The sequence below is a fragment of the Rattus norvegicus genome, chromosome 1 (genome assembly GCF_036323735.1).
Source record: "Rattus norvegicus strain BN/NHsdMcwi chromosome 1, GRCr8, whole genome shotgun sequence".
NCBI lineage: Eukaryota > Metazoa > Chordata > Mammalia > Rodentia > Muridae > Rattus > Rattus norvegicus.
This window is the reverse complement of record NC_086019.1, coordinates 178,002,804-178,291,161: the sequence shown is the minus strand read 5'-3', so window position 1 is coordinate 178,291,161 and position 288,358 is coordinate 178,002,804. Positions and strand designations below refer to the sequence as shown.

Below are 288,358 nucleotides of genomic sequence, written 5' to 3'. Positions count from 1 at the left end.
CAGAAGCCTATCTGGATATCAGCTATTTTTATGCTGATCTCACATCTTGATCACCTTCTTTGTGCAAACGCAAAAGGAAACAGTGATACTGTCCTAATCTTGGAGATGAACTAAAATAGAAGATGACGTGGGTCCACCAAGCAACCTACCCAGAGTCCGCAGAACTAACAATGAAGCTACAAAGACTGTAGCTAGATGAAGAAAGGACAAGCTAACTAGAAGAATCCAAGTTTCTTTCTAACTGTGGAATTGTTAGAACCTTAGTTATGAACAGCAATGGGCTGGAGAGATGGTATAGAGGTTAAGAACACTTCTTCCAAAAGTCCTGAGTTCAATTCCCAGCAACCGCAATGATTCAGAACCATGTAAAGTGGGTTCTGGTGTCCTCTTCTGTGTGCAGGCATACATGTAAGCAGAATGCTGTATAAATAATAACTAAATGAACAGCAATGGCCTTTGTTATCTGATTAAGCAAGGAGTTTGCTTTTCAATTACTTAACGAGTTCCAGAGGGTGAGGGGAGAGAGAGGAGTTCTCCTTTACCTTCTCCCTATCACTAGTTCGAAACTAGAAGGATAGGAGCCTCGGCTTTGGACATTTCTGAATTTCACAGTAGGGACAGGGACTGCTGAAGAGGAGGCCCCAGCCGCCTCACAGTCCTTGATTCACAGCTCCTCCAGCCCATGCAGAACCACAGCACCAGCTTCAGGAAGCTCTACTCTCATTTGGTGTTATTGGTAGGATTCACAGCTCAACATGAGTGGAGAAGGGAAGTTTCTGGAAGCAAGAAAAAAGAGACTCCATAGTAATAGTATGAGTGAATGTATGTGTGAGTGTGTGTGTGCGTGCGTGCATGCTTGTGTGTGTGTGTGTGTGTGTGTGTGTGTGTGTGTGTGTGTGTGTGTGTTGATATACATGTACACTCCAGTGTGGGTGTTTTATGTACAACTTAATATAAGTCCCAAACCAACCAGCTGAGCTATCCTTCTAGTTCTTCCGGTGACAGCGCTGTCTTAAGAAGAGAGACTCTCTTTGTCTAAAGCAGTGAAGGCAGTACCTCAGTTAGGGGCTGGTTATCAAGGAGGAGTAGAGGCACGTTATAAGGACTATAAACAAAAGTTGACAGATGAATAAATAAACACACAGAAGGTCAAATCTCATTTATTAATTACAATTTAAAAATGCCTTTATGGGGTTGGGGATTTAGCTCAGTGGTAGAGTGTTTGCCTAGCAAGTGCAAGGCCCTGGGTTTGGTCCCCAGCTCCTAAAAAAAAGAAAAGAAAAAAAACAAAAAAAATGCCTTTATTTTCTGTCAAGACTGAATGTTGTCAGCTGAATTTGGAGAGGCATTAAAGGGAAAATAGAGGAAAATCATCAAATGTATATAGTCTTTTATGACAAAGCAACCAACTAAACCTGGCCGTACCCCCTATCACTTTGATGGTGAAGAGGAGCTTGACAGAACTGGAGTGCTAGTGGTGCCTCTGGAAAATCACTGTATAATAGTTTGCTATGAGTAGAAGACAGGGGCTAAAGGGGTGGCTCAGTGGTTAAACATCACTGTCTGCTCTTCCAGAGTCCTAAGGCTCAACTTCCAGCACCCACATGGTGGCTCACAAACATATTTAACTTCAACTCCAGTTCCAGAAGGGTCTGTTACGTCACCAATGTCAACAGGCATACATGTGGTACTCAGACATACATGCAGGCAAAACACCCATACACATAAAATAAAGATTAAAAAAAATAAAAAAGAGTAGTAGACAGTGGTCTTCTGGCACTGGTTCATGTAAACTTTTAAGAGTTGATTGCTACATTTTCAGAAATATCAAACTACTAAATGCCACTGAGCCATCAGTACAATTGAATTATGTAAACTTGTTTGCATATGCGTGTATGCATTTATAGGTGTATAAAGGACAGAAGACTATACTGGTGTCTTTCTCAATCATTCTTTCTTTTTTCAAACAAGTCCCGTCAGTGAGTCTAGAGCTCACTGCTGTGTCTAGACTGGATGGACAGCCAGCTCCAGGGATCTCCCTGTTTCCATCTCCTGAATACTGAGATTTCAGGTAGGTGCCAGCATATCTGGATTTCCCTTCCACCAATGATAGGGATTAAACCAGACCCTCAAGACTGAGACACACACTTTACCAACTAAGCCACCTCACTATGCCCAAATAAACTTTAAGAGATGATGATAATACTCAAAGGTTATAATTGTCTGTTAGAGTTACTATCCATCACTGCTCTTTAATTTCTGGAAGTTCTTTATGTGGATGATTTCAGTATGGAGGATACAATACAATAGTGTGCTATTCACACCAGTTCTCGACCTTCATTTAGTGATGTCACAGTGATAGCTTGGTCTTGACCACAGGAGCAGATGCACCACAAATCGGTAAATGGAACCAACCAAGGCTTGCTTTTATGCTGTTATTTTGTTTTCTTAATTGCCTACTCTTAATACTTAAAATGATAACTTGTCTATACTTAACTATCTCCAGACAGAATGCAGGAAAAGTTATAGTGGAGATTAAGGTATTCATGTCTGCAGCTGTTTCGTAGTGAATAGCATAAAAATGTAAGTAGATATCCAAAGTTTTATACGACTGTCCAATTGAACAAAAGTCAGTCACTGGCGAATGAGTGAAGCTCGGCACATCTTCACTGCTTCACTTTTGTCTTGTATTAAAACGCTGTAACCTATGCTCAGGTCAAAACCATCGTCTGTCTGTCATCAGTTACAAGTGTAGATCTTGTGAAAATCACCAAAAGTATTCTGTGATGCCTATTATCCATGAAATTTGTGACAAAGATTATAACATATCCATCATTATTTGTAAACTAGGTATTCCATATTCCTTACACATCAAACTTCATAGATACATTTTTCACAATAAACTTAAAACATGCTTTTCTTTTAGAGACCTAGCAATTAAAAATTTCTCAGAAAGCCTATGAAGTGGGGCATTAAAAGAAGGTTCAGGTTAACTTGCAAGATTTATTGAAAGTTACCAGGAGTCAGGTAAAGTGTTTTGTTCTAATCCCCTAGAGGGGCTACTGCATCTTTCTCTATGGTGTGTGTGTGTGTGTGTGTGTGTGTGTGTGTGTGTGTGTGTGTGTGTGTGTGTTTCTTCTAGTTGGATTAAGTACAAATGCTGACATATGTTTATACCTCTTCATGACCTAGACCAGAGGAAGATGCTGGCCTGGTCTCAGGGCAGCTCTGGACAGATTTTGAAAAAAGCTGCCCAAGGATCAGGAAAACCTAATAAAGATGTGACCCTGTGTGGCCCAGCTGGTAGCCATTATCACAAGCTATGATGAGATCTTGCTTGTGGCCGTTACTGTGAACAGGCAAAGGGGGCTGTTGTCATGAGGGCCCCCATTAGACAGCGGCAAAGAAGAGGATTTAGAGAATAAATGTTGAGTCTCCACTCTCTGAAGTCACTATGGAAGACACAATCACACTACAGAGGTTCCTCGTGAAACTGAAAATAAAACTACCAAATGACCCAGCTATACCACTCCTGTATATCTGCAGGACTCTAGCACACAACACACACCTGCACATTGATAGTTGCTTGGGACTATTTACAAAAGCCAAGTGATTGAATCACTCCAAGTATTAGTCAACAAAAGAAAAAGAAAATATATAAACCATTGAGTTCTATTCAGCCATAAAGAAAAAAATTATGTCATCTGCAGAAATGGAGTAAATCAAACTAAAAGGACAAATTCCTCATTCATGGATTATATATACATATATATTCTATAAATATATGTCATAAATTAGAAGTAAAAACAGAAGAACACAAAGAACTAGTGAGAAGCAAGGAGGAAAGGAAGTGGGAGAACTGATAAAAAGTCCATGTTGCACTGCATTGAAATGTCTTTATGAAATCTATCACTATGTATTACCAATATAAGCCAATAAAAGTTTACATGAAATAAAAATATTAGACAATTTGACCTTAAACCCAGTACTTTATATATTTTTTCATTATTGTCTGATTTCACATAAAGAATGTCTGATTTTTAAGTTTCTTATTTCCCTTGTTTTCCTCTTTTGGCCTACAATAAAGTTTTGCTAATTCTCTAATCATTAAATAGTAAAGGAATACACTATGTGTTGAAGGCATCAAATCATTTTCTGTGCCCTTGGCTAATATGACTACTCCAATGTGTGGGAAAAACCGTCTTGTGGATTCATTTCCTTTTTCTCTCTGTTTTTTTTTAAGCAAATGAATCACTTATTACCTTTAATTACCTACGATGCCAAGTATATTTTGTGATTTAAAAAACTTGTAGTTTATTCATTATGAATCACTGGAATTTTATTGGCCCAAGTCTAAATCTCTAAATGTTTATTTATGTTTGCTTCTATTTTTCTGTCTGGGAATATGGCCAGTTCGTGATAAATTAATTTACACTGAAAATAAAATAAAATTTATTAATAAACCTTTCTTATTTATTCATCTAAACTTCTGTTGAGTTTACTCATGTATTTTAAAATATTGAATGGTTTAGTATTTCATTTGATAGGCACTGAACAACAAGAATTTGAGTTGGAAACTAGTGTATTCTCCCCTGGTAAGTCCTGAGATCATTATTTACTCGAGGCATGATAATTTCTTTTAATATTAAAGTAACAGCACATTTCAGATTATGTTGAAGAGGTAGAAAAATATCAACATGGAAATATTTAATATGTTGCTCTATATATTAAAGCTGAAGTAAAATATTGTATTTGAATTTTTGAAAATTTTAATTTCAGGTCACATCTCCTATTTTCTTTCAGGGAGGCACAGATATCTTCCCAGCCTAGGTCTATATCATAACTTACAAATTCAAAGATCTTGCCAAGTGTAATTTTTGCATGTGATTTATAAAACCTGATATATGTCCAAATTCTCTCTACATTAAAGTTATTCAATTTACTCTAATGGTTCTTGTACTAGAGTTATGTCTATTCATAGCGACAACACCTGTGAGTCATTTGCTTAAAGTACAGTGCTTATTAATTTTCAACATTAATGTCTTGGACTTAGGGAAAAAGACTTTGGAATTCTTTGAGCTATTCTAAAATGGCTATATTTCATAGGAGAATATAATAAAGTTAGAAGATTATAAGAATGAATAAAACATTTCTCACATGCATAAAAAGTGAGGATTTAACATGGTACAATATTGGTCAGCCACTGACCAAATATATTGGAACTTTCTTCCCTTTTCCCATCACCATTCATTGTCCTCAAAAACACTTGCATTAAAAACCAAACTTTTTGACTGATCATACCACAAAACTGATATTGGATATTATCAAATTATAGTTTCTTTGGGTCTGTAGCTGATACTTTCTTTTGCTATGCAGAAACCTTCTGATTTTTCAATTTCCTCTGTTGATTGTTGGGGATGGTGCTTGTGCCCTGAAGATCTGTTACAGAAAAGTCCCTGGATAAAATTATACCTCAAAACGCATTTCCCTGCGCTTCTCTCTGTTTCAGCATTTCAGGTTCGAAGTTAATGACTTTGAATTTTATTTTATACAGAGTGACGATGTAGATCTAATTTTACCCTTCTGCAGGTGGCTATCCCGTTTAGTCAACACCATTTGTTGAGTAGAGGCCTTTTCCACTGCATATTTTTTTTACACCTTTGTCAAGAGTTAGGTGATCACAGCTTTGCTAGTTTACTTCTGAGCCCTCTATTCTGTTACATTAGTCTACCAGTCTGTTTTTGTGCAGCACCAGACTATCTTTGTTATTACGGTAATGTAATATAATTTTAGATCAGGTGTTCTCTTAGCTGTAGTCTTTCTCTGTAAGATTGTTTTAGCTATTCTTGATCTTTTGTAGTTCTGCATGAACTATTGAATTGTGTGCTCTAGTTCTGTGAAAAAAAAGACTGGAATTTTTATGGTATTTCATTGAATCTTTAGATTACTGTTGGTAATACACCCACTTTCATATTAATTCTACTTATCAAGAATCATTGAAGGTTTATCATATAGCATCTTCTTTGATTCCTTGCTTAACTCATTGATATTTTTCACTGTAGCAATCTTTCATTTCTTTAGTTAGGTCTGTAGTTAGGTTTGGGGAATCTATTACTAATGAGATATTTTCCCAAATATTGGTCTCTGTGAGCTGTTAGTCTATATGGTGGCTGATTTTTCTTGTATTTATCCTTTCTATCTCTTCATTCTGTTTCAGTGTTATAGCTGAATTATATTTCATAAGAGATAAGAAGAAGCACCCTTGTTCACCCATTTTAGAAGAAATAATCTGTTTTTCTGTTTAGTATAATGTTGACTATGGATTTTATTATTTGAGAATATGCTCCCAATATTCCTATTTCCAGAACTTTTATATATTTTTGTATATTGTCCTCCTCATTTCTGTTATATTAATTTCTTCCTGGATCTTACTTCTTGGTATCTGTGGTGATTGAAATTAGCCTCTTGTTTTTCTAGAACCTTGACCTGCTTTATTTGGTCGTTCAGTTGAGATGCCTCTAGTTCTGTTACATGACAGGTTATAGCTATAACGTTTTCCTCTTGGGACTGGCTTTGCTGTTTTCAATAGATTCTGGTAGATTGTATTCTCATTTTTTTCTTTTTTTCTTTTCTTTTTCTTTTATTGGATATTTTCTTTACTTACATTTCAAATGTTATCCCTTTTCCAAATTTCTCCTCTGGAGTCCCCCTATCCCATCCTCCTGGCCCCTGCCTCTATGAGAGTGTTCCCCCACCCACCCACCCACTCCCTCCCATCTCCCTGTCCTGGCATTCCCCTACACGGGGGCATTGAGCCTTCACAGGGCCAAGGGCCTCTCCTCTCATATGTGACTAGAACCATGAGTCCTTCCATGTGTACTCTTTGGTTGGTGGTTTAGTCTCTGGAAGCTCTGGGGGATCTGGTTTGTTGGCATTGTTGTTCTTCCTATGGGGTTGAAAACCCCTTCAGTTCCTTCAGTCCTTTCTCTAACTCCTCCATTAAGGACCCTGTTCTCAGTTCAATGGTTGGCTGTGAGCCTCTGACTCTGTATATGTCCTGTTCTGGAGATAGCTATATCAGGGTCCTGTCAGCAAGCACTTCCTGGCATTCACAATATTGTCCGGTTTTGTTGATAGTATATGGGCTGGATCCCCCAGGTATGGCCATCTCTGAATGACCTTTCCCTCAGTCTCTGCTCTACACTTTATCTCTGTATTTTCTCCTGTGAATATTTTGTTCTCCTTCTAAGAAGGACTGAAGTTTGGTCTTCCAACTTTTTGAGCTTCATGTGGTCTGTGGATTGTGTCTTGGGTATTCTGAGCATTTGGGCTAATATCCATTTATCAGTGAGTGCATACCATGCACATTCTTTTGTGATTGGGTTACCTCACTCAGGATGATATTTTCTAGTTCCATCCTTTTGCCTAAGAATTTCATGAAGCCATTGTTTTTAATAGTTTGTATTCTCATTTTAATCTGACTATAGGAATTTTAATTTCTTCTCCTATTTCTTCTATGATCCACTGTTCATTCAAAAGAGTATTGGTGTATTAGTCTCCAATTATTTTTCTAGTTTCTCTTCCTGACATGGTCCAGTTTTTGTTTTTTTAAATTGCTGTCTGAATACAAGGAATAATTTCATTTGTGTGTATTCGTTAAAGCTTGATTTGAAGGTGATGTTATGAAAACTTTTGGAGCAGGTTTCATGTGCCACTGAGAAGAATGTTCACTCCCTATGTATATGTGTGTGTGTGTGTGTGTATGTGTGTGTATGTGTGTGTATATGTGTGTGTATGTGTGTGTGAGTGTGTGTGTATGTGTGTGTGAGTGTGTGTGTATGTGTGTGTGAGTGTGTGTGTATGTGTGTGTATGTGTGTGTGAGTGTGTGTGTATGTGTGTGTATGTGTGTGTGTGAGTGTGTGTGTATATGTGTGTGAGTGTGTGTATGTGTGTGTATGTGTGTGTATGTGTGTGTATGTGTGTGTGTATGTGTGTGTGTATGTGTGTGTATGTGTGTGTGAGTGTGTGTGTATGTGTGTGTGAATGTGTGTGTGAGTTTGTGTGTATGTGTGTGTATGTGTGTGTATGTGTGTGTATGTGTGTGTATGTGTGTGTGAGTGTGTGTGTATGTGTGTGTGTATGTGTGTGTATGTGTGTATGTGTGTGTATGTGTGTATGTGTGTGTATGTGTGTGTATGTGTGTGTGAGTGTGTGTGTATGTGTGTGTGTGAGTGTGTGTGAGTGTGTGTATGTGTGTGTATGTGTGTGTATGTGTGTGTATGTGTGCGTGTATGTGTGTGTATGTATGTGTGTGTATGTGTGTGTATGTGTGTGTGTGTGTGTGTGTGTTTTAGTCTGGAAGATCAATCTAAATATTAGAATAGGCTATTAAAGTCTCCCACATTATTATCATAGGACTTATGTGGCTTTTATATTTTTTAGTGTTATTGAATGAAACTGGGGGCTCCAACGTTTGATGCAAGAATATTTCCAATTGTTCTATCTTCTTATGGATTGATGGATTGTCCTCTGATTAGTTTTGGTTTGAAGACAAAGATAACTTTGCCTATTTGCTTATGGTTTCCATTTGCTTTGCTGCTTGATTTCCATCCTTTTATCCTCAGGTGTCAAATGTCTTTGAGAGAAGAGTGGTTTTGTTTATTTGTTTGGTTTTTGTTTTTTGTTTTTATGAATAGTTGGTTCTTGATTGTTGTTGTCCTTAAATCCAGTAGGTTACGCTGCACCTTTTTATTGGTGAGATAAGGGTATTTATATTTAAGGTTATTACTGAAAATGAATTGCCGTTTCCTAAGGATTTATTAGATGATGCTCTGGCTTGATAAATTATTACTATTTCTTCTCTGCATTAATTTTTTATGGATTTGCTGGTTTGTTGTGTTAGATGTGGTTGATTTTCCCCCATGGAATAGATGTGTTTGTCTTGAAATATCCTTATTTCTCCATCAATTTTGAAAGATAGCTTTAATCAATATAGTATTCTTGATTCATAGCAATTTACCTTCAGAGCTTGAAATATATTATCCCATGTTTTTCTGACTCTTAGGGCTATTGAAAGGTCTGAGGAAATGCTGAAATTTGTACCTTTTATGTGATTTGTCATTTTTCTCAGACCACTTTACATATTGTTTCTTCACTGTATTTTTGACGTCTCGACTGTGTGTCATGAAGAGATTTCTCTCTTGCCATGTCTGTGTGGAGTTCTAAACCTTTCTCATATTTTGATGCCTAATTTTTCCACTAGGACTGGAAAGTTTTCTACTCTAATTCAGTTGAAAAGTTTATTCCTTTTGACTTTACAGCTGCATTTTCTCTTACACCATGAATCCCTGAGTTTGGTCTCTTGGATGTATCCCACAATTTTTAAACGTATTCTTCATGTTCCTTCACTTTTCCTTGCACATGCCTGACCGTATTACTGTCTCCACTGTGTCCTTATCTATGAAATCAGTTCTTCTGCATGGTCTTGTCTGTTGATGATACTTTCTGATGTGGCTTTTATTTGATTGGCAATTTCTTTCATTTTTATTATCTATTCTTGATTTTCAGTGTTTCTATTTCCTTGCTGAATTTTTGTCCCAATATTCAGAGCTTTACCCTTTATCTTACTGTTTCATTCACTTTGGAGACTGTCTATTTGAGCCTTTAGGTTTTCTGATTCAGGTCTTCTATATGGTCATTAATTGTTTTGAAACGTTAGTCTGAACTCCTTTTTAGACGTTTCAGATATCTCTATTGTTTTGGATTCCACCTTAGGAGTGTGACAGGTTGGACATTGGTCATGGCCATTAGTTGTGTTGTATTGTATTTCTTTGTCATGTTGTGTACATCTGTGGCAGTAATCTATCTTCCATTTTTGACTTCCCCACCTTGGCTGTTGTGTTTTCTGGGATTATGCCTATAAGGATGTCCACATGAAGTTCAGCTATGGAGACTGGTGAAGCTCAGTGTTGATGCCTTGGTTAGGACTCTGAGTTGGTCTGGTTTTGGCTAGATGACAGCAGGACCATGAGTAGGGTGTATGCTGATCATGGAGGCAACTAGATTGAGTCAACCCCTCATCAGATACTTGACTCTGAGGACCCAGTTTTGGGCTGGAGTTAAAAATAATAGCCCCTTGCTGAACTATGCGAGCCAGCTGGGAACATGTCCTATAGAGAATTCTGGAGAAACACTGCTCCTATGTCCAACTTTGGGAGTACTGCAACCAGAACCCTATTCCCATCAGGGTTGCTCAAGGAATCATCTCTATGAAGAGATTACAACCATTTTGGCAAAATAGTTGCTTACCCTGGCAGTTTGTTCACCCCATGTTCTTTACCATGTGCTGCCATCTACCTATCCAGTGCTAGTAAACCTTCAACATGTGAGCACTTTGATACTGGGCTCTCCTACCTCCAGAACTGTGAGAAATATATATTTCAAGAAAAGCACCCAGGCCATTCCATTCTATTAAATGACCATAAACGGACTAAGACATTTTCTGATCCCAAAGTTCTCTGTGTCAACTGGAGTCAGATCTCATCACTGTGACTGGTGTCTGGGTAGTCTCCAATGGAATGCCCTGACACTATCCCTGGATATCCTTAACTTGACTTTTCCTCTACATCTTATTTCTTGTCATGAAGATAACAAGCTTGGAAGAGGTAGCTGTACTAATGAGCACACCAGCATGTGCTCCTCTCCTGGCAAATGACAACTCCACTACTATATTAGCAACCTCTCTACTTTCAAAGTGCTCTGGACATGAAAGTGTGCAGCGTACAGAGCATATAATTTATAGAAAAGTCTATACTCGGTGTCTGTTGGTAACAAAGTCATTTCTAATGTCTCATCCAATAAGGAAGAGAGAGAAGAAAAGAGAAAGTACAAGGGGAGGATGGTTGATGGCTTGAGGAATTCATTTTAATTTATTCCTTTGAAATTATTAAGGCTAAAACTAAGTAAATATGTGAATTGTACCAATGGAACCTGTTTGTACAAGGATGCATGGTGGATGAAGTTAAAGCTTCTCAGGGATGTGGTCATTATTTTGGAAGTTGTAGAGAGGTGCTTTCTAGAAAGGTGCTTGGCTAAGACCAAGATTGTATGGATCCAATGGTCCATGCCCTCATTTCTGCAATGACTTAATTCACCATAAGGTAAAGCCCTGGACTTTGACCACTAGAGAAAGAGGTAATAGCAGAAGATTACTGTTCCTTGATTTCCTAAGAGACAAATGCCTTCAGTAAGGAGAGATGTGAATTAACTACAGACCCCTTAACACTTGACTATCTTTCACTCCATCTCCTATAAGGAGGGTAAAATACAAAGAACACTAAAAAGGTACTTAATCCATTTCTCATGCCATTTACTGCCATTTAAAAGACCTTTACTTGGTCCTGGAGAGATGACTCAGTGGTTAAGAGGACACGCTGCATTTTGCACAGGACTTGAATTTGGATCCCATCATCCACACAGTAGCTTAGAACCATTTGAACTCCAGACCCAGGGGATTTGATGTCCTCATCTGATCTTCTAAAACACCAGGCCTGTGTGGAGTGCAAATATATGGATGCAGGGGGAAAATCTCATGCACATAAAATAAAAGTAAATATTTAAAAGTCCTTCCCCTAAAAGTTTTATCTCTTCTGTTTCCGCTCTCTTCTCTGTGCTGTTGGTATTGCATCCTCATGAACCTGATCTTCATGCCATAAGAGATGAGTAGAACACACTTAGGCTTGATGGCAAACACCTCTGATCTCAGCACTTGAACACCTAAGGCAGGATGGTTAATGTGAGGTAAAGGCCAGCCTAGGCTATAAAATGAGACATAGGTGACAGTAACCCCTCATTTGTTTAGCATCAGTTAGTTAAACAGCATTTATTTCTTTACAAAGGTAAGGAGACCAAGACTTAACACAGAAAATGTACCTAAATGAAAGTAACTTGGAAAACTAATTGACCTGAAAACTCAAGAGACAGTCTTTTCTTTGTCATTTGGTCAGGCAGACAGCTACCCCCACTTTTTTCTTAGCTTGTTTCTCCTCTGTACTTCCCGCCCAGTTTTCACTATAAAATGATGAAACGTATCCCTCCCCTTTCAAATTCTTTACCTGAAGAGTTTTCCAACCCTTATTCTCATGCCACAAGCCAAATGAATTAAACTAGAATTGGAGAAAAGGAAGATACAAGATATCATCATTTTGGAATGCTGTCAGAAGAGTCTAACATGCATCCAAGATTTGAGAGGCAGTGGTTTAGACCTCTTGGAAGACCAGTCTTAAAGGCTAACCAGACCTTCCTTGTCCTGCTCCTCTCTTCTGACTTTCATCAATAAACTACCAGTACCTCCCTCCAGTCAGTTCTAGACAGGCTAATAAAGTTGCAATCAGACTGTACTTCTTAACTGAGTTCCATGGTATTTACTGTCCCACCTTTGCCGACAATCCTAACGGACTCTACACAGTCCTGCAACTTTGAGCTGCCCTTGTACTGGCTTGTAAGATGATGGCAAAAGCTGGCCTGCTCCACACATTAATTGAAAATGTTACTGTAAATAGTCTCCATGTTCCCCAACAGCATGTAGTTAGCCAAATGAAGGTGAGTGAGGGCTGCCTTTAATAGCTTGTGGGAGCAGAAGTGAGCTGTCCAAATGGAGTGGCTGTCACAGCATCTACTGAATTAAGCAAGAAACACTTAAGGCTGGAGTTCTTCTTGAAAACTAGTTGTTCTCATGAAGGCACTGCCAGGATTCCTTCATAAACAATGATGAAGGCATCGTGTTGAGATGTTCTATGAGGAATGCCCCCAAGAGAGGAGACAGAGGGATTCCCTCTTTCCTGTTCACTTCTTCAATGTTGTTCTGATTTACCTCTTTCCCCCATCTCTGCCTCCACCCTAGCCCCTGCTTGTTCCAACAGGTAGAAAGTCCTTTTTCCCTGCTCGCTTCAGTGTGCTGATAAAGTTCTCAAAGCCTTATCCTTTCCCAGTTTGAGAACATTTCCACTGTTCTAAACTCTCCCTCTTGCCTCAGGCTTCTTCCCTGTTAGGAGAGAATCTGACATTTGGACACCTGTTTTGCACTTACATCTCCCTGGGCTCTAGGGATCTCTGAGTGGAGAGGATTTGTCCACTAGAGAAATTTTCCATGCCACCTAATTTTTCTATCTAGAAGGTGAGGCACATGTTATACATACCCATTAATTTGATAACTCATACTCACTCATTAATCATTTTCATTGTAAAGAAGTTGAATTTTGTATTCTATACCAGGGAGGGAGGTGGGAGGAACTGGGTGGGTGGGTGGAAGAGCACCCTCATGGAGGCAGGAGGTGGGGGGATGGGATGGCAGGTTTCCAGAGGGGAAACTGGAAATGGGGATAATATTTGAAATGTAAATAAAGAAAACATACAATAAAAGAAAAAATAAAATGAAAAGAATAGTCCCACAGTAGAAGTAAATATTTAACAAAACAGGACACTGAAGCCACAGCTCAGAGGCTTCATCTGCCCACCCCCACCCAACCTCCAGCTCTAGGTGTCTATGTGAATTTGGGCACTGTAGACCACAGCAGATGGAGGATACATAGCAAAGACTTCTAGAAAGAAAGACTATTGGATTGTGACCATTTCCCTGACTGAGATTCAAATGCACACTGGATGAATTGGAATGTTCTCACTGAGACTAGAAATCAGGATAAAGCCAAAGCAATGAGAATTGGATGTGAGGAACCAGGAGTGAAATGGGAATCAAGGACTTGGCCATCAGGAAGAACTATCCCTCAGAAGGTAGTATGACACGGAAAATAGAAAAATCCCAAATGAGCAGGATATGCGTGCACTGGGGAGAAATCAAGAAGGGTTTTATAAAGATAACTCAGAAATCTTATAGGACCCCATAAAACCTAGTCTCAGTAAAAAAAAATCTCCTTTGTACTTTATAACAAGACATCAGTGTCTTTTCATTGCCCAGGAGTATAATTTACAAAACAATTACACACACACACACACACACACACACACACACACACACACACGTATAAAAACACTTCCTAAAACCACTCCGTGGGTTGAGAAGCAAAGTATAGTAAATCAATTCTAAATTGTGTTTACTAATGAGATTCATCATATTTATTAACCTTGCTAATCTAGAAAAATTGGTGAGAACCATGGGCCTAAAAAAACAACAACAACAATAAAACTACACCCTTCCAGAACTGCTAAGGTACAATTGCCATAGTCTGATTTAAACCTACCTCAAGTCTCCCACCAGCCTCTAGCCAGCTTTCTCTATGGTGTACATTCTGCTTAGGAGTGGTGTGGTTTCATTGAAATTGTTACTGTTCCTTCAATAGTAAGAAAAGAAATGACAGGACTAATAAAATTGAAATGATCACAGGGGTTTTTTTACAGCTTTTTCTTGTTTTAACTAATATATAACATAATACAAATTATACAACAGGAGCCAAAGGCTAAATTGTCAAACCTTACAGTTTCTGTTCTTACTTTCACAGAACACTACTTACACATATATAAGACCAAGAGAGCTCACTGGACAGAACACAGAGAAAAGAACTGAGATACTCATACAGCAAATCAAGCCATCTCCTAGCTTTCTTACCAAGTGACCCTAAAAACATAAGTGAACACAGTCAACATACAACAGTAGAGACTTAGCTACTCCAGATAAATTTATGACCCAAAGACTCATGAGCAAATAACTTGATATGACTTGGTGCTAATCAGCTCTGTTTTTTTAAACATAGATAACTAAGACAAATGGAAATATAGACCAAGCCAATCAAAGTAAATCTTTTGCTGCTACTACAACTAGTACATAACATAGGCCTAACTTAATCAGTGCACATAGAGATTGGTTTAGGAATAATCCAATCAACAAGAACCTCAAGGCCTTGCTGGGGAATACCAGGTTAAAAACTGTTCATAGCTTTGAATAATGCATTATGAAGGGAAATTTAGAGCCACTACAATCACTTGGCTATTATAAGAGTGAGCTGGAGGAAGAAACCATTACATGAGAAATCTACCAACCACTGCAGTGACCTGCACCAAAGCCTCTATCAAATGGTATAGACATTTCCATTACCTGAAGATGTCCATAATTACATAAGGCATAAATAATCTGGGTTAGGGTTAGGGTGAGGATGAGGGTTAGGGTTAGGGTTAGGGTTAGGGTTAGGGTTAGGGTTAGGGTTAGGGTTAGGGTTGGGTTAGGGTTGTGTTAAGGTTAAGTTTAGGGTTTCGTTTACAGTTAGGGTCGTGTTAGTTGTGATTGAAGCATACAACTGCTATGATCTTAAAGATCGATGTTGTTCTCATATTCTCCTTTTTTATAATTGTGACAACTGTCAATAATTCTTCTTGACTTACTTTAAAAATTATGTTTGTATGTGTGTATTTATGCATATGAGTGCAGTGTCCATAGACGACAGAATAGGGCCTCAGATCTCCTGGAACTTGAGATATAGGCAGTTGTGAGGTTTCTCAATTGTGTGCAGAGAACTGAACTCAGGTCCTCTGGAAGAACATCCCTCTAACCCCATTTCTGTGTTCCTTTTACTAAGGAACCATCTCCATGTTCTTTTTACTAAGGGACTTAATCTGAAACACAAATGGGAGTCACTGTGTTTGAAATAAGAATTGACAGTCTAAAATCTTTTATTCTTCCTTTTATTTTTTCAATGCCTGTTCTCTGAGCTTTTTAACACCCCCATAAGGCAGGACAGCCCAGAATCTTAAGAGAGTCTTCTTATTGTCTGCATTCATTTCCTAGGCCTATTTAACAAAACACTAATTGATGGCTTAAAACCAGTAAAAAATATACTCTCCCATACATGGTTATTTAGGTCCAGAGATGGAAACTAAGGTGTCTGTAGGCCATGCTTGCTATCAAACCTGAATGGGATGTTTTTTCCTCTTCCTGTACTGTGGCAGTTTGCCAGCATTTCCAATGGCCTCTGACTTACAAATATTTCATCTAATCCTCTTCACATGGTTTCCTCTGTGTCTCTTTATTGTGTCATTTTGTGCATGCCTGTGTCCAAATCCCCCCCAATGAGTCCCCATTAATAATGAACACAGTTGTTATATAATAACCTCAGCTTAACCTAGGACCTCTCTAATGACCCCAATTCCAATTGGTAGCATATTCTGAAGTAGTAGGTTTTAAAACTTGAGCATATCTTTTATTCCCACAAAAAAAACAAATGGAGTCAGACAACTTTATAATATCCCCTACTCAAGACCAGCACCTGACACAGTCATGCATTACCCCAGATCTATATGAAAGACAAAGAAATGCTTTTATTGCGCTACCATTTCTCACACCAAAGGTCTCACTATCTTCCTGACTCTACTTTCTTTGTTCTAAAAGCTCAGATTTAATGATATCTTACTCTACAAAAAATGGAATGTTTTCCTATTATCTGTATCTCTTGACACTTATTCATACATCGAATCCAAGACTGCCAACACTTCAGGGATGTGCCATGTACTTGTCTCTACATATGTTAGTGGCTCCAACACCAAAACTGTTACCGACACAACTGCATTGCCTGGAACTTAGGAATATTCAGTGAAGGAAGAGTGAAATAGTGTTATGCATTCTAACATCCTGTATTAATTGCTAGGAGGCATTATTTATTAAATACAAAATTGTGTTTTCTCACCCATCCTTTTAAAAGATAATGATCTGGCGAAAGACTCAGAATCCGGTGCTCCAGATTTATGATATGAAAATGGTCTTGGGAAGGAGTGGGAGTCAGAGTGATTTGAACACTGACTGGAAGTCATCCTTGTCCCAGATTTTCCTCTAATTAGGCTTTTCTTTGAAGCTAGGAATCCATTATGAGAACTTGAGTAGTCAAATACACCATCTCCTAATTGTTTGTTACAATATTTTGTGGTTTGCAATTACTGTTCATTAGTGATTCTCTACTGTTTGTATAAAGAATGATATGAATATAGGAGAATAACAAACTATCAACTAACTAACATTCAGTGGATTAACTTCTGAAGCTGTCATTGTGTTTGTACAGTGGGAGAAAAGAAGAAACAGCACTCAGTGGTGATGCATTGTGGGCATGGTGACATACGAATGTAGTCACAGCCACTCAGGAGGCTGAGATAGGAAGACTATTTGACCTGAAGAATTTGAGAAAGGAGGTAGAACCACATGTCAGTGAGAGCTCATTTTAAAAATAGAATGCAAATTGATCCGTATTTATCTCCTTGTACAAAGCTCAAGTCCAAGTGGATCAAGGGCCTCCACATAAAACCAGATACACTGAATCTAATAGAAGAGAAAGTGGGAAAGAGCCTCGAACACATTGACACAAGGGAAAATTTTCTGAACAGAACACCAATGGCTCAAGCTCTAATATCAACAATTGACAAATGGGACCTCATGAAACTGAAAAGTCTGTAAGACAAAGGACACTGTCAATAGTAAAAACAGCAACCTGCAGATTGGGAAACGATCTTTTCTACCCCCCCCCCATCCAATAGAGGGCTAATATCCAAAATATACAAAGAACTCAAGAAGTTAGACTCCAGAAAACCAAATAACCCAATTAAAAATGGGTTATAGAGGGGTTGGGGATTTAGCTCAGTGGTAGAGCGCTTGCCTAGGAAGCGCAAGGCCCTGGGTTCGATCCCCAGCTCCGAAAAAAAAGAACCAAAAAAAAATGGGTTATAGAACTACGCAGAATTCTCAACTGAGGAATCTTGAATGACCAAGAAGCACCTAAAGAAACGTCTAACATCCTTATTCATTAGAAAAATGCAAATCAAAACAACCCTGAGATTCCACCTCACATCTATCAGAATGGCTAAGATCAAAAACTCCGGTGACAGCAGATGCTGGTGAGGATCTGGAGAAAGATGAACACTCCATTGCTGGTGGGATTGCAAACTAGTACAACCAACTAGTTCAATCAATCTGGTGGTTCCTCAGAAAACTGAAAATAGTTTTACCTGAAGACCCAACTATAAAACTCCACCATATCACAAGAATATGTACTCCACTACATTCATAGCAGCCTTGTTTATAACACAGATGTCCCTCAACAGAAGAATGGATACAGAAAATGGGGTATATTTACACAATGAAATATTACTCAGTTATTAAAAATGAGGATCACGAATTTTGCAGGCAAATGGATGAAACTAGAAAATATCATCCTGAGTAAGATAACCCAGACCCAAAAGGACATATGTAGATTCCTGTTTGTAAGCAGGTGAGCATAGGTAAAAGACAATGCTAGAGCCTATGATTGAACAGTAGAAAAAAAGGATGGGCTGAATGTTTTTGAGAGGCAGGAGAGATAGGAAAGAGAGAAGCAAGGAAGATGGAGGAAAAGAAGGAAGACCAAGATCCATGTGGCTTTAAATAGCCACAGGTAGCTATGACTATCATAAAAGGGATGGTTTATTACAGGACAATTTGTCCAGTCTAAGTGGGCAGCTTATATCAATATCAATTGGCTCTGAGTTCTTTGTGTGGACATTTTGTGGGTTGAGAATTTACTGATAGAAATCTGACTGATAAATTACAAGCCTCTAGAGTAAAAACTGGGTTATAGATTTGTGAAATTTAGCTGTGAAATGAGCGGTCGCTGAATTGGGCCAGACATGGAGACAACAAAACCACTGGGGCCAGAGAGTAGCTGGCAATAGTGTGCAGTGGTGTGTCCTTTTTTAGAATTTAACACAACAGATATACATGGTATGTACTTATTGATAAGCAGGTATTAGCCAACAAGCTCAAAATACCCAAAATACAACTCATAGACCATATGAAGCTTAACAAGGAAGGCCCACATATAAATGCTTCAATGCCACTTAGAAGGGGGAGCAAAATAATCATTAGAAGCAGAGGGAGGGACCTGGGTGGGAGAGGAGAGGGGGAAGGGAAAAAGGAAGACAGGATCAAGTACAGGGGGAAACAGGAGAGATGCACACAGGGCCGGTGGAATGAATAGAAATATGTAGCTGTGTGGGGATGGGGGATGGGGGTAACCACTAGAGAATCCCAGACCCCAGGGATGTGGGAGGTTCCCAGGACCCAATGGAAATGACATTAGCTGAAATGTCCAACAGTGGGGCAATGGAACCTGAAGAGAGATGACCTCCAGTAGACAGACATGGCCCCCAGCTGAGGGATGGGGCCACCTACCCATTTCAAAACTTTTGATCCAGAATTGTTCTTGTCTAAAGGAAATGCAGGGACAAGAAATGGAGCAGAGATTGAAGGAGAGCCTTCCAGAGACTGCCCCAACTTGTGATTCCATTCCATGTTCAGACACCAAACTCCAACACTATTGTTGATGCCAAGATGTGCTTGCAAACAGGAGCTTGCCATGGCTGTCCTGTGAGAAGCTCTACCAACAACTGACTAAGACAGAGGCAGATACATACAGCCAACAATTAGACTGAGCCTCAGGTCCCCTGTGGGGAAGGACTGAAGAAGCCGAAGAGGATGGCAACCTGATAGGAAGAACATCAGTATTAACTAATAGGACCTCTCAGAGCTCCGAGGAACTAAGACACCAACCAAAGTGCGTACATGAGCTGGTAGATAGACTCTGCTCTATATGTAGCAGAGGATTGCCTTGTCTGGCCTCAGGGGAAGGGGATGTGCTTGGTCCTGTGGAGAAGGGAGATGTTAGAAGGGTGAGGTGGGAGTGAGTAGGTGTGGGAACACCCACTTAGAGGCAAAGGGGAGGGAAAATGGGATGGGGGGCAGACAGGGGAACAACACTTGAAGTGTAAACACATAAAATAATTTTTAAAAAAAGAAAAAAATAGTGCCATGAAGGGAAAACTCTGCAGAGGAACAGATGCAGAAGGAGCTGGAGAGTATAAGCTGTGACATTCATATGAAATTCTCTTTCACTTAAATCAGGGTTCCCATGGTCACTGGCTGTTCTGCATTCATAGATAGATCATTTCTTTTTTTTATATTGAATTTTTTTTTATTAACTTGAGTATTTCTTATATACATTTCGAGTGTTATTCCCTTTCCCGGTTTTCGGGGCAAACATCCCCCTCCCCCCTTCCCTTCCTTATGGGTATTCCCCTCCCAACCCTCCCCCCATTGCCGCCCTCCCCCCATAGTCTAGTTCACTGGGGGTTCAGTCTTAGCAGGACCCAGGGCTTCCCCTTCCACTGGTGCTCTTACTAGGATATTCATTGCTACCTATGAGGTCGGAGTCCAGGGTCAGTCCATGTATAGTCTTTAGGTAGTGGCTTAGTCCCTGGAAGCTCTGGTTGCTTGACATTGTTGTACATATGGGGTCTTGAGCCCCTTCAAGCTCTTCCAGTTCTTTCTCTGATTCCTTCAACGGGGGTCCTATTCTCAGTTCAGTGGTTTGCTGCTGGCATTCGCCTCTGTATTTGCTGTATTCTGGCTGTGTCTCTCAGGAGCGATCTACATCCGGCTCCTGTCGGTCTGCACTTCTTTGCTTCATCCATCTTGTCTAATTGGGTGGCTGTATATGTATGGGCCACATGTGGGGCAGGCTCTGAATGGGTGTTCCTTCAGTCTCTGTTTTAATCTTTGCCTCTCTCTTCCCTGCCAAGGGTATTCTTGTTCCCCTTTTAAAGAAGGAGTGAAGCATTCACATTTTGATCATCTGTCTTGAGTTTCATTTGTTCTAGGCATCTAGGGTAACTCAAGCATTTGGGCTAATAGCCACTTATCAATGAGTGCATACCATGTATGTCTTTCTGTGATTGGGTTAGCTCACTCAGGATGATATTTTCCAGTTCCAACCATTTGCCTACGAATTTCATAAACTCGTTGTTTTTGATAGCTGAGTAATATTCCATTGTGTAGATGTACCACATTTTCTGTATCCATTCCTCTGTTGAAGGGCATCTGGGTTCTTTCCAGTTTCTGGCTATTATAAATAAGGCTGCAATGAACATAGTGGAGCACGTGTCTCTTTTATATGTTGAGACATCTTTTGGGTATATGCCCAAGAGAGGTATAGCTGGATCCTCAGGCAGTTCAATGTCCAATTTTCTGAGGAACCTCCAGACAGATTTCCAGAATGGTTTTACCAGTCTGCAATCCCACCAACAATGGAGGAGTGTTCCTCTTTCTCCACATCCTCGCCAGCATCTGCTGTCACCTGAGTTTTTGATCTTAGCCATTCTCACTGGTGTGAGGTGAAATCTCAGGGTTGTTTTGATTTGCATTTCCCTTATGACTAAAGATGTTGAACATTTCTTTAGGTGTTTCTCAGCCATTCGGCATTCCTCAGCTGTGAATTCTTTGTTTAGCTCTGAACCCCATTTTTTAATAGGGTTATTTGTTTCCCTGCGGTCTAACTTCTTGAGTTCTTTGTATATTTTGGATATAAGCCCTCTATCTGTTGTAGGATTGGTAAAGATCTTTTCCCAATCTGTTGGTTGCCGTTTTGTCCTAACCACAGTGTCCTTTGCCTTACACAAGCTTTGCAGTTTTATGAGATCCCATTTGTCGATTCTTGATCTTAGAGCGTAAGCCATTGGTGTTTTGTTCAGGAAATTTTTTCCAGGGCCCATGTGTTCCAGATGCTTCCCTAGTTTTTCTTCTATTAGTTTGAGTGTGTCTGGTTTGATGTGGAGGTCCTTGATCCACTTGGACTTAAGTTTTGTACAGGGTGATAAGCATGGATCGATCTGCATTCTTCTACATGTTGCCCTCCAGTTGAACCAGCACCATTTGCTGAAAATGCTATCTTTTTTCCATTTGATGGTTTTTGGCTCCTTTGTCAAAAATCAAGTGACCATAGGTGTGTGGGTTCATTTCTGGGTCTTTAATTCTGTTCCATTGGTCTATCTGTCTGTCTCTGTACCAATACCATGCAGTTTTTATCACTATTGCTCTGTAATACTGCTTGAGTTCAGGGATAGTGATTCCCCCTGAAGTCCTTTTATTGTTGAGGATAGCTTTAGCTATCCTGGGTTTTTTGTTACTCCAGATGAATTTGCAAACTGTTCTGTCTAACTCTTTGAAGAAATGGATTGGTATTTTGATGGGGATTGCATTGAATCTGTAGATCGCTTTTGGTAAAATGGCCATTTTTACTATATTAATCCTGCCAATCCATGAGCATGGGAGATCTTTCCATCTTCTGAGGTCTTCAATTTCCTTCTTCAGAGTCTTGAAGTTCTTATTGTACAGATCTTTTACTTGCTTGGTTAAAGTCACACCGAGTTACTTTATATTATTTGGGTCTATTATGAAGGGTATCGTTTCCCTAATTTCTTTCTCGGCTTGTTTCTCTTTTGTGTAGAGGAAGGCTACTGATTTATTTGAGTTAATTTTATACCCAGCCACTTTGCTGAAGTTGTCTATCAGCTTTAGTAGTTCTCTGGTGGAACTTTTGGGATCACTTAAATATACTATCATATCATCTGCAAATAGTGATATTTTGACCTCTTCTTTTCCGATCTGTATCCCCTTGATCTCCTTTTGTTGTCTGATTGCTCTGGCTAGAACTTCAAGAACTAAATTGAATAAGTAGGGAGAGAGTGGGCAGCCTTGGCTAGTCCCTGATTTTAGTGGGATTGCTTCAAGTTTCTCTCCATTTAGTTTAATGTTAGCTACTGGTTTTCTGTATATGGCTTTTACTATGTTTAGGTATGGGCCTTGAATTCCTAATCTTTCCAGGACTTTTATCATGAAGGGGTGTTGAATTTTGTCAAATGCTTTCTCAGCATCTAATGAAATGATCATGTGGTTCTGTTCTTTCAGTTTGTTTATATAATGGATCACGTTGATGGTTTTCCGTATATTAAACCATCCCTGCATGCCTGGGATGAAGCCTACTTGATCATGGTGGATGATTGTTTTGATGTGCTCTTGAATTCGGTTTGCCAGAATTTTATTGAGTATTTTTGCGTCGATATTCATAAGGGAAATTGGTCTGAAGTTCTCTTTCTTTGTTGGGTCTTTGTGTGGTTTAGGTATAAGAGTAATTGTGGCTTCATAGAAGGTATTCGGTAGTGATCCATCTGTTTCAATTTTGTGGAATAGTTTGGATAATATTGGTATGAGGTCTTCTATGAAGGTTTGATAGAATTCTGCACTAAACCCGTCTGGACCTGGGCTCTTTTTGGTTGGGAGACCTTTAATGACTGCTTCTATTTCCTTAGGAGTTATGGGGTTGTTTAACTGGTTTATCTGTTCCTGATTTAACTTCGGTACCTGGTATCTGTCTAGGAAATTCTCCATTTCCTGAAGATTTTCAAGTTTTGTTGAATATAGGTTTTTATAGTAAGATCTGATGATTTTTTGAATTTCCTCTGAGTCTGTAGTTATGTCTCCCTTTTCATTTCTGATTTTGTTAATTTGGACGCACTCTCTGTGTCCTCTCGTTAGTCTGGCTAAGGGTTTATCTATCTTGTTGATTTTCTCAAAGAACCAACTTTTGGTTCTGTTGATTCTTTCTATGGTCCTTTTTGTTTCTACTTGGTTGATTTCAGCTCTGAGTTTGATTATTTCCTGCCTTCTACTCCTCCTGGGTGTATTTGCTTCTTTTTGTTCTAGAGCTTTTAGGTGTGCTGTCAAGCTGCTGACATATGCTCTTTCCTGTTTCTTTCTGCAGGCACTCAGCGCTATGAGTTTTCCTCTTAGCACAGCTTTCATTGTGTCCCATAAGTTTGGGTATGTTGTACCTTCATTTTCATTAAATTCTAAAAAGTCTTTAATTTCTTTCTTTATTTCTTCCTTGACCAGGTTATCATTGAGTAGAGCATTGTTCAATTTCCACGTATATGTGGGCATTCTTCCCTTATTGTTATTGAAGACCAGTTTTAGGCTGTGGTGTTCCGATAGCACGCATGGGATTATTTCTATCTTTCTGTACCTGTTGAGGCCCGTTTTTTGACCAATTATATGGTCAGTTTTGGAGAAAGTACCATGAGGAGCTGAGAAGAAGGTATATCCTTTTGCTTTAGGATAGAATGTTCTATAAATGTCCGTTAAGTCCATTTGGCTCATGACTTCTCTTAGTCTGTCGACATCACTGTTTAATTTCTGTTTCCATGATCTGTCCATTGATGAGAGTGGGGTGTTGAAATCTCCCACTATTATTGTGTGAGGTGCAATGTGTGTTTTGAGCTTTAGTAAGGTTTCTTTTACGTATGTAGGTGCCCTTGTAATTGGGGCATAGATATTTAGGATTGAGAGTTCATCTTGGTGGATTTTTCCTTTGATGAATATGAAGTGTCCTTCCTTATCTTTTTTGATGACTTTTAGTTGAAAATTGATTTTATTTGGTATTAGAATGGCTACTCCAGCTTGCTTCTTCTGACCATTTGCTTGGAAAGTTGTTTTCCAGCCTTTCACTCTGAGGTAATGTCTGTCTTTGTCTATGAGGTGTGTTTCCTGTAGGCAGCAGAATGCAGGGTCCTCGTTGCGTATCCAGTTTGTTAATCTATTTCTTTTTATTGGGGAGTTGAGGCCATTGATGTTGAGAGATATTAAGGAATAGTGATTATTGCTTCCCGTTATATTCATATTTGGATGTGAGGTTATGTTTGTGTGCTTTTCTTCTCTTTGTTTTGTTGCCAAGACGATTAGTTTCTTGCTTTTTCTAGGGTATAGCTTGCCTCCTTATGTTGGGCTTTACCATTTATTACCCTTTGTAGTGCTGGATTTGTAGAAAGATATTGTGTAAATTTGGTTTTGTCATGGAATATCTTGGTTTCTCCATCTATGTTAATTGAGAGTTTTGCAGGATACAGTAACCTGGGCTGGCATTTGTGTTCTCTTAGGGTCTGTATGACATCAGTCCAGGATCTTCTGGCCTTCATAGTTTCTGGCGAGAAGTCTGGTGTGATTCTGATAGGTCTGCCTTTATATGTTACTTGACCTTTTTCCCTTACTGCTTTTAATATTCTTTCTTTATTTTGTGCATTTGGTGTTTTGCCAGTTATGTGACGGGAGGTGTTTCTTTTCTGGTCCAATCTATTTGGAGTTCTGTAGGCTTCTTGTATGCCTATGGGTATCTCTTTTTTTATGTTAGGGAAGTTTTCTTCTATGATTTTGTTGAAGATATTTACTGGTCCTTTGAGCTGGGAGTCTTCACTCTCTTCTATACCTATTATCCTTAGGTTTGATCTTCTCATTGAGTCCTGGATTTCCTGTATGTTTTGGACCAGTAGCTTTTTCCGCTTTACATTATCTTTGACAGTTGAGTCAATGATTTCTATGGAATCTTCTGCTCCTGAGATTCTCTCTTCCATCTCTTGTATTCTGTTGGTGAAGCTCGTATCTACAGCTCCTTGTCTCTTCTTTTGATTTTCTATATCCAGGGTTGTTTCCATGTGTTCTTTCTTGATTGCTTCTATTTCCATTTTTAATTCCTTCAACTGTTTGATTGTGTTTTCCTGGAATTCCTTCAGGCATTTTTGCGATTCCTCTCTGTAGGCTTCTACTTGTTCTCTAAGGGAGTTCTTCACGTCTTTCTTGAAGTCCTCCAGCATCATGATCAAATATGATTTTGAAACTAGATCTTGCTTTTCTGGTGTGTTTGGATATTCCATGTTTATTTTGGTGGGAGAACTGGGCTCCGATGATGTCATGTAGTCTTGGTTTCTGTTGCTTGGGTTCCTGTGCTTGCCTCTCGCCATCAGATTATCTCTAGTGTTACTTTGTTCTGCTATTTCTGACAGTGGCTAGACTGTCCTATAAGCCTGTGTGTCAGGAGTGCTGTAGACCTGTTTTCCTGTTTTCTTTCAGCCAGTTATGGGGACAGAGTGTTCTGCTTTCGGGCGTGTAGTTTTTCCTCTCTACAGGTCTTCAGCTGTTCCTGTGGGCCTGTGTCTTGAGTTCACCAGGCAGGTCACTTGCAGGGGAAAAGTTGGTCCTACCTGAGGTTCCGAGGCTCAAGTGTGCTCGTGGGGTACTGCCTAAGTCCTCTCCGCAGTGGCAACAACCGAGAAGATCTGCGCCGCTCTTTCTGGGAGCCTCTGTGCACCAGGGTTCCAGATGGCATTTGGTGTTTTCCTCTGGCGTCTGGATGTGCGCAGAGTGCAGTCTCTTCTGGTTTCCCAGGCGTGTCTGCCTCTCTGAAGGTTTAGCTCTCCCTCCCACGGGATTTGGGTGCAGAGAACTGTTTATCCGGTCTGTTTCCTTCAGGTTCCGGCGGTCAGATAGATCATTTCTAATCTGGGCTAAAGAAATAATTCCATTTCCATTCTGCTACCCTGCATCCTTTTATTGGGGATTGAGTTTATTGATATTATGAGATATTAATGACTAATGATTATTAACTCCTGTTATATTGTGATTGTTGATAGTGGTGGTGGTGGTGGTCGTGGTCATGGTGGTGGTGGTGGACCTCCAGAGTACTGCCACCTCTCCTCCTGCCTTTATCAGACAAGCTGGGAACATACAAGTTCGATTCCATCCCTGCACCTATTCCCCTGTCTGCAGAGTCCTCTGGGGCAGGCCCAGCTGCTGTCCAAAGTGGCATATGGCCCGCCCCCACCTCCAGCTCCATCAGCCTTCCACCTCTTTGCCCAACTTCCATCCCACCAAATCTAATAGAAGAGAAAGTGGAGGGAAGTCTTAAATGCATTGGTACAGGAGACAACTTCCTAAAGAGCACACCAATGGCTCACACTCTAAGATCAACAAACAGTTGATAAGTGGGACCTCATGAAGCTTAAAAGCTTCTATAAGGCAAAGACACCATCAACAGGAAAAAACAGCAGCCTACATATTGGGAAAGAAACTTCACCAACCATACATCTGACAGAGGACTAATATCTAAGATATATAAAGAACTCAAGAATTAGACCCAAACAAACCAAATAACCCAATTAAAAATGGAGTACAGAGCTAAAAAACATTCTCACCAGAGGAATCTCAACTGGCAGAGAAACACCTAAAGGAATGTTTAAAGTCCTTAGTCATCAGGGAAAATGCAAATCAAAACAACTCTGGGGTTCCATCTTAGACCCATCAAAATGTCTAAAATCAAAAGTCAAGTGACAGTACAAACTGGTGAGGATTGGAGCAAGGGGAACACTCATTCCTCCATTGCTGGTGAGACTGCAAACTTGAACAAGGACTTTGGCAGTTTTTCAGAAAACTGGGAATAGCTCTACCTTATGACAACCCACTATACCACAGGGACACTTGGTTAACTATGTTCATAGAAGCTTTATTCATAATAGCCAGAAAGTGAAAACAAATGTCCCTCAACTGAAGAATAAATACAGAAAATGTGGTACATCTACATAATGGAATACTATTCAGATATAAAAAACAAAGACATCAAGAATTTTGTGGGCACATGGATGGATCTTGAAAATGTCATCCAGCGCAAGGTAACCAGAACCAGAAAGCTACATATGGTATGTACTCACTTATTAGTAGACATTAGCCATAAAATGCAGTTCAATCATGCTATATTCTACAGAGACAAAGAAACTAGATAATAATGAGGTCCCAATGGAGGATGTATGAATCTCACTCAGAAGGAAAAATTAAATAGTCATTGGAGGTGGATAGAGGGAGGGAAATGGGTAGGAGAGGGTGTGAGGAGGGGAACAGGGATGTTGATCAGGTGTGTGGAGAGGGCAGGGAATGAGAATGGAAATCTGGGGGTAGGGGGTAAGGCAATCTCTGGTGACTAGCTGGAGCCCTAGGATAGGGGAGAATAGGGAAGCCTATGGGGGAGACACTAGCTGAGATTTCTACTAGAGGTGGATATAGAGACTAAAGTGGGCACCTCCTGTATTCAGGTAGGACTTTCCAGAGGAGGGATGGAGACATCAATTCACCCGGAAAACCTTCAACCCAAAATTTGTCTTGCCTCCAAGATGTGCAGGAAAAAGATGGGGCAGAGACTGAGGAAACAGCCAACCAATGACTGCCCCAACTTGACACCCATCCCATGTAATAGAGCCAACAAATGACACTATTAATAATACTCTGCTATGTTTGTACACAGCAACCTGGCATAGCTGTCTCCTGAGAGGCTTCATCTAGCTGCTGATGGAGCCAGATGCAGAGACCCACAGCCAAACATCAAGCAGAGGCTGAGGAGTCCTGTAGAAGAATTGGGGGGTAGGATGGAGGGAGGAGCCACAGGGGTCAAGGACACCACAAGAAGACCTACAGAGTCAACTAACCTGGGACCACTGGGGGTCACTGGGATACCAACCAAGGAGCAGGCAGAAGCTGAACCTAGACCCCTTACATATTCACAGCAAATGCATAGTTTGGTCTTCATATGTAGGACCCCTAACAAGTAGAGCAGGGACTGCCTTGGATTCCCTTCCCTCTACCTGGACTGCCTGGTTGGGCCTCAGTAGGAGAGGATGTGCCTAGTCCCACTGGGATAAGATGTCCCAGGATGGGATGGGACTCAATGGGGGTTACTCTTCTCTGAGGAACTTGAGAGATCAGGGAACCTGTAGGGGTCTGACATAGATCCTTCATATGTGTTATGGCTGAGTGACTTGGTGTTCTTGTGGAAATCCTACCAGTAGGAACAGGGGACCCTTTTTTTCCCCCTGCTCAGTTGCTTTGTCCAGCCTTGAAATGATATGTATCTGGTCTTATTGTAGCTTGTTATGCTGTATTTAGTTGATGTCCCTGGGAGACATCAATTAAAAAATGTAAAAATCAACCAACCAACCAATTAATAGATAGATAGATAGATAGATAGATAGATAGATAGATAGACAGACAGACAGACAGACAGACAGACATAGATAGATAAGCAAGCAAACCAAGTAGTGGGGCACAGCATTAATCTAAGCACTTGGAAAGCACAGGCAGTGGACATCTGAGTTCAAGGCCAGCCTGGTCAACTGAGTGAGTTCCAGGAAAGTCAACGCTACACAGAGAAGCCCTGTCTCAAAAGACCAAAGCAAACAAACAAACAATAAATAAAACATATGCAGACTTTATTCTCCATCATTGTTTTTGCCTGCCACTCACCTGCACCCTAATGTAATCCTTAGCGGATGTGTTTATAAAATCTGAGTAATTTTACTCCTAGCCTAAGCCATACACCAGTGGAATTGTATGCAAATTCTGTAATGTTGGACAGAAGAAATATCTATCACACCCACCACTGTTTCTCTCTATTAACATGTGTAGTTGTTATGTACCAGAGGCTACGGTAATGAGTTGTTTCATTAGTAAATAAAAGAGTTAGGAAAGTAATTGTGCTGTCTGTGGAATCACATACCATTACTGTGGGACATTGAGGCCATCTTCTAATATTGTTCTGTGTCTCTTCAAAGTCTTATCCTCTGATGTCTCCAGAATTAAGAAGAATAAATTCCTATTTTTTTATAAATTACATACTCTGTAGATTTTTAAATAGCACAAATGGGCCAAGAGATTCACTATGAACATTTTAAGAGGAATCCTAATACTGCTTTGAGTAATATCCTTCAGTTGATCTGAATTCTAAATATTTCCATCCTAGCATCCTGTGGGATGCAGAAATGCTATCCTGTCATAATGATAAGCATGTCCAGGAAACTGACACTAGTGGACTCTCCCACAACCTAATGCATCAAATAAAGTGGCTTTTCATCTAGCTCAAAACCTTTCAAATTTTGGAAGGATATAGGAATGTATGCACATGCTCCACATGTAATACTGTGATAACTGAACGAATAGCAAAGGCCCATCCACATTTAAATGAAGGAAACTCAAAGTTCATCTCATTTCTTGATGTGCATGTGGCAAAGGTCTCAAGCACGTGTAATGGGCAATACTATTATAGCTGCTCCTGAAAAGTTTTGGTTGACACACAGAAGACATCTTTTTCAACTCTACACAGATAGTTGCTAACAAAATAATATTTTGTGGAGTTTCTATGAAACAAGGACATGCATGATTTAGTGATTTTCCTTTTATATGGATCTTAAAAATAAACTTCTTTGGAACTACAGATTTTTTTCTTTGTGCAGACGTTATCATCAGGATAGTTCTTATGACAACTGAAAACTACAGAAGTAGTGTGATCATCAATATGTCTTTGCTGGAGAAATATTTTGTTTTCCCATTCATTTTCCATCTATTATGGCACTTACCAGTGTGTGTGTGTGTGTGTGTGTGTGTGTGTGTGTGTGTGTGTATTGGGGACTGAATACAGGGCCTTACACATGATAGGCCAGTGTTCTAGCACTGAGGCATATTGCCAGACCCGAATGAGAATTAGCCCTGTTTACTCAATGTAATTTCGTTTTAGCGATTGGGCTGTCCAGATGTAGCAAGGCAAACTGTAAAAAACTGCATTAGAAGTGCAACTGAGATTTGAATTCTAGGTCCCTAGGATATAATTTTATTCCATGCTCAGAGTCTTGTTATTAATTAAACTTCTTTTTGAAATACTGGATCAAGAGTTTTAGAAAGTCAAAGTTATTAATAAAAAAATACTGTATTGCACCTTAATTCAAGTCTGCTGGTATTTTCTCAGAAATCTGTGTTCTAGAATCTTTCTTGAGGAAGATATGGGTTATCATAGATTTGCAGCTGAATAGCAACATGTTCACCACTCTGTGTGAGAGGATGCTTAAACCAATAAAACAACCAATACACCAGAAACAAATGTTATGCTACATAGCATCTCTGTTCTTTTCCAATTTCAATGTTACAATTTTATATAATAATCCACTGATTAAATAACACAGAAATCTTTTCTGTAGGTAGAAATAATGAAATGTTCAGGAAGTTTAGAAAGCTGACCTTGACCTGTGTGATGATGTGTGTCCTAATGTCCCTAATACTTTCATGTCCCAGTCATCTGGGTGCATGGTATAGATGCAGCATTAATACCCAGCCCTAGAGTGTGAGATACCACTGGCATATCAGATTATGCTAACCTCAACAAGAGCTCAGACCTCTTGGGAATACATCACAGGTTCAGGGCACAATTCCAAAATTGTCTAAAGGAAAAAGATGTATATCCATGGTGTTTTCTTTCTCTAAGATTCATTTTCGTTGGTTCTTTTCTTCTAGCTCTCTCTCTTTCCTTTCCCTCTTTTCTGAATACCTCCAAGGTAACATCTGTATTATACTACATGCCAAGATTCTGATTCATTCTTTTACATTTATCATATTAGGTTACTGTAATACCTTTTGTGCTGAATCAGATGAAAGTCAATTTTCATAGGAATCTGACAGTGAAGTTAAAAGTTCTAGAGTATGTGATTATTGGCCACTTGATTTTTTTTCTAGTAGTTACATTTCATATATACATATGGCCCTTGACCAATACCAGTAACATTTTTTAAGCTTCTTCTATAGTACAGAAATTATTAACATTTACACTCAGCCCTTTTTTTCTTCCAATGGAAAAAAAACAAGGTGACTTATCAGACATTTTTTACAAGAATTGTCACTAGTTGGTATTCAGAATTTATCAGAACTTTCTGGAAGGTTTTTTTGCTCCTCCCTTCTCCAGTCCTATAGTACATTAAGCAAGTTCACTAGAGTTCTGTTGATATGATTTTTTTTATACTGAGTGTCTTAGATTCTACAGTTTGCACTAGAAATTCATTAATTCATTCAATATTTTTAATAAATACAATATTCTAGATATCAGAAATAAAATAAGATAAACACAGCAGGCAGTATTTACGCTTTAATGGTATTTACAGTCTTCTAAGAAATGATTTTGCAATCTAGTACAGCAATTGTGAAATTCACCCAATGAAGAGAACCAGTGTGTATGTATACATGTGTATGTATATGTGTACATATAATCCATGTGTTTCCATGAGCATGTACATATTTGTATGTAATATTTGTCTATGAACAGATACACTCTGAACACCCCTAATTTGAAAATCCAAATCCCAAATGCTCCACAATTCAGTTTTGAGTGCAAAATTATGCCTACAAGTAAAAATTTACTCCAAGAATCCTTGGAGTCCAAAGGCAGGCATATACTAAGAATACTATGAAAGATTACCTCCAGGCTATGCATATAAAGTATATGTGAACCATAAATCAATTTTCTATTTAAATTAGGGTCCCATGTCCAATATTTCTTACTTCATATGTGCAATTATTTCAAAATCATATGAAATCTGAAACATTTCTGGATAATGGATATTCAATCTGCATATGAAAATTGTGAGGGGTCAGTGTTGACTGTTAATTGGATAAAATCTGGGAACATTTAGGAGACAGGCCTGTAGACACAGCTGTGAGGGATCATTTAGATCAAGTTAGCTTCTAAAATGACCAAGAATAGGTTAAGTTGGGTAGAATCACCCTGGAAAGAGCAGCATGTTCCCTGGGTTCAGTTCCTAAGACTGCATAAAAAGAAAGCTTCTGCCAGATACCTCAGGCTCAATGTTCCTTTCCTCCCTTAAGTTGTCAAAGTATTTTATCAAACAACAAAAACATATACAATACAAATATAAAATGATCATTACATGAAATTGCTTACAGGATTATAGGAACTTGAAAAGCAATCCCAAAACCCATAGAGAGGTCATTAATATGTGAAGGCTGGAAATTAGACATGTTCTGAATCTACAACTCACAGGAGAATGTCTTCTCCTCTAAGAAGCTACAGTTCTGCCTTTAAGGCCTTCTAACTTCTTAAGTAAGGCCTACCTGACTATGGAGGATGGTTTTTATATTTATCCTATAAGATAGCCTAAATGGCATCGATGTTGTTCTGCAGAATCACATAATGTTTCCAAAACGTGATGGCAGGTGGGAGCTGGAGAGATGGCTCAGCAGTAAGGGTACTTGCTGCTATATCAGAGGACCTGAGTTCCATTCTCAGCACCAACGGTGGGCAGCTCACAACAATAACTCCAGTTTCAGGGGATTCAGTACCCTCTTCTTGTCTCCATAAGCATCAGCATGCAGATGCACACAAACACATAAACTTAGAAATAATAAAAATAAATATCTTTCTTTAAAAATGATGACAGTTGAGACCTGAAAGGTGAGTGGGTATCAGCCGGGGGTGGGGGTGGGGTGGGAGGAGGCAGTCAGAGAAAATCCTAGGCTATAGAAACAGAGTAAGAAAAGACCCAGAGGTAAGGGAGAGAACATGGCAGATGGAATTTTCTTTGTCATCACATTTTTCTGGCATTTTTTTCCAGAATGCCTTTAGTAGAAGCCAAATGTTGACTCTTTAAAAATAAAGAAGTTATATTAGATGACTAATTCTTAGTGCTGAATCAGACGAAGCTGTATTTTTTTGTTTTAATTTGCATTTCTAGTTACAGACGAGATGAAACGCCTTTTCATATGCCTACTTAACATTTAAATGTGCACTTCCAGTTTAGCCTTTGTATATCATTCTTCTGAGTGGTTTCCCTTTCATTATGGGAATTAGATTATAGGAATTAGAAATAACTAAATGTTTTGTCCTAATATCCATTCTTCTAGAGAATAAGCAGTCAAAACTTGAAGGGTTTTATTGACTGGGAACAAAGAGGCCTGGGTCACTCAGAAAATGCTGCAGTAATCCGGATTCCAGACCAGACTTTACTGATAGACGAAACCTCTGTAGTATGGAACAAGGGAGAAAGGAAGAAAGCAAAACAAATCAAATCACCAAAAAACAGACTATCTAAAAACAAAAAAAAAAAAAATCAACAAGTGTTTCTATGGAGGAGAGAGTTCTAGTAGTAGGAAGTCATGGGCTGTCTTCCCGTCTGATAGAGTCAAATAGATTTTACTGAAATATAGACAACAGGGATGGTAAAAGTCAAACTCATAAAAGTTATTATAAAATTATATTCTTTCAAGAAATGAAAATAAGCCAGAAAGGCATGCATACAAAAAAACAAACAAACAAAAACAAAAAAGCAAAAAACAAAACCTGTGTCCTCATTTTAAATGAACAAGCTGAACATTTAAAAAAAAATAGAACTTGAGGATACAAAGTTGAGATGGGGTGGGTAAGCACAGATAAATCTAGGTGGAGTTAGACAAAGAAGTGGGGTTTGTGATCAAAACACATTGTATAAAATTATCAAAGACTAAAAGGAGGTTAAAATTTTTAAGCAATCAGGGATTTAAAACTGAGTGGGAGGAAGTGAGAAGAGTGTATTACAGTACTCATGTCTCAAAAATATTAAAATTTTAAGATAAAAATATAAGTAATGTCAATGCTAAAAGATATAATTGTTGGGGTTTAAATCTTGACTCACGTCTGGACAGACCACACCAAGCCAACATGGTTTCATGTGGAGAGGTTTAATGAGAGAAGAAGAGTAGAAAAGGGGAGAAGTAAATGCAGGTCATGAGCACGTGGAGGGAAGGAGGGAGGGGAATGGGGAAAGAAGGGACAAAGGGGAAGAGGGCAAGAGAGCAGAGAAAAGAAGAGAGAGGGGAGGGGGCAAGCAGCCCCTTTTATAGTCAGTCATACCTTGCTATTGCCAGGTAACTGTAGGGTGGAGCATACCTGGCTGCTGCCAGGTAGCTGTGGGTGTGGAGTTTAGACAGAATACCAACAATAATAATAGCAAATTTTACAATTTAAATTTGGCTCAAAATAACTCAAAAGTAATACTGGAAAAAAGAATAGGAGGATACAAAAATGGAATTAACAAAACTAAAGAAAGTATTATACATAAGCAAACAATTTTAGAGGCAAAGAACTGGAAGTTAGAATTTAGAAGTTAGGAATATGGAAGTAAAGAACTAAAAACAATGTACTAGTAAATAAATATCATGGATCATAAAGACAAAAATGGACAAGGGGAATTTTAAAATTAAAAAAATATAACATAAAAAACAAACAACAAAAGTAGTTGTCTGATGTTGTATGTGTGCATGTGAGCATGTTTGCATGTAGGTATGCATGTACTTGCATGCACATATATGTACAGGTATGCATGTGTATGGAAGCTGGAGGTCAAGACTGACTATCTTCCTTAATTGCTCTCACCAGATTTGGGGGGACTAGTATATCATTGAACTTGGAGCACATTTATCTATCTAAATTGGAGGCTCATTAAACCACTATGCTTGGCCTTTTTATGTGGACTCCAGGGAACTGAACTCAAGAGTTCACACTTGCGTAGAAAGCACTGAGTCAGCATCTCAAAAATGTCTCAAAGAGAGGTCATTCTAGAAGATATGAAGTGAACTTAACCAAGCACAGAAAGGCACTGCACATTCTCACATGTATACGGTAAATAATCTCATAAATGCTGAGACCAGAAAAACAGACCCCAGAGGCTGAAAACCTCGGAAGTAAAGGGGAAAAGGGATTGGCTATCAGCTGTAAAATTACAGACAGGAGCAGTATGTTCTAATATCCAGCCCAGAGGGTGCTTATGGCTGATAAGAAATAATTGTATTTTGTAAACTACCTAGGAGAGGGGACTTTTTAGGTTTCCAACACAGAAAGTGAAAACTATTTGAAATGATGGATATGCTAATTACTCTGAGTTGATTATCACACATTATACACATGTTTCAAAATATTACGCCACTACCCATAAGTATAAAAAACTATGTATCAATTAAGCTTTTAAAAACATTTAAGAAAACAAATTTAAATTTGACTTGATTTTGACAATTTAACTATTCTATTTCTTTTTCTGACCAACTTGACAGCTATATAATTCACATAAGATTAATTTTATTCATCTTAAATTAATATTTTGGTAAATTTTAACAAACAAAATCATTATCAAACTCAAAGAAAAGCAAAGAAAAAAGAAGAGATAAATTTTAACAACTTGTTTTACATAAAAGCAAAGAGAAAAGAGAGGAACACAGAGGACAAAGAGCATCCAACCAAGAAAAAGCAAAAGCAAAAAAGAGCCTAAAATTGTAACGTTCCAAAGATTTGGACCACACCATTAGGTAACTTTGCCCTACTGAAAAGCTACAGCATATGTACCTACTCAAGTATGCCTAAAATATTTACCAAAACATACACATACCATTAAACCATTCTCAATATCAAAGAATTAGATCTGAGAGCATTTATTTCACCACTGTAAAAGATAATTTAGAAATCAACTGACCAAGCCAGCTCAGTCCATCAACAGGGTCTGGAGGGAGGCAGTGAGGACTGAAAAGAAAAAAAGGACAATTAGACAAGACTATAGCATGACTCCAGCCAGTGCTGAGGCTGAAGCAGCTTTATTTGTTCTCTTTTATCTCAATCTAGGTACACTCAAAGAATACAGTCAATTTCTCAGATCAAAGACAAAGTGATAGAGCAAGGTAAAGATCAAAGAGATCGCACCAGGTAGCAATCCGGTCCCAGAGTCCCTAGGTCTGGGGGCTTAACAGGATTATCAAGACAAAAGGGAAGTCACACATTCCCTGACTGTGTTTACCTTGATCCTTGCATCAGCCCAATTGTGAATATTCTTATCTGAGCCTATTTCCTTGAGCCCAGTGACAGGTACTTGCCAAAATTACTGAGCAGCACCAAAAGCTCTCCACAATCAACAAAAGGAGGAAATACACCAATATTGCAAACTCAATAGTGCAGGTCTAAGTAGCTCATGTGTCAAGGAGACAACCATAATGAGAATAGAGAATGTTCTGGACTAAGAATGAAATCATGGCCTGTTGGGCTCTGTGGGACATCTAAAGATAATAATGGAGAAGAACCTGCATGTTTCAAATGAAGGCTCAAGAAAGAGTTACTTCAACTTCCATCTCAAAAACACTAGAAAAAAATAAAACAGATTAAACCAAAGGCAAGGGAGGGAAACAATAAAGATAAAAATAGAAATTAATGAAGTAGCAGAAAGAAAAATCAATAGAGCCCAAAGTGGCCTCTTAGATTAATAAATATACAATACCACCATCAGAAACGGAGGGCACACTACCAGAGATCACACAGATGTAAAATGGTACTAAAGCACAGTATCAATAACTTTGCCAATTTTGACAAGAAGACATTTACTGAAAAACAGACAAGCTGCTAAAATGTACACCTCAGGAAATGGAAACTAGGAGTAGTCGCTCGTCTGATAAAGACGTGAATGTGTAGCTTGTCTGCAAAGCAAACTTGAGGAAAGGAATACACTCCGCCAAAAACCTAGACAAAACTGATGGGCCTCCCAGCTAATCCCACCAAAACTTATGAGGACGTAACCAGGAAAGAAAATTAGAAGCAAAAGTCTCCCATAAATAGAAATGAATCTTAGACAAACAGCAAAAGCAATAGGAAGCCAATCACAGAACAGTCTGGCCCTGAAGCCCCGCCTCGGCCACTCCCACTCCCACAGCTTGGAGGGAAGTGCTCGGCCTATGCTTTCTCTCCTGTTTATACTTGAAACACAGATGGGTCCGGAAAAAAAGAAAAAGAAAAAAAAAAAAAAGAAAAAGGAAACACAGATGGGTCCGAAAAAAAGAAAAAGAAAAAAAAAAAAAAAAGGAAACACAGATGGGTTTTTTTCCATCCTAAAGTCCATTTAATTTGTCACTTAAACAGAATAGAAGAGTCACTCCATGCAATTGTCTCTATATGTAGAGAGGGATTGGACAAAACCCAAGACTCTTCTTGATAACATTTAAAACGTTCTTATCTTTTAAAAAAGTAAAATAGAATAAATCTTGTAAATAGAGTAAGTTTCTCTAAATAAAAAAATAAGCTGTGTTTACCGGAAGTCCCACACCCGCGGATCCCGGCCCGCAGCAGCTCTCTGCTCCCAGACCCGGTGAGAGAGAGACCCAACCGCCTGGTCAGGTGGGCACTCCTGAGGCTGCAGAGCGGAAGAGACCACCAACTCTGCTCATCCCTGCCCACATCCCTGGCCCAAGAGGAAACTGTATAAGGCCTCTGGGCTCCCGTGGGGGAGGGCCCAGGAGCGGCAGGACCCCTGCCTGAGACACCGCCGGAACCTGAAAGAAACAGACCGGATAAACAGTTCTCTGCACCCAAATCCCGTGGGAGGGAGAGCTAAACCTTCAGAGAGGCAGACAAGCCTGGGAAACCAGAAGTGACTGCTCCCTGCACACACATCTCGGACGCCAGAGGAAAAAGCCAGACCATCTGGAACCCTGGTGCACTGAAGTTCCCGGAAGGGGCGGCACAGGTCTTCCTGGTTGCTGCCGCTGCAGAGAGCCCCTGGGCAGCACCCCACGAGCAAACCTGAGCCTCGGGACCACAGGTAAGACCAAATTTTCTGCTGCAAGAAAGCTGCCTGGTGAACTCAAGACACAGGCCCACAGGAACAGCTGAAGACCTGTAGAGAGGAAAAACTACACGCCAGAAAGCAGAACACTCTGTCCCCATAACTGACTGAAAGAGAGGAAAACAGGTCTACAGCACTCCTGTCACACAGGCTTATAGGACAGTCTAGCCACTGTCAGAAATAGCAGAACAAAGTAACACTAGAGATAATCTGATGGCGAGAGGCAAGCGCAGGAACCCAAGCAACAGAAACCAAGACTACATGCCATCATCGGAGCCCAATTCTCCCACCAAAACAAACATGGAATATCCAAACACACCAGAAAAGCAAGATCTAGTTACAAAATCATATTTGATCATGATGCTGGAGGACTTCAAGAAAGACATGAACACACTTAGGGAAGCACAGGAAAACATTAATAAACAAGTAAAAGCCTACAGAGAGGAATCGCAAAAATCCCTGAAAGAATTCCAGGAAAACACAATCAAACAGTTGAAGGAATTAAAAATGGAAATAGAAGCAATCAAGAAAGAACACATGGAAACAACCCTGGATATAGAAAACCAAAAGAAGAGACAAGGAGCTGTAGATACAAGCCTCACCAACAGAATTCAAGAGATGGAAGAGAGAATCTCAGGAGCAGAAGATTCCATAGAAATCATTGACTCAACTGTCAAAGATAATGTAAAGCGGAAAAAGCTACTGGTCCAAAACATACAGGAAATCCAGGACTCAATGAGAAGATCAAACCTAAGGATAATAGGTATAGAAGAGAGTGAAGACTCCCAGCTCAAAGGACCAGTAAATATCTTCAACAAAATCATAGAAGAAAACTTCCCTAACCTAAAAAAAGAGATACCCATAGACATACAAGAAGCCTACAGAACTCCAAATAGATTGGACCAGAAAAGAAACACCTCCCGTCACATAATTGTCAAAACACCAAACGCACAAAATAAAGAAAGAATATTAAAAGCAGTAAGGGAAAAAGGTCAAGTAACATATAAAGGCAGACCTATCAGAATCACACCAGACTTCTCGCCAGAAACTATGAAGGCCAGAAGATCCTGGACTGATGTCATACAGACCCTAAGAGAACACAAATGCCAGCCCAGGTTACTGTATCCAGCAAAACTCTCAATTAACATTGATGGAGAAACCAAATATTCCATGACAAAACCAAATTTACACAATATCTTTCTACAAATCCAGCACTACAAAGGATAATAAATGGTAAAGCCCAACATAAGGAGGCAAGCTATACCCTAGAAGAAGCAAGAAACTAATCGTCTTGGCAACAAAACAAAGAGAGTGAAAGCACACAAACATAACCTCACATCCAAATATGAATATAAAGGGAAGCAATAATCACTATTCCTTAATATCTCTCAATATCAATGGCCTCAACTCCCCAATAAAAAGACATAGATTAACAAACTGGATACGCAATGAGGACCCTGCATTCTGCTGCCTACAGGAAACACACCTCAGAAACAAAGACAGACACTACCTCAGAGTGAAAGGCTGGAAAACAACTTTCCAAGCAAATGGTCAGAAGAAGCAAGCTGGAGTAGCCATTCTAATATCAAATAAAATCAATTTCCAACTAAAAGTCATCAAAAAAGATAAGGAAGGACACTTCATATTCATCAAAGGAAAAATCCACCAAGATGAACTCTCAATCCTAAATATCTATGCCCCAAATACAAGGGCACCTACATACGTAAAAGAAACCTTACTAAAGCTCAAAACACACATTGCACCCCACACAATAATAGTGGGAGACTTCAACACCCCACTCTCATCAATGGACAGATCATGGAAACAGAAATTAAACAGTGATGTCGACAGACTAAGAGAAGTCATGAGCCAAATGGACTTAACGGATATTTATAGAACATTCTATCCTAAAGCAAAAGGATATATCTTCTTCTCAGCTCCTCATGGTACTTTCTCCAAAATTGACCATATAATTGGTCAAAAAACGGGCCTCAACAGGTACAGAAAGATAGAGATAATCCCATGCATGCTATCGGACCACCACGGCCTAAAACTGGTCTTCAATAACAATAAGGGAAGAATGCCCACATATACGTGGAAATTGAACAATGCTCTACTCAATGATAACCTGGTCAAGGAAGAAATAAAGAAAGAAATTAAAAACTTTTTAGAATTTAATGAAAATGAAGATACAACATACCCAAACTTATGGGACACAATGAAAGCTGTGCTAAGAGGAAAACTCATAGCGCTGAGTGCCTGCAGAAAGAAACAGGAAAGAGCATATGTCAGCAGCTTGACAGCACACCTAAAAGCTCTAGAACAAAAAGAAGCAAATACACCCAGGAGGAGTAGAAGGCAGGAAATAATCAAACTCAGAGCTGAAATCAACCAAGTAGAAACAAAAAGGACCATAGAAAGAATCAACAGAACCAAAAGTTGGTTCTTTGAGAAAATCAACAAGATAGATAAACCCTTAGCCAGACTAACGAGAGGACACAGAGAGTGCGTCCAAATTAACAAAATTAGAAATGAAAAGGGAGACATAACTACAGATTCAGAGGAAATTCAAAAAATCATCAGATCTTACTATAAAAACCTATATTCAACAAAATTTGAAAATCTTCAGGAAATGGACAATTTCCTAGACAGATACCAGGTATCGAAGTTAAATCAGGAACAGATAAACCAGTTAAACAACCCCATAACTCCTAAGGAAATAGAAGCAGTCATTAAAGGTCTCCCAACCAAAAAGAGCCCAGGTCCAGACGGGTTTAGTGCAGAATTCTATCAAACCTTCATAGAAGACCTCATACCAATATTATCCAAACTATTCCACAAAATTGAAACAGATGGAGCACTACCGAATTCCTTCTACGAAGCCACAATTACTCTTATACCTAAACCACACAAAGACACAACAAAGAAAGAGAACTTCAGACCAATTTCCCTTATGAATATCGACGCAAAAATACTCAATAAAATTCTGGCAAACCGAATTCAAGAGCACATCAAAACAATCATCCACCATGATCAAGTAGGCTTCATCCCAGGCATGCAGGGATGGTTTAATATACGGAAAACCATCAACGTGATCCATCATATAAACAAACTGAAAGAACAAAACCACATGATCATTTCATTAGATGCTGAGAAAGCATTTGACAAAATTCAACACCCCTTCATGATAAAAGTCCTGGAAAGAATAGGAATTCAAGGCCCATACCTAAACATAGTAAAAGCCATATACAGCAAACCAGTTGCTAACATTAAACTAAATGGAGAGAAACTCGAAGCAATCCCACTAAAATCAGGGACTAGACAAGGCTGCCCACTCTCTCCCTACTTATTCAATATAGTTCTTGAAGTTCTAGCCAGAGCAATCAGACAACAAAAGGAGATCAAGGGGATACAGATCGGAAAAGAAGAAGTCAAAATATCACTATTTGCAGATGACATGATAGTATATTTAAGTGATCCCAAAAGTTCCACCAGAGAACTACTAAAGCTGATAAACAACTTCAGCAAAGTGGCTGGGTATAAAATTAACTCAAATAAATCAGTTGCCTTCCTCTATACAAAAGAGAAACAAGCCGAGATAGAAATTAGGGAAACGACACCCTTCATAATAGACCCAAATAATATAAAGTACCTCGGTGTGACTTTAACCAAGCAAGTAAAAGATCTGTACAATAAGAACTTCAAGACACTGAGGAAAGAAATTGAAGAAGACCTCAGAAGATGGAAAGATCTCCCATGCTCATGGATTGGCAGGATTAATTTAGTAAAAATGGCCATTTTACCAAAAGCAATCTACAGATTCAATGCAATCCCCATCAAAATACCAATCCAATTCTTCAAAGAGTTAGACAGAACAATTTGCAAATTCATCTGCAATAACAAAAAACCCAGGAGAGCTAAAGCTATCCTCAACAATAAAAGGACTTCAGGGGGAATCACTATCCCTGAACTCAAGCAGTATTACAGAGCAATAGTGATAAAAACTGCATGGTATTGGTACAGAGACAGACAGATAGACAGACCAATGGAATAGAATTGAAGACCCAGAAATGAACCCACACACCTATGGTCACTTGATTTTTGACAAAGGAGCCAAAACCATCCAATGGAAAAAAGATAGCATTTTCAGCAAATGGTGCTGGTTCAACTGGAGGGCAACATGTAGAAGAATGCAGATCGATCCATGCTTATCACCCTGTACAAAGCTTAAGTCCAAGTGGATCAAGGACCTCCACATCAAACCAGACACACTCAAACTAATAGAAGAAAAACTAGGGAAGCATCTGGAACACATGGGCACTGGAAAAAATTTCCTGAACAAAACACCAATGGCTTATGCTCTAAGATCAAGAATCGACAAATGGGATCTCATAAAACTGCAAAGCTTGTGTAAGGCAAAGGACACTGTGGTTAGGACAAAACAGCAACCAACAGATTGGGAAAAGATCTTTACCAATCCTACAACAGATAGAGGCCTTATATCCAAAATATACAAAGAACTCAAGAAGTTAGACCGCAGGGAAACAAATAACCCTATTAAAAAATGGGGTTCAGAGCTAAACAAAGAATTCACAGCTGAGGAATGCCGAATGGCTGAGAAACACCTAAAGAAATGTTCAACATCTTTAGTCATAAGGGAAATGCAAATCAAAACAACCCTGAGATTTCACCTCACACCAGTGAGAATGGCTAAGATCAAAAACTCAGGTGACAGCAGATGCTGGCGAGGATGTGGAGAAAGAGGAACACTCCTCCATTGTTGGTGGGATTGCAGACTGGTAAAACCATTCTGGAAATCAGTCTGGAGGTTCCTCAGAAAATTGGACATTGAACTACCTGAGGATCCAGCTATACCTCTCTTGGGCATATACCCAAAAGATGCCTCAACATATAAAAGAGACACGTGCTCCACTATGTTCATCGCAGCCTTATTTATAATAGCCAGAAAATGGAAAGAACCGAGATGCCCTTCAACAGAGGAATGGATACAGAAAATGTGGTACATCTACACAATGGAATATTACTCAGCTATCAAAAACAACGAGTCTATGAAATTCGTAGGCAAATGGTTGGAACTGGAAAATATCATCCTGAGTGAGCTAACCCAATCACAGAAAGACATACATGGTATGCACTCATTGATAAGTGGCTATTAGCCCAAATGCTTGAATTACCCTAGATCCCTAGAACAAACGAAACTCAAGACGGATGATCAAAATGTGAATGCTTCACTCCTTCTTTAAATGAGGAAAAAGAATACCCTTGGCTGGGAAGGGAGAGGCAAAGATTAAAACAGAGACTGAAGGAACACCCATTCAGAGCCTGCCCCACAGGTGGCCCATACATATACAGCCACCCAGTTGGACAAGATGGATGAAGCAAAGAAGTGCAGACCGACAGGAGCCGGATGTAGATCGCTCCTGAGAGACACAGCCAGAATACAGCAAATACAGAGGCGAATGCCAGCAGCAAACCACTGAGCTGAGAATAGGTCCCCCGTTGAAGGAATCAGAGAAAGAACTGGAAGAGCTTGAAGGGGCTCGAGACCCCAAAAGTACAACAATGTCAAGCAACCAGAGCTTCCAGGGAGTAAGCCACTACCTAAAGACTATATATGGACTGACCCTGGACTCTGACCCCATAGGTAGCAATGAATATCCTAGTAAGAGCACCAGTGCAAGGGGAAGCCCTGGGTCCTGCTAAGACTGAACCCCCAGTGAACTAGACTATGGGGGGAGGGCGGCAATGGGGGGAGGGTTGGGAGGGGAACACCCATAAGGAAGGGGAGGGGGGGAGGGGGATTTTGCCCGGAAACCGGGAAAGGGAATAACACTCGAAATGCATATAAGAAATACTCAAGTTAATAAAAAAAAATAAAAAAAACACTAAAAAAAGGTAAAATAAAATAATGGCATTGCTGTCAGCATTTAAAGTAATTAACAGTGAAGTCTTTGCCTCTGGATTCTCAGGCAGCAAATGCATGTACCATCATCGCCAGCTCTCTTTCAATATTGTGCTGAATACCAGCAAATGTCCCCAAGGCATTTCTGCATCAATTAAGCCCTAGCGACTTCACTTCTTTCCTGTGAGCTTAATTATTCAGGAATGAGAAATATTTCCATGAGTTCACATCAGCTTTCTCTTCGGGGATTAATCACACTAGCAAGAGCGCCCGCTTGTTAGCTGGATAGCTTTCTGTCGCCATCTGGTGGTGACAAACAACCAGCGCCGTTTAACCTTCTAACTCAGACTGGGAGAAAAGCAGTCACCAGGAGTCAGATTGATTGCAAGGTAAAGAAACACCGAGTAAGCCCAGGACCCGCCGTCAAATCTGACCATGGCTTCACTTAGCCCTTTCTCTGTCTCCACAGATCACTATGAACAGCAGGAGTATGTTAGGAAACTCTGGACCCAAACGATCCAGGTCCCAGTGCTCTACCATTTACTAGGTTTTGACTTTTCAATTGATCCAACCTTGCTTGTCTCAGCTTCATCGTCCATAAAATAAAATAAGACTACCTTGTGAAAATGAGAGGGTCCAAATTGCCAGTGAGCTGCACCAAATAAAGATGTGTACTGCAAAGCCAGTCAATCACAGTTGGATTTTTTTTTAACTTTAGATGGAACACAGTACTTTGAAAATCATATTAGCAAGTACAATAAAATCAGGTCTATTAGCCTGACAACACTAATGCCAGTCCGTGTGAACGAATGTGTACCCTGAACTAAGGTGTGATTAGTCTACACAACTGAATATTATTCATCCATTAAAAAATAAGATACTAAGATTCATGTTCTAATTAGGATGAAACATTAAAACACAATGATATATAAAAGGAACCAAACATAACTGGCTACCACTGTGTAGTTTCTTTAACATTGTCCCTTTCAGGAGATGGCTTTAAAGCCCTCCTCTTATATGGACCTGACTTATGATTTGCTTCTGAAGGATACAATATGGAAAAAACATCATGACAGTGCAGAGAACTTTCAGGAACAAAGCTGAGAGCACATGTGACAAGTCCTGTTGACAGCATGGCCCCAATATGATCTTATGAGAAGAGTTCTTCACTTCTCTGATGCTCTTTCCCAAACCCAACGCTAACCTAAATGTGGGGGAAACGTTAAGCTAATCCAAATTGGGGGAATTCTACAAAACGCTGCTCCAGAACTTCTCTAAATCCTTAATCTCTCAAAAAGAGGGTTGGGAGCAATAAAAATATGAAAAACAGCTGTAGGAAAATGAAAACAGCAGTGTGGCATCCTGGGTAAGATCTTGGGACACAAAAATGAAAACAGGAGAGGAAACTTGAAAACCTTGAATGATGCTAAGAATTTCGTTGAGAGTTAGCATCCAATATCACTCACTTGATTCAGACTAAGGTGAACTAGTTATAGAAGAGGGCAAAAGTAGGTGACCAGTACATGAGACTAACTTTGTTGTGAATCTACGATTATTCCAAAATTAAAAGTTTATTTTTAAAAGGAAAGAACAGGATGGACGGGGATGAGCTTGCTTTGCGTACGGATGTTAGATAAGAGGCTATTTTAAAATAAAGAAATGGATCTAATAAGTATATTCTCCATGGAAGTGTTTGTAGTTAATAATGATTCTCTCACAAATCCAAGGAAGTCACAAGTTAAGTTTCCCTACAACTTGCCAGAAAAGGATAAAGAGTAAATACAGGGTCAGGTCCCATACATTGAGTAATCTCAATCTCTTTAAAATAATCTATGCTTTTGGCCAGGTAACGTGTCATATGTCTTTAATCCCAGCACTCAGAAGGCAGAGGCAGGCAGATGTGAGTTTGAGACTAGCATAGTCTACATATTGGAAGGAAGGAAGGAAGAAAGAAAGAAAAAAAGGAGGGAAGGAGGAAGGGAGGGAGGACGGAAGAAGGAAGCCATTTAAGGATCCTTGATGTATTAACTTAGTATCATAAAAGAACGTTGATCTTGCCCCTCCACAAACATGTGCCATGGCCCCATGCCTAATAGAGCTTTGAATATGGATCATTCCCCTGTCTTATTTGGACCCCCTCTGTGACCAAGACAGCAGTTTCTTTCTTCTGGAAATATCTAACTGTTTAGGTCTAAAGGGTCATACAACGTCAGACAAAGGCCTTGGAACCCTCACTGTGGCCATAAAATGAGTCTCCATAAAAATCCCAGCTCTGTTCAGCCAGCCTAACATTACAAACAGATGGCAGTGCTACTAACTCTCTTCTGGGCAGTGACAAAATCTGCCAATGTGGGGTTTGGTGAAGAGCCTACTCCATGGGACCAACATGGTTAAGTGAAGAACTCCAATACTGAGGTTAGGAGAAGCCAGAGTTGAGGAGCCTGCTCTCATGGGATCTGCATAGAAAGTCCCTATGACTGAGTTGCATCATTTAACCATAAATATAAAAGGATGATCACAAGAGCCATTAGAGAATATTACTCCTACAGAAAAGCCTCAAGTCCAGAATTCCCTGTGGTTTCTGATTCCCAGCTCCCAGAAACCTGGTCAAACTGCTCTGCTGACTGCACACAGGGCCAGGCCGTAGTGCATGATGCATATCTTTGCCCTGAAGCTAGACAGCACTAGATCTCAGCAGTACAGGGATCTCAGTGCCCACTAAATGCATATGTGTCCACAAGACTGAGACATATTTCATACCTGCATACAATGTTAGGCATGAAACACTTGCAATTTGTAATGAGTCTCCTTCACTTTGGGGTGCCCAGGGACACCACTAAGATGCTTCCTCTTTTACTGGACTCTTCTCTTGCTTCTGTCCTACAACTGGGTGCATGTGGTTTCTCTTCTGGGCCTCAACCCCACATTTCAGAGTGTGAGAGTGTGCTTAGGATCAGCAATACTCTGGACAATGGTCTTTGTGAGTCACCACGGGCAACAAGAACAGAAGCACAGTAAGTACTCTGAGGGAGAACACTGAAAACTCTGAGTTTGGGGACCTCCTCTAGGTAAAACTTCAGGATAGTGTGCGTGCGTGCGTGCGTGCGTGCGTGCGTGCGTGCGTGCGTGCGTGCTTACGTGTAGGCTGTCCTGAATACTGAGAGAGTAACAAGTGCTTTTAACCTCCTAACCCTCTTGCCAGTGGGCAAGTTCACACATACATACATCTTCAATTAAGAAGACTCAGATATGCAGTGTGCCAGGGATGAGCGGTGACGGAAGGAGAGAACTTTTCTGACATTCTACCAGCCCTGGATACTGGTCTCTCCTTTAGGTTAAAGATGCACAGGGATTTGGGCCAGAGAAGAATGTTCTCCGTGGCCCTGTAATAACATGCATTCTCTAGAGATGTCCCAGACATTATTTGCCCCAATCCATTGACAAGCCTTCACCTTCCCTGAGCAAGTACGAAATAAAGTCTCCTTGCAGGTATGAAAGAAATATAGGTTGACCAGATGGCCACATTTTTTTTCACAGTCAGGACTTCTGGAAAGATCAGATCAGTGGTGTTCCTCCCCAGCTCCCTTATCTTAAAAAATCCATTCCAGCCTTAAAGAAATCTCTCCTGGAAGCTGAAAGTGAAAGGAAAATCTATGCTTCCTATTTCAACTGCAGAAATCATTTATGAACAGAAACTTTTCTGTGGTCTGAACATAGTCTTTCCAGCTACAGCTATTCTCGAACTTCAGGGAGGTTTGAGAACACTGGGCCCCAGGTCCTAATGAAAAAAAGCAGCTTGCTGAACTTCTGGACAGTCTCCTTCCCCTCTCCTTCCCTTCCTCCTTCCCTTCCTTCCTCCTTCTCTTCCTCCCTCCCTCCCTGTACCCCCTCTCTCTCCCCTCTCTTCTCTCTGGGATTAGTAATCTTGGACATATTGGGGCCAGGTAAGGAGCCCTACTTGGAGCTCTCAAATGACTCCTACTCTAGCTCCTTTGGAGGGGAAATAATCCCTTTGCAGGCATCTCCTACTTGCCCTACAAATAGGCTGCCTCTGTCCCTGGGGAAGTGGTCACTCTGATTCCCAGGGCTTGGGGAGTCATTCCTTTGTGCCCCTTAAATGCTCCTTTTACCAGATGCCAAGTATTGGTGTGGTCTCTGAGAGTGAAATAGTGGTTGCAGAAGCAAAAGAGGAGGATGTGCTCCTAACTGCTCCAGCTCACCTAAAGGATGTCACCTGGGGATGCCATCTCCCATAGGACCAAGACCCTAAGCAGCAGACAATGACTCTGGAAAACAGAGGATACAGCCAGATACAGCCTACCAATCCCAAACAGGAAAGAGCGCATAGCCTTCTTCAGTCTTTTGTGCTAACCTGCTAATTCTTGGGTCTCTTGCTTTCTGAAGAACTGATCCATGCCAGCTAGGACTACATTCACTATGCTTCCTGCAGCTAAAGCCAAATCTCCACACTCATTTCTGGTCAGCTCTGTCTGAAAACCTGGTTCTCCCCTACCATGCCAAGCTGAATGCATCAGCCTCAACAGGGATCTAGAAGGCCTTCCTTTTCATTATTCCTATAATCCTTAGACCAGTGTCCTAGCTTTCCTCTGATTTCCACAGCCAAATAACTTCTGAGCTAGAATCTTCCAAAATCTCTTTATGTTTCAGGTCCCTTTTCCTATCTCTCCAATTATTCCCATCAAGAATCTCCTACTGTTCCTTACCTTTCTATAAAAACTAGAATGCAACACCCATGGCTTTGGGGAAGGCTTGGTCAGCTATGCTTCAGCCCACCTTTGTCACGGGGATTTAAATCTCAGTTGTGCATCTGTGCAGGGAACTCTCCCAGTGTCTCCCAGGCCCCCATGTTCTGCAAGGTCTCTAGTGCTGCTTCTTTCTGTACTGAGAGAAGAGCATTTGTAAAAGGCTTCTCTGGGCTTCTGTTTTCCTGCCTGGGACCACTTTGAATTTCAAAGGTGCCAGTAAATGTGAATAGTTTGGAGGCTTGAAAGTGCTAGGAGAATCCAGGCTTGAAGGATTTAATCTGTTTGTCTGTCTGTCTTCCTAGCTCTTTCTGTCTCTGTCTCTGTCTCTGTCTCTGTCTCTGTCTCTGTCTCTCTGTCTCTCTGTCTGTCTCCGTCTGTCTCCGTCTCTCTCTGTCTCTGTCTCTCTCTCTCTGCACCCCCTCCTCCATTCCACTCATCCATCAGGGTTATGGCAGCCCCTAGAGAAAATTGAAATCCAAATTGTTTTCACAGCTGACTAGAAGCAGGGACTTGTTTGCACAGCAGCCACTAAAGGGCAGGGCAGGACAGGTTAGTTTACCTGCTCCCAGGCTCTCTGAGAGAAAGGGTCAGGTGCACTGTGATTCAGCCTCCTGTGCCCTCCTCGAGAACACAGGATACACAGCAGGCCCAAAGTCTGAAGTGTTTGTGTTCTGAAGAGGATAAGCATCCTCACTGGAAGCCCTCCTTGAAATGCTCAGCCTTCAACATTCTTCATGTCCTTGCCTTCTGCTAGCTCATTGGGCCACCCTGAATCACTGTTGCTGGAACCCAAGTGTTGGGGGATGGTTTTGTGCACTGTGCAAAGGTTGTCTTTGTATTATTCAAATACTAATTTCTGGGTCGGGTCATACAGAGAATTGAGTAGAGGCAGACTTCAGTATTGTTATTTTTATGAAACATCACCTGTTTTCTAAACATTCTTCTCCATCACTTCCTGATTGGTTTAATAAAGAGCTGGCCAGTCAATTAGATGGGCTGAAGAGAATAGGGCTGGACTTCTGATCCCAGTGATGGGGTCCCAAAGAAAGGGGGGAAGAGGGAGGAAGAGGGGGAGGGGGAGGGGGAGGGGAGAGACCAAGAGAGAACCTTAAGGAGAAGAAAAGGTGGGAGACCATGTGGAGGTTACCCAGAAGATTTGCCCTGAGGTCACGCTGAGAGAGTAGCCATAAGGACACAAACAGAGACCAGAGTGAGCCAAGGCAAGACTCAGATACAAGTAAAAGACCATTTGGTTGGTAACAGGCAGCCTAGTCGGATTGGAATAGCTCAGAACCTGCCCAGCTTAGTGCCTGCAGAGCGCTAATAAAAATAACAGGTCTCTATGTCTTTATTTGGAAGATTTTTAGGTTTTATTTATTTATTTTATGCTTATGGTGTTTTACCAGTGTGTATGTCTGTGCACCACATGTGTACAATTTCCACAGAGGCCAGAAAAGGACATTAGATACCCTGGAACTAAAGTTAGAGACAGTTGGGTGCTAGGAACTGAAACCAGGTCCTCTGCCTAGCTAAAACAGGCTAGAATGAGCAGAGAGCACTCTTAATCTCTGAGCAACCTCTCCAGCCTGTCAGCATGTTTTTTCAGATTCAACTATGTTGTTCCATGCACAGCACATTTCCCTTCCCCTTTTCATTGCTGAGTAGTATTCCATTGCAACAATACACTAGCTATTTATTGGTTCTCTTCCTGATAAATACACTAGTTTGTCCAAACTTAGCTTTCAGAATAAATATGTTAGGAATTTCAGAACTGTTTTATTTCATACTAATTAAAATGCTATCTATTTAAATTATGCAATATATCACACATATGTATGCATATATAATATATATGTGTGTGTTACTCATGGTCTTTGTATAATTATTTATTGCATAATTATTTATTGGATTTTGAAAAGGTTTATTATATATTTAAAGGGTTAAATAAAATATCAGTAAACAAATATTGAACTCCTTAAATATTTTTATAATAGCAAAGATATTGCCTCTATAGCTATCTTGTCTCTTTTCCTTTTAACTGTTGTTAATAAGCTAATTTTCAAAATTTATTTATGATGAAGACCATTATATTTATATTCTAAAATAAATACAGGGAATTAATTAACATACATTTTAACAAAGTGTAGTTCTTTGAAATTTAATACCACACTCACATGCACACAAACACTTTACAAAGATGAAATAGATATTTTAAATTTTATTTCAAATTCACAGATTAGTTCTTGGCTATTATTAGATTCATTGCGAGGAGCTCAGTAATAAAGTTCTGAGATACAGTGATACATCATTTAGCCAAAATGCATTTTTTAAAACTCTCATTTGCACTAAAATCATAGTAACTGTAAAACGTTTCAGAGCTCAGGTTAAAGTACTGCTTCTGGATCAATACAGGAGGGAGTTAGACAATACTTTTCAAGCTGGGCCCTCCCTCAATCTTGTCAGGATCTGAAAATTCATATGGAGTATTCTAATCTGTATAGAGATTATGGTTTTCAAAGAGAGCTCCAAAGGCTTTCTATCATAGGGTCACCGTGCAAGAGAGAAACAAAAGGAAAGCCAGATGGCGCAGCTGCAGAACTTCAGGCCAAGGGAGAGCACAAGAGCACCTGCTTTAGAGAGCCATCCAATCCAGACACAGCACCAAGAGGAGGACTCTGCTTAGTGATCCGGCAGTGGTTAGATCATTCTGCTTGGAAATCTACACTACAGAAATTGCTTCTGATCTAGTGACTCCTGTCCAGCAGGGTGTATACAGCCTTACCATAAGCATGTACAGGGGAATTCTGAGGGTTTGACTCCAAACCTAACTGGATGATTGTATTCTTGAAGGGATGAGCACATAAATACATGAAAAGTACAAACTGAGACTTGACACCCAAACTCTTTGTTCTGCGAATTATTAGACTCGAGCTTAGTAGTAATAGTCTCAACTTTTACCAATCCATAAATCATTTATACAATATCATCATAGGCTTCTCGCAAGACCACTTTGACCCACAGACATATTTCTGCCATATTTATAAATAAAGGGGATTCTCTAAGATAATGTTTTTCCAAAGAAAATATAGCTAGTTCTTCTTTCCCAGACTTCAGAGTAAGAAACTGATTTATAATAAAAGGATCAGTCTATAAATTACCCTAAAACACAGAAAATTTCCAGTTTTAGAATACAAATTTCTATGATTTCCAATTTATTCAAAGTATATCCCCAAAGAAAACTCTAAAATGTTTAAACTACAGCTAAAGAGAAAACTGCAATACCAGAAGAATTCTGAACTCATTTTATTCTGTGCTGACAAGTCTGCCTTAAGAATGTTAATCCATCTTGCTTAATTAGTATGGAACTATCTGTAACTATACACATGGCTGCTGCGGACAACGGAAAGGGCGCAGAGACTCCAGAGAGTCACAAGACATTCCTGCTCTGGTCACCAACTGGGTGTGTGCTGATGAACAAGTCACTTACCTATTACATCTTCAGCTAAAGCATGCTTCCTTGTGGTCCTTTCAGTTCCAGAATACTATAGAGCTGCTGTAAATGTGGGCCATGCTAATTCTACACAGCATCTCTAGAATACCAGCTTGCTCTATGCCTTCCGGAAATACAGCAGACATGTGCAAAGATGACAGTTTGAGGTGTAATAAAGAAAATTACAGACCCATCTCAGAGGGGATTAGCAAGCGGCTCTCAGATCCAGCTGCAGAAAGAAACTGTAACAGTTCTCAGTGGATGGGGACTAGGATGGGAACACCACATCCTTCATAGCATAGTCACGTCAGTGACTCTTGTTTTGTTTACTTCTGTGCTAGGAAAGGAGCAGCACACTTGCCCCCTTGCACGTCTCAATTTGCAACAAGATCTCACTAAGTTGCTCAGGCTAAACTTTAACTCACTCTGTAGACCATAAAGTCTTTCAGTTCATGATTCCCCCACCTCATACTCCCCAACAGCTAGGGTTACAATCCTGCATCATGAAATCTGGCTTCTTTGTTTTTGTTTTTGTTTGTTTGTTTGCTTGTTTGTTTTTTTTTAAGAGGCCTATATTTAGTCTGGGATCTTGCTAGTCTGAGAATAAAAAAATTGGTTGAGTCAATTGTCTCTGCTGTCTATAGAAATACATGCTGGAAGAAAGTTTTTCACCACTGTTGTGTGATCAGTCCACTTAGAGGTAAAACACAACCCTCTAAGGATGTGTCAGAGTCGGGGTTTCCAAGGATGCGCTATATCACCATGACCAACAAGCAAGTTGGGAAAGAAAGTGTTTATTCTTCCTATACTCCCACATCTTTGTTCATCACCAAAGAAAGTCAAGACAGGAGCTCACACGGGGCAGGGATATGGAGGCAGGAGTTGATGCAGAAGCCATGGAGGGGTCTTACTTATGACTTGCCACCCACAATGGGCCAGGCTCTTCCCCATGATCACTAATCGAGAAAATACCTTATAGCTGATCTCATGAAGGCATTTCCTCAGCTGAGGTTCTTTCCTCTCTGATGACTCTAGCTTATGTCAAGCTGACACAAAACCAGCCACTACAGGAGATGTTTTGTCAGGGGACACTATTCCAGGTATACCCAGCCAACAGACCATCTACCAAGGGGTTCAGGGCGCAGGATGAGCCTCAACATGTACCAGAGTATGTTGACTCAAGAGGAGAATGACAAGGATCCTGCCTCCAGGAATCCAGGGTGGTTTCTATAAAATGATTGATTGAAAAAAAATTACAGAAGGAATCACACAGTGAGTGCTGAGTTCAGTGATGCGGACCAGCGCTGTAAGCGTGAGAGGTGACGCTCATTGCACATAAAGACAGCTGGCTAGTACTGAGCAGAGCAGACGTGATAGGAGTTAGGAGGAGAAAGCGTCTGGACACTGCTGTGACAAGTCTCACAACTGTCTCCTGCAGTCCCGGCAACTTTGTCACTCTATCCAACACTGAGAATTACTGTCCTCAGATCCAGAGAAACACACATTACATGCCACCAGCTACCTCTGAGTGTCTTTCTGAGGAGCAAAAGTGTTTTTAAGGTTACTTGAGAAAATGGGCTGAGTACAATGGCACAATAGAGCGCCCAGTTGCAGGTCCAGGTTGTCACTCTAAGGGCTGAACGTGAACTATTTCTCACTTTGTTCCGCAATAATTAAAATTCTGTTTTGGTTGAGGGCAAAGGCTAGGTGACTGTCTCCACTGACAGCACTTTGTGGATAGCTGATGCTAATCTTCCAAACGGTCTGAGTTCTTTCTAACTTAGCAAGTCAACATATTAAAATATACACTACACACTTCCACTGAACCTTTAAGCTAGAATTTTCTTAAGGTGACTTTAATTTCGGGACAGCAATGTGGGTCAGGGGTGAAGGTTCTTGCTACCAAATGAAGTTGACAATGCAAACTGAATTTCCATAACCCATGTAGTGGGATGAGAGAACAAACTCCCTTTAGTAACGTAATAAGAATTTAAAAACAAATGGTTTTATAATAAAAATAGGACCATGAATAGGAAAGAGAGCAAAAAGAGATATATGGAAGGATTTGGAAAAAGGAAAGGGAAGGGAAAGTGATGTAATTACATTGTAGTCTCAAAATATTTCAAAACATAAAATCTTAATGTTCTTTGACAAGGATATGCATTTAGTAAGAACACAAGTGTTTTCTGCTGCTCTATATAATCTGGCCTCTGCCTTGGAGATGAACATGGTTGATGTGTTCTATTCTAAATAATAAAGGCTGCTGTGCCTTTGGATTTTTACATCAACCTTTTATAATTATTGTTTCTTTTTTTTAATTATAAGATAATGCCTTCCTTTCGGTCATTGTTGGTGTGGTTATCTTTAATATCACCTTAACCTATTATTTAAACTGTCTTTTAAATCTACTGTTTTTAAAGAGAGCGCAATATAAGAATGATTTTAAAAAATTCAAAGATAAAGAAAGAGGCCTTCAAAGTTAGACTTTGGAGTGTGAGTGATGTTCGCGAATTTAAAAACTGGAGTTTGTTACAGAAACTTTCCTTTTACTTCCTCCTTAGAGCTCAGTTCCTCATATAAGACCTGTTGCTACTCAAGTAACCTAGTAATCCTTGCGTGAACCGGATCTTAGGGAAGCTAAACCTCTGGGTAGAGGCTGGTTCTACAGTCCAGAATATAATTGCTAAGCCAACATCAATCACATTCCCCATGGCAGCTGTGCATATAGAACTGCTTCTTTACCTCAGAATATATAGCTGCAACCATAAACTCTTGTGTGAGTATTTGACGTTCGAATTCTTCATTAAAATGCAAACCCCAGGAAAGTGGAGGCCAAGAGTTGTGCTCACTGAGCTATAATATCAGGCCCCAGTTTCGCAGGCACTCAACCTTTCACAGTACCTACTTACTCGTGATGGATGACTGAAATAACAACACGTGGCTTAGCCAGAGCTCCAAATTCTGTTCTCTCTGGTGCTGCCTCCCATGATCTTGAATAAACACATTAAACCTTCTCTAATTCTCAGTTGCTACATTCAGGAGCCAGCCATCAACATGATACTAAGTGGCTGTTTGGGGTGTTGTTGTTTTGTTTTTAGGTTTCCAAATTGATTTATTCTTCAGGAAACTGGTGGGGGAGAAAGAAGTTTCTCATGGTAATCCTCCTTTCCTAACCTGAATCCTATATGTAAGTTTAATACACATAGAGTTCATAAACTACAATTCTCCATCCATCAAAGTTTTCATTTAAATGTATATGTACAATTTATTTTTCAGAAAATTAACAACTTACAAGCCCTTTTGCCACACAGATGTGTCTGACCAAAGCAGCACATTTTAGTCGTGTTCCTCTGAAAGCATAGATAGCATCTTAAAATTCTCAGTTACCTTAGATCTGCAAAGCAATGGTAGGCTCCAGAAGAGAGAGTCAGATTCCCTGGGACTTGAGTTACAGACAGTTGTAAGCCTGCCATGTGGGTGTTGGCAATTGAACCTGGATCCTCTGGAAGAGGATGTTAACTGCTGAGCCATCTTTCCAGCTCCTGTACATGTATAGCCCAGGCTGGCCTCAAACTCATGACCCTTCTACCTCTACTTCACCAGCATAAGCTATTGGTGTGTACTACTATGGCCAGCTGTATTTTCTAAATTAGTCTGTTTTAGAGAATGTTTATTTAACGCATATAAACTAATTTGTAAAAATGAAAGCTCAGAAATGGGTCAGGAGATGCTTTTAATGGTCGAAGGGAAACATTTTAAAAGGGTCTTCAAATCCCACCTACAGGTATAACTACCATCCTCATGTCAGTGCCAGTCCCCTAGAATACCAAAAAAAAATTAGTATACAAGCCCAGTCCAAAACCCCACTTCATAATTAAACCATCATGCGGATAGCCTTTCTCTCAGACTCAAGTGAGGCAAATGAGTTCACTTTGGGAGCAAAATTTAAAGAAGCCCACAAAACCTGATCATCAAAATAGTATTTCAATACAACACTTTATGATCAAAAAGCAAAATTCATAAACAAGATATGAAATTTTTAATAAGGAAGGATCTGTATTATTGATTTTTTCTTTTGCCTTAGGCTCTAGTACAGTTCAGCTCAACGTTTTCTCACTTCTGTTCTGATAAAAGACGCCAAGAATATGCACAGTGGAATGTGCAAAGGAGGCAAGTTTGTGCTTGCTACACCACTTTGAGCCTGGGAAGAACCAAGGAGCAAGAACCCAGGACCCCAACAGACTGCTTCTCAGGATAAACAGTGTTGGCTCCTGATCTATCTCTTGCTCAGTCTGGTAATTTACAAAGAGAAGACTTTACATAGCTTACAGTTCTGTATGCCCAAGAGCTTGAGGCCAGCATCTGTGTGTGGCTTCTAAAGTGAGGGCTCCAAGGAGCTCCATAGGAAAAAGTTGGAAGAACTGGGAGCAGGTTCTTACAGAAGAGCTGACATGGACAGAAAAGAAGCAACAGAAAGCCAGTTTATTTTATTAACAATCCTCTACAGAGTAAATAGCATGTCCCAAGATAACTACATTGATCCCTTTGTGAGTGTAGAATTCCCACAACCTAATTACCTCTTAAAGATCCCAACAACATGGCCATTTTGGAGACTAAACCTCAACATGAGTTTTGGTGACAACTAACCATAATCAAATCATAACAGTTCCCAAATGTCAATAAAAAGATGATCTCGATGGAGCACGGGCTATCCTTTTGTATGTGGTAAGTAACTACGATCACTCTGTACACAGAAATGGCAAAGCCACAACATATTGTCCACATTTCTCCAAGAACTCGTTCCACTTTGCATTCGAAAGACAGAATCCCCATGGTGAAACAGTGAAAACCTCCCCTTCTAAACACCCCCGTGGTAATAAAAGCTATAGAAAAATAGTACCAATCAGTGTCATCCATTCCAATACCAAATGTTGTGAGACAGAACGAAGGGAAGGGTGCAGTGAACATTGCTGAGTACTAGCAAAATAAATGGTTCAAGAGAAGGTTCTGGGCTCCGAGCTTTAGTTACTCATTAGCTCTCATTCCTTCAAGGTCAGTGGAGACGAACCTGAGTGCAATCAATCAGATAGGCTGTACTGGGTGATTCTGCACTCTCTACTAAGGTAGCAGGGAAAGAAGAAATGATTCCTTAACCAACACAAATAGGAGAGTATTCCTGGAATTGAAATTAATCTGTTTACTAAAGTAAATCATGAGAGGGAGTCCCTCTTGGATGGAGTACCTGTATTGTACAGCAGCTGTAGCCAAACTAGATACTTCAAGCTTTAAAATGATGTGAGAGAGGTAGAACTGACAAGTATGTAGCAGACAATGAATGCCCCTGGTGCTCTGCCGTTACTGTTTCCCAATTGCAACCTCAGTGTCCATTCTGTGACAGTGAAGGTTAAGTTTAATAATAATACCTCACCATTATTTTTCTAACCTACTTGAAGATTAATAATAAAATTAAGGAGTATTTCAAGATAAAATACCAAGCATTTTAAGAGTAGGTGGGTTGTCTGTGGATGGAGATCCTGAAAAACACTCTGTAGGAACTTCATTGTTCTTACCCAGAGAAGTATCTTCGATGTATAAGATACCTGCGCAGTGCAGGCAGTCAATACATAGCTGTGTGAATAAAACTAAGAGAACTAGTAAACTTTCGCCAATGCTGAATCGTAATCAGAAGGCAGCTTGTCAGGAGTCTCAAGCACTGCAGGTCCTGTATTGCAAGCTATTGCCCAGTAGAAAACAGGAATGTGGGCTGAACTAACAATATAAAAAACATGGCTTCCGCCCTCAGTAGGAGCCAGAAAGCTTGAATAGTCAGGAGAGGCCTCTGAGATTATAAATAAGAAATCAATGGGGGTTGGGGGAGGATTGAAGGAGTAGAGAAGGGTGAAAAGATAGGTGAGCTGAACTAATCAGTATCCTCAAAGGGTCCGCGGAGAAATGCCTCATAACAAATGGTGAAGTTGTAAATGAGTGAAGCAAAATATAATGAGGTTATTTTCTTTTCCTATGTGGCCTTGCTAATAGAAATACTGGGTATTGCCAAACTCAGTTAAAGAATGCAGTTCTAATAATCTCTTCCCTATCTACACACTGAAAATAAACAGACCAGGCAATTTTATTTTTTTAAAATATTTTTATTGGATATATTATGTATTTACATTTCAAATGTTATCCCCCTTCCCTCCTCCCATTGCCCTTCCCCCACTTCTCTGAGGATGCTCACCTCCCTCCCACCCACCCACCCACCCACTTCCACCTCAACACCCTGGCATTCCCCTACACTAGGGAAATGAGCCTTCACAGGACCAAGGGCTTCTCCTCGACCAGGCAACTTTAAACACCCTTTAAAGGACAGGAGTCCAGAGAGCTAGGATGCACCGAACCCAGAAAGCGAAGCTCACGTGATCAGTCTCCTGCCAACATTCTGGAAAAGGGCCTCAGGGCTCCGTGCCCTCCTGGTGCTCACCTAAAACCAAGCCAAACCTAGAGGTTTGCAAATCGGACTCTGAGCAAAGCAGGTCCGTAGGTGGCTGACCTAAAGGGCCCTGAGCCCACACTGAATGAACCAATGGCCATAGAGACAGGGCGGGCAGTCGGGGCGTCGGGCCAATGGGAGTGCGGCAGGGTTGGAAGGCACGCCCGGGCCTCAGCGAAACCAACTGGTTCCCACCCCAGCCTTGGCCAATGTTTCAGCTGCCCGGAGTCCAGACGTGCGCTGGGGCGCTCGCGGGCGCTTTCCTTCTGCTACTACTCGTGCTGGTGGTCCGCCAGCTCCTGAGGCAGAGACGTCCAGCGGGCTTCCCCCCGGGTCCTCCGCGGCTGCCATTCATCGGCAACATCTGCTCCCTGGCCCTGTCGGCCGATCTTCCCCACGTCTACATGAGGAAGCAGAGCCGGGTGTTTGGCGAGGTAGGCCTCGACGCGGACCTTCCTCTCGTCAGAAGCAGCAACCAGGGACCCCATGGCCCTGTCACCACTCAAGGGAAGCCCGCTTCAAGGGCTGTGCCTCCAACCGGAAGCCGCCTCACTAATACCACACCAGAGGCGCTTTGGCTTGAGTTTCCCGCCCACAGACCAGCATGTGCTTCTGCGCTTGCGCTGTGTGGCCTGTACGCTGCCCTTATGCTGCCACTGACAAACTTCTCAGTCCTATGGGCTATGAGCTTATGGGAAAATAAAGGCGTTGTGAGTTTCTAGGACAGCTAATGGTTAGTATTGTAGTGGTTTAAACCGGTTTTTAAAAGATTTAACACCAAAAATAAAAATTGCCCTTTGACTTTCTGAACCCTAAGTTTTACTCATCAGGATAATTAGAATGATACCCAAAAGCAGTAAGAAGCTACCCAAATGTATTGCCTATTATATATGATTTTGGTTACTATGTGAGAAAAGTACCATTTAGCAGTGTTAGGAGTTGACCATAGGGTTTGGCTAGGTAAATGTTCTATCACTGAAACACACAGCCAGTAAAATAGAAATGTATTATGCCTACAAATTTAAAATTATCTTTAAACCAGATGATTTGAAATGGTTTCTCATTGAATAGGAAATTAAAATTTTTATACATAGATCTTTGAACTGAATTATTTACCATGAATATTCATATAGGACAAATAATGTAAGTCTATTTCATTAAGCTAAAATTAAAATGTAAGTGTATGGAAGACTGTGATTAAGGAATAGCTTGATTGGATTCAATTGATTAGAACTTGGGGTAAGTAATTTTGTTTCTCGTACACTGAGGAAACTATGCATTGTTTACAATGATGACCATTTACTGCATATCAAATAAGACTGACTGTGCCGATAGCTTCAAATTTGTAAGGAGCAAAACTGAAAAGTATATATGCATTACAGAGTAAATATTGTATTTCGACTTGATAACTACCAAACATTGACTCTAAATTACTGTTGCATTTGATCTTTATTCTAGCTATCAAACAACCCTGAAGATTTCCCATTGTCTTAGAGATACTTCACAATTCTGACAGTTTCAAAATTAGTATAAGTTGTTAAAATACTACATTTTTTGTAGACTAGACTATAAGGAGACTGTTATTTCCTGTACATCAGAAAGTTATAGGAAGCAGTTCATAGGAGTTATTTTTCTGTTATCTCCCTTTTTAATTTGAGATGTGTAGTCAAATAAGAGTAAATAAAACTGAACTCTAAAATAACTTCTACTTTTGTGCGCTCTTAGTTTAATTCTTTATAATTTTCTGAAGGAAAACAGCAGTGCCTATGATTCATACTTATTTTTAAGCAATCTTATATAGGAATGTGCAGCAGCATAAATTGCCATTTCTTTGGAGAATCATTCTTGATTGTTTTAGCTTCCGCTATGATTAGATTCTTAATGTAGATTTTGAGCAGCATTCCACAGCTAGCAAAATTGATATAAATGTATTTGTCAGACTCTTTCAGGTAATACTCTTAAAGGCAATAAAGATAAGATAATTATTTTGCATTACAGCAAACAGAATTGACAGTTTATTCATTTGTCTTATGGAAAACTTTTATTGAGACCTTATTCAAGGCATTGAGTAGGGTTCTGTGGAGAATTTAAGAATGAAAAGAAGTATTTTTTAAAAGTATTTATACTTTTAGGTTCAAACTAGTATCAAGTTAATGTTGGCTCAGCATAAAGGGAATAAAATGTATGTATTTAAAAAAAACTACATAGAACAAGGTCTCTAAAGACTTGATACAGTTTGGATAGGATGATAATCAAGGGAGGCATTCCAGATGAGAAAACAGACCAAGAGGTTGAAAATGTAACAGTCACTTGACATCAGTAACATTATGTAGATGTGTTTGTTGTTAGTACTTAGTCAGTGGTGTTATAATAATATTCTTAAATGTGTTTCTGCCAAAATTCGTTAATTCAGCACAATGCATCAATTGTTTTCTTATGCCATGAACTGCCATGTGTGCTACAATTTCGTAGTGAACAAAATAGAGATCTCCCTCTCTAGGTAGCATCCATTCTATTTGGGGAAAGGCAGACAAAATAAGTATAAGTAATATATATTAGAGCTGTATGGGGTACAACAGAAGCTAAACTAGAGTGATGGAAATGGGCACTACTGTAGGGATGAATTTTTAGTAAGTCAGAGCAGCCTCATTGCAATGACATCTTAAAAGGAGACAAAAGAGCAGTCCAGAACATCATCTTAGGGAAAAACACACCTTAAAAAGAGCAAACACCAAGGGCATGAAGCAACATTGTGCCATGTTGAGCATTATCTATAAAGACAAGAGTAAAATTAGGCCAGTAAGGAGGTGGTTGTGATATCTGTTATAAGGGTGAAAAGCAAGTGGCTTGAACCCCAGTATGGAGGTTTTGAAAACCAGCTCTGCATTGCTGAAACAAAATAATTGAGATAATAAACTTATGAAAAGGAAAGGTTTATTGTGGATTCTATCTTGCATGTTTTAGCCGGTTGGTTGACCTCATTGATTCTGGAACTGTTGTGAAACAGTGTATCATAGTGGCAGTGTGTGGCAAAGGAAACTGCTTACACCTTGGCAGCCAAGAAGACAAGAGCCAGCAGACAAGCATATATACCCTGTAAAGGGCATAGCCATAGCTTGAACCTCTCATTAGGCCCTTTAAAATTTCTGCGTTTTTCCCTGTAACACTAAGCTAAACTCTGTATCTTTAATATATAAGCGTTGGAGGGATATTTAAGGTCTGAAGTAATAAGAAATTGGTCAAATTCTTTTATAATTTCAGAGTAGAAACAGTGTGCATCTGAGCAGCTGAATGTCTCTTGTGACCAAGCATTTCACAGCAGCAACTTAAGAGAGGAAGGGTGCATTTGGGCTTATGGTGCAGAAGATACAGTTTAACAGGGCAATTAGTGTTTCAGTTTCTGGGCTCAGGAGTTTGCAGTGGCTCCTCACTTTATACTAATTAGGAAGCAGAGACAACTTGACTGGAATCAGGGCCAGGAGATGACCCTCGTGGCCATGTTCCAGGAACTCACTACCTCCAATTAACCCCACTTCCTAAAGGTTCTATTATCTCCCAAAACAGTGTCGGCAGATGAGGACAAAGTGTCCAACCACAAGTCTGCAGGGGAACATTTCACATTGAAACAGGACCCGAACATCTTGGAGGATAAATAGTGTGGTTGTTAACTGACATAGTAAAATTTTCTCTGCAAAGCTAGTTTGGGTGGAGAATTTTTTCAAAGATCACTCAGCAACAAATGTTTGATGGATTTCTGTTTGCATCTCTGCTAAAGTTATCTCATAACAGACATTTAAAAACTGTTCAATAGATCAAAGATTGACTACACCTATTATTGGACCCTTCCATAGATCAAAACAGTTTAAGAGTAAGTTTTCACAGTTTGATTGATGAGACTTTACTAAAAATTCTTGAGTATAATATTCAATTAGATCAAGTAAAATTTCCCCAAATTATACTCTCTTAACAAATGACTATCTCGATTTCTTGAGTAAAGATTATATAATACCTTTCTGCAGTGATGAGTCCTTTTTTAAAATAATCCCTACTAACCATAGTGTGAAGATTTTCTTTGAAATATATTCTTCTGTTCTGCCTTCATATTAACATACTTTCAGCAAAAATGTCCCGCACCATTTTTGCAAAATGATTAATTTAGGTTTTTCCTGCATTGGTACTACTTCCTATAAATTTTACTGAATGCATTTCTGGGAAAAGACTTTTCTTTAACAACAGTAGTAGTGCTTTGAGTACTGAAAGACTTCTCATTTGCTTACCTGGTAACAATTCCCTTTGTGCTAAAACCACCTCCAGGGCCACTGAGAACTAATGCTACTGTACAAAAATCTACATTTTCCCCAAGATTCTAAATGTATATACTTCTCTGTTCCAGGGTCCACCCTTGTGCTAATAACTACGGTGCGACTTGATTATATTTCCTCTTGATATTTGTCACTTTTTCTGACCTACTCCTGAAGAACTTTTTTCATCAGCTAAGACTTCCTGTTTTCTTATGAGGCAAAATGTACATGATTAAATCTGCCTTAGTTGTTTGCACAAAGATAAGGCTCTTCCCTATATTTTATCTGTAAGAAGCTCAATTCCTGAGAGTGATAAGCATTCTTTGGGACTTACTGATATGTAGGCTTTTCATGGGTTAGACCTTTACAGGAGCTTAGCTAAAATACAACTCAAGAGGAGTGACTTTGTAAATGAACCTGGGTTGACCACATGGTGTCTTGGCTAGTTTTGTTGTTAACGTGACCCAACCTAGAGTCACCTGGGAAAAGGGGACCTCAATTGAAGAATTGTCTCAATCAGTTTATCCCAGGGTATCAAAAGAGATTGTCTTGATTGATGATTAATATGGGAGAGCTCAGTATGCTGTGGGTAGGGCACAGTCCCTAGTGTGCTACTCACAATCATTTGAGAAGAGGGGACCTCAATTAAGAAAAAGCTCCCACCAGATTGGCCCGTGGGCCAGCCTGTGGTACATTTTCTTGATTGAGGATTGATGTGAGAGGACTCAGCTCACTGTGGGCAGTGCCACCCAGGGTTGGTACTATAAGAATGCACGTAGAACGAGCCATGAAGTCCAAGCCAGAAGCAACAGTCCTCTGTAACCTCTGTATCAGTTCCTGCCTCTGAGATCCTGCCCTGATGGCATTCCTGCTCTGATTTTCTTTAATGATGTGGTGCGGGAGTAAAACATGAAATAAACTTTTTCCTTTCCAAGTTGCTTCTAGTTATGGTGTTTTATTACAGCAATGGAAACCCATCTAAGAAACCAGTAATGTCTGTGTGTCCTGAACAACAAAGCTAAGAGATAGAGCCAGAGAATGAGCCAATAAGCAATTCCTCCATGGTTGTTTCCAGATTTCTGCCCTGACTTACATCTTGATGGACTGTGATCTGGAAGCGTAAGCTGAAATGAACCATTTTCTCCCCTAAGTTGTTTTTGGTCATGGTGTTTATCGCAGCATAAAACATCAAACTTGAACATGGGCAAAAAACTCCAGTAAGGGATAGGATGGATTGTTCTACTTTCTTTTTCCCTTGGCTGAAAGATACCTACCTATGTGTATCATTCCTCTAAAGTTAGGTTCCCTTAGGACCTGGGATTTAGAAAGGCAAATACAATCGACATATGCTTAAACTTCAAAGTTGTCTTGGATTTCTCAGTCCTCTCCCTTCACTTCAAGCTGGTATAATAATAGATAGATGGTGTTAGTCGTTCATTTGTCTTGGAAGTAAAATGAGATTTCTACATAATGAATATTTGGAGATGGGGTGAATCCTAATAGAGTATGTAAGTCAAATATATTTTTGTGGCAATACCAAAGTCTAAAAAGCATATTTTGTCTATCACGTTTGAGCTATTTAATGGCAAACCTTAAAGTAGAATACAGGCCTCCTATGTCCAGTACTCCTTTCATTACACCTTATAAGATGATTCCAGGCTTGGGGTGTTATATTTAATCATGCTGTCTAAACATTGTCAAGTAACAAATCCTTATGTTTTTAGAGAAGTAACAAATATTAGAAGGGATAGGCTCACATGTGGATTCTATGGTGTTTCCTCTGTACATTTTGCTTTCAAACAAATTTGAATGTTGTTTTTCTTCCCAAAGATTTTCAGTTTAGATCTTGGAGGCATATCAACTGTGGTTCTCAATGGCTATGATGTAGTAAAGGAATGCCTTGTTCATCAAAGTGAAATTTTTGCAGATAGACCATGCCTTCCTTTGTTCATGAAGATGACAAAAATGGGAGGTATGTTTATTTTCAACTATTCAGTGAGACTATTTCAGGTCACATTTTTATTTTAAATAATCTTAGTATAGACAAATGATTGTTTTGTACTTTGTGAAACCTGGATTTAAGGAGACATCAGACTGCATTCAATAATGTTTTACACCATTACATGCTAGTTTTGTTGCCCATTCAATTCTAAGAAACATAAGTAAGTTTTCAAGAATTAGTTTAGGGGTGCACACACACACACACACACACACACACACACACACACACACAAAATGTTTCCTTTTGATGACAATCTTGAGTACTCAGTGACTGACTGTCTAGCATGTAGGATTTTACAGAAACTAAAGCAGACTTAACCACTTATCACTATGCTGTATAAATGGAAAACTGTAGAGTTTATTCAAAGGACAGGAATTATGTAGGACTTACTAATGATCAGGTTTTTATGACTCCACATTTGACAAGGGAGAATAGCTGAAAGTTGATAAAATCAAGAAGAAAGCAATAATAAATTATTTCAAATTAGAATGTTGACATCATATAGAACTGTTGTCTGAGGTTTTTTTACAGTAATAATGTTCTAAATTCTTTTTTGGCTTTTTTTATTAATTTTTTTTATTAACTTGAGTATTTCTTATTTACATTTCGAGTGTTATTCCCTTTCCTGGTTTCCGGGCCAACATCCCCCTAACCCCTCCCGCTCCCCTTCTTTATGGGTGTTCCCCTCCCCACCCTCTCCCCATTGCCGCCCTCCCCCCAACAATCACATTCACTGGGGGTTCAGTCTTAGCAGGACCAAGGGCTTCCCCTTCCACTGGTGATCTTACTAGGATATTCAATGCTACCTATGAGGTCAGAGTCCAGGGTCAGTCCATGACCTAGGTAGTGGCTTAGTCCCTGGAAGCTCTGGTTGCTTGGCATTGTTGTTCATATGGGGTCTCAAGCCCCTTCAAGCTCTTCCAGTTCTTTCTCTGATTCCGTCAACGGGGTCCTATTCTCAGTTCAGTGGTTTGCTGCTGGCATTCGCCTCTGTATTTGCTGTATTCTGGCTGTGTCTCTCAGGAGAGATCTACATCCGGCTCCTGTCTGCCTGCACTTCTTTGCTTCATCCATCTTGTCTAATTGGGTGGCTGTATATGTATGGGCCACATGTGGGGCAGGCTCTGAATGGGTGTTCCTTCTGTCTCTGTTTTAATCTTTGCCTCTCTATTCCCTGCCAAGGGTATTCTTGTTCCCCTTTTAAAGAAGGAGTGAAGCATTCACATTTTGATCATCCGTCTTGAGTTTCATGTGTTCTAGGCATCTAGGGTAATTCAAGCATTTGGGCTAATAGCCACTTATCAATGAGTGCATACCATGTGTGTTTTTCTGTGATTGGGTTAGCTCACTCAGGATGATATTTTCCAGTTCCAACCATTTGCCTGTGAATTTCATAAAGTCATTGTTTTTGATAGCTGAGTAATATTCCATTGTATAGATGTACCACATTTTCTGTATCCATTCCTCTGTTGAAGGGCATCTGGGTTCTTTCCAGCTTCTGGCTATTATAAATAAGGCTGCTATGAACATAGTGGAGCACGTGTCTTTTTTATATGTTGGGGCATCTTTTGGGTATATGCCCAAGAGAGGTATAGCTGGGTCCTCGAGTAGTTCAATGTCCAATTTTCTGAGGAACCTTCAGACTGATTTCCAGAATGGTTGTACCAGTCTGCAATCCCACCAACAATGGAGGAGTGTTCCTCTTTCTCCACATTCTCGCCAGCATCTGCTGTCACCTGTGTTTTTGATCTTAGCCATTCTCACTGGTGTGAGGTGAAATCTCAGGGTTGTTTTGATTTGCATTTCCCTTATGACTAAAGATGTTGAACATTTCTTTAGGTGTTTCTCAGCCATTTGGCATTCCTCACCTGTGAATTCTTTGTTTAGCTCTGAACCCCATTTTTTAATAGGGGTATTTGTCTCCCTGCAGTCTAACTTCTTGAGTTCTTTGTATATTTTGGATATAAGCCCTCTATCTGTTGTAGGATTGGTAAAGATCTTTTCCCAATCTGTTGGTTGTCGTCGTGTCCTAACCACAGTGTCCTTTGCCTTACAGAAGCTTTGCAGTTTTATGAGATCCCATTTGTCGATTCTTGATCTTAGAGCATAAGCCATTGGTGTTTTGTTCAGGAAATTTTTTCCAGTACCCATGTGTTCAAGATGCTTCCCCACTTTTTCTTCTATTAGTTTGAGTGTATCTGGTTTGATGTGGAGGTCCTTGATCCACTTGGACTTAAGCTTTGTACAGGGTGATAAGGATGGATCGATCTGCATTCTCGTACATGTTGACCTCCAGTTGAATGTTCTAAATTCTTGAATGGATCTCCACGCTTACTTTCAAAGGAAAACTTAGTGCCCTGTTTAAATAAGCTAAACAGCAGGTAATAACATCAGCATATTTTGAATTCATATCCTTTTTTTTCAAAATTTTATTTCATGTATGTGGATACACTGTAGCTGTCTTCAGACACACCAGAAGAGGGCATCGGATCCCATTACAGATGGTCGTGAGCTACCATGTGGTTGCTGGAAATTGAACTCAGGACCTCTGGAAGAGCAGTCAGCACTCTTAACCCTGAGCCATCTCTACAGCCCTTTTTTAAAATTACATGAACATTTCTACTACTTTGACAATTCAAGGCTACTCTTAACTTTGGCATAGTTACCTTGTTGGTTATCGTATGCCTTTAACAGAAGGAAATTTGTACTGTAAAAATCTTGTTTCTTTCAAACAGCAACTTCTGCTTTGGGAACATATGTTTAATTCAAAATTAAATTTTACTATAAGACATAAAACCATTTGTTTTTTTATACTTTATGTCTATGAGAAAAGTTGAGTAATAGGTTTATGAAGGCACAGTTCATCTGTGTTTGATTACGTAAGACTGGACAGTTTACTGTGGTAAGAGAAGTAGAATTATAGGTCTTTTCTGCCAATCTTTTCATAAGGAATAGAGACACATTTTGTCCAATGTCCTGTGGCTTTTGAGTACCACCAACTATGACCCAATCATGTACTTAGATAATTGGGGGGTAAAATCACCGTCTTTGAATTTTTCCTTTCTGCTTTTTATTCCACAGCATTTTAAGTACAGAGAAATATAGATTACACAATATTTTTAATATGTTTCTTTTAGGCTTACTCAATTCCAGATATGGCAGAGGATGGATTGATCACAGAAGATTGGCTGTTAACAGCTTTCATTATTTTGGAAGTGGCCAAAAATCTTTTGAATCTAAAATCTTAGAAGAAACTTGGTCTTTAATTGATGCTATTGAAACATACAAAGGTAGACCTTTTGACCTCAAGCAACTGATAACAAATGCTGTTTCAAACATAACTAACCTTATCCTTTTTGGAGAACGATTCACTTATGAAGACACTGATTTTCAGCACATGATTGAGTTATTCAGTGAGAATGTCGAACTAGCTGCCAGTGCTCCGGTCTTCCTTTACAATGCATTTCCATGGATTGGCATCTTACCTTTCGGAAAACATCAAAGGCTATTTAGAAATGCAGATGTGGTCTATGATTTCCTCTCCAAACTTATTGAAAAAGCTGCAGTAAATAGAAAGCCTCATTTGCCTCAGAATTTTGTTGATGCCTATTTAGATGAGATGGATAAAGGTCAAAATGATCCTTTATCTACGTTCTCCAAAGAGAATCTAATTTTCTCAGTGGGTGAACTCATCATTGCTGGAACTGAAACTACAACCAATGTGCTCCGCTGGGCAGTTCTGTTCATGGCCCTTTATCCTAATATTCAAGGTAAGGATACTCTCGACCTCAGAGTTTCTTCTTAAATATAGGGCTCGTGTACTTAGAGTGTTTGGTCATGTATAAAGCGGTTTTAGGAACTCCAAACTGTGCTAATCACGAAGGGAAATATTTCATAATTAGGCTTTTTCAAATCTAATATTTTAATGCAAATTTAAGGAAGAAGGAATGAAAGAAGGAAGAAATAAAAGAAATAAAAATCATCTGAAGGGTAGGCATGGGGTAATATTCCTCTAATCTCAGAGCTCAGGAGCCAGAGGCTGCAGAATCTCAAGTTCAAGGACTCCACAGCCTACATAGTAATTCTAAAACCAACCTGGATATATTGAATGTCAGTATCTTAAAAAAAACTTAAAAATGAATCTTAATGTTCACATTATATAAAGTGGCCGGTTGGGTGTGTGGAAGCTGCAGAGCTGAGATGGAGAGGCTGCTCTGTCTTATTTAGGTCTGATGCTTATTTTACTTGCTGATAGCAACATTACTCTGATTCCAGGCTGATCATATATTTATTCATAATCTTCTTTGACCTTACCCAAAGTGTCAGTTATTACTAAAATATAGGGGATGTATAATTAATTCATGTTAATACCAGATGATGAAAAATTCATATCTAGATAAATCCATATTCTGTTGATTTATTATGGCTTATCATTTGTTTTACCCCAAAGAGAAATACGTTTACATATAATTTAATAAATTCTGTAATAACTTTAACACGTTTCTCTAACAGGACAAGTTCATAAAGAGATTGATTTAATTATGGGACACGACAGGAGGCCTTCTTGGGAAGACAAATGCAAAATGCCTTATACTGAAGCAGTTTTGCATGAAGTTTTAAGATTCTGTAATATAGTTCCACTGGGGATTTTCCATGCAACTTCTGAAGATGCAGTTGTACGTGGCTATTCCATTCCTAAAGGCACAACAGTCATTACAAATCTTTATTCTGTTCACTTTGATGAAAAGTACTGGAAAGACCCAGACATGTTCTATCCTGAGCGATTTCTGGACAGCAGTGGATATTTTACTAAAAAGGAAGCTTTGATTCCTTTTTCTCTAGGTAAGAAATCACAAGTATATAATTTTAAAGTATAACAATGATTAATTATTAATAACATCTCAATTTGAAGCAACCTGCTCTAAAGTTGACATTTCTGAGTACATAGCATTATTTTTCTTAGTGTTTTTTCTTTCACATATAACTTGATTGCAATTTCTCTCTAATCTCCCCTGTTCCTCTCCACCTCCCCTCCCAACCAATCTAACCTCTTTGTGTCTCTCATTAGAAAACAAACAGGCTTCTATAGGATAATAATAAAATATAACAAAGTAAAATATAATAAAACCATACTATGACGTCATAGTTGAGTAAACAATAGCACAGTTGGAAAGGAGCCCAGGAAAGGCACAGGAATCAGACATCATATCCATTCAGGAATCCCATAAAGACACCTAACTGGAAGCCGTGATGTATACAGAGGACTTAGTGCAGACCCATGCAGGCCTTGTGCATGCTCAGTCTCTGTGTTCATATGAGTTTTGGTCATATTTGTTTAGAGGACATTGTTTTCTTGGTGTCCTCCATCCTTACTGCTATGTAACATAATTCTTACAAGAGAGAATGGCTTCATTAACGTGATGAGCAGCTGGTTCTATTCAAAACATATCAGTGAATTCATTAAGCTAAAGTTGTTGAGAAGTTGTGACTGGCTGGCCCCTTCCAAAACTTTTTAGCTTGTGAATTTAGAGGTTGTTGTCAAACTTCTAGAGCAAAAATTCAGGAACAAGTATGAGAAACTAAAATGCTTACAAAGGAAAGGAAAGACAAGGCAACTCCAGGTAAAGCTAGAATCTAGCTCTCTTGCCTTCTATTCTATTCTGTCATCTACAACTAGGAAATACTACTTCTACTATGAAATAGAACGTGAATCACAGAACTTTGAAGATGGACTACATCTTTATCCAGTAGGTCAATTGAAATGGACTTTCCTTGGATCAATAAAAATAAAATGTCATACCTCAGAGACCTTCTGTAGCCTGTCATATGCTCTACTGCATTATGCAGAGAAGTCAGAGATGGAATCAAAAATTGTAATGTCCATGATCTAATAAACGGAAATAAGGGAATATGTTTCTTCAATGAACTGATAGTTTCTAATCCTTGAGATTTGAGAAACTCCTCTCATAATACAGTATCTTCTAACATACTTTCCTAATTTCCTGAATGCTACCCAAATATTAGATATTAACTTTAGTAAATGGTCTTTAAACACTTGCCATTTCTGTTCAGGGAGAAGACACTGTCTTGGAGAACAGCTGGCTCGGATGGAAATGTTCTTGTTTTTTACATCATTGCTTCAGCAATTTCATTTGCATTTCCCACACGAACTAGTTCCAAACTTGAAACCCAGGTTGGGCATGACATTACAACCCCAGGCCTACCTCATCTGTGCAGAAAGACGCTGAAAGAGCACAAATATATTGGGAATAACCTTGTTCAATCGATAATGGTGTTTAGGCCAAAGATACAGTTTTAAAAAGCCAAATAAACACAAATACATCGCTTAAAATAGTACTAGAGCAATAACAAGCATTAGTTATTTTTTTCAAACTTCCATGAATTCTTATTGTAGAATGTATTGAACAGCACAAAGGTACAAGTGTTATGAAGATTTTAAGAAGGTCCATGGATGCTCTAAAAGTTCTTGCTTAGTATAAGATTCTTCTCATCTGTCTCCATTCTAAGGAACTTTACTCCCTAACTGATTAATTTAATGGTGAGGTGTATCCCCCCCATATACACATAATTAAAAATAATAGAAATAGTCTTTTTTAAAAAGTAGGAAGAACATGGATTTAACTTTAACTTTCATTGTCTGGTAAAAATTTCCTAGTTAGTTCTGCGGTACAAATTAGGAGTTTTTGGCATCTGATGTCTTAAGATATTTCTAGTCCCAAGGGAAAGAAAACCCTGGGCAAACATACCAATTTAGAGGTAATATGAAAGGATTAAGGTTGTAATAGTGTAGATGATTCACACTTTAATTTAAAAAAAAAACAAGCATTTCTTTGTGTCATTGTTTTGCTTTCCAGATGATACCAACTTTATTTGAAGGCTAGCTTATGAGAGTACATGTGCTGAGCACAGTGCCACATGAAGAGATCAAGCTTGGCTTCGGGAAATACGATGAGAGTTTCTCATGTAACCCCATAAAACTCTTCCTGGTGTTACAGAGAGCATGAGTCACACGTTCATACATTAACACTGTTCTTTATTTTCACTTCTCTAGACTTTCTGAGCTACGTGAGAGTGAAATAGTTGTCTAAACAGTTATGAAAGGAAGAGGATCTGCAGATCAGAGCCTCTTAGTGTTTCAGACTTAACTTCCTGAATCCTAACAGATGTACTGTCATGTTGCTCTCTAGTTTTGTTTTGGGTTTTTTTTTCTTTGACATAGCAAAAACCTTACAACTTTAGGCCTTTTCTTTACTACAGTTTCTTATAAAAGCTTAAGTTAATTCTATATTCTGGGACTTCTACTAACAGTAAGACTTCTTGGCAGTCTTACTGAAGAAGATAACTTGGTAAAGTAGATTGTGGTAAAAATTAAGTAGTCTTTGTTCTCTGGAGTATGGCTACTACTGCTTTTAGTATGTGGTCAGGGACTCAATACACCCATGCAGAATGCTGTTTTGTTTACCTATGCCTTAGGAAATATATTTAATTTTTCTTACATCAGTATTCATAAACTAATAAAAGCAGAAGAACCTTAATCTCACTTACTGCCCTAATTGTGTAGTCAGAAAGATGGAGGACCAGACAGGAGAATTAATTGCCTTGTAACAAGCTTGAAAATTAAGCATATAATATACCAAAAGTAAACTTCAAAAGCTTCCAGAAGCACAAATAATATGTATATATTATCCTCTAAAAATAATACAATGTGCAGACTTTTTAAAAAGAAAATAAAACCAGAAAGCAAAATTTGTCTTATATTTTGAATCTTTGTTTTAAAATAACCTTTGTAGAATATGTAAAAAAAATTTTAAACTCTGCATATGAGCACACATGGAATACATTTAAGGAAGTATTCTGGGTGAGGGTGGGAGAAAGAATACCTCAGTACCAGTTTTTTAAAGTAGAAAATAAAAATAGAGTTAAAACTAAGTAATTTGTAAATAAATTACTACTTTCAGACAGGAGTTGATGTTAGGCAGCAGAGAAAACAAATATTTTCCATCTTTAAGAATTAGATTGGTCTCAGAAAATTATTCCAAATCTGGCCTATCATCTGTTTCACATAGATCAGAAGCTAAAAATGATTCTTACACTTTTAAATGGATAAGAAGTAAAATTAATATTTTAAGATACATAATAATTGTATTACTTTCACATTATGTCCAAAATTTTATATTGAGATCCAAAAACACTTTTCATATGTTGTTTACAGTTGCTTTCTGTGTGTTAATGGTGTAACTGTTAAAGAAGCCATATGTAGTATGCTTATCCACTGTCACTTAACACCTGTCAAGTCATAGTGACATTATAACCTGGCAGCATTTCTAGTGCTGCACATATTTACAAACAGCATTTCATTTTACTATCAAATTTAAATTTGTAATAACAAAATAACACTCGACAAGTCATACAAAATCACAAACTATGAATGACATGCTTCTGAAGCACAGTTGTGTGAATTATTCTATTAACCAAGTAGGGTGATAAAGGACTGTATTTACTAGGTAATGGCATTAGATTCCTCTGCCAGCAAAACAAGAAGAGTGTGTTAGTGATATCCAGAGCAAGCAATCCTCATAACATTCCTGACATGAGTGCAACAGTCATACCAGAATTTCTACACACAAAGAAAGTTAAGCTGAAACAAAAGTAAGTTTATTAATCAAACTGGAAAGTCCTGTACTAATTGTGGGTTAATAATTTCACTGTACTTGACTGAACCAGTTAATGAATATGTCACTGAAAACTATGACAAGAAACGTTGGCACTGGGAGTAGTATCAAATCAATTCAAACATAAAGTGAATGGGAGAATAGGTTTTTATTATTTTAACATATATTTTTGTTATTTATTTACATCCTGATCAAAACTTCTTCTCTCTTCTTAGCCACCCCCCCTTCACCTCACCTCCTCCCCATCCACTCCACTTCCCTTTTCAGGAAAGGGAAGACCTAGGAGTCAGACAAAGGCCCTGCTCCCACTTTAGGAGTCCCACATGAAGAGCCAGCTGCACAACTGTGTTTCTTTTCTTCTTTTTTTTTTCTTTTTTTTTTTTTTCGGAGCTGGGGACCGAACCCAGGGCCTTGCGCTTGCTAGGCAAGCGCTCTACCACTGAGCTAAATCCCCAACCCCCAGCTGCACAACTGTTACATATGTACAGACAGCCGAGGTCTACCCCATGCAGGCTCTCGCATTGGTACTTCAGTCTATGAGCAGCTATGTACCCAGGTTAGTTCATTCTGAAGGTTTTCTTGTGTTCTTCACCCCTTTGGTTCCTTCAATCCTTCTTCCAGCTCTTCCACAGAATTCCCCTAACTCCACTTAATGTTTTCCTGTGTGTTCCTGTATCAGTTTCCATTAGTTGCTGGATGAAGCCTCTTGACAGTTATGCTAGACTCCTCCATGTAAGTATATGAGGTATCACTAATAGTGTGAGGACTGGGCTCCCTTTCATGGCCTGGGTCTCAAGCTGGGCAGTCATTGGTTGGCCCTTCCCTCAGATTCTGCTCCATCTTTACCTCCGCATGTCTTATAGGCAAGAAAAAATGTGTGTCTAAGGTTTTGTGGCCCTGGGAATTTCCATTCTCCTAAGTTTTTTGTTTTAGTGATGTTCCCCACCACCCCCATTCAGTTATCTTTCCCAGTACTCTCAACCCCATCCTGCACTTCCCCTCACCCCTCCTGTGCCCATGCCCATCTCCTCTTATCCAGTCACCTCCATATATCCTCCTCTGATATCTAATCTATTTTCCCTTCTCTGTTAGGGTTCCACCTTGGTCCCTCCTTATCACTTAGCTTCTTTGAGTCTTTGTCTTATAGCATAGGTGTTCTTTTCTTTATGGCTAATATGTACTCATGAGTTTAGTACATACCATGTTTGTCTTTCTGGGTCTAGGCTACCTCACTCTGGATGATATTTTCCTAGTTCCATCCATTTGCCTGCAAACTTCATGATGTTCTTGTTTTTAATAGCTGGATAACACTCCATTGTGTAAATGTACCACATTTTCTTTATCTATTCTTCAGTTGAGGGATATCTAGGTTGTTTCCAAATATTACAAGTAAAACTACTGTGAACCTAGTTTACCAAGTGTCCTTGTGGTATGGTGGCGCTTCTTTTGGGTATATGGCGAGGAGTTATAGTACTCCTGGATCTTGGAGGAAACTGCAAATTTTATTTCCAAAGTGATATACAAGTTTGCACTCTCACCAGCAATAGAGGAGTGTTCTACATCATCACTAGCATGAACTATCGCTTGAGTTTTTGATCTTAGCCATTCTCATGGAATCTCAGAGTCATTTTGATTTGCATTTTCCTGATAATTAAAATTTGAACATTTCTTTATGTACTTCTCAGCCATTAGATATTCCTCTGTCAAGAATTCTGTTTAAATCTGTACCCCTTTTTTTTAATTGGGTTATTTGGTTTGTTAATGTCTAGTTTCTTGAGTTTTTTATATATTTTGGATGTCATCCCTCTGTCTAATGTGGAGTTAGTGAAATTCTTTTCCCATTCCATAGGCTGTCATATTGTCCTTTTGTCTGTGTCCTTTGCCTTGCAGAAGCTTTTTCGTTTCGTGGGGTCCCATTATTTATTAATTATTTATCTTAGTACCTGCACTGTTTATATTCTTTTCAGGAAGTTCTCTCCTCTGCCAATGCATTCAAACATATTTCCTATTCTCTCTTCTATCAGATTTAGTGTATCTGGTTTTACGTTGAGGTCTTTGATCCACTTGGACTTGAGTTTTCTGCAAAATGATGGCTATGAATATATGTGCATTCTTTTGCATGCATACATTCATTTGGAACAGCAACATTTGTTGAAGATGTGCTTTGGATTTTTATTTTTTATGTTGCATTGCATCTACTTTTGGCTTCTTTGACAAAAATAGAGTGCCCATAGGTGTGTGGATTTACTTCTGGTTCTTCAGTTTGAGTCCATTGATCAATGTGTCTGTTTTTATGCCAGTGCAATGAAGTTTTTATTACTATTGCACTGTAGTACAGCTTGAAATTAGGGATGGTGATACTTCCAGTTCTTTTACTGTACAGAATTGTTTAGTTTCGGGTTTTTTGTTTTTTCCATATGAAGTTGAGTATTGTTATTTAAAGGTCTGTAAAGATTTGTGTTGGAATTTTGATAGGAATTGTGTTGAATCTGTACATTGCGTTTGGTAGGATTAGCCATTTTTACTGTTAATCATACTGATCCATAAGCATGGGGGATCTTTCCATCTTCCGATATCATCTTAAGTTTATTTCTTCAAAGACTTGAAGCTCTTGTCACAGAGGTGTTTTACTTCCTTGGTTAGAGTTACAAGATATTTTATATTATTTGTGGCTATTGTGTTGTTTCCCTAATTTCTTTCTCATCCAAGTTTTTGTTTGAATATAGGAGGGCTACTGATTTTTTTTTAAAGTTTGTATCGAGTTGCTTTGCTGAAGGTATTGATCAGGTGTAGAAGTTCAATACTGGAATTTTTGGGGTCATTTATGTATGCTATCATTTTCCAATAGCAATACTTTGACTTCTCCCTTTCCAATTTGTATCCCTTTGATCTCCTTTAGTTGTCTTATTAATCTAGCTAAAACTTTAAGATCTATATTGACTAGATATAGAGAATGGTCAGCCTTCTCTTGTCCTTGGTTTTACTGGAATTGCTTTATATTTATCTTCATTGAATTTTATATTGACTATCAACTTGCTGTATATTGCCTTTATTGTGTTTAGGTATTGGCCTTGTATCCCTGATCTCTCCAAGACTACATTTATCATGAAGGTTTTTGGATTTTGTTAAAAGCTTTTTAAGCATCTAATGAGATGTTCATGTGGGTTTTGCTGTTATTCTTTCAGTTTGTTTTTATGGAGGATTAATAATGATGGATTTTCATGTTGAATCATCTCTGCATCTCTCGTCTGATGCCTACTTGATCATGGTAGATAATGTTTTTGATGTGTTTTTACATTAGGTTTGTGAGTATTTTATTAAGTATTTTTACAGGATTGTTCATAAGGAATATTGGACTGAAATTTTCTTAGTCTTTGTGTGGTTTAGATATCACGGTGATTATGGCCTTATGAATTTGGCAGTATTCACAGTATTCATTCTGTTTCTATTTTATGGAACAATTTAAAGAGGACTCTTCTTTGAAGGTCTGGTAGAATTTTCTTAAACTAAAACCATTGACCCTGGGTTTTATTGGTTGGAAGACTTTTCATGACTGCTTCTATTTTCTTAGGGTTTATAGGTCTATTTTTTAACCAATATTTTTAAGTATCAAGAAAATCAGCCATTTTGTTCAGACTTTCCAATTTTGTGAAGTACAGAAATTTTGAAGTATGGCCTAATGATTCTTTGGATTTCCTCAGTATCTGTTGCTATGTCCCCATTTCATTTATGATTTTGTTAATTTGGATATTCTCTCTATACCTTTGTTTGGCTATGGGTTTCTCTATCTTCTTGATTTTCTCAAAGAACCACCTCTTTGTTTCATTGACTCTTTGTTTCTATTTTATTGATTTCAGTCCTGTGTATGATTATTTCCTGCCATCTACTCCTCTTGAATGTGTTTACATCTTTTTGTTCTAGAACTTTCAGGTGCACTGTTTAGTTGCAAGTATGAGATCTCACTAATTTATGAAGGCACTAGTATGAAATTTCCTCTTAAAACTGCTTTGTGTCCCTTAAGTTTGGGTTTGTTGTGCATTCAAATTGAATTCTAAAAAGTCTTTAATTTCTTTATTTCTTCCTTGACCACTAGTCATTGCATAGAGAATTCAGTTTCGTGAATTTATAGACTTCCTGTTGTTTCTGAAGTCCAGCTTTAATCCATAGTGGTCTGAGAAGATACAGGGGTTTATTTTTAATTTTCTTGTATCTGTTCAGACTTGCTTTGTGACCAGTTATATGGTCAGTTTTGGAGACGATCCTGTGAGGTGCTGAGAATGTATATTTTGTATTTGTGTGAAATACTTTATAGATGTTAGGTCCATTTGAGACATAACATCTATTCCATTATTTCTCTGCTTAGTTTGTGTCTGGATGATCTGTTAATTGGCAAGAGTGGGGTTGAGGTCTCCAATAATGTGTGTTAAATGTGTGCTTTTCACATTGTGATGTTTCTTTTACAAATGTGGGTGCCATTGCATTTGGGGTATATTCAGAATGGAAATGTCATCTTGGTGGATTTTTCCTTTGATTAGTATGAAGTGTCCATCTATTTTGATTAATTTTGGCTAGAAGTCTATTTTATTAGATATTAGAATGGCTACTCCAGCTTGCTTCTTGTGTCCATTTGCTTGGAAAATCTTTTTCCAGCCCTTACTATGAGATAATGCCTATCTTTGATGTTGAGGTGTTTCTTGAATGCAGGAAAAAGATGGATCCTGTTTGCTCGTGCCTTCTGATAGTCTATGTCTTTTTATTGGGGAATTGATTTTTGGGGGGGGGGGAAAGTCCACTGATGTTGAGAGATATTAAAAACCAATGGCTAATTCCTGCTTTTAATGTTGGTGGTGGTAGAGTATGTGTGGATTTCCCTTCTTTTGGTTTTGCTCGTGTAAATTTACTTCCTGTGTTATCTTGGGTGCAGTTAATGATTCGCATTTTCTATTATTTTCTGAAGGGCTGGATTTGTGGACATTGTTTAAATTTGGTTTTGTCATGACATACATTGTTTTCTCTGTCTATGGTGATTGAGAGTTTTGCTGTGAATAGTATAGTAGTCAGAGCTCTCATCTGTAATCTCTTAGAGAGTGCAATAAATGTGTCCAGGACTTGCTGGCCTTTAGAGTCTCTGTTGAGAAGTAGGGTATAATTATAATAGGTCTGCCTTTATATATGTTACTTGGCCTTTTTCCCTTGAAGCTTTTAATATTCTTTGCTCTATAGGTTTAGTGTTATTGTTTTGCAGGAGGATTTTTTTCCCTTTTTTGGTTCAATCTATTTGGTGTTCTATAAGCTTCTTGCATGCATAGGCATCTCTTTAAATAAATTTTCTTCTATGATTTTGTTAAATATATTTTCTGGGCCTTTGAGCTAGAAATCATCTACTTCTATTCCTATTATTCTTAGGTCTGAAAGGACCAAACCTAAGAATAATAGGGACCAAATTTCCTGGATGTTTTGTCTCAAAAACGTTTTAGATTGAACATTTTCCTTGACCAATTTATCAATTTCTTATATCATATCTTCTACACCTATGATTTTCTTCCATCTCTTGTATTCTGTTGGTAATGCTTGTATTTGTAATTTGTTCTTACCTAGATTTTCCATCTCCAGGTTTCCCTCAGTTTGTGTTTTCTTTACTGCTTCTATTTATATTTTCAGGTCTTAAACAGTTTTTTTTTCACTTCCTTTACCTATTTGATTGTGTTTTCCTGTATTTCTTTTAGGTATTCCTGTATTTCCTCCTTAATGGTCTCTATCATCTTCATGAGAATTAAGGTCATTGTGCTCCTCAGGTGTGTTAGGATATTCTGGGCTTGTTGTAGGATAGCTGGGCTCTGGTAATGCCACGTTTCCCTGACTTGTATTCTTTGACGTTTAGCCATCTAGATTTTGTAGTTAAATGGGTTTATATTTCTGAGTTTAGCTTTGTTGGATGGGTGTTGTTGTTTTTTTAATGCACCCCTGCCCCCTACATTTGTTTCCTCTCTGCCTTCTGGTCTAAGTGGCCTGGGATTCTGGTGACTAGTGTTTCTTCAGGCCTAGTAGGGTCTTTTCCCTGGGGTTTTTTGGCCTGTGTGGCTTCTGAGGTTGTGGATGGTAACTGTGCCTCTGGGCCCCCGATGCCAGAGTGGCCTCTGGAAAAGCAGGCAGAGTTATGGGCCAGAAAATGGAGAAAAGGGGCACCAGGGTGCAGTTTATGGCTGTTGGGTGTGCAGACTGGAGAAGAGGGGTCTCACCTGGTTGTCTGTGGTGCCGTCAGGTCTCCAGGAATTGTTTTTATTGGTTGAGTGGTTTTGAGACAGGACAGAATGACAGGACATACTTACAGACATGGGAAGAAAATGTGCTCCTCACAGTCTTTTTGAGCTGGGGACCGAACCCAGGGCCTTGTGCTTGCTAGACAAGCGCTCTACTGCTGAGCTAAATCCCCAGATCCCCTCACACAGTCTTACTGAAGCCTATTGCCAGTAGGGTCAAGAATTCCAGAACAATTAACATTCAGTGCCAACATAGAGAAATTTTAGTAAGTATCGAATTTTGTTAAAGGGTTTTTTTGCTTTGTTTTGGAGGTTTTTTTTTTTTTTTTTTTTTTTTTTTTTTTTAATATGTGGGAGTGTGTTCATGTGCCCAGGAGACCAGAAGAGGGCACCAGACATCCTGGAGCTGGAGTTGTAGGTAGTTGTGAGCTGCTAATGTCAGCACTGGGACCTGAGCAGGTCTTCAGAAAGAGCAGAGCACGCTCTTAACTGCTGAGTTATCTCTTCTTTAGAGCCTATATAGGGATTTATCAAATAAGAAGGTTCAAATAGCAATGAATCATTCTTAGAGTATAAGTGTATAAAACATTTTCAGTTCCCACCTATAAAATTACATTCCCGGGAATATCACAAGAAATTTCATTTATAATAAAGGACATGTCTTAAACTCTGTACAACCCTTGCAAGCCCTGGTTTTATTTTATCAGATGGTAATTCCATCCAAAGCACCTCCAGTGCCACTGTATAATCTCATTAAAAAAAAAAAACACAGAGAAGGAAAGTTTCTTAACTATACTTGAGATGTAATGTGAAAGCAATCAAAATATTCTGACTACTGCTAAGTTACTCAAGGATGAATCTTCCTTGGGAAGCCCACGCACACTTGGGTATCATCATTTCCCTGAGTTGGTTCCCTGTCTTTTAGTAATCACTCATGCTTAAATTTTTTCTAAAATCTCTTTAATAAACCCCAACCCTGCTTCATACTGGCCCATTCTGAAATTCTTTTCCATAGCAAAACTAAGGATGTGGTTTTACTTGATTAGAGGCACTTCCTAAAGGATGGAACTTCTCAGATAGCCAGTGGCTGTTCTAGGCCATGTCTCTTACTATACTGCCATGAAGACTACAGAACTGCAGAAGAGAATATTTTCAAAGATGAATAACCACCACTTCGGTACAATCTATTAAAATATGTAAAACACACAGTAACAATTCTGCTAGAGTAGCTCTATAATAGGAAAGTATATTATTTAACCTCTCATAGCACCACATTTGTTTCATTTCTAAAATGTTTTAACCTGTGGTATTCTGACATGTTTCCCATCACACCAATTTAACTCTTTTTGCAAACAGGTGATATTATTCTTATTAAAAACATTTTTCATATTATTATGATTTCATTCTTCAGGTAGCATGTAACATACATTCCTGGCCATGTCTTTAAGAAAATAGTCATGATTTCACACTGTAACACTAGCCCAGGCTGGCCTTTTTCAGCATCTAACATGTATGTATGTGTCCATGCATGCACACACATGCACACACACATATAGAAATCAGAAGACAAGTTGTGGGAGTTCTTTCCTTCTACTATGTGGGTTCTGGGGATCCCACAGTTCCTCAGGCTTAGTAGTAAGTACTCTTACCTGCTCAGCCATCTCATCAGCCCTTATCAGTCCATTTACTTGGACTTCCAATTTTCCCCTTCTCTTACCAAAAGTTTCTCTTAGAAGTCTCCTCCACCTGGCTGTTTCAGTTTTGATCAAGCTTTATACTCTTCCTACATTCTGATTCCTCTGTGTAGTTTTGATTATCAAGTGAATCCAGACATGAACCCATCTCTCCTGAACTCAACTATATTGGACTACACCAAACTATATCAAACCCTCCTACTTCAATTTGAATCTGAATTCTTTTGTTTACCCTCAATTACATCCAAAAGCTGCTCCTCCCCTCTTTCTCAGTCTGAGACATTGAGTTTTTAAATGAGAAATGTGACAAGGCCTCAACAGATACAAGATGACTGAAATAATCCCATGCACCCTGTCAGATCACCAGAGACTAAAGCTGGTCTTCAATAACAACAATAACAACAGAAAGCCCACATATACATGGAAGTTGAACAATGCTCTATTCAATGATAACTTGGTCAAGGAAGAAATAATGAAAGAAATTAAAGACTTTTTAGAATTTAATGAAAATGAAGGCACAACATACCCAAACTTATGGGACACAATGAAAGCTGTGCTAAGAGGAAAACTCATAGCTCTGAGTGCCTCCAAAAAGAAACAGGAGAGAGCATACATTAGGAGCTTGACAGAACACCTAAATCCTCTAGTACAAAAAAAAATACACCCAAGAGGAATAGAAGGCAGGAAATAATCACACTGAGGGCTGAAATCAAGTAGAAAAAAAAGGACTATACAAAGAATCAACAAAACCAGGAGCTGGTTCTTTGAGAAAATCAACAAGATAGATAAACCCTTAGCCAGACTAACCAGAGGGCAGAGAGTGTATCCAAATTAACAAAATCAGAAATGAAAAGGGAGACATAACAACAGCATCTGAGGAAATTAAAAAAAAATCATCAGATCCTACTACAAAAGCCTATATTCAACAAAACTAGAAAATCTGGAGGAAATAGACAATTTTCTAGACAAATAACAGGTACCAAAATTAAATCATGATCAGATAAACCATCTAAACAATCCCATAATTCCTAAAGAAATATAAGCAGTTATTAAAAGTCAACCAAAAAAGAGCCCAGGACCAGATGGGTTTAGTGCAGAATTCTATCATACCTTCATAGAAGACCTCATATCAATATTGTCCAAACTATTCCAAAAATAGAAACAGAAGGAGCACAATATAATTCCTTCTATGAAGCCAAAATCACTCTTATACCTAAATCACACAAAACCCATAAGAGAAAGAACTTCACACGAATTTCCCTTATGAATATCAATGCAAAAATACTCGTAAATAAAATTCTCGTAAACCGAATTCAAGAACACATCAAAACGGTCATCCATCATGATCAAGTAGGCTTCATCCCAGGGATGCAGGGATGGTTCAATATATGGAAATCCATCAATGTAATCCACTATGTAAACAAACTCAAAGAAAAAAACCCACACGATTATTTCATTAGATTCTGAAAAAGCATTTGACAAAATTCAATACCCCTTCATGATAAAAGTCTTGGAAGAAACAGGAATTCAAGGCCCATACCTAAGTATAAAGCAATATAAATATAAATAAAAGCAATATAAAGCCAACCAGTAGCCAATATTAAACTAAATGGAACCTTAAAGCAATCCCACTAAAATCAGGTACTAGACAAGGCTTCCCACTCTCTCCCTAGTTATTCAATATAGTACTCGAAGTCCTTGCCAGAGCAATCAGATAACAAAAGGAGATCAAAGGGATACAAATTGGAAAGGAAGAAATCAACATATCACTATTTGCAGATGATATGATAGTATACTTAAGTGACCCCAAAAGTTCCACTAGAGAACTACTAAGCTTGATAAACAATATCAGCAAAGTGGCTGGGTATAAAATTAACTCAAATAAATCAATAGCCTTCCTCTACTCAAAAGATAAACAGGCTGAGAAAGAAATTAGGGAATGACACCCTTCACAATAGTCACAAGTAACATAAAATACCTCAGTGTGACTCTAACCAAGCAAATGAAAGATCTGTATGACAAGAACTTCATGTCTCTGAAGAAAGAAATTGAAGATCTCAGAAATTAGAAAGACCTCCCATGCTCATGGATTGGCAGGATTTATATAGTAAAAATGGCCATTTTGCCAAAAGCAATCTACAGATTCAATGAAATCTCCATTAAAATTCCAACTCAATTCTTCATAGAGTTAGAAAGAACAATTTGCAAATTCATATGTAATAAAAAACCCAGGAGAGCAAAAGCTATTCTCAATAATAAAAAAAACTTTTGGGGGAATCACCTTCCCTGACCTCAAGCAGTATTACAGAGCAATAGTCATAAAAACTGTATGGTATTGGTACAGAGACAGGCAGGGAGATCAGTGGAATAGCACTGAAGACCTAGAAATGAACCCACACACCTATGGTCACTTGATCTTTGACAAAGGAGCTAAAACCATCCAATGGAAGAAAGATAGCATTTTCAACACACTGGAGTCCAGCATGTAGAAGAATGCAAATTGATCCATTCTTATCACCCTGCACAAAGCTTAAGTCCTAGTGGATCAAGGACCTCCACATCAAAACAGATACACTCAAACTAATAGAAGAAAAAGTAGGGAAGAGTCTTGAACACATGGGCACTGGGGAAATTTTCCTGAACAAAACACCAATGGCTTATGCTCTAAGATCAAGAATAGACAAATGGGACCTCATAAAACTGCAAAGCTTCTGTAAGGCAAAGAACACTGTCATTAGGACAAAAAGGTAACTTACAGATTGGGAAAAGATCTTTACCAATCCTACAACTGATAGAGGGCTTATATCCAAAATATACAAAGCACTCAAGAAGTTAGACTCCATAGAGCCAAATAACCCTATTAAAAATGGAGTACAGAACTAAACAAAAAATTCTCAGGTGAGGAATATTGAATGGCTGAGAAGTACCTAAAGAAATTCTCAACACCCTTAGTCATCAAGGAAATACAAATCAAAACAACCCTGAGATTCCACTTCACACCAGTGAGAATGGCTAAGATCAAAAACTCAGGTGACAGCAGATGCTGGGGAGGATGTGGAGAAAGAGGAACACTCCTTCACTGTTGGTGGGATTGCAAACTGGTACAACCACTCTGGAAATCAGTCTGAAGGTTCCTCAGAAAATTGGACATTGCACAACCTGAGGACCCATCTATATGTCTCCTGGGCATATATCCAAAAGATGCTCCAACATACAACAAAGACACATGCTTCACTATGTTCATAGTAGCCTTATGTATAATAGCCAGAAGCTGGAAGGAACCCAGATGTCCTTCAACAGAGGAATGGATACAGAAAATGTGGTACATCTACACAATGGAGTACAATGACTTCATGAAATTCATAGGCAAATGGATGGAACTAGAAAACATCATCCTGAGTGATATAACCCAATCACAAAACAAACAAACAAAAACCACATGGTATGCACTCACTGATAAGTGGATATTAGCCCAAAAGCTTGATACCCAAGATGCAATCCACAGACCACATGAAGCTTAAGAAGAAGGACGACCAAAGTGTGGATGCTTCAGTCCTTCTTAAAATAGGGAACAAAAATATTCATAGGAGGCGATATAAAAACAAAGTTTGGAGCAGAGACTGAAGGAATGGCCATTCAGAGCCTGCCCCACCTGGGTATACAGCCCACATATATACATATGACACCAAACCTAGACAATATTGATGAAGCCAAGAAGTTCATGCTGACAGGAGCCTGGTACAGCTGTCTCCTGAGAGTCACAGCCAAAGCATGTCAAATACAGAGGTGAATACTAGCAGCAAACCATTGTCCTGAGAATGGGACCCCTGTTGGAGGAATTGGATAAAGGATTGAAGGAGCTGAAGGGGCCTACAACCTCATAAGAACAATACCAACCAACCAGAGCTCCCAGCGACTAAACCAGTACCCAAGACTACACATGGACAGACCCATGGCTCCAGCTGCATATGTAGCAGAGGGTGGCCTTGTTGCGTACCAATGAAAGAAGCTTTTGGTCCTGCCAAGGCTGGACCCTCTGGTGCAGGGAATGTCAGGGGGCAGGAAGAGAGAGTGGTTGGGAAGGGGGAACACCGTTATAGAAGAGTAGGAGGGGGATGTGATAGGGTATAACATTTGAAATGTAAATAAAAAATATCCAATCTAAGAAAAGAAAATGAAATGATAGGAAAAAGTTTTCAAACAATCAAATAACAACCACAAAAAAATAGATTCCACAGGAAAAAAATGTGCAGAAAGCACAGATCTTTACAGTGTATATTTATAATAGCAATGAATTACAATAGCTGATTTATGATAAAATCCTAATAAGATTAATTTGATTCTATAGCAAGCAAAATAAAACTAGAAGCTAGAAGCTCATGTGTTAAGAGTGTTCACACAGCAGACTAGTGGCACTCAATTCTATCTTCAACACACCACAGAAAGACTTAGAAGGCTTATGAAAATTCCTCAGGTAGGACTCCACCTAACAGTAGTATGTATATATTTAATATATTCTCACAGGCAGGACTTGCAATCATGATATTTACATTTTTGCATAGATTATTTTAATAATTTTAATTTCTTTGGGATGATTTCATTTATATTTAATAAGCAAGGGTTAAATAATTTAAGGATTATCTTCAAATGAGTTCCCAGTAACATTTTTAGAAGAAAAATGTACTTCTGTCAGAAGACAGAATTTAAAAATAAATTATTCCAATATGAACTTTAAATAACGTGACAGTTTAGAGACTTGATTCTGATAATACATGCCTATGAACTTAAACACACTTATATATTGTTTTCTGTAGGATAGAAAGCAACAGAATGAATACATTTCCATAGGATATAAAACACATTTTAGAGAAATATACATATTGGATTATATAAATGCAAATTCAATAGATTATCAGTTAAAATTTTATTACTTAGTAATAGATGCTGGAACCAGTTTACAAATCATGTGGTTGTGGTAGCAAAAGTGACATGAAGGAACTCAACCCTCAAATGTTTAATAAATAAAGTGTAGTGATTCATTAAATATGGTACCTGCAGGGTCAAAAATACCAGTATTCCAATCCAACTTTAACTGCGGTCTTATAGACAACCTAAATAACTAGGCAGGCAAGAAATTCTAGCATCATACTATATAGGAACCACTGTAGAAACTAACAGTTAACTGTGCACAAAGTTCAATGGCTCCAAAATATTGTATGGTCTTAAAGTATCACTTGAGAAATCAGTTAACCATCTTGGTATCATTTTGGTTGCTTTGTATAACTTCAGTAATTTTCCACAATTGCTGTACTCTAATGAGGTTATGTAAACATAAATGTTGTCTTTTTCTTAGTAAATTATTTATATGTACTTTATGGAATTGTTTATTGAACTATTCATAGCATTTTAATGTAAAAATTAATATGAATTCCCATCATATACATTACTTCAAAATTCAGTCTTTCTGTGGGGCTGTAGTATTACTACATAGTGATGTGTCATCTCTGCCATTGTCCCCTTGAAGCAGAAAGGTAGTAACAAAAATTGTCAGTTTTACTATAACCAGACACAAGAATACAAGACACCTAAGACACATATTTAAAGATAACTAATTATTTAGGCAATACCTTCAATGGGTTTTGTTTTCATTTGATTTTCCACTAAGGCAAAAGATAGTCATCTCCTTTTTCTTGGCTTTAATTAAAAGAAAATGGTGCTCATTTCATAAAAGGTAACATCAATATTAGGACAATGTTTTTTTTCTGGCAAATCTATGCCACGTTTATAATAATTAATGTTTAAAATTATGTATCCTGAGCAAGAATAAAAATAACAGTTTTGACTAAAGAATAAAGTTCCTTCATTGTTAAACACTTTTAAAATTCAACCATGGAACAAAATCAGTAAGAACAGAATTCAGACTCCTGATGTCCACAGCAAACCTGAATACTTTCGGCAGAAATAAAACACTTAAGTAGATTATACACAACAGTAAAAAGCATCAGAAATTGATGCATCTGGGTTTTGTTAAGTATAACAAAGGTCCTCAGTCCTTCACGGATGAAGCTAGGAGAACCACATGGAACAGTGTACTGCCACGAGCAGAAATCACTCAGAAAGGCCGTGATAAATTCCTTTTTGGATTAAGCATAGAAGTTTGTTTCTTGCCCCATCCCACCCCCAAACAAAGACATAGAAGATATATTTGGAAATACCCGAGGTATCCTGTTTTCATAAAAGAATTATGGTCACTTTGAAAACCAAGGTCACTTGACTTTTCTGTGTTAGCCCTCCCTCCTTCCCTCCATCCCTCCATCCCTCCCTCCCTCCCTACCTCCCTCCCTCACCATGACAAACGAGAGCTCACTACCCAGCAAAGCAGCATTATGACACACTATTTACACACCAGTGAAGGCTTGGAGAAGGCTCTGCAGCATCACTCAACTGCAGAAAGCTCTAAGGTCAGTCTCTAGTCTGTAATCAAAGTGCTTAGGAGTGAGAACTACCAAGGTAGCAAGGATCCCCTCACAGTATTAAGGCCTGTCCACATGGGAATGGTCAGTTGAGAATCAGTACGGTGAGCACTAGGTAACGACCCTGGGAAGAGCACCCCAGGCTTCTTCAGCATGAGTTTTCTTCTCATTCAAACATTTGTTCTTCCTCTTCATCTGCTTCTTCAATGACCTGAATCTCATCTGCCTGAGGTAAGGAGGCATTATCCACCTGCAGTTTGTTCCCCTCAGCTTTACATTTTTCTTCCTCTTCTATGATTTCCTTCCAGATCTTGTGGTTTTCAGTGAGGTGGTGCATTAGTTGGCAAAATATTCGCCGCCTGCCTTTCCTTCTTTGTGGTTCTGTGAAATATAAAATAAACATTTATACCAAAGCAAATAAAACCCAATCACTCATTCAATAAATGGCTAAGTACCCATTACATAAGCTCTAAGGTTATAAATGGGGACATTTATAAGAAAAAATTATCCACACTATGGAAATCACATCCTAACAGAACAACATAGACAAAGCTATGAGTGATAGGGGTTGTCTTGGATAGAAACAACATAGAGACAAGGAAAGAGAATACTGGGTTGGAAGAGAAGCTGAAATTTAAGATGAAAATCATAATAATCCAAAGTTTAAAACTAGTTTGTAATATCTTAATGTAGTAAATTAAATGTAATTACCAGTATTCTGGGGAGTATTATTTTGAAAAGTCAGTCAACTGACCCCAAGTTGGCTTAAGATTCTTCTCTACCTTGCTAACCCCAAACACAGGCATTTGTGTCAGAAGTGTGTAAGGTACTTATATAAGTAGAGCCCCCTGAAGAATACTGGCTGGAGGACAGCATCAACAGAGAGGTACCTCCACTAAATAAAAATTCCCATTATGTTATAGTCTTGATTCCTAGTAGTCTTAGGAAAAAAAGTGTCTATAATTTAAACCTTACTTTAAAACAAAGAGGAAGTGGCATCTCATTAACAGTTTCAAAGACCAGATTTAATTTTTTCCACTTAATTTCATTGTCTTATTCAAAATATATGTTGCTCTGTAACTCATTCTTAATATCAAAACCTTAGTTCTTCTCTCAGGCCAAAGGCCCTATCCTCTTTTTCTCCACACTATCTTGACTTCTTTCCTGAGTTCCTGTGAGGGTGCCGGGAGGTCGTGCTCCCCAGGTGTTTGGATGTTTGAAGAGGGTGAGATGAGGAGTCTAACTGCTAGGACTCACTTGAGAGATGCTCAGATGAGCATTCACTGGAGGACAGCATCTTAGAAAATGCTCCTTTCATTAAATAAGTTTCCACTGTATTATAGTAAACCTGACTCTTCAACCTGAACACTTAGATAGGAGTTACTCTACATATCTGTACCTAGGATGTAAAAATCTAAATACAAATTAAGTGAACATTTGTAATTAGTAGCAATAATCAAAATAGTTGCCTTACTAGGATTTAGATTGTCTTCTGTTTCTTCATCATCTGAATCTAACTCTTCATCATCATCATCATCATCATCATCATCATCATCATCATCATCATCATCATCATCACTTTCTGTATCGTCACCCTCTTCTGCTTCTATCCACTGACCAGGCAGCAAGCCAGCAGCATCATAGGAGTTGCACAGGGGGCCCACAATGTGGGTGATAAATGACTCTTGGAGTTTTGCTAGTTGAGGAGAAGAACGATCCATGAAGGGACTAATAGGTAGACCCAGGGTTGCTTCTTCATCTCCCTGAGAATTTCAAAAAGAAAAATGCATTTATAGCTACTAAAAATGTAACCATTAAGTTTTACTGTTAATATTATCTTGAGGGTTTTTTCTTTTTATTTATTTTTTGTGTTTTGAGAAAAGAACCTCTCTACATAGGCCTGGCTACCCAGGAGCTCGCTCTGTAGAGCAGGCTGGTCTTAAATTCACAGAGATCCACCTGCCTCTGCCTCCTGAGTCTTGGGATTAAAGGTGTGTGCCCTCACACCTGGTATCTTGAGGTTTTTAAAAAACAGAGTCTACATCAAAATAGTCTTTACACAAAACATTAATGGCTCAGTGATTACTGTTACGATGGAGTGTAGCTTGATGGACACACGTCAGCTGGTGTTCCTGAGACCTCCATCAGCTACCAGCAGAGGGAAATCACCTTGTCTTTCCTTCATTTGAGAAATCGTAAAAATTAATTCTCATATTTGTTTATATGAACTAGTACAGTTGATATTTACTGAACATGAAAGATATATTTTAAGGTAAATAGTAATAATTTTACTCTCAATCTACAACATTCTATAATATCAACATTGTTTATAATTAATAAACTAATGCTAAATTATTTGATTTGGAGTAACCAATGACAGTTTAAGGTAACATGTAAATGCATTTTCTATTCTAATTCTCAGTGATAACAGGTTACATAGTATGGTATTTTGTAACTCCAAGGGTGCCAAAGACAATGTACCTTTATAATAAACCATGGGGTAAATATGCATGGCCCGACAAGCTCACCTTCATTAGTGCTATTTTCTAAGACAGAGGAATTTTAACGTTGTAAGCATTTGAGTATTCATGGCTATTAGGGCCAAGGATTCCAAAGGAATATAGTATAGTGTGTGGTATTTGATATTTTAAAGATAATGAAATTTGGTTTGTAGGATAATCAGCTGTCTTCAACACTATGGGGAACCACCATCAAAATGGTACAGACTCTGCAAATGGGTAGGAATCTTTGAAAGCCAAGGTTTTAAAAGATATAAAAGAACAGTATAATTATAACTCATCTTAGCCACTTGCAACTTCTGAACTCACGTCTATCCTTTCATTTATTTTCTGTCAGCACTCCTGCTCCCACAGATGCTTCTAATGTAAGGACAGTCTTTCTATAACAAACTTGAAAATGTCTTTTAATGATTATGTTCTGACAAGACCATAAAATTCCTTAAAAACTACTTCATTTGGTCCTTCCCACTTCTTACCAGAAGCTGCACTTCAGCATCTTTACAACAGTGTTTAAGGACTTCCTTCAGTAGCTTCCTGTTTGGACTCTCATTTTGGGGTGTTACAGAACCTTCAATGTCTCTTATTCTGTAGTCATCATATTGCTGGCCACTGGGAGTCTGACCATGTTCCAATACTGGCAACATAAATTGCACTTGGTGGGGTTTGGGGTTTTTTATTTGTTTATTTGTTTTTGTTTTTTGTTTCTTTTTAGTTTGGTTGGGGGTGGAAGGGTGGAAGGGTAGACCTGGGAGGAAGGAGAAGCAAGTGTGATAGGATTCATTGTATGAAAACATCCCTAATATTATGTTGGGGACAAAAACAACTTCGTTTGGAAATCACCTCTTTTTGAAAGTGACCTTGAAGACCAAAGTCTATCCTTATTTTATCCTGCCAAAAGTTTAATCAACTCATTTCAGACAAGTAATAAGCTATGTATTTTGTTTGCTACTTTAAATGTTAAGCACCAGTGGTTAGAGAGATGGTTCAGTGGTTAAAAGCACTGGCTGGTCTTTCAGAGGACCCGAGTTCAATTCACAGAACCCACATGGCAGCTTACAACTGCCTGTAATTCCATTTCCAGTGGATATAAAGCCCTCTTCTGACCATTACAAGCACCAGGCACACACATGGTGCACAACACATGCAGGCAAAACATCCATACACATAAAATAAATTTAAAAAATATTAACAGCAAAGATAGAACTGAGAAAACACTAAGAGCTAGGGTCCACATAACATTGAGTCCCTTTCAGGGCAACTCTTATGCTTCCTGTAGCAATGGAGGCCCCAAAGGGCTTCTTCATATGGCAGCTCTTCGAAAGCCTGACAGTCTCATGTTTCATCTTACCTGCTCATAAAACTCATTCACAATGCCTTCTGTCCATCTCAAATGAAGATCCCGATCTTTTGCTGGGCCGTTGATGTCTGCTAATTTGATGCACACCTGGCAGACTAAGAGTCGATCGTTTTCACTGCTCCATTCTATACCGTTACTATTTACATCATTGGCCTATTTTGGACAAACAGAATTGTTTTAGGTACTGAGGACACAGAGATGCTAATATTTGTTTGTTTTTAGCAACTGCCTTAAAATTGTTTTCTGTCAAAAGGACGGGGAGAAATTTCAATAGCTGCTTCCTTAAAATCAGAATATACTATAAATATGGACCTATGTGGTAAAATGCCCTACTGAAGTAATAAGATTTTCTTTCAAAGGCAGCATAGCTTCTTATTTTAAAAAAGCCGACTTTGGTTTCATTATTTGTGATTATCACAGAGAATAATAATGTATATGTAGGTATGTATATATATATAAATGTAATATATATTAAATATGTGTACATATAAATCATAAAAATTATAACTAATTCTACCTAAAAGAAAGGGCACGTCAAAGAGATAAGGAAAAAATCTGTTCTAGCAGCAACAGGTGGTAATACAGTTCAAAGACACAAGTCTTAGAAGCTCAACTCATAGTCTAAATCTGAATTCACAAGGATATTAACTTAGCATTTAACCTATTCAAGGCCATCTCTTTTTCTATAAATAATTGGTGGTAATCTTGTCATACACCTCTATAAAGATAAATAATCAGTGCCTGGTTGATAATAAAGGCTAATTCATAAATATTAATTAGCATTATTTAAGTAAATGAAAATATCATTATTAGTTGGGCACATTTAGTATACTTTTTACTTCATCTTGGAGGAATCAGCACTTCCTATCAGCCAGAAATAAGGACTCGGTATAATTCTTTCAAGAAAGTAAAGCAATGATCCTCAATTTTTTCTATTCCATGGAACACAATGCTATTATCATTGTTGTCAGAGCAGATTAGTGATTCTAGACTCCACAGTGAATATGAATTCTCTAGGTGAAGGGCCCCTGAGCCGATCGTCCCCATCCCACAGCACAGAGACTAAATACATATGGCAGTTTTAATAGATATTTGTGGGATGAGAAATGTTTTGTCAAACAGAAGAGACGCTGCTCTTCTGCCATGTCAGCAGCAGAAAATTACTAATACAAAGGTGTGAAAGTTGTGGCAAAGAAGACATAAAATGACATCTTAGAAACACAATTTTAATTTAATAAAATGTCTCACTTGACACTGAGACTCAAATTTTGCTATAAACACTTTGGATATAATTATTTGGTTTCTTGCTATTTGAAATAAAAAGCCACATTAAAATATATCTCTCTGGGGTTGGGGATTTAGCTCAGCGGTAGAGCGCTTGCCTAGGAAGCGCTAGGCCCTGGGTTCGGTCCCCAGCTCCGAAAAAAAAGAAAAAGAAAAAAAAATACATCTCCCTATCAAAAGAATGCATAGCAAGCAACAGTATTTTAAGACATATTGACATAATAATAAAGTTTATTTAAACTAGTATATTATTTAATATCAGCTATTTATTCTTACTTCATATATTATGTAATTCCAACTTAACATTAAAACCACTTTTCATCTATAACACTAACAATTTTCCTTTTTAAAATCAGGCACTAGTTTATATAACAAACCTTGGCATTGAATTCAGCAAGGAACTCAAAATGTTTTTTGAGATCTGTAGCAAGGATTGCTTCTATGACTAAAAATCGAAAACGCTTGAATTCCATGTGATCAAGGTTAAGGAGGAAGTTGTATTCTGGGCGAGAAAGATACAGATTCCACGCTGATGCGGCATGATGATTTTCTAGAACAGATCTGTCATTGTATAAAACTGCCTAAAGAGAATAAGGAAAAATGAGATATGCAACTCACACTGGAGCTTTAATCACACACAGTCAGAAACAAGTCGGAACACTGAATACCTACTATAAAATGAGGCACAGTAACAGGATTTTATTATCTATGATGAAAGGTTGTTAATATTTTAGAGACATAGACCAAAGTGCAAAGAGGCTAAGGACACCTTTCCTTCTGATGTGCACATCTAAAATAAAATATTTGTCTTCAAATACTCTGCTATACCATGATGCCTCCCAAATGATTAAATGAATAAAAAAAAAATGGTATTTTTGAAGTAAACATTCAAGTTGTAAAGCTTCTAATAAAAAAATTTTGGGATATAGAACAGGGTTAGGGTACAGCTCTGTTCTGCAGCAGTTTAGAGTTAACTAAAGAAGAAATGGTGCCCCAGGTAAGCCAGAGACCCGCGTGTCTGAGGACACAGTCTATATTCCCATCCTGACACAGCCTGAGTGGTAAGAGATAAATAAGCATGTAACAGGTACCATCACAAATCTCCCGGATTCAACAGTATGAGCTTGCTTTTCTCTACCTCATACCAGTGCAAGGCCCTGAGAGGCATTCAGAACCGGTAGAACATAGAGTTTATAATGTTTCTACCAGCTCTAAAACTAAACATTTTCAAAATTACTAAAGAAGCAGTAACTAAATTCTTTTTAAAAATTTCCATATCAAGTTGTGTCAAAAGGCAGGGATTAAGAAGCAGAAACAAAACTCTGTTCTTGTTTTCCTGATCCTTACTGCCTAGTGGGAAAGGAAGGCAGAAAACCAGGGGAAGCAGTATTAGGCAAAACACATGTGAGTTTGATTCCTATAACTGTGAAAACTAGAGCCTAGACGTGAGCATGCCTGCACGCCGCCATTAGACCTGAATGTATATAGAGTCCTCCTACTAGAAACTTCAAATACACAGGAAAAAAATAAGAACAGGTTGTGGCAGGCTTTCTCTGGGGTCACACTGACTGCTGAGTCTCTGTAGGAGAAGAAACTGCAAGAATATGAATGGGGTGGGTGGAGGTCTGTTCCCTAGCTGAGTGCCACCAACTACATGTCTATACTGAGACCTACTTTCCTCTGAAGTACTGATACCTATACTAGTAACTCATGCTCTCCAGGAAGCTTCCTCCAATTAAGAGATGACTCCTCTGCCTGGAGGAAAAAATGCAGAGGCGGAGGAAAAAAATGCAGGACTTAAGTACTGGGCTTGCCTTTGAAAAGACCTGTTGGGAGCTCTCTGCCCCCAGACCCTGTGAGAGAGAGACCCAACCGCCTGGTCAGGTGGGCACTCCTGAGGCTGCAGAGCGGAAGAGACCACCAACACTGCTCACCCCTGCCCACATCCCTGGCCCAAGAGGAAACTGTATAAGGCCTCTGGGCTCCCGTGGGGGAGGGCCCAGGAGCGGCAGGACCCCTGTGCCTGAGACACCACCAGAACCTGAAGGAAACAGACCGGATAAACAGTTCTCTGCACCCAAATCCTGTGGGAGGGAGAGCTGAACCTTCAGAGAGGCAGACAAGCCTGGGAAACCAGAAGAGACTGCTCTCTACACACACATCTCGGACGCCAGAGGAAAAAGCCAAAGACCATCTGGAACCCTGGTGCACTGAAGCTCCCGGAAACGGCGGCACAGGTCTTCCTGGTTGCTGCCACTGCAGAGAGCCCGTGGGTAGCACCCCACGAGCGAACTTGAGCCTTGGGACCACAGGTAAGACCAACTTTTCTGCTGCAAGAAACCTGCCTGGTGAACTCAAGACACAGGCCCACAGAAACAGCTGAAGACCTGTAGAGAGGAAAAACTACACGCCGGAAAGCAGAACACTCTGTCCCCATAACTGACTGAAAGAGAGGAAAACAGGTCTACAGCACTCCTGACACACAGGCTTATAGGACAGTCTAGCCACTGTCAGAAATAGCAGAACAAAGTAACACTAGAGATAATCTGATGGCAAGAGGCAAGCGCAGGAACCCAAGCAACAGAAACCAAGACTACATGGCACCATTGGAACCCAATTCTCCCATCAAAACAAACATGGAATATCCAAACACACCAGAAAAGCAAGATCTAGTTCCAAAATCATTTTTGATCATGATGCTGGAGGACTTCAAGAAAGACGTGAAGAACTCCCTTAGAGAACAAGTAGAAGCCTACAGAGAGGAATCGCAAAAATGCCTGAAAGAATCGCAAAAATCCCTGAAAGAATTCCAGGAAAACATAAATAAACAAGTAGAAGCCCATAGAGAGGAGACACAAAAATCCCTGAAAGAATTCCAGGAAAACATAAATAAACAAGTAGAAGCCCATAGAGAGGAGACACAAAAATCCCTGAAAGAATTCCAGGAAAACACAATCAAACAGTTGAAGGAATTAAAAATGGAAATAGAAGCAATCAAGAAAGAACACATGGAAACAACCCTGGATATAAAAAACCAAAAGAAGAGACGAGGAGCTGTAGATACGAGCTTCACCAACAGAATACAAGACATGGAAGAGAGAATCTCAGGAGCAGAAGATTCCATAGAAATCATTGACTCAACTGTCAAAGATAATGTAAAGCGGAAAAAGCTACTGGTCCAAAACATACAGGAAATCCAGGACTCAATGAGAAGATCAAACCTAAGGATAATAGGTATAGAAGAGAGTGAAGACTCCCAGCTCAAAGGACCAGTAAATATCTTCAACAAAATCATAGAAGAAAACTTCCCTAACCTAAAAAAAGAGATACCCATAGACATACAAGAAGCCTACAGAACTCCAAATAGATTGGACCAGAAAAGAAACACCTCCCGTCACATAATTGTCAAAACACCAAACGCACAAAATAAAGAAAGAATATTAAAAGCAGTAAGGGAAAAAGGACAAGTAACATATAAAGGGAGACCTATCAGAATCACACCAGACTTCTCGCCAGAAACTATGAAGGCCAGAAGATCCTGGACTGATGTTATACAGACCCTAAGAGAACACAAATGCCAGCCCAGGTTACTGTATCCAGCAAAACTCTGAATTAACATTGATGGAGAAACCAAGATATTCCATGACAAAACCAAATTTACACAATATCTTTCCACAAATCCAGCACTACAAAGGATAATAAATGGTAAAGCCCAACATAAGGAGGCAAGCTATACCTTAGAAGAAGCAAGAAACTAATCGTCTTGGCAACAAAACAAAGAGAATGAAAGCACACAAACATAACCTCACATCCAAATATGAATATAACAGGAAGCAATAATCACTATTCCTTAATATCTCTCAATATCAATGGCCTCAACTACCCAATAAAAAGACATAGATTAACAAACTGGATACACAACGAGGACCCTGCATTCTGCTGCCTACAGGAAACACACCTCAGAGACAAAGACAGACACTACCTCAGAGTGAAAGGCTGGAAAACAACTTTCCAAGCAAATGGTCAGAAGAAGCAAGCTGGAGTAGCCATTCTAATATCAAATAAAATCAATTTCCAACTAAAAGTCATCAAAAAAGATAAGGAAGGACACTTCATATTCATCAAAGGAAAAATCCACCAAGATGAACTCTCAATCCTAAATATCTATGCCCCAAATACAAGGGCACCTACATACGTAAAAGAAACCTTACTAAAGCTCAAAGCACACATTGCACCTCACACAATAATAGTGGGAGATTTCAACACACCACTCTCATCAATGGACAGATCATGGAAACAGAAATTAAACAGTGATGTCGACAGACTAAGAGAAGTCATGAGCCAAATGGACTTAACGGATATTTATAGAACATTCTATCCTAAAGCAAAAGGATATATCTTCTTCTCAGCTCCTCATGGTACTTTCTCCAAAACTGACCATATAATTGGTCAAAAAACGGGCCTCAACAGGTACAGAAAGATAGAAATAATCCCATGTGTGCTATCGGACCACCACGGCCTAAAACTGGTCTTCAATAACAATAAGGGAAGAATGCCCACATATACGTGGAAATTGAACAATGCTCTACTCAATGATAACCTGGTCAAGGAAGAAATAAAGAAATTAAAAACTTTTTAGAATTTAATGAAAATGAAGATACAACATACCCAAACTTATGGGACACAATGAAAGCAGTGCTAAGAGGAAAACTCATAGCGCTGAGTGCCTGCAGAAAGAAACAGGAAAGAGCATATGTCAGCAGCTTGACAGCACACCTAAAAGCTCTAGAACAAAAAGAAGCAAATACACCCAGGAGGAGTAGAAGGCAGGAAATAATCAAACTCAGAGCTGAAATCAACCAAGTAGAAACAAAAAGGACCATAGAAAGAATCAACAGAACCAAAAGTTGGTTCTTTGAGAAAATCAACAAGATAGATAAACCCTTAGCCAGACTAACGAGAAGACACAGAGAGTGCGTCCAAATTAACAAAATCAGAAATGAAAAGTGAGACATAACTACAGATTAAGAGGAAATTCAAAAAATCATCAGATCTTACTATAAAAACCTATATTCAACAAAACTTGAAAATCTTCAGGAAATGGACAATTTCCTAGACAGATACCAGGTACTGAAGTTAAATCAGGAACAGATAAACCAGTTAAACAACCCCATAACTCCTAAGGAAATAGAAGCAGTCATTAAAGGTCTCCCAACCAAAAAGAGCCCAGGTCCAGACAGGTTTAGTGCAGAATTCTATCAGACCTTCATAGAAGACCTCGTACCAATATTATCCAAACTATTCCACAAAATTGAAACAGATGGATCACTACCGCAATACCTTCTACGAAGCCACAATTACTCTTATACCTAAACCACACAAAGACAACTTCAGACCAATTTCCCTTATGAATATCGACGCAAAAATACTCAACAAAATTCTGGCAAACCGAATTCAAGAGCACATGAAAACAATCATCCACCATGATCAAGTAGGCTTCATCCCAGGCATGCAGGGATGGTTTAATATACGGAAAACCATCAACGTGATCCATTATATAAACAAACTGAAAGAACAGAACCACATGATCATTTCATTAGATGCTGAGAAAGCATTTGACAAAATTCAACACCCCTTCATGATAAAAGTCCTGGAAAGAATAGGAAATCAAGGCCCATACCTAAACATAGTAAAAGCCATATACAGCAAACCAGTTGCTAACATTAAACTAAATGGAGAGAAACTTGAAGCAATCCCACTAAAATCAGGGACTAGACAAGGCTGCCCACTCTCTCCCTACTTATTCAATATAGTTCTTGAAGTTCTAGCCAGAGCAATCAGACAACAAAAGGAGATCAAGGGGATACAGATCGGAAAAGAAGAGGTCAAAATATCACTATTAGCAGATGATATGATAGTATATTTACGTGATCCCAAAAGTTCCACCAGAGAACTACTAAAGCTGATAAACAACTTCAGCAAAGTGGCTGGGTATAAAATTAACTCAAATAAATCAGTTGCCTTCCTCTATACAAAAGAGAAACAAGCTGAGAAAGAAATTAGGGAAATGACACCCTTCATAATAGACCCAAATAATATAAAGTACCTCGGTGTGACTTTAACCAAGCAAGTAAAATATCTGTACAATAAGAACTTCAAGACACTGAGGAAAGAAATTGAAGAAGACCTCAGAAGATGGAAAGATCTCCCATGCTCATGGATTGGCAGGATTAATTTAGTAAAAATGGCCATTTTACCAAAAGCAATCTACAGATTCAATGCAATCCCCATCAAAATACCAATCCAATTCTTCAAAGAGTTAGACAGAACAATTTGCAAATTCATCTGGAATAACAAAAAACCCAGGATAGCTAAAGCTATCCTCAACAATAAAAGGACTTCAGGGGGAATCACTATCCCTGAACTCAAGCAGTATTACAGAGCAATAGTGATAAAAACTGCATGGTATTGGTACAGAGACAGACAGATAGACCAATGGAATAGAATTGAAGACCCAGAAATGAACCCACACACCTATGGTCACTTGATTTTTGACAAAGGAGCCAAAACCATCCAATGGAAAAAAGATAGCATTTTCAGCAAATGGTGCTGGTTCAACTGGAGGGCAACATGTAGAAGAATGCAGATCGATCCATGCTTATCACCCTGTACAAAGCTTAAGTCCAAGTGGATCAAGGACCTCCACATCAAACCAGACACACTCAAACTAATAGAAGAAAAACTAGGGAAGCATCTGGAACACATGGGCACTGGAAAAAATTTCCTGAACAAAGCACCAATGGCTTATGCTCTAAGATCAAGAATCGACAAATGGGATCTCATAAAACTGCAAAGCTTCTGTAAGGCAAAGGACACTGTGGTTAGGACAAAACGGCAACCAACAGATTGGGAAAAGATCTTTACCAATCCTACAACAGATAGAGGCCTTATATCCAAAATATATAAAGAACTCAAGAAGTTAGACCGCAGGGAAACAAATAACCCTATTAAAAAATAGGGTTCAGAGCTAAACAAAGAATTCACAGCTGAGGAATGCCGAATGGCTGAGAAACACCTAAAGAAATGTTCAACATCTTTAGTCATAAGGGAAATGCAAATCAAAACAACCCTGAGATTTCACCTCACACCAGTGAGAATGGCTAAGATCAAAAACTCAGGTGACAGCAGATGCTGGCGAGGATGTGGAGAAAGAGGAACACTCCTCCATTGTTGGTGGGATTGCAGACTGGTAAAACCATTCTGGAAATCAGTGTGGAGGTTCCTCAGAAAATTGGACATTGAACTGCCTGAGGATCCAGCTATACCTCTCTTGGGCATATACCCAAAAGATGCCTCAACATATAAAAGAGACACGTGCTCCACTATGTTCATCGCAGCCTTATTTATAATAGCCAGAAAATGGAAAGAACCCAGATGCCCTTCAACAGAGGAATGGATACAGAAAATGTGGTACATCTACACAATGGAATACTACTCAGCTATCAAAAACAACGAGTTTATGAAATTCGTAGGCAAATGGTTGGAACTGGAAAATATCATCCTGAGTGAGCTAACCCAATCACAGAAAGACATACATGGTATGCACTCATTGATAAGTGGCTATTAGCCCAAATGCTTGAATTACCCTAGATCCCTAGAACAAACGAAACTCAAGACGGATGATCAAAATGTGAATGCTTCACTCCTTCTTTAAATGAGGAAAAAGAATACCCTTGGCAGGGAAGGGAGAGGCAAAGATTAAAACAGAGACTGAAGGAACACCCATTCAGAGCCTGTCCCACATTTGGCCCATACATATACAGCCACCCAATTGGACTAGATGGATGAAGCAAAGAAGTGCAGACCGACAGGAGCCGGATGTAGATCGCTCCTGAGAGACACAGCCAGAATACAGCAAATACAGAGGCGAATGCCAGCAGCAAACCACTGAACTGAGAATAGGTCCCCTATTGAAGGAATCAGAGAAAGAACTGGAAGAGCTTGAAGGGGCTCGAGACCCCAAAAGTACAACAATGCCAAGCAACCAGAGCTTCCAGGGACTAAGCCACTACCTAAAGACTATACATGAACTGACCCTGGACTCTGACCCCATAGGTAGCAATGAATATCCTAGTAAGAGCACCAGTGGAAGGGGAAGCCCTGGGTCCTGCTAAGACTGAACCCCCAGTGAACTAGTCTATGGGGGGAGGGCGGCAATGGTGGGAGGGTTGGGAGGGGAACACCCATACACCCATAAGGAAGGGGAGGGGGGAGGGGGATGTTTGCCCGGAAACCGGGAAAGGGAATAACACTCGAAATGTATATAAGAAATACTCAAGTTAATAAAAAAAAAAAAAATAGGGTTCAGAGCTAAACAAAGAATTCACAGCTGAGGAATGCCGAATGGCTGAGAAACACCTAAAGAAATGTTCAACATCTTTAGTCATAAGGGAAATGCAAATCAAAACAACCCTGAGATTTCACCTCACACCAGTGAGAATGGCTAAGATCAAAAACTCAGGTGACAGCAGATGCTGGCGAGGATGTGGAGAAAGAGGAACACTCCTCCATTGTTGGTGGGATTGCAGACTGGTAAAACCATTCTGGAAATCAGTGTGGAGGTTCCTCAGAAAATTGGACATTGAACTGCCTGAGGATCCAGCTATACCTCTCTTGGGCATATACCCAAAAGATGCCTCAACATATAAAAGAGACACGTGCTCCACTATGTTCATCGCAGCCTTATTTATAATAGCCAGAAAATGGAAAGAACCCAGATGCCCTTCAACAGAGGAATGGATACAGAAAATGTGGTACATCTACACAATGGAATATTACTCAGCTATCAAAAACAACGAGTTTATGAAATTCGTAGGCAAATGGTTGGAACTGGAAAATATCATCCTGAGTGAGCTAACCCAATCACAGAAAGACATACATGGTATGCACTCATTGATAAGTGGCTATTAGCCCAAATGCTTGAATTACCCTAGATCCCTAGAACAAACAAAACTCAAGACGGATGATCAAAATGTGAATGCTTCACTCCTTCTTTAAATGAGGAAAAAGAATACCCTTGGCTAGGAAGGGAGAGGCAAAGATTAAAACAGAGACTGAAGGAACACCCATTCAGAGCCTGCCCCACAGGTGTCCCATACATATACAGCCACCCAATTGGACAAGATGGATGAAGCAAAGAAGTGCAGACCGACAGGAGCCGGATGTAGATCGCTCCTGAGAGACACAGCCAGAATACAGCAAATACAGAGGCGAATGCCAGCAGCAAACCACTGAACTGAGAATAGGTCCCCCGTTGAAGGAATCAGAGAAAGAACTGGAAGAGCTTGAAGGGGCTCGAGACCCCAAAAGTACAACAATGCCAAGCAACCAGAGCTTCCAGGGACTAAGCCACTACCTAAAGACTATACATGGACTGACCCTGGACTCTGACCTCATAGGTAGCAATGAATATCGTAGTAAGAGCACCAGTGGAAGGGGAAGCCCTGGGTCCTGCTAAGACTGAACCCCCAGTGAACTAGACTGGTGGGGGGAGGGCGGCAATGGGGGGAGGGTTGGGAGAGGGACACCCAAAGGAAGGGGAGGGGGGTGGGGGATGTTTGCCCGGAAACCGGGAAAGGGAATAACACTTGAAATGTATATAAGAAATACTCAAGTTAAAAAAAAAATAATAATAAAAAAAAAGAAAAAAATCACACCAGGAAATGTTATAAATAGATATAAATAATAAACTATTTCAAAGTCTAAGATAGTTAAAATGAATTTATTGAACATACTTGGTGAGAGACATAATTTAAATTTTTTACTTAAAAAAAAAAAAGAAAAGACCTGTTGGATGCCAGTTCTTCCTCTTTTTTTCACACGCTAGTTTCCTTAACACAGGAAGTTTACTTTATTACCCACTCCTCACCATGAGTTACATCCATACAGGCCCAAAAGCAATGTGACCCACTGACGTAAATCGAAACTTTTGAAATGATGAGGTTTAAAATAAACCATTCCTTTTAAAATGATGATTGCTTTAGGTATTTCATCAGAGTAACAATTTTTTTTTTTGGTAAAAAGAGAGAAACATCCTTTTAATATGTTGTCTCTTTTTACCCTTAATATCACAATTTTTTGTTCCTGTGAAAAACTTTGTGTGTTATACATACTTATTAATGTGGATGGGTAAACATGTGCCTGCAAATGCATGTGAAAGCCAGAGGTTGATAGTGTCTTTTCTTGATCACTTTCTATCTTTATTTTTGTTGACAGTCCCTCAGTGAACACTCTAAAGCTCACTGTTTGGATAGACCAGCTAGTCAATGGACTTCAGGGACACCCCACTTCGCAACCCCTTGCCCAGTTCTGGGGTTATAAGAACATGGTCACTGTTGTCCAGCTTTTTAACATGAGTTCTAGGGATCTTAGTTCCTCGTGCTTTGGACACAGAAACTTTTAAGACGTAAGCCCTCTTCCAGCCCCAGAGGGATAAACTTCTATCTTCATTCACACACAGCTCAGGAACACGTGTGAAACCAGAAATCAAACACAAACCTCCTGGTATCAGATCTAGTGCTTTTTTCAAAGAATTATGATTTAGCAAATAAGTAAGTCAATCAAAGTGATGTGAAGGTTAGAATGGCCTCTGAATCTGTAGAATGAGACTGCAAATATGTAACCTTGGGCAGGTAGTTTCTCCCAAATATCACAATGTGCGCAAATCTTGTATTCATTCATATTCTCTCTCTCTCTCTCTCTCTCTCTCTCTCTCTCTCTCTCTCTCTCTCTCTCTCTGTGTGTGTGTGTATCTTTCTCTCTCTATCTCTAACACATACACTTCAACTTGAGATTAAAAGAATTTTTCTTCTGTATTTATAACAGATGGCCTAATTGAACAAGACAGAAAGAGGAACAGAAAATGGCTACGAATGATAAAAGGAACTAAAGTTAACACTGAATACTAAAGTGAAGAGAGATGAATTCATCAGAAACAGTAGCAAGTCTCTATGTAAGGCATACAGTTAGAAACATACATACCACACTGCAGCAGTCTGCAACACAAATAAATATCTCAAACCACATTAAATTCTTCTACAAACTATGTTTAGTTACACGGTCTCATGTTTAAAGCTACGGCAGTTAAAGTATTCATGCTGGGAACTCATTCTACTTTATTTAGATTGTGATATGACCCTAAAAGAGTTTGATACTTTATCAGCTATATTCCTTCCATATAAAATACTATACCAAAATAAATTATTGTCTATCTTTGATCACATTTGTATTTACATATTTGTTTGTGTGAGATGAGGATACATTTGCATACCATGACACATGTGTGGAGGTCTGAGGACTGCTTTTAGTAACCAGTTCTCTCTTTCTATCAAGTAGGCCTCAGAGATTAAATTCAGGTTGTCATGCTTGGAGTGAGATGTCTCTACCTGGTAAGGCGTCTCACCACCCCAAGAAAAGAAACTGTTAGTACACTAACATGTTCACAGCTAAAGAACAGAAGGTAAAGATATTAAGATAAATCATAGGAGAAAACCAAAAAGAATAAACCATTAAGGCTTTCTTAAGCTATTAAAACTTTTATCTATACTATAGACCCAGTTAGAAAGAACAAAGATCCAATCAGAGTTTTATCAATTTGATAAAAGACAAAAATATTTCAATCAAGAATTCATGAAACATGGAGTTATTCTTTTTATAGCTGAAGAAACTAATTTTTCAAAATTTCCTTTCCATTCATCATCATGTGCTTTCATCAATTAAGCACAATGAAGGGTTTACAGAAAACATGACTCACAAGAAAGACAGATTGATATGGCATGGGTTATAAACAACTTTTGGAATTATTCTTAAGCTTCTGAAAAATTCTTTACTACCTGAGGTGCATTTGTAGCCACTAGGAATGCATTTGTTCTTCCTGGGTGATCATAATCGTGCATGGCAGCTGCCACATATAAAGCCATCAGTTCTAACGCAGGAATGTTTGAAGACAGGCAGCCATAACTCTTATCTGGAATACAGCAACTCTTCGAAGAAAGGTAAGCAATCTGTCCAGAACTAAGTCTAGCATCTGAATCTGTGTGGCAATAAAGAGTAAACAAACATTAGCATGTAACTTCCTGACAATTATGCTAAGAATGGAGTTTCTCCTAAGTAGCACCAGTATTAATTTATGGAAGTGGACTCAAAGGACTTAATATACTTTCCCATTGTTTATCTTGCAGGACACTGGGGAATTCTGGCACCAGGTTGATGCTTTTCAGACTAATAAATTCACAAAAACTCTAAGGGTTAAACAAAGTAATCATACAAAATACTAGCACCAAGAAGAGGAAGTCGACAAAGTCCTGCCTACAACCAAGAAGCTACTTGTAAATGAAACCTACTGGGAAAGGGAAAATCAATTTTCTCCAATGGGATATAAGTAAGTAAGCCAATCACACTCCAGGACAGGCCCTATGCCCAAGGGTAGTTAACTAAAACTGAAACAGACTATAGTGTGTGTGTGTGTGTGTGTGTGTGTGTGTGTGTGTGTGTGTGTGTGTTGTCTTGTTACCTTTTCTTTGACTAATTTTCTTTTTTCAAAGTTTGTTTTGATTTTCCTTTTGAAAGAGGGAAAGAAGGAACAGGTAGTTGGGTAGGTAGGGAGGTGAGGAGGATTTGGGAGGAAGTGGGAGAGGGCAAAAAATATGATCAAAATATATTGAATGAAAAATTAAGTATACATAGTAGATATAGAAAAGGATCTAAATGGATAAAACTTAGGAATAAAATTTGATTTAGAAACAATATGAACATGAGGGAATTTAATGTGTCACCAAACTAAGCTCTTCAATAGAAATGCTACTTTTCAAAATTCATCCAGAAGAACTGTTTCACTTTCTGTACCCCTTCCTCTCCTTCCTATGACGCCCTCCCTCCTATGACGCTCTTTACAGTGGAACAAAACAAAAAATATGAGCATATGAAGGCCTGAAAAATTGAGAACTACTTGGGTACCACTCCTCAGTTTCCTTCTGATAGAAACTTCTCCGTGATTCTAGTTCCTAATACCTCACTATATCTTTATATTAGCTAAGACTAAATGGTCAAACTATCATTGTTGCTAAAGAGATTGGAATAAATGACAGAATGTAAAATGAGTTATAGCAGGCAGCATATAAAATGCAAGATAAGAAATATGAGATGTCCTCAATGCCTTGTCAAAGTCCAAATGATTTCTTCATCATAATTTGAGTCAATATATCACAAGGATTTTTTAACTTAATTTTTTATTTTCATATTCAATATATATTTTCAATTATATTGCATTTTAGAAAACTGTACTTTTAACACTCCTTACAACAATTGTTTAAAACAGTTAAATATACAGACAGGGATTATGTAGGCAAACTGTTACAAGCAAGACTTTAATTATGAATATCATGGTCAATACCTTGAACATTTCCGTGTTATAGCCACCGTGGATTTCCCCTTAAATTACAAACTAAATTTTAAAATTCAAGGACAGCAAAATATACCCCTATTAAACTAAAAAAATTAGTTAAGAATAGTGATACAGGCCTATACATGCCAGCACTTTAAAGTTCAAGTAATAAATAAATCTTATTATTTTGGGTAATAAGATACTGTGTTAAACAAATAAAACAAAACAAACAACAAAAATTTAAAAAGTGAAACAAAACAAAAACTCAGTAATTACTTGAAACTTAAACAGTAGGTTCTTGATAATAGCAGTACATATAGCAGAACATAAAGAAGGCAATGTTTTACAAATTGTTCTGCAGATTCAACACTATATATAATCAAAATCCAGGCTGACTTTTTTAATATAAAAATATAAACTGAACATACAAGTAATGTATAAATACAAGAGACTGAATGGCCAAAATCACCTCAAAGGAAAAGAAAATAGAACATTACAACACTGAGAACTCATACTTCCTAATTTCAAAGCTTACTACACAGCTCAAGTGATAAAGACATGTGGTATTATTATAGACATGAACACAAATAAATGAAGTAAAACTAAAATTCCAGTCTGATGCTTCTGGTTGTTGATTTTCATTCAGGATGCCAAGAGACTACTGAGAAACGGCTATGCACTATGTATGACACTGGGGACTTTCTCACATGTTAACTCATGTTCACAGCATTTTTATAAGGTAAACTCACTGATATCATTGCATTTAGGAATCCACTATTTTTAAAATGTTTGAAGAACTTTTTAGTAGATGCTACTAAGAACTCAGGATTGTAGCTCAGTAGAATGCTTGACTAGCACCCTCAAGGTCCTCAGTTCTTTTCCTGACAATACAAGAGAGGGGAAGGGGAAGAGGGAGGGAGAGGGAGAGGTAGAGGAGAGGAGAGAGAGAGAGAGAGAGGCTACTGAGACAACTGGATATTGACATATAAAATAATATTGTCCTCTTTGTTATACCACATCTCAGAATTACAAATAGATCAAAAAGAAGTATGAAATGCGGGCTGGAGAGATGGCTCAGCGGTTAAGAGCACCCGACTGCTCTTCCAGAGGTCCTGAGTTCAATTCCCAGCAACCACATGGTGGCTCACAACCATCTGTAAAGAGATCCAATGCCCTCTTCTGGTGTATCTGAAGACAGCTACAGTGTACTTATATATAATAAATGAATTAATCTTTTAAAAAAAGAATTATGAAGTGCTTTAAAGAAAATATATACCCACATGATCTTAAGTTAAGGAAAGACTCCCAAAATAAGACACAAAAAATCATGTGCATTTCGGGCATAGGAAAAAATACCATATATTGGTCACTGGCTCAGAAATCAAACCATATCTTATGTGACAGCCCTCTAATTCCAAAACAATGTTTATATCCAACAAGTGCCACATTGGAGTTTGTAATGTGCCATCACATCATTAACTCAGTCTGGCTGTGTGGTGGTATGATTTTGGAGAGATCAATAATTTCTATGGACATAAGCTCCTTAAGATGGCTTTTGTTTTATATAGGAAAATGAGTTATTTGACCTGGCGTAGTACTGTCTATAATAACATAATAAATAAAGCACCTAACAAACTCATTAATGATGACAGTGAAGGCAACTCTGTATCTGAGAAAAGAATGCTTTGTCAGCCTGGTGCAGTAGTACACGACTTTAATCCCAGCACTTTGGAGGCAGAACCAGCCCAGTCAATAGAGAGTTCCAAGACTGACAGGGCTACAAAGAAACCCTGTCTCAAACACAAACAAAAAACTAATCAAACAAACAAACAACAAAAGAATGCTTTATCTTCCACAAAGAAAGAACCCACTTTAATAAACCTACCACTAGACATGGCTGGATCCCCCAGGGAATGGTGTCAAATTGAGGGCTTATCTTTGGTCTCTGTTATTAGCATGGTGAGTATTCAGCAGAGAACTGAGCCAAGCCAACGTCAATAAGAAAAAGCCCAGGACATTGAGGCTGTACACATACATGCTTTACTCTTACTATATCTGCTACTATATTTATAAGCCTACTGAATGAGAACTGGAGCACAAAAGGGGAGGGATTGATAATTAACATGGGAAGACATTACTTTGTCCAGCTGATTACTGAAAACCTCCACAGCAAATAATGTTAGGTAATTTTGTCAATTTTCTCATGGAGAAGAGACAGTTTGCTACCTGCTCACATAGAAAGTCAATATCCCCCATTCAATACCTCCCCTACAACTCCTTGCTAATTTCTAATCTTCTCTATCTAACAATGACTTCAGATCCTTTCTCTAAACTTTTCTTTTTATTGACCAAATGAACAAGAGTCTCTTCTTAATGCTGTATTCACTGGTAATTTTATTGTTCCCTACTATCCAATCAACGGACTCCCTTGTCTGAGCCTATAAAGTTATACATATCTATTTTGAGAAAGCAGACAAAGATCCATCTGTAAGCCTAGCCTTTTGGCCCCCTTCAGTTTGCTGGTTCCAGCTTTCCTATGAGGCTATAAAAAGGAACCAGCTTTCCTATGAGGCTATAAAAAGGTATAAAGAATGAAAGGACCAGAGAGTCCTAAGTAATTATCAGCACATCATTTAGTAACCTAGTTTCTATGGCCATTTTTCAAAATGCACCAGAATACAGTAATACTCTATGAACAAAAAGAGAAGAGCTATCTGAGGAAGACAGCTTGATTTTATCTAAAAAGTTATAGATTTATATATTATAATTCCCATTCAGTGCTCTACAGAGGCTCCATAAAAGAAACCTATCTGCAAAAGATGCTATGAGCACAGGTAGATTGGCCAGTCATCTTGAACTGCAACTTACACAAGTGGAAACTATTTCACGTAAGTCCTCATACTCTGGGTATCACATAAAATCCATCTCCTTAAGTGTTAAAGGACTGTGGTATTGGGATGGAATTAATATTCAGATGTGGTAAATTTGCCATCAGAACTCAAAGATCCTTCTAGGTACTGATTTTCAAATTCATCAGCTGTCCACCATTTTGCAGGCAAAATCTCAACTGAGTTTAGAGCCCTCTCTAGAAAACTCTGCTGAGTAGAGAGACAATTTCTCTCTTTCTCACCTCTGTCTCTCTCTCTCTTATCCTCTCTTGGTCAATCTGTCTTTCTAGCATCCGAACTAACCCTTATTGAGCATCTAAGATATTCATTGCTTTATTTGACAGACAGAGAGAGAGAGAGAAAGAGAGAGAGAGAGAGAGAGAGAGAGAGAGAGAGAGAGAGAGAGAGTGTGTGTGTGTGTGTGTATGTATGTATGTATGTATGAATGTACTCACAAGTTCTGGCAAGGCCAAAAAAACTCAAAAGGTGCCTTGGAGCTGGATTGTGAGCCCCCCAACAAGAGTGCTAAAAATGAACCTGAAGAACAGCAGGCGCTCTTAACTGTGAGTTCTCCAGCACACATGCATGACTTCTTAGTCAGCAGGAGCTACTAAACATTATGTCCCCAGTGTTACAAGTAAGAATGTGCAACTCTGTATTCCACACGAAATCTACTCTGGTGTATCTATTTTACTAGAATATTTCATGACCATAAGTTCAAGTAAGAGACACAGGAACTTTATAATACATGAAGCTAATTTAAACAGTGGTATTTATGATGGATAGTATTAACTTGTTGAAACACAATTTACAATGTTTGTAAATATTACATAAATACCCCTATGAAAATATTAACTGTATCCCTTTTGTTTGGTATTATTGTATATTTTAAATACACATAATAGACCTGAAACAAAAAGTATCAAAATATCCAAGATAATATCTATCTCAGTACACTGAGAAGAGAGGTAACATGCTACATACTGGATCATGATCTAGATCTTAAGATGCTAACAAGTTTAAAATTTTATGTCATGTTAAGCATTGTAACTTACACAATCCTTTATGTGTACCAAACCTTAATTAAAGAAATTTTTAGAGATTAGATGTACTTATATAAGACAACTTAATTTATTATTTCTAGTTACATAACTAAAATAAATATTTGTAGGAGGAAGTACCTGCTTTGGTTTCTGTTTCATGGTTATTATGGAGCTGCTGTAAGCCAGGAATTGGTCGTGTTGTCAAATACCAAACAGCATGTAGGACATCTGTGGCATGCACACGATTGTGATCTGAAGTTAACAAAATACTTGATTATAGCATCATTCTGTTTAGGTTTGGCATAAGACATTTGAAAGTGAAGAAAAATTTCTAGTTATACTATATCCCAACAAGTAAGGTATTTCACACAATTTTATTTTAAGATATTCTGATATATTAAAAGTACTCTTTTAATATAAAAAAGGTACTCTTTTCAAATAAAGTACAAAAACATAGTAAAGGCCTAAAGAATATACAGGAAGACAAAGATAACTGAAAGGTATTGAAAAATTATTGAGATCTCTATTGTGATTATTTTATAATGTGGTATCTGGATTATAGAGACACAATATAGAATAGTTTGGGTAACAGAAAAGATGACCCAATGGGTAAAAATGAAGATCTGAATTCAGATTCTGTACCCAAATGGAAAGCAGGGCATAATCATATATACACTGCAATCCCAGTGCTGGGAGGGGCTGCTGCAGGGGGACCTGAAACAAGAAGATAATTGGAGCTTCCCTGTCTGCAGCATAGATACAGGTTCAGTAAGAGACCCTGTTTCCAGGAGCGTGATACAGAGGGCACCCAAAGTCATCCTCAGTCTCTCTTTGAGTACAACGGTGGTGCACTTGTACACACATGCGCGCACGCGCGCACACACACATACACACACACACAAATATTTTGCTCACTGAAGAGTTATATAGTCTATATACCTATGTTTTGGGCCAAAAAGTGAGAAATACTAATTTCTTCGGTTTCCTATGAAGACAAATGGAAATGAAAGCTTGACACACTTTAAACTATAAAGTAGTATTATTATGCTAATTTAGGAATAATTTACATTTTATGTGTTCACAAGGAGGGAAACTACATAAAAAATCATATATTTCATATTAGAAATTCAAATTACATTAGTATAAAAATTAAAAATCATTAAAAAAGTCATTATGAAATTTAAAATAGAAAATTGTGTGTAAGTGAACAATTTTCTGAAATTGTTGATTTAACATTCATAAATACAAGGCATACAAGTAAGTGATATACTGTACACACACACACACACACACACACACACACACACACACACACACACACATACACATACATACATACACCGGGCTTGTTCAGTCAGCGAAGTATTTATTTTGCAACCACAAAGACTTTTAATTTGAGCCCTAGAATTCAGATTAAAGAGAAGAAAAAAAGCCAGGCCCAGTGGTGTATACTTGCAAATCCAATACTGGGACAGACAGGGACAGAAAAATCCTTGGGACTCACTGGCTAGCTAGACTGGCCTATTTGCTGAGCTCCAGGAAAAAGTAAACCTCAGTTAATTTGTCCTACATATGCATGTACACACCTATAACACAAGTGCACGTACATACATACACACAAAATGATAGGTACTACACTACATTTAAGTGAAGAAAACTGATAGATATATATCGAATTATGATCCATTTTATAAAAAGATTAATAAGGAAGGCTTGGAGGGCATATATCAAAATTAACAAGTCAGTTAACACCAACTAATAGGAAATAAATATTCTTTTAAAATATCTATTTGAAAATTTCTCAAATGTGTATTTCTAAAATTATTTCAGGACTTATCTAAAAAAAGAGACATACCTGTTTAGAACTTAAACAGGTATGCAAATACTCACATGGAATATCTCGGTAGCCATTTTCTAGTGCACGAAAATAATTCATAAATTCTTGAGTGGGAATTTTAAATGTTTCCAATAAACCAGTATCTTGAAATAAAGTATACATAACCTAAGTGTAAAATAAAATGAAGTTCACTGTAAAAATCAGAATGTCTCTCTGTAGCTCAGTTTATGGTAATTTAGAAATATGACCATGCATGTATTTTATTTTTCTCATGGTATTGGGATTGAATTCCAGGCCTCCCAATGTTAGATAAAAAGTCTATTTACTGAGTCATGAGACCTTCTTGGTTTTTAGGGCAGAGTCTCTTTTAGTTGTCTAAGCTGGCCTTGAACTTGACATCCTCCTGCTTCAGCTTCTCAAATAACTGGGATTACAGACTATGGCACCAAGCCCACCATACTGATTTAATTTTACCTGTGTTTGGGATGAGGGTATATGTCCAGGTTCCTGAGGAGTTCAGAAAAGGTTGTGGGATTCCCTCGAGCTGATGTTACAGCAACTTCTGAGTCACCTGACATGGGCACTGGGATCTAAACTCAGGTCCTCTGGAAAAGCAGCAAGTGCTCATAATTCCTGAACCATCTCTCCAAATCTCTCAGTGTATTTCTTTAAGTTTGTTCATTATTAACTTCTCAAAAAATATTTTCCCAAAAAGTAACATTAAGTATCCCTTTATGTTTTGTATCTCATAGAAAAGACATTAAAAGAATTAATGAGATTCATATTTTAACTTTTATTTGCCTGATGTAACTGTTATCTTGGAGGTTTACCACTGAATGAAGTTTCTATCTAGTTCTGAACTCTGGCTGGCTGGTTCAAACTCTTCTCCAAGCTGACTGATTCACTCTGGCTTCTCTCAACTTCTCATTAAATTGCTCTGCTTGGCCTCAAACTAACTCTGGCAATTTGTTTTAGTCTTATGGCTCCCTCTTATTCTCTGGCCTCAGCTGCCTCACTGACCTGTACTGAACTGCATGAACTCACTAGCTGCATGAACTACACTCACCACACTCCACTCACTGCACTGCACAAACTGCACCCACCACAGTGCACTCATCTCACTCCACTCGGTGCACAGCACTCAGCGTACTGCACTCAGTGCACTCCACTGCACTTGCTACACTGCCCTCACTGCACCACACTCACTGTTCCACCCTCACTGCATTGCACTCAATGCACTGTACTCACTACACTACACTCACTGTACTGCATTAACTGACTGCACTGTGCTCACTACACTCACTCACAACTCACTGACAAAGTGACTGACCTGCACCAAACACAATTCCACTCAACTGAACTGAACTGACTCCCAACAGACTCAACTTCCAACTCACTGATGAACTCACTGAATGACCTTCACTGTCCCAGCACTGCTCTTAAATAGCTTTTCTCTTGAAAGTTGGGCATCATCTATCTCTGACTCATTCGTCACTTTGTCTGCCCTTCAATTAGACTGAAGGTGTATACTAAAGACATGTCTGCATTTCAGCCAGCTTGTACAGACCAAGAAGTTCTTTGGATGTGATCAGAGCAGCCATGTTGGAGAATTAAAATTGTTCTATATAGGAAGGTCAATTGTTATACAGAATGATTAGGTAGAACTCTGACTCTTGGTCTATTTATGAAATGAACTAGTCACCCAAGCTCTAGGTAAGAAAGGTAAAAAAAAATACTATTCACATTTTAGTAGTTAGAACTAAATCATCTTTCAGGTCCTTTTAAATCTCAAGAATCAAGAAAAAGTAAATCTTTATTATTATGTTAGCTGAGCTTAAATCTCATTAATATACTCGAATTAATGATTTTCATATGTGTTTTATATTCTATGCTATTATTGATATACAAAGTACATTTGATATATATATAAACATATATGAAAATAATAGCATAGAATATAAAACACATGTTTATCATGTACATTTAACTGTATGTTTTGAAGGCTACTTGAAAGATAAATTTATTGACAATGCCATTTCTGAACTTGTACTTAAACCGATAAAATTATTTAGATTTTACTTTTATCAATAGCTGAAAAAATATAGTACTAAAGTAGAGATATGAAGACAAACCTGGCTGAGAATCCTTCCTGATTTTTCTCCCATTTTTTCTACAAGCTCAAAAATCTGAAAGTTCCAGTTGCTCATCTTTTCTATTAATGAATCATAATCTTCCACTAACATCGGGTCCAATAACACTTCCTGGTCAATCTGAACAAAGGAGAAAAAACAACTTTACTTTTTACAAATATTTCTTCTTCAGTGAACTTAAGCCATATATTGTCTTCAAACCAATACATCTAAAATATTATCATTTTAATATATAGTCAGTATAAAAGTATTTTTAAAAAATTAGTATTATGTGTGAGAGCATACATGTTTTTAAATCCATATCTAAATGAAAATGCTTAAGGCACTAACAGTAGTTAGCAATCATTTCTGTAGTGGTTTTCCCAAATATTCTTTTATCTTGTCTTCTATTTATTCTCTTTGTTAAATGCCATATAAATATTTTAAACACATCTTACCATCAGGAGGTTGATGATATAATCATTATCATATATATTATTAATATATAATTAAGCTTAGCTTCAAATGACTACATAAATCTAAAATCCATTATTTTCATCTTAAACATTATATATACCAAAGCAAAAGGAAAAAAACCTTTATCTCAGAACAGTGGTACTTCTTACTAGAGTAGTAGCCCCAAATAAAGAATAGGATTTTTTTCCTACAAATTTCAATACTGAACTAGAGAAAAATGGTAATCATTCTGTTTTTAATATTTTGTGTGTGTGCATTCACACATGTGACAGTGTGTCTGTGAACGTCAAAGGATAATTTTTTGGTGTTATAGTTCTCTCCTTCCACCATGTGGATTCAGGGATCAAACTCAGATCACCAGGCTTGTCAGCAAGCACCTTTACCAACTCAACTTGCTAGTCTGTTAAATAATTATTCTCTTCATTTTTAATAACTATGTACATGTCTCTGCATTTTAAAAATATAATAACAGAATAAAATATATCTACTATAAAATTATATAAAATTTTCATAAAAACATAAATCTTTCTGTTCACTGGTAATTGACTTAGATCTGTTATTAATAACCCAAGCACTATTCCATAAATTGTGATTTCTCAGTAAAAAAAATTAGAATTTCATTAAACTGGTAATTATGCTGTTTAACAATAATGAAGCAGTGCTAACGTGTCATACTTCACTCTAACATAATGATATTCAAAGTGTCTTTTACATTCGGTTGCTGGGCCTCTTCCATTAGGTGATCATCACCTTCCAAAAATAATTCCCTGCAGTCTTCCTTCACTGTCTCTTCTTCTTGAGTTTCCACAATGTTCAATCGTTCTTTTGAGAAAACAGTGCTGTCTTCTTCACCTTTCAAAAATATATATAGTAATAAATAGAAATAAGATGTGCCTTAAACATGTAGCTTATTACAAAACCTGGTCGCTGATGTAAAGCTGTTTTGATAGAGTGAACCATACTCCAGCTCAGGTTAAAGCATTTATTCACACCAGACTCTATCTTGCTGACTCTGTGTACTGGGGTCTTAAGCTCAGACAACACAAACATTTCACATTTATGCATCGATGACAGGAAGGGGTAGATATCTCTATAAAAGTGAGAAACAAAAGGATAGTCCCTGTCAACACACTTCTTGCCAATTTGGTATAAATAATCCTCACATGAGATTATGAAACAAAACCTCTCAATTCATAATTATATGTGCACACAATTAAGAAATATGTAAAATTTCAACCACAAAATGACAAATTCTGAGTTATTTCTCTGTTTATTTGTTTAATAATATTCTTTTTTCAAGTTACATGGAAAAGCAGAGTAACACCAGTAGCCAAATAGTATTTATTCATATGTTTAAAACATTTTTTGTTTTATTTATAATACTCTAAACAGGAAATTTTCCTGTGAGAGATTCATACGCTAGTAAGCAACAAGAATAAATGTAATTACAATGTGAGTGAGTTTGTAAACACAAAAATGATCAATGAAGAAAGGCAGGGAGAAAGTCCACATCCTGCTGTTCTCCTTATGAAATGTTCTTTTAAAAAGTCTCAAACCTGTTACTTCACCCAGTGAGCTGGCCACGCCTGTCACACAGCCTGGCCATCCGAGTTCAATCAGGCATACAAACCCATATACAGATGGAAAGAGAAAACCGACTCAGCGTTGTCTGATCCCCACATGCACACCATGGTATGAAGGGCCCCCCACCCTCAACCTGCCATCATTCACAAACACAATCCATTTTAAAAGTTTTATGATATGCATGAGTGGTATACACAAGCACTGAAAGACAGGGAAATCATTTACCTTAGGGGCACAGCTGCAAGGGTGCATAAAGGGAAATTTTAAGATAACATTTAGTTTCTAGATCTGGGTACAGACTGTACAATGTATATAATATTCATCAAGCTTTAAACTTAGGTTCTGTATGTTCTTCAACAAACAGGATTTTAAAACCTTTGTTCTGTTTATTTACTGAGATGGCATCTCACTAAATTGCCCAGTCCCCTCGACAACCAATCCCCTCACCTCAACCACACAATAGGCCTGGCAAGTTTTTTAAAAATAAACCTAGGCTTTTTGTTTGTTTTTTTGTGTGTATTGGAGGAAATGTCCTGTGTGTCTGTGTGTGTGTGTGTGTGTGTGTGTGTGTGTGTGTGTGCACATGCACATGTGTGCACAGGTACACACATGGCCTAGCCTAGAACTCTAAATTTGTGGCTCAACCTGGGCCTTGAACTCACAGCAAGCCTCATGTTTCACTCTTCCAAGTGCTGCAGTTACAGACATGAGATAGTATGCTGCCTCTTTTGAGTTCTTGAGTGTCCTCACTAAGCAGGGCAGTGTCCCATGCCTATAATCCTAGCAACCAAGGAATCTGATCACTAAGTAGAAGCCATCATGGACAACTTAAAGAGCTACTACTCATAAAGGTTAAAAAAAAGATAATAAATGTAATTACTGACATTAAACTTCAGAAGTAGGTTCAAAACCTGAGGTTTGTACTTAAACTCAGTGGCAAGAGTTCTCTTCACTAGAAAATGTTGACAGTAACTAAACCAACTTACTAGACCTTAAACATAAAATGTGATTTAAAGATTTAATCAATTCTTTGCCTAACATACAGGAATTACAGCAAACATTAAGGTTAGAAAGTACTATTGTTTATAAAATATTATTTTCCAAATAAAATACTCATTTTATAAAATAAAACTTTGAATGAAGTGGTGCTTCTTTATCTGAAGCCCCACTTTCCAGTGAAAATAGGAGCCGGTGGACCTGAGCCAGCCAGAGAAGGTTGTTAACAGACACCAGGAGATGAACTGGGATGGCAGAGTGAGAAGACAAGACAGCTGGCGAGAGCTGAGCAAAGAGGCTAGCACCACTGTTTACAGTGTGGGGCCACTAGTACTGGGAAAACTGGGAAAAGGGACTGTTTAAGCAGACTGTTGGAGAACTGAGGGAGGAATGGTGGGCAGAAGGCTTTGAAGGGGCTGGGCTGGAAAATGGGAGAAGGGCTGACCTGGAATTAAGAGAACTGGTTACTGTTTATAAGAAAAGGAGACATTAAAAGAAACATTCAAGAAAACAACACATATTTTACATCTCTCTGTTAACCTGTTGCCTCTAAAAGACAAAGGGTACAAGGGGCTATCTTCAGATGTCTACCTACTAGGTAGTCCACTAAGCTCCCAACTCATGGTTAAACACATACACCTGCTTAGACTCAGTGGGTCACAAAACACAGACATAACAACTGGGAAAGGGATCTATGTGGAGGAACAAGACGGATGAGAGGAGGTAAATGGGTGTAGGGTTAGTGTAATCTATTATGTGTGTGTATGAAACTGACAAAGGATAAATCTAATTTAAAAATCACTGATATTTCATGTGTATTACTGATTTTTTTAATGATTTAAACAAATGAAAATTCTGGGTCCTTTCTTGGCAAGAGTGCCTAACTTGGATTTTATGATGGATGCCTGTTGGCCTTCCCATAGACCAAATTTGTTGGTTAAAATCTGAAAAAGGAGGAAATGGAAACTTGCAGTCTGCAATGTCACTCCATATTCTCTTTGAGCAATCATGAGACTTCTTGAGAGTCAATGGTATTAATAAATAAGCTATTGTAATGCATTTTAGAAATCTGTGGGATAGAAGTGTTGTAATCCTCTTTAGAGAAGAAATTGCTTCATCTGTAATTGAACCGGTAATAGCCAAAAATTGGAAACAACTTACTAGATATCCCCAAAATAGAAGAATGGATAAAGAAAGTTTGGTACATTTACACAATATAGTATTACTCAGCCACTTTAAAAAAAGGAAATCATGAAATTTGGAGGTAAATAGATGTAACTAGAAAACAAATCATCCTGAGTGAGAAATCCTAGACCCAGAAAGACAAAAATTTGCTGATCTGTGGATATCAGCTGTTTTGACATGATAACCAAGCTATAATCCACAGAACCACAAAGGTTCTATGTAAAGGACTAAGGGTTACAGAGAGATCTCAATAGAGAAGGAAAATAGAATAGATAGTAATGAGTGGATGGGAGTTAAAACAGAAGGAACCAGTGGGGAGCTGGATGGGAGAGGTGGTGTGGAGAGATAGGAGGAGGGAGGGAATATGAGGAGAGACAGCTAAGATTAAGGACCATTTATGGAAACCAAATACAGTAGAAGCTTGCTTAGAACATATACATATATACGTAAGTGAAATTGCCAAATAATGGGGAAGACAAAGTCCCAATCAGCCATTTCTTGTCACCAAGTGAAGTTTCCACTGCTGAGATTGCATTACATATAATTGCTGTTGGCCACAGGGGTCTCATGAGAATCCCCAAACATCCCAGGCCAAGACTATATATTTGCTCTTCACATATTAACATAAGGCCCTATTGTTGTAGACAACACCTACACAATTCATTGAATATGGAGAAGTCAAGCCAGTGCCTTCATAGAGCCTTCAACCCCTATGAGTTAGCGTCTTTGTACAGGAGAGATTTTTGTGTGCTACCAAAGAACTATAGAGAACTTTAAGAGCTACAGAAAACTATAAAAACCAATCCTGCCACAAACCTTTGGATGGGCAATGGTGTTCTGCCTGCAAGGCATGCTACAGTGATCATGTCACAAGCTGTGGGAGTAACCAAACAGTAACTGATTTGACTTAAAGCCCACTCCACTAGATGGAACCTATCCTCAAACTGCTTGGGGAACCAAGAACCAAGAACTAGATAGCCCAGGGAATTAGAAGAAAATCATGAAGTACTCTTCTTTTTAAAAAACTGTAGCAATAAGATGACTCCTAATTGCATTCTGTATATACAGATTAATGCCTTACTCAACTCAATCATCAGAGAAGCTTCTTCTTGTAACAGAAGGGACAAATACAGAGACCCACAGTCAGACATTATGCAAAAGGGGAGAGGTCTTGGAACACTCAGCCCTAAATGGATGTCTCCATCAAATCCCTTTCCTCAAGGAACCCCATAGAAGAGAAGGCAGAAGGAGTTTAAGAGCCAGAGGGACTGAACAAAACAAGACCATTTAAATAACATCATCAGAGCTCTTATGAACTCACAGCAATTGAGGTGCCATGCATAGGACCTGCATGGATGTGCACCAGGCACTCTGCGGCCTCTGTGTATTTATTATGGATACCAGTTTAATGATTTTGTCAGATTCCTGGGTCAGCTAAGAAGTGGGTCTCTGATTCTTGTGTCTTGTCCAACTCTGATGTGCTAGTTTTTGTTTTACCATATCATTATCATATCATATTATGATCTCTTAGACTTTTTTTAAATAATGAGAGACAGAAAAGGACTGAATCCAGATGGGAAGAAGGTGGGCAGCAACTGGGAGTAGTAGAGAAAGGGGAACCATAATCAGGATATATATTATTTGAGATTTTAAAAATCTTTTTAATAAAAGAATAAATAATTTTTAAGAATTTCAACTTACTCAGATAAAATTAAAAGTCCTCTAATCTCACAAAACATGAAAATTTACAGCATAAAATATTTAGCCATTTGAAGTTCAAGATAAAAGAAATATATTTTTTTAAGATTTATTTATTATATATAAGTACACTGTAGCTGTCTTCAGACACACCAGGAGAGGGCAACAGATCTCATTACAGATGATTGTGAGCCACCATGTGGTTGCTGGGATTTGAACTCAGGACCTCTGGAAGGGCAGTCAGTGCTCTTAACCACTGAGCCATCTCTCTAGTGACTGGGTTTTTGACTGAGTTTCTAGAACATAAACCACCCTGTACTCTGGTGGGAAACAGAAATTACTCTATATGTTGAATATAAAATTCATGAACATCTGAAGCCTGCTAACTACAGATATAATGCCATAATAAGCAAGAATTTCAAAAAAGTCAGCCTGGTAACACTTCACATGATTGCTGCCTACCCCGGTCACATGTACTCAAGTAGGAATCTCTCCTCTAAGACCAATCATTCCACAGAACTACGAAAAATAGTAAAACAATTATTTCCTAAAAGCTGTATTAAGTGTAATTGCATGCATTTAAAACCCACCACATCAGATGAGGACACTATAGCAGAATATCTCATATTGGTGGCTTATGAACAACAGTTTTATTTCTCACAGTGTAGAGGTAAGAGTATCAGTGCAGTGGTATTCTGGTAAGGTTCTCAAGTTTCAGAAGGCCAGTTGCACACATAGTAGAAAAGAAAGCTACAAAGTTCTAGTGAGCCCCCTCTAAAGGAAATAATCTCACATTCACCGTCTTATTACCTCCCAAGGGCCCCAACACATTCAGGTGTTAACACCTGAATTTGGGTGAATAAAAGAAAATTCAGCTTGTATACTCAAGTATACAAATAAACGTGTATAGTAAATGTAAGGTTACACAACGATCATGTTAATCTACTTTTAGAACATTCTCACCATCTACAAAACATCCCTCATGCATGTTTGTTGTTAATCTCCACCATGCTTTTAGATCCCAACTGTTCTGAGATTGCATTTATTGCCCTTTGAGAATTTCTTGTAGATGTAATAATATAATATTTTATTATATGTGAATATTATGAATGTATAAAATGTAAATATTTTGAGCCTGGCTTCTTTCACTTAATATATTATTTATGTTGTTGAACCATATATCAAAAGTCCATTACTGTAACTGCTATACACAATTTACAGAAGTCATATACCTCTAGCGTTTATTGACTCAGAAGCTGGAGTTTGTATTGCTCCCCCGCCAGCACTATGACTAAGGATGCATTAAGTGTGTTTTCCTGGTATTCACTGGACTGCAGTATTGCTGAGTCAGGTAAATCTACATGTAACAATGGGTACTGAACTAGGACCTTACTGGTGGTGGTAGGTAAGAGCTCTCCCACTGAGCTATATCCTCAGCCCCCTTTTTAAATTTTAAGGCAGAGGGCTAGAGAGATGGTTCAGCAGTTAACAGTACTGACTATTCTTCCAGAGGAACTGGGTTCAATTTCTAGCACCCATACGGTGGCTCATGGTGGTTATCTGTAACAAAACTTCCAAGGAATCTAACGCCTCCTTCTGGCTTCCGTAGGCAATGAATGCACGCAGTGCACAGACAGACATACATGCAGGCAAAACATAGACACATACATAAATTTTTAAAAGTTGGAAGTTTCAAACAGGTCTCATTAAGTTGCAGAGGATGCCTTGAGTATATTGTGTAACTAGACTGGCCTTCACTCTGTTGCCCAAGTAGGCTGTGTACTTGCCTCCTGAGTAGCTATCAAAGCCTGCCCCAACAGGTTTAACTAATTTGCTTTTTCTTTCTATCACAGGTGGTAAAATTTGTACTTGAAAATGATTTTTTTCCAAAATCTCCTTTTTAAATAAAATTTAAGAACTCTAGGAATGTAGCTCAGTGGTAGAGTCCTTGTCAAGTATTCACAGGGCTCTCAGTTCAAATCACAGCAACATCAAAAATAAGTTAAATATAATAAAAAATTTAAAAACTATTAACTAGCCCTTTCCCATTATGGATGTTAGCTGTAAATATACCTTATATCAAGCTGAGGTACTATCTAGCTGTTACATGTCCTGATTTGGCCACAAACAAAATAGTTATTGCTTCTTTTCTCTTAAGACTATCATGTGATTTGGTGTATATTATTTGTTAAACTTGTCCCATGATTCTTGCATTTGGAATACCATGTGACCAGAGGGAACTTTTTACATTTCTAAATTCAGTCTGCTCATATTTTGTGACCACAGGGAACTTTTTACATTTCTAAATTCAGTCTGCTCATATTTTGTTAAGAATACTTCTGTCTCTGCACATAAACAGATATCAGCCTGCTGCCTGTTCTTGTGATGACTCTATGTGGGTGTAGCATTGGAGTAATGCAAGTCAAATGGGTAAGCTGCAAGGTTGTACTGCCTTTGTTTTGGGAAACGTGTGTATAAAGGATTAGTCAGTCTTCTTTTAAACAACCCTATCTGGTATAAATTATATAAACAAATATTTATTTTTAAAAACCTGTTAAGCAGTATACATTTAAAAGTGATTTTTATATTCTAGGAAGGATTGATAAGAGCCTATTTCTCTGTTACCCTTTTAGAGTTTATGCATTACATTTAACAATTTTTTTTTAAATTATGGAATAGCTAAAATTTCATCAATAGCATTTCTTGTCTGAGGATATAAATCGCTTCATAATGACACTAATCATTTCTCTCAATACCATAAAACTGCACAATCCCTTTCAAACATAAATCATGTGGTACAGGTTTCAACATTTCAGCACCTGTCACTTGTAAGTCATTCTTAGTAATTCCTGGAGAACAAGAGAAAACCACTGTACTATTCAACGTGGAGAAGTGGGAGCTGTGATGTAATCAGTGTGGAGCATTCACTCAGCACATATGACTCTCTTGAGTATCACCCCAGCACCACAGAAAAGAAAAACCCAGAAATGTACAACTAGGTAAATGGATGTTTAAAAAAGCACTGTAAAACTAACCTTGAACTCAAAATACATAGAACTGACGCACTCTCACCTGATTTTTCATTGTGGTGGTCTGTACCATCAGGTTCACATGTCGAAACATACTTGAGTATTTGGTGTCCACAGCTTATAGAATAAAACAGATATATATATGATAAAGGAAGCTTTGTTTTATTTTACCTAAACATAACTAGGAAATCTGCCTGATTTTTGAATGAGAGCTCAACTGTAACACATCCTAAGACACAAATCTGTGCGTACACCTGAATGATACCAACTAGGAAACTTCTGTGTCCTTCAAGGAAACAACATACTTTTGAAAGTCAGTAGTGGAGTCTAAGTTAAAATTAGAAACCTGCATGTCTATCAAAAACAAAATAAGGGGCTGGGGATTTAGCTCAGTGGTAGAGCGCTTGACTAGGAAGCGCAAGGCCCTGGGTTCGGTCCCCAGCTCCGAAAAAAAAGAACCAAAAAAAAAAAAAAAAAAAACAAAATAAGAAGACCAAATCAACAAGGAACTGCAAAATAACCACTAAGTGGTGTATATTAAATAATTGTTTACTGAAACGATATGAGAAGTAAAATTCCATTGTATTTCACCTCAGATAGATATTACTTATCTGGAAACTAATAGCACTGAGCTGAGAAAAGCTTTATTTAAAACTACTATGTATATCAAGAGGATACAGTTTTAATCCATCCTCCACTTATAATTCAGAATCAGAAAACTGCTAATACCTTTAAGAGAACTTGTGTTCTAAAGCAGAAACAAGGTGGGTGGCTCTGGTACTTACCTGCTACACAGACTGCTGTCAGAGTTCCTAAGGTACTGATGGAAATCTGCTGCACTGGATACACTGCCCAGTGATCTATGTAAAGTAACACTTGGCTTAGTAAGAAAATCACTGGTATCAAGAAATCCTACGGGTGATCGATTAGTTAGACAGCCAGCAGACACGGGTACATGGCTTGAAGAATTCAGAAGACTGGGGCTGGGCAAAGCACCTAGAAATTAAGAGAGAGAATATATAAATATGTGAGGATTTATGAGTATGCATTCACTGTATGTGTTTTGAGTTTTCAAAAAGAGCCTCCTAAAAATGTTTTCAATTAAATAATAAGTTTGAATCTATTTGGGCTCTGATACAGCAATCAGTTTAAGCAATCAGTGTACTTGTCATTATTGATCACTACTAAGTGATTAGTGGTGATCAGCTTCTGGCCTAACAACACACAGTGGTAAACACTGAGTTCCTTTGAATGTCTGACTGCACAGCAGAGATGTTTTGAGTTCACATTCGTCTTGATCTTTTATATTTTATGAAAGGCCTATGATTTCAAGAAAAAAGAAAAACAGATCAGCTATCTTTTATATTCTATTAAAAAACTTTTTTGTCCACATGAAAAAAAAGTAGTGAAATTTTTGCTTAATTCATAATACTCAATATTGAAAAACTAAAGATCTTAACAACATAAGGAAAAACTAAAGTTCTTAACATTAAGAAAATTGATAAAACTCTAAAAATTATACTAGCACAGTGGCGGGCCCTTTTAAAATATACATCCATGAGTTTCCAGCTCATTCGACAAATACTTAAGAGGCAACTTTATGCTAAAAATGTGTTACATTTCACAATGGACAAAAAAATATTATTGGTGGAATCTTTGGTGAATTCCTTGAACTAAAGTGATAAATATTTACATGAAAATGGTACAAAGAAATAACACTTTGGTGAAAATTTGAAAATCCTAAAAAACACAGGTAATCATGATAATCCCACGTCTTTCTATCCACGTACTCAGACATTAGTTTGTGTGTCTTGGCTATTGTGAATAATACGGCAATGAAATGGACGTGTGTACCACACAGGAGACTGACTGCCTCTGGCTTGCCTCTAGAGGACTCTTCTTTGCTGCATACTTCCAGCTATGCCTTTCGAGGGCCCCAGAATGGCTATGCCAACTTTCATCAGATATGTAACTACAGGTTCCTTTTCTCCACACCTTTCCCAATACTAGTACTGTAAGGCTTTTAGAAGTTCTAATTTGGAGAAGCAGATTCTAAATTCATCCCTTTGCAAGTGCATATCCACATCAACCATCATAAGAAATGAAAATGTCATGCTGCCACCAAACCATCTTGGCGTCTTTGCTGAAAATAACTTGAACGTAAATGTGAAGTTCTATTTCTGAATTCTATCACCCAAAATTGAAAAAGTTTATGCCTAAAGCATACTCTGAATTTCCACAACCTTGTAGTAAGTTCTAATAGCTGGAATTGTGAGTTCCCATTTATTTTTTCTTTTTCACAAAACTCCATTTTATTTCCTTTTTTATGACATCTCTTTAGGTCTTCAACCTTCTATTTTTAAAATTCTTTTGGATTATTCAAATCTTTAAATCATACCTCTCTACCACCAATACTAGTTTTTCTGTTTCTGTGAAGTGTTATTCTATGTGCAATTATAATTCTTTTGCTCATTTCTGTCAGGGCTCGTCCCACACAAGTTTAAATCTCTTTGCCCTTTCTACATTCATTCCTGCTAGTTTTTAAACATGTAGTGCTTTGAGAAACTTATTGCTACTCAATGATTTCCTCATTCCTAACTACTTGAGCTAAATTGCAGAATTTTAGTACAACTGTGGTAGAAACAGATTATTCAGCTTTTGTACATGAGAAAAAATGTTTCATTTTCTAGGCTCTTTCCTGAACATAGTAAAATGCCTTCAATTGTACTGATATTCTTTGCACTTTAAAACAGTGACCACAAACACATTAAAAAATATGCACCGTGTGTGTGTGTGTGTGTGTATGTGTGTGTTTGTGAGAGAGAGAGAGAGAGAGAGAGAGAGAGAGAGAGAGAGAGAGAGAGAAAGCACACATGTACATGCATGCTAAGAAAGTGAAAAGAAATTGCTATACCACTAACTTTCCATGGTTACTGCATTGGATAAAGGGGACGAAATCAGAATCTTTCTTTTTCTTGTTTTACTGTTCCGGCATTTCTCATTCACAGTTCTTTTGTCTTTGCCTTCAGTTGCTGTTAAAGTCATTTCATCAGTATTATTCCTTGAAAATTATCTTTCTCTTGTTCCTCTAGAATTTTTTCTCATTACCTTCAGGGAATTGACTGTTTTATCTAAGATACTTTACCACATTTAGCCATTGAGAGCTCACTGAGCTTTGTGAACTAGTTCATAAACTAAAATACCACACTGCTCTATGGTCCTTTCCCTTGTACTTTTATTTACACACATATTTGAAATTATGATGCTGTTCCCCATTTTGCACATTTGGTTCTATTATTTGTTTTGCTTTCTTCTCTCTGTTTGTTCTCTTGGTTTTAACAGGTTTTATTTCTCTGTTGTCGTGATCAGTGCTTTTGTTTTTTGTGCAATACCCCAGATGTCTTAACTTACTCAACTGCTTCTTAAGTTCTTGATGTTCCACAAACTTTCCTGTACATTCTACTTCTCTGTCCAAATCAGCTATATACTTTTGCCATTTTCGTCCAAACATAATTGTTAGTTTTAAGAATGGTAAACACCAATGGCTTATGCTCTAAGATCAAGAATTGAGAAATGGGCCCTCATAAATCTGCAAAGCTTCTGAAGGCAAAGGACAAAAATGGCAGAACCTTGCTGATCCCGGCATACAGCTCCCTGCTCCCAAACCCCGTGGGAGAGAGAGCTCATCATCCGGACAGGTGGGCACTCCTGAGACTACAGGGCACGAGAGACCGCCAGTAATGTCTACCCTTGCCCACATCCCTGGCCCAAGAGGAAACTGTATAGGGCCCCCAGGAACAGAAAGATAAGGGAATTCAAGTTGCAGGTCACCTGCTGTCCAGACTGCGCTCAGATCTGAAGGGACACGGTCAAACAGCTCCCTGCACACAAATCCCTTGAAAGGGAGAGCTAAACCTTCAGAGGGGCAGAAACGCCTGGGAAGCAAGAGGAGACTACACTTTGCCCACATTTCTGACTCTAGAGGAAAATGCCTAGCGCCATCTGGGCCCCCTGTGCAGAGGGACCCAAGAAAAGGCAGGAGAGGCCTTTCTGGTTGCTGGCCTCACTGACAGCTGAAACGCTGCCCCTGAGGAGCAACATCAGACCCGAGAACAGAGACTCAGGACACACGCCCACAGGAACACCTGAAGACCAGTAGACAGGAAAGACTACATGCGTGAAAGCTGAATACTCTGTTCCCATAACTGGCTGAAAGAAAATAGGAAAACAGGTCTACAGCATTCCTGACACACAGGCCTATAGGACAGTCTAGCCACTGTCAGAAATAGCAGAACAAGGTAACACTAGAGATAATCTGATGGCGAGAGGCAAGCACAGGAACCCAAGCAACAGAAACCAAGACTACATGGCATCATCGGAGCCCAATTCTCCCACCAAAGCAAACACTGAATTTCCAGAAAAGCAAGATTTACATTTTAAATCACATTTGATCCTGATGATGGAGGACTTCAAGAAAGACATAAAGAACTCCCTTTGAGAAATGCAGGAAAACATAAATAAAGAAGTAGAAATCTATAGAGAGGAATCACAAAAATTCCTGAAAGAATTCCAGGAAAACACAATCAAACAGGTGAAGGAATTAAAAATGGAAATAGAAGCAATAAAGAAATCACAAAGGGAGACAACCCTGGATATAGAAAACCAAACGAAGAGACAAGGAGCCGTAGATACAAGCATCACCAACAGAATACAAGAGAAAGAAGAGAGAATCGCAGGAGCAGAAGATTCCGTAGAAATTATCAACACAACTGTTAAAGGAAAACTGAAAAAGCAACTGGCCCAAAACATACAGGAAATCCAGGACACAATGAGAAGATCAAACCTAAGGATAATAGATATAGAAGAGAGTGAAGACTCCCAGCTCAAAGGACCAGTAAATATCTTCAACAAAATCATAGAAGAAAACTTCCCTGACCTAAAGAGATGCCCATAAACATACAAGAAGCCTACAGAGCTCCAAATAGATTGGACCAGAAAAGAAACTCCTCCTGTTGCATAATAGTGAAAACACTGAATGCACAAAACAAAGAAAGAATATTAAAGGCAGTAAGGGGAAAAGGTCAAGTAACATATAAAGGCAGACCTATCAGAATTACACCAGACTTCTCACCAGAGACTATGAAAGCCAGAAGATCCTGGACAGGTGTCATACAGACCCTAAGAGAACACAAATGCCAGCCCACGTTACTGTATCCAGAAAAACTCTCAATTAACATAGATGGAGAAACCAAGATATTCAATGACAAAAACAAATTTACACAATATTTTTCTATAAATCCAGCCCTAAAAGGATAATAAATGGTAATGCCCAACACAAGGAGGCAAGCTATACCCTAGAAGAAGCAAGAAACTAATCGTCTTGGCAACAAAACAAAGAGAGTGAAAGCACACAAACATAACCTCACATCCAAATATGAATATAACGGGAAGCAATAATCACTATTCCTTAATATCTCTCAACATCAATGGCCTCAACTCCCCAATAAAAAGACATAGATTAACAAACTGGATACGCAACGAGGACCCTGCATTCTGCTGCCTACAGGAAACACACCTCAGAGACAAAGACAGACATTACCTCAGAGTGAAAGGCTGGAAAACAATTTTCCAAGCAAATGGTCAGAAGAAGCAAGCTGGAGTAGCCATTCTAATATCAAATAAAATCAATTTTCAACTAAAAGTCATCAAAAAAGATAAGGAAGGACACTTCATATTCATCAAAGGAAAAATCCACCAAGATGAACTCTCAATCCTAAATATCTATGCTCCAAATACAAGGACACCTACATACATAAAAGAAACCTTACTAAAGCTCAAAGCACACATTGCACCTCACACAATAATAGTAGGAAATTTCAACACCCCACTCTCATCAATGGAAAGATCATGGAAACAGAAATTAAACAGAGACATACACAGATTAAGAGAAGTCATGAACCAAATGGACTTAACAGATATTTACAGAACATTCTATCCTAAAACAAAAGAATATACCTTCTTCTCAGCACCTCATGGTACTTTCTCCAAAATTGTCATAAAACAGGCCTCAATAGATACAGAAAGACAGAAATAATCCCATGCGTCCTATCAGACCACCACAGCCTAAAGCTGGTCTTCAATAACAATAAGGAAAGAACGTCCACATATACATGGAAGTTGAACATCAATAATTACCTGGTCAAGAAGAAAAAATAAAAAAATTAAAGACTTCTTAGAATTTAATGAAAATGAAGGTACAACATACCCAAACTTATGGGACACAATGAAAGCTGTGCTAAGAGGAAAACTCATAGCGCTGAGTGCCTGCAGAAAGAAACAGGAGAGAGCATATATCAGCAGCTTGACAGCACACCTAAAAGCTCTAGAACAAAAAGAAGCAAATACACCCAGGAGGAGTAGAAGGCAGAAAATGATCAAACTCAGAGCTGAAATCAATCAAGTAGAAACAAAAAGGACTATACAAAGAATCAACAGAACCAAAAGCTGGTTCTTTGAGATAATCAACAAGATAAATAAACCCTTAGCCAGAATAATGAGAGGACACAGAGAGTGTGTCCAAATTAAGAAAATCAGAAATGAAAAGGGAGACATAACTACAGAGCCAGAGGAACTTAAAAAAATCATCAGATCCTACTACAAAAGCCTATATTCAACAAAACTTGAAAATCTGGAATAAATGAACAATTTCCTAGACAGATATCAGGTACCAATGTTAAATCAGGAACAGATAAACCATTTAAACAACCCCATAACTCCTAAAGAAATAAAAGCAGTCATTAAAAGTCTCCCAACTGGAAGCATCTTGAACACATGGGCACTAGAGAAAATTTCCTGAACAAAACACCAATGGCTTATGCTCGAAGATCAAGTGTAGGGCGCCCTCCAGTGGTGAACAACGGTACTGCGCATGTGCAGGTTTTGCACCTGATGTCAGTTGGCCATTAATATGCTAATGAGGGCTGGTACCATGCTAGTGAGGTGATTCGTTCTCTGCCAATCCCTGGAGGACAAGTAGTGGGGTGATAGTGGGGTGACCCATGCCCCACCAATCCCTGAGAGATTATTAGCATACTGTTGTATATATAAGGCGAGCGTGATTGCCGCTCATGGTCCCCATATCAGCAATGAAGGTGTCCTGCAATAAAGGCTGTTGACAAGGATCCGACCGTGTTTCATCTTCCTTGCCGGCTGAGGTGGGCATGACAAGTGGTGGCCCGTGGACAAGAATTCTCGTGGATCCAGAAGTCTTCAGCTTCAGGATGTCGACGTCGGAAAGTTCCGGTAAGGGACGATAAAGTTCTCTGGAGGTAAGCAGAGACGATGAAAGCCTTGGTATAGAGGCCGAAAGGTTTGTAAACTACGGCAATGTTGTTTCCAATGGATCCTTTGTGGGTAAGGCTTGTAATTTTGTTTATTTTTTTCTTTGTGTGGGAAGCCGTTACAGCCGTTAGGACAGGTCAGAGGGTCCTTGCAGAGCAACAAGAAAGTATGTCGGAGGGAGAAAAGGTCTCGAAAGAAAAAAAGAAAAGAAAAGGAGATAAAAGGAGAAGGCAGAGATTAAAAAAAGAGGATAATCAGCACCAGGAAACAAATAAGATATATTCTTCTTTAAAAGCCTTGACCTTAGAAATGTCAGACAATCTAGAAAGCATCACCGACAGCTTAGAGAAAGTGAAACTAAAGGTAGAACCATCCGGTCCCGGGCCGCCCGCAGAGCAACAAAAGGAAACGCAGGACTAGACCTCGGTTCCACCACCAGACTCATATTGACCCCTCGAATGGGAACTCAGGTGGTGGATACAGATTTTAAAGGCCGCAGTAAGCAGAATTCAGAAGGATCTCAGAAATTGAAAGCATGTGCAAAGATAAAGATTTGGGGTAGTGGTAGTGGTCAAAAGGGGACAAGGTAATAATGGTAAAATGTTTTTGTGTATGTGTTCTTTTAGAGTTATGTTAAAATCTAGAGAAGCAAAGTCGATTCTCATAGATGCTTTTAGTCTTTGGACCCTGACTAGAGACAGTTTGCACCCTAGACAAGAGAGAGAATGGGGTTGAGAAAAACAGTCCTCCCGAACTCTCCACAGATGCTTTGGCAAAAGAATGAAATGAGCTTAAACTTTTTGGAGCTCTCCTGGGAACAGAAGGAGGTGGGAGACGTCTTGCCTCCTTGCTGGCTCCTATTGGAGAAGTCCTTATTTCTGGTTTTGGGTTCTTTAGGTAGGATGTCTGGGTCCCTTTGGTGGAACACCATCCAGTTCTTTTCCTCTGTGTCTATTGTCTGTCCTTGGTGCACCAAGCTGTCCATGTATGTCAATTTATGTCTGGGTTTTTCTTCTCGTAGCTTGAATGTTTTGTGTTTCATGTTTAAAAGAAAAGGTTAAAATTTTAAATGCTGGTTGATTCACCCATTGATGTAGCTTTAACTCCTTTCAAGAAAGGAACAAATAAAAAGTTTCAATTGGCTTTTGGAGCCTACATCTGTAGCTAGAAGCCTAAGTCTGCTGGGCAAGCTCCCCAGGGGGCTGGCTAAATGTTTATACTAGCCGATCCTAAAGACACCAGGAGTTTCACAGCTTCTAAGGTAATGGAACTGATGGCTGTTTCTCTTAGAAAAATCTTTGACTGTGATTATTGGACTCAACAGGTGACAAGGTGTTTCTCTTAAAACTACAGCTAGAAAAAGTAAAAATGGTGATTGATTTAAATATTAAAGGTATGTGTAGCCACTTCAATTTTGTTTTCTGATTGGTTTTAAATGTATGAATATTCTCTACATGCCTTGGTTATGGACTATTGGCTTTTAAGTTATTGGATATGGTTAAAAAAATGTAACATTGGTAACAGAAAGTTGACATAAAACTGGTAAATTTGGATGGAGTCATTCTAGACAACATGTGGCATGAGCCAATCTAGGGAAACAGGTCTAAATTGGGATGATACTTTTATGGAAATCTTAATCTAGAAACCAGGCTTCTATAAGATTTTAAGGCAATGTCTCTTTGTTGAGGTATTGGAGACCGCACCATCATGTGTTCATATGTAGGAATTGACAGTCAAACCTTGTAGCATGAAGGATAGACTCGGTGTTTTGGAGACTGGATTTTGGGATGATGAGGCTGATCTCAAGGAAGAGGCTGCTCAGTGTGAGAGGGAGAGATATGAAGATAGAAGCGGCCTATGCGAAAGTGGTTAAAGTGCTTGAAAACAATCAATTGTTCATAGCACCTGAAAAGGTTCAAATGGGCCAAATGGGAGAATATTTAGGAACTAAAATCACTCCTTATAGTATTTCCCCTCAGAAAATTGGATTACGAAAAGATCATTTAAAAACATTAAATGACTTTCAAAAATTACTAGGAAGCATAAATTGGATTCGACCCTATATTAAAATGCCCAATGTAGATTTACAACCACTTTATGAGATCCTGAAAGGGGATTCTCAGCTTACTTCACCCCGTGTTTTAATTAAGGAAGCACAATTATCCTTGAGGAAAGTAGAAGAAAGACTAGAAAAGGCAATGCTAAGAAGGTACAAGGAAAAGGAAGATCTGCCTTTGTGTATACTGAGAACCTTTCGTCAGCCTACAGGAGTGCTATGGCAACAGGGACCACTTCTTTGGATTTATCCCCATATTTCTCCTAATAAGACCCTTGAATATTACCCTTCTGCCATTGCACAGCTTGCTGTGTTAGCCGTTAAATCTTGCATTCAGCATTTTGGTATTTTACCCAAGAAAATTATTATACCATATACTACAGCTCAGATAGAAACATTGTGTGCCTTGATAGATGATTGGGCCATATTACGCTGTAGTTTTGGTAGAGAGTTTGACAATCATTATCCTAAGGATCCTTGGCTACAATTTTTTACTGAACATCCAGTGATCTTTCCTAAGATCACTGCCTCAGAGTCTTTGTCTGGAGCGTTAGATATTTATACAGATGGCTCCAAAACAGGTGTAGGTGCCTATATGGTTGATTCTCAAGAAGCAGTATTAATTCAATATAGTCTAAGCACCACCCCCCAAATTACAGAATGTAAAATTGTACTGGAAGTTTTCAAAAGATTTCATGATTCTTTTAATTTAATTTCTGACTCTGCTTATGTAGTTAATGCGGTGCGCTCACTTGAAATTGCAGGGCCAATTCGGTCGACTAGTACTGTATGTCAAATTCTTTTAGAATTACAAAATTTGATTTGGGCCAGAAAAAATAAATTTTTTATACAACATATTCGAGCCCATACTAATTTGCCTGGTCCCATGACAAGTAATAACGCCCTGGTGGATGCTAGTACTCGTAGAGAGTTTATTTTTCATGCCGCTCCAGTTGATCTTGCTAGAGAATTTCATCAAAAGTTTCATGTTCCTGCTTTTACTCTTCAACAAAAATTTAACATCTCTAGGGCTACAGCTCGTGATGTGGTGTTAAGTTGCCAAAATTGTGTTCAATTTCACCACCCTCCTCATGTGGGGATTAACCCTCATGGTCTGATCCCGCTAAAACTTTGGCAGATGGATGTCACACACATATCTCAATTTGGAAATTTAAAATATGCTCATGTTTCTCTTGATACCTGTTCCAGTATTATATACGCTACTCTGATGACTGGTGAAAAGGCTTGTAATGCCATTAGCCATTGCTTAGAAGTATGGGCAGCCTGGGGAAAGCCTGATAATCTCAAGATAGACAACGGGCCTGCCTACACTGCTAAGTCCTTTCAGGCATTTTGCCAGACAATGCAGGTCAAACATACTACAGGATTACCATATAATCCCCAGGGTCAAGGAATTGTGGAAAGAGTACATCGTACCTTAAAAGAGTTTATAAAAAAAAACAAAAAGAAGGAATTGCCAGCAGCCGAACACCAAAAGAACAACTTTCTTTAGCTCTTTTTACTCTAAATTTCTTAATTTTGGATGCACATGGCTGCTCTGCCATGCATCACCATGCTACTACTACACCTATAACTAATGCAGAAGTAAAGTGGAAGGATGTCTTAACTGATGAATGGCGTGGCCCAGATCCCGTGATTTTGAGATCTAGGGGAGCGATTTGTGTTTTTTCGCAGAATCAAGAAAATCCAATTTGGGTACCTGAGCGTTTGACTCGAAAATTGCCTTCTGCTCTTCCTGAAGATGAGACTACGAACCCTACTATTACTATTGGGAATGGTAATACAGGTTAATTCGCTCACCCTGTGGGCTATTGCCAGATCCTGGCCAGTACCCATGTCAGTTCATAGCAATTCTACTGTTTTGAGAATAAGACTGACAAGCATAATCTCTGGCCTTGGTTTCAATGGGTGCTGTCCAATGAGCAAGGGGCATATAAATCCCTGACCCCCTTTGCTAGGTTGATGGGTGAGAACTTTGTGCTGTATAATGTTTCAGCTACCAGAAAAAATGATACCAGGTTGACCAATATTCAATATAATAACCTCTTGGCAAATAATACTGCCACTAGTACTTCAGTATGTGTTAGATCACCCTTTTTCTTTCTGATAAGCACTAACGTCAGCAATGGTGTTTTAAATTGTAATAGCTCTGATGTAGTCTGCTATTTAGCTGAATGCTGGGATGACACCAATGACACCGCAGTGATGGTTAAGATTCCCTCCTTTGTGCCAATCCCAGTGGAGGCAAACCCGGATAGCTTTCCTACTCTTAATTTGCTGAGAGCCAAAAGAGATTTTGGAATTACGGCAGCCATAATTTCAGCCATTGTGCTGTCTGCTGCCGCAGCTACCACAGCTGCAATCGCTATGACCAATCAAATACAGACGGCTGAGATTGTTAATCAGATTGTAGAAAGAACTGCAGTGGCGCTAGAGATACAGGAAGAATTTAATACCCATTTGGCATCTGGCCTTCTATTAGCCAATCAAAGGATAGATTTAGTTCAAGAACAAATTGAAGCACTGTATCATATGACACAGCTGTCTTGTGTTTCCTCCCTTAGAGGTTTATGCATTACTCCTTTGCAAACTAACGTTTCTCAGCATTCTCAACAGAGCAAAGAAATCTCGAATTATCTGAAAGGAAACTGGTCCATGAAAGCAGAGCAACTATCAAGACAATTGCTGATGCAGAATGCTGTCCTCAACAGCACTAGGTTGGACCCCATCACAATTGAAGATTTGACCTCATGGATTACCAATGCTTTCTCCCTTTTCAAGGAGTGGGCGGGCATGTTTGTCCCGGGGAGCTATTGTCCTCCTGGGATGCGGAGTATGTCTCTGGCTTATTGGCCGTTTAAAAAGAGAACATGCCAGACACAAAGTGGTTGTTTACCAGGCTATGACCACCATTAAAAAGGGTGCTTCTCCCAATATATGGCTGGCCTCTTTGAAAGATTAAGAGATCACCCTAGATCATTTTGTCACAGTCATGTGGGGTCATTGTATCGAAAGACAGGCAACCTCCTGTGGGGGAGGGCCCAGGAGCGACAGGACCCCTGCCTGAGACACCGCCGGAACCTGAAGGAAACAGACCGGATAAACAGTTCTCTGCACCCAAATCCCGTGGGAGGGAGAGCTGAACCTTCAGAGAGGCAGACAAGCCTGGGAAACCAGAAGAGACTGCTCTCTGTACATACATCTCGGACGCCAGAGGAAAACACCAAAGGCCATCTGGAACCCTGGTGCACTGAAGCTCCCGGAAGGGGCGGCACAGGTCTTCCTGGTTGCTGCCGCCGCAGAGAGCCCGTGGGCAGCACCCCGCGAACAAACTTGAGCCTCGGGACCACAGGTAAGACCAACTTGTCTGTTGCAAGAAAGCTGCCTGGTGAAATCGGGACACACAGAGGCAGAATTCCTCTAGGACCGGGCACGTCCTGTGTTTACTGGAAGTCCCACACCCGCGGATCCCGACCCGCAGCAGCTCTCTGCTCCCAGACCCCGTGGGAAAGAGACCTCACCGCCTGGTCAGGTGGGCACTCCTGAGGCTGCACAGCGGAAGAGACCACCAACACTGCCCACCCCTGCCCACATCCCTGGCCCAAGAGGAAACTGTATAAGGCCTCTGGGCTCCCGTGGGGGAGGGCCCAGGAGCGGCAGGGCCCCTGCCCGAGACACCGCAGGAACCTGAAGGAAACAGACCGGATAAACAGTTCTCTGCACCCAAATCCCGTGGGAGGGAGAACTAAACCTTCAGAGAGGCAGACAAGCCTGGGAAACCAGAAGAGACTGCTCTCTGCACACGCATCTCGGACGCCAGAGGAAAACACCAAAGGCCATCTGGAACCCTGGTGCACTGAAGCTCCCAGAAGGGGCGGCACAGGTCTTCCTGGTTGCTGCCACCGCAGAGAGCCCGTGGGCGGAACCCCGCGAGCAAACTTGAGCCTCGGGACCACAGGTAAGACCAACTTCTATGCTGCAAGTGACCTGCCTGGTGAACTCAAGACACAGGCCCACAGGAACAGCTGAAGACCTGTAGAGAGGAAAAACTACACGCACGAAAGCAGAACACTCTGTCCCCATAACTGGCTGAAAGAAAACAGTAAAACAGGTCTACAGCACTCCTGACACACAGGCTTATAGGGACAGTCTAGCCACTGTCAGAAATAGCAGAACAAAGTAACACTAGAGATAATCTGATGGCGAGAGGCAAGCGGAGGAACCCAAGCAACAGAAACCAAGACTACATGGCATCATCGGAGCCCAATTCTCCCACCAAAACAAACATGGAATGTCCAAACACACCAGAAAAGCAAGATCTAGTTTCAAAATCATATTTGATCATGATGCTGGAGGACTTCAAGAAAGACGTAAAGAACTCCCTTAGAGAAACACAGGAAAACATTAATAAACAAGTAGAAGCCTACAGAGAGGAATTGCAAAAATGCCTGAAAGAATTCCAGGAAAACATAAATAAACAAGTAGAAGCCCATAGAGAGGAGTCACAAAAATCCCTGAAAGAATTCCAGGAAAACACAATCAAACAGTTGAAGGAATTAAAAATGGAAATAGAAGCAATCAAGAAAGAACACATGGAAACAACCGTGGATATAGAAAACCAAAAGAAGAGACAAGGAGCTGTAGATACAAGCTTCACCAACAGAATACAAGAGATGGAAGAGAGAATCTCAGGAGCAGAAGATTCATAAAAATCATTGACTCAACTGTCAAAGATAATGTAAAGCGAAAAAAGCTACTGGTCCAAAACATACAGGAAATCCAGGACTCAATGAGAAGATCAAACCTAAGGATAATAGGTATAGAAGAGAGTGAAGACTCCCAGCTCAAAGGACCAGTAAATATCTTCAACAAAATCATAGAAGAAAACTTCCCTATCCTAAAAAAAGAGATACCCATAGGCATACAAGAAGCCTACAGAACTCCAAATAGATTGGACCAGAAAAGAAACACCTCCCGTCACATAATAGTCAAAACACCAAACGCACAAAATAAAGAATATTAAAAGCAGTAAGGGAAAAAGGTCAAGTAACATATAAAGGCAGACCTATCAGAATCACACCAGACTTCTCGCCAGAAACTATGAAGGCCAGAAGATCCTGGACTGATGTCATACAGACCCTAAGAGAACACAAATGCCAGCCCAGGTTACTGTATCCTGCAAAACTCACAATTAACAAAGATGGAGAAACCAAGATATTCCATGACAAAACCAAATTTACACAATATCTTTCTACAAATCCAGCACTACAAAGGATAATAAAAGGTAAAGCCCAACATAAGGAGGCAAGCTATACTCTAGAAGAAGCAAGAAACTAATCGTCTTGGCAACAAAACAAAGAGAATGAAAGCACACAAACATAACCTCACATCCAAATATGAATATAACGGGAAGCAATAATCACTATTCCTTAATATCTCTCAACATCAATGGCCTCAACTCCCCAATAAAAAGACATAGATTAACAAACTGGATACGCAACGAGGACCCTGCATTCTGCTGCCTACAGGAAACACACCTCAGAGACAAAGACAGACATTACCTCAGAGTGAAAGGCTGGAAAACAATTTTCCAAGCAAATGGTCAGAAGAAGCAAGCTGGAGTAGCCATTCTAATATCAAATAAAATCAATTTTCAACTAAAAGTCATCAAAAAAGATAAGGAAGGACACTTCATATTCATCAAAGGAAAAATCCACCAAGATGAAGTCTCAATCCTAAATATCTATGCCCCAAATACAAGGGCACCTACATATGTAAAAGAAACCTTACTAAAGCTCAAAACACACATTGCACCTCACACAATAATAGTGGGAGATTTCAACACCCCACTCTCATCAATGGACAGATCATGGAAACAGAAATTAAACAGAGATGTAGACAGACTAAGAGAAGTCATGAGCCAAATGGACTTAACGGATATTTATAGAACATTCTATCCTAAAGCAAAAGGATATACCTTCTTCTCAGCTCCTCATGGTACTTTCTCCAAAATTGACCATATAATTGGTCAAAAAACGGGCCTCAACAGGTACAGAAAGATAGAAATAATCCCATGTGTGCTATCGGACCACCATGGCCTAAAACTGGTCTTCAATAACAATCAAGGAAGAATGCCCACATATACTTGGAAATTGAACAATGCTCTACCCAATGATAACCTGGTCAAGGAAGAAATAAAGAAAGAAATTAAAAACTTTTTAGAATTTAATGAAAATGAAGGTACAACATACCCAAACTTATGGGACACAATGAAAGCTGTGCTAAGAGGAAAGCTCATAGCACTGAGTGCCTACAGACAGAAACAGGAAAGAGCATATGTCAGCAGTTTGACAGCACACCTAAAAGCTCTAGAACAAAAAGAAGCAAATACACCCAGGAGGAGTAGAAGGCAGGAAATAATCAAACTCAGAGCTGAAATCAACCAAGTAGAAACAAAAAGGACCATAGAAAGAATCAACAGAACCAAAAGTTGGTTCTTTGAGAAAATCAACAAGATAGATAAACCCTTAGCCAGACTAACAAGAGGACACAGAGAGTGCGTCCAAATTAACAAAATCAAAAATGAAAAGGGAGACATAACAACAGATTCAGAGGAAATTCAAAAAATCATCAGATCTTACTATAAAAGCCTATATTCAACAAAACTTGAAAATCTTCAGGAAATGGACAATTTCCTAGACAGATACCAGGTACTGAAGTTAAATCAGGAACAGATAAACCAGTTAAACAAACCCATAACTCCTAAGGAAATAGAAGCAGTCATTAAAGGTCTCCCAACCAAAAAGAGCCCAGGTCCAGACGGGTTTAGTGCAGAATTCTATCAAACCTTCATAGAAGACCTCATACCAATATTGTCCAAACTATTCCACAAAATTGAAACAGATGGATCACTACCGCAATACCTTCTACGAAGCCACAATTACTCTTATACCTAAACCACACAAAGACCCAACAAAGAAAGAGAACTTCAGACCAATTTCCCTTATGAATATCGACGCAAAAATACTCAACAAAATTCTGGCAAACCGAATCCAAGAGCACATCAAAACAATCATCCACCATGACCAAGTAGGCTTCATCCCAGGCATGCAGGGATGGTTTAATATACGGAAAACCATCAACGTGATCCATTATATAAACGAACTGAAAGAACAAAACCACATGATCATTTCATTAGACGCTGAGAAACCATTTGACAAAATTCAACACCCCTTCATGACTAAAGTTCTGGAAAGAATAGGAATTCAAGGCCCATACCTGAACACAGTAAAAGCCATATACAGCAAACCAGTTGCTAACATTAAACTAAATGGAGAGAAACTTGAAGCAACCCCAATAAAATCAGGGACTAGACAAGGCTGCCCACTCTCTCCCTACTTATTCAATATAGTTCTTGAAGTTCTAGCCAGAGCAATCAGACAACAAAAGGAGGTCAAGGGGATACAGATCGGAAAAGAAGAAGTCAAAATATCACTATTTGCAGATGATATGATAGTATATTTAAGTGATCCCAAAAGTTCCACCAGAGAACTACTAAAGCTGATAAACAACTTCAGCAAAGTGGCTGGGTATAAAATTAACTCAAATAAATCGGTTGCCTTCCTCTATACAAAAGAGAAACAAGCCGAGAAAGAAATTAGGGAAACGACACCCTTCAACGACCCAAATAATATAAAGTACCTCCTTGTGACTTTAACAAAGCAAGTAAAAGATCTGTACATTAAGAACTTCAAGACACTGAAGAAGGAAACTGAAGAAGACCTCAGAAGATGGAAAGATCTCCCATGCTCATGGATTGGCAGGATTAATATAGTAAAAATGGCCACTTTACCAAAAGCGATCTACAGATTCAATGCAATCCCCATCAAAATACCAATCCAATTCTTCAAAGAGTTAGACAGAACAATTTGCAAATTCATCTGGAATAACAAAAAACCCAGGATAGCTAAAGCTATCCTCAACAATAAAAGGACTTCAGGGGGAATCACTATCCCTGAACTCAAGCAGTATTACAGAGCAATAGTGATAAAAAAACTGCAGGGTATTGGTACAGAGACAGACAGATAGACCAATGGAATAGAATTGAAGACCCAGAAATGAACCCACACACCTATGGTCACTTGATTTTTGACAAAGGAGCCAAAACCATCAAATGGAAAAAAGATAGCATTTTCAGCAAATGGTGCTGGTTCAACTGGAGGTCAACATGTAGAAGAATGCAGATCGATCCATGCTTATCACCCTGTACAAAGCTTAAGTCCAAGTAGATCAAGGACCTCCACATCAAACCAGACACACTCAAACTAATAGAAGAAAAACTAGGGAAGCATCTGGAACACATGGGCACTGGAAAAAATTTCCTAAACAAAACACCAATGGCTTACGCTCTAAGATCAAGAATCGACAAATGGGATCTCATAAAACTGCAAAGCTTCTGGAAGGCAAAGGACACTGTGGTTAGGACAAAATAGCAACCAACAGATTGGGAAAAGATCTTTACCAATCCTACAACAGATAGAGGCCTTATATCCAAAATATACAAAGAACTCAAGAAGTTAGACCGCAGGGAGACAAATAACCCTATTAAAAAATGGGGTTCAGAGCTAAACAAAGAATTCACAGCTGAGGAATGCTGAATGGCAGAGAAACACCTAAAGAAATGTTCAACATCTCTAGTCATAAGGGAAATGCAAATCAAAACAACCCTGAGATTTCACCTCACACCAGTGAGAATGGCTAAGATCAAAAACTCAGGTGACAGCAGATGCTGGCGAGGATGTGGAGAAAGAGGAACACTCCTCCATTGTTGGTGGGATTGCAGACTGGTAAAACGATTCTGGAAATCAGTGTGGAGGTTCCTCAGAAAATTGGACATTGAACTGCCTGAGGATCCAGCTATACCTCTATTGGGCATATACCCAAAAGATGCCCCAACATATAAAAAAGACACGTGCTCCACTATGTTCATTGCAGCCTTATTTATAATAGCCAGAAGCTAGAAAGAACCCAGATGCCCTTCAAGAGAGGAATGGATACAGAAAATGTGGTACATCTACACAATGGAATATTATTCAGCTATCAAAAACAATGACTTTATGAAATTCATAGGCAAATGGTTGGAACTAGAAAATATCATCCTGAGTGAGGTAACCCAATCACAGAAAAACACACATGGTATGCACTCATTGATAAGTGGATATTAACCCAAATGCTTGAATTACCCTAGATGCATAGAACACATGAAACTCACGAAGGATGACCAAAATGTGAATGCTTCACTCCTTCTTTAAAAGGGGAACAAACATATCCTTGGGAGGGAATAGGGAGTCAAAGTTTAGAACAGAGGCTGAAGCAACACCCATTCAGAGCCTGCCCCACATGTGGCCCATACATATACAGCCACCAAACAAGATAAGATGGATGAAGAAAAGAAGTGCAGACCGACAGGAACTGGATGTAGATCTCTCCTGAGAGACACAGCCAGAATATGGCAAATATATAGGTGAATGACAGCAGCAGACCACTGAACTGAGAACGGGACCCCCGTTGAAGGAATCAGAGAAAGGACTGAAAGAGCTTGAAGGGGCTTGAGACCCCATATGAATAACAATGCCAACCAACCAGAGCTTCCAGGGACTAAGCCCCTACCCAAAGACTATATATGGACTGACCCTGGGTTCCAACTGCATAGGTAGAAATGAATAGTCTAGTAAGAGCACCAGTGGAAGGGGAAGCCCTTGGTCCTGTCAATACTGAACCTGCAGTGAATGGGATTGTTGGGGGGAGAGCGGTAATGGGAGGAGGATGGGGAGGGAATACATATATACAAGGGGAGGGGGAGGGATTAGGGGGAGGTTTCTCAGAAAATTGGACATAGTACTACCTGAGGACCCAGCAATATTACTCCTGGGCATACACCCAAAAGATGCTCCAACATATAACAAAGTCACATGCTCCACTATGTTCATAGCAGCCTTATTTATATTAGCCAGAAGCTGGGAAGAACCCAGATGCCCTTCAACAGAGGAATGGATACAGAAAATGTGGTACATCTACACAATGGAATATTATTCAGCTATCAAAAACAATGGCTTCATGAAATTCATAGACAAATGGAACTAGAAAATATCCTGAGTGAAGTAACCCAATCACAAAAACAAACAAACAAAAAACAACAACAAAATACACATGGTATGCAGTCACTGATAAGTGGATATTAGCCCAAAAGCTCAAATTACCGAAGATACAATCCACAGAACACATGAAGCTCAAAAAGAAGGACGACCAAAGTGTGGATACTTCAGGCCTTCTTCAAAGGGGGAATAAAATATTCATAGTAGGAGATATGGAGACAAAGTTTGGATCAGAGACTGAAGGAATGGCCATTCAGAGTCTGCACCAACTGGGGATCCAGCCAATATACATATAGCTACCAAACCCAGACACTATTGGTGAAACCAAGAAGTACATGCTGACAGGAGCCTGATATAGCTGTCTCCTGAGAGGCTCTGCCAAAGCATGACAAATATGGAGGTGGACCCTCGCAGCCAACCATTGAACTGAGAACAGGGTCCCCATTTGAGGAGTTAGAGAAAAGACTGAAAGAGCTTGCAACTCCATAAGAACAATACCAACCAACAAGAGCTCCCAGGGACTAAACCACCATCCAAAGAGTACACATGGACATACCCATGCCTCAGTTCCATATGTAGCAGAGGATGGCCTTGTTGGGCACCAATGGGAGAAGAAGCCCTTTGTTCTGCCAAGGCTGGACGTAGGGGAATGTCAGGGCATGGAGGCAGGAAGAGGAGGTGGTTGGGGAGGGAGAACATCATTATAGAAGAAGGGGGAGGGGAATGAGATAGTGGGCTTATGGACAGAAACCAGGAAAGAGAATAACATTTGAAATGTAAACATAAATGTTAAATCCAGTATCATATGTAAATCTCCTGTTTCTAATTCCTATTTCTCTTGACTAGCCATAACATTTTACTGCTTTTTCATATTTACATCTTAACATGCATAAAAGAATTGTTATGGAAGAATGCTGGATAGTCTTTGATAATCCTCTACAGTATTTTTTAATGCTTTTAACTTTTATTTTATGTGCATGAATGTTTTACCTGCAAATATATTTGCGTACTATTTGTGTGCTTCATTTTCCCATGAGGCCAGAAGAGAGGATCAGATTCCCTCCAACTGAAGTTACAGGGAGTTATAATTTGTTACGTGGGGGCTACAAATCCAACCCAGGTCTCCTGTAAGAGAAACCAGTGTTCCTAACTGGCAGCCATCACGATCATTCACTATGTTATATTTTTAAAATATCTTCATCAACGAAGTTTTAGATTATCTAATCTTGGATTTTTTTGTTTACTTATGTGTTATTCATGTATGTTGGTGTGCCTGTATGTGCATGCCTCTGTATGTGCATGTGTTTGTGTATTGGAATATATGTGTGTACGCATATGAAGGCTAAAAACCACCTCTTGTATTGTTCCTCAGGAGTTTCCCACCTCCAACCCCTTTAATGCCAGGTCTGTCACTGACCTGAGACCAGCCACATAGACCAGGCTGGATGGCCTGTGAGCCCCAGGGATCATCCTGCTTTTGCCTTTCCAGTGGACTACCACGCAGGGACTCAACTGAGGTCCTTACCAAGATATTTCCCCATTGCTAGAATCTTTAACAGAAATTAGTTCTCAGAAATCAGTAGAGAAGCAGTTCTGAACCTCTGGGCAGCGATCCCTTTGGGGTTGGCAAATCAGATGTCCTGCATATCAAATATTTACATTACAATTCACAATAGCAAAATTACAATGAAATAATTTTATAGTTGAGGGTTATCACAACATGAGGACAGCATTAGAAAGGTTGAGAAATGTGCTAAGAGGAAAACACATAGGTCTGAGTGCCTGCAGAAAGAAACAGGAAAGAGCATATGTCACCAGCTTGACAGCACACCTAAAAGCTCTAGAACAAAAAGAAGCAAATACACCCAGGAGGAGTAGAAGGCAGGAAATAATCAAACTCAGAGTTGAAATCAACCAAGTAGAAACAAAAAGGACCATAGAAAGAATCAAGAGAACCAAAAGTTGGTTCTTTGAGATAATCAACAAGATAGATAAACCCTTAGCCAGACTAACGAGAGGACACAGAGTGTGTCCAAATTAACAAAATCAGAAATGAAAAGGGAGACATAACTACAGATTCAGAGGAAATTCAAAAAATCATCAGATCTTACTATAAAAGCCTATATTCAACAAAACTTGAAAATCTGCAGGAAATGGACAATTTCCTAGACAGATACCAGGTACTGAAGTTAAATCAGGAACAGATAAACCAGTTAAACAAACCCATAACTCCTAAGGAAATAGAAGCAGTCACTAAAGGTCTCCCAACCAAAAAGAGCCCAGGTCCAGACGGGTTTAGTGCAGAATTTTATCAGACCTTCATAGAAGACCTCATACCAATACTATCCAAACTATTCCACAAAATTGAAACAGATGGAGCACTACCGAATTCCTTCTATGAAGCCACAATTACTCTTATGCCTAAACCACACAAAGACCCAACAAAGAAAGAGAACTTCAGACCAATTTCCCTTATGAATATCGATGCAAAAATACTCAATAAAATTCTGGCAAACCGAATCCAAGAGCACATCAAAACAATCATCCACCATGATCAAGTAGGCTTCATCCCAGGCATGCAGGGATGGGTTAATATACGGAAAACCATCAACGTGATCCATTATATAAACAAACTGAAAGAACAAAACCACATGATCATTTCATTAGATGCTGAGAAAGCATTTGACAAAATTCAACACCCCTTCATGATTAAAGTCCTGGAAAGAATAGGAATTCAAGGGCCATACCTAAACATAGTAAAAGCCATATACAGCAAACCAGTTGCTAACATTAAACTAAATGGAGAGAAAGTTGAAGCAACCCCAATAAAATCAGGGACTAGACAAGGCTGCCCACTCTCTCCCTACTTATTCAATATAGTTCTTGAAGTTCTAGCCAGAGCAATCAGACAACAAAAGGAGGTCAACGGGATACAGATCGGAAAAGAAGAAGTCAAAATATCACTATTTGCAGATGATATGATAGTATATTTAAGTGATCCCAAAAGTTCCACCAGAGAACTACTAAAGCTGATAGACAACTTCAGCAAAGTGGCTGGGTATAAAATTAACTCAAATAAATCAGTAGCCTTCCTCTAAACAAAAGAGAAACAAGCCGAGAAAGAAATTAGGGAAACGATACCCTTCATAATAGACCCAAATAATATAAAGTAACTCGGTGTGACTTTAACCAAGCAAGTAAAAGATCTGTACAATAAGAACTTCAAGACTCTGAAGAAGGAAATTGAAGACCTCAGAAGATGGAAAGATCTCCCATGCTCATGGATTGGCAGGATTAATATAGTAAAAATGGCCATTTTACCAAAAGCGATCTACAGATTCAATGCAATCCCCATCAAAATACCAATCCATTTCTTCAAAGAGTTAGACAGAACAGTTTGCAAATTCATCTGGAGTAACAAAAAACCCAGGATAGCTAAAGCTATCCTCAACAATAAAAGGACTTCAGGGGGAATCACTATCCCTGAACTCAAGCAGTATTACAGAGCAATAGTGATAAAAACTGCATGGTATTGGTACAGAGACAGACAGATAGACCAATGGAACAGAATTAAAGACCCAGAAATGAACCCACACACCTATGGTCACTTGATTTTTGACAAAGGAGCCAAAACCATCAAATGGAAAAAAGATAGCATTTTCAGCAAATGGTGCTGGTTCAACTGGAGGGCAACATGTAGAAGAATGCAGATCGATCCATCCTTATCACCCTGTACAAAGCTTAAGTCCAAGTGGATCAAGGACCTCTACATCAAACCAGATACACTCAAACTAATAGAAGAAAAACTAGGGCAGCATCTCGAATACATGGGCACTAGAGAAAATTTCCTGAACAAAACAGCAATGGCTTATGCTCTAAGATCAAGAATCAACAAATGGGATCTCATAAAACTGCAAAGCTTCTGTAAGGCAAAGGACACTGTGGTTAGGACAAAACGGCAACCAACAGATTGGGAAAAGATCTTTACCAATCCTACAACAGATAGAGGCCTTATATCCAAAATATACAAAGAACTCAAGAAGTTAGACCGCAGGGAGACAAATAACCCTATTAAAAAATGGTGTCCAGAACTAAACAAAGAATTCACAGCTGAGGAATGCCGAATGGCTGAGAAACACCTAAAGAAATGTTCAACATCTTTAGTCATAAGGGAAATGCAAATCAAAACAACCCTGAGATTTCACCTCACACCAGTGAGAATGGCTAAGATCAAAAATTCAGATGACAGCAAATGCTGGCGAGGATGTGGAGAAAGAGGAACACTCCTCCATTGTTGGTGGGATTGCAGACTGATACAACCATTCTGGAAATCAGTCTGAAGGTTCCTCAGAAAATTGAACATTACACTACCTGAGGACCCAGCTATACCTCTCTTGGGCATATACCCAAAAGATGCCCCAACATATAACAAAGACACATGCTCCACTATGTTCGTAGCAGCCTTATTTATAATAGCCAGAAGCTGGAAAGAACCCAGATGCCCTTCAACAGAGGAATGGATACAGAAAATGTGGTACATCTACACAATGGAATATTATTCAGCTATCAAAAACAATGACTTTATGAAATTCATAGGCAAATGGTTGGAACTAGAAAATATCATCCTGAGTGAGGTAACCCAATCACAGAAAAACACACATGGTATGCACTCATTGATAAGTGGCTATTAGCCCAAATGCTTGAATTACCCTAGATGCCTAGAACAAATGAAACTCAAGACGGATGATCAAAATGTGAATGCTTCACTCCTTCTTTAAAAGGGGAACAAGAATACCCTTGGCAGGAAGTTGAGAGGCAAAGATTAAAACAGAGACAGAAGGAACACCCATTCAGAGCCTGCCCCACATGTGGCCCATACATATACAGCCACCCAATTAGACAAGATGGATGAAGCAAAGCAGTGCAGGCAGACAGGAGCCGGATGTAGATCTCTCCTGAGAGACACAGCCAGAATACAGCAAATACAGAGGCGAATGCCAGCAGCAAACCACTGAACTGAGAACAGGACCCCCATTGAAGGAATCAGAGAAAGAATTGGAAGAGCTTGAAGGGGCTCGAGACCCCATATGAACAACAATGCCAAGCAACCAGAGCTTCCAGGGACTAAGCCACTACCTAAAGACTATACATGGACTGACCCTGGACTCTGACCTCATAGGTAGCAATGAATATCCTAGTAAGAGCACCAGTGGAAGGGGAAGCCCTGGGTCCTGCTAAGACTGAACGTGATTGTTGGGGGGAGGGCGGCAATGGGGGGAGGATGGGGAGGGGAACACCCATAAAGAAGGGAAGGGGGGCTGGAGATTTAGCTCAGTGGTAGAGCGCTTACCTAGGAAGCGCAAGGCCCTGGGTTCGGTCCCCAGCTCCGAAAATAAGAACCAAAAAAAGGGGGGGGGGAGGGGGAGGGGTTGGGGGATGTTGGCCCGTAAACCGGGAAAGGGAATAACACTCGAAATGTAAATAAGAAATACTCAAGTTAAAAATAATAATAATAAATAAATCCAATAAAAGAAAAAAACAAAAATAGAAAGAAAGGTTGAGAAACACTGTTAGAATGACTTGTCAGGTTATAGGCAGGGAATTTTCTACCCTCATACTAAATATTTTACCACAATTATCATTTTATAAAATCAATACACTCTCCTAAACAAATTTCTCTTGTTCTGGATCTGCACCTATATCAAGTCAGTAAAATAATTCTTTATGTTCTATCCAAATGCTAATGTCTATCAAAGTATATAGTACGTAGATGAGGAAAATCTGTTTATTGAGTGAACTCACAAATGAACAAAGTAGTAGTTGACACAAATGGCTTATTCATGCTAATACAGTATATGACATTCAAACTTTGTGCAAGGAAAAGTATTACATTACTGTATGGCTTGAGGGCTCCATGGCTTAGTTAAGAAGAGCCATCTGTAAGATAGACAGGATGATGCACACCTAAGTTCTAACTACTCAAAAGGCTGGGGTGGAAGGATTCCGAGGGTGTAGTCAGCCTGTACAACACTAAGACTTTTTGTAAAACAGGATGATCTCTTACCAGCTCTTCTCAGACCTGCATGGTGCGTCAGCGACACAGATGATGACCTCTGCTTTGGAATTGTCATAAGATTTGAACTAAAAGGCCCATTTAGGTGGCATCCATGACTAAAAAAAAGAAAAAGGAAAAATTTTTAGATCATAAAAATTCCCTTCCTTTCTATTTTCTCTTAGCAAATCCATTAGCAAATTAGTACTTCTACACTCCAACATAGGACTTCTGTGTCAGACCTAGACGAGATCCAGTAAAGCTTTTCTATTAAAAGGGCAAAATAATATATGCTTTATATGACTTTCCTGTTCGTAATTTCTCAATGTTGCCACAGTAGCTAGGAAGCCTGTGAATACTCTAAACTGGTATAAGTGAGTTTCCTCATGGCGCTTTTCACAAAACACGATGGATCAGGTTCAGCCCAGCAGGCGTAGTTCATTTATCATTCTGAAGGTAAATTATCACCTGGAAGGCTTCTATAAACAGATTCTGGTTCCATCTCCAGTTTCCAATTTGATAAGTCTTGGAATAGGCCAGGTTAATATGGTTTTCTAACAAGGTTTCAGATGATGCAGGTTTGCTGATCCAAAGTTCTCACTGAAAACCACTGGCCTAAGATAAAGCTTTTCTTATTTTCTGTTCTCCTTCCTCAGAAAAACTATCATTAACCTAGGTGTTTTATAGAATTGAAATATTTACTGTAGGTTCTAGGGCTTTCACTACCCGTATTTAATCACATAAATACATAATATGTAAAATATATAATATCTGTTGCAAAGTATATGAAACACATGGTTGTTATATCTTCTTTAATTTATATATTTACTGGCCTACTCTCTTCTGTGGATTGTCTCCAGATGTGACCTCAAACATATACTGTCACTCAAAATTCAATGATTTAGTGTCATATTAGACACAGTCCAAATGTTTGATATCCACAGGTCGCTAAAGGCCACAACCTCGACAGTGAGGTATAAAATACCTGTCTGCAGGCATGGATCCAGAGACTTGTATTAGAAAAGTGTGGCGGTCGTTGCTGTTTTACATATTCTTGGCTGTCTCAGTTATGGTTTCTATTGCTGTGATTAAATGCCATGAGCAAAAGCAACTTGGAGAGGAAAGGGTTGATTTATATCAGCTTATAATTATTAGGTCATACTCCATCACTGATGGAAGTCATAGAAGGAACTCAAGGCAGGAGCCTGGAGGCAGAGGCCTTGGAGGATCAGGGCTCAATGCCTGCCCTGCAGGATTTTGCCAACTTATTGTCCCCAGAACCAATCAGGCCAGGGGTGGCACAGTCCACCGTGATCTGGGCCCTCACACATTAATCAGTAATCAAGAAAATGCCCACGAGCTTTGCCTAAGATGCCTGATGGAACTGAGGTTCCTCTCCCAAGATGACCCCAGCTTGTGTCAAAATTATATAAAACTAGACAATACATTATGGTGTCCCAACTATGTATAAAGAACATTTGGAAATTTATTATGGAGAAACTCCAGCTTCTGTATTCTAGAAAAATTATATTTCACATTTAATATATATATTTAAAGGAGACATATATCATAAAACTGATTACTTTTTTGGCCAATTTTCTAAATCTTTGATGAAAAATATGAGTCTATCTGAATATGTTAACTGAGTCCAGAGAGTCTGTGTACATCATAAACGCTTCTCAATTGAAGGTGAACATTTATCTAGACCATTTTTTCTTATAATTATCTGAGGCAGCACTTAGATACAAATGAGTCGAATTTAATATGGCAAACATTTTTAACTGAAAATATATTGCCATACTGAAAATGTGAAGAATAAAAACAAAAACTTAAACTCAACTAGGTATTTTCTCTTTTTTTTTTTTATTAACTTGAGTATTTATTTACATTTCAAGTGTTATTCCCTTTCCCGGTTTCCGGGCAAACATCCCCCTAGTCCCTCCCCCTCCCCTTCTTTATGGGTGTTCCCCTCCCCATCCTCCCCCCAATTGCCGCCCTCCCCCCAACAATCACGTTCACTGTGGGTTCAGTCTTAGCAGGACCCAGGGCTTCCCCTTCCACTGGTGCTCTTACTAGGATATTCATTGCTACCTATGAGGTCAGAGTCCAGGGTCAGTCCATGTATAGTCTTTAGGTAGTGGCTTTCAACTAGGTATTTTCAAGATGATCCATCCCTCCCCTTCCCTCCCTTCCTTCTTTCCTCCCTTCCTATGGCAAAGACTCCTAAGTCTATAGCTCACTTCCCCTTTCCTAGTTCCTATTGGTCTGTGTCATACCTTCTTTTAAGAAAAACAACTATCATCACTATATTCAAGACAAAATTTTTACTGCTTCTCATTCTTCTGTTCTATAAAATATTCATACTTCACTCTACTGTTCTATATATTAAAGTTTTATGAGAAAGAAATTATTTTGATCAAACAACAAAATTCAAGTTAACAACCCATAAAAGAATGGAAATTATAATCATCTGAGTATATTTCACATATAAATCTTAACATAAAGTTTAACATATGAATAGCTATGTACCAATCCTGCCATCTGCTGTTTCAAATGTGTAATTTTAACAGTTTAGCTTGACGCCTGCTCAGTAGTAAGACAGTGTGGCCTAACATGGAATTTCCATTCATTCCACTTCTACTAACCTACATAACTGACTGAAAAGAAGTTTCTACCCCACCACACACACACAAAATCATCAGTATCTTTCATGGCTTTCAAAAGATTTAAGAATCAAATCCTCTGTGTTTGGGGAAATGGTTGTTTATTATTATTCATAAAATTTTAGTTCCTCTATTTTCCCAGCCTCGTTTAACTGTGATTCCTGATTTGGCAGTATTTCATTTCAAGTTCTCAAGGGATTATAGAATGTGTGCATAGTCTTGTTTAAGCAGGCACAGAATTCGGAACATTCTTGCTACCTTAAACTAGCAACTATGGTAAGTCTGGAGTATATGATTTGTCTTTTACTACACAATGGATGAGTGACTACTTCCATAATCTGAAAGACGGCCCACCATAATAGCAGAAAGAGCGCCTAGCATGTGAGAGTGCTCTAGGTTTGAGTCTTTGCAAAAGAGGCTACAAGGATCCAAGAATACAGTACGCTAAGTTGACTTTAGTTGCCCTACGCCAGTGGTTCTCAACCTGTGGGTCACAAACTTCTGGGAGTCAAATGATCCTTTCACAAAGGTCACCTAAGACCATCAGAAAACACCTTCACACTATGATTCATAACTGTAGCAAAACTATTAAGAAGTAGCAACAAAAATAATGTTATGGTTGTAGGTGGGCAAGGGGGTCAACACAACATGAGGAACGTATTAAAGGGTCACAGCATTAGGAACACTGAGAACTATTGAGAACTGAACCCATCTCATGGACATGGTTTTAAAAGGTTCCAACATCCTCTGTACCCAGCTGACCTAAACTTTGATAAGTTGTTACCTTATCTTTAATAGTTTCTTGATTATAACTACTATTGATAAGGTAGGCTACACAGGCTTAATAAAAACAAGAGGTAACCCAGAACTGTCTGCTCCCACCATGCATCTGAAAACCCACATAAAGACAGAAAAAGTAGTAACCCTATTCCAAAGGAGACTCCAACAATCTCTGGAATTCTCTCTCTGATTTTTTTTCTTTACTCTGGAATACTTTGAACAATACTTCCTCGAGTTAAACTTGTCCATCAAGCTAGCCATAGTGCTGCTCTGTCTTTAGAGGCCTGCATTCACCGCTCGAGTAGTATTTCTCCGCCTTATCGTTACCTTCCAATACTTTGTCATTGACAGAGACAAGAACTAAAGCACTAGCTAGAGGTCTCAGTATAGTCTCTGTATTTGAGGCCTTCTCAGACTTTATCACATTTAAGAATTACTACCTATGTTATCCTAAAAATTCTGCAACAGTTCTTTCTTGATTTTAAGACTATTTCAAACTTTGTCAAAATAAGAAGAGAGAGGGGATGCTTCATGTTGCAAAGGTAGTCAGTTTTACCTTGAAACACTGAGTTCTTGGTAAGGCCTTTTGCCACCGCTGCGATCCCACCGTGAGTGGTGCTCACTGGTCAGCAATCCTGACGCTCCTGAGCTCCTCCTCAGCTGTGCAGTCGGGAAACTGGGTTTGCTACTCAACCCCTGTCAAATAATTCAAAACAGCTAAATTATCATCCTTTAATATGTTACATATACTGGCACATCAAAATCAATATAATGAGTACAGGTAAAACAAGCTTCACTCTGAAAACCATCCAACTTTATACTTCCATTTCCAAACTCCACATTTGATATTGTTAACTATTTATTTTTTCTTGATCAAAAAGCTCCTGAGCTCTTATGACAAACTACACTTTTTAATTTTTACATTTTATTCATAGTATCAAAAGTGAAAAAAATCTTTAAAAATGGTCATGGAAGACTGACACTAAAAATCTACTTCAGAGTACAAGGTAGGGCCCAGGGCAGTCACAACTTTTTATATTTTCAGCAAAAGGTAAATAAGTACACGATAGCTAATGTGGAAAAACTCCAGGTTCTCAGTTACATTTAAAAATTAATGATTAAATTAAGTGCAGAGCATCTTAAATACTATTTTACTGTAATTTTTGAGTAAATTCTCAATAGAGCTAAACATTTAAAGGAAATAATACTTTTCTTAAATTATTTTAAATAAATGTGCCCATGATATACATCTAATATAATGTCTACTTTATACATTTCCCCACTAGAGACACTACAATAATATCAGAAAGCTAAATACTCTATGTTTTCACAACAACACTGATTCTGCAAAAGTTGGTGGTAAGTTAGATGCACTATAACCCTTGTTTACTTTGACTTAGGTTCAAATAATCTTTCTTAGTTTGTAATATATGTAAAGAACGTTTCTACTGAGTTATCTGTCCCCTGTTGCCTGCCTTTGGATCCCCTTCCCCTAGCTGGTCAGACTCTTAGAGCCTCAGTGTGAGAGAACATGCTTAGTACTGCTGGGGCTTGATGCACCAGGGCAGGCTGGTACCCATAGGGAACTTCCCCTTCTCTGAGGAGGAGGGGAGGAGTATTGGGGAGAGGAACTAGTGAGTATAGGACTGGGAGGGGGAGGGCTTCGATCGGATATAAAGTGAATAAATAAATTAATGAAAAAAAAGAGTCATTTGTCCCTATCCCCATTCCTTTTACTCATTTTTTCACAAATTCTGAGATTCTTTTCTGATTTAAAATAAATCTTTGTGTTTATATGCTTTTCCAAAATCAGAGACAAATTAGATATGAAATTCTAATACGGAGTTTAAAGAACACAAAGAAAAGGCAAGATTGTTACTTCCTGGTTTTTAAATGAATTACATCAGCAGATTCCAGCACTCTAAATTACTATAATTAACTACAAAGCTTAGGAAATGAGCTACTTAGACATTCTGCTTAATTAATACCATGTTTAAAGTGTTTTTTAAGTCTATAAGAAAACTTTTCTGTTCTAAATACAACAGCATAATAATGTTTTCAGTGGGCTTTTTTTGATTACAATATTTTGTTTTCTTTTTTAACGTTTTGGGCACAGTCTTAGTATGCAGCCCAGTCCCCAGTGTCCATCTCCCTAGTGCTGCAGCTGCAGGACACCATCCAGTTGCTAATGATTACAACTTTAAAGAACTATCTATTTAAAAATCACTACCTTAGACAAATAAATGTGAGTGGGAAATGAAAAAGAAAAACATATTGGGTAAAAACTCAAGAATAACTTAGGAATTATTTTGTTAATTACTCTCATCCCCTTGGGGTGCTTGTAATTATGTGGTGTACTAAAAAAGTCACAGGAATATTGATTCATTGTGAACTGATCGCTAGTGAATATGGGCACTATTTGCTAGACGTTTTAAAAGCAGAAGCATCAACTAACTATCTATGACCCAGATGATAAGAAGTTTTAAAGTCTGTAACTGTCCTTGCTTAATTTTTCAACATTTATAAACCCTAATATTGAGACCTGACAGAATCAAATTAACTCAAAAACTTCATATTTCCCTTTTCTAGATTCTGTATAAACTAGTACAATCTTTAAAAAATAACTTATCTTTTCTTGGTTAAGTTTTTAGCAACTGAATTACAATAATCCCGAAAACATTTTTAGCTTTAAAGCTTATGATTTAAGATACTAGAGAGGTGTCACAATTTAACAATAGATAACAGCACAATAAACAAGCTAATAATATGTACCAAGTTAACATATCCTATATGTCTTAATTTCTAAAATAAGTCTTATTTTTAATTACAAGACAAAATTAACTCCATATCTAATTATGGAAAAGCCAGTGCTCACTGAGTTATAAAAATGCCAGGAAGTAAAAAGAATCAGGGTTTTAAATCTGTAAAAATCATTAAGTAATAATGATATATTATAATAGCAGCCATTGTTCTTGGTTCGACTAATGTAATTCCTAGAATCTACAAATGAAAAGAGATTATGATCTCTTTTATATAAGCCTAGAATTAAGTTCATTGCTGCTTTCTACTTCCTACTATAATGATTTCAAATCATCCTTAACATATAAATTGTTACTGCTAAGTATAACAGTGATACTTGAAATAAAAAGTGCTAGAAGCATTACATTTGCCCAGCATATATGTAAGGCCTTGGGGTCAATCCTCAGCCCTGGGAAGAAATGACTGAAAAGTGAGTACAGAATTGCTATCATTCATAACTGTCCATAAAGCAGCATTATATAAAAGAAGCTGATCCCTGGAAAAGAAATGGTGTGTTATATAACACTTAGAGAAATATTTTAATAAAAATGAATCATTAAATAAGATAAATAAGGCTAGATGATTACTGTATTTTAACCTTGTGAAGTTTTCGATCGCCTTTCTCTACTGGATCTTCTACTTCAGAACAGGGATAAAATCCAGGAAATGGTGTGAAAGAATTAATCTTTGGCCTACAGGAACCTGAGAAAGCACCCATCAAGCTACTGATACTCCGCAAAGAAGAAATGACTTGTGGGGGAAGGCTTGGGTCAATCAGAAGGTCTGACACCATATTGCGAGCTTCATTTAGCACTGAAAGATCAACTCCATTTCCACCTCCAGAATTCTAAAAAATAAAAAAAGGAAAAATACGTTATTTGTTACACAGAAAGTTTAACACTAGAAAGAAAACTCCAATAGTAGGCAGCCACAGGCCATCTCCTGCAGGTGGTGGCGGGCCTTAGACTAAGGTACTGCACAACATGTGTGCCTCACTGAATTTCCAGAGCACGGCGTTCTGTACGTGCTGCAGCAGTCGTCCAAAGGGGCTGAGGAGAAAGCACGTCTACTGCTTGTTCTGCATCCACTCCTATTTCTCCCTGAACTATGAGTCTTTGCCCTTTCATGCTCTGAATACTTGGTTATGCTGTGTTGCCTTGAATGTATGCTGTAGTATTTAATTCAGCTTTTCCAGTTTTAGGCCAGAGTTGGTCTGACACCAACTAGTCTCTCTTATTGGAAATAATTTGAGAGTAATACTGCTTTCCACAAAGAACTGGTTGAAATACTATCTTTCTACATATCAGAACTAAAAAAAGATGTGAGCTCATGTTATGTAATTTCAATAAAATAAAGTATTAAGCACCTCTGAAATTATTATGTAAGAATGATCAGAGATGCCCTAAGACAGATTGGGAATGTTAATTCTTCGGTATGAGAAAATACTGTATGTGGGGTATATTTCCCTTCCCATAATCCTCCCATCTACCTTCCAGTGGTTCCCTTTATTCCCATGATAGTTGTGCTTCCACTTTATTTTTAATTAATTAATTAATTCACTTTACATCCCAATATCAGCCCCCCTCCCAGTACCTCCTCACTCAGATCCTCTCCCCGTTTTCTCCTCTTCATCTCAATAAGAGACTAGACTAGTTCAATAGTACACAGTAAGATATAAACATTTTAATAAAGAAAATTAGGCAACAAATATCTGTGTCATGATGAAAAACAGAAACAAAACATCAGAGGGCGGAGTGATGACTGCACAGTTAAAGCACTGACGCTCTTCCAGAGGGGCTGCTTCACTTCCTAGCACCCGCATGGCGGCTCACAGCCGTCTGTAAGTCCAGACACCCTCCTCTTGTCTTTGAAACTTGCACAGGGTGCACAGGCATACATATAGCCAGAACACAAAAAAATAATAAAATAAAAACATTTAAATACAAAACAAAAATCATCCATTCAAAGGAACATTCATTTTTTAAGTTGGTGTTGAGAGAACTAGTGTAATAAAGCTAATGATGACTCAAATTCCTATAACAGATAATTAAATACTTATGGTCCCTCTCACTGGGAAAAAACATGTTTCAAAATGCCATATTAAATGCAAATTTATAGAGTAGATTATATATGTAAACATTAGTAATTCAAAAAGATCTACCAAAATGAAAAAATTATCAGTTAGTATAAAACACAATAGCATGTATTTCTAAGTTATTTTTCTCTTTCTCCTCATATTCTTATTTTCATTTTCTGATAATGATATATAATACTTACATGACAAATATGAACTTAACTTATCCCATCTCCATTTATACACACATGTATAAAGTGTGAAAACAAAGAACAGTTACTAGAAGTCAAAACAGGGATTCTCACTGGAGTACAGTGGGGTGAGGTTCTGAGGCCCCAGTAACGCTCTTTGCTTTCACATAGGTGCTAGTCAAACAGAAGGTTTAACCTGTGGAAATCCACTGAACTGTACAGTTTTCTGTACATATGTTAAAAATGTAAGAAGTATTTTTCAGAAATGAATTAGAGCATTTTGTTTCCCTAATAAAATGTTCTACCAGTTGATTCAGTGTTTCGTATATCACCTAAAATCAGTTTCTCTCCCTTTGTACATCAGTGTTCCACACCAAAAAACAAACCAAAACCAATACATAAATAAATAATAAAAAATAAATTAACTCATCTTTATTAAAAAGATATTAGTTAATTTTGGTCCATGATTTTATTAAAAGTACTTTTACATAAAGTATAATTTTTTATTTTCTTTTTCTTTTACATTTAATAAACTTTTACAAATTTATTTCTATGAAGATTCTGGTTAACTTAGCTCAGATAAAGAGCATTTTATTATACAGAAATCCTAATTTTGACAGGCATTGGTATTGTTCGTACTCACCTGGTAATGAGGTTTACACCACTGCTTCAAGTCCCAGTCCCAGAGAATCATCTGTAAAAGAGCACTGGGTTACAGACCATGAACAAACACACAGAGGCAAGCTGCAGCTCTCCACCAAAGATCCTACGACAGCTTCGATATCAGAAATGGAATGGAGAGACAAGAATAAAAATAATATTTATAGATTACTTCATTAATTTATATACTCTACAACTGAGCAATCTGAAAACTAAACCATTTTCAGAACAAAAGCACTACAGCAATTTATATTAACCTTCAAACATTTATTATTTGGCTGGAAAGATGGCTCAGAGGTTAAGGGCACTCGCTGCTCTCACAGATCAACCCAGAACCAAATCCCGGCACCCCCATCAGGCGGCTCACAACTGCCTGTAACTCCAATTCTAGGAGATCCAATGCTCAGCTCTGGACTCCATGGGCATTGCATGCACATGGCACACATACAGACCAACACATTCACGGAAGTAAATATAAAAATATCATAAAAAAGGAAAAACAGATCCAAGTGTTTCACTGAAAATGTAAGAAAAATTTACTGTAGACACACCACACCCACCCCAAAAGGGTCGTCATAATCTTAAGCTGGAGTCTGTATGTGGAGCTATTTCTTGTACAGACAAACTTCCAGAATTTCTTGTGTCCTGGGCTAAATTGTATTTAAGGAAACTGTTTACAAGAATCAAAGTATACTCCTTTCAGTACATGGACAAGTAGTGCCTGCTTTTGTTTCTTTCAAGACGACTGGTATAACTCACAGCCCAGCCTTGCTTTCTCTGCTTCTTCCTAGAAGGCTTTCTGCCTACCTGGCTTGTGTAATACAGGAGTCTCTGCATTCAACAAACCAGGGTTAACCTGAAGTGACTGAGCTATCGTGGCCATGACAATCTATTTCTATGAACTGTTTTGAGTTAATAAGTAAGTTCTTCTTTTGGCTTAACTAATTCCTTATAATTGCCATTTTCTATAAGGCTTTGAACCCTAATTTTGAATTGGCCTAATATTAAATTTTGTTTTAAATCCTAAAATGTTCTCTACACTTCACTACTTATATTGTTTCTTATCCTTGGGCTTTCAAAAATCTTTTTTAAGACTTGTTTTAATGACTGGTTCGTGTTATATATCACTAAGGCCATTTTCTGCAGACATGGTCTCTTCTTTCTTGTTACATGTGGATGTATCCAGCTATATGTGGGAGGGGGTTGGCTTTAAGAATCCCCTTGTTTTGTTTGTTTTTGTTTTTTAAACACATCTTTGGTAGGCTATGATAAGTCCAGTGGCCAAGCTTAAGTTCACAGTGTCTTCTGAGAAGCCAGGACAGGATCCTCATCCTTCTCATCCAAACTACCTTCTCAGGCGTTCGCCCAAAGGCATTCTGCTATGCTCACACACATGCCCTTCTTCCAGCCAAGGTATATTTTCCTGCTATCAAGCTTGGAATGGACAGTCGCAGGCTTATAGATGATAAAGCCCATCTTTGATCAGCTTCCAGATCTGCTTGTAGGGACCGGCAATGGCAATTTCACTAGTCTCACTGGGGTCCATCCAGACCTCCCTTTTGCCTCAGCAGAGACCATTTAAAAAAGCAAGCCTCTCCTGAAACCTGAGCATACTCATGGCTGTAGTAGCAAAAATAAAATTATTTGGTCACTACTCCAACATTTACCTGATGGTTGGGAAAGCTATTTTTGTAAAGAAACAGAGAACCTGTGGTCTCTTACTTGATTACTTTTCTTTTTAAATTTCTTAAAATATAAAAAAATATGTTCAGAATCAGGCTGATAGTAGGATAGTCACAGTGGGCTATAATTTGGTGATTCATATTTTAGAAAGTACACCACCTCCAGTCACTAAAAGGTACTGTGGTATTGTTGCTATCCCCTCATCAACATCTTTCCAGAAAGTAAGTTCTGTTTCCTACTAAAGTCTATTTGTTCCCAAAGAAGATTCAAACCATACTATATCCACTATATGCCCAAAAGTGACTGTAGTGTAACAATAAACAAAGTTACTTTTTAATAGACAGGATCATTACATTTATACAATTGTTTTATATGGCCCTAAGTATAGCCTTGTTATAATCACTTCATGTTGTAACTTAATAAGCATGAAAACTGGATTGAAAAGACACAGACGACCTCAACATTGCTAAGAGTCTCTTGTACTTCAGACTGCTCCGACCCACTCTTTGCATGCTGTCTGTATGGGATTGGCTCTGGAGGTTTAGATGCACTACATTAATTCTGTCCTTACTTTAGTATGACAAAGCTCCTTAACAATTGATGAGATCAACTAGTCACCATTCCTTTATAGTAGCACAATCACCTCTCATTATGACTTTTATAAACCTGGTGTTTTTCTCAAGTTTACCAATAAATATTGCTATTTATTGACATTTATATTAATGTTCAGATCTAGTATTCTTGGTGGAGGCCTTCAATAAATCTTAATTAAAGGCCATATTACATAAATAGATATATGCTGTATATTTGTGGTATTAAAGGATCTAGGAAAGAAAGAGATCAATTGCAAAAAAGAAAAATATCTAAAAAGCTTCCTGGATTGAAGCAGAGAATTATAATGAAAATAGGTTGAAATGCATTGTAATGAAGTATCCCTGCTGCTTGCTTATTATAAGATTGATTCTGAGTTCAGACAAATCCAAAATAGTCTACTCAGAAGCCACTGTAATCCACAAAAAGGGATGAAATACTGTCTTTTGTAAGATATGATGGAGCTAGAAGACACCAATTAATTGAAACAAGCCTAACATAGAAAGACAAATGCCACATTCTCATTCATATGTGGAAGCTGAAAAAGTTATTTTGTAAAAACAGAATACCGAAAAAGAAAAGTGGGTTGGAGGAAGGACAGGGAGGAGTTAAACAAGGTATAAAATCACAGTTACTTAGGTGGAATGATTTTTAATATTCTACAGAACGGAAAGTGGCTATATTTCTCACTCATTATATATTTATATATTTTGTAAGGACTAGAAAAGTTCAAACTTTTAACATAAATACTAATTAATTACCCTGATCTGGTCACTACACACTGAATATATATGTAGAATTACCACTCTTCACAATTATATGTCAAATTGAAAGCTTTCTCAAGAACAAAGATTTCAGAATTGTGTTTCATTTGTGTGGGAGGAGGGTGAGTGCGTATATGCATGTCTCATTAGAGATGAGGAAATAGGAAGACATCTTTCATGGGCTAGTGTTCTTTCTTTCCACTGTGGGTTCAGGGATTAAACCCAGATTGTCAGGCTTATATGCAATCACCTTTATCTCTTCATCCATCTCATCAGACTTAAAGCTTTAGAAATTTGGCATTGGTCAGACGTTTTTATTGTCCTTTATAAAAGCTTAATCCATAGCAAATTTAGTGAAAATACCAAAGTTTGATCTTTTGCTATAATGTGACATCAGGAGACAAAAATAAAAATCAATGCAAAACAGTTTAGGACAGGAAAAGGCTAGATATAACACAAGTCATCAAAAATTGAAAAATGCATATTCATACATGCACTGAGAATTAATAAAATATAGCTACAACTATGTATGTGAATTGAGGAGACTTGAACAGAACAAGTCAGAAAAGTATAAATTTACTCAGATAAATGAAATATATAGTATTGAGTAGTGTACCTTTGGAAATATTATTATATGGGATACTGTACAGACCTTTAAGATGGTGACTACCTTTAGAGAAGAGAAGCTATTCAGACTTAAGGCAAACAGGAAACGTTAACTCTAACGTTACCATTCAAGATGGAAGCTAATGGGGACAGAAGCGGAGGTGGCCGGAAGAGTTAGATCCTTGGCATTTCCCCTCCATACCAGAACCATGCCTTAAGAATAGAAGAATGCAATAGTACATCAGTGATGCTTGTCTTTATATTTTATGCATATTTTAAACACTTATTCTGCTTTGGCCAAAAAGAGATTAGAGAGACAAAGAAATAGAGATGGTTATTAGAGAACAAGCTTAAGAAATTATGACAGAAAGGCAAGAGGAAATGGATTCAGTATCAGACACTTTACACGGCAGGTTCTGTGGCATTATTTGTACTTGATGGTAGAAGAAGTAACCAGACTAGACACAGAGGGGAGGCTAAAAGAGCAAACCATTTTCTGCAGTGCTAGGTAGAACCCACACCGCATGTATGCTGGGCAAGCACACATGAGTCACAGCCACAGACAAGGAAGGGACGTCTGATGAAAGGGTCTCTAAATGTGCCTGTAATATCAAATTATGTACAAATTATGTGCAATTAATACATAATACATTTATAATGATGGAGAAAGTTTTAACTAGAAAACAGAAATAATATTATCAGTCAATACTTATCAAATTATGATCTTTGACTTACTTGTTGTTTCACGGTATCTAGAATAGTTAGAGATTAAAGAAAATACTGTGTAATTGTGAAATCTAAATTTAATACTGAGTACCATATAAATTTCAGTATTATCATCTTAAAAGTTACTAACTTTATTTTAAAAAATGCTCCATAGTCCAAAGTCTGCTTATTTGACAAAAATACAAATTAACTGAAGTATTTAGTATCATTCAAACATTATTTTTTTTTTTAAATTTTTTTTTTTTATTAACTTGAGTATTTCTTATATACATTTCGAGTGTTATTCCCTTTCCCGGTTTCCGGGCAAACATCCCCCTCCCCCCTCCCCTTCCTTATGGGTGTTCCCCTCCCAACCCTCCCACCATTGCCGCCCTCCCCCCATAGACTAGTTCACTGGGGGTTCAGTCTTAGCAGGACCCAGGGCTTCCCCTTCCACTGGTGCTCTTACTAGGATATTCATTGCTACCTATGGGGTCAGAGTCCAGGGTCAGTCCATGTATAGTCTTTAGGTAGTGGCTTAGTCCCTGGAAGCTCTGGTTGCTTGGCATTGTTGTACTTTTGGGGTCTCGAGCCCCTTCAAGCTCTTCCAGTTCTTTCTCTGATTCCTTCAATAGGGGACCTATTCTCAGTTCAGTGGTTTGCTGCTGGCATTCGCCTCTGTATTTGCTGTATTCTGGCTGTGTCTCTCAGGAGCGATCTACATCCGGCTCCTGTCGGTCTGCACTTCTTTGCTTCATCCATCTAGTCCAATTGGGTGGCTGTATATGTATGGGCCAAATGTGGGACAGGCTCTGAATGGGTGTTCCTTCAGTCTCTGTTTTAATCTTTGCCTCTCCCTTCCCTGCCAAGGGTATTCTTTTTCCTCATTTAAAGAAGGAGTGAAGCATTCACATTTTGATCATCCGTCTTGAGTTTCGTTTGTTCTAGGGATCTAGGGTAATTCAAGCATTTGGGCTAATAGCCACTTATCAATGAGTGCATACCATGTATGTCTTTCTGTGATTGGGTTAGTTCACTCAGGATGATATTTTCCAGTTCCAACCATTTGCCTACGAATTTCATAAACTCATTGTTTTTGATAGCTGAGTAGTATTCCATTGTGTAGATGTACCACATTTTCTGTATCCATTCCTCTGTTGAAGGGCATCTGGGTTGTTTCCATTTTCTGGCTATTATAAATAAGGCTGCGATGAACATAGTGGAGCACGTGTCTCTTTTATATGTTGAGGCATCTTTTGGGTATATGCCCAAGAGAGGTATAGCTGGATCCTCAGGCAGTTCAATGTCCAATTTTCTGAGGAACCTCCAGACTGATTTCCAGAATGGTTTTACCAGTCTGCAATCCCACCAACAATGGAGGAGTGTTCCTCTTTCTCCACAACCTCGCCAGCATCTGCTGTCACCTGAGTTTTTGATCTTAGCCAATCGCACTGGTGTGAGGTGAAATCTCAGGGTTGTTTTGATTTGCATTTCCCTTATGACTAAAGATGTTGAACATTTCTTTAGGTGTTTCTCAGCCATTCGGCATTCCTCAGCTGTGAATTCTTTGTTTAGCTCTGAACCCCATTTTTTAATAGGGTTATTTGTTTCCCTGCGGTCTAACTTCTTGAGTTCTTTGTATATTTTGGATATAAGGCCTCTATCTGTTGTAGGGTTGGTAAAGATCTTTTCCCAATCTGTTGGTTGCCGTTTTGTCCTAACCACAGTGTCCTTTGCCTTACAGAAGCTTTGCAGTTTTATGAGATCCCATTTGTCAATTCTTGATCTTAGAGCATAAGCCATTGGTGTTTTGTTCAGGAAATTTTTTCCAGTGCCCATGTGTTCCAGATGCTTCCCTAGTTTTTCTTCTATTAGTTTGAGTGTGTCTGGTTTGATGTGGAGGTCCTTGATCCACTTCGACTTAAGCTTTGTACAGGGTGATAACCATGGATCGATCTGCATTCTTCTACATGTTGCCCTCCAGTTGAACCAGCACCATTTGCTGAAAATGCTATCTTTTTTCCATTGGATGGTTTTGGCTCCTTTGTCAAAAATCAAGTGACCATAGGTGTGTGGGTTCATTTCTGGGTCTTCAATTCTATTCCATTGGTCTATCTGTCTGTCTCTGTACCAATACCATGCAGTTTTTATCACTATTGCTCTGTAATACTGCTTGAGTTCAGGGATAGTGATTCCCCCTGAAGTCCTTTTATTGTTGAGGATAGCTTTAGCTATCCTGGGTTTTTTGTTATTCCAGATGAATTTGCAAATTGTTCTGTCTAACTCTTTGAAGAATTGGATTGGTATTTTGATGGGGATTGCATTGAATCTGTAGATTGCTTTTGGTAAAATGGCCATTTTTACTATATTAATCCTGCCAATCCATGAGCATGGGAGATCTTTCCATCTTCTGAGGTCTTCTTCAATTTCTTTCTTCAGTGTCTTGAAGTTCTTATTGTACAGATCTTTTACTTGCTTGGTTAAAGTCACACCGAGGTACTTTATATTATTTGGGTCTATTATGAAGGGTGTCGTTTCCCTAATTTCTTTCTCGGCTTGTTTCTCTTTTGTATAGAGGAAGGCAACTGATTTATTTGAGTTAATTTTATACCCAGCCACTTTGCTGAAGTTGTTTATCAGCTTTAGTAGTTCTCTGGTGGAACTTTTGGGATCACTTAAATATACTATCATATCATCTGCAAATAGTGATATTTTGACCTCTTTTTTTCCGATCTGTATCCCTTTGATCTCCTTTTGTTGTCTGATTGCTCTGGCTAGAACTTCAAGAACTATATTGAATAAGTAGGGAGAGAGTGGGCAGCCTTGTCTAGTCCCTGATTTTAGTGGGATTGCTTCAAGTTTCTCTCCATTTAGTTTAATGTTAGCAACTGGTTTGCTGTATATGGCTTTTACTATGTTTAGGTATGGGCCTTGAATTCCTATTCTTTCCAGGACTTTTATCATGAAGGGGTGTTGAATTTTGTCAAATGCTTTCTCAGCATCTAATGAAATGATCATGTGGTTCTGTTCTTTCAGTTTGTTTATATAATGGATCACGTTGATGGTTTTCCGTATATTAAACCATCCCTGCATGCCTGGGATGAAGCCTACTTGATCATGGTGGATGATTGTTTTGATGTGCTCTTGAATTCGGTTTGCCAGAATTTTATTGAGTATTTTTGCGTCGATATTCATAAGGGAAATTGGTCTGAAGTTCTCTTTCTTTGTTGTGTCTTTGTGTGGTTTAGGTATAAGAGTAATTGTAGATTCGTAGAAGGAATTCGGTAGGGCTCCATCTGTTTCAATTTTGTGGAATAGTTTGGATAATATTGGTATGAGGTCATCTATGAAGGTTTGATAGAATTCTGCACTAAACCCATCTGGACCTGGGCTCTTTTTGGTTGGGAGACCTTTAATGACTGCTTCTATTTCCTTAGGAGTTATGGGGTTGTTTAACTGGTTTATCTGTTCCTGATTTAACTTTGATACCTGGTATCTGTCTAGGAAATTGTCCATTTCCTGAAGATTTTCAAATTTTGTTGAATATAGGTTTTTATAGTAAGATCTGATGATTTTTTGAATTTCCTCTGAATCTGTAGTTATGTCTCCCTTTTCATTTCTGATTTTGTTAATTTGGACGCACTCTCTGTGTCCTCTCGTTAGTCTGGCTAAGGGTTTATCTATCTTGTTGATTTTCTCAAAGAACCAACTTTTGGTCCTGTTGATTCTTTCTATGGTCCTTTTTGTTTCTACTTGGTTGATTTCAGCTCTGAGTTTGATTATTTCCTGCCTTCTACTCCTCCTGGGTGTATTTGCTTCTTTTTGTTCTAGAGCTTTTAGGTGTGCTGTCAAGCTGCTGACATATGCTCTTTCCTGTTTCTTTCTGCAGGCACTCAGCGCTATGAGTTTTCCTCTTAGCACAGCTTTCATTGTGTCCCATAAGTTTGAGTATGTTGTATCTTCATTTTCATTAAATTCTAAAAAGTTTTTAATTTCTTTCTTTATTTCTTCCTTGACCAGGTTATCATTGAGTAGAGCATTGTTCAATTTCCACGTATATGTGGGCATTCTTCCCTTATTGTTATTGAAGACCAGTTTTAGGCCGTGGTGGTCCGATAGCACGCATGGGATTATTTCTATCTTTCTGTACCTGTTGAGGCCCGTTTTTTGACCAATTATATGGTCAATTTTGGAGAAGGTACCATGAGGAGCTGAGAAGAAGGTATATCCTTTTGCTTTAGGATAGAATGTTCTATAAATATCCGTTAAGTCCATTTGGCTCATGACTTCTCTTAGTCTGTCGACATCACTGTTTAATTTCTGTTTCCATGATCTGTCCATTGATGAGAGTGGGGTGTTGAAATCTCCCACTATTATTGTGTGAGGTGCAATGTGTGTTTTGAGCTTTAGTAAGGTTTCTTTTACGTATGTAGGTGCCCTTGTATTTGGGGCATAGATATTTAGGATTGAGAGTTCATCTTTGTGGATTTTTCCTTTGATGAATATGAAGTGTCCTTCCTTATCTTTTTTGATGACTTTTAGTTGGAAATTGATTTTATTTGATATTAGAATGGCTACTCCAGCTTGCTTCTTCTGACCATTTGCTTGGAAAGTTGTTTTCCAGCCTTTCACTCTGAGGTAGTGTCTGTCTTTGTCTCTGAGGTGTGTTTCCTGTAGGCAGCAGAATGCAGGGTCCTCGTTGCGTATCCAGTTTGTTAATCTATGTCTTTTTATTGGGGAGTTGAGGCCATTGATATTGAGAGATATTAAGGAATAGTGATTATTGTTTCCCTTTATATTCATATTTGGATGTGAGGTTATGTTTGTGTGCTTTCATTCTCTTTGTTTTGTTGCCAAGACGATTAGTTTCTTGCTTCTTCTAGGGTATAGCTTGCCTCCTTATGTTGGGCTTTACCATTTATTATCCTTTGTAGTGCTGGATTTGTAGAAAGATATTGTGTAAATTTGGTTTTGTCATGGAATATCTTGGTTTCTCCATCAATGTTAATTGAGAGTTTTGCTGGATACAGTAACCTGGGCTGGCATTTGTGTTCTCTTAGGGTCTGTATGACATCAGTCCAGGATCTTCTGGCCTTCATAGTTTCTGGCGAGAAGTCTGGTGTGATTCTGATAGGTCTCCCTTTATATGTTACTTGACCTTTTTCCCTTACTGCTTTTAATATTCTTTCTTTATTTTGTGCGTTTGGTGTTTTGACAATTATGTGACGGGAGGTGTTTCTTTTCTGGTCCAATCTATTTGGAGTTCTGTAGGCTTCTTGTATGCCTATGGGTATCTCTTTTTTTAGGTTAGGGAAGTTTTCTTCTATGATTTTGTTGAAGATATTTACTGGTCCTTTGAGCTGGGAGTCTTCACTCTCTTCTATACCTATTATCCTTAGGTTTGATCTTCTCATTGAGTCCTGGATTTCCTGTATGTTTTGGACCAGTAGCTTTTTCCGCTTTACATTATCTTTGACAGTTGAGTCAATGATTTCTATGGAATCTTCTGCTCCTGAGATTCTCTCTTCCATCTCTTGTATTCTGTTGGTGAAGCTTGTATCTACAGCTCCTTGTCTCTTCTTTTGGTTTTCTATATCCAGGGTTGTTTCCATGTGTTCTTTCTTGATTGCTTCTATTTCCATTTTTAATTCCTTCATCTGTTTCATTGTGTTTTCCTGGAATTCTTTCAGGGATTTTTGCCATTCCTCTCTGTAGGCCTCTACTTGTTTATTAATGATTTCCTGTGTTTCCCTAAGTGTGTTCATGTCTTTCTTGAAGTCCTCCAGCATCATGATCAAATATGATTTTGAAACTAGATCTTGCTTTTCTGGTGTGTTTGGATATTCCATGTTTGTTTTGGCGGGAGAATTGGGCTCCGATGATGGCATGCAGTCTTGGTTTCTGTTGCTTGGGTTCCTGCGCTTGCCTCTCGCCATCAGATTATCTCTAGTGTTACTTTGTTCTGCTATTTTTGACAGTGGCTAGACTGACCTATAAGCCTGTGTGTCAGGAGTGCTGTAGACCTGTTTTCCTCTCTTTCAGTCAGTTATGGGGACAGTGTGTTCTGCTTTCCGGCGTGTAGTTTTTCCTCTCTACAGGTCTTCAGCTGTTCCTGTGGGCCTGTGTCTTGAGTTCACCAGGCAGCTTTCTTGCACCAGAAAATTTGGTCTTACCTGTGGTCCCGAGGCTCAGGTTCGCTCGTGGGGTGCTGCCCAGGGGCTCTCTGCAGCGGCAGCAACCAGGAAGACCTGTGCCGCCCCTTCCGGGAGCTTCAGTGCACCAGGGTTCCAGATGGTCTTTGGCTTTTTCCTCTGGCGTCCGAGATGTGTGTGCAGGGAGCAGTCTCTTCTGGTTTCCCAGGCTTGTCTGCCTCTCTGAAGGTTTAGCTCTCCCTCCCACGGGATTTGGGTGCAGAGAACTGTTTATCTGGTCTGTTTCTTTCAGGTTCCGGCGGTGTCTCAGGCGCAGGGGTCCTGCCGCTCCTGGGCCCTCCCCCACGGGAGCCCAGAGGCCTTATACAGTTTCCTCTTGGGCCAGGGATGTGGGCAGGGGTGAGCAGTGTTGGTGGTCTCTTCCGCTCTGCAGCCTCAGGAGTGCCCACCTGACCAGGCGGTTGGGTCTCTCTCTCACCGGGTCTGGGAGCAGAGAGCTGCTCTGGGCCGGGATCCGCGGGTGTGGGACTTCTCATTCAAACATTATTAATATCTCCTAAATGTGTGCTCTTTTAATTGTGTTGCATTCTGTATCTCATGGAGAACTAATAAATGGCTCAAACTAAGTTTCCTAAAAAATAATAGCATTATAAATGTAGTGACATAAATGTCCGGTCTAAATGGAGACTATCACAAATGATACAAATCTGCAGTGTGACAACACTATTAAACTCATGAAAGCACTTATGGAGGCAGAAGTGCCACTAGAATATGCCACGGCTCCTTTCAGAAAAGCTGAACTGTATTTTAACTGGCAATCCATTCCCCTATGTGCTTCTGAATATTGTCTACTTTGAAACTTTGTCAAGTAATGATAGGAAAACAGAAACTTTTAAAGAAAACATTAAGACCTCTTTGATAAACTAACATTTTTTCTAGAACAAGAAAATCTTTCCATAGATGAAACAAAGGACTTTTATTCTGAATTTAAAAAAACTATCAAGGCACCACTCATACTGTGAACCCCTCTCTGGCAAAGCACGTCAAGGATGAACCATTGCTGGTAGACTCAGACACTAGACACAAGGAGCAGCAACACTCTGCTGAGAGAGAACAGATCAATTACAAATATGTAGAGATCGTTTCACGGCTCAAGACAACACAAGACAGGAAAAGCACACAAGCAAAGGAGTGATTGTGCAGACACTGTACTTCTCTGCTGATGAAAATACTCAGATTCTAAGTATAAACCATCCCTTGGTAAAGTATAATCCACACACGGAACATCAGCAGCTAACTTTCTATATGTTTATCACAAAATATCCATGTTATAAAAGCTGGCTTGTTTCTCTTTAGTCATTGTTTTGTAAACTTTAGAATCGACTTGAATATGTGCGCTGGAATCAGGACTATTCCTAGACAGTCTCAGATATCTGAAAAGCAAACAGCTTTAGTAAGAAATAAACGTGCCACACCAACACATGCCTGCATGCTGCCTTTCATTAGGTGAGCGTGAGACAGAGCCATGCAGAGCAGACCACGCTGGCCTCAACTTCTTGAGCTTCTGATCCTCCTTACTCCACCTCTAAAGAGCTAAGATTATTACAGTCGTTCATCATGCCCAGCTACCCAAAGCTTTACTTGCAGAAAGCAACTGGTATTTAAAACATGATGAGCAAGATTCAATATAAACAGCACAAATGTAAATGCAATTTTCGCTATAAATTATTTTTTATTATTCTTTAGAAAATGGAGCAACCACTAAAATGTTTTTAAAAAATATGAAATAATTCTATTTCTCAACAGTTAAGTATGATGTGTCTCATCAAATTAATAACTAGAAACAGAGAGTAGACATTAGTGAAAATGTTTATAATTTCAATGTCTATGAATGTATAGAACCAACAGTAATAAATAATACATGCCTCCCCTTGTTTAATTGTGGTTTCATTTAAATGAAGCAGAAAGGGATTAAATGTAAACGAACCTAAAACATGTTATTTACTTCTCATAAATACCTGTTACTACAAAAGAGATTGTTAAAACAAAAACTCTGTGTTTTTACTTTATGAAAGTAGTAAGAATTTATTTTTATAAATTTACCTAAAACTGATGGGAGGTTACCAAACATGCAGAGTATACAATGCATGGCAAGAATAATTTAATATTTTCAAGTACTGGTCTAAGTATTCACTTCTCCTACATAATAAGTAGTTCTTCTGAAATCTTGCTTCCAGATAGACAGTCACTGCTCTGCATGAACACTGTACATGTCAGCCAAGCTGAGGCATCTAAACTTCAATTTCCATAGCACTAGAACAGCATAGACAGACAAGTAAAGCTCAACTGTGGATCACAATAAAAGCATCACGGTAACTATATAAAATAATTTTAAATATTTATATTTAATGTCCCTCAAAATGCCAGTACTCATGCATTATCTGAAACGACTGAGTCTTTTCACAAACTGTGAATACACATTGAGGCTAATTTTAAGAACACTACTGCTTTTTCTAGGTTACATATAAAAATGTATATTCTTTTAAAAATTTTTAGTTGGTTTGATAAAGTTGTACCCATGACTGCATTTATTTAAATTCATCTTTTCTTTGTGGTTAAAAGTTGAATTCTGATAAAAGTTTGTTTGAATATGTTTATAAGTCTAACATGCTTTACAGAGTTCTACAAAACCACCAAAACCACAGTGAATCATCAGCAGTACAACCAGGAGATGTTATCAAGTTCAATTACGTCAATGAGGTTTTACTTCATTTTTCTCTATGCAGCCCAAAAGAAAAACATATATGCATCCTCAAAAACAGAACTGCAGTACTCATGTCAAGCTTAAAAGAATGTGCTGTGGGGTGTTCCCATGTGAACTGTGACCCATGCCGTGTTCTTATTTTTTGAGCTTCATGTTTTTCACATCTATGCTACTGAAACTGAACAAATTTCAGTACTTCCAATTTTTCTAATTCTGTGCCAGCGGAGACAATCATTTAACTTGGTGTTTATTGAACATAAAAGCATAAAGTATAGACAAAATGTTAAACTACAGCTGTAGTTTATAATAGACTCTAATATATAAACAAAATTTGACCCCTATGAAACAAAAAAGAGCCCCATTCAGGAAATCTAAAACGGGGGAAAGGGGTCTGTGAGGGACTTAGAGGTAGGGAAGAGACTACTATTACACTATTTTTTTCTATTATTCGTACTATTATAAATCAACTAATTAATCAACTAATAGAATCTATTATTAATCAACTAATAGAATGATGTTCATGGTGGACTCTGACTACATGCTATAAAGCAATACAATGTTAGGCACTTAATATATATTGTCTCCTTTTAATATTTACTGTAATTATCCATATTCCTGAAATTCTGAGCCTTCTCCATTTCACATATGAAAAAGTATGCATGCCAAAATCATATGACTAGCCACACTTTAGATTGAATTCTAGTGCTTTAGGAATTGTTAGGCATTAGGAAATAGCATCTTATTCTTACAGTTTGCTGCTGTGTGCTGACAATGTGCCCACTGCTTGGGAAAGCATGTAAAAAGCGCAGCAATCTGACATGCCAGCCTGCTTTTCTGTGTGAGAAGAGGAGGCATGGAATGGTGCAGACTACTCTGCTTTGGCCTCCCAGGCCTAGTCTTTGTTCTCCTTTGAACCATAGTGAAATCAAGCCCTGTATTCTGTGTCTGCTGAGCAACATTGCAGCCGACTTACACAGTAGGAGTCAACAGCAGGAAACCAGAGCTTATTCAGAGGTAAAGCTTAGGTTAATTCCTCTATGCAGCTTCCCTGGATCTGTATACCACTCCTCCAGCAACAACTTAGTCCTCCATGACTACAGGTTTTCACAGATGATTCTTCAAGCCATAGGTAAGGTGCTTTCTACTGTTACAAGTCTCTGGTTGTCTAGCCTTCTCTTAGCCATATTCTTAACTGTTTTCATTATCTAGAATATTTGTTATTAAAACATTATTATTATTTGAACCATCTTTGATGGAATTCAGTTTTATGCTGGGCCCCAAAGTCATAAAGGTTATCATAACTAAGTTTTTTACCGTCACAGCATAATGACAGAATATGAAGTTGGGTTTATTTCCTCTGACTTCAATTCATTTTCATTCATACTATGCTAAATAGGTAATGATTTATGTTCTTTAAGTTATGCTTTTTAAAAATTAAGACCTTTGGGGTTGGGGATTTAGCTCAGTGGTAGAGTGCTTGCCTAGCAAGCGCAAGGCCCTGGGTTCGGTCCCCAGCTCCGAGAAAAAGAAAGAAGAAAAAAAAAGAAAAAAAAGAAGAAAAAGAAATATTAAGACCTTTAATTTTTTAATCATCCATCTAGACTTGTGGCTTTTATAAATAAAGGCTGCTTTATGTATTTATACAATAATTCAGCCACTCTATTGTTAAAATCAGACTCTCTATAACGTACATAGTTACAACATCCACTGATATCTGGCACCCACAGATTAAGGAAGCCACTGTAGCAACTCTGAACAATGCACACAACTAAAGATCTATAAACAGCTCAAACAGTCAAATAACACAAAGGAATTGCCTGCCCTGGGTATACTTAGTGCCTAACAAAAGATACATAGCACATGTTTCTGTTCTGATTTCCTGAACCACTGGAAATCAAAACCACTGGACTTACTGGTAAAATAATCATATCCCTACAGAAGGGGAAATAACACCAAATACAAATGTGTTATCTGCTAGAAGTCCTTTTTCTTAGGAATTTTGCTGATGGTGTCTTGATATTTGTATCTTTTGATATGTGTAATCTCTACCCAAAAGCAGTACAAAAAAAGGACAGCACACTCCACTCCTCTGTGAGGGCAAAAACCAGTAATTCCCTATAAGAATTCAACTGCAAAACGGTAACCTTTCACAGTCTGCCATCTTGAGCATAGGAATTATCAATGATAGTTACAACCCAGATACAGAAAGACTGCTAGGTTTCCATTTGTAGACACAGGATAGAAAGAACTGTAGGTAATACCTAAATATTATTGAGGCCATAAATTTGAAAGAGAAAATACTGTGAACAGATAAGCTAGTCAATCGTTTTTTATGTCCTCAAACTTGAGTCTGATTTTTATTTTAAAAAGACTGAGTTCAAAGAAAAGAATTCAATCCAAGTCTGGCAACAATAGCATGTTCACTGTGCTTGGGGGTGCTTGCGTGCACACACATGCGCATGCACACACAGCCAGAGAGAGAGAGAGAGAGAGAGAGAGAGAGAGAGAGAGAGGAGATTTATACATTAGTAATCATGAAATCACAGAATCAGCAATGTTGTTTATGATTATTATAATAAAATTTAGATAAATTAACCTGTTAAATAGATAAATAACTTTAAATTTCCTCTCTCCTTTCCCATTTCACTCTAATTCAATCAAGATTTGCCTTGTTTTTCTATTCCCACATTTATTTTTTGCATTTAACAATATATTAACCATATTTTTTACCTCATGTAAACATGTAAACATGTAAACAACATGTAATTCTCCTTTTACAATTCTAGTCTCACTTTATACAATAACATCATTTTGCAAATAAATAACACTAAGACGAGAGAAACTGATCTTCCTTGTCTTTATAACTCTGTGTCTATCCTTACTTAAAAGAAAAATCTGTATATAGACAAACATTCAAGTAAATAAATGAACTATTTCTTCATAGGTCAGACAAACCTTCTACAAAGAAAAATATAAATATATAATTATATCAATTCACCTTCCTAACCAGTTACCTGATAAGTTTTCCAAGCCTATTTGGTATTTCTTGCATCCTATTCACACACACACACAAACACACACACACACACACACACACACACACACACCCTTTTCCCCTTGGTTTTTTACTCTTTTCTTCCTATTTCTTTACTCTCATTAATTCTTCTATCCACTTAAAAGAAATACATATGTCCCTTAAATTATAAAACTTTTTAAAAACTTCCAAATTTAATAAGAAAATAATAAGAAACTAGGCTGACCAAGTATATTGTCAATATGCAGACTGTGGACCATAAAAAGTTGTGGGTGCTCAATGATTTTGTCAAATTTCCTAAAGAAATAAAAGGCATTTCTTCCAAAATGGACTATGTAGGAAAAATAGCAGAGTATATGTAAAACTGTTTTCTTAACACTTCATCTTATGGGAGTCTTTTCACTTAAACATCTATCCACTCCTTACAGGGCATTAACAATCCAAAGTAGGAATGAACTCAAGTCCACGCTGAGAAACCATTTGAGTTTATTGGGCTACTTACAGAACATGAATAAGGGTTGCTTACAGAAGCAGGCTCAACCCCAAAGCATCACAAAGTTTTAACAGAGCATTAATTCCTACTTTTCCATAACTTCATGGATGGAGTCCCCATTTTCATAGTCTACTCTAGCAACCACAAGACCATGTGCAACTAGGGCAGAATGATAGAATCCCAATAGAGGATTAAATCATCTACTTGAACCCCTCCTTTCATGAAGTAACCTCAACAGATAACAAAATTAATACTCACAGCTGTTTTGATGAAGATGATGGCTGACATACTCAGAGAAGAGTGGTCTGGAACACTTGTGAGAGTTTAAACAATTTCTCACAGCAAAAAATCTTGTTTTGCTAAGATGAATTTACTTTGCCATCAACTGTCTTTACTTTAGAACTCAATGTTAAATTTAAAAGATGTCTATTCAAACTTTGGAGCAAAGACTGAAAGAATGGCCATCCAGAGCCTGCCCCACATGTGCCCCATAGAGTTGATATATATATAATATATATATATATATAATATATATATATATATCTCCACCAACACTAGATTAAGATTGATGAAGCTAAGAAGTGCATGTTGACAGGAACTGGATATAGACCTCTCCTGAGAGACACAGCCAGAACATGACAAATACAGAGGCAAGAGCTAGCAGCAAACCACTGAACTGAGAACAGGGTCACCCATTGGAGGAGTTAGAGAAAAGATTGAAGAAGCTGAAGGGGCTTGCAACCACATAAGAACAACAACACCAACCAACCAGAGCTCCCAGGGATTAAACCACCATCCAAAGACTATGGACTGACCCATAGCTCCAGCTACATATGGAGCAGAGGATGGCCTTATTAGACACCAATGAAAGGAAAAGCCCTTGATCCTATCAAGGCTGGACACTCCAGTGTAGGGGAATGTGGGGGGGGGGGCTGGTTGGGGAGGGGAAACGCCCTTTTAGAAAGGGGAGGAGGATGGGATAGGGGACTTATGGCCAGGAAACCAGGAAGGGGAATAACATTTGAAATATAAATAAAAATTATCCAATAAAAATAAAGGTGTAAAAATGTTTTAAAAAGATGTCTATTAAACAAAATCAACACTAAAGCAACAAAGCTTTTATGCTAATTAACCAAGAAAAAACTTAAAAATCAAATTCTAACCAATTAATCTGTCAAAATAAAAATTTGACATTTTCATTTGAGATTTCTATTGGTCAAACAAAATTATTCAAGTGACCAGCAGTATCTATTTGACACTGATATTAGCTGAGTAAATACATTTTGTCATGGTAACCAAGCTTACATTTAAGCAAGCAAAGTTACTAGTTCCATAGCAACCTGACTTTAAAATGAAAATCAGTAATCTCTCTTTGCTTAGAAAGATCAAATTCTCCAAAGACTGTCTTGGTATCTAACAGTTACAAAGCAAAATATGCAAAAAGTTTTATATTTTGCATAAGTAAAGACGCTTTTAAAAGAAGTCTTATAATTGCAGATAAATTTAACATCATCTTTCAAAAAATTTTAACAGAATAGAAAACCATTAAATGCTAATTTTCCATATGTAACAAAAGACTGGAATAGTAAAACCCTAGGAACTATTAATACTGGATTGATGGTTACTACAGTGTGGTTAAGACTCAGCTAAAGAAAGTGGCAAATCAAAATACTTCAAGTAACTTTTGATTAACACATCTAAATAGAAGCAACTCAAATTATTTATTTTTCTAAGCTGATCTTTCTGATAGTAGCATTCAAATAAAAATTAACATTTATAGCTCTAAATCACACTGAAAAAGAAAACCACCACATAGTTGTATTAAGTTATATCAATAATCAGTGAATTCTTTGATCTTTTTCTTCAAAACTATAGCTGGTCACTTAATAGATAAATCCATTGGAATGTTGTGTTCTGCTGAGATTAAAGAGTCTAGTGCAGTGGTAAACTGTTCTATTTTTTTAAGCCATCAAACTGTTAGAAAATAAATTCTTGGTTTTTGTTGTTATGTTGCTAGCCCACAAGGATAATTAAATAAACCCATGAATAGCATGCATTTAAATGCAGGCCATTTTTAAAACTCAACAAATATTAACACAAACATAAACAAAGTCTGCAACCTTCATCCTGCAGGACAAGGTCTGCTTTGTTTCTACTGGGATCTTGAAAAGAAAATACCTAGTATGTAATAGCTGCTTAATAACTACTTATATAATAAATTAATTTATAATATATTTTCAATTTAGTAGTTTAAGATTTGATTAGAGTCTAATGTTATTAATTATGGTAGCTAATAGTTATTAAGAGTCACTATATATCGTATTACTTCACTTAAAACTTGAGAATCAATATTATAGCTTTCCCTATTTTTTATAATAAATTACGGCTAAATGTCTTAGCAACTGTGTGACTTTATATAACAAGTAAATAAGGAGAACAAGAATTTAAACAGATCTTGATAACTAAAAAACAATCCATCTTAATGACAAATTTACAACTCATATTTATGCCATATACAAATTTCCACTATATCAGCATCTTTCATTTTATAAAAAGATCAATTTTACAAAAATATTTCAGAAAAGAAATTTTCAAGGAACAAGTGACTGCAACATATCTTCCTAGCTTTTATGGTCAGTCTCCAACCAAATCAGAGTTCTTGCCTCTAAAACATCTGCTTCTGTTGTAACATCACACACAAAAGTGTACTGCCAATTTACAACACCAAGGTCCAAATTACTTTCTACCAGATATCAGTGCAGAAAAGAACACACTGTCTCACATTCATTGTGCAGATGAACTGTGTTTTATAAAATGTAAAACACTACAAAAATGCTCAGAATATTGTTGCTAAGGCACTGCCTTACGTACATGTTGTCTAGATTCCTCACAATTAGAATGTGTTATTACTATATAAATAATCTTCCCTCCTAGGCTCCATCTGTCCTAAAGACTCATTCTACAAAAAAAAAATTTCATTTCTCTACAATGCTAATCTTTTTGGACTGCTATAAAAGTAACTCGTCACCTGGATTTTGGAGGGTTTAGGATTATGTGACACAAGAAGACAAGTCAGGTTGCTGATAAAGGAGAACTAACCCCTTTTTAGCCAGCACGGGCTGGCAACAGCTGGATAGTCCAAGAAAAGCTGCACTTCCTACTGGTATGGTCCTTTGTCCTCTTATACCTCCCCTTTGTCTCTCCTCTTCAGGCCTTTAGTGGCAGGAATTATTTCCCATAGGTCTCCTCAGACTTGAAAATAGTTCTTTGTCACATGATCTTCAGTGACTAACTAGAATATGGTCCCCAATGACATACACACAATTTTCTCATATTATTCTTGGCATTCAACTTAAGTATTTGTAATATAAAGTGTACTAGAAAAGACACTAGACATAAAGTGAGAAATTTTTCATTCTGTTTCCAGTTGGACCAATAATAATGTTCTATTAAACTTAAAATTCTTTTTTTAGACTTTATTTATTTTATGTATGTGAGTACACCATCACTGTCCTCAGACACATCAGAGGAGGGCATCAGATCCCATTACAGATGGTTGTGAGCCACCATGTGGTTGCTGGTTGAAATCAGGACCTCTGGAAGAGCAGTCAGTACTTCTAACCACTGAGCCACCTCTTCAGCCCCTAAACTTAAAATGCTTAGGGAATGTGTTCTTGGTTAGAATAAACAATCATCTAAAACCATTTTATGGAATTATGGGGATTTTTCAATTAATAGTTAAAACACTACCAACAGGAAATTTATTTCTAGTATTTGATAAGCACCAGCTCTCTAAAAAGCAAATGAAATTAATTTTAGTCCAGGACTGACAAAATGAATTATTTCCTTTCAGCTGGGCCTCACAGTTCATGTTCTTCATCATAAAAGTCAACATGCAACTGTTCACATGCATATCCACTGACATTTCATGTGTTTCATTTTTAAAAATCTCCTTTCAGACAAGAGATGTTGTCAGACAAATATACCACATGTAAATGGTCTCAACTGAATAGATTCTACATTTGGGAAGTGCTAATAAACTGAACAGACTCTACGTTAGGGAAGTGCTAATAAACATCTTGGACTCCTCTCCTGACACCTGCCTTTCAGCAAGTTGTTACACTGCAGATAATCAGTTGCAATTGAAGATTGTATGAAATCACTCAATACCACAGTTAAAATCAGAAATATGGCAAACTCTTTAATAAAGATCTAAAATAATAAATATAGATCAATATAAATATAATAGATCTAAAAAATGCATGTCTACAAATTATGAAGGAATGTGATCTTGGTGATATGGGTTGTTGATCACACCGTATGATACACACAGTCCAGTATTCCCTGTGGTTTGAGCATAAGCTACCATCAAGGCTACTCCACCATGGTACACCTTACCCTTCCATCTGCTTTGCTGTTAGTTTGCCACAGGTCAGACTACACGCATCCAAAGATGGCCTCAAATGTGCCTCTGCGTTCCCTGTGGTAAGACTGCAGATGTCAACACTGTGCCTAACTTTAAATTTTACATTTTAGGCTTTGGTGTCCCTTGAAGTCTTAGGCAGAATTTATTAGAAAACATTAAGTCTGCAGTAAAAGATAATTCTCAAAGTAATTTGGCATTTAACAATAGCAGCTACGGATGCTTCTACTCACCAGGAAAAGAAAATTATTCTCAAGCCTGAACTAAAAACACAATTAGAAAAATACTTTAATTTTTAAAAAGATGTTTTTCTTTTCAAAATTGGTTAAAAGCTATAGAAAATGTGTTTGTTCAGAACTCTACCTTCATGGTTTGGGGAAAAGAAGACCCTAGGGGTGCACAGTCACCAGATGTGTAGAGAATTCATGTCTGAACAGAAGACAATGTTGACAACAATAAATTTGATTAAAAAAAAAACAAAAGAAATCTAGATAGGGCAACACCAACAACACTACTCACATATACCACATCCAGAGACAAAAACTAGACAAACTAAGGTGACAGACAGTGCCTGCAGTCCACAGCACTGCTCACTGTTTCAAAGGCATGGATTTAGAGATTTTTCTAAGAGTTCTGTTAAGTAATCTCATCTATAAAATAAGCATGATTTTATAGATATAGACATGGATATAGATATAGACATATAGACATAGATATATTCAGGTTGCTGAGGAATTAAATGAGATAATAATACCCACAACAGTCTTACAGCCTTGTTCATTTCTATGAACCAGCTTCTGCTGGTCTCAAGAAGAAATTAGCAGAATTTTTTAGTACTACTCATGTTCCTGATAATCAGTTCCCTTGATGTAAGCATTTATTTACAAGGTTTTTGCTTTTTTTTTTTTAAGGCAAACATTAAAAGTCAATGTTAAAAAAATAGTTTCTCTCTCCAAGTTGTTGGTCAGGAAAGTTCAAAATTCTCCCCAAACAATATATACTACTGCACTGCCATCGTTTGCCTCCCAAACTGAAGATAGGATACAGTTGCTAAAGATACCACACATACACTTGGAACACAGAACTTGGAGGTATCAAGATGGAATCATTTCTGAAGACGAGCTCACACAGTAGCCAACAGTACTCTGTAAGCTGTCTAGGAAGAAAAACAATCAGTAGTCCTACACACCTCTAAAGCGGATGGCTCACAACAATGACCAGCACGGCCACACTCTCAAGGGTGCAGTGGTAGCACTAATATACTGAGGTTAACCAACAGCAATCTAAATGTGCTTGAGGCTTACTCAATAAGAGGGAATTCGTGCCTAGTAGTGTAAACCTAGCCAATTACCCGTGTCTAGTTAAGTCATAAATCCTAAACCAAAGTTACTACCGCTAGTTTTCTAAACCAGCAAAATTCCCACATTCTAAACAACCTTTTACCCACTGATAATTTGCTGATAAATTACTCCTGTTCTAGAAAGCTTCTTTCTGCAGCTGATGAAGATCATCACAAAATCCACAACTGATTAAAATGTAAAAAGCAATTGTGGTTTTCCCAATCCCGATTGTTATGTCCAACCATACGACCCTTGTACCTAACATGGGGGTGGGGTGGGGGTGGAGGGGTTGGAAGCAGGAAGATTGTCAAACCAGAAACCCATAATGTTTGCTGTGAGATGGAAGTTGAAAGGAAGAAATCTCAACAACATGGCTTCCCAAAGAAGATGTGAACAATGACACATCAACTGACATGCCATAGCTGAAGGCCATTAGTGGCTGCTAAGAAGAGAAAACAGCCATTTCTAGTAATGAGCCCCCTAAGAGTTTATCCTAGGTGGTCAGCCCTAACATACACATATATGTAAGCAACACCAAATGGCCTCAGGAGGTTTTACTTATACTACATATGTATATATAACAATAATAGTTAAAGATGTGATTTGAAAAGAAGTAAACCAGCACCAGAGAAGTTCAAGGGGAAGAAGGGGAGGAAATATAATGTATGAAATTCTCAAAAATAATAAAAAACTTGATAGCTTAATAAAGAAAATAGCTAAGAAAGTATGAAATTAAGCAATAAAATAAAAACTAAATTCTTTTTATTAACTTAAGTATTTCTTATTTACATTTCCAGTGTTATTCCCTTTCCCGGTTTCCGGGCCAACATCCCCCTAACCCCTCCCCTCCTTTATGGGTGTTCCCCTCCCCATCCTCCCCCCAATTGCCGCCCTCCCCCCAACAATCACGTTCACTGGGGGTTCAGTCTTAGCAGGACCAAGGGCTTCCCCTTCCACTGGTGCTCTTACTAGGATATTCATTGCTACCTATGAGGTCAGAGTCCAGGGTCAGTCCATGTATAGTCCTTAGGTAGTGGCTTAGTCCCTGGAAGCTCTGGTTGCTTGGCATTGTTGTACATATGGGGTCTCGAGCCCCTTCAAGCTCTTCCAGTTCTTTCTCTGATTCCTTCAACGGGGGTCCTATTCTCAGTTCAGTGGTCTGCTGCTGGCATTCGCCTATGTATTTGCTGCATTCTGGCTGTGTCTCTCAGGAGAGATCCACATCCGGCTCCCGTCTGCCAGCACTTCTTTGCTTCATCCATCCTGTCCAATTGGGTGGCTGTATATGTATGGGCCACATGTGGGGCAGGCTCTGAATGGGTGTTCCTTCTGTGTGTTTTAATCTTTGCCTCTCTATTCCCTGCCAAGGGTATTCTTGTTCCCCTTTTAAAGAAGGAGTGAAGCATTCACATTTTGATCATCCGTCTTGAGTTTCATGTGTTCTAGGCATCTAGGGTAATTCAAGCATTTGGGCTAATAGCCACTTATCAATGAGTGCATACCATGTGTGTTTTTCTGTGATTGGGTTACCTCACTCAGGATGGTATTTTCCAGTTCCAACCATCTGCCTATGAATTTCATAAAGTCATTGTTTTTGATAGCTGAGTAATATTCCATTGTAAAAACTAAATTTTAACTTCTACAAATATCTATGCAATTCCAAAAAGAACAACTAACCCATGGAAAGTGGACCATATCTATGCCATGAAATATTCTCCTGAGTTTTTAGCTACCTGAGCATAGCAACATCGCATACTCGCATTATTTTACCTAACATCTTAGTTGTTTAGAAAAGTTTTTTTAACGTGTCTGCTATTTAATATAATCTAAACAGAACAGGAAGTTCCAAATACAAACTTCCACAATCAGTCTATCATGTTCAAAGATAAAAAATAAATAAACCAGTGAGATTTCTGTTGGTGTGGAATAAACTGTTTCTATAAAAGTTCTGTTTCCAACTTTAATCATCTAATACCACAAGTGCAGTTTAAGAAATCTCCAGTGTCCACTTCAGTTTCCAAGAAAAAGCAGTGATTAAGACCCTGCATACACTCTGCTTGCTGAAATATTTTGGCGCTCTAGTTGATTGAAAATAGGACAGAGAGAGATGTATTCAACAGGAATACATGCAAACACCCCATAGAAACTTGCTTTAAACATCAGAAAATAAATCATGCATTTGGCTGTCCAATTGTGTGTGTGTGTGTGTGTCTGTGTGTGTGTGTGTCTGTATATATATATACATATATATATATATATATATATATATATATCAGAGCTATAACCCACACTATCTCCCATTTCTATATTTCAGTTTATCTTTAACAATAATGGATTTTGTATAGACATTATGATTTCACAATATCCAATCCTTTCTTATTCTCAAATATTTTCCTCCTCTTTATGTTTTCAATGCTTCTTCCTCTTGTATTTTCCCCTTTACATTCTGTGTTATTTCCTTATATTCTCATTTTCATATAAGAGAAAATTATTTTTAGAATATCCATTAAAGAAAAGTTCATTAACATGTTTTTAATTCTAAAATTGCTAAGAAGAAATGTCTATGTCTCCAAATAACCCAATAACATTTCACTTAAGCAAAAAATTAATAAGTTTATTTTTCCTCTGAGGCAGCAGCTGGTGGATGAGGGAAAGTGTTATGTTCCTGAGGAAAGACAATTATATTATACATCTCTCAAGCACCGCCACACCTTCATCCCTGAGCACCAAGTTATCATCCTATCACACAGCGGTACTGAGTCAGAATCACAAAGCAATGGACAAATGAGAATATGAGAGAAAAGTCCCAGTGTGAAAGTCAGTATATTATACTAGACTATTAGACAACGTTTAGAAGAAAAAAACAAAAAGAAGAATAGTGGGAGCTCAGAGTTGAAACGGTCAAAAATAAAATGATCCTTAACAGTATTAATTTCAATATTTTCACAGCAACAGTCATAATTTCAACCTAATTTAGTAGCTAATGAAGAACATGGCTCATAGCTGACAGGGAGATATAATAAAAGACTAAATGAAACAAATAAATGCTCCCAAAGAAGAAAACATCAGGGAAGGATGGATGGGAGGGAGAGCTTTGAGGAAATTAAGAGAAGCAATTTAATACATAACCAGAAAATACAAAAAAAGACCAATTCTCAAAATTACCTATCATTAGAAAAAATGCGAAAGATGACAAAATTGGTTTATATCAGAAGATAGTATACTAAAAGCAGAAGGAAAGCAAAACTCTTTAGAACCTTGACTAAAACACTCTTCTCAGGGGAGGCTGGAAATAAAGCTCAAAGCAGGAAGAGTCCAAGTCCCCAATCAGGACAAATCACAGTCACAGGATACTGACAGAGCTAGCAATGAGATTGCTAGTGTTTCGTGGCTCCAGCAACATATGTAGCAGAGGACTGCTTATCTGGCATCAACAGGAGGGAAGACGCTTGGTCCTGTGGAGGCATGCTGCACCAGCAAAGTGGGATGCTAGAAGGGTGAGGCAGGAGTGAGTGGGTGGGTGGGGAAGCACCCTCTTAGAGGCAAAGGGGAGGGAGGAGGGGGGAGGGTTTGCAGAGAGGAGACCAGTAATGGGGACATTTGAAATGTAAACAAATAAAATAATAAAAGAGAAAAGGAAAGAAAAACACAAAATGGAGTAGCAATTAGTAGATATGTGTATCAACTCACTAAAAAGACAGTGATCTTTTCCTTTTTGACAAGAACAACTATCAGATATCATATCAGAAAAATGAAGTCTAAATTTCTCAAAGCAAGGTTGCTTAACATGGAGAAGGGGCCAATGTAACTACAGAGTGTATAGAGGCATTTATCTTGTCAGAAAACCTGATTTGGATCCCTAGGACTCGCATAATGGAAGACAAGAACTGACTCCCTCAAGATAGCCCTCCCTCCACCTCTGTCTGTTTCTCTCTCTCTCTCTCTCTCTCTCTCTCTCTCTCTCTCTCTCTCTCACACACACACACACACACACACACACACACACTACACACACACACACACACACACACACGAGAAAGAGACAGAAACAGAGACAGAGTCAGAGACAGACAGAATGCTACATGGATCTTCTTTAGCATGAAGCTAGCATATTTCAAGGCATCATCATTTTAGTATAAATATTTCAACAATGATAGAAACATTTTTGCCCCTTTAACTAGAATGCCACTGCTTTGGAAACTGTCCAAAACTATAATGAATGCTTTAAAAAAAAACCAACTAGAAGGGCTGAAGAGATGGCTCAGCTGTCAAAAGTACCTGTTGCTCTTGCTGAGGACCTGGGTTTGGGTCTCAGCTCCCTTATCGAGTGGCTCACAACCACCTCTAACCTACCTCCAAGTGCCAGCGGATGTGTCTTCTCTAGCTCTCATGTGTCCTTGCACACGAACACACACACACACACACACACACACAAACACACACTTAAAAATAAAATCTATAAAAACAATAATTATTAGAATTATTAGATAAGAGTTCCCTTTGAAATAGCATTTGAAAATTTAGTGATATTTTATGTTGTTAGTATCAGAAAATAAATGGTTTCTAAGCATCTGAAAAAAAAGAAATAGCATTTGAAATTTTGAAATGGTTAAAGTTTGAATCTAATAGTCATTCTGTTTAGATCTGAATTAATATTACTTTATATGAAGCATACTGTAAAAATATAATTAATACCTGTTTACTTCAGGTCTGTTTGGAAATAAGTAATTAGTAATTTCATAAAGCTAAAATATATTACATGCAAAGTCCCATTTAACATATATTAATTACATGAAAATTCAAAGAGCAAATGACTTCAAAATTACTTTGTACTGAAAAGCCTTTAGATTTCTGGGAACGATTTAAAATTACAGGAAAAAAGAGTTAGTGTTTTAATTTATGGATGCTGCCTCTTCAGGCCATCTGCCTCAAAGCAAAACAGCTGTCAATGATCAAACATGACCGTGTTCAACCTGAAAAATAAACAGCCATGTATCCAGGAGAACAATTAATGAGCACAAAACAGTTATCCATTTAACAATTTCAAGAATGAGGCTCCAATGTGAAATACTATAATATATCCTAAAGTGATCCTCAGTATCATGAAATTTAATTTTAAGACACATAACCTATTCTTACAAGTATAATCTGGTGGTATATTAAAGAATTTAAGTTAAATAATTTGCTTATATTAATTTGCAATATGTTAAAAATCTCATAAAATGCTACTGTATGCACACTACCACTATTAGTAGACTTTGTTATACAAATCATATATTCAATGTTTCTTCTAAAATTTGTATACATCAAATAAAGGTACAAAATAAAAATCATGACCTTCCCTTTTGTCTCTTGGCAGAGCATTCTGTACGGACTGCTTCTGACTTTCCTAAATATAGCACGTGCCCTTCTGACCTATAACTTGCATATTTGTAAGTTTTGGTAACATTATTTTTCACAGTTTTGAGACATACAATTTGCATTATGTTGTATAAATCCATTCAAAAATGACAAATTGGCTGCTTTACACTTAGTTATATACCACTCCCTCTAAATCTAGTGGCTGCCCCAGAGAAGCTAATGAAATTCTGTGAAGTTAAATCTTTGCAACATCAAATACAGCCCTCCAAATGCTAACACTGAGGATCTACCCATGCTCTTTCTAAGCACACTCAGGACTTTTCTGGGTCAAACACCACTCATTTATATATCTATATGAAGACTGACACTTAAAACAATGGCTGACAGAACCTAAAGCTCTTTAAAATGTCTCAAAAACATAGCATTGTTATTAAAACATCATTTCATATAAGGCAAGAATAAAAACACATGGATATGTTTTTGTAATCAACTTTTAAAATTTACTAGAAAGGGAATGGTTAAGACAATGTTTCCAAATTGCACTGATTTTGTGAAGGATCTAGATTCTGTCACTCCATATCCGTAAGTCATTTAGCATGCTGTTCACATTAGAGAGTATCAGCTTTGAGAAAGACTTCTTAAGGAAACTCAACAATTTCAGGGAAGCACTCTCTGTTGACAAGAAACAATTGAACAATTTTCCCGGCACTTCGGAAATAAATGTTTCAGTCCTGAGGAGAAGCTGTTGACAAAGTAACAAAGAAAGCAAGGCTGACAAGTGCCAAATATTCCCATTCTTTCCCTGACTCATTCAGATATCCATTCCCACAAAATCAAGAGAATCTAGAAAATGAACCCTCATTTGCTCTAATTTCCTGCCAAACAAAAGATGAGCAGCAGTTGAATATACTGAGTATAGGTTGAGTACTCCGTATTCCCAAAAGTAGTGGAGATATTACTTCACATTACAATCAATGGTGTCTAAAGGTTGTTTTTCTCCTTACCCATCTGTTGTCATGTTGATAGCCCTCTGACATGTGTCAGATAAACCCTCAGTGTAATTTTGATTTACATTTCTGTGATAGCTAAGATTGAACATATTTCCATATACTTACTTACTGGTGACTTGTATTTTTTCTTTTGAGAACTGTGGGTTCAATAGCCCATTTATTGGTTGAAGACTAGCCTTTGCTGTTTAACTTCTGGACTTCATTACATATGCTAGATAGTAATCACCTGTCATGTGTATAATTGACAATGTTTTCTCATTCTGCAAGGTCTCGTTACCGAGAATTGTATGCTGCGCTGTGTAGGAGTTTTAATATCATGTGATCCTACTTGTCAAATCTTGCTATTCCTTCCTCAGCTACCAGAATCCTTTCCATGGAGGATTTCCTCTTGTTTTGTCAATGAATTTTCAGTATCCTTGTCAGAATCCAGTGGTTGTGCACACGAGTCCTCTTGTGAGTCCTCTGCCCTATTCCATTGGTCTACATGTTTGCTCTTCTGTCATGTTACCACCTTATTTTTGTTACTATGACTTAACAGTACAATCTGAAATCAGTTATCATGGTTTCTCCAACTTTGCTTATTTTGCTCAAGATAGTTTTGGCTACTGTATTAATTTTTTCTTTCTCCTTACTGATAGTCTCCATTTACCATATGCATTATTATTATTCTGATATCCTTGTGAATTAACTAAGTATATTTAAGCACTTGATAGTCTATAGCTATAAGTTTAATACTGTGCTTCTTCATAGACATTGTTATTTCATTTGTTTTTGTGAATCAGCTCTGCTTTCTTTGCATGTCTCATACTTTGGTGTAACTGAACATTTTAATATACTGTGGCAGCCCTAGAGATTGAATTCTCTCCTTTCCTTAGTGTTTTGCTGCTGCTGCTGCTGCTGCTGCTGCTGCTGCTGCTGCTGCTGCTGCTGCTGCTGCTGTAAACTCATATTGTTCAAATAACTTGCATTTTAAGGGCTAAATATTCATGAGCAGGACTTGAACCCATCTGACTTCAGGGTAGGTTTTCTAACTCCTATCATTTATATCTGTTTTAAACTTAAGCAGACAGAGTTCCTATCCTGTGCCTGCCCAGTACTAACGTAAGAATGTCCCCACTATTAACACAGAGTTAATCAAATCTAGCTCTGAATGGCTTATACAGCTGTGTAGTCTTCATCCTGCTTTTATTAAAAAGTCCAATGTGGGAAAATAAGTTGTATCAAAAATTAATCAAAACAGCCAGTCCAGAATGTTATCATGATCACAATTAAGTGATAGTGTCATGTTTCTCACATGTGCAGAAATTACGGCATATTAGATTAAGGTACTTCTAGAGCCCAAAGCATTGGTACTATCTATAAGCCCTTAGCCAAGTCAACCCATGCCCATTTATCTACCTTATCTACAGAAATGATGCTATATAAAAATAAAAATGTATCAGCAAGGTGCTTGTTAAAAATATTCATAATAATCAGGAGAGGTGTGGCATATGCCTGCAATTCCAGCATGTGGGAAGCAGAAGATATTTAAAGATACCCAGGAAGTTCAAGACCAGCTTTGGAGAACTACACAAAACACCATCTTTAAAAGAAAACTAAAGACCATGATAGTTTAATGTTTAGAAACTAACTACTGAAGCCCTTATAAAAATTAAATACCACAGAATACATTATAGTTAATCTGGCACATATAAAATAGACTTCCTAAAATTTTTCTATAGAATTATTTAAAAAAATTGTCATGTGTTCATAACAATTGTCATTATTCCTGGTTTTGAAAATTTAGAAACGATAACTAATGGAAATATGACTCAGGATGAAATAGTACTTGTTAAAGAATTCCATTTATGTTTATGAGTGTTTTGACTGCATGTACATAAGAGTACCATATGCCACCAATATTCAAGAAAGCCAGGGAGGGTACTGGAGCCCCTTGGAACTGATGTTACAGGTGGGTACAGGCTCCTACTAGGTGCAGAGAACCAAAGCACAGTCCTCTTCAAGAGCAGTAATCTCTGAGCCATCATATCTCCAGCTACTAAATACTTTTGGCACTAAGTACAACTGACAATTCTTAAGAGTTCAGGAATTTAAGAATACGGTTAAATGGAACTCGTAGTTTTAAAACCTAATTTTACATGCTGACATGAGCCAAATATAGCTGTCTCCTGAGAGGCTCTGACAGAGCATGACCAATACCAAGACAAATGCTCAAAGCCAACCATTGAACTGAGAATGGGGTCCCCATTGGAGGAGTTAAAGAAAGGATAGAAGGAGCTGAAGGGGCTTGCAACCTTTTAAGAACAACAATACCAACCAACCAGAGCTCCCAGAGACTAAACGACTACCCAAAGACTATACATGGACAGACCCATGACTCCAGCTGCATATGTAGCAGAGGATGGCCTTGTTAGGAACCAATGGGAGGAAAAGCTCTTAGTCCTGCAAAGGCTGGACCCCACCCCCAGTGTAGGGTAATGTCAGGGTGGGTAGTCGGGAAGGGGTGGGTGGTTGGGTGGGGGAACACCCTCATAGAAGAAGGGGGGATGGGATAGGGGGCTTATGGACAGAAAACCAGAAAAGGGAATAACATTGAAATGTAAATTTAAAAAACCCAATCAAAAAAAAACCCTAATTTTAAAAATACTCTGTAACAAATAAAGACTAACTTTGACACCCCCGAAAAATACTAATTTCAAGTGCATAAAATGTAAACACTAACGTAATTATTTATACATAGACAAAACTACACTTTTAGGAGAAAATAATGTTTTTATAATTATATATATGTGTGTAATAAGTGTATTCTCTATTAATGCTTTAAATACAAAATATGGCAAGGGAAAAGAAAGAAAATCCCTGAGTAGTTTTAAAAGTCCCTATTTTTTATCCTAGGAAATAACATAGAGAGCTTTCGTTGCTGTTATTTTCTTTTCCTGGATGATTGCCTGCAGATTTTCTAAAAGACAATAATGACAAACACGTGTTCAAGAAAATAGACATGCCACAAACTGAGGAAGGTCAGACTCATTACGTCAGAAATGAACTTTGTTCCACAATGGCACATTTCAAACATGAATACCATATTTCAGAAAACAATGGATGAGACAAATTTGTCACCCTATGTTTGACAGAAGGGGGCTAGAACAAAGTTTGACTTGGCTTCCACGACATTTAGAATCTTCTATGGCTAGCCAGCGCAAATGATACTCTCTCAATGCAGAGCACTGCCCAGTCCCTGCTGCCCCTGTTTGCTTCCCATGTTTCTTCCCTGGACTTGATTGTTATTTTCTGTTTTCCCTACCCCCGCTATGCTTCAGACCTCTAAATGATTATCTTGGATGTTGCTTTGTCTAGCCAATGTGCTTGAAGACAAGTACATTCTTAATTTTTTGATCCATTAATATTGCATCTTATAGTCTTCTTGCTATAATTGCCATGAATTTAACTTTAATTTCAAGAACAAAAATTCTACATCATTCTCATAGAACCCGTTATTTTTTGATGACTAACAAAGCTTGAAATCTAATGAATAAAAATTAAGATGTTTGAGCATTTCAGAAAAGAAATCCGAGTAACATTTTTCATATTATCATTTGATTAAGTAATAGACATACTAATAGTGAAAATATATGAGTTTCCTGAAATGAATTTCATACTAAACATTTTTAAATATTGTAAGAATATTAGGGGCAGGGAGATACTTTAGTATGTAAAGTAATTTGCCTTGCAAGCACGAAACCCTGAATAGTCCCCAGAATCCATGTAAAATAAAACTGGACATTGTGGCACATTCTGGGAACCCCAGAGCTAAGGAGGGAGAGGCAAATCCTTGGGGATGATGACTGACCAGCCAACCTAATCAACTTCATGAAGTGCAAGTCTGTGGGAGAACCTGTCTTGACTATAAAGTAAAAGACTCCTGAGGAATAATACCCAAGGTTTCCCTTGGGCTTACACACACACACACACACACACACACACACACACACACACACACACATTCCACATCCATGTGCACTGGCATATACACAAACAATTGACAGATCAGACAAATACGATGGATAGATAGATGGATGGATGGATAGATAGATAGAGATGGATGGATGGATGGATGGATACAAACAAATAATTGTGTGCCTTATCATTGGGAAGAGGGCAAAGGATCAAATTTCATTATAATTGTATGACACAATGCACAAAATAAGTATAATGTTACCAACATAAAGATTAAGAAGCATGCTAGGAAGAATCAGAACTACAATGCTAACCTAAATGATATATCGTAGTAAGTTATCCTCCATGGTTCTCATATTGGCATTACCTTCCTCTCAATCAAAGTAACTACTCAAAAAACTGTACATTAAAAGAACGTAGGGGGTGGAGAGAGCTAAGTGAATGAAGTATTCCCCCATTCTCCTGATTGTCTTGAGTCAAGCTTTAGCGCTCACTTTCCTAATTTTGTCTTCAACAATCCTACTTAAAACTGCAATGCCCCACTCTCTTTTAACCTTTGCTCCTTATTTGGGGGAGAGTTTTTGTTGTTGTTGTTATTCATTTGTTGGTTTCTTTTTACTGTAGTTTCCCTTCCTCCTACCTCCCATTCCCTCTCCTCCATTTCCCTATGCACCTCCCCACCATCCACTTCTCTTCAGAAAAGTACAGACCTCCCATGGCATCAACCTGCCAAGGCATATGGAGTTGCAGTAAGATCAGGCACTTCCCTCTCCTGTTAGGGCTGCACGAGGCAACCCAGTAGGAGGAAAGGGTTCCAAAAGCAAGCACCAGAGTCAGAGAGAGCCTCTGCACCCAATGTTAGGAGTTCCACAAGAAGACCAATGAATGTAAAATGATGGGGAAGGATATAACCAATGGTTATTATTTACTATGTAAACAAAATTCCCCCCCAAAATTCTAAACATAAAACCCAAGGAATTCAAACATACTGACCAAACATACATAACTATTCTTGTAAACAAGGCAAAATTAGGCACAAATGGAACAGAGTTATTCAAGCTTGGCGACAAATGTCTACTTGGTGATCCATCTCACTGAATACTTAGCATGAGGTAAAAAATAATTAGGCAAGCTGTGTGTGTGTGTGTGTGTGTGTGTGTGTGTGTGTGTAAGAGAGAGAGAGAGAGAGAGAGAGAGAGAGAGAGAGAGAGAGAGACAGATCCTAGTACTTTGGAGGCTGAGACAGGAAAATCTTGAGTTGCAATGTGATTACAGGGCCAGCTTAAACTACCAAGTAAAACTGCACCACAAAAGAAAAATATCTACACTGAGGAAAAAAAAGAGTTAATTTTCTAGCTACTTTTAGTGATCTAAATTCATCGATAAAAACAAAATTAATTTAGAACATGTCTGTATTTTTCAAAGTTAATGTTATATAGCGTATTAAGGCATTTTATTAATGTATATGTGTACTTTTAAAATTTCTTAGTGGTTTAAAGACTATTTTTGCTCTTTGACAGCTTCATGTATGTACACACACACACACACACACACACACACTGTGTATCTTGATCATATCCACTCCCATTCCCTAACATGTCCCCTTCACTTTCATCTACATAAAAATAATAACAGTGAGGATGATGATGATGATGATGATGATGATGATGATGATGATAACCACCTACTGGGTCTTATTAGTGCTGCCTACGTAAATAGGTGTGTGAATCCTTCCACCAGAGCTTTGGTAATCTACAGTGGTCACTATCCCCAAAATCTCCTCATCCAGCAGCCATCACCAGCCAAGAGCTCTTCAGCTAGGATCGGGGCCCCCTGAGCTTCTTCCTGAGTGTGTTGGAATGGTGACTGGCTTAATCTTGTGCTGGCCTCCTGTGCACTGTCCTCAGCTATAGCAGGTAGCATGAGACAGCATCCTCCCCATCCCCTGGTTCTTTCTTTGCTTCAGTTCTCTCGTCTACAATGTTCACTGAGCTTTGAGCACCCATTCTTGATCTTTATAAGATACTAAAGCAAACAACCATTTTCCACGCTGGAGACTGAGAGCTGCATTCTTTAGTTTGTCTTATTCCTATCCTTACTCTCCATCTTGAAAGGAAAAAATTCCTCACATGCATGTTGGTGGTATGGCTGTAACCAGCAGACTGACTGTGGAAGAAGCCCTTGAACTCAGGGAGCAGTGGCAAATTGTGGTGGCCATGAAGCAGCTTTGAGTCTGGGGTTGGAATGAAATATGGTGCCTCTTTGCCATCTCTCCTGCTCATTGGCGAGTGTCCTGCGGGTGGATGTGGCTGTCCCCAGAGGGTCTTAATGGCAGTAATGCCCTCAGAGTAGCTTCTTGCCTGCTGACTGTGCGGAATCTGATCTCTGGAACCCAGCTACAGGCTCTGGTGGGACAGTTTATGAAATGACACAAAGTACATTATGTTTTCAGATCTGCTCGTAAAATTAAAAAGTAACCGAGACATAATTGCAAAAAAAAAATTAATGTAAGGCATATTCAATATGGTTTAGTACATATGTGGCTTTTGTCCATTTACAGCAGAAAAAACTCCAAGTGAAGGAGGTGCGCTATGATGCTTGCTAGCAAAGGGAAAAGGAACAATACTGTCGTCAGTGACTGCCACAGCAACTACGCACAAGCAGTGAGGAGTCATCAGCCACAGTAGAAAGGCTCGATATGTATGAAACAGACAACACAGGACTATCAGGACAAGAAGAGGCCATTTTATATCCAAAATCTACTTGTGTAGTTACACAGAGATAACTATATCTCTTAATTACACAAAATAACTATATTTTATAACTGATATAGCAGTAAAAATCAGATGTCACTTCCGAATATAAATCATTTATCCCACACTAGTTATACTAGACAAATGTTTCAATGGAACCTTTTTGCTTAAAATTGAAATAAAGAAAATTATAAAAAGTTTGATGCTATTTAGTAGTTTTTTTCTGCAACCAGGAAGAATAAACAAGGTAGCCGTGGAAATGTGAGTTGTTTTCATTAGAGGAAAACACCTCACCATGGAGATCTGAGAGACAACTAGCCTAGTTCTACACAGGATAGAAGTTTATTGCTTTTGGCCAGAGGTCACTGGGAGCACAATGTAATCTTTGAAATGTTAAAAAATAAAAGTCAGTATGTCCAAATTAATCTCAGAAAGGAGCTATCACATACCGCACATAACTATCATTTTACGTGAAATTCTTAAAACATTTAAGCATGAATTGATCAGTAACTATAATATTTCATTTGCTCACATCAGTCAATGTCATTATTGTTAGCGTTCTAAGATATATACAAGGGAAAATATGTCCAGCTAATATTAGATCTTGTCCAATCAATCAGAAACTATGACCAAAAAAGCAGAAAAGGTTCTCAAGCCCTGGAGCACTTACAAAGGCAAATGAACTGAATGGGAGTAAAGATGAGGTTGTTGGTAAACAAAGCACAGTCTAGAGATATCCTATCATTACGTACATTTGAAAGATCTACTTTAAGTATTTTTAATTATTCTACGGCACTTTGGTAGATATGTCAATACATAGCTTAATACAATTGAGAAGACACACTAACTAGAGGCAATAAAATATTTTGAGTTTATGACGAGAGAACAAAATTTAAATACCTTAATTCAAAAAAGACATTCTGCTATGACACAAGGGGGAAGAGGGGTGCTACTGGGGGTGAGGAGGACTGAGTGGGCAGGTGGGGAAGCACCCTCTCAGAGGCAGAGGAAAAGGTGGATGGGTGAAGAACTCAGGAGGGGCATGTGGAGGGACAATATTTTGAATGTAAATAAATAAAATAATTGAATAAAAAATATACTCTGAAAGGGCCCAAACTTGGGTATTAAATAGACGGTATTTTGTTTAATGCTTGCCAAACTTTACATCTGTACAGTGAAAACAATAATACTTACATCGCAAGGCTTCTATGAGAATGAACTAAAAATGTGTATAATGCCTACCACTGACCTGACTAGAACACAAAAGGCACTACGAAACACTGTAGCCTATCCGTTTTCTCCCTGAGTCTTCTGCATTGCCTCAGACATTCGTCATACTGTCATCAAAAAAACAGACCTTTCAAAATTGTCACAGTAGAAATACTTTCATTAAGTTATGAGTAAATAATTTTCAGAAAAAGCATAAAATATGTTTATCCTATCACGGTTATAAAATAACTTCATAACACAATCAACCATAGACATTTTGGCCAATTATCTGAAATGAAGGAGTTTTGGTTTATAACTTAAAATTTTTAATTCTGACATTAAAATAACAAAGACTTAAAGCCACGAACTCTATTTGCAGCTTAAGCATTTTACTAACAAGAACTTTAAATACATATTATAATTCTTACTAATACACAAATTACAATTTCCTGTAGTAGAGAGCTCCAACAGAAACAGTGCTGGCACTCACTAATGATGCCTGGGAGCATGCTCTTCAGCCCTGTCACATTGGAGTGCCATAGAACCAAGAGCGTGTTTAAGCAGGTAAACTGGTAGCCTGCTCTGTCACTCTAGAAATGGTTAACCATATAAAGAATAGCAAAACAAGAAATGGATGCACTCATTGCTATGAGTGCAGATACATTAAAACTCAAATTCACTGCTTCACTCCTTCTCTAAAAGGGGAACAAGAATACCCTTGGCAGGGAATAGGGAGGCAAAGATTAAAACAGAGACAGAAGGAACACCCATTCAGAGCCTGCCCCACATGTGGCCCATACATATACAGCCACCCAATTAGACAAGATGGATGAAGCAAAGAAGTGCAGGCCGACAGGAGCCGGATGTAGATCTCTCCTGAGAGACACAGCCAGAATACAGCAAATACAGAGACGAACGCCAGCAGCAAACCACTGAACTGAGAACGGGACCCCCGTTGAAGGAATCAGAGAAAGAACTGGAAGAGCTTGAAGGGGCTTGAGACCCCATATGAACAACAATGCCAAGCAACCAGAGCTTCCAGGGACTAAGTCACTACCCAAAGACTATACATGGACTGACCCTGGGCTCCAACCTCATAGGTAGCAATGAATAGCCTAGTAAGAGCACCAGTGGAAGGGTAAGCCCTTGGTCCTGCCAAGACTGAACCCCCAGTGAACGTGATTGTTGGGGGGAGGGCAGCAATGGGGGGAGGATGGGGAGGGGAACACCCATCTAGAAGGGGAGGGGATGGGGTTAGGGGGATGTTGGCCGGGAAACCGGGAAGGGGAGTAACAATCGAAATGTAAATAAATACTCAAGTTAATATAGATTTAAATAAAAAGAAAAAGAAAAAGAAAGAAAGACAAAGAAACAAAGTGTAAGGAGAAAACTGGATGCTGTCCTCTGACTTCCAAATGTGCATTGTTGTATTATATGCCTATGGTGGGACAGAACATATGGGTGGGTAGGCATGGGTATGTCACACATACAAATCAAACGACAAAGTTTAAACATTCCTTCTCAAATAGCCCAAGTGCACAGTGAATATCATTACGTTATCTAATCATAATTATCACTATCACTGTCCCTCAAGTTTTCTCTGACAGCTATACAACATAGGAAAGCAGAAGCTCCAGCAGTCATCATGCAAAGAAACAGGAACCATTTGCTGAGGACTTGAACAAAACGAAAGAACCATAGTAGACAAAACATTTTAAAAAGAAACTGATCTTTCTCTTCCTGAAAAAGGCATTAGGAATCAATCTTCCAGTTAATAGAGGATTAATAGACTTCACTTTAAGAGAGAAGACCACAGCAAGGATAGATGCATCCCAAGTTCAGGAGTACTCTAGAGAATACAAAAAAGCAAAAAAACAACAAACAAACAAACAAACAAACAAACAAACCAAAAAAAAAAAAAACCTCTCAAGAGAATGCACTTCCTCCTCATCAGTAATTATTCAATTCTCTGTGTCATTTCCCAGAGTACCTAAATTTCTCAAAAAGATCCTCTCTGCGGGGCTGGGGATTTAGCTCAGTGGTAGAGCGCTTACCTAGGAAGCGCAAGGCCCTGGGTTCGGTCCCCAGCTCCAAAAAAAAGAACCAAAAAAAAAAAAAAAAAAAAAGATCCTCTCTTCCTCCTCTTCCCAGTGACTGTTCTGTCTACTCTGACCTGATTTCAATTGCAAAAACTCTGCTGAAATAACTTTTAAAGGACAAAAACAATCCTCACTTTGCAAAATCCTATAGCAATTTAAAAACTACATCAGTTTTTCAACATTATCCAATCTAGGTTGTATCCTCAAAACCTTTTTAAGTGATCTCTTGCTCCAGGGTTTCCCTCCTACTCCTCAAGTCCTCTTCCTCTGGTTTGCAATAGAATAGTTGCCCAATACTTAAATCTGAGTTCCCTTTCGTGCTCTGGATATACTCTTCCTTGGCAAGTTCATCTATCTACTCATATGGTTTTAAGTGCCATCTCTATGATGTTGTCTTTAAATTTACATTTCAAGACTGAAAGCTCTTCTGTGTTACAAATATATATTCAGATAGCAAATATTTATTAAACATTCATTATGGTGCTAGGAATGCAGAAATAAGACAAAAATCTTTGCAACCAAGAGGGGTGAGAGGAAATAATAAATGCACAATAAGAGAAGGGGAATAACAATCGAAATATAAATAAGAAATACTCAAGTTAATAAAGATAAAAAAAGAAATATAAAATGATAGTCAAGTATAGAAAGGGGAGCTCAAGGAAAACCTCTCTCGTAAGGTCCCAGTTTAACAGACTATTTAATGAGGACATGAGTAATGTGACAATGTGAAGAGCACTCCAATGGAAGAAACAGCAAACACAGCAGGCCTGAAACCAGGAGGAATACTGACCCTGGAAGAGACAGCAGACAGTCCTCACCAGGGGATAAAGAGCACTCCAACACGAAGTCATGGCTTGAGCTATGTAAGAGCTTTCTAAGTATTTAAGATTTTACAGGAAACTGGAGGAGTTGAAAAGAGAAGTGAAACGATTAAGATTTAATTTTTAAAAGATGACTCTGGCTGTTATATGTGACAAGACTACAAGGAGATAATATTAATAGTAAAAAGAAGAGGTTGTTCTAATTGTCTAGCTAGGAGGAAATGGCGGCATGAACTAAAGATATAGTACAAATAATCACAGTAATCAGGTTGGTACACACATTAAGAGTAGACAGCTTGGTGCTATGGTTTGTAGTGCTCGCGGGAGTGCACACTTGAGCAATACTGGCACAACTGCATAAGGGTACCCAATCACTCTCTCTCACCGGACTGAGGTTATCTCTACTGGAGGAGGGTGGATGATAGGAATGGGAAGGAATTAAGAGGGAGGAGGAGAAAAAAAAAGAAAGCATTACCAGTCACTTTGACAATCAGACATCTCCAAAGTAGACTGGCTAATGAAAAGTTCTTGGTTTTCCTTATTTCTCTTCTAATCTCCCCCTCTGGCTACCACAGGACCCTCTTCTGTTTCCTTCCGCACCTGTCCCTTCTTAGTTAGTTGGCTAGTTAAATACTGCCCACTTGTCCCATCTTAGTTAGTTGGCTAGTTAAATCTGCCCACTTGTCCCATCTTAGTTAGTTGGCTAGTTAAATCTGCCCACTTGTCCCATCTTAGTTAGTTGGCTAGTTAAATACTGCCCACTTGTCCCATCTTAGTTAGTTGGCTAGTTAAATACTGCCCACTTGTCCCATCTTAGTTAGTTGGCTAGTTAAATACTGCCCACTTGTCCCATCTTAGTTAGTTGGCTAGTTAAATACTGCCCACTTGTCCCATCTTAGTTAGTTGGCTAGTTAAATACTGCCCACTTGTCCCATCTTAGTTAGTTGGCTAGTTAAATACTGCCCACTTGTCCCATCTTAGTTAGTTGGCTAGTTAAATACTGCCCACGTGTCCCATCTTAGTTAGTTGGCTAGTTAAATACTGCCCACGTGTCCCATCTTAGTTAGTTGGCTAGTTAAATACTGCCCACTTGTCCCATCTTAGTTAGTTGGCTAGTTAAATACTGCCCACTTGTCCCATCTTAGTTAGTTGGCTAGTTAAATACTGCCCACTTGTCCCATCTTAGTTAGTTGGCTAGTTAAATACTGCCCACTTGTCCCATCTTAGTTAGTTGGCTAGTTAAATCTGCCCACTTGTCCCATCTTAGTTAGTTGGCTAGTTAGATACTGCCCACTTGTCCCATCTTAGTTAATTGGCTAGTTAGATACTGCCCACTTGTCCCATCTTAGTTAGTTGGCTAGTTAGATACTGCCCACTTGTCCCATCTTAGTTAGTTGGCTAGTTAAATACTGCCCACGTGTCCCATCTTAGTTAGTTGGCTAGTTAAATCTGCCCACGTGTCCCATCTTAGTTAGTTGGCTAGTTAAATCTGCCCACTTGTCCCATCTTAGTTAGTTGGCTAGTTAAATACTGCCCACTTGTCCCATCTTAGTTAGTTGGCTAGTTAAATACTGCCCACTTGTCCCATCTTAGTTAGTTGGCTAGTTAAATACTGCCCACGTGTCCCATCTTAGTTAGTTGGCTAGTTAAATCTGCCCACTTGTCCCATCTTAGTTAGTTGGCTAGTTAGATACTGCCCACTTGTCCCATCTTAGTTAGTTGGCTAGTTAGATACTGCCCACTTGTCCCATCTTAGTTAGTTGGCTAGTTAGATACTGCCCACTTGTCCCATCTTAGTTAGTTGGCTAGTTAAATACTGCCCACTTGTCCCATCTTAGTTAGTTGGCTAGTTAGATACTGCCCACTTGTCCCATCTTAGTTAGTTGGCTAGTTAAATACTGCCCACATGTCCCATCTTAGTTAGTTGGCTAGTTAAATCTGCCCACTTGTCCCATCTTAGTTAGTTGGCTAGTTAAATACTGCCCACTCTGCCACGGTACAGACTTTATGTGTGGAGCTCGTGGTGCCAGGAAAAAGTATGCCTGTGTTGAAGTTCTGCAGACTGAGTCACTGATCAGAAATTCATGATGGGAGAGAAACAGAATGCTGCAGATCAAGAGGTGAAACTATTTTGAATTACCTTTAACGCCATAACTCCCATTTACTACCAACCTCTCTATCTGACCATTTTGTTGACTATTAGACAGATAAAGCTTTTGGCAAATGATGAGCTCCCATCAACCCAAAAGCTATGAATGCTCTAATATCTAAAACCTACAGAAGAAATTCCTGATCCTCTATAATATACCTACCTGATATCCCCACCAATATATATGGCAAATACACTGATTTATGAGTTCTCTTTGTTCTGTGATTATAACTGTTTGTGTAACCTCTTCCAACACATACCTTGACACTTAGGGCAATTGGAATCCATATTCCTGGAACATAGTTGCCCACATGTGGCTCAGAGTAGATCACCTCTCATTTCCTTTGGACCAAGAGCTATGTTTTGTATTGATGAATGGATGTGTGAAGAGTGAAGAAATCTCCTACTATGTCCTTTGTAGGCAATGGTCTCTTCAGTCTGGCCAATTGGCATACAAATTCCCTACCTTAAAATGCCTCTTTCTCCTCACCCTCTGTCATAAGGCATTCAATTAAAATCTATTTTTATATATTTTGAACCTTTTTATCAATGACCTAGAGTTTAAGATCTTACATATCAGTACTTCTCAACATTTCAACTTGAATGTTTCAAAGGTTTATCAAGTTCAGCAAGTGTTAAGTAATCAGTGACCTTTACTACCAAACTTGTCTTCTTCCTGGTGTTTTGTGTCTTGACTAATGCCACCATAAATCCAGACAGACAAGTCAAAATTATTTTTGTCATTCCTGACAGAACCTTCTCTCATATACCTCTTTTTGATATTCAATCTTTCTTACCACCTCTGCCACTATCCAGCACTATCCAGATTTGTGGTAATTCTGGTATTTAACTCCTACCCCACACCCAAAAGGCTATATATACAGTAACGGAAACATCCCAAAGTGTTTTTCTTTGTCATCTTAACAGGAGATATCCTGTGTATTCAACAGTTCTGACTCTGGTGTATATATGTGTGTGTGTGTGTGTGTGTGTGTGTGTGTGTGTGTGTGTGTGTGTGTGTGTATGTATGTATATATATATTCATATATATGTATATATATATTCATATTCCATTATGCCTTTCTAGTCACTTTGTACTATATATATACATATATATATTCATATTCCATTATGCCTTTCTAGTCACTGTGTACTAAATGTTCTCAAAAAGCAGCCTGCCAGTTAGGCAGGGAGATCCAAGAATACAGCTTTCCTGAGTGTCTACCCATGCTGGTGTTTAGGACTTTTCAGTGACACAGCTGCCTAACACAAAAAGTATATTCTCTTACATATGCTACAGGGATCAGCTTCAGAAAAGAATATTAACACATATCAAACTTACAGTCTGTGGTAGTTTAAATAAGAATGGCATCCATAAGCTCATATATTTGAATACTTAATTATTAGGGAGTGTCTATACTTGAGAATAATTGATAAGTATAGGTTTGTTGGAGGTGTGGCCTGAGAAGAAATATGTCACTGAGGGGTGAGCATTGGGATTTCCAAAGTCCAAGCCAGACTCAGTGTCCTTCTCTTCCTGCTGCCTGCAGACCCAGATGTAAAACTCCCAACTGCTTCTCCAGCACCATGTCTGCCCACATGCCACCATGCTGCCTACCATGATAATAAACTAAACCTCTAAAACTGTGAGCAAGCCCCAGTTAAATGCTTTCTTTTGCAAGAGTTGCCATGTCATGGTATCTCTTCCCAGCAATAGAACATTGTGATAGCTATTCTTGGTTGTCAACGTGACTATATCAGCAGTTAACTAAAACTTAATGACTGGCCACATCTATGAAGGGTTTTTTAATTAATTAATTAAATTATTTGAAGTTGAAAGATCTACTTCTAATCCAAATCTTTAAGGTGGGAAAAATAACCTTTAATCCAGATCTTTTGAGGTAAAAAGATCCACCTGTAATCTGGACCACACCTTCTGCTGCCAGACTATATGAAAGACATGGAAGAATGAAGCTCTTTCACTTTGCCTGCTTGCTCTCACCCCTGATAGAAAGTCCATTCCTTCACTGGCATTAGTCTACTTTGGGATTCAGGCACATACTAAAGACAAGCTGAGACATCCAGCCTCATGAACTCTAGTAGTAACTAGATTCTTGGACTCTCCATGCATTGGCATTCATTGTTGAACTAGCTGGACCACAGCTGTAAGCCATTCTAATGAATGTACTCCCCCTTCCCCGTGCGTGTGTGTGAGTGTGTGTGTGTGTGTGTGTGTGTGTGTGTGTGTGTGTGTGTGTGTACTTCTGTTACTCTAGATAACCCTGACTAATACACAATCCTATCCTAACCTAGTAAGGTTGTTATAGTATGTTTTTAAAGGATCCAGTAAAGAAGTAGACATTATATTTTGCTAGTCTCTTCAATCTCCTTTAATCTCAAATATGTTTTTCAAAAAGAATTCATTGTAACTTAAACATGGACATTTTTTAACAATTAAGTCCTCAAGACTGAGGAATAGCTCAGTGGTAGTAAACAGTAATCAGAATGCAAAACAGTCTACATTCAATCCTCAGAGAGAGAGAGAGAGAGAGAGAGAGAGAGTGTGTTAAAAAACCAGGTGTTGTAAACAAGCCTGTAATCTCATAATCCAAGCCGTCATTAAGTTGATGTAAAAAGATCACAAGTTGGAAGCCAGCATGAACATAATGAATACAAAACTAGATTACACTAAATCATGAGATCCTTTCTGGGAATGACGAGAATAAACAGGTTTCACTGAGTAGTTCAGCCTGGCCTTGTTTTCAATGTTTGGCAGAGACTGGCCTCTGGTTCCATACCATCTAGCTCTCTAACCCTCGAGTGCTGGAAGTTCCCAAAAAGATTGTATTCTTTGAGGAATTTCTAGATATGTAAAAATCATGTTTCATAGTGATTCTCTGGAAAATTATTCAAATAACACACTTCCATATTATATATGGTATCTAATCCAAAAGTACAACTGATTTACCTATATGGAAGAAAGGTATAATTGACACTAGAGATATAATGAATTTTCAAGAAGGCACAAAAAATGAAAACAGTGCAGATTAAAGCTGAAAAAAAAGAAAAAAACTAACAGCTGATTTCCACAATGCATACCTCAGGTAATAAATACTGTCCTAAAGACTTTAAATGTTTCAACTTATATATAACCATTATAACATAAATATTATTTTATCTGCAAATTACAGGTGAACAAACAAAAGTAAAGTGACTAGCTCAATTTTGCCAGCTAAAAAGTGTAGTCAAGGTTCTACTGCAGGCAGTCTGGACCATCAATGGAACATCAAGATAAGAACCGTGAACAATGTGAAGTGTGTTTTGTTTTGTTACTGGTACCAGTTTCATGGCTTAAAGTAATTTGAAAGAACTGGCTCCTTAAGGCCTGCCCAGCACTCCTTGCTCTAACACCTTAAGTGCTACAGTGCTAGGTAACGGATGAAACTTATCCAGGATAATATATATAAAGTAATTAACATGGGACATGGCCGGAGCACTCAATAGGAGCCATGACAATCATCATCATGGAAGTTGTTTTTAACAAGCCAACCAGAAATATAAACACTGAACAAACCAGAGAATTTCCAGGAGGAAAAAATAACATGGACCTGAACTAGAAAATATCATCCTGAGTTAGGTAACCCAATCACAAAAGAACACACATGATATGCACTTACCGAGAAGTGGATATTAGCCCAAAAGCTCAGAATACCCAAGATACAATTGACAGACCACATGAAGCTCAGTGGTGCTGAGTCCACATGGGTGCTTCAGTCCTTCTTAAAAGGGGAACAAAATATTCACAGAAGGAAATACAGAGACAAAGTGTAGAGCAGAGACTGAAGGAAAGGCCATGCAGAGACTGTCCCACCCGGGGATCCATCCCACATGCTGTCACCAAACACAGTCACTATTGGGGATGCCAAGAGGTGCATGCTGAGAGGAGTCTGAAATAGCTGTCTCCTGAGAGGGTCTGCCAGAACCTGACAACTACAGAGGGGGATACTTGCAGCCAACCATTGGACTGAGAATGGGTCCCCAGTGGAGGAGTTAGAAAAAGGACTGAGGTAACTGAGGGGGGTTTGCAACCCCATAGGAAGAACAACAATATCAACCAACCAGACTCCCCCCAGAGCTCCCAGGGACTAAATCACCAACCAAAGAGTACACATGGAGAAACCCATGGCTCCAGCTGCATATATAGCAAAGGATGGGCCTTGTAGGGCATCAAGGGAGAAGAAGCCCTTGGTCCGGTAAAGGCTTAATGCTGCAGTGTAGGGGAATGTCAGGGCAGAGAGGTAGGAGGGAGTGCATCTGTGGGTGGGTGGGGAAGCACCCTCATGGAGGCAAGGGTTGGGGGATAGGATGGGGAGTTTCCGGAGGGGGAAACCAGGAAAGGAGATAACATTTGAAAAGTAAATAAAGAAAATATCCAATATGAAAAAAGAAAAAAATATAGAGGCAGTACCTGAAGAACTAAAAGAACAAGAAAAAAAGAAGGGGGGCACTGTCATATTGGATGAACTAAGGGAAAAAGGATACTTTTGAGGAAATTAAAGAGCGTACAAAAATCCTGAGTCCATACTATAGATACAGGCATTTTAAAATATTATGTTGATAGTTTAGTTTTGTTTAAAGGTTAGTTTTAAATTTTAATGGTCATTTATTTAGTGAGTGTTTGTATTCTATGTTTCAGGAATGATATAAATAGTAATAATAACTTTTAAAATATTTTAAACCATTCCTCCAAAATTTTTAATTATTGACATTACCATAGTAAATGCATCTACCATTAAGATGCATTTACTCTGTTTTGTAGGCTCACTGCAGAATTTCACAGTAGAATAATGTTGCTGCTGGCTATAGTTAGGAAAAGGTCATGTCTTTATATTTACTTATCTGTTGCATGTATGCATATGTATGGATATGTGTGCTATGGCAGATGTATGTAGGTCAGAGGAAAACTTGGAGTTGGCTCTCTTTTCTTCCACCACATGGATTTTAGGAATCAAAAGTTCCTGGGATTTGTTAGCAAACACCTTATCCACTGAGCCATCTTCCTGGCATAAAAACAGTCATAATTTTAAAAGAGATCAGAAACATGAAGGCTAGGTGAGATAATAATGGATTAAGATCTCAGGAAGAAGAATTATATAGAGGTTAAGTAAAAGCCACCTGGGACATATTCAAAATTGACAAAACAAGATGGAGAAACAAAATATAACCATAACAGATGCTGTCCTCAAAACAACACAATATGAATAGAAAAAACATTGAGTGATACAATTGCCTATACAATAGTATATCCAACAATCAAAGATTCAAATTGTTCTCCAATGTGAATAGAATATATACATAAATTAGCTAATTAGCCAAATATTTGTGCATAAATAAAGCCTCAAGAATTTTCAAATTATTGATAGCATGTTCTGTGACTTCAACAGTATTGACCCATAGGTAACAGGAAAACAATTTAAAAATCCCTCTGATATGCAGAAACTAAGCAACAGTCATAATAATCTATAAAGGAAGGAATCAGAATTCAAGAAACCATGTTGACCTGAATGAGAACAAAAATACAACATATTAAAATGAGGAATACAATTATTGTGCTTTTATGGCAGATAAAGATAAATGTTTGTTAGAAAACTTTGATACCATGCTCCTGATATATACTACCCTCAGTAAGTTGGTGGTCAGTTTGAGTATGCCTATGAATTTTATAGAACTGAGGCTGGAGAAATGGCTTAACAGTAAAAAAGCAAAAAAACAAAACAAAAAAAAACATTGGCTGCTCTTTTAGAAGACCCAGGTTTGATTCTAGGAACCCCTACTGTGGTCACATCTATCTATACCTCCAGTTCTAGAGCCCTCTATTGGCTTCTGCAGAAAACAAGCATTCACATAGTATACAAATATGCATGCAGACAAAAGAGACAAAACATACACATGGAATAGTGAAAATATAATAAAAACATCTTGATAGAACTATGATATTATGTCATAATGATAGAATTCCCAGATTAATATGATATCTTATTCCTAAATTGACCACCCTCTGACAACATATGCTCCTGTGAGTTCTGTTGATAAAAAAAAAAAAACAAAAACAACAACAACAAAAAAACCAAAAATAGCATTTGGAGCAGAGTTCACTGATGCTTTCTGGAAGCCATCCCACTATACAGGATGCCCCTCACCATAGAAAGCACAAGTTTTGCTACCTGTTGTACCACAGTGACATCACTATCAGAGAAAAAAATGTTGCTGTTACCAACAAGAAGACCATAAATACCATGGAGTTTGCAGAATGGGACCCTACTGATTTCCAGGTTAGCATTAATTACCAGACTCCCAGCATGGTAACTGGTGAAGACCTCATCAACAAACAGCAACTATGTGCATGCTGGGAAACAGTCATTCCAGGACCTGAAATTTCATCTGGATGATCTAATTTACCCCAGGGTGTCTGATATATGGATAAGGAGACAGATGAAGAAGAACTTCTGGGGCACATAGTTTTCAATATGATCTACTTAAATGTCAAGCTCACCATATTCAATATGCAGATGTATTCTCTACTAATGAGAAACTCCACTCCCAGTCCTTGGAGAGAATGACTACATATCCTTCAAAGCATGGACAACGTCAACCACTCACAATGTCCTTAAGAACATACAACTTTAAAAAGACATTCCAGGAAAAAAAAACCCTTTTCTATGGATGCCCTAGAGTGAAGATTACATATATGCATAAAGTTTAAATGAATATACTGAATCTTTCTTTAAATGCAGCTTTGATATTGTTCTTATAAATTATAGTAGTATTATAAATCTGCAATATTAGACTAATGTATAGAAGCTTATGAACAGGACACGAACTTACATATTATGCTAATTAGGCAAAAACATGAGACTATCCATCTGAATAATAGCATTCCTAAGACGAATTTATTGAAGTAAAAGTCTATCTATTTAAACTGTGCAGTTTGATGAGTTGTGTGCATGGTATTTGAGATTGAGCCCAGGCCCTTAAATATGGCAGGGGAGCAGTTAGCCAATACACCTACCCACAGTCCTCTGTCTATTTTCATTTTGAGGCAGGGTCTCATTACATTTCCCAAGTTGGTCTTCAACTTGTAATCATCTGCCTCTGTTTACTGAGTGATTGGGAAGGCTGGGCTTCATCATCAGACCCAGATACTTTGATGATTTTTGACAAATGTTATTGTTGTGTAACCACTACCAAAATTAAAGTATGTTCCTATTACCAAAAGAGCCTCTGCCATTAATTCTACTTACCAATAGCCATAGGCAACCATTTGATTCTTGATACTATGAATTTTCTAGAATCTTAATCTTACAAAAATGCATTAACTTTATTATGTGTGGTTTACAGCTTTTTATGGTCAAAAACAAAACAAAACAACACATGTACCCATGACCAATGCTACCAACATCTGTACTCAAATTCCTTTTACCAGGAGGAATATAACACAATTTACTTATCTGCTCATCCACATCATCATATAAGTGGTTCCCCATTCAAGGCTGTCACAAATAAAACTACTATAAACAAGAATGAACAAATTTCTGCAGAATGCAGGTTCATTTCTCCTGAGCAAAGTATCTAGGTGAGGACTCACTATCATACCAAACTGCCAAATATTTAAGTGGAAATATACTATTTTATCTATTTCTACATGCAGTATTCAAATCTATTTTTAACTAGGTTACTTAATTCCTGCTTGAGTTGATTCCCATATTGAGCTGTAGCATTACTTATACATTTTGAATGTAAATCATTTCTCAGCCACGTGCATTCTGAATATTTGCACTTATACTAGGTGAAGTTTGCTTTTTCAACTTCCTAATGAAGAGTTCTAAAAATCAGATTCTTAACTATTAAGAAATCAGTTTTCAGGGGCTCGAGACCCCATATGAAGGGGCTTGAGACCCCATATGAACAACAATGCCAACCAACCAGGGCTTCCAGGGACTAAGCCACTACCCAAAGACTATACGTGGACTGACCCTGGACTCTGACCTCATAGGTAGCAATGAATATCCTAGTAAGAGCACCAGTGGAAGGGGAAGCCCTTGGTCCTGCCAAGACTGAACCCCCAGTGAACCTGATTGTTGTGGGGAGGGCGGTAATGGGGGGAGGATGGGGAGGGCAACACCCATAGAGAAGAGGAGGGGGAGGGGCTAGGGGGATGTTGGCCTGGAAACCAGGAAAGGGAACAACAATTGTAATGTAAATAAGAAATACCCAGTTTATGGAAAGAACCCAGATGCCCTTCAACAGAGGAATGGATACAGAAAATGTGGTACATCTACACAATGGAATATTCCTCAGCTATAAAAAACAACGAGTTTATGAAATTCGTAGGCAAATGGTTGGAACTGGAAAATATCATCCTGAGTGAGCTAACCCAATCACAGAAAGACATACATGGTATGCACTCATTGATAAGTGGCTATTAGCCCAAATGTTTGAATTACCCTAGATCCCTAGAACAAATGAAACTCAAGACGGATGATCAAAATGTGAATGCTTCACTCCTTCTTTAAATGAGGAAAAAGAATACCCTTGGCAGGGAAGGGAGAGGCAAAGATTAAAACAGAGACTGAAGGAACACCCATTCAGAGCCTGCCCCACATGTGGCCCATACATATACAGCCACCCAATTAGACAAGATGGATGAAGCAAAGAAGTGCAGACCGACAGGAGCCGGATGTAGATCTCTCCTGAGAGACACAGCCAGAATACAGCAAATACAGAGGCGAATGCCAGCAGCAAACCACTGAACTGAGAATAGGTCCCCTGTTGAAGGAATCAGAGAAAGAACTGGAAGAGCTTGAAGGGGCTCGAGACCCCAAAAGTACAACAATGCCAAGCAACCAGAGCTTCCAGGGACTAAGCCACTACCTAAAGACTATACATGGACTGACCCTGGACTCTGACCCCATAGGTAGCAATGAATATCCTAGTAAGAGCACCAGTGGAAGGGGAAGCTCTGGGTCCTGCTAAGACTGAACCCCCAGTGAACTAGTCTATGGGGGGAGGGCGGCAATGGGGGGAGGGTTGGGAGGGGAACACCCATAAGGAAGGGGAGGGGGGAGGGGGATGTTTGCCCGGAAACTGGGAAAGGGAATAACACTCGAAATGTATATAAGAAATACTCAAGTTAATAAAAAAAATAAAAAAAGAAAAAGAAAAAATAAAAAAATTAAAAAATTAAAAAAAAAAGAAATACCCAGTTTAATAAAGATGAAGGGGGAAAAAAAGAAATCAGTTTTCTTCTTCTGTACTTGTGATTTTTGCAGGTCTATTTTCTCCTAGGTATTATACACGGGTACTTTTTGTTGCTATTCTTTTAAATTCAGGATTATAAAGCACTTTGAGTTCAGATTTCTAAACAGTATAAGGTAAATATGGGTGCTTCAATGTTTCCCACATATGACACACACTTAATCCAGTAAAAAGAATTTTGAAAGAATTCGTTTCACTCTTGAATGACACTGTTATTTTCATTCTCTTTCTCTCTCATACACACACACACACACACACACACACACACACACCACATAACCATGTATCACTAGTATCACTCATTGCTTCTTAAGGAAACCTCAAAATAAAGTAATATAATTCAAATTATATACTTCCATTGTCTTATGTATTGTAGGTCTTTTCCATTAAAATTATTAAATGAAAATTTTATATTCTTGAAAGGAAGGAAGATGACATGTACTCGGATTTGTAAAAGGATTTCACTAAGGCTGAAGCACAATGTCAATCTCTTTCTCAATCCCTGCTTACAATTTAGAATTATCAAGGCCAGTAAAGAAAATTGAGGCCTATACCCCCAGCCCAAATCAAGTACAGAATGCACTTTCATTAATAGCCACAATTCAGAAATGCTGGTATAGACTTAAAATAAATTCTACCTATTAAAATTAAAGCTAATGTGAAGCTAAAAGTATGTTTTGTTATAGATATTGATAATATCTAACTGGAACCTAGAACATCTATTATAAAAATTAATTTCCACTTAAACCTATGATAAGTAAACTTCAGGTTAAATATCAAGCAACTTAGCAACTATGCCAAACTTCAAAAATAGGGACAAACCAAAAAAATTAAAAGTGTGGAATAAGAAAAAAAAGGTGAGTGAGGGAAAGAGCCTCAAATTCTATGTTCAGCTAAACTAGCATTCAAAAGTAAATGTTGAAAAAGTTTTCAGGATCAGTCATGGGTCTCAATGGATAGTGCTTGCCATGCAAGTCTGAGTTTGAGCCGAACAAGCCTATGGGTATGCTCACACAAGCAAGTGTGCATGCATGCACACACCACACATTCACACATATGTCCATACAATGACTTTTAAATGTTTTAAATTTTAAAAAGAAATCTTCAGACATAGACACTAAAAACCCTTACCACCAACAGACCTTAACTGAAAGAACTGCTTTTAATGTACCTTATGACATCACACAGAGAGAAGAACTAACTATAACACACAAAACACACATAGATCCAAAAGAGGCATTAAATCAAGCATTCAAAGGACAGCTAATCTCAATGCTAGGGAGCAAAGAAAGACCTAACACTTCTTCAAAAGTCTGGTATTACCTTAACATCAAAAATGAATGACAGTAGACATTTTATAAAGTGAACATAATAGGTCAAGATGTCTTATGCAAATAGCTATAAATACTTGCAAACAAAACAGCAAAATAAAACAAAAAAGACAATTAAGCCTTTGATGTCAAAGTTCCCTAAAGTTTAATCAAATAAAATATTCTTGGTCTTTTTTTTAAACCAGCTCAGGTGAACTTATATTAGCAGTCTACAAATTGTACATCTATCTGCTTTTCTTAATGTTTGAAACACTGTCCATTATAGCTTTTCTTGAGTTGTGAGAAGTAGTAATATCCAAACCAAAGCTAACTGAAACTACAATGCCTTTGGTAAGGGGAAAAAATGATAGTAAATCAATTTATTCCACAGAATCCTGCAAAGAGTCAGAAATTAGCACTACTAATTGGGTGTTAGAGTAAGACTTTCCCCCTAAAATCTGGACAATTTTGTTTTAAATCTGCATACTTATGAGAGTCTGTTTCTCCACCATACTTAGTAGTATTTTCCTTAGATTAACAAAAGATCTTACTTTTAGTCTCCAAAAAACTTGAACTAGAGAATTATCAATATACCTCAGCAGTATAATGCTTATCTAGCAAGTACAAGTCCTTGAGTGTAATCCATGGTAGGAGTGGGCCAAAAGAGGTGAGAGAGACCTAAAGAGTCTCCATATTAATATCAAAGCAACCTGAGGCACAGTAGCACAATGGCCAAGCCACCATGTGGCAGCATAAAAAGATCAGAGCAGGAGCAACCCTTGGCCATCAAGAGGAAGATACTGATAGATAAATAGCCCTTTGCTCCTGTAGCTCAAGGAGACCATGCTGAAGGATGGGAACTAGGATGGGAACATTCCATCTATGCTCTAATGCCAGTCAACAATCACATGTGCCTACTCAGTACTAGATATATGTCTTGTGTAACTAGAAAACTCTTTTTCTTATTCTAATTTTAACCACATGGAGCTACTAGTGCATAATGGACAGCACAGTGCTACAGAGTCTACAGGGTTCTTCAACAGCACTGAGCCCCACATGCAATAACCTGCTCACCACACACTCTTGACTGTCTTCCCCCTTTCTCATCTCATACATCACGTTATAATTCATTGACATACCTCCCAACTAACCAAGGAGGATAACCTAAGGTCGGTTTGAGAAAATTAAGACTAAGAACCTGATAAAGTTTCTAACAAAAAGGCAAAAAGATCAAATGAACAGAAGTTAATAATATGAGGAAAAGGGAGAAAACATCAATCAATGATTATTGAGATTCTTAGAAAGACAAAAATTGATGTTTCAGACTGGGGACATGACTCAGTGGATAAGATGCTTGCCAGTATTGGTACTAGAATTCAGATCCCCATCACCCCCATGAATGGTAGATGGTTGTAGCTGTCCTCCAGCACATGGGGGGTAGGGGAATCCCTAGATCAAATAGGCTAGCAAGACTAACTGAGGTAGAGAACTCCAAGTTCAAGGAGAGATTCTGCTTTAGTAAATAAAATGAACAATGACTGAGGAAGACAGTCAGTGTCTACTTCTGACTTCCACATGTACAACATACAAACACAAATAAGACAAAGGGGGAAGGGATGTTGCTTGTCTATAATTAGCATGGATTTGATCCCTAGCACCACAAAAAACGTTAGTGTTGGGAGACACTGCATTCAAGAAACAACATGTATAATGTTAAAGTGAGAACAGCATTATCGTAACTCAGTGGTAGAACACTTACTTGTTTAGCTTACATAAAACCCTACATCCAATCCTAAGCGTCACAAAAACAAAAATCAAAATAGAAATGGAGAAGAAGATATTGAGAAATTAAAACTAGAGTAACACATTTTTCCTAACTTAGTAGGAAGGATAAGAATAAAATAGAGATGGCTAGAAAAATAATACAAAAATCTAAGAGACTAACAGGGATATTTTTAAAATTAATAATCAATCTAGAAATTATAATGCCCAACCCACAGAAAGCCTAAAAGGGATCAACAGAAATTACCAACACATACACACACACACACACACACACACACACACACACACACACACACGAATATTACCCCAAATTAAAATACAGTAATCTAAATAAAGAGACCCAGCAAATACCACCGTAGAGACTTTCAAAAAGTCACATTACCAAGGTAAAACATAACAAAATTTGTGACAATCAAAGGTAAAAGAAATCTTAAATACTTTCAAAGGAAAGTCAGAATGATTCTTGGCTAATAGTAATCTTAGATGACTAGAGGAAACGAGAACTATTTATTTCACTGGTAAACAGTATTTTATTTCTTTCCTTCCTTCCTCTCTTTCTTCCTTCCTTTCTTTCTTCTTTCTTTCTTCTTTCTTTCTTTCTAATTACTTTTATTACTTTACAGTCCAGTCATTACATCCCTCTGGGTCCACCCTCCCACAGTTCCTCATCCCATTCCTCCACCCACCTGTCTTCAAGAGGATTACCCACCGCCATCCTCACCCTGACCCTCCCCAGCAGGCCTCCCCACTCCCTGGGGCCTCAAATCTCTCCAGGGTTAGGTGCAGCTTCTCTCCCTAAGGCCAGACCAGGCTGCCCTCTGCTGTAAATTTGTCAGGGGCCTCAAACCACCTAATGTATGCTGCCTGGTTGGTGGCTCAGTATTAGAGATCTCAGGGGTCCAGGTTAGTTGAGACTGCTGGTCTTCCTACGGGGTAGTCTTCCTCCTCAGCTTCTTCCAACATTTCCCTAATTCAACCACAGGTGTCCCTGACTTCAGTCCAGTGGTTGAGTGTAAGTATCTGCGTCTGTCTCAGTCAGCTGTTTGTTGGGCCTCTTAGAGGACAGCCATGCTAGCCTCCTGTCTGTAATCACACCACAGCGTCTGTAATAGTGTCAGGATCTGGAGCCTCCCCTTGAGATGGGTCCCAAGTTGGGCCTGTCACTGGACATTCTTTCCCTCAGTCTCTTCTCTATTTTTGTCCCTGCAGTTCTTTTAGACAGGAACAATTCTGGGTCAGAGTTTTTGACTATGGGATGGCAACCCCATCCCTCCACTTGATGCCCTACTTTTGGGCATTTTATCTAAGGTCCCTCCCTTTGAATCCTGAGATTCTCTCAACTCCCAGGTCTCTGGTACATTCTAGAAGGCCCCACCAATTTCCATACCCATTCACCCCCAGGCTGCATATTTCAATTCATTCTGCTGGTCCTGAGGGCAATCAGTATTTTTATAATCAAAAATATAAACACAGAAAAATGGGTATTAAATTTACCTAATTAAAATAAAAAAACTAGAAAAAGGCACCTTCCCAGAGTCTAGAAAGATGAGTTTGCCGACTCTCTCTTGCAAACAACCTCACTAAGCCCCCATCTAACTCTAGCCCAACATCAAATGTCCTGACCTAGTCTGTTCACCCCTGCCTGAACTACACACAACCTCAGGGCTCCCACCAGGACCCTCTGTCCCATGCTGCAACCAATCTCTTGACCCACCCATGTCCTGCATATTATATTCTTCACCAAGGCCTAGCATAGCAAATATACCTGATCCTCCCATCTGTGTACCCTCAACACCCGGCTCAGCCCCAAACTCCAAAGTTAGACCTGGATGCACAGCCTGCATGGTATCCCAGACCCCTGTATCCAACTGACTTCATTCCACCTGAGCTATAGCCAACCTTCAGGCCCAAGCTCCAAGGCACAGCCTATGTTCTGCCCCGAACTTCTGTCCATTATCAGATACAAGGTAAATCTCACTGCAAAAATACAAGCAACATAAAAGATCCAGACAGTATCTCCCCTACCAAATTATTCACTCGTATAGAAATGTTTACCAAGAGAACTACTTAGATGAACCATAAGACACAGAGTTTAATGAGTTTAAGAAGACACAAAGTGTTCAATGAACTAAAACAGGAAGAGTAAAAGGAGGGCTTGGAAGAGTTTAGTCTCAATTACTGTAAGGGAATTATATAAGCCAAGAAACGGATAGAAAGCCTTACTACTTTAAATTAAGTACGTTTAAAAAGAAGAGAACAATATAGGGTACAGGAAGAGGAACTACAATTGACTGCTCTGGGGAGCAGGACCAGATAATAGGGAAGAACTAGGCATAGGATTGTGAGTTTTCATCTTTTACCTTTTAGTGTTGCTTGACTTTTAAATATGTTTGCATACTACATTAAAAATTCAAATTATAAAAATTAAGCATCAATTTTACATTTAAATTTTTCAAAATTTTAAACTACTTTTATTATAAAATAACAAAAAACTAGGTATTTATTGCTCACTGAATGCAATTATAAAAGTGCTAAGGAAATGCAATTAAAACTGTTCATTCACACCCATAACGGGCTACAAGATGAATAACTCTTATTTTGCCACTGAAATACGCAAACTGAAATTTGTGGAGAGTAAATCTCACATATAAAGAAAATTAAGCCCTGTTATGTTTTATAAAACTAACATTAAAAGTACTAATCATCACTTCAGTATAAGCAGTGAACAGGATGGTCACAGAAATCAGATTTGGGTCTGTTAACAAAATGATGAAACTAATTTTAACTGAGGAACACTAAGCAGTAAAAGCAGTCCAAGTCCAAATTCTCCTCTGGGTGATACACAAGCACAACTGACAACTGACTAGTGTACAGCTAAGCACTTTTAGTTTCAGTTTCATAACAGTTTTCTTCCAACTGACCTTTTGCCCTCTCTGTCAGGCTCTCAAAAAATAACTAAAGCAAGATAAAATACAGAAAAGGAATACAATGACATCAGACATGAACAAGAGTAAGATGTGCCTGATGTTTGGAGACACTGCTGCAAACAGCTTCCCAAGCTTACTGCTCAATCTTAGAAATGAGAGCAGCAAGAAGAAACTTCAACCGAAATTTCAGGGTTTTTTCCAGAAAGTTTGTTAAGAAATAGCTTTCTTTTTTCAATTTTTTATTAGATATATTTCTTTACTTACATTTCAAAGGGTTTTCCCCTTCCCAGTTCCCTGTCCATAAGCCCCCCTCCCCTCCCCTCCCCTCCCCCTCCCCTCCCCCATATGGGTATTCCCCCTATACATCCCCTTTATTGCCCCCCATATCCCCCTGCACTGGGGGTCCAACCTTGGCAGGACCAAGGGCTTCCCCTTCCCCTGATGCCCTAGCAAGGCTATTCTCTGCTACATATGCAGTTGGAGCCCTGGGTCAGTCCATGTATAGTCTTTAGGTAGTGGTTTAGTCCCTGGAAGCTCTGATTGGTTGGCATTGTTGTTCTTATGGGGTTGCAAGCTCCTTCAACTCTTTCAATACTTCCTCTAATTCAGCCCAAGGGGGTCCTATTCTCAGTTTGGTGGTTTGCTGCTAGCATTGACCTCTGTATTGGACATGCTCTGGATATGCCTCTCAGGGGAGATCTATATCCGGTCCCTTTCAGCATGCGTTTTCTAGCTTCATCAATCTTACCTAGTTTTTGTGGAGATAGATATATATATATCTATGGGCCACATGTATGTCAGGCTCTGAATGGCCATCCCTTGAGTCGCTGCTCTAAACTTTGCTTCCATATCGCCTCCTGTGGATATTTTTCCCCTTTTAAGGAGGAGTGGGAACATCCACATTTTGGTCATCCTTCTTGAGCTTCCTGTAGTCTGTGGATTGCATCTTGAGTAATTTGAGCTTTTTGGCTAATATCCACTTATCAATGAATGCATACCAAGTATGTTTTTCTGTGATTGAGTAACGTCATTCAGGATGATATTTTCTAGTTCATATCCATTTGCCTATGAATTTGATGAAGTCATTGTTTTTGATAGCTGAGTAATATTCCATTGTGTAGATGTACCACATTTTTTGAATCCATTCCTATGTAGAAGGTCATCTGGGTTCTTTCCAGCTTCTGGCTATTATAAATAAGGCTGCTATAAGAAATAGCTTTCTTAAATATAAAGAAACTGTCAAGCACTTTCTACAGAACAAGTCAAAGCATGACATTTTTTAAGCAAAGAATTACAGATACCAGCTCGTGAGTAACTTTGAATCCAAATCTTTCTTTTCTCATACCTAGTTCTGACAGCGGGTAATAGCATCTCATTGTCCATGTTTCACTGTCAAACTAAAAAAAAATCAATCAGCTTTTCCTATCTTTGGGTTTTAATTTCTAGAGCAAATGTTTCTAATCCCAAAGTACTGAACCTCTGAAACTAAACTTGTTATTCAATACAAATAATTATAACGATTAACTAATATCTTATATAAAAATTAAATCTTTCTAATCCTAATTAATAACCTTGACAAACATTCAGATCAACACATTATAACCTACTAAACCTACAGAAGAATAAAAGAACTATGGGGCTGGGGATTTAGCTCAGTGGTAGAGCGCTTGCCTAGGAAGCGCAAGGCCCTGGGTTCGGTCCCCAGCTCCGAAAAAAAGAACCAAAAAAAAAAAATTTAAAAGAACTATGATCTTTACAACAAGAATTACAGGGAAGGAAAAAGACCTGGAATTTCATCTTAAGGTGATCACAGGTAATGCCTAGGCCTTTAAATTAACAGTATCACAATTATTGGCAATATATAAATTAGTAACAAATGCCCCCCTTTTCAAGAAGGTTACCCTGAGATAGCAATTCTAGAAAACAAACAACCTCTTTCTCGAGCTCTAAAATTCTAAGATTTTTTTTTTAGTTAACTCTTTTTTTTATTTTTTTTTCTTCATTGAGTATTTCTTATTCACATTTCGATTGTTATTCCCTTTCCCGGTTTACAGGTCAACATCCCCCAACCCCTCCCACTCCCCTTCTATATGGGTGTTCCCCTCCCCATCCTCCCCCTATTACCGCCCACCCCCCCAACAATCACGTTCACTGGGGGTTCAGTCTTGGCAGGACCCAGGGCTTCCCCTTCCACTGGTGCTCTTACTAGGATATTCATTGCTACCTATGAGGTCAGAGTCCAGGGTCAGTCCACGTATAGTCTTTAGGTAGTGGCTTAGTCCCTGGAAGCTCTGGTTGCTTGGCATTGTTGTACATATGGGGTCTTGAGCCCCTTCAAGCTCTTTCAGTCCTTTCTCTGATTCCTTCAACGGGGGTCCCGTTCTCAGTTCAGGGGTTTGCTGCTGGCGTTCGCCTCTGTATTTGCTGTATTCTGGCTGTGTCTCTCAGGAGAGATCTACATCTGGTTCCTGTTGGCCTGCACTTCTTTGCTTCATCCATCTTGTCTAATTGGGTGGCTGTATATGTATGGGCCACATGTGGGGCAGGCTCTGAATGGGTGTTCCTTCTGCCTCTGTTTTAATCTTTGCCTCCCTATTCCCTGCCAAGGGTATTCTTGTTCCCCTTTTAAAGGAGTGAAGCATTCGAATTTTGATCGTCCGACTTGAGTTTCAGGTGTTCTGTGCATCTAGGGTAATTCAAGCATTTGGGCTAATAGCCACTTATCAATGAGTGCATACCATCTGTGTTGTTCTGTGATTGGGTTATCTCACACAGGATGATATTTTCCAGTTGCCTCCATTTGCCTATGAAAATTCTAAGATTTTAAAACAGAACTCTTTCAATTCAAAAGCATCCTCTTTGCTAAGATTATTCACATAGGTTTCCATAAATAACACTTTATGATTTAAAAATGAGCACTGGAAAGGAGACAGACTTTCTAATAAAGTTTACTGGAAATGAGCCAAACTTAGTGATGCTTTCATATAAAGCAAATAAGATCATATCACAGACACAGTATAAATTATAATCATAGAGCAGCATTAAGACCTGCTGCAAAGTCATACAAGAGCCAAATAACTAGAATAATTCGTGAGTAATTCATTGTCTGAAAACTATATTTAAAAAAAAAGAAAATAATCACCAAATAAGAAACAGTTTCTCAAATATTTTGTGTCACTTAAACGTAACCAAAGGTAAAGCCGTTCCCACAAGAAGCACTGCTGCAACTTGTTTCTGTAAGAATGGCTCCATTCCTGACGACTGTGGGAAGCTTCCCCTTTATCCATGGGCCTGTCAGTGTAGAACGAATTGACTCCTTCATCCTATCATATCCTTTAAGAGTCAAGTTTGGAAATATTCTAACTTTTACAACTCCAGAAGTGTTGCCAAGACTATGTGGATTTGGGGATGGGGGAAAGAAAAGAATCCCAATAAATTTCAACTATCTATTTGTTTCTCACAGAGAAATAAAACTTCACTCTTGGAGTGGGCAGACTTTTTATTCCACAGAGCCAGCAGAGTCACCAAGATTAGCTGGCTAAGCCACAGACAACCAAGAAACATTCCTGAAGAGGACTCTTCTTAGCCTAGCTCAGAGACATCTGCTAAACGTTCCAAAGAACAACTTCCAATACTCCTTAAGACTCACACTACATAGCCACCTAGCCAATCAGTCTCTTCCAGCTGCACTATGAAACACTGGCTTTGAAGTAAATCAGAATTAGGGGCTGGTCACGTCTGGTTTGATTTTGAGACAATAGGAAGCCCAGGTGGCTTCAGATCCAATATCCTCCTATCTTACATCTCTTGTGCTAGGATTATAGACCTGTGTCTAGTGGGTCTCAACTTCTCTAAGTTCCAGTTTCTCTAAGAAAAACATGACCCATTTTGGTAACTATTGCATCAATGTTAAGGGAGGGAACAAGGGGGGAAAGGGGAGGGGAGGGATGAGGGGAACATGATCTAGTATTAGGTGGGGGAAAGGACTGAAACCCTGAGAGCCTGCAGAAAGAATGGAAACAGGCAACCTCTGGAGATAGAAGGTGGGGGGACCCTCCAGAATGTACCAGAGAGTTGAGAGAATTTCAGGATTCAAAGGAAGGGACCCTAGATGAAATGCCCTACAGTGGGGAGAGGGAACTTGTAGGGCCCTCCTCCAGTAGAAAGACAGGGCATCAAGTAAGGGATGGGGGATTGCCAACCCACAGCCAAAGTTCTGACCCATAATTGTTCCTGTCTGAAAGAAATGCAGGGATGGAAATGGAGAGGAGCCTGAGGAAAAGGAGGTCCAGCAACAGGACCAAAGTGGGATCCAGTTCAAGGGTAGGCCTCAATGCCTGACACTATTATTTATGGAGCACTCACAAAAAGACTCAACTTCATGACTGCCCTCCAAAAGACCCAACAAGTGGCTGAAAGAGTCAAATTCAGATATTTGCACCCAACAAATTGACAGAAGATGCTGACCCCTCTGGTTGAATTAGGGAAAAACTGGAAGAAGCTGAGGTAGGAGGGCAACCCTGTACGAGAACCAGCAGACTCAATTTAATCTGGACCTCCCAGATCTCTCAGACACCAGACCACCAACCAGGAAGCATACACTAGCTGATATGAGGCCCTCAACACATATACAGAAGAGGACTGCCTGGTCTGGATTCAGTCAGAGAAATGTACCTAACCCTCAAGAGACTGGAGGCCCCAGGGAATTTAGAGGTCTAGTGGGGGGTGAGGACATCCTCATGAAGACAGGGGGGTGGGGAGGAGGTATGGGATGGGGAACAGTCAGAGGGTGGACCAGGAGGGAAATAAAATCTGGAGATTAAAAAAATAAGATAGTTAAAACAGAGACTTAAGGAACACCCATTCAGAGCCTGCCCCACATGTGGCCCATACATATACAGCCACCCAATTAGACAAGATGGATGAAGCAAAGAAGTGCAGACCGACAGGAGCCGGATGTAGATCGCTCCTGAGAGACACAGCCAGAATACAGCAAATACAGAGGCGAATGACAGCAGCAAACCACTGAACTGAGAATAGGTCCCCTATTGAAGGAATCAGAGAAAGAACTGGAAGAGCTTGAAGGGGCTCGAGACCCCAAAAGTACAACAATGCCAAGCAACCAGAGCTTCCAGGGACTAAGCCACTACCTAAAGACTATACATGGACTGACCCTGGACTCTGACCCCATAGGTAGCAATGAATAGCCTAGTAAGAGCACCAGTGGAAGGGGAAGCCCTGGGTCCTGCTAAGACTGAACCCCCAGTGAACTAGTCTATGGGGGGAGGGCGGCAATGGGGGGAGGGTTGGGAGGGGAACACCCATAAGGAAGGGGAGGGGGGAGGGGGATGTTTCCCCGGAAACCGGGAAAGGGAATAACACTCGAAATGTATATAAGAAATACTCAAGTTAATAAAAAAAAAAAAAAGCAAAAAAAAAAAAAAAAGATAGGAGACACCGCCGGAACCTGAAGGAAACAGACCGGATAAACAGTTCTCTGCACCCAAATCCCGTGGGAGAGAGAGCTAAACCTTCAGAGAGGCAGACAAGCCTGGGAAACCAGAAGAGACTGCTCTCTGTACATACATCTCGGACGCCAGAGGAAAACACCAAAGGCCATCTGGAACCCTGGTGCACTGAAGCTCCCAGAAGGGGCGGCACAGGTCTTCCTGGTTGCTGCCACCGCAGAGAGCCCGTGGGCAGCACCCCGCGAGCAAACTTGAGCCTCGGGACCACAGGTAAGACCAACTTGTATGCTGCAAGTGACCTGCCTGGTGAACTCAAGACACAGGCCCACAGGAACAGCTGAAGACCTGTAGAGAGGAAAAACTACACGCACGAAAGCAGAACACTCTGTCCCCATAACTGGCTGAAAGAAAACAGGAAAACAGGTCTACAGCACTCCTGACACACAGGCTTATAGGGACAGTCTAGCCACTGTCAGAAATAGCAGAACAAAGTAACACTAGAGATAATCTGATGGCGAGAGGCAAGAGCAGGAACCCAAGCAACAGAAACCAAGACTACATGGCATCATCGGAGCCCAATTCTCCCACCAAAACAAACATGGAATGTCCAAACACACCAGAAAAGCAAGATCTAGTTTCAAAATCATATTTGATCATGATGCTGGAGGACTTCAAGAAAGACATGAAGAACTCCCTTAGAGAAACACAGGAAAACATTAATAAACAAGTAGAAGCCTACAGAGAGGAATTGCAAAAATGCCTGAAAGAATTCCAGGAAAACATAAATAAACAAGTAGAAGCCCATAGAGAGGAAACGCAAAAATCCCTGAAAGAATATCAGGAAATCATAAATAAACAAGTAGAAGCCCATAGAGAGGAGTCACAAAAATCCCTGAAAGAATTCCAGGAAAACACAATCAAACAGTTGAAGGAATTAAAAATGGAAATAGAATCAATCAAGAAAGAACACATAGAAACAACGCTGGATATAGAAAACCAAAAGAAGAGACAAGGAGCTGTAGATACAAGCTTCACCAACAGAATACAAGAGATGGAAGAGAGAATCTCAGGAGCAGAAGATTCCATAGAAATCATTGACTCAACTGTCAAAGATAATGTAAAGCAGAAAAAGCTACTGGTCCAAAACATACAGGAAATCCAGGACTCAATGAGAAGATCAAACCTAAGGATAATAGGTATAGAAGAGAGTGAAGACTCCCAGCTCAAAGGACCAGTAAATATCTTCAACAAAATCATAGAAGAAAACTTCCCTATCCTAAAAAAAGAGATACCCATAGGCATACAAGAAGCCTACAGAACTCCAAATAGATTGGACCAGAAAAGAAACACCTCCCGTCACATAATAGTCAAAACACCAAACGCACAAAATAAATAAAGAATATTAAAAGCAGTAAGGGAAAAAGGTCAAGTAACATATAAAGGCAGACCTATCAGAATCACACCAGACTTCTCGCCAGAAACTATGAAGGCCAGAAGATCCTGGACTGATGTCATACAGACCCTAAGAGAACACAAATGCCAGCCCAGGTTACTGTATCCTGCAAAACTCTCAATTAACATAGATGGAGAAACCAAGATATTCCATGACAAAACCAAATTTACACAATATCTTTCTACAAATCCAGCACTACAAAGGATAATAAAAGGTAAAGCCCAACATAAGGAGGCAAGCTATACTCTAGAAGAAGCAAGAAACTAATCGTCTTGGCAACAAAACAAAGAGAATGAAAGCACACAAACATAACCTCACATCCAAATATGAATATAACGGGAAGCAATAATCACTATTCCTTAATATCTCTCAACATCAATGGCCTCAACTCCCCAATAAAAAGACATAGATTAACAAACTGGATACGCAACGAGGACCCTGCATTCTGCTGCCTACAGGAAACGCACCTCAGAGACAAAGACAGGCATTACCTCAGAGTGAAAGGCTGGAAAACAATTTTCCAAGCAAATGGTTGGAAGAAGCAAGCTGGAGTAGCCATTCTAATATCAAATAAAATCAATTTTCAACTAAAAGTCATCAAAAAAGATAAGGAAGGACACTTCATATTCATCAAAGGAAAAATCCACCAAGATGAACTCTCAATCCTAAATATCTATGCCCCAAATACAAGAGCACCTACATATGTAAAAGAAACCTTACTAAAGCTCAAAACACACATTGCACCTCACACAATAATAGTGGGAGATTTCAACACCCCACTCTCATCAATGGACAGATCATGGAAACAGAAATTAAACAGAGATGTAGACAGACTAAGAGAAGTCATGAGCCAAATGGACTTAACGGATATTTATAGAACATTCTATCCTAAAGCAAAAGGATATACCTTCTTCTCAGCTCCTCATGGTACTTTCTCCAAACTGACCATATAATTGGTCAAAAAACGGGCCTCAACAGGTACAGAAAGATAGAAATAATCCCATGTGTGCTATCGGACCACCACGGCCTAAAACTGGTCTTCAATAACAATCAAGGAAGAATGCCCACATATACTTGGAAATTGAACAATGCTCTACTCAATGATAACCTGGTCAAGGAAGAAATAAAGAAAGAAATTAAAAACTTTTTAGAATTTAATGAAAATGAAGGTACAACATACCCAAACTTATGGGACACAATGAAAGCTGTGCTAAGAGGAAAACTCATAGCGCTGAGTGCCTGCAGAAAGAAACAGGAAAGAGCATATGTGACCAGCTTGACAGCACACCTAAAAGCTCTAGAACAAAAAGAAGCAAATACACCCAGGAGGAGTAGAAGGCAGGAAATAATCAAACTCAGAGCAGGAAATCAACCAAGTAGAAACAAAAAGGACCATAGAAAGAATCAACAGAACCAAAAGTTGGTTCTTTGAGAAAATCAACATGATAGATAAACCCTTAGCCAGACTAACGAGAGGACACGGAGAGTGCGTCCAAATTAACAAAATCAGAAATGAAAAGGGAGACATAACAACAGATTCAGAGGAAATTCAAAAAATCATCAGATCTTACTATAAAAACCTATACTCAACAAAACTTGAAAATATTCAGGAAATGGACAATTTCCTAGACAGATACCAGGTACCGAAGTTAAATCAGGAACAGATAAACCAGTTAAACAACCCCATAACTCCTAAGGAAATAGAAGCAGTCATTAAAGGTCTCCCAACCAAAAAGAGCCCAGGTCCAGACGGGTTTAGTGCAGAATTCTATCAAACCTTCATAGAAGACCTCATACCAATATTATCCAAACTATTCCACAAAATTGAAACAGATGGATCACTACCGAATACCTTCTACGAAGCCACAATTACTCTTATACCTAAACCACACAAAGACCCAACAAAGAAAGAGAACTTCAGACCAATTTCCCTTATGAATATCGATGCAAAAATACTCAACAAAATTCTGGCAAACCGAATCCAAGAGCACATCAAAACAATCATCCACCATGACCAAGTAGGCTTCATCCCAGGCATGCAGGGATGGTTTAATATACGGAAAACCATCAACGTGATCCATTATATAAACAAACTGAAAGAACAAAACCACATGATCATTTCATTAGACGCTGAGAAAGCATTTGACAAAATTCAACACCCCTTCATGATTAAAGTCCTGGAAAGAATAGGAATTCAAGGCCCATACCTGAACACAGTAAAAGCCATATAAAGCAAACCAGTTGCTAACATTAAACTAAATGGAGAGAAACTTGAAGCAATCCCACTAAAATCAGGGACTACACAAGGCTGCCCACTCTCTCCCTACTTATTCAATATAGTTCTTGAAGTTCTAGCCAGAGCAATCAGACAACAAAAGGAGGTCAAGGGGATACAGATCGGAAAAGAAGAAGTCAAAATATCACTATTTGCAGATGATATGATAGTATATTTAAGTGATCCCAAAAGTTCCACCAGAGAACTACAAAAGCTGATAAACAACTTCAGCAAAGTGGCTGGGTATAAAATTAACTCAAATAAATCGGTTGCCTTCCTCTATACAAAAGAGAAACAAGGCGAGAAAGAAATTAGGGAAACGACACCCTTCATAATAGACCCAAATAATATAAAGTACCTCCTTGTGACTTTAACAAAGCAAGTAAAAGATCTGTACAATAAGAACTTCAAGACACTGAAGAAGGAAATTGAAGAAGACCTCAGAAGATGGAAAGATCTCCCATGCTCATGGATTGGCAGGATTAATATAGTAAAAATGGCCATTTTACCAAAAGCGATCTACAGATTCAATGCAATCCCCATCAAAATACCAAAACAATTCTTCAAAGAGTTAGACAGAACAATTTGCAAATTCATCTGGAATAACAAAAAACCCAGGATAGCTAAAGCTATCCTCAACAATAAAAGGACTTCAGGGGGAATCACTATCCCTGAACTCAAGCAGTATTACAGAGCAATAGTGATAAAAACTGCATGGTATTGGTACAGAGACAGACAGATAGACCAATGGAATAGAATTGAAGACCCAGAAATGAACCCACACACCTATGGTCACTTGATTTTTGACAAAGGAGCCAAAACCATCCAATGGAAAAAAGATAGCATTTTCAGCAAATGGTGCTGGATCAACTGGAGGTCAACATGTAGAAGAATGCAGATCGATCCATGCTTATCACCCTGTACAAAGCTTAAGTCCAAGTGGATCTAGGACCACCACATCAAACCAGACACACTCAAACTGATAGAAGAAAAACTAGGGAAGCATCTGGAACACATGGGCACTGGAAAAAATTTCCTAAACAAAACACCAATTGCTTACGCTCTAAGATCAAGAATCGACAAATGGGATCTCATAAAACTGCAAAGCTTCTGTAAGGCAAAGGACACTGTGGTTAGGACAAAACGGCAACCAACAGATTGGGAAAAGATCTTTACCAATCCTACAACAGATAGAGGCCTTATATCCAAAATATACAAAGAACTCAAGAAGTTAGACCGCAGGGAAACAAATAACCCTATTAAAAAATGGGGTTCAGAGCTAAACAAAGAATTCACAGCTGAGGAATGCCGAATGGCTGAGAAACACCTAAAGAAATGTTCAACATCTTTAGTCATAAGGGAAATGCAAATCAAAACAACCCTGAGATTTCACCTCACACCAGTGAGAATGGCTAAGATCAAAAACTCAGGGGACAACAGATGCTGGCGAGGATGTGGAGAAAGAGGAACACTCCTCCATTGTTGGTGGGATTGCATACTCGTACAACCATTCTGGAAATCAGTCTGGAGGATCCTCAGAAAATTGGACATTGAACTGCCTGAGGATCCAGCTATACCTCTATTGGGCATATACCCAAAAGATGCCCCAACATATAAAAAAGACACGTGCTCCACTATGTTCACTGCAGCCTTATTTATAATAGCCAGAAGCTGGAAAGAACCCAGATGCCCTTCAACAGAGGAATGGATACAGAAAATGTGGTACATCTACACAATGGAATATTACTCAGCTATCGAAAACAACGACTTTATGAAATTCGTAGGCAAATGGTTGGAACTGGAAAATATCATCCTGAGTAAGCTAACCCAATCACAGAAAGACATACATGGTATGCACTCATTGATAAGTGTCTATTAGCCCAAATGCTTGAATTACCCTAGATGCCTAGAACAAATGAAACTCAAGACGGATGATCAAAATGTGAATGCTTCACTCCTTCTTTAAAAGGGGAACAAGAATACCCTTGGCAGGGAAGAGAGAGGCAAAGATTAAAACAGAGACTGAAGGAACACCCACTCAGAGCCTGCCCCACATGTGGCCCATACATATACAGCAACCCAGTTAGACAAGATGGATGAAGCAAAGAAGTGCAGACCGACAGGAGCCGGATGTAGATCGCTCCTGAGAGACACAGCCAGAATACAGCAAATACAGAGGCGAATGCCAGCAGCAAACCACTGAACTGAGAATAGGACCCCCGTTGAAGGAATCAGAGAAAGAACTGGAAGAGCTTGAAGGGGCTGGAGACCCCATATGTACAACAATGCCAAGCAACCAGAGCTTCCAGGGACTAAGCCACTACCTAAAGACTATACATGGACTGACCCTGGACTCTGACCTCATAGGTAGCAATGAATATCCTAGTAAGAGCACCAGTGGAAGGGGAAGCCCTGGGTCCTGCTAAGACTGAACCCCAGTGAACTAGACTGGTGGGGGGAGGGCGGCAATGGGGGGAGGGTTGGGAGGGGAACACCCATAAGGAAGGGGAGGGGGGAGGGCGATGTTTGCCCGGATACCGGGAAAGGGAATAACACTCGAAATGTATATAAGAAATACTCAAGTTAATAAAAAAAATAAAAAAAATAAAAAAATAAAAAATAAAATAAAATAGGGGTTGGGGATTTAGCTCAGCGGTAGAGTGCTTGCCTAGCGAGCGCAAAGCCCTGGTTTCGATCCCCAGCTCCGAAAAAAAGAAAAGAGAAAAATAAAATAAAATAAAAGTAGCAGAAGTCAATCTTATATATGCCAACAATTTGAGACCAGAATGAACCAATTACACAGTATCAAACTTGGACATAAGAAAATTAAAGCCAGAATCTATTATGAGCACAGATGAAAAATTTAAGAATCAAAATAGAAATTTAAGGAACAGTAATATATAAATAACATAACCAAGTAGAATATATTCCAGAAAAAAAAAACAAAAAGTTTGATTCAACATTCAAAAATAAAGGAAATCATCACATTAGCAAAATAAAGGAGAGAATTAAGTTCTAGAATCATCTCTATCAATATGAGAAAAGCATGTGCAGATTTAACATTCATTATTCCTTTATAAAAATCATCAGTATCCCAAAAAGAACAAACTTTCCTTTTCTAATCAAATGTATCTATTGCCAACAATAGTAACACATAAACAATTTACAGCTAACACCAATCTCAATGGTAAAATACAGAACATTTTCCTTGTGGTTAGGAAGAAAGGGTGATTCAATAATGTCACTTCTATTCAACACTAAACTATAGGTTCTAGCCAAGAAAATAGATCAGATTATGAGAAAGAACAAAGATTGGGTACAAATAAGAAACACCAACAGATAAATGAATACATAGCAAACCCAATGGAATCTACAAATAAAAAGCCATAAAGAATAAATTCATTTTTTAAAGTTTTTGAGGTTTATGACTTACCTATTATATTTCTATGTATAAACTAGTAAAATATAAAATTTATGAAACAGTATGTAACAGCAAAAGAAAATGCCAACAAATAAAACAGAAAAATGGTAAATAAAAGTAAAGTAAAAGCTATAAACTTACTATGAAGTTTACCGAGTCAAAGGCAGACATGTGATTAACTGCAATTTTCTATAGTCATACCAGTTTACTAACTCAGCGATCACAGCTGAGAGCCCAGTTGTTTCACATCCATGGGCTATTTGACCAAAGTGTTTATGTGTTCCGTATACTGTGTGGTTCTGTCTCCTTATTCATTTAATTTGTATGACTTTGATGTTAGTGAAGTTTGAGTACATTTTACATGAGGTAATTTTCCATTTGAATATTCCTTTAAATATTTGCTGATTTAAATTGTTTTGGGTCTCCTGAAAGTGTTAATAATAGGTCTTTACGCTTTTTCTTGACTCCATCTTCACGGTTGCAGCAGCAGCATCCACGGTAGCCAAAATGCAGCTCTTTGTCCGTGCCCAGGAACTACACACCCTCGAGGTGACCAGCCAGGAGACGGTCACCCAGATCAAAGCTCACGTGGCCTCACTAGAAGGCATTGCCCCGGAAGATCAAGTCGTGCTTCTGGCAGGCTCGCCACTGGAGGATGAGGCCACTCTAGGCCAGTGTGGTGTAGAGGCCCTGACCACTCTGGAGATAGCTGGCCGCATGCTGGGAGGTAAAGTTCATGGTTCTCTGGCTCGTGCTGGGAAAGTAAGAGGTCAGACTCCCAAGGTGGCCAAACAGGAAAAGAAGAAGAAGAAGACTGGTCGGGCCAAGAGGCAAATGCAGTACAACCAATGCTTTGTCAATGTTGTGCCCACCTTCGGCAAGAAGAAGGGCCCCAATGCTAATTCCTAAGTCCTGTTGTGATCCTGCCACTTTGCCCAGAAAAAAAAAATAATAGGTCTTTACATTCCTTATATATTCTATGTATAAAGCTTTTGTTGGAATGTCTTTTACTGATCTGTGACTTATCTTCACTTTGGCAGTATAAGTCCTTTAACTCTTTTCTTTAAAATTGCCATAAAATTGAAATTGAAAAAAAATTGAAAGTGTTTAATCTATATTCATCAGACTAATGCAAATGAGTGCATAGTGTGCAGAGATAATGGCAACTATCAAGAAAATATATGAATGAATCCTTGTTCGTTGTTGGTAAGTTTGTAAAGTACTGTAGTCACAAGAAACTAAAGTAACAGTGGGGATTAGGAAGATGGCTCAGTGGGTCAGTCCCTACCACACACAGTAAATGAATACATAACACATACATACATACATACATACATACATACATACATACATACATACATACATACATACAGTGTAGTAGGCCACAATCCCAGAACTAACAAAGCAGACAGGAGGATCCCTGAGTCTGCTGCCCAGTCAACCTATCAGAATAGGTAAGCTCCAGGTTTAGTGAGACTCTTATCAAAAATAGCGGGTGGCAATCGCAGAAGAACACATTGTATGCACTCACTAATAAGTGGATATTAGCCTAAAAGCTCAGAATACCCAGGATATAATTCACCAACCACATGAAGCTCAAGAAGAAAGAAGACCAAATTGTAGATGCTTCAGACCTTAATATAAGGAGGAACAAAAATATTCATAGGAGGAAATATAGAGACAAAGTTTAGAGCAGAAGACCATTCAGGGACTGCCCCATATGGGGGATCCATCCCATATAGAGTTATCAAACACAGACAATATTGTGGATGTCAAGAAGTGCATGCTGACAGGATCCTGATATAGCTGTCTCCTGAGAGGCTTTGCCAGAGCATGAAAAATACAGAAGCAGATACTAGCAGCCAACCATTGAACTGTGAACAGGCTCCCCAATGGAGGTGTTATAGAAAGGACTGAAGAGCTGAAGGGGTTTGCAACCCCGTAAGAAGCACAGTATCAACCAACCAGACTGCACAGAGCTCCTAATGACTAAACCACTATGCCAAGAGTATACTGAGATGGACATATGGCTCCATCCACATATGTAGCAGAGGATGGCCTTGTTGGGCATCAATGTGAGGAGAGGCCCTTGTTCCTGTCAAGGCTGGATATTCCATTGTAGGGGAATATTTGGCTCGGGAGGCAGGAGTGGGTGGGTGGGTGGGTGGGTGAGGAAACACCCTCTTAGAATTTGGGGTATGGTGATAAGATAGTGGATTTTGGAACAGAAAGAGAGGGAAAGGGGATAATAATTAAAATGTAAATTAAAAATAAATAATATTAAAAGAAAAAAATAGCAGGTGGAACATCGACAGACAAGAGCTTATACAAGTCATACCCCTCTAACAATCAGCTCTGTACAGGGCCTTATCACCATTAATTTAATGACAATTAACAGATTCCAGGAGGTAGGGAGGCATAGAATTCTGTGGTATACTCTTAAATGAGTCCTACCAGATAGGTCCAAACTCAGGGTTGCACATATCTAGGTTAAACCCTGTGGACCACAAAACAAGCAAAATTAGGTAATAAATAAAGAGAAATGCTCCTTTTTTAATGGAGGGTAACAAGAAATGGTGGGAGTATACTAACTGTACGTGTATTATATAGATGTGTGAAACTTTCAATAAAGAAAATTTGTTCATAAAATATAAATACATAAACTAGAAAGTGGGAAAATAACTGGGGAAGACATACATTGATCTCTGGCCTCCATGCACACAGGGGTAGTGGCTAGAGGAATAAATAAATGTGAAAATTCAAAGAATTTCTGGGGCCAGAGAGATGTCTCAGCAGTTAAGAGCACTGACTGTTCTTCCTGAGGACCTAGGTTCAATTCCCAGCACCCACATGGCAGCTCACAACTGTCTATAACTCAAAGATCTGACACCCTCACACAAGCATACATGTAGGCAAAATACCAATGCACATAAAATACAAATAAATTAAAAAAGAATTTCTTGAAAGCAAGCAAAAACAGAAAGTCAAATATTATACATATTACAAGTTGTGCGATATATATAGATATATGTGTGTATGTATATATGCATATATATACATATATATAGAGAGAGAGAGCGTGCAATCATGAGTGTCGAAATCACTGTCACTGAACCCCACTGCTCACTGCTATGCCTGTCTTTTCCCCCTATATCATGATCCTGTTTCTTTTGCCTCCCTGTTCTAGTTTATATTTCTGCTTTACTTTAACCTATTTGAATATTATTATTTTTTCCTCCTATGCTGCTGGGATCTTTATCAGACTTGAATGTTCATCCACCTATTTTTGAAATATACACATAACAAAAACTTCACTGGACTTCATTTTTCCCTAGAACCACTCCTCTTGGAGTCTAAGCTACTTTCCTCAAAAAGTACATAACCATCATTTCTTGTTTCCAAATTTATGTTCAGTAGAGAAGGTCATCCACAACCCATAGTCACCAAGTCTACTGCCTTCCCTAGCTATCTCAATTACTGTGAGAACAAGACTATTCCTTCCTTCTGTGTATTGCTTTCTCCTAACTTCTTCGATTGGTTCTTTACAGGGTTTTTTCTTTACCTCATGTGTGGAATTTGGTGCTCAATTTCTAACAGCAAAACAATCAAATACTATGTTCCCAACCCCAGAATATACTGTTTAGACACATATCATTTTATATTATATACATATATATTATATATTATAGATATATTGTATATCACATGTTATATATTACATATGGCAAATATTATTGCTTAGGCTGTTTATTTTATTTCATGAAACACATTGAAGTCTATTAACATCACCTGCTTTCATAGAATTTGGAGGTATGCATGGTAAGATGGGTATTTAATAGAGGAGTAAATCATCCTGTTCTTGGTCGATACAAGGCATACACAAAAAATAATGCAGAGGGAAGGAAGTCATGCCCCAAATAGAGGCTGCTAGCATTCAGAGTTGTTAGTAAATTGAGAAATCTGTTGATGCTATATAGACACTACCATACAAAATTTTATTTAAACTATGCAGGTGTTAATAAGTTTTAGAAACAAGAAAGCTAAGGTAAGTAAATATTGCTCCAATAAAGTTTAAGTGATTTTATCTCAGTAAACACATTTTAGTTTGCAGAAAACATTTTTTCTAAATATATTGACCAAATGCAATATTTGTATGTTCCTCTTGGCATTCACTACCCTATCTAAAATACCACTCTCCACACCTCTCTGTTACTATTCATGCCTCCAAATTCTAGACTAAAGCTTCTGTTTTCTTCCCCCAATTTGGAGGTAAATTTTTTATTGGAGCATCCAAACATACAAAAATATGTTGATCATAGATATGTGATTCTTGAATATTTTCATAGGCATATACTTACAGTTACCACCTAAGTCTAGAAATACCTAATTCCTAACACGTCAGAAGAAACTGTTATTCACTCTTAGTCATTACTGTCTAGATAGTTGTAACTATTTTGATTTCTGTGTTTCCCACTTTTTGAATTTCATGAGTTGAATTATGTAATACATCATCTTTTAGATCTGTTGTTTTCTAAAAACAGTGTCTATAAAATGTGTTAACATTGTGTCACTAGTTCATCTTATTTCTCTGTGGTATTCTGTGGCATTAATAAGCCACCTTCTTTATTCATGCTTTAGTTTATGGACATTTGACGGGTTTTCATTTGCGGAGTCAGTAATAAATACAGCTACAATGAAGACTCATACAGCTGTTGGTATGATACACTCTACTTAGCTGAACTTGAGCATTGTAAGTTCAGAGAGACTACCTCACAGGAAAAAGTTACAAGTCAAAACTAGGTACAAGGGTAAAAGCACTCTACACTGAAGAAAGAGTCACAGCATCACAAAACATAAAAAAGGACTTTTTATCAATATCCCCCAGACTCTTCTATTTATTGCCTCTACATTTTATTGGATTTTATTGCATATCTTTTGTGAGCACTCATTATCTGGTAAGACTATCACAGATATTCTATAAAAAATAAATTTTTAAAAAACATTAATTTTGGGGTTGGGATTTAGCTCAGTGGTAGAGCGCTTGCCTAGCAAGCACAAGGCCCTGGGTTCGGTCCCCAGCTCCGAAAAAAAGAAAAAAAAACATTAATTTTAGAAAATACAGTTTAGAATACACACACACACATATAGAAATTTAGGGAAACTCAAATTGTCCCTTTTATTTGTACGATAACAAACCAAAAGTTTTCCCAGACTGGCTTCTAGCTCGATTTCTTTCACATTTGCCTCTACCACATTCTTCTAGTGCCAGACAATGCACAACAGCTTCATCACCCTAAGACCTCTGGCCTTGCATCACTGCATCCTAACTATGAGGCAGCAGAGCAGGTACGAGAAGGTCTCCAGATGTCATGCTATGAAAACACTCTAAGATCAAAGGTTCAACACATAGGGCTCAGTGTTGTAATGGTGTGAAACGATAATGAATCCAAGAGAAACCATACTTTTGAGTCCTGAATTTTCACCATTATTCAAGCTGTAATACAGTTCTTTAAGATACACTTTCACAACAAAGGATAGCAGTAGTGAACTATAACTCCTAGTTGTCAGAATCAAAAACAAACAGCCACTGCACTGTTTGTACTAAAATTACTAGCTGTTTCAGGACATTGTTTCGTGGCTTCTTGTCTACGAAATGCCCACATGTGTCTCCTGAATTCACACAGCCAACGTTTTTCACCTTCAGTACAGTATTCAATAAATTACAGAAGATACTGCATACTTTACCTTCAAACAGGCTTTATTGTTAGACGATTGTATCCAGCTGTAGATTAATGGAGTGTTTAGGCATACTTAAGGCTCAACTGAACTATGATGGTTAAGCAGATTACAGTGCATTTTAAACATATTTTTGACTTTGTGGCCTTGTGAGGATATTGCTCCATGGCTAGTGGAAATGTATATGTACTAGGAAATAGCAAGAGAAAAACATGTAAGCGCGTGCCACCTAAATGAAGTGTAAACCCCAAACTCAACTTCCCTTCAGCTGGATTCCCAAACTGCCTAAAACTCACTCCAATATTACATGCCATGGAGATAAAAATTAAAATTATTTCAAATTCTTTTAAATTTTTTAAACTCACCCATTCTTAAATGTCAACCATAACTTTCCAAACAAACCATCTTTCTTTCTAGGATCTAGTGACTGTACTACAACTTTACAGAAAAAAAGATGGTTAGCTTGTATTCTGCATCAATTCTAAGGCCAAAATCCTTGGGACACACAGCTGTCAATAAAGTATACTAAATAACAAGGTATATCTCTCGTCTCACACTATTTCCAACTGCTCATTGGCCTTTTCTACCTAGACAAGAAATAAAAACAACAAAAACCAATCGTGTAACATTTGAAATACTCTCAACTTCACTTAAACGTTCAATGTTAAGTTTTAAATGAGCAGTTAATAACATTAAGAGGGCACAAACTCAAGCCAAACTCAAATTATTCCATCTCTAAAATCTTAAACTTCCTTAAAAATAAATCACATAGCTTATCAGTCATGTATAACAAGTTTAACAATTTTTCCAGAATCATATTCAGTGCCCTACACAAAGATGCATCATTAGAAACACAGCCTACTGCTAGCTAGCAAAGAGGAACAGGAGTGTGTTCTTGATAAAGAAATAAATAAAACTAAACATCAATACTAAACAATAAATAGGCCCGTATAACAGAGCTTAAAGTGTGTATGGAGAAGATACTCAGACATACACAGTACATAGTCAAGCAGACATGTTCCCCTGAAAGACCCCATTGTAAACACACAACCGAAGGAGTTCCCAATTAAACAAGACAAACTGCTGACACAGCGTCAGCACGGAGACACAGGTAGTGACGTACTTCTATTGGTTTCAGTTGCCAGGATTCAGAGTCCATTTTTCAATTAGCATGGAAGCATGCAACTCTGACTTCCTGAGGACATCACATGTAAACAATCAACGGACTGCTTGAGACTGAAAAAGCAGTCACAAGTTTTAAAAAACATAATTTCTTGAAAACACTCATGTTTCCCTATAGTGAAAAACAAGTGAAAGTGAAATTTTTAATTTCTTTAAGAGAAAGAGTATATTTTTAAATATTTATTTATTTTATGTATATAGGTACACTGTAGCTGTCTTCAGACACACCAGAAGAGGGCATCAGATCTCATTACAGATGGTTGTGAGCCACCATGTGGTTGTTGGGACTTGAACTCAGGACCTCTGGAAGTCAGTGCTCTTAACCACTGAGCCATCGCTCCAGCACCATAAAGAGCATAATTTAGACACATACTTTCCAGTTATTTACATAGCAACAAAACTGAGTGCAGATTTTGGTGGAAATGTTTCTTATGAATTTGCATTAATATATTAAATTAATATATATTTAAAATTATAAATTTTGTATTATCTAATAAATTATATAGTAACTTGAAAAAATGCTGACTAGTAACTCTAAATAGCATATATTTTATCTTTCTAATCAGAATTTAAAGATACTAATAAACTGAAGAGTAAATCCACCTGACCATTGAAAAAAACAGGCAAAGTAAATGCTTATTAAACAAATGAAAGTAGAAAAAGTGGGAATTCCAGAGTTATGTTTTTCATAGCTCCTTAATCTCATCATAGTTCAATTTATGAATTGTAAATGTGGCTTTTAAGCTCAGTGGGTATAACATGAGATTCTTAATCTCAGAGTTGTGGGTTCAGGCCCCATGTTAGATGCCAAATATAAATGTGACCTTTATCTGCCTGGTGTAGTTGCCATCTCAGAGGCTCACTGCTGAATAAGCCCACCCTTTCTAGTTCCTTCCAAGCTCCAGCTGGCTGGTTCAACTCAGATGATCTGGCTCAAATTCCTCTCCAAGCTGAATGATTCACTCTGGCTTCTCTCAGTTCTCACTGAATTGTTCTGCTTGGCTTCAAACTAACTCTGGCAATCTGTTCTTGTCTTATAGCTACTTCTTATTCTCTGGCTTTAACTGCCTCAATTCCACTGCACTGCACTCACTGCCCTGACTCCCAACTGACTCACTCTCTCTCTCCCTGAGGTGCTCTTAAATAGCTTCTCTTTCCTGTGCTGTTCATGTGAGAGTTAGGCATATCCTATCTCTGATTCATTCTGTCAGATCTTTCTCTGATTCATTACTTTGTCTGTCCCTCAATTAGATGTCACTTTCAATCATGGCTGCTTCCTTCTACAAACTAATTTTTCCTTAAAGGTGTATGCTACAGGCATGCCTGTATTCCAGCCAGGGGAGGTAAAGGTGTTGTGGCATATCTACATTCCAGCCAGATTGCATAGACTTAGAAGGTCTCTGGATATGATCAGAGCACCCATATTGCTACATTAAAATTCCTCTACAATGGATTAAGTTTGAGCATTCCTTCAGCAACTACTCTATATTCTTGAATCTATCCGGATATTCTTTTGCTGTTTCTGAGTACAGATACATAGATAAACTTGCCATGGAGTTAGATCCCAGGAAACATATCACGAGTTAAAATGCACTTTAATATTTGTAACTTACCAATCACCATTTTTTCAGCACACCTTATTCATTTACACACCTGTTAGCAAAAAGGATATCTGGGAGATATTTTGGTTGGATTTAATAAAAGTATCATGTTACCAGAGGAATCAATAAAACATTCTAAGCTTACATATGGGGATTTTTATTTTCTTAATTACTTATTATATATGTAAGGGTACAGGTTTCTCATGTACCATGTGCACATGTGATGCTCAAAGGATAACTTTCAGAAAGGTTCTCACTTTGTACTATTTTAAGTCCACATATGCTCTTTTAAGGCATGGGCTCCAGACACAGAATTCTTGTCCAGAATTGCACATGAGCCATCCCCAAGTTGGGCCCAGCTTTAAAAATCCTTATGAAGTTGACAAAAACAACTAACCAGTACAAACACCAAATTAGTAACTTTGTGATACTTACAATGATAATAGTAATAAATTAGGAAGAATAAGACTTTTAACCTATCCTTAAAAAACCATAAATCTGGGGTTGGGGATTTAGCTCAGTGGTAGAGCGCTTACCTAGAAAGCACAAGGCCCTGGGTTCGGTCCTCAGCTCCGAAAAAAAAAAGGAAGAAAAAAAAAAAAGAAACCACAAAATCTAACGGTGACAATAGTTGCATACCTAACTAAAACTGCAAAGGAAAACTATTTTTAAGCACTATTTCTAAAATGCACAATATTTCACAAGAAGAGTCTATCTACATATTGATATACAGAGAAAAAGGTAGAAAAGAAAAATTACCTGAGATAGTTCAAGCCACTTATCTCTCACTTGGACAACTGCAACAGTCTCCTATCTTGCCACTTTCATTATAGCTGCTCTCTGTCAACAGCCCATAAATATGCCAGAACAGCTTTTCTAAAATATAAATTGTATCATAAATGGTCTTGTGACTTCTCATTAGGATTCAATTATAATGAAATTCAAATACTAACTTGGTCTACAAGGCACTCTGAGATTTACTCTTACCTCTCCTGCGCTCCCTAGACACTCAGGTTTTCTTTCTAACACCAAAGCATGCCAAGCTATTTCCCCCATGAAGTCTTTGCCTTTGCTAGTCTTCTGCCCAGCTGGGTGTTTCCCCCACATGACAGCTCCTGATCAACATTCATGTGTCAGTTAAAACACCACCCCTTCAGAGAGGCTTTCCCTGACAGTTATACTTGAAAACGACACACCTATACCTCCACACGTCCAGGCCTTAGTGTTTCTTTGTCCACTATTATGCTCTATTTTCTCCACACATCACAGTAGCCAAACTGCCTCAAGTTATCTCTCTGTGCTTTTCCCAGAGTTTTTAACATGCTACTAAAGCAGAAACTTACATGGAACAAAGCTTGGCACATTTCCCATGCACAATAAATACTGTTAAACACAAGAAAGATAGACATAGATATTATTCCAGAACTTGGTGGGTAGAGGCAAGAGGACCAGAAATGCAAGATCATCCTTGGCTACATTATCAAGTTCAAGGCCAGTCTAGACTACATAAACTCTATCTCAAAAAACAAATAAAAGAAAGATGACATTTAAACTGTATTGTTGGGAGAAGGTCAGGAATAGTTTATCAGGAAGTACAAGGAGAAATAAGGAAAAGGAAATCAAACATGATCCATAAGCTTCAATTTTCATAGACTTGGAGAATAAAGTGATAGACTATTGTAGTTGGGAGGTTATCTCAAGATTTTTGCCAGGAGCTGGAGATATGGGTCAGCAGTTAAGAGCACTGGCTACTCTTCCAGAGGACTAAGGTTCAACTCCCAGCACCACATAACTTCAGTCCCAGAGGATCTGACATTTGTCTAATTCCTGTCCATTTGAAGCATGTATACACCTTAAAACATTATTTAGTCTTCCCTTGAACATTTCCTAATGCCCAAATCATTACCTAATAAGCTAACCTACTCCAATTCTAGCTACCTGCCTGTAATTCAAAAAACAAACTTTAAAAATAATCATATAAATAACACAGAAAAAATAATATAAAATAGCATTGTAGATAGAATTCAGTAGTTCTACTTCTGAGAATATTCCCTAAAGAACTAATGACAGAAACCCAAGCAACCACATTTAAAAACACTGTATTATTCACAATAACTAGAAGGTGTAAGCATGATAATCTAGTACATACCCCCAAATGAATTTATTAAATAAAGTAGGCATATATTTAGAATATTATTTAGTCTCATAAAGGAAATTCTAAGACATGTTGCAACATATATATACTTAAATCATTTATGCTAAGTGAAATAGCCAGTCACAAATGGAGAACTATTATTCACTAAATTTATCTGAAGTTCCTAGAGTAATCAAATCCAGAGATATCAAGGAAAATGGTGGTTGCTGGGGACCTGAGAAAATAAAGGACCAGAAAGCTATTAGTTTAGCAGGTAGGGGATACTACTCAGTTTTGGAAGGTAAAAATCATTCTATAGATAAATGGTGGTTGATGCCTATACAGCTAAGTGAATGCACTTACTGTGAATGAATTGCACACACACACAAAAATAACTGATTATAAAAGCATGTATATGTGACTTCAAACTAAGTTTAAAAATGAATACGTTTGTACAGAGACACACACAATTGAAGCCGTCTTGTGATTATATATCTTCAGAGGAAACTTATTTAACCCTTCTTGACTCCCTTGTGCTAAGATCAAGCTAGGAATCCAATCTTGACCATATTTAATTTACATACATTTACACTGGAACGAGTAACAATTTTTAATTATTTTTTTCTTTTTTTTTTACACTCCAGATTTTATGCCCCTCCCAGTCTACCCTCTGACTGTTCCATATCCCATACCTCCTCTCCAACACCCCCCTGCAGTCCCCATCTCCAAAAGGATGTCCCTACTCCACCCACCCCACCAGACCTCTAAACTACAAGTAACATTTTTAAAGGTTTTAGCTTTTTACAGAGGTTTTTCTACTGGATTTCTCCCTTTCAGCAGACCTAAGCTCTGTATTCTAGCAGAGCACACATAGCAAAAGTTAACATCTAAGGTCTTTGAAGATGGTAGAAACTCTTCAAGTGAAAGCTGACTTCAATGTCTGATAACTTCAAAGGCTTCCTACTTTGATTTATTTGGGGATAACTTAAGTCTTATGGATTTTGTTTTTTTTTTTTTTTCATTTTGGTAGGGCTAGAGTGCAAACGGGGAGCTCAAGTATAGAAGGCAATTGCTCTACAATTAAGTCATATATCCCGTCCTAGTATTTTCTTATCATGCCACTGAAGTTGTACAAATTTTTACCAAAGGTATTTTTAAATGTTTGACTTCTAGTTTATGTCAACTGATAGTTTTTTAATGTGTGCTTGTGTGTATGTACAGGGGTACAGGTGTGTGCTCTGCAAACACGAGTACAACCTCTGCTGTCTCAAAAACATCATCCACTTCCTACTTTATATGGCGTCTTGTTACCTTGAAGTTCACCGAGTCATCAGTCAGGCTAGATTGGCTGAACAGAAAGCCCTAGGGATCCTCCTGCCTTCACATCCACAGCAATGGTATCATAAACATTCATGTCCATAATCAGGCTCTTTAAATGAGTTCTGGATATGAAACCCAGGTCCTAATGCTCTTGCAGCAAGCACTTTAATGACTAAGCTATCTCTCCAGTCTCTTCAACTTACAGGGCCCAATACTTGCTTAGTTCACAGCATTGTTAAGCACTTTATAGTTGTTCTATCATATTATAATAATCTCTTCTCTAAGCCTGTGTAAAATTTATTGCTTCTATTATTGTTATAATATTGCTGTGATATATTATATTATTAACAAATTAAAATATATGTAATAATATTATTAATATAATATTGTTATAATATTATCACATCATTATTGATGTTAGCATTTCTTTTTTTTGGTCACTTTTCTTTCTTTTTTTTTAATTGATATTTTTTATTCACATTTCAAATGTTATTCCCTTTCCTGGTTTCCCATCCATAAGCCCTGTATTCCACCTACTCTCCCCCTTCTTCTGTGAGAATGTTCCCCCTCCTCAACCACCCACCTTCTGGTCCTGATATTCCCCTACACTGGGGGTCCAGCCTTGGCAGGACCAAGGGTTTCTCTTCCCATTGGTGCCCAACAAGGCCATCCTCTGCTACATATGCAGCTGGAGCCATGAGTCTGTCCACATGTACTCTTTGGGTAGTGGTTTAGTCCCTAGGAGTTCTGGTTAGTTGGTACTGTTGTTCTTACGGGATTGCAAACCCCTTTAGCTCCTTCAAACCTTTCTCTAACTCCTCCAATGGGGACCCCGTTTTCAGTTCAATGGTTTGTTGCTAGCATTCGCCTCTGTATTTGTCATGCTCTGGTTGGGCCCCTCAGAAGACAGCTATATCAGGCTCCTATCAGCATGTACTTCTTGGCTTCATCAATATTGTCTAGGTTTGGCAGCTCTGTGTGTGTGTGTGTGTGTGTGTGTGTGTGTGTGTGTGTGTGTGTGTGTGTGTGTACATATATATGTATATATGTGGGGGGGGGCTATATCCCTAGGTGGGGCAGGCCATTCCTTCAGTCTCTGCTCCAAACTTTGTCTCCATATCTCCTCCTATGAATATTTGTATTCCCTTTTTTAAGAAAGGACTGAAGCATCTGCACTTTGGTCATCCGTCTTGAGCTTCATGTGGTCTGTGGATTGTATCTTGGGTAATCTGTGCTTTTGGGCTAATATCCACTTATCAGTGAGTGCATATCATGTATGTGTGGTTTGTTTTTGGTTGTTTGGGATTTTTTGTGTGATTGGATTTCCTCACTCAGGATGACATTTTCTAGTTCCATCCATTTGCCTATGAATTTCATGAAATCATAACTTTTGGTTCCTGAGTAGTACTCCATTGTATAGATATACCACATTTTCTGTATCCACATTTTATTTTTCTATTATTACATTGTTAATTGTCCTTAGCACTTCTGGTGGAGAACTTAAGTATCTATTTTGGTTGTTAGTTTTGACTAGCTACTGAATAAACAACATTCTTACCTGATTTCCTAAGGGTCTACCTTATATGACTTTTCAGAATCTAGGTTGATGAAAAAAATTCACTTATTTTTATATTTAGAATGGAGACTTTTAAAACTTCCTTGTAAAAGCATAATACAAATTTTAATTCACTTATATTTGCATTATATCAAGTACCTTCCTTTGAAATTTAAGCTCAGTTGTTGCATACGTCCTGAAGGCTTCCTAATCTGTGCAGAGGGTTGGCTGTCCCTTGCATGACAGTCTCATGATACCTAGTTCATACCTATTACATCAGTTACCACAGCAAATTGTAACTTTTATATATCTTCTATTATGAGCATGTTATCTCCTTGAAATACTTTGTACTCATCATTTTAGAATCTTCAAGGCTTGACTTATCCAAAATGTCAAGTCATAAATATGTTATAAAGCCTGGAGGTATCTTGATCTTCATCTTCTAGCCTCAAGAAATGTTAGGTCTATTTAAATTCTTAAAATCACCAAGTCTATGGTGCTTCATTGCTACAGCTCTAGCAAACTAGTTCGTTCCAGTAACAAAATATACTAGAAGACATAAACAAGGCAACTGTATCACAGCTATACAGGAAGAAAATCTGGCTGACTACATGTCTCACTGACCTAACTGAAGAGGTTGGCAGGGATTCACTACTTTCCAAGGAAATCTGCCCTTTGCCTTCTCCAGCTTCTTTCCCCGGGTAGCTTTCCCTGGCTTCTGACTCTTAAAACATCAGAGCTAACAGAGGCAGACTAGCTGAAACCTAACCCCAGCGCCATGCCCACTGCCCCATCTTCTCTGACCTCTTCCATCTCTACTCTCCTTTGTAAGGAGCTGCGTGTCCAGTGGGCCAACTCAGACAATCCTGGATCAGCTCCCCATTTCAAAATTCCTAACTTGGCCTGTAAAGTCCCCTCTGCTATGTATATTAGGTAACAGAGGCTCGAGGGGTTAGAACACAGGTATCTTTGGGATACTATTATTCTGCTTACAGAGTAAAGCTGAATGAGCACACCGTGCAACCCACAAATTCTACTACATCTATATGCATATATTTTTAACAGGAGATATTAACAAGAATTTTCATAAAATCACTATTCATAATAGCAAAAAACTTTAAAACACCCAAGAGTCTATAAACGATAAAATAGATAAATTTACTATGTCCTGAAAATGAAATAATGCACAATACTGAAAAATAAACTACAACTATCCACTTCAACATGAACGTATCTCAGAAATTGCCAAGCACAATGCAAGGTTAAAGATAAATGCATGTAGTCTGTTTCTATTTATCTAAAGTTAAAAAGCAAGCAAAATTACTGATATTATTTAGATGCACATTCATAAAGGGTTATAAAGTTAAGCAAGGGAGTGAACAGAATGTGAGTAATGCCTGAGGGAGAAAAATTTGATGAAAGAGAAGATGGGGAACAAAGAGCTTTCAAAGGAACCAAGCAACAACTATATTATCTGTCTGGTCGGGTCTGGTCTGGTTTCCCTTAAACCATTTAAATATACAGATATATAGAGTCCTTTGTGAAAGACATTTCTCCTTTAAAATTTCAATTATAATTAAATATATTTAAGATATGCTGAATGTGAGTTGTATGAAATGTGTGATAAAGAACTAGCCAAACATATAAGTGATCAAAGAAAAGAAACCTATAAAGATGGAGAATACCTCCGAAAAATTAATGCTGGTAAGGAAGTTCTAGGTTACAGAAAGAGGTATTAAAAAAATTACTGGGAGAAACAGACTCTGACCCAAGGTCTACCAAAATAACTGGCTTCTAACCAACATCTCAGTTAGCCTGGATCTGCTTGTGCGTAGCAAGGGAACGCCAGCTGTGTTATAAACTGTCAGAACTGCCCACAGACAGACTCCAGCTCCACAAAGCTTTGTTGAGCTATCACCGTGGATCAGTTTGTTTTGTTTAAATGAAATGCCTCTGGCACAGCAGGCTGGTCAGTTCGCTTCTATTCTTTCTACTCTCTTCATCTCCCCTCTTTTTCCAAGACATAGTATAAAGCTGGCCTTGATGGCACCTGAACCTGAGACTAGCTGCATCCTCACAAGTCAGATACATAACATAAATTTCATCTTCAATATTATCATGGACTCTGATTTTCAAGACCCCACCTAATTCTCCCTCCCATCTCTCCCATTAGTTCTCCTCACATTGTATAACTAAGGACATTGTTCTTTATCACATGATAGAAACTACCTGGAGAAGTAAATACAGCAACTTTAGAAAACTGACTACAGGTAGATGGGCTCTTTGTGGAAAGTATAGGTGGAGTAGAAATAAGACAAGTTCTAGGCCTCATTTTCACAGTTATCTTACAGCATAACTTGAACCCAATCTTTTCATTCTTCTAAGATTCAGTTCCTCACCTTAGGTAATAAGATTCCAACTAAACTCTAAATTTCTCCTATGCCATCTATACTAACATTTACACTAAAATAAGCTTTTCAGCATGTGCAGATTCTCCCTGATCTGGAAGGGATGCAGAAAGCCTAGAGTGTGTGCTAGGGAAATAGGCTGACCCAATGAAAAGGAAAGGGGGAAGAAAATTACTTCACTGGGGAAGTCAGCCTCAGAACAATGAAAACAAACTTCACAGCTTTACTTGTGGGTGCCTTTCACTCATTGTGAAAACATGTTACAGAAATGTTACTATCCAATAAAATTAAAATATTCTGTCACATAGCCAACTTTTATTCTTAAATGTGATCAACTCTGCAACAGTAGAGATCTATTCTCCACTTACATATATAGTACTAGTTGTCTCTCCAAATATTTTAATCCTATTTATTTCTAAAAGGAGAACTCAACTATTATGATTTGTAAAGGCAGAGGGAAAAGGTACACAGGGAGGGCAATCCACAAATACTAAAAGTTGAATAATAAATTCATAATAATAAATTTAAAACAAAAATGAAAAGGACTACAAGCAGCTTACAAAGGTCTTTGTAGGCAGCAACCAAGGGCATGAGTTTTAGCTTAGGTATGATAAAAGCCACCGAGTATTTAACAGTATGAGGAGCCTAGCCAACTTTGTTTTCTTGACAGATACCTGGTGGCAGCATACACCCTACAGAAACAAAAGAAAAACTGTTATGTAGGCTGTTATTACTAACAAATTTCAACCAAAGACTAAAATGCTCACTAGAGCTATGAAATAAATTTCAAAACTATTACAATATTATTTTTAAAAACTGGGGTTGCCTTGCAAATTACTTGAGGGCATTAAATAATCACACTTTAAAATCTCTTTTTTTTTTAAAGTCTTCACATTACATATGTGCACTTTTTTTCAAATAAAATTAACACTTTAAATAGTATTTATGATCATGAAGGCCACAGGAGTTTTAAATATTTACCTAACCATTTAGAAAGCACTTGGTATTCTAGGTATAGAAAAATAACATACCAACTTCCATTTTTCCAAACCTCACGTGTAAGTAATCACACAGGTAATGACAGTGTTGCAAAGCTAACCGGTACACTGTAAAATATACAGTAGAAATGGAATAGAAATATAGTATAATTCTGTCGTAGCTTTCATAGACAATTGATTTTCCTCTTAATTCCAGGCTGCTCCTGGCACACTGTAAACTTACTGCTTCTTTCATTAGCCCACAGAACAAAACAAAACAAAAAAATTCAGAAGGAATTAGATTTTTTTTCTTTTTTTCTCTTTTTTTTTTCCCCCGGAGCTGAGGACCGAACCCAGGGCCTTGCGCTTGCTAGGCAAGCACTCTACCACTGAGCTAAATCCCCAACCCCAGGAATTAGATTTTAATCTTAAATCCCTAGGTATGTTTTGAAAAGAAGGCCTTAATTAACTGACATATATACAATATTTAAATATTATAAATATAACGTATAAATATTTTATAATCATGACATTATTTTAGTATGTTACCTAATATAATATTTTAAAAGTCAAAAATTACTCTAACTCTATTCTCATGTAAAAAAGAACATTTATGTTGATTTGCATATTCAAGTATTTTCAAAGATGTTAAGACATTTAAATTCCATAAAATATTTCAACAATTTTATCACAAAAACAAATCAACTTTTTCTTTTCTTTTCTTTTTTTTGGAGCTGGGGACCGAACCCAGGGCCTTGCAAGCACTCTACCACTGAGCTAAATCCCCAACTCTGCAAATCCACTTTTTTAAAATAATATTTTCTTCAAAAAATTGTAAATAAGTTCATTTTCCCCAATCACACTCTGAAAAATGCATAGGATAGCAGCAGTAATCTTCAACATTAAAATAAAACTATTAATGAATAAATTATTCATTTGTGACTCCATGATGCCTTTCTTTATATACTAAAGGAAGCATAAAATTGCTGAATGAAATCAGTTACAAGTACATAGACACAGAGGAGTTCACTGATGTGTCCAAAGTTAAACATGTAGGCCAAGATTTGATCCTTTAAGCTCTCTGCCTCTGAATCCATAGGAGTTTCTCTTATGTCAAGTTTGACCTAAAGTCTTGTCACTTGTAAATGTTTTTACAATTATCATATACAACACTTCAACAATTAGAAGGCCACTTAATCTTCTATTTCCATAAAAGAACTGATTTCTTAACTTTCTAAGATAATACCCATCCTTTCTAACATAGTACAAATCTTCTGTGTTAAATTACAACAAACAGCATCAACAAAAAAATTCTTGTACTATACTCTTTGCTGAGTTAAATATATCTTTACCTAGAAATGCCCAAATGGTGTCATTTCAGAGCACTAAACAGTAAATAACTGTGTACACGCCTCTGAACTATTAGCATATACTTTAAGATGCTCAAGTGTTTCTAACATAAGAGTAGAATCTGAGTAAGGATTTTCTATTCTAGGAAAATATGCTGCTGCTGTCTTTACAAACATAAATTGTATTTTCTTCCAGTACAAATAAGTGACATTACCTGGAATAATACTGCACTTAAAGTGCTTTGATAGCAAGAAAAATGAAAAGTTGCAAGGAAAAAAGATAGCAAGGAAAAGTTGCTTTGATAGCAAGAAAACCTCACTAGGAAAAGAAGACTAGAATTTTTCAATTTACAATAGACCTAACTGTTCATAACTAATTAATAGATTGCAACCAAAATATTTAAATTGTAATGCTTCCCTGAAAACCCTCTACCAAGTCAGCAAAATTATGCTAAAGGGCTTTCCCAATATTAAAAATGCAATCTAGTCACATAAAATTGACTTTTATTCCAATCTATGAAAATAGCTGATACCAGCTGATAGCAAATCTTCTATTAACAAGTTTTCACTTGATAGACATTTTTGTAAACATTGTCTATTACTGCTGGCAGTAAACTGGGTAGGGGGTGTAACTGTAACTGGTTTGTTTGTTTTTTTCTAGCATCTGGCCAAATAATAAGGGAGCATAAGAATGGCCTCTAAAGCAGGGCAAAGTGGTACATTCAGGAGCAGGAGACAGGAAGACCCTCCAGGTCAAGGTCCACCCAAGATAGCCAGACAAGAATATACAGCAAGACCCTGTCTCAAAAGAGAAAAGAAAAATAGCAGGAAAATGTTTCCTCGTGAGTATATACTTCATACTACTATATACAGATCAGTGTTTTGTAGGCCATAAAAATCAATGTAGTGAGTCACAGATTATTTTGAAGGGAACACAAGAGACAGAGAGACCAGTGCCTCAAAAGTGTTAAGGACAAGAAACTTTTGTTTCCTGTCGTCTGGGTCACATTATGAAAAAATATCACTAATCAGCAAAATCTTACACCTAAGGATATACAATCCTCCACAAAGTTCCTACAGTTACCCTCTAAGTTGCAAAGAACACACCTCTGTGAACTGAAAACTCTACTCAGACCCTAACACTGCCACTTTTTTTGGCCCTAGATCTTCTGTCTGCCTGAACACGTGCATGTCTAAACCAATGTTAATGTTACCCAACCAAACACAGTTCGTGGAAAAGATCTGACACAATAAACATAAAGGGTCTGCATTCGGTAAATGCTCAATATACCAGCTATACTTTAAAGGATCTCTTGGTGGTACAGACCAGGTGGACTTCCCAATGCAATCCAGATACAAGTTCATTCCCTCGAGATGATTTCAATGCCTTCAAAAACAAAATATGAAAGCCTGTGGGGGTTGGTGGAGGAAATGTTTTGGGCATCTTTCCACACATTACTAAGTTTAAAGGTTAAATTGCTAAAACTTTCTCCTAATTATGCAAGAAATACACAGCCCATGAGTTAGTCTGTAAAAACATTTTTAATTATATTGGTGTATACTGCTGTCTATTCATCTAAACCAAGTCTCAATTCTAAAGCTCATTTCTGTTCTTTAAATTATGAAAATACTCATTTGTCCTCCCACATCACCACTCCTGAGGAGCCTGTGCTGTTGAAAAATCTGCATGCACACTCGTATTCTAAAGGCGGCTTGTCAACTCCAGTCAGGCATCCTCATTTTAATAGCAAACAGATAATTTGTACCAAAATGCTATTTGTAGGAGCTTAGTATGTCCAAAGTGGGAGCAGTCAACCTCAAGTCGGTCACCTCATTCTTGAAAACTCTGCATAAGCCGAGTCAGAGGGTGAATGATTTCCTTTCCACTCATGGTAAAAGGCCACTGGTTTCTGCTTTTTTGGAAGAGTCCCTTGTCCTGGGGCAGCCTTTCCAGCCAGAACACAGGTTCCTGCCCCTTGCTTTCTGCAGAGAGAGCCCAGGTTCTTTAGCAGCTGCGCTCCTGCTCCGGAGACAACGCAAGCGGTCCACCCCGCGCTCCTCTCGTCCACCCCGCTCTCCCCTTACCAGACCCATGCCCGCCCAAGAACCCTACCTGTTCTCGAGAAATACAAGGCAACGACGGTCTCCTGAACATCTTGCCACTGCCATAGTAACCGGCCGCGCTTTCTCCCAGCGACACGCAGCTGGACCTCCTCCGGGGTCTGATCACAGGCACTTTTTCATCCGCGGTACTCGCCGAGCGCGGGGGAGGTGAGGCTCCCCGGACGTGAAAGAAGTGGTCCAAGCCCAGGGCTAGCAGGCATCCCGCGCCCCCGACCAGGCACGACAGCAGAGGCCTGAGCGCGGGCGGCAGAGCCCCGAGGCCGGAGAAGGACACCCACCACACCAGGCCGGCGAAGAGCAGCACCAGGACTCCGTGCCGCAGCCTCACGCGAGGCGCGAGCGTCAGCAGCCCCACGCAGCTCAGCACCAGGCAGAGCCGGCCGGCCGCCGCCGCCGCCGGCTCCCCGCGCAGCCACGACCACCACTGCCACGCCGCGAAGTCGCCCAGGTAGCAGCAGGCAGGCAGCGCCAGCAGCCACCAGGAGCCGGCGCCGCGGTCCGGGCCGCGCTGCGCGCGCGTCAGGAAGCAGGTGAGGAAGAAGAAGGCACAGGCGATGCTGAAGAGCGGGCTGAGGCTGAGCGAGCAAGCGCTCAGCAGCGTCCGAAGCCCGGTCGCCGCGGCCGCCCAGCGCTCGGGCCCCGCGCCCAGCAGCGCGGCCAGGACAAAGGCGGCCAGAGCGGCGAGCGAGAGGCGTGCCCCGGCGCGGAGCGAGGCCGCCGGCGGCTCCACGTTGCAGAAGCGGCAGAGGTGGAAGAAGAAGCTGCGCGGAGGGTCCTGCCGCAGCGGGCTCACGCAGCTCTTCACGTAGCCGTTGCGCAGGCTCTCGGGGGGCGAGGCGGCCGTGGCCGTGGCCGGCGGCGGCGGCGGCGGCGGGGACCTCATGGCTGGCGTGTCCCGCTCGCGCTCGTCCTTCCTCATAGCCCCGGGCTGCCGGGAGGCCGCTGGCGCTCGCCGACCCCGCGCCCTCCCCGTTCCGGGCGCCCCGAGCTTCGCAGAGCGGTCACGGCTGCGCCTGCCGCCGCCGCCGCCCCGGATCCCCGGCGCGCGGGCTGAGGGGCGGCGGCGTCCGCCTCATGCCCGCAGTGGAGAGCGGCGAGAGGGGATTCTCGGTGTCCCAGGGCCGGCTGCCGCGGACGCCTTTTCCCTTTCCCCTCAGGCACGGCTCGGGACGGGAGACGGCTGCGTCGCCTCCCAGCTCCCGCGCGCTGCAACAGTTACCTCACGGCCGCAGCCTGGTCCGTTGGGCGCGCGATCGGGCGCTCCTCCCCCGCGGCTGCCCCTGCCGGGCGCGCGCCCCGCCGGCGGCCCCGCGCGCTCCTGTGACTCGGCTTGACGCCTCTCGGGCGGCAGCCGCCCGCGTCAGGATGCGCATCCGGGACCCCGCGGGTGAGCGCGTGCCCGCGGCCCGTTTGGTCCCTCCAGTGAGACAGCCATCGCGTCTGGCTCCCAGACTCGGACACCTGGGGGAGCGCCCTGTGGCCACGGAGAGCTCGACTGCTGAAGTTGGATCACGTACCCCCCCCCCCCTGGGACTGCCACAGAGCGATGAGCTCTGGACCCCAAGGGCAGTGCCTAGTGAGGTGAGAGTGGGCTCATGGTGTGCCCTCAGACTGTGTGAATGGAGATGTGAAGGGGGAGGCTCAGTCAACACTGAGGCCAGACTAAAATGAAGAAACTCAACACTATCAATCACATCTGGCTTCCAAGCCAAGGTAGATTTGGGGCCCAGCAGCAGGCCTTGAATCCCTTCAGGGTTTCAAGAGGGGATGGGCCCTGGAGAGTGCACTCTGATAGCAAGCATGTCTCCCTGAATTCCTTTTCAGTGAGACTAAGAACTAATATCCAGCACTGTGTTTGGCATCCTTGCCAGACATGCGCTGCTTCACACCCCTGTCACTCCACCACAGCATAGACTTGCTGTCCCAAAAGTTCTTTCCAAGTGAGAGAATTTTTCTGTGCAACAGTATTCTGGGGGGAGAGGAGGGAAGGGAGTCCCATAGTCTTAATACCACTCATCAACTTGAATGGTGTTGGCCTTGAAAGAAGCCAATTATATATTTTCTGGGAAAGACCTGTGAAACTGGTGACACTGGAGAAGACAACAGTAGAAGTGATATTACCAAAGACAGACTTAAAAGTTGAAGAAAAGAATTTTGCTAAACGAAGGGGATTGCCCTGGAATCCAACGTAATAACTGCCTTAGAAGGTGTAAACTGTTTCCCTCCACCAAAACTCCCCTTCAACCTCATGACAGACCTGCTTTTCTTAAAAAGCTAATTCCACATTTTTCCAGGGAGATGAGAAACCTTACTGTGTGGTAAATCCCACAAACAGGCCTATTTTTCACCAATTAAGCTCAGCCCACAGCCATGACCTAAAGCAGACCATTTTTATATATAGTTATAATTCACACACATAATAGAAATCACTGAAGAATTAACACAAGAATTTGACAAATGTGAGAAAAGACTAGAATTTCCTTGTTTTTTTTAATGTGTTGGATAAAGAAAAAATATTTAATAGAGTGTTCTAATGGTTACCCAAATGTCTTAAATGATAAAAATTCATTTCTGCTAGACATGAAAAGTGGAAACTCACTTTAGCTAAATCCCATACACAGAAATCATCACACATGCACACACACACACACATGCATACATGCATAATCAACTGAAGATTAAATAGGAAACTTAGCCTACATATTTAGAATTTGTATAGAACGGCATGACAAAACAAACATCACCATTACTAAAATACCCATTTAGCTAATTGTTTTAAAATAATAACTTATAAAACAAGTTCAAGTTACTCTATTGCTATTTTTAAATCCGAGTGTGTCATCTGAGATAAAATAGACATTTTAATGAAAGGATTGGTGGACTAGACACCATTCCTTGAGTTGAGTTCCAACCAGATATTTATTCCCTGATAGTAAGCAAGTCATGGCTTTTGAAGATTGATTGATTGATTGATTGATCGATTGATTGATTTAATATAAGTACACTGTAGCTGTCTTCAGACACACCAGAAGAGGGCATCAGATCCCATTACAGATGGTTGTGAGCCACCATGTGGGTGCTGGGATTTGAACACAGAACCTCTGGAGGAGCAGTCAGTGCTCTTAACCACTGAGCCATCTCTCCAGCCCTAAGTCATGGCTTTTAAAAAAACTCATTCTTTCCCATTGTAAAGAGAATCAATGAAACTTAATGACTTTTAAAGTCTTCTGGCTTTAAAAAACTACAGTGTCTATATGCCAAAACCATGGAGGTATCTTTAAGGTTCTTCTTTCAAATTGATACAAACAACTTGTATTATTTGCGCCCACACACTCAAATTAACCACATTTTTATTTTTTGATAAATGAAGATGTCTATACAAAGGGCTATTGCCTGGAAAATAGAAGTCAAAGCCACTTTCACAAAACTGCTTTACTTTGCAATTTTTTAAACATCTTTTGTCTGTCATCAAAATCTTTGTAGGTCTAAAAGCCCAAACACCCATAGATGGAGCACATCCCTCTGTATACCAACCCAGAACCTGAGAATTCTAAAATAAAATGTAAGGATTGTGACAAGACGATCAGAAGTTTACTTAACAAAAAGGATGAGCTAGCTATGTTTATAATAACTCCCTTCTATATTTATAGTCTTTGTCAAAGATTACTGGGCTGCATTTCTTAGAGGTTAAATTAATTATTCTACCAAATTTAAACAACTAATAGATTTCCTTAGTTCTCGTCTTTAAGTTCAAGAATATATGACTGTTAGATGTTGTGACAGAGACCTGCTATACACACCAACTTCTCTTAGCAATCTCTATCCAGGCCCTGTTTTATCCAGATTAGCCTTGATCCCTGTCTCTCAACTATCTTCTCTTTTCAGTTTGATCAATGACATGGAAGCCTGGTGCTTACTGCTCATCTCCCAAGTCATTCTGAAGCAATGCATCCCCCTATGTATTATGTTTTTTTAATAATGGGGCCTTTGTCAAGTTCCAAATACCCAGAGTTGCCATGTGTGGTTTAATATGAAGGGTAAGAATTTTGTTCAGTATCCCTTAAAGGAGAACCTACTCCAATAAGCCACTAATATTTCCATTAACTCTGGAGGAACCTGTCCTGATGTTTTCATTCTCAGGGCCTAAAAATGACCCTAAAAACTAGTTTAGTCACTAAGAACACTTTTGTCATTGACAGATTGTTAGCTTACTACAGCCATTGTTTCCCTACAAGCACCATTTGAAACATTACAGCATTAGGGTCTACCTCACGGGTAAAATGCCTTCTGCATTTGAACTCTCTAGTGCTAGTCATTGATACATCAGAAATGGTTCTTAGTAAAGACAAAAGACAAAGAGATCTTGCTTGGGTCTCAACCATTTTCTCTTCCATCAAATCTTCTAGTAACTAATTCCCTACCACTTTGTCTTGGATTTTTAATTGGTTTTTTTTTTTGGGGGGGGGGGGATAGAATTTTTTCCTAACTCTTAAACCCAAAAGTAAAGAAAATCCATTTCTAGAGCAATATTCTCAAAAATTACTTCTTTTCAGAAGTAATTTCAAATTGTTTTCAACAAATCTTGGCTACTGCACCTATTCCTCCTTACAGTTATGGAACCTTATACGTAGAATAGAATAGGAAATAAAACTGAACAAGGTATGAGACTCTCATTTTTATTGTCAAACAAAAGACAACTGAGAATCTGACAACTATGAGAAGTTGGGCATGGTGATACATGACAGTTATCCCAGGAGGCAGGGGCATGAGGAGTCCTAGGGCACCCTAGGCTACATAGGAAGACCCTAGTGTATCACCAAAACAAGAGAAAGGAAGGGGGAAAGTGGGAGGAATGGGAAAACAGAAGACAAGGAGAGAATGATGGAAGAGGTTGTGAAATAGTTAGTAAGAGGCCTTAGAGTATTTGAGAATCATGGTTGAAAATGATAACGTACAGTAGGAACAGTATTAAAGACCCTGACACTATTGCTGATGCCAAGAAGTGCTTGCTGGCAGAGCCTCCCCCAAAGCTCCCAGGGACTAAACCACCAACCAGAGTACACATGGAGGGATCCATGGCTCGAGCTACATAAGTAGCAGGGGGTTGCTTTATCTGGCATCAGTGGGTAAGGAGGCCTTTGGTCCTGTGGAGGCTCAATGCCCCAGCATAGGGGGTTGCTACGGTAGTGAGGCAGGAGTGAGTGGGCAGGTGGAGGAGAACCCTCATAGAGGCAAAGGGGAAGGGGGATGAGACGGGTGCATCACAGAGGGGAGACTGGGAAGGGGGACAATATTTGAAATATAAAGAAAACAACCAATAAAAGTATTTTAAATAACTAGTAAGTATTATATATCTCTGGGAAAATGTGGAATTAGAAAAAAATTTATGCAAATGATAGGCTGCTTTTTGTTTTGTTTTGGTTTGGTTTGGTTTTGTGTTTTTGTTTTTGTTTTTGTCTCTCTACAGAGCCCTAGCTATCCTGGAGCTCTGTAGACCAGGCTAGTCCTAAACTCACAGAGATCCAACTGCCTCTGCATCCTGAGTGCTAGGATTAAAGAAGTGTCATTACAACCAGGCTTTGGCTGCCCTTTTTTCAAGTATAAGTATCCAGACCACTCAGTAGATCCTTAGCAATACTGAGCTAAACCAATCTATGAAACCCTGGTTAGAAATTAAGTAAGACATCTAGAATAGGCCACCATAAAAAGGAATGGTTTTTTAAATCCTGAATGTTCTTCCGAAATGTAACCTCACAGAATTTTGTGAAACACAGTCCTTATTTCTTCGGGGGAAAAAAAGACACAAAGCAATCTGGCACATTTAAGTATCAAAGAAATCTTCAGGAATAAGTAAATTAACCAGTGCCATGGATGTTTCTAATGTCTAATATTAAGATTTTTCCTGTAAGTTAACCTTGTAAGGTTTTTTGAAAAAGTGAGAGATTCAACATTTACTAACTTACATTAAAACATAAAAACTAACTTTTCTCCAGTATAGAAAAGATGATTTTGTTTTAAATATTCAGGCAACTCTGTAGCCTAAAGGGGTTTAAAATATGTTTTCCTTTCAGCTAATATCCTTCTCAGAATGGAGCATGCCTTTTACTTTTTCCTTTATTTTTTAATGTGTCTGTGTATGAGCTATGCATATGTGCATATATGCATGTTTACCTGTGTGGGGAATATAATATGTAGGGGTACATATATGTATATACATGTGGAGGACCATGGTTTACTACCTTATTCACTGAGGCTGCATCTCTAGCTTATCTGAGATCTCACCAATTCTAATCCCCTGGCCATCTTGCTCCAAGGATGCCATCTGCAGCTTCCTATTGCTAGAATTACAGGTGGAATACTAGGCCTACTGGACATTTAAAGATCTAAACCATGTTCCTCAGACAGCAACTACCTTATCCATTGCCCAGCTCCTTACACACTCTCAATCCATAAAGTATCTATTTGCAGAATAATTACTAGACTATATTCAAAACTAGACTGTAAACAGTTTTTCTTAGCTTCCTGAGAGTTACAGCTATCTCTAGGAAAAAGGGAATATGCATATTAACTATTTAAAAGTGCAACATACCACATTAGTTAAAAGTATTCACAACTAATAAGAGAAAAAATCATTCTGTTGAGAATGCCCCCACTATGTGTCTCCCATGCTGTCAGTACCTCTCCTCTCTGATAGTTCTCTCCCTACTCTTTTCATCTCTGTACTAAGTCCTTCACTTCTTTCACTGTTCCATGAACATTTACCATCCCATCGCTAATAGCTGCACTTTATTAAGTGCCTGCTCCCTGATACCAAAGGTGCTGTAATGATAACGATCCATAGTCAGGTGGAACATAGAAGAATAAAGATGACTACAAAAGATGATAGGAACAGGAGGGGATGGAGCAAGTGAAGGAAATCACAGAAATCACCTAGGTAAAGTAGGGGAGAAAAGACAATCTGGACAAAGGAGCAAGCAAGTACAAAATCCTGTACTGACGTAACCCTAGTATATTTGATTAACTCTAAATATGCCATACTTATAAGGTATATGGTGGCCAAAAAATAAAAAATATGTATTAGTTATGAGAGGCATAGAGATGATGCTATTGCTACACGGAACTGGAGTTAACAGTACTACTTGTTAAATAGTTATGCTGTTGCCGCACATAATTACCTGAGTATATGTAAATATACTCTTCAAGTACAAGAGTTCTTTTATTCAAACTTAGCAACTTAGCTCAATCTCCTGACCAGCTCTCTTCACCCTGTAGCAAGTGATCAGACATTTCCCAAGTCAGGTTTCCCAAATCTGTTTACAAATAGGACTTCCAGTTGCATGTTGTCATGTTGTTTTTGTTCTGTTTTGCTTTTTTGCTTCATCAGAGAATTTTAATAGAAATCTCTCACATGATTTAAACAAAAAACAAGATTCCATATTTTTATAAATATTTTTAACATCCATTTTCACAAAATTTAGAATACTTTTTTAATTTTGCAAAAATACACTTTATTTTTAGTATGAAACAAATTCTTCTGAGAAATGTAGATGGGTTTTTTTAAATTTAATTCAAGTGATGATGCCTGGATTTCTTTTTTTTTTTTATTAACTTGAGTATTTCTTATATACATTTCGAGTGTTATTCCCTTTCCCGGTTTCCGGGCAAACATCCCCCTCCCCCCTCCCCTTCCTTATGGGTGTTCCCCTCCCAACCCTCCCCCCATTGCCGCCCTCCCCCCCCACAGTCTACTTCACTGGGGGTTCAGTCTTAGCAGGACCCAGGGCTTCCCCTTCCACTGGTGCTCTTACTAGGATATTCATTGCTACCTATGAGGTCAGAGTCCAGGGTCAGTCCATGTATAGTCTTTAGGTAGTGGCTTAGTCCCTGATGCCTGGATTTCTAATACTGGAATTTTTTCTAATTCTCAGAACAACAATTATATCTATGCCAAAAATTCACTGCTATGAGTTTTAAAGCTATAACATAAATCTCTTAACTATTCATGTGAAATTTCCTGGACTGTTGTTGTTGTTGTTGTTGTTGTTGTTGTTGTTGTTGTTGTTGTTTTATACCCAAAAGCTCAGCCTTGAACAATAAACAACAATACAAACTCTTTCCAAGTTTTCCTATTCCCTCCTTAGACAAGCATAGTTTCTTCAACTCTGGCCATACCAGCAAATCTGAAGGATCACAGCCACGATGGTGGCAGCCTACCACCGTTGACACTGAACTTGTGGTTAATTGTGGAGTTCTGCCACAAAACCACCTCACTACCACAAGCTGGATACTTGCCCAGGAGAGTGACAAACTGCCAGGCAGAGCAATCTCTGGGAGGCAGCAAGAGCAAAATGCTTTGGACACCAGACAGCAGTCATTTCTGGATCCCAAACAGAGCTATTTGCAAGTCAGCTTGTTCTGCTAAACCTGCTTAAAGTTTATTCATGCTGTTTTTGAAGAGAAACTCAAGAGAATTTACAAATAAATTCTTAGATACATTACTAGTATCGTTAGTAAATTAAATTCTTTTATAAATTTAATGGGATGGAATTGAAAATAAAATTAAAATTATATTACTCTGAACTGATAAATGAAACACCTACACATGATCATTGCAAATAATGTATTTTGTGTGTGTGTGTGTATTGTATGTGTGTGTGTGTATTTTGTGTGTTTCTCCCTCCTGATCTCTGAGATTACATGTGTATAACACCTCTACCCTGCTATCCTAGGCCTGTGGAAATTTATACTATAAAAAATATGTTGATTTAGAGTCTATTCAAGATAACAGAAGGAAACAAAAAAATTGATATAACAACCCATTTTGTCTATAATAACATTAAACATTCTAAAGACAAGGAAACATTTGTGTTTTTCAGAAGTTTATTAATTCATTTAGCATGTACCAGGCACTATTTAGACACTAAAGTTACAAATCTATTTAAACAACCGCTTCCCTCAGTTTAGTAGAAGGGAAAATATGTAAACAAGTGCAGCGTAGTGTGAAATGCTCTGAGTTCTTAGCTAGTACAGCGTGGAACAAAGAGGAGTTCTCAGACAAAAAGATGATAACCTGATTACTGAGGAATAAATAAAGGCTTCCCAATTGTATAAGAAGAAAGACAAGAATCCAGACAAAGAGCAGGATGTGCAGGACCATGAGAGCTGTCACAGGAAATTATGGAACTGTAGGCAGATTGGTATGATTTGGGGTAGAAGAAAAGTGGATGTGGGAAGAAAAAAATGCAAAATAGAAATATGGAGGCCAGAACAAATGAAACTCAAGATGGATGATCAAAATGTGAATGTTTCACGCCTTCTTTAAAAGGGGAACAAGAATACCCTTGGCAGGGAAGAGAGAGGCAAAGATTAAAACAGAGACTGAAGTAACACCCATTCAGAGCCTGCCCCACATGTGGCCCATACATATACAGCCACCCAATTAGACAAGATGGATGAAGCAAAGAAGTGCAGACCGACAGGAGCCGGATGTAGATCGCTCCTGAGAGACACAGCCAGAATACAGCAAATACAGAGGCGAATGCCAGCAGCAAACCACTGAACTGAGAATAGGTCCCCCGTTGAAGGAATCAGAGAAAGAACTGGAAGAGCTTGAAGGGGCTCGAGACCCCATATGAACAACAATGCCAAGCAACCAGAGCTTCCAGGGACTAAGCCACTACCTAAAGACTATACATGGACTGACCCTGGACTCTGACCTCATAGGTAGCAATGAACATCTTAGTAAGAGCACCAGTGGAAGGGGAAGCCCTGGGTCCTGCTAAGACTGAACCCCCAGTGAACTAGACTGTTGGGGGAAGGGCGGCAATGGGGGGAGGGTTGGGAGGGGAATACCCATAAGGAGGGGGAGGGGGAGGGGGAGGGGGATTTTTGCCCGGAAACCGGGAAAGGGAATAACACTCGAAATGTATATAAGAAATACTCAAGTTAGTAAAAAAAAAATTTAGAATTAAAAAAAAAAAAAGAAATATGGAGGCCAAATGTGGGAAACCCTTTGGGTCACTGAGAAGTCTGAACAACGTGATTGTGTGGATAGTAAAGACCTATTGAAGGTTCTAAAGCAGAAGTGAGGCATGATCTGGTTTTGTTTTGTTTTTTTTTTATGTTTTAGATCATTTATTGTTAAACGGAGAAGTCACAAAGCAAAAGTGAAATGGGACACAAATCAAAGATGATTTTAAAACATTTCTTTTGGTGTGTGTCAAATACTTTTCTAAGTTTAAAAAGGAGGAAAAGTGACAAACGAAAGATACTTTGTTCAAATGAAGTCTTTCATTGGAAAGGAAAACCACTGGTCTTTAGAAACCTACATGGCATGATCTGTTTTAATTGTGCATTTAAAAATCAGTACCAGTACCACATAAGAATAGTTTAGAAGAATGTGAGACCAAAGTCAAGAGAACCATTTAAGAAATAGTAAGTCTGATCAATTCCAAATTATTCAAATGGGTACTGTAAACTAGAAAATACTGAGAACTAGAAAATATCCTGAGTGAGGAAACCTAAACACAAAAGAACACACATGGTATATACTCATTGACAAGTAGCTATTAGTCCAAAAGCTCAGAATACTCCTGATATAACCTACAAACCATATGGAGCTTATGAAGGAGGAAGACCAAGGTGTGGATGCTTCAGTCCTACATAGAAGGGGGAACAAAATAATCATAGGAGGTAGAGAAAGGGAGGGACTTGGTAGGGAGAAGGAGGAGGGGGAAAAGGGGGGAAGGATCAGTATTGGAAGGGACAGAAAAGAAGTACAGAGAATCAGGAAATACATATTTCAAGTAGAAATATGTAGCAGTGGGGAATGAGGAACTGGGGTAACCACTAGAAAGTTCCAGATGCCAGGAAAACGAGAGGCTTCCAGGACCCAACCAGGGTAACTTCAGCTAAAATATGCAACAAAGGGAAGATAGAACCTGTAGAGACCACCTCCAGGAGATAGGCACGGCCTCCAATTGAGGGATGGGGCCAGCCACCCATCTCAAAATTGTTAACCCAGAAATGTTACTGTCCAAAGGAAAGACAAGGACAAAAAATTGAACAGAGACTGATGGAAAGGCCATCCAGAGACTGCCTCACCTAGGGATCCATCCCATCTGTAGACACCAAACCCTGACACTGTTGCTAATGCCAAGAAGCAATTGCTGACAGGAGCATAGTATGACTGTTCCTGAGAGGCTCTGCCAGCACCTGACCAATTCAGATGTAGATAATAGCCAACCATCTGACTGCCACCCAGGACCCCAATGGAAGAGCTAGGGGAAGGACTGAAAGGAGCTGAAGGGGATTACAACCCAATAGGAAGAACAATATCAACTAACTGGACCACCCAGAGCGCCCAGAAACTAAACCACCAACCAAAAAGTATACATGGCTCCAGATACATATGTAGCAGAGGATGGCCTTATCTGACATCAGTGGAAGGGGAGGCCCTTAGTCCTGTGGTGGCTTGATGCCCCAACTTGGGGGATACTAGAGCAGTGAGGGGGAGTGGCTGAGTGGGTGGTACCCTCATAGAGGCAAAGGGGAGGGAAGAGAGGGCAGATGAGATGGGAGGGTGGGGGTTGTGGAGGGATAACCAGAAAGGCGGATATCATTTGAAATGTAAATAAATAAAACAATATTTTTTTAAAAAGTTCCCTTGGTCTAGTCTAGGTGACTAGAATAATTTTAAAGGCATTGATGAGGATTAAAATAATTAGAGGATTAACTTAACAGTAAAGATTGCAGGTTTCATTTTAAGCATTTTAAGCAAGTTAAAAACAAAGAAAATGTTTCTGCTTCAGATATATAAATCTGAAACTCAAAAGCAATTTGTATTGGTGAGGCAGATTGGAACCCAATAGTATATAGGTAGAATGGGTGAAGCAAAGATCAGTTTTGTTTTGTTTAACCCTGAGTAACACCAACAAAAAGGGATATGGAACAAAAGGATGACTATGGAGGAAAAAACTCTAAAAAGAGAACCAGGAGATAAAAAGTACTGCAAATCAGCATGAGGAAGGTTTGAAAGAGAGAAAAAGATGAGGACAGGAAAGTATCCACCAGAAACTATTATGTGAATCAGCACTTGCATTTGTACAGGAAGAGGCATTGGCACTGACTGAAGGAAAGGATGAATACCTATGTTGGCATTAACCAAAAATAAGAAAGTTTAATTCTAAGCAGTTACCCTGGAGATAACATTTTTTTTTCGGAGCTGGGGACCGAACCCAGGGCCTTGCGCTTCTTAGGTAAGCGCTCTACCACTGAGCTAAATCCCCAGTCCCTGGAGATAACATTTTTAGTAATGTTGTTGTTGTTGTTGTTGTTGTTGTTGTTGTTGTTGTTGTTAGTTTTAGCCTCACAAACATAATTTAGTTGGCTTAGTGATGTAATACTAAGTTGATACATCTCTGGTTTTCAGCTATACAATGAAAATTTTGCTAATCATGGTAGCACACACCACATACATTAAGTCTCAGTTACTGATGAGGCTAAATCAGGAGTGCTTCAAGCTCAAGACCAGACTGGTCAACTGAGAGAGACTCTGCTCAAAAAAATATTTTTCAGAAAGTTTGAGGGTACAAGTAAGTGGTATAATATTGCCTCATATGCACGAGGCCCTGAGTTTAATCCCAAAACCAAGAATGAGCTTGACAGATTTCTCCAAATGGTATAGCTACAGTCTTTAATACATTTTTATAAGTAAACTCTATAACACTAATTTTATAATCATATTCACATCTTACAATGGCAGAGAACAAAATAGGAAAAAAGTGAGACTACAGTCTTCATAATACAAAGTCAAATAGAAATCCCCAACAGATCAGAAAGTTTTTCAATTGGACAATTATCTATCTAACTTCAAAGAGTCAGGCAATATGAGTCTGATTTTTTTTTCATGTACCTCTTTGAAGTCAATAGCATGTCTCCATTTTTTTAGAAGACTCAGATGAGACCATTTAGTCTTACTCAATGATCTTTGCTTAAAAACATTATATTTCACAACTCTGGTAAAAGCCAACAGACAACTAGATCTACTAATTAAGAGAAAAATATATATTTGTACATTTAGAGAATTTTTTAATGTTTGGTTGGATGTTTCAGACAAAACCAAGGGTCTTTTATGTCCTTTTCCTGCTAAATAACCAGGATTAGCTGTAGTGCTTCAGTTTTAACCTAGCATCAGTCTTCACTCAAATTATGCTTGGAGTGTTACCAGCAACAACTCTCTAGCATGGTTTGGTGCTTTGGAAACTATATTAAATATAAGTGCAAACTGAAAAACAACAAGAACTCTTACATAAATTCAAGATTTTAATACAATATTTGGGGGATGTTTAATCATGTTTGAAAGAATGGTTAACATCTACTATAATATGAACAAGACTTTAAACAAATCAAAAATACATCACAGGAATGGGTGGCAACCCCCTTTTTTTTACAGGTTAAAAGGTTTACATCAGATTTCCCCCCCCCCATAATAACCTCTCAAATGTGGTCAGTACCAGAAACCCACTCTCTTTAAATAAATACTAGCCAACTAGGAAACCAGGTTTTATTGTGCTATAAAATAGACCAGACATTTCTAAACCTTTGTAGGAATGATCCTGACTAAATTTCTACTAAAAATAGTTTCAAAATAAACGGTGGGCTCCAAGTTTCTGTAACAATTAAAATTCCTTCATCCTTCCTCAATCTTGCTCTCAAATTCTATTCTTCTAGAACCACCTTTCAGAAAGTGTCCCCAGCCACATATTCGTAATAAGAATAAAGTTTACAGTCCTTTTGTTTTCCAAGATATAAGAATGGAGAAAAGTGTTAACTTCCATCCCCTACATACATTCACATTTATCAAAATTCTGTTTTCAATTCTCTAGCATACTATTAGCCCCTAATTCTGAACTTCTTTTTATCATCATGGTCATAAAATGCTCCAGTTTATCAAATACATCACTTTGAAAAAAATTGAAGGAAACAAATATTTGCTAATTTGGCTTGTTCTGGACATTCTCACAGAATGTGTGGCATGCACAGTACTATAATGTTATATATGTATGTATTTGTTGGGATGAAATCAGCTATAAATAGCCACATACAAAAATATAATACAAAATGTATTGCCCTGAAAGATAGCCAGATTTCACTGAGCATCAGAAAGGGTTACATGAATTAAGTCTTGGTGGTAGAGCACCGGCCAGGCATGTATGAGACTCCTGCACACACATTTAAAAGGAATTCCTTCTGTTTTGAAGGAATGAACATAATTTAGAAAAAAGAGAAAACGGTGTAAATTTGAAGAAAATATTCTTGAAATTGTTTTTTTAATATAAAGTTGGAAAATGATAAAAATAACATTTTGAGTCCCCTAATCCACTTACTGATTCCAACAATATGCAGGTGATAATCTTTATCTTATATATGAGGAAACTGAGGAACACAGAAAAGTGATTTGGCAAAAAACGCAGTACTAATAATGAACTGATCCAAGATTAAACCTATGTCATGTGACTCCAGAGCTCCTATGTGTATTCTATTATATCAATAATGATTAACATTAGTGTGTAAATCACCCAGATAATATGTACCCATATGGTAACATATTCAGATTTCTAAACTTTAACACGAAAGATCCTGACTCACAAACCAAAGATGGGAAGAGAAACATGCATCGCTACCATGCCTCAAGAATCCCTGAACAGAAGATCTAGGGGCCACAAGGTCCTGAGGTAGACCAGCAGTTCTAAATAGAACCTAATACTCAATGATGCATATTATGGGACTGAATTGTTACCCCTATCATGACTATATTTACAAATGGGCCCTTTAATGAGATAAAGGTTAAATGAAGTTATAAGGGCAGGACCCTGATCTGATATGATTGGATGAGATCTTTATAAGAGGAAGAGGCATTAGGGATGCCCACTCCCAGAGAAAAGGTATATGAGGTTGCAAAAAGGCAGCCAACCTTCTCAAGCCTCATAACAAACAAAACCTTGATTTTGGAATTTCAAAACTGTGAGAAAATTATCTGTTGTTTAGCCATACCGTCTGTCTCATTTTATCATGACAGTACTGGCAGAATAATACCCTAAGCCCAGTTAAATTTCTGTTTATCCTAAATAATACATACCTGCCATACATCAGAAACTATCTCAAAAAGATTCCAAATTATCATCACATCATAAAAATCCACAGACTTTGTATAGCATTTTATAATTCACAAAGCCTCCTCCAATGTTCTGTTGCACTTGAACTTTGTAACAGCTGATGTGTTACCCAAAATTCAATGAAGCAATACGATTTGTCCAGATTTCTTAAATGTTGTAGAAGTGAGTTAAGAACTTCTGACCCCATATCTTAATCTTATTGTCCTACCTCACACACATACACACATCATGCAATATGATTGACATAGGAAAGGCTCACACAGTTTAGCTCTATTTTAACATAATATATAATAATGCATGGGATATATCTATATATCAATAACAAAGATGAGATCTCAATACTACATAAGATTTCTAATGCTCATTTCTCATCTTAAACAACTGATTGAGCAATAATATGCAGGAATGGTTCAATATATGGAAATCCATCAATGTAATCCACTATGTAAACAAACTCAAAGGAAAAAGGCACATGATCATCTCATTAGATGCTGAGAAAGGATTTGACAAAATTCAACAACCCTTAATGTTAAAAGTCTTTGAAAGATCAGTAATTCAAGGTTCATACCTAAACATAGTAAAAGTAATATACAGCAAGCCAGTAGCTAACATTAAACTATGTGGAGAGAAACTTGAAGCAATACCACTAAAATCAGGGACTAGACAAGGCTGCCCACTTTCTCCCTACTTATTGAATATAGTACTCGAAGTCCTAGCCACAGTAGTCAGACAACAAAAGGAGGTCAAAGGGATACAAATTGAATAGGAAGAAGTCAAAATATCACTATTTGCAGATGATATGATAGTATATATATATATGTACTTAAGTGACCCCAAAAGTTCCACCAGAGAACTACTAAGCTTAATAAACAACTTCAGCGAAGTGGCTAGGTATAAAATTAACACAAACAAATGAGTAGCCTTACTCTACTTAGAATTAACAGGCTGAGAAAGAAATTATGAAAATGATCCCCTTCACAATAATCACAAATAATATAAAATAGCTTGATGTGACTCTAACAAACAAAGTGAAAAATCTGTATGATAAGAACTTGAGCTCACTGCCCGGACAGGTGGGCACTCCTGAGACTGGAGAGCAGGAGAGATCACCAATACTGTATAGGGCCTCTGGGAACCAGAAGATAGGGCAATCAAGCTGCAGGTCCCCTGCAGTCCAGACACCACTGGGATCTGAAGAGACCCAATCAAAAACTCCTGTGGGAGGGAGAGGCAAACCTTCAGAGGGGCAGACAGCCAGGGAAGCCAGAAGAGACTACACTCTGCCCACATTTCTGACTCAAGAGGAAAACAATTAAGGCCATCTGGGACCCTGGTGCATGGGGGGAGGGGGGAAGGCGGTGCAGGCCCTACTGTTGCCACCCTCACAGAGAGCTCAAAAGCAGCAGCCCAGGAGCCACTTCAGCCACAGGACCACAGGTAAGACCAACTTTCCTGCTCCAAGCGACCTGCCTGGTGGACTCAGGACACAGGCCCACAGGAACAGCTGAAGACCAGTAGACAAGAAAGATTACACGCCCAAAAGCAGAACACTCTGTTCCCATAACTGGCTGAAAGAAAACAGGAAAACAGGTCTACAGCACACCTGTCACACAGGCCTGTACGACGGTCTAGCAACTGTCAGAAATAGCAGAACAAGGTAACACCAGAGACAACCTGATTGCAAGAGGCAAGCACAGGAACCCAAGCAACAGAAACCAAGACTACATGGCATCATCGGAGCCCAATTCTCCCACCAAAGCAAACACTCAATATCCAAACACACCACAAAAGCAAGATCTAGATTTACAATCACATTTGATCATGATGATGGAGGACCTGAAGAAAGACATAAAGAACTCCCTTAGAGAAACGGAGGAAAACATAAACAAGTAGAAGCCTATAGAGAGGAATCACAAAAATCCCTGAAAGAATGCCAGGAAAACACAATCAAACAGCTGAAGGAATTAAAAATGGAAATAGAAGCAATAAAGAAAGCACAAAGGGAGACAACCCTGGACATAGAAAACCAAAGGAAGAGACAAAGAGCTGTAGATACAAGCATCACCAACAGAATACAAGAGATAGAAGAGAGAATCTCAGAAGCAGAATATTCCATAGAAATCGACACAACTGTCAAAGATAAAGTAAAATGGAAAAAGCAACTGGTCCAAAACATACAGGAAATCCAGGACTCAATGAGAAGATCAAACCTAAGGATAATAGGTATAGAAGAGAGTGAAGACTCCCAGCTCAAAGGATCAGTAAATATCTTCAACAAAATCATAGAAGAAAACATCCGTAACCTAAAGGAATAGATGCCCATAAACATACAAGAAGCCTACAGAATTCCAAATAGATTGGACCAGAAAAGAAAGTCCTCCCATCACATAATAGTTAAAACAGCAAATGCACAAAACAAAGAGAATATTAAAAGCAGTAAGGGAAAAAGGTCAAGTAACATATAAAGGCAGACCTATCAGAATCACATCAGACTTCTCACCAGACACTATGAAAGCCAGAAGATCCTGGACAGATGTCATACACACCCTAAGAGAACACAAATGCCAGCCCAGGTTACTGTATCCAGCAAAACTCAATTAACATAGATGGAGAAACCAAGATATTCCATGACAAAACCAAATTTACACAATATCTTTCTACAAATCCAGCCCTACAAAGGATAATAAATGGCAAAGCCCAACATAAGGAGGCAAACTACACCCTAGAAAAAAGAAGAAACTAATCATCTTGGCAACAAAACAAAAAGAAGAAAAGCACACAAACATATTCTCACATCCAAATAAAAATATAAAAAGAAGCAACAATCACTATTCCTTAATATCTCTCAACATAAATGGACTCAACTCCCCAATAACAACACATAGATTAACAAACTGGATAGGCAATGAGGACCCTGCATTCTGCTGCCTACAGGAAACACACCTCATAGACAAAGACAGACACTACCTCAGAGTGAAAGGCTGGAAAACAAATTCCCAAGCAAACGGTCTGAAGAAACAAGCTGGAGTAGCCATTCTAGTATCGAATAAAATCAATTTTCAACTAAAAGTCATCAAAAAAGATAAGGAAGGACACTTCATATTCATCAAAGAAAAAAATCCAACAAGATGAACTCTCAATCCTAAATATCTATGCTCCAAATACCAGGGCACCTACATACATGAAAGAAACCTTACTAAATCTCAAAGCACACATTGCACCTCACACAATAATAGTAGGAAATTTCAACACCCCACTCTCATCAACTGACAGATCATGGAAATAGAAATTAAACAGACATACACAGACTAAGAGAAGTCATGAACCAAATGGATTTAACAGATATTTATAGAACATTCTATCCTAAAACAAAAGGATATTCATTCTTCTCACCACCTCATGGTACTTTCTCCAAAATTGACCATATAATTGGTCATAAAACAGGCCTCAATAGATACAGAAGGACAGAAATAATCCCATGTGTCCTATCAGACCACCACGGACTAAAGCTGGTCTTCAACAACAATAAAGGAAGAACGCCCACATATACATGGAAATTGAACAATGCTCAACTTAATGATAACCTTGTCAAAGAAGAAATAAAGAAAGAAATTAAAGACTTCTTAGAATTTAATGAAAATGAAGGTACAACATATCCAAACTTATGGGACACAATGAAAGCTGTGCTAAGAGGAAAACTCATAGCACTGAGTGCCTGCAGAAACAGGAAAGAGCATATGTCAGCAGCTTGACAGCACACCTAAAAGCTCTAGAACAAAAAGAAGCAAATACACCCAGGAGGAGTAGAAGGCAGGAAATAATCAAACTCAGAGCTGAAATCAACTAAGTAGAAACAAAAAGGACCATACAAAGTGTCAACAGAACCAAAAGTTGGTTCTTTGAGAAAGTCAACAGGATACATGAACCCTTAGCCAGACTAACAAGAGGACACACAGAGTGTGTCCAAATTAACAAAGTCAGAAATGAAAAGGGAGACATAACTACAGAATCAGAGGAAATTCAAAAAATCATCACATCCTACTACAAAAGCCTATATTCAACAAAACTTGAAAATCTTCAGGAAATGGATAATTTCCTAGACAAATACCAGGTACCGAAGTTAAATTAGGAACAGACAAACCATTTAAACAACCCCATAACTCCTAAAGAAATAGCAGCCATCATAAAAAGTCTCCCAACCGGGGCTGGGGATTTAGCTCAGTGGTAGAGCACTTACCTAGGAAGCGCAAGGCCCTGGGTTCGGTCCCCAGCTCCGAAAAAAAGAACCAAAAAAAAAAAAAAAAAAAAAGTCTCCCAACCAAAGAGACCCGAGGTTCAGATGGATTCAGTGCAGAATTCTATCAGACCTTTATAGAAAACCTCATGCTACTACTATCCAAACTATTCCACAAAATTGAAACAGATGGAGCACTACCGAATTCCTTCTATGAAGCCACAATTACTCTTATACCTAAACCACACAAAGACTCAACAAAGAAAGAGAACTTCAGACCAATTTCCCTTATGAATATCGACGCAAAAATACTCAATAAAATTCTGGCAAACCAAATCCAAGAGCACATCAAAACAATCATCCACCATGTAGGCTTCATCCCAGGCATGCAGGGATGGGTAAATATACAAAAAACCATCAACGTGATCCATTATATAAACAAACTGAAAGAACAAAACCACATGATCATTTCATTAGATGCTGAGACAGCATCTGACAAAATTCAACACCCCTTCATGATAATAGTCCTGGAAAGAATAGGAATTCAAGGCCCATACTTAAACATACTAATGGCATATGCAGCAAACCAGTACCTAACATTAAAATAAATGGAGAAAAACTTGAAGCAATCCCACTAAAATTAGGGACTAGACAAGGCTGCCCACTCTCTCCCTACTTATTCAATATAGTTCTTGAAGTTCTAGCCAGAGCAATCAGACAACAAAAGGAGATCAAGGGAATACAGACTGGAAAAGAAGAAGTCAAAATATCACTATTTGCAGACGATATGATGGTATATTTAAGCGATCCCAAAAGTTCCACCAGAGAACTATTAAACACCTTCAGCAAAGTGGCTGGGTATAAAATTAACTCAAATAAATCAGTAGCCTTCCTCTACACAAAAGAGAAACAAGCCGAGAAAGAAATTAGGGAAATGACACCCTTCATAATAGTCCCAAATAATATAAAGTACCTCGGTGTGACTTTAACCAAGCAAGTAAAAGATCTGTATGATAAGAACTTCAAGCCTCTGAAGAATGAAATTGAAGAAGACCTCAGAAGATGGAAAGATTTCCCATGCTCATGGATTCGCAGGATTAATATGGTAAAAAATACCATTTTACCAAAAGGGATCTGCAGATTCAATGCAATCCCCATCAAAATACCAATCCAATTCTTCAGAGAGGTAGACAGAACAATTTGCAAATTCATCTAGAATAACAAAAAACCCAGGACAGCTAAAACTATCCTCAACAATAAAAGGACTTCCGGGGAATCACTATCCCTGAACTTAAGCAGTATTACAGAGCAATAATGATAAAAACTGCATGGTATTGGTACAGAGACAGACAGATAGACCAGTGGAATAGAATTGAAGACCCAGAAATGAACCCACATGCTTATGGTCACTTGATTTTTGACAAAGGAACCAAAACCATCCAATGGAAAAAAAGATAGCATTCAGCAAATGGTGCTGGTTCAACTGGAGGTCAACATGTAGAAGAATGCAGATCAATCCATGCTTATCACCCTGTACAAAGCTCAAGTCCAAGTGGATCAAGGACCTCCACATCAAACAGATACACTCAAACTAATAGAAGAAAAAGTGGGGAAGAGCCTCAAACACATGGGCACTGGAGAAAATTTCCTGAACAAAACACCAATGGATTATGCTCTAAGATCAAGAATCGACTAATGGGATCTCATAAAACTGCAAAGCTTCTGTAAGGCAAAGGACACTGTTGTTAGGACAAAACAACAACCAGCAGGTTGGGAAAAGACCTTTACCAAGTCTACAACTGATAGAGGGCTTATATCCAAAATATACAAGAACTCAAGAAGTTAGACTTCAGGGAGACAAATAACCCTATAAAAAATGGGGTTCAGAGCTAAACAAAGATTTAGCTCAGTGGTAGAGCGCTTACCTAGGAAGCGCAAGGCCCTGGGTTCGGTCCCCAGCTCTGAAAAAAAAAAAAAAAAAAAAAAAAAAAAAGAACCAGAGCTAAACAAAGAATTCACAGCTGAGGAATGCCAAATGGCTGAGAAACACCTAAAGAAATGTAAAACATCTTTAGTCATAAGAGAAATGCAAATCAAAACAACCCTGAGATTTCACCTCACACCAGTGAGAATGGCTAAGATCAAAAATTCAGGGGACAGCAAACTCCTCCATTGTTGGTGGGATTGCAGACTGGTACAACCATTCTGGAAATCACTCTGGAGGTTCCTCAGAAAATTGGACATTGAACTAACTGAGGACCCAGCTATACCTCTCTTGGGCATATACCCAAAAGATGCCCCAACATATAACAAAGACACGTGATCCACTATATTCATAGCAGCCTTATTTATAATAGCCAGAAGCTGGAAAGACCCCAGATGCCCTTCAACAGAGGAATGGATACAGAAAATGTGGTACATCTACACAATGGAATATTACTTAGCTATCAAAAACAATGACTTTATGAAATCCATAGGCAAATTGATGAAACTGGAAAATATCATCCTGAATGAGATAACCCAATCACAGAAAAACACACATGGTATGCACTCATGGATAAGTGGATATTAGCCCAAATGCTCGAATTACCCTAGATGCACAGAACACATGAAACTCAAGAAGGATGACTAATATGTGAATGCTTCACTCCTTCTTTAAAAGGGGAATAAGAATACCCTGGGGAGGGAATAGGAAGGCAAAATTTAGAACAGAGGCAGAAGGAACACCCATTCAGAGCCTGCCCCACATGTGGCCCATACATATACAGCCACCAAACTAGATAAGATGGATGAAGCAAAGAAGTGCAGGCTGACAGGAACAGGATGTAGATCTCTCCTGAGAGACATAGCCAGAATACAGCAAATACATAGGTGAATGCCATCATTAAACCACTGAACTGAGAACGGGACCCCCGTTGAAGGAATCAGAGAAAGGACTGAAAGAGCTTGAAGGGGCTTTGAGACCCCATATGAACAACAATGCCAGTCAACCAGAGCTTCCAGGGACTAAGCCACTACCCAAAGACTATACATGGACTGACCCTGGACTCCAACCTCATAGGTAGCAATGAATATCCTAGTAAAGGCACCAGTGGAAGGGGAAGCCCTTGGTCCTGCCAAGACTGAACCCCCAGTGAACGTGATTGTTGGAGGGAGAGCGTAATGGTGGGAGGATGGGGAGGGGAACACCCATAGAGAAGGGGAGTGGAGGAGTTTTCTGGATGTTTGCCCAGAAACTGGGAAGGAGAATAACAATCGAAATGTAAATAAATACTCAAGTTAATAAAGATGGGGAAAAAAAACTTGAATCTCTGAAGAAATAAATTGAGGAAGATCTCAGAAGATGGAAAGAGCTCCCATGCTCATGGATTGGCAGGATTAATATTGTAAAAAAGGCTATCTTGCCAAAAGCAAGCTATAGATTCAATGCATTCCCCATCAAAATTCCAACTAAGTTTTTCATATAATTAGAGCAATTTGTAAATTCATTTAGAATAACAAAAAGGGCAGGATAGCAAAAACTATCCTCAACAATAAAAGAACTTTTGGGTGAATCAGCATCCCTGACCTCAAGTTGTATTACAGAGCAATAGTGATAAAAAAAAAAAAAAGACAAACCTCTATGGTATTGGTACAGAGAAAAGCAGGTAGATCACTGGAATAGAATTGAAGACCCAGAAATGAACCCACACACGTATGGTCACTTGATCTTTGACAAAGGAGCTAAAACCATCCAATGGAAAAAAGATAGAACTTTCAACAAATGGTGCTGATTCAACTGGAGGTCAGCATGTAGAAGAATGCAAATAGCCCCATTCTTTTTTTTTTTTTTTTTATTAACTTGAGTATTTCTTATATACATTTCGAGTGTTATTCCCTTTCCCGGTTTCCAGGCAAACATCCCCCTAATCCCTCCTCCTCCCCTTCTTTATGGGTGTTCCCCTCCCCACCCTCCCCCCATTGCCGCCCTCCCCCCAACAATCTAGTTCACTGGGGGTTCAGTAAATAGCCCCATTCCTATTACCCTGTACAAAGCTCAAGTCCAAGTGGATCAAGGACCTCCACATCAAACCAGATACACTCACACTAATAGAAGAAAAAGTGGGGAAGAGCCTCAAACACATGGGCACTGGGGAAAATTTCCTGAACAGAACACCAATGGTTTATGCTCTAAGATCAAGAATCAACAAATGGGACCTCATAAAATTGCAAAACTTCTGTAAGGCAAAGGACACTGTCATTAGAACAAAACAGCAACCGACAGATTGGGAAAAGATCCTACCAGTCCTACATCCTATAGAGGGCTCATATCCAAAATATACAAAGAACTCAAGAAGTTAGGGTACAGAGAGTCAAGTAATCATATTAAAAAATGGGGTACAAAGCTAAACAAAGAATTCTCAACTGAGGAATATTGAATGGCCGAGAAGTACCTAAAGAAATGTTCAGCTCTGCTCCCAAACCCCGTGGGAGAGAGACCTCACCGCCTGATCAGGTGGGCACTCCTGAGGCTGCAGAGCTGAGGAGACCACCAACACTGCCCACCCCTGCCCACATCCCTGGCCCAAGAGGCAACTGTATAAGGCCTCTGGGTTCCCGTAGGGGAGGGCCCGGGAGCGGCAGGACCCCTGCGCCTGAGACACTGCCGGAACCTGAAGGAAACAGACCGGATAAACAGTTCTCTGCACCCAAATCCCGTGGGAGGGAGAGCTGAACCTTCAGAGAGGCGGACACGCCTGGGAAACCAGAAGAGACTGCACTCTGTGCACATCCAGGCGCCAGAGGAAAACACCAAACGCCATCTGGAACCCTGGTGCACGGAGGCTCCTGGAAAGAGCGGCGCAGATCTTCCCGGTTGCTGCCACAGCGGAGAGGACTTAGGCAGTACCCCACGAGCAAACTTGAGCCTTGGAACTGCAGGTAGGACCAACTTTTCCCCAGCAAGAAACCTGCCTGGTGAACTCAGGACACACAGAGGAAAAATTCCTCTAAGGCCGGGCACTTCCTGTGTTTACCGGAAGTCCCACACCGGCGGATCCCGGCCCGCAGCAGCTCTCTGCTCCCAAACCCCGTGGGAGAGAGACCTCACCGCCTGATCAGGTGGGCACTCCTGAGGCTGCAGAGCGGAGGAGACCACCAACACTGCCCACCCCTGCCCACATCCCTGGCCCAAGAGGCAACTGTATAAGGCCTCTGGGTTCCCGTAGGGGAGGGCCCGGGAGCGGCAGGACCCCTGCGCCTGAGACACTGCCGGAACCTGAAGGAAACAGACCGGATAAACAGTTCTCTGCACCCAAATCCCGTGGGAGGGAGAGCTGAACCTTCAGAGAGGCAGACACGCCTGGGAAACCAGAAGAGACTGCACTCTGTGCACATCCAGGCGCCAGAGGAAAACACCAAACGTCATCTGAAACCCTGGTGCACGGAGGCTCCCGGAAGGAGCGGCGCAGATTTTCCCGGTTGCTGCCAAGGCGGAGAGGACTTAGGCAGTACCCCACGAGCAAACTTGAGCCTTGGAACCACAGGTAGGACGAATTTTTCCCCTGCAAGAAACCTGCCTGGTGAACTCAAGACACAGGCCCACAGGAACAGCTGAAGACCTGTAGAGAGGAAAAACTACACGCCCGAAAGCAGAACACTCTGTCCCCATAACTGGCTGAAAGAAAACAGGAAAACAGGTCTACAGCACTCCTGACACACAGGTTATAGGACAGTCTAGCCACTGTCAGAAATAGCAGAACAAAGTAACACTAGAGATAATCTGATGGCGAGAGGCAAGCACAGGAACCCAAGCAACAGAAACCAAGACTACATGGCATCACCGGAGCCCAATTCTCCCACCAAAGCAAACACGGAATATCCAAACACACCAGAAAAGCAAGACCTAGTTTCAAAATCATATTTGATCATGATGCTGGAGGACTTCAAGAAAGACATAAAGAACTCCCTTAGAGAACAAGTAGAAGCCTACAGAGAGGAATCGCAAAAATCCCTGAAAGAATTCCAGGAAAACACAATCAAACAGTTGAAGGAATTAAAAATGGAAATAGAAGCAATCAAGAAAGAACACATGGAAACAACCCTGGACATAGAAAATCAAAAGAAAAGACAAGGAGCTGTAGATACAAGCTTCACCAACAGAATTCAAGAGATGGAAGAGAGAATCTCGGGAGCAGAAGATTCCATAGAAATCATTGACTCAACTGTCAAAGATAATGTAAAGCGGAAAAAGCTACTGGTCCAAAACATACAGGAAATCCAGGACTCAATGAGAAGATCAAACCTAAGGATAATAGGTATAGAAGAGAGTGAAGACTCCCAGCTCAAAGGACCAGTAAATATCTTCAACAAAATCATAGAAGAAAACTTCCCTAACCTAAAAAAAGAGATACCCATAGGCATACAAGAAGCCTACAGAACTCCAAATAGATTGGACCAGAAAAGAAACACCTCCCGTCACATAATTATCAAAACACCAAACGCACAAAATAAAGAAAGAATATTAAAAGCAGTAAGGGAAAAAGGTCAAGTAACATATAAAGGCAGACCTATCAGAATCACACCAGACTTTTCGCCAGAAACTATGAAGGCCAGAAGATCCTGGACAGATGTCATACAGACCCTAAGAGAACACAAATGCCAGCCCAGGTTACTGTATCCTGCAAAACTCTCAATTAACATAGATGGAGAAACCAAGATATTCCATGACAAAACCAAATTTACACAATATCTTACTACAAATCCAGCACTACAAAGGATAATAAAGGGTAAAGCCCAACATAAGGAGGCAAGCTATACCCTAGAAGCAAGAAACTAATCATCTTGGCAACAAAACAAAGAGAATGAAAGCACACAATCATAACCTCACTTCCAAATATGAATATAACGGGAAGCAATAATCACTATTCCTTAATATCTCTCAATATCAATGGCCTCAACTCCCCAATAAAAAGACATAGATTAACAAACTGGATACGCAACGAGGACCCTGCATTCTGCTGCCTACAGGAAACACACCTCAGAGACAAAGACAGACATTACCTCAGAGTGAAAGGCTGGAAAACAATTTTCCAAGCAAATGGTCAGAAGAAGCAAGCTGGAGTAGCCATTCTAATATCAAATAAAATCAATTTTCAACTAAAAGTCATCAAAAAGATAAGGAAGGACACTTCATATTCATCAAAGGAAAAATCCACCAAGATGAAGTCTCAATCCTAAATATCTATGCCCCAAATACAAGGGCACCTACATATGTAAAAGAAACCTTACTAAAGCTCAAAACACACATTGCACCTCACACAATAATAGTGGGAGATTTCAACACCCCACTCTCATCAATGGACAGATCATGGAAACAGAAATTAAACAGAGATGTAGACAGACTAAGAGAAGTCATGAGCCAAATGGACTTAACAGATATTTATAGAACATTCTATCCTAAAGCAAAAGGATATACCTTCTTCTCAGCTCCTCATGGTACTTTCTCCAAAATTGACCATATAATTGGTCAAAAAACGGGCCTCAACAGGTACAGAAAGATAGAAATAATCCCATGCGTGCTATCGGACCACCACGGCCTAAAACTGGTCTTCAATAACAATAAGGGAAGAATGCCCACATATACGTGGAAATTGAACAATGCTCTACTCAATGATAACCTGGTCAAGGAAGAAATAAAGAAAGAAATTAAAAACTTTTTAGAATTTAATGAAAATGAAGGTACAACATACCCAAACTTATGGGACACAATGAAAGCTGTGCTAAGAGGAAAACTCATAGCGCTGAGTGCCTGCAGAAAGAAACAGGAAAGAGCATATGTCAGCAGCCTGACAGCACACCTAAAAGCTCTAGAACAAAAAGAAGCAAATACACCCAGGAGGAGTAGAAGGCAGGAAATAATCAAACTCAGAGCTGAAATCAACCAAGTAGAAACAAAAAGGACCATAGAAAGAATCAACAGAACCAAAAGTTGGTTCTTTGAGAAAATCAACAAGATAGATAAACCCTTAGCCAGACTAACGAGAGGACACAGAGAGTGCATCCAAATTAACAAAATCAGAAATGAAAAGGGAGACATAACTACAGATTCAGAGGAAATTCAAAAAATCATCAGATCTTACTATAAAAACCTATATTCAACAAAACTTGAAAATCTTCAGGAAATGGACAATTTCCTAGACAGATACCAGGTATCGAAGTTAAATCAGGAACAGATAAACCAGTTAAACAACCCCATAACTCCTAAGGAAATAGAAGCAGTCATTAAAGGTCTCCCAACCAAAAAGAGCCCAGGTCCAGACGGGTTTAGTGCAGAATTCTATCAAACCTTCATAGAAGGCCTCATACCAATATTATCCAAACTATTCCACAAAATTGAAACAGATGGATCACTACCGAATTCCTTCTACGAAGCCACAATTACTCTTCTACCTAAACCACACAAATACCCAACAAAGAAAGAGCACTTCAGACCAATTTCCCTTATGAATATCGACGCAAAAATACTCAATAAAATTCTGGCAAACCGAATTCAAGAGCACATCAAAACAATCATCCACCATGATCAAGTAGGCTTCATCCCAGGCATGCAGGGATGGTTTAATATAAGGAAAACCATCAACGTGATCCATCATATAAACAAACTGAAAGAACAGAACCACATGATCATTTCATTAGATGCTGAGAAAGCATTTGACAAAATTCAACACCCCTTCATGATAAAAGTCCTGGAAAGAATAGGTATTCAAGGCCCATACCGAAACATAGTAAAAGCCATATACAGTAAACCAGTTGCTAACATTAAACTAAATGGAGAAAAACTTGAAGCAATCCCACTAAAATCAGGGACTAGACAAGGCTGCCCACTCTCTCCCTACTTATTCAATATAGTTCTTGAAGTTCTAGCCAGAGCAATCAGACAACAAAAGGAGGTCAAGGGGATACAGATCGGAAAAGAAGAGGTCAAAATATCACTATTTGCAGACGACATGATAGTATATTTAAGTGATCCCAAAAGCTCCACCAGAGAACTACTAAAGCTGATAAACAACTTCAGCAAAGTGGCTGGGTATAAAATTAACTCAAATAAATCAGTTGCCTTCCTCTATACAAAAGAGAAACAAGCCGAGAAAGAAATTAGGGAAACGACACCCTTCATAATAGACCCAAATAATATAAAGTACCTCGGTGTGACTTTAACCAAGCAAGTAAAAGATCTGTACAATAAGAACTTCAAGACACTGAGGAAAGAAATTGAAGAAGACCTCAGAAGATGGAAAGATCTCCCATGCTCATGGATTGGCAGGATTAATATAGTAAAAATGCCCATTTTACCAAAAGCAATCTACAGATTCAATGCAATCCCCATCAAAATACCAATCCAATTCTTCAAAGAGTTAGACAGAACAATTTGCAAATTCATCTGGAATAACAAAAAACCCAGGATAGCTAAAGCTATCCTCAACAATAAGAGGACTTCAGGGGGAATCACTATCCCTGAACTCAAGCAGTATTACAGAGCAATAGTGATAAAAACTGCATGGTATTGGTACAGAGACAGACAGATAGACCAATGGAATAGAATTGAAGACCCAGAAATGAACCCACACACCTATGGTCACTTGATTTTTGACAAAGGAGCCAAAACCATCCAATGGAAAAAAGATAGCATTTTCAGCAAATGGTGCTGGTTCAACTGGAGGGCAACATGTAGAAGAATGCAGATCGATCCATGCTTATCACCCTGTACAAAGCTTAAGTCCAAGTGGATCAAGGACCTCCACATCAAACCAGACACACTCAAACTAATAGAAGAAAAACTAGGGAAGCATCTGGAACACATGGGCACTGGAAAAAATTTCCTGAACAAAACACCAATGGCTTATGCTCTAAGATCAAGAATCAACAAATGGGATCTCATAAAACTGCAAAGCTTCTGTAAGGCAAAGGACACTGTGGTTAGGACAAAACGGCAACCAACAGATTGGGAAAAGATCTTTACCAATCCTATAACAGATAGAGGCCTTATATCCAAAATATACAAAGAACTCAAGAAGTTAGACCGCAGGGAAACAAATAACCCTATTAAAAAATGGGGTTCAGAGCTAAACAAAGAATTCACAGCTGAGGAATGCCGAATGGCTGAGAAACACCTAAAGAAATGTTCAACATCTTTAGTCATAAGGGAAATGCAAATCAAAACAACCCTGAGATTTCACCTCACACCAGTGAGAATGGCTAAGATCAAAAACTCAGGTGACAGCAGATGCTGGCGAGGATGTGGAGAAAGAGGAACACTCCTCCATTGTTGGTGGGATTGCAGACTGGTACAACCATTCTGGAAATCAGTCTGGAGGTTCCTCAGAAAATTGGACATTGAACTGCCTGATGATCCAGCCATACCTCTCTTGGGCATATACCCAAAAGATGCCTCAACATATAAAAGAGACACGTGCTCCACTATGTTCATCGCAGCCTTATTTATAATAGCCAGAAACTGGAAAGAACCCAGATGCCCTTCAACAGAGGAATGGATACAGAAAATGTGGTACATCTACACAATGGAATATTACTCAGCTATCAAAAACAACGAGTTTATGAAATTCGTAGGCAAATGGTTGGAACTGGAAAATATCATCCTGAGTGTGCTAACCCACTCACAGAAAGACATACATGGTATGCACTCATTGATAAGTGGCTATTAGCCCAAATGCTTGAATTACCCTAGATCCCTAGAACAAAGGAAACTCAAGACGGATGATCAAAATGTGAATGCTTCACTCCTTCTTTAAATGAGGAAAAAGAATACCCTTGGCAGGGAAGGGAGAGGCAAAGATTAAAACAGAGACTGAAGGAACACCCATTCAGAGCCTGCCCCACAGGTGGCCCATACATATACAGCCACCCAATTAGACAAGATGGATGAAGCAAAGAAGTGCAGACCGACAGGAGCCGGATGTAGATCGCTCCTGAGAGACACAGCCAGAATACAGCAAATACAGAGGCGAATGCCAGCAGCAAACCACTGAACTGAGAATAGGTCCCCCGTTGAAGGAATCAGAGAAAGAACTGGAAGAGCTTGAAGGTGCTCGAGACCCCAAAAGTACAACAATGTCAAGCAACCAGAGCTTCCAGGGACTAAGCCACTACCTAAAGACTATACATGGACTGACCCTGGACTCTGTCCCCATAGGTAGCAATGAATATCCTAGTAAGAGCACCAGTGGAAGGGGAAGCCCTGGGTCCTGCTAAGACTGAACCCCCAGTGAACTAGACTATGCGGGGAGGGTGGCAATGGGGGGAGGTTTGGGACGGGAACACCCATAAGGAAGGGGAGGGGGGAGGGTGATGTTTGTCCGGAAACCAGGAAAGGGAATAACACTTGAAATGTATATAAGAAATACTCAAGTTAATAAAAAAAAAAAAGAAAAATTTAAAAAAAAAAAAAGAAATGTTCAACATCCTTAGTCATCAGGGAAAGGCAAATCAAAACAACCCTGAGATTCCACCTCTCACCAGTCAGAATGGCTAAGATCAAAAACTCAAGTGACAACAGATGCTGGCATGGATGTGGAGAAAGAGAAACGTTCCTCCATTGTTGGTAGGATTACAAGCTGATACAACCACTCTGGAAATCAGCCTGGAGGTTCCTCAGAAAATTGGACATAGTACTACCTGAGGACCCAGCTATACCATTCCTGGGAATATACCTAAAAGATGCTCCAACAAAGATGATACAACAAAGACACATGCTCCACTATGTTCATAGCAGCCTTATTTATAATAGCCAGAAGCTGGAAAGAACTCAGATACCCTTCAACAGAGGAATGCATACAGAAAATGTGGTACATCTACATAATGGTGTACTACTGAGCTATCAAAAACAATGACTTCTAATGACAGTGTCTTTTGATTTACAAAAGCTTTTCAGTTTTATGAGGTCCCATTTGTCGAATCTTGATCTTAGAGCATGAGCCATTGTTGTTTTGTTCAGGAAATTTTCCCCAGTGCCCAGGTGTTTGAGACTCTTCCCCACTTTTTCTTCTATTAGTTTGAATGTATCTGGTTTGATTGGGAAAAGATCTTTATCAATCCTACATCTAATAGAGGGCTAATATCCAAAATAGACAAAGAAGTCAGACTCCAGAAAGCCAAATCACCCTATTAAAAAATGGGGTACAGAACTAAACAAAAAAATTCTCAGCTGAGGATTATCGAATGGCTGAGAAGTAACTAAAGAAATGTTCAACATCCTTAGTCATTAGGGAAAGGCAAATCAAAACAACCCTGAGATTCTACCTCACACCAGTCAGAATGTCTAAGATCAAAAACTCAGGTGACATCAGATGCTGGTGAGGATGTGGAGAAAGAGGAACATTCCTCTATTGTTGGTGGAATTGCAAACTGGTACAACCACTCTGGAAATCAGTCTGGAGGTTCCTCAGAAAATTGGACATTACACTACCTGAGGACCCAGCTATACCTCTCTTGGGCATATACCCAAAAGATACTCCAACATACAACAAAGACACATGCTCCACTATGTTCATAGCAGCTTTATTTATAATAGTCAGAGGCTGAAAAGAACCCAGATGCCCTTCAACAGAGGAATGGATTCAAAAAATGTGGTAAATCTATACAATGGAGTACTATTTAGCTATCAAAAACAATGACTTCATGAAATTCTTAGACAAATGGAATGAACTAGAAAATATCATCCTGAGTGAGGTTATTCAATCACAGAAAAACACACATGGTATGCACTCATTGATAAGTAGATATTAGCCAAAAAGCTCAAATTACCCAAGATGCAATCTACAGACTACAATAAGCTCAAGAAAAAGGATGAGCAAAATACAGATGCTCCCACTCCTTAAAAGGGGGAAACATATTCATAGGAGGGGATATGGAAGCAAAGTTTAGAGCAGTGACTCAAGGAATGGCCATTCATAGCCTGACACACATGTGGCCCATATATATACAGCCACCAAAACTAGAGTATATTGATGAAGCTAAAAATTGCATGCTGAAAGGGACTGGATATAGATCTCTCCTGAGAGACACATCCAGAGACATCCAATACAGAGGTCAATGCTAGCAGCAAATCACCGAACTGAGAATAGGACCCCTTTAGGTGGAATTAGAGGAAGTATTTAAAGAGTTAAAGGAGCTTGAAACCCCATAAAAACAATTCCAACCAACCAGATCTTCCAGGGACTAAACCACAACCAAAAGACTATACATGGACTGACCCAGGGCTCCAACTGCATATGTAGCAGAGAATAGCCTTACCAGTGGAATGGAAAGCCCTTGGTCCTGCCGAGGTTGGACCCCCAGTGCAGGGGAGGGCAATAAGGGGGATGTATAGGGGAAATACCCATATGGGGGATGGGGAGGGGAGGGAATGGGGACTTTTGGACAGGAAACCTGGAAGGGGAATAACCTTTGAAATGTAAGTAAAGAAATATATAATAAAAAATTAAAAATAACAATGACTTCATAAAACTCATAGGCAAATAGATGAAACTAGAAAATATCATCCTGAGTGAGGTAACCCAATTGCAAAATAACGCAGATGGTATGCACTCACTGATAAGTGGATATTGGCCCAAAAGCTCGAATTACCCAAGACACAATCCACAGACCATATCAAGCTCAAGAAGAAGGATGAACAAAGTGTGGATGCTTTAGTCCTTAGAAGGAGGAACAAAAATATTCATAGGAGGAAATATGGAGACAAAGTTTGGAGCAGAGACTGAAGGAATGACCATCCAGAGACTGCCCCACCTGGGGATCCAGCCCATATACATACAACCACCAAACCCAGACATTGGAAGAGTTAGAGAAAGGATTGGAGGAGCTGAAAGAGTTTTCAACCCTTTAAGAACAGCAATACCAACCAACCAGTGCTTCCAGGAACTAAACTACCATCCAAAAGTACACATGGACAAACCCATGTCTCCAACTGCATATGTAGCAGAGGATGGCCTTGTTGGGCACCAAAGGGAAGAGAAGCCTTTGGTTCTGTCAAGACTGCACCCCCCTATTGTAGCGCAATTATCAGGGCGGGGAGGCAGGAAGGGGTAAGGGGTAAATGGGGGAAAAGCATAACATTTGAATGTAAATTTAAAAAATCCAAAAATAAAAAAGCCTTTAATATACTAGCCCCTTCCTATAAGTCAGCATATTGTTATAATCAATGTAACCTGTCAGGAGACTTGTCTTTACTATCCAGATCTCTTTAGAGTCTTTTAAGACAGCAGAATTAACATAGGCCTGAGTGCTTTTGTGAGACTCACAGAAATGTGAGCTGCTTCTAAGTCTCCTGTTATAATAGAAAAGAACACGCCATATCAGTTGCCACAGACTATGTGCCTGAGGCCTTATTCATCTGCTTTATCTGTTACACAATGTCTAGCAAACAGCTGCCATGGAGCTACTAAATGCTTGACACTGAACCCTAAAAGTCAAAGAAGATACCCATATTAAGTATGTTTTATCTGGAGCACATAGTTCCTAACATTTAACAACCATATTGCTTTATAAATGAGTTAAAGAATAAAGTATGAAGTTCAGGGAGATGCTTATGTAGGGAGATTTAGGTGACTGGCCTCTAGTTCTCAGAGTTATTTTGAGCATTAAGCAAGCATTAATTGAGAGTGTTCACAGTGGTGGCTGACACATTTTAAAAAACCCAGTAAACCTTATCAATTATATTTTCCAAGTCATGGAACCATCAGATATGATAATGAGATGGTATTTTAGGCTAACTCCTTTAACTCCTTAGGCTAAAAGAATTGTGAAAGATATGTATTGCCCTTTAAAGTAAAAATACTTAGAATGTTTTTCTAAAGAGCATGAGGCTTCCAAAAAAAACTAAAAAGAAAATTAATGGTAAAGCTAGAAAGAAATAATTACTTATAGAAACAGACATTTATCTTAATGAGGCAAACTGGTGGTTGCCATGAACAAATCAATTCATAACTAGCTTTGCTGTTTTTACGATGATTTTATAACATTTCCAAGTTGAAATTATTGGTAAGTTCTTTTTAACAATAATAAAGTTAAACACAGTTTTGAAATACCTACTAGGCATCCCACAGAGTAATGTTTTCTGCCACCTAAATGCCCATTTCTATATAAAAATAAATTAATCAGCACTTAACAGACTAAGGCAGAATAATAACAAATTCTAATAACAAATAATATCGAATCAAAATCCTTGCTCCACAGCGTGGCCATTAATTAATTCCAGCTCTCAGGAGGCAGAGGTAGGCAGGTATCTTTACTTTCAGACCATCTTGGTCTATAGGGTAAATTACAGAACTGCTATGGCTACACAGAGAATTCCTGTCTCTCCCTACTCCCTAAAAAATTCCATCTCTAATGAATACATTCACAATGTTTTTTCTGGCATGGTCAGTGTAAAAGCCAGTACAAGAAAATTAAAAGGTATTATGTATGGTGCTAGGACACATGCATGTCTAGTCCTCATTAAGATGACTCATTAAGGCTTCATTACTCTTGTATGCTCTGACTTGAGAGGACTCAGTGTTTCTGTCCTCTGCATTAGTTTAGTGGTCAGATTTTAAATTATTTTGATAACTCTCAGGGAACTGCCAGGTCTCATAAAACTTTCTCAGTAATTGTCACAGGGAGCTATGAAATAAACCCAAAGTCTCTAAGAAGAAATCCACATTTGCTAATTTTAAGGAAGCCAAAAAAAGAATTGTTGGTCAAGATCTAAATATGATTTTTCATTAATGTGTGTACGCTGACTTTCCAGGGCCCACTCATATCAATCACACATCTCACAACTAGACTTACGTGACCTCCAAACTTGGGAAATTGCTCTACTCCTCTGTTGCCAGTACTTCTTTTATTACAGAGCTTTCAAGAACAGAATCAACAGACTGAATTTATTCCACCAGTGAGTCAGTTGCTTATTAGCACTTTTGACATCCAGATGGTCTCAGACAAAGGCAAAAAAAAAAAGGGTAACTCCCAAGTGTAGCTAGTGGAAACTCTTTTGCTGAGCGACTCTAGTCTACTGGGCTGTGTTCCAGGGCATGGGTTTCTTTCATAACAGCACTGCCATGGCCTTTTCTATAACATTTGTAAGTCAATTCACCTGAGAGGCCAAGAGTTAAACTGGCTGAACAGTCTGAACTGCAAAAGTTGGAAGTGAATCCGAATGGACCAATAGCCTGGCTCTATTTCATGAATAAACAGAGGCATTTAAGTTTGGGACCCTGTAAAGTTCAGTCAATATTAATTATAGAGGAAATCCTGCTTGTTTTTCTGTTGTAGTTGATTTTTTTAAAAACTAAAGAGTTTTTAGTGTGTTACAATGCTAAAAACACTCTTTAGAACACGAATACACAATGTTTGCAACCTCTAGGATTAAGGATTGTAACTCAGTGCTAAAATATGTTTAAAAAATGTACATGGATCTAGGTTCAATCCTTAGCATCCAAATGTTTTTAAAGTACCCTATATCATTCACGTATAAAATTTAAAATGCTATTATTTAAAAATGAAAAGGCAGGACTGGAGAGGTGGTTCAATGCTTAAAAGCACTGGCTGCTCTTCTAGAAGACCTGGGTTCAATTTACAGCAACCACATGGCAGCTCACAACTGTCTGTAACCAGACATACGTGCAAGCAAAACACCAATGTACATAAACTAAAAATAAATTATTAAAAAACAGAAAATACTAAGCTAGAATCTGATTCCCTATATTTACCTTATAATGCTTATTAAAGTAAGTTATTCCATCAAAACCCTTAAGTTCTGTATATATGGCGTAAGTTTCCTGTGGTAGTCATTGCCTAACATGGTCTAAAAACTCTAGTGCTTGCATGTCTAGGACCATCAGACAGGGTTCCACCAGTCAGGACTGCACTATCGCTTGGATGTCTAGGACCATCAGACAGGGTCCCACCAGTCAGGACTGCACTATCGCTTGGATGTCTAGGACCATCAGACAGGGTTCCACCAGTCAGGACTGCACTATCGCTTGGATGTCTAGGATCATCAGACAGGGTTCCACCAGTCAGGACTGCACTATCGCTTGGATGTCTAGGATCATCAGACAGGGTTCCACCAGTCAGGACTGCACTATCGCTTGGATGTCTAGGATCATCAGACAGGGTTCCACCAGTCAGGACTGCACTATCGCTTGGATGTCTAGGATCATCAGACAGGGTTTCCACCAGTCAGGACTGCACTATCGCTTGGATGTCTAGGATCATCAGACAGGGTCCCACCAGTCAGGACTGCACTATCCTATTTTGTTTGTTGGATTTCACAGTTTTCTCCCTTATGGTCTCATCTCCACATGCCCAAGAGAAAAAAATATTATATAAGACATTTTTAAAACACATAAATTTAATATTGTTTTGTTCAGGGTTTTACTGTTTGCTGTTTGTTGTTCTCTGTGTATTTGCCTTTGGCTGAAGCCTGAGGTGCTACAAATCTCAGAGAAGAATTAGCTCCCTTTTCTGCTATATTCTTCTAACCTTTTATGTAAAATTATGTGACAATATATTTTACCATCATAGTTTTGCTCACTTTAAATATTTCTCCCTGGTTTAAAGACACAGCTTATGCCATATTCATCTCTTTACAGGATTTCTAATATAGAGCTTAATATTAATATGCTTAATAAATATTAATTTTATTTATTAAGAAGACTTAATATTAGTTGAATTAGTTAATGAGTAATCTCCTTAAAAGCAGAAACATGCTCATATAGCAAAAATACTAGTCAGAAAATTATTATTCTAGTAACTTAAAAGTTGCTCATGTAAGATCCTGTGTTTTAAACTCAAATCCAATGAAAAGACCATATAAACTTTGAAGTCCTTCATAAAGTTGACCAAATGCCACTGTTGCTTATTACTTAGTAGACTACAGCAAATAGTTTCTCAATCTGAGAATCAACAGTCTGTAACAAACACATGCACACACACACACACACACACACACACACACACACACACACACACACACTCACACACACTCACACACAGAACCATGGAAGGAATAAGAAATAGAAGGATGTTAGCAGAAAACTGTCCTCATTTTGGAAAATTAGCTTTCTTAAATACTTGTTTCTGTGTTTCAATGTATAGCTATTCACTTATAGATTCAGGATTTGGACAATTTCATATACTATTCCCAGAAATATACACTGCCAGCTATAAAACATACAGGTTTCAATGGGTAAAGAAAAATGTGTTACATTTGAATAACTATTGAGAGACTAAAATAGCTGACGCAGTTTAAAGTGACCATTGGTAATAAGCTTCAGTAGTTCTGGAAGACGCAATAGAAAAAAAAGAGCAATTTGACAAGCTACTGTGGTTCAAATAGATGTTAGAGGTAGCCAAAGTTCAGAAATTATGTCAGTGAGGCTGAATTCCATTAAGTCAATCAGTAACTAAGGAAATAGTTAAATGAGATACAATCGCAAACTAGAAAAACAGGAAAAATTAAAGAAGTAAGAAGAATAATCATATTTCTGGATAGTCACATGTTATCAGACAGTATAATCTGATGTCTGGAAGATAAGGCAGGCATATTTCAAAAATGGAAAAGAAAGTCATGGGCTAGGGCGTGAGTAATAACATAATAAGCACTGAAATGGGCATCAGTCTGAGAAGCAGATGACGTCCTCACAGATAAAATGACCTAAAAACAGCCAGAACATAGTTCCTTTGCTGCAAGCATAACCTGACCAGTGCTGCATGACTAATAAGATACAAAGTGGGTTTCCAAGACCAGGTTGCATCAAAGCCATGTACTACTGCATACAGTGTTTTCTGCATGTACTACTTTCTGCCAGATTAAGATAATTCAAGGTACACATCAATCTGTCATTAAGCTCTTTAGCTGAAGATGACTTCTTCCTCCATCCCATTCTGCATATCCCTCTTTGCTCTGGCCTCTGCATACTCTAACATGTTACAGAACCCACCTAGAAAGAAAGGACACAGCCTCCTGCATAGCAACAGCGCCCTTTACTCTGGATCCAGACCTAACTTCAGGGAAGTTAACGGGAGAAATAGAAAAGCCACAATATTTGGAATAAACTAATTACAATTAAAGAGATATATAAAGGGCACCGCAAGCGTAAGCCAGTCATCATAGTAAACGGATGGCATGCTCATAAGAAATTATTTAAAGAGTTTAGTAAGAGATTAATTGACAAAGGTGTACACAGTTGGAGGTTTTGAAGGACCTCTTGACCCCTGTAGGCCTAGAGAGATTATTACCAAAATCCAAAAATAAATCCGTAGAATAAGTCTTCCCACATTAGTAATTCAAATTTAGTAGATTAATGAAGACCCTGACAAGACATTTAATATAAGGATAGTAATATTTTCTCCTGCCAACAGAGGTTGGAAAATATTACTATCATTATCACTCTCTGTTGTCTGCCTAGCTCCTTCCAGGGCTTCTGGCTTTCCTAGACCAGCAGAAAACAAAGGCCCAAACCTGATTAATGTTGTGTAAAATAGTCTGCCTCTGAGAGCACAGGGCAACCAGAAAATTATAAGGGCATCCCACATTAAGCTCAGCACAGACAGTAAACAAACTGAGGGTGTCAACGTCTTTGTAGAGAAGATGGTACCTTAGTTAGACACAGAAGATAAGTAGGAGATTGCCAAGTAATGAAGGAATGACGTGCCAGGCAGAGATAGCATATTCAGCAGTAGCCCACAGACATAGAACAACATGTATAGTCTGTTTACACAGACATAGAAGAACATGTATAGTCTGTTTACACAGACATAGAAGAACATGTATAGTCTGTTTGCACAAGCAATATGTAGTGGCTTGAACGCGAAATGCTCCCCACGGACTCAGTTATCTGATCACTTAGTTGTCAACGGTGGTGCTGACTGAGGTTGTGGAATCTGTGGGAGGTGGAACCTTGCTGGAGGAAGTACGTTACTGGGAGTTTATAATCTGAGAGTTTATAATCTCATTGTACTTCCTGTTTGCTTTCTCAATCCCCATGTGCCAATGAAAGTGCCCTTAGCCAGATTCTTGTTTCTTCCATTAAGCCTGCTGCTTGCTGCTGTGCCTTCCCACCATGGTGGAGTCTTACCGCTCTAGAACCACAAGCCGAAATAAACTCCTTCTTAACAAACTGTCCTAGAAACAGAAAAGTAAGTCACACACATTTGGGGGAAGCTCATGC

At 38.8% G+C, this 288,358-nt stretch overlaps 4 protein-coding genes across 12 annotated transcripts; 3 read left to right on the top strand and 1 right to left on the bottom strand.

Moving 5' to 3' along the window:
• Positions 1-58,970: 58,970 nt before the first annotated feature.
• On the top strand, positions 58,971-124,178 carry Cyp2r1 (cytochrome P450, family 2, subfamily r, polypeptide 1). 5 transcript variants are annotated; one of them, XR_010054620.1, is made up of 6 exons: positions 58,971-59,237; positions 64,935-65,076; positions 68,244-68,876; positions 69,619-69,948; positions 105,626-109,349; positions 109,380-124,178. XR_010054620.1 is itself a non-coding variant. In XM_017589389.3 (5 exons), the coding sequence occupies exons 1-5, from the start codon at positions 59,013-59,015 to the stop codon at positions 71,999-72,001; spliced, it is 1,350 nt and encodes a 449-aa protein (XP_017444878.2). In that variant the 5' UTR covers positions 58,971-59,012; the 3' UTR covers positions 72,002-72,873. The 5 variants fall into 5 exon arrangements, 3 of the variants coding, with proteins under 3 accessions (XP_017444878.2, NP_001388556.1, NP_001101969.1); XR_010054618.1 differs by having other exon boundaries at positions 104,271-109,349; XM_017589389.3 differs by lacking the exons at positions 105,626-109,349; positions 109,380-124,178 and adding an exon at positions 71,982-72,873.
• Pde3b (phosphodiesterase 3B) lies at positions 86,659-249,955 on the bottom strand. 5 transcript variants are annotated; one of them, NM_017229.2, is made up of 16 exons: positions 248,728-249,955; positions 158,468-158,518; positions 156,158-156,406; positions 153,317-153,456; positions 149,330-149,436; positions 124,479-124,689; positions 123,737-123,810; positions 115,914-116,053; positions 114,728-114,865; positions 112,649-112,760; positions 110,897-111,010; positions 105,278-105,477; positions 93,764-93,967; positions 92,094-92,255; positions 89,701-89,989; positions 86,659-88,607 (listed from the first exon to the last, which is right to left on the bottom strand). In NM_017229.2, the coding sequence occupies exons 1-16, from the start codon at positions 249,655-249,657 to the stop codon at positions 88,393-88,395; spliced, it is 3,336 nt and encodes a 1,111-aa protein (NP_058925.2). In that variant the 5' UTR covers positions 249,658-249,955; the 3' UTR covers positions 86,659-88,392. The 5 variants fall into 5 exon arrangements, with proteins under 5 accessions (NP_058925.2, XP_038965386.1, XP_038965381.1 ...); XM_039109458.2 differs by lacking the exons at positions 149,330-149,436; positions 153,317-153,456; positions 156,158-156,406; positions 158,468-158,518; positions 248,728-249,955 and adding an exon at positions 130,881-130,905 and having other exon boundaries at positions 86,663-88,607; XM_039109453.2 differs by lacking the exons at positions 86,659-88,607; positions 89,701-89,989; positions 92,094-92,255; positions 93,764-93,967; positions 105,278-105,477 and adding an exon at positions 107,573-107,708 and having other exon boundaries at positions 248,728-249,915.
• Positions 228,776-229,276, top strand: LOC102548890 (ubiquitin-like protein FUBI-like). The gene has a single exon (XM_039101136.2). The coding sequence runs from the start codon at positions 228,860-228,862 to the stop codon at positions 229,259-229,261; it is 402 nt and encodes a 133-aa protein (XP_038957064.1). The 5' UTR covers positions 228,776-228,859; the 3' UTR covers positions 229,262-229,276.
• LOC134483775 (uncharacterized) lies at positions 249,674-257,236 on the top strand. Its single transcript, XM_063279456.1, has 2 exons — positions 249,674-250,319; positions 256,880-257,236. The coding sequence occupies exons 1-2, from the start codon at positions 249,813-249,815 to the stop codon at positions 257,168-257,170; spliced, it is 798 nt and encodes a 265-aa protein (XP_063135526.1). The 5' UTR covers positions 249,674-249,812; the 3' UTR covers positions 257,171-257,236.
• The last annotated feature ends 31,122 nt before the right edge of the window (positions 257,237-288,358 follow it).

Bases quoted from the DNA above. Each gene is read 5' to 3' on its own strand.
- Cyp2r1 (NM_001401627.1), top strand. From the start codon at position 59,013: ATGTTTCAGCTGCCCGGAGTCCAGACGTGCGCTGGGGCGCTCGCGGGC. The intron at 65,077-68,243 runs GTATGTTTATTT...TGTTTCTTTTAG, and splicing joins GAAGATGACAAAAATGGGAG to GCTTACTCAATTCCAGATAT. The intron at 68,877-69,618 runs GTAAGGATACTC...TTTCTCTAACAG, and splicing joins CCTTTATCCTAATATTCAAG to GACAAGTTCATAAAGAGATT.
- LOC102548890 (XM_039101136.2), top strand. From the start codon at position 228,860: ATGCAGCTCTTTGTCCGTGCCCAGGAACTACACACCCTCGAGGTGACC.
- LOC134483775 (XM_063279456.1), top strand. From the start codon at position 249,813: ATGCCCGCAGTGGAGAGCGGCGAGAGGGGATTCTCGGTGTCCCAGGGC. The intron at 250,320-256,879 runs GTGAGAGTGGGC...TTCCCTCCTTAG, and splicing joins CAAGGGCAGTGCCTAGTGAG to ACAAGCATAGTTTCTTCAAC.
- Pde3b (NM_017229.2), bottom strand. From the start codon at position 249,657: ATGAGGAAGGACGAGCGCGAGCGGGACACGCCAGCCATGAGGTCCCCG. The intron at 114,866-115,913 runs GTAAAAGACACT...TCCTTTGTTCAG, and splicing joins AAGAGGCCCAGCAACCGAAT to ATTGACCAGGAAGTGTTATT. The intron at 93,968-105,277 runs GTAGTAAAGAAT...TATTCTCTTTAG, and splicing joins TGGCTACAAATGCACCTCAG to GCAGTTTTATACAATGACAG.